This window comes from Puntigrus tetrazona, chromosome 16, assembly GCF_018831695.1.
Source record: "Puntigrus tetrazona isolate hp1 chromosome 16, ASM1883169v1, whole genome shotgun sequence".
In the NCBI taxonomy this organism is placed as follows: domain Eukaryota; kingdom Metazoa; phylum Chordata; class Actinopteri; order Cypriniformes; family Cyprinidae; genus Puntigrus; species Puntigrus tetrazona.
In genome coordinates, this window is record NC_056714.1 from 8,683,174 (window position 1) to 8,898,833 (window position 215,660).

The 215,660-nt window shown below is 36.5% G+C and overlaps 16 protein-coding genes and 1 long non-coding RNA gene across 35 annotated transcripts; 9 read left to right on the forward strand and 8 right to left on the reverse strand.

The window, feature by feature from the left end:
* The first annotated feature begins 12,728 nt into the window (after nt 1-12,728).
* Nucleotides 12,729-48,541, forward strand: fam131bb (family with sequence similarity 131 member Bb). Of its 4 annotated transcripts, none has more exons than XM_043260970.1 (9): nt 12,729-12,860; nt 29,326-29,363; nt 32,234-32,269; nt 32,697-32,802; nt 34,288-34,512; nt 35,845-35,985; nt 38,308-38,618; nt 39,997-40,254; nt 44,175-48,541. In XM_043260970.1, the coding sequence occupies exons 1-9, from the start codon at nt 12,833-12,835 to the stop codon at nt 44,403-44,405; spliced, it is 1,374 nt and encodes a 457-aa protein (XP_043116905.1). In that variant the 5' UTR covers nt 12,729-12,832; the 3' UTR covers nt 44,406-48,541. The 4 variants fall into 4 exon arrangements, with proteins under 4 accessions (XP_043116905.1, XP_043116906.1, XP_043116907.1 ...); XM_043260971.1 differs by having other exon boundaries at nt 32,697-32,793; XM_043260972.1 differs by lacking the exon at nt 32,234-32,269.
* Nucleotides 48,524-75,726, reverse strand: clcn1b (chloride channel, voltage-sensitive 1b). Of its 7 annotated transcripts, none has more exons than XM_043260962.1 (24): nt 74,137-74,292; nt 73,997-74,060; nt 65,896-66,115; nt 65,673-65,804; nt 63,906-64,034; nt 63,320-63,453; nt 61,657-61,734; nt 60,586-60,664; nt 58,662-58,787; nt 58,165-58,249; nt 57,901-58,002; nt 57,688-57,772; nt 57,090-57,245; nt 56,936-57,005; nt 55,813-55,923; nt 55,424-55,637; nt 55,107-55,240; nt 54,396-54,577; nt 54,109-54,190; nt 53,813-53,889; nt 53,143-53,187; nt 52,897-53,001; nt 51,579-51,665; nt 48,524-51,477 (listed from the first exon to the last, which is right to left on the reverse strand). In XM_043260962.1, the coding sequence occupies exons 2-24, from the start codon at nt 74,045-74,047 to the stop codon at nt 51,121-51,123; spliced, it is 2,841 nt and encodes a 946-aa protein (XP_043116897.1). In that variant the 5' UTR covers nt 74,048-74,060; nt 74,137-74,292; the 3' UTR covers nt 48,524-51,120. The 7 variants fall into 7 exon arrangements, with proteins under 7 accessions (XP_043116897.1, XP_043116898.1, XP_043116901.1 ...); XM_043260963.1 differs by lacking the exon at nt 60,586-60,664 and adding an exon at nt 61,093-61,171; XM_043260966.1 differs by lacking the exons at nt 60,586-60,664; nt 74,137-74,292 and adding exons at nt 61,093-61,171; nt 73,696-73,759 and having other exon boundaries at nt 73,997-74,053.
* Nucleotides 75,727-75,953: 227 nt separating this feature from the next.
* On the reverse strand, nt 75,954-84,036 carry casp2 (caspase 2, apoptosis-related cysteine peptidase). Of its 4 annotated transcripts, XM_043261827.1 has the most exons (12): nt 83,713-84,036; nt 83,520-83,543; nt 82,871-83,032; nt 82,371-82,520; nt 81,654-81,729; nt 81,008-81,099; nt 80,711-80,890; nt 80,503-80,631; nt 79,705-79,795; nt 79,070-79,264; nt 78,862-78,971; nt 75,954-78,431 (listed from the first exon to the last, which is right to left on the reverse strand). In XM_043261827.1, exons 2-12 carry the CDS (start codon nt 83,526-83,528, stop codon nt 78,297-78,299), a joined length of 1,329 nt encoding a protein of 442 aa, XP_043117762.1. In that variant the 5' UTR covers nt 83,529-83,543; nt 83,713-84,036; the 3' UTR covers nt 75,954-78,296. The 4 variants fall into 4 exon arrangements, with proteins under 4 accessions (XP_043117762.1, XP_043117764.1, XP_043117763.1 ...); XM_043261829.1 differs by lacking the exon at nt 83,520-83,543; XM_043261828.1 differs by having other exon boundaries at nt 79,076-79,264; nt 83,520-84,036.
* A 3,652-nt stretch (nt 84,037-87,688) lies between these two features.
* LOC122360035 lies at nt 87,689-89,334 on the forward strand. Its single transcript, XR_006252758.1, has 3 exons — nt 87,689-88,094; nt 88,888-88,935; nt 89,153-89,334. It is a non-coding gene; the product is annotated as an uncharacterized LOC122360035 (long non-coding RNA).
* A 2,087-nt stretch (nt 89,335-91,421) lies between these two features.
* Nucleotides 91,422-96,850, reverse strand: m6pr (mannose-6-phosphate receptor (cation dependent)). Its single transcript, XM_043261437.1, has 7 exons — nt 96,520-96,850; nt 95,222-95,388; nt 94,983-95,140; nt 94,568-94,674; nt 93,416-93,546; nt 93,192-93,318; nt 91,422-93,011 (listed from the first exon to the last, which is right to left on the reverse strand). Exons 2-7 carry the CDS (start codon nt 95,368-95,370, stop codon nt 92,886-92,888), a joined length of 798 nt encoding a protein of 265 aa, XP_043117372.1. The 5' UTR covers nt 95,371-95,388; nt 96,520-96,850; the 3' UTR covers nt 91,422-92,885.
* A 1,545-nt stretch (nt 96,851-98,395) lies between these two features.
* On the forward strand, nt 98,396-113,034 carry arhgef5 (Rho guanine nucleotide exchange factor (GEF) 5). Of its 2 annotated transcripts, none has more exons than XM_043260414.1 (15): nt 98,396-98,960; nt 99,885-102,980; nt 104,483-104,531; nt 105,109-105,149; nt 105,833-106,182; nt 107,881-108,041; nt 108,262-108,414; nt 108,514-108,643; nt 108,844-108,918; nt 109,035-109,124; nt 109,217-109,365; nt 109,486-109,629; nt 110,590-110,660; nt 110,744-110,848; nt 112,807-113,034. In XM_043260414.1, exons 2-15 carry the CDS (start codon nt 100,043-100,045, stop codon nt 112,944-112,946), a joined length of 4,596 nt encoding a protein of 1,531 aa, XP_043116349.1. In that variant the 5' UTR covers nt 98,396-98,960; nt 99,885-100,042; the 3' UTR covers nt 112,947-113,034. The 2 variants fall into 2 exon arrangements, with proteins under 2 accessions (XP_043116349.1, XP_043116350.1); XM_043260415.1 differs by having other exon boundaries at nt 98,397-98,960; nt 99,885-102,572.
* Nucleotides 113,035-113,583: 549 nt separating this feature from the next.
* ccdc106a (coiled-coil domain containing 106a) lies at nt 113,584-121,940 on the reverse strand. 3 transcript variants are annotated; one of them, XM_043260417.1, is made up of 9 exons: nt 121,777-121,940; nt 121,283-121,345; nt 121,076-121,177; nt 119,654-119,839; nt 119,174-119,224; nt 118,009-118,239; nt 117,016-117,225; nt 116,624-116,927; nt 113,584-115,963 (listed from the first exon to the last, which is right to left on the reverse strand). In XM_043260417.1, the coding sequence occupies exons 2-9, from the start codon at nt 121,335-121,337 to the stop codon at nt 115,939-115,941; spliced, it is 1,164 nt and encodes a 387-aa protein (XP_043116352.1). In that variant the 5' UTR covers nt 121,338-121,345; nt 121,777-121,940; the 3' UTR covers nt 113,584-115,938. The 3 variants fall into 3 exon arrangements, with proteins under 3 accessions (XP_043116352.1, XP_043116353.1, XP_043116351.1); XM_043260418.1 differs by having other exon boundaries at nt 121,773-121,940; XM_043260416.1 differs by lacking the exon at nt 121,777-121,940 and adding an exon at nt 121,504-121,753.
* A 3,593-nt stretch (nt 121,941-125,533) lies between these two features.
* LOC122360072 (tumor necrosis factor receptor superfamily member 22-like) lies at nt 125,534-128,752 on the forward strand. The gene is made up of 5 exons (XM_043260394.1): nt 125,534-125,649; nt 125,980-126,068; nt 126,230-126,329; nt 126,426-126,554; nt 126,678-128,752. Exons 2-5 carry the CDS (start codon nt 126,009-126,011, stop codon nt 126,842-126,844), a joined length of 456 nt encoding a protein of 151 aa, XP_043116329.1. The 5' UTR covers nt 125,534-125,649; nt 125,980-126,008; the 3' UTR covers nt 126,845-128,752.
* A 4,079-nt stretch (nt 128,753-132,831) lies between these two features.
* On the forward strand, nt 132,832-134,345 carry LOC122360754 (tumor necrosis factor receptor superfamily member 22-like). Its single transcript, XM_043261600.1, has 4 exons — nt 132,832-132,916; nt 133,078-133,177; nt 133,274-133,402; nt 133,536-134,345. The coding sequence occupies exons 1-4, from the start codon at nt 132,857-132,859 to the stop codon at nt 133,790-133,792; spliced, it is 546 nt and encodes a 181-aa protein (XP_043117535.1). The 5' UTR covers nt 132,832-132,856; the 3' UTR covers nt 133,793-134,345.
* A 3,037-nt stretch (nt 134,346-137,382) lies between these two features.
* On the forward strand, nt 137,383-138,185 carry tmem238a (transmembrane protein 238a). The gene is made up of 2 exons (XM_043261272.1): nt 137,383-137,540; nt 137,813-138,185. The coding sequence occupies exon 2, from the start codon at nt 137,826-137,828 to the stop codon at nt 138,153-138,155; it is 330 nt and encodes a 109-aa protein (XP_043117207.1). The 5' UTR covers nt 137,383-137,540; nt 137,813-137,825; the 3' UTR covers nt 138,156-138,185.
* Nucleotides 138,186-138,491: 306 nt separating this feature from the next.
* On the reverse strand, nt 138,492-150,707 carry si:dkey-17m8.1 (C-Jun-amino-terminal kinase-interacting protein 4). The gene is made up of 28 exons (XM_043261271.1): nt 150,562-150,707; nt 149,390-149,878; nt 148,814-149,008; nt 148,004-148,124; nt 147,834-147,904; nt 147,685-147,752; nt 147,455-147,527; nt 147,159-147,331; nt 146,685-146,935; nt 146,029-146,086; nt 145,729-145,881; nt 145,352-145,394; nt 145,104-145,231; nt 144,815-144,868; nt 144,597-144,737; nt 143,900-144,026; nt 143,672-143,755; nt 142,656-142,703; nt 142,175-142,316; nt 141,272-141,314; nt 140,947-141,027; nt 140,804-140,871; nt 140,571-140,719; nt 140,309-140,480; nt 140,016-140,129; nt 139,824-139,922; nt 139,626-139,712; nt 138,492-139,529 (listed from the first exon to the last, which is right to left on the reverse strand). Exons 2-28 carry the CDS (start codon nt 149,486-149,488, stop codon nt 139,420-139,422), a joined length of 2,952 nt encoding a protein of 983 aa, XP_043117206.1. The 5' UTR covers nt 149,489-149,878; nt 150,562-150,707; the 3' UTR covers nt 138,492-139,419.
* An 818-nt stretch (nt 150,708-151,525) lies between these two features.
* On the reverse strand, nt 151,526-152,429 carry LOC122360801 (prostate-associated microseminoprotein-like). Its single transcript, XM_043261662.1, has 3 exons — nt 152,315-152,429; nt 152,132-152,240; nt 151,526-151,997 (listed from the first exon to the last, which is right to left on the reverse strand). The coding sequence occupies exons 1-3, from the start codon at nt 152,427-152,429 to the stop codon at nt 151,829-151,831; spliced, it is 393 nt and encodes a 130-aa protein (XP_043117597.1). The 3' UTR covers nt 151,526-151,828.
* A 5,891-nt stretch (nt 152,430-158,320) lies between these two features.
* Nucleotides 158,321-161,651, reverse strand: zgc:174935 (uncharacterized protein LOC796019 homolog). The gene is made up of 4 exons (XM_043262104.1): nt 161,046-161,651; nt 160,860-160,914; nt 160,342-160,456; nt 158,321-160,091 (listed from the first exon to the last, which is right to left on the reverse strand). Exons 1-4 carry the CDS (start codon nt 161,340-161,342, stop codon nt 159,911-159,913), a joined length of 648 nt encoding a protein of 215 aa, XP_043118039.1. The 5' UTR covers nt 161,343-161,651; the 3' UTR covers nt 158,321-159,910.
* A 777-nt stretch (nt 161,652-162,428) lies between these two features.
* Nucleotides 162,429-166,681, forward strand: si:dkey-87o1.2 (uncharacterized protein LOC796684 homolog). Its single transcript, XM_043262045.1, has 5 exons — nt 162,429-162,621; nt 163,302-163,599; nt 164,753-164,807; nt 164,899-165,016; nt 165,694-166,681. The coding sequence occupies exons 1-5, from the start codon at nt 162,548-162,550 to the stop codon at nt 165,716-165,718; spliced, it is 570 nt and encodes a 189-aa protein (XP_043117980.1). The 5' UTR covers nt 162,429-162,547; the 3' UTR covers nt 165,719-166,681.
* A 3,781-nt stretch (nt 166,682-170,462) lies between these two features.
* them4 (thioesterase superfamily member 4) lies at nt 170,463-174,254 on the forward strand. The gene is made up of 6 exons (XM_043262058.1): nt 170,463-170,909; nt 172,192-172,384; nt 172,497-172,659; nt 172,770-172,880; nt 173,076-173,200; nt 173,739-174,254. The coding sequence occupies exons 1-6, from the start codon at nt 170,769-170,771 to the stop codon at nt 173,786-173,788; spliced, it is 783 nt and encodes a 260-aa protein (XP_043117993.1). The 5' UTR covers nt 170,463-170,768; the 3' UTR covers nt 173,789-174,254.
* Nucleotides 174,255-174,290: 36 nt separating this feature from the next.
* LOC122361100 (GTPase IMAP family member 8-like) lies at nt 174,291-179,356 on the reverse strand. Its single transcript, XM_043262059.1, has 3 exons — nt 179,212-179,356; nt 177,737-178,699; nt 174,291-176,239 (listed from the first exon to the last, which is right to left on the reverse strand). Exons 1-3 carry the CDS (start codon nt 179,255-179,257, stop codon nt 175,326-175,328), a joined length of 1,923 nt encoding a protein of 640 aa, XP_043117994.1. The 5' UTR covers nt 179,258-179,356; the 3' UTR covers nt 174,291-175,325.
* Nucleotides 179,357-186,390: 7,034 nt separating this feature from the next.
* rorc (RAR-related orphan receptor C) lies at nt 186,391-213,075 on the forward strand. 4 transcript variants are annotated; one of them, XM_043261980.1, is made up of 12 exons: nt 186,391-186,872; nt 194,080-194,109; nt 207,646-207,731; nt 207,812-207,953; nt 208,047-208,382; nt 208,464-208,583; nt 209,198-209,319; nt 209,807-209,939; nt 210,163-210,270; nt 211,140-211,250; nt 211,342-211,454; nt 211,806-213,075. In XM_043261980.1, exons 1-12 carry the CDS (start codon nt 186,812-186,814, stop codon nt 211,968-211,970), a joined length of 1,527 nt encoding a protein of 508 aa, XP_043117915.1. In that variant the 5' UTR covers nt 186,391-186,811; the 3' UTR covers nt 211,971-213,075. The 4 variants fall into 4 exon arrangements, with proteins under 4 accessions (XP_043117915.1, XP_043117917.1, XP_043117916.1 ...); XM_043261981.1 differs by having other exon boundaries at nt 186,392-186,872; nt 211,345-211,454; XM_043261982.1 differs by lacking the exon at nt 194,080-194,109.
* Nucleotides 213,076-215,660: the final 2,585 nt, after the last annotated feature.

Here is a 215,660-nt window from a genome sequence, read left to right on the forward strand (position 1 = left end):
TACATTTTAAAAGCAAAGTATTACAGTAAACGTTTGTTTCTTAAAAAAACCCCCAAAAAGATAAACAAAAAAATATATATAGCATTTTAAAATGAAAAACATTTAAAATGTTACATATAAATGTAATATATATATATATATATATATATATATATATATATATATATATATATATATATATATATATATATATTATTATTATTATTATTATTATTATTATTAGTAGTATTTTTTAATCAATGTTCTGAAAATATATATCTAAAAAAATAACACTACTTAGAATATAAAATATTTCAAGGACAAAATGCTTACATACATACATAAATACACACACACACACACACACACACACACACATTTATTTTATATTCTAAGTAGTGTTTATTTCAGTATATTTTCAGAACATTGATGCACACTTTCTGGTTGTCAGACAAAAATGACCTTATGACCAGCTGTAGAAATGTAAGCAGCATATATTTAATAAAGCATATTAAAACATTATTTGCACAAGTAGATCCAGGTTTTGTGCCATTTACACATTAGGAAATGAGTTTCAATTCATAGAAAATCTGTTAATTGGTTAAAAAAAAGTCAAACAATCGGCAGCCTTGTGCTGTAAACATTTAGGACTTACCTGTAAGCCTGTCTCCTTCTTGTATCTCGCTCTGCAGGCCCGTAAAACCGTGTGATCTCGTAGAAAACTTTTTCTCTGCGGTCTCTACTCCTGTTTCTTTCAGATTCACAGCTGCCGGACCTCCCCCTACATGTCTCTTAAAGGAATGACACCATCCCTCCGTCTAAACAAGTTCTCTCTCGTTTGTCTTTCGCACAGGTCATGCGTATTACAAACCAAACACCTCTCTCTCTCCCTCCGTCTCGCCCCCTTTGGATTCTTTAAACATTCTTCTTTCTATGACATCAACTCTGCCTGCCTTTCCTTGTAAGGGCAGAGTGGGTGAGTAAGTGATTGAGAAAGAGAGCCAAGGAGAGGGAGGGGAAAGAGGGAAAGATAAAGGAGGCTGGGGTTTATTAGATACAGACACATGGAATGGTTGGCAAGACACAGAAAGAAAGAGGCGAGAACACGCAGTGCTCAGTGAGACGATCAAACTGACACAAAACCTGGAGTCTCGCTCAAAAACAACACTTCCAAAGTCAAGTTAGTTTTAATAGTCGTGGTCAACCTCTATTTTGCTGCACGCACTATTTTCCACAGCTGGTTCCAGTTTAAATCGAAGCAAACAGGGTCACCCGAAAGGCATAGTTCACATAAATTCATGTATTTTCAATCATTATTTACGCACCCTAACGGTGGTCCAAACATGACTGACTTTTTCCCTACACACACACAAAAAAAAGAAGTTTAGCAAAATGCATGAGCTGCTCTATTCCATTTAATGAAAGTGAATGGGGACCAGAGGTTGTCCAGCAGCAAAAGGTAAAAAAAAAGCACCATAAAGAATCAGAATAGTAGTCTATACAATATTCTATATATTCTCATACTAGGTGTACTTTCACAGCTTTCTGAAGCCATGTGCACTTAATTGTGTTAAATGTACACTTTCAGTGTAGACTATTTCAAATCCTAAAAGTAAATGCTGACGATATAACATAAGCAAATAAGAGCCCATTTATATGAATGATTTGGTCCCACTATTAGGTGGCGTATACTAATATGTACTAATATCAAAAACAAGTACAGTGTACTAATTGTGTTAAACATTGCTGATTGTGAGGTGCGATATGGCTAAGGTCAGGGACAGGATTGGGATGGCTAAGGTGTAACGAAAGGGTCAACAGTGTAATTATAAATGTAATTACAGAAATTAATTACAGATTTATTTACATGCATTTAAAGAAATATATATGTATAAATCAGGATTTGTACAGAAACTGCAAAAAGGACTTTCAAGCACAATTGTTTTTAATTCAAGGTGTAAAATCAGAGATCACAATATCGTTAGTATCTTCACAACTTCTAATTATATGTTATTATCATTTTAATTAATAAAATAACAAAACAAAATAGTGCAAATAAAGTGAAACACAACTTCTCCTTTGAATTGGAACTACCAAGTGGGAGCGCTGGCTCAGCTCCTTCGGGAGTTTAATCGGTATTGGCTGGACATACTTGGCTTGTGAGAAGTTGTGAGAAGATCACTGGGTGAAAAGAAGCTGTTGTCGTGAAAAGAGAGAGTGGATTAAAAAGAAAGGCAATGAAACGCAAGAAGAGACCGGAAGGATACAAAGCTGCTGTACAAAATCGCGTGCTTGCTGAGCGGGTGGCAAGAATGGCAAGCCTCTGCTAACGAGGGACGAACAAGAAAAAAATGATGGGTCGAACACTTCAAAGAAATAGACTACATCACCAACCCCCATTGACCATTTTCCAGATAACTTGCTGACAACCTGTGCGTCAAGGTAGGACAGATCACAGAAGGGAAGACAACTGCCGCAATACAGGCAGAAAAATGGCAAAGGCATGGATTTGGATGAAATTACCCCTTAGATGATTAAGCATGGAGGCCAAGACACGGTCACGAAACTCACTTGCCTAATGAATGGTTGTTGGACTCGAACCACAGTGCGCGCACGGCAAAGTGGAGTCATCGTCCACCTCCCAGAAGGGAGAGAAGGGCAACTTCTTAGACTGTAATAGTTGGCAAAAAATTACCTTGCGGTCCGTGCCTGGGAAAGTGCTCTGCCTGGTCGTCCTGCGAAGTCTGAGCCAGGTCGTCTATACACAACTCCGCAAAGAACAATAGGCGTTACCGATTTCTTCCCCATTGAGATGGGGTCAGGGAAGGCTGTATCCTGTGTCCATGCTTGTTCCTATTGGTGCTGGACTTCGTCCTCCATTGACCGACATGGACTTGGTCTTTTATGGGGACAGCTAACAGACCTAGATTTCGCAGGTCAACGGCAATTCTCTGGAACCCAGAAACAAGGACTCCCTAAGATCACATGGCGAAAGACGTTCATCGAAGACCTCAAAATCCTTACTGTCTCTTGGGACAAGGCCGAAACTGCTGCAGCCGATAGAGTACAATGGAGATTGCTTTGTTGCCCAATGCACCGAATGGCTCTGGAGGATCTAAGTCTAAGTAAGTGCAACACATACAATAGCTGTGGCAAAACAAATACAAAGTTATCACTTTCCTTATTTAAAGTGATTTTTTTTTATGAATATATGACTGACTTCATCATACCCTTGTAACGTTTTGAGCTATATATAATACTTGTAGACATTAGTGGTATAACAATACACTTAGCTCACAGGAAGAGACATAATAAACGACTTACATTTTTTCCTACTATGTTTTGTATGTCACTCTCATTTAACACCTGATTGAACTCATCAGCTCATTAGAAGAGTCTGCAAGAATTTTGTGGTGGTTGGGAGTCCCCAGAACAAGTTTGAGAACCACTGCTTGAAAGTACATTATGTTTAAATAATCTTTAGTCATGTATGATGTGTTGACTAACGTAATAAAGTACATGTAAAGAACTTGATAAGAATTTTAGCTGTAGTATTTTATTCAAAATTCAATTTCAATTTATTATATTTTAAACAAATTTGAAACTTAATGGATTATTTCACTTTGAAATTTCCTGATAATTTAATGTTTTATGTATGTCTTTCTTCAGTCGAAAAAAAAAATAAGGTTTTTGTTGAAACTATTCCAGGACTTAAAAAATCCATTCAGTGCACTTCAATGGCCTCCAAACGGTTGAAAGTCAAAATTACAGTTACAGTGCAGCTTCAAAGGGCTAACAATGATACCAGACGATGAATAAGGGTCGTTTCTAATCAAACGATCGGTCATTTAAAAAAAATAAAGTAATAAAAAATTATATATATGTTCTGCGATGCGCGTAATACGTCATGACGTTAAAAAAAAGGTCGCGCTCAGTGTTGCCAGATTGAAAATCAGATCGTATCAGATTGAACATTAACTTAGTGTTTTTTTCTGTGTTTAAAATGTGCAAATTTAAGCCTATATAATGAGCATGTACATCATGAATTAATCTTCCAAACCAACTTTTTGTGTTATTCCAAATCACAACAGTACACTAATAAGAAGTGATAATATTCGAACCAGTGTAGCCTGCTCGGTCGTCACGAACACACACACCTGAGTGAATCGCCATAGACATAAACTTGGTGAAGTAGCTCCGGTTAGAATGTTCTTCCGCGGGATGCGTGCAAATTCTCTTTATTAACCGGTTAATAGTTAAATAGTGCTGCTTTAAACAGCTTTGCACGGTAGACGTAGGATCCACAGCTAGATTAATTAATATAGAAGCCCTATGATTAAAACGTCCAACATATGAAGTTTCAAATTTTTTTTCATTATTGATCGTACAGAGGTCTAAATTGTCGTACAAATAGGTTATAGTACGTCTGGCAACGCTGTTCGCGCTTGACGTAGGCGGAAGTACAGGCTCTATGAAAAGTCACAATTTTTTTTACATCCTGGATACGCACATGAAATGAAATCACACAATAAACTGACACAAAGACATTGAATATGTGTCATTAAACATTCAAAAACTTTTGAATAGTCCTCGTCCACATTTGTAAACACTCACTTCTGCCAGTTTTATCCTGTCAAGCACTTTCTGCAGAAATTTAAGAGTGACATTGATCCTTTTATGTCCATAAATGTAAATATGCTAAATGTAAACCCCACTTTAACATTTTCAAACAAGAACTGCAATCTGTTAACAAAAAAGCTATAAAAATGTCTACAATTTGTTTAAGATTATGCCCTAATCTACTGTTTCTAATCTACAAACTTGGTTATTTTTATATGGTCCAGTTCTCAACGTCTGTCTCTATTAGCTCCTAATTTTCTTCTTATAGTTAGAATAGGCTTAAATAGGCTTATAGTTAGAATATATGCTTATATAGTACTAATAATCAGACAATGTTAATAATAGGCAAGATAAACATACTGTTTAAAAAGCAGCAAGTTAAGCTAGTTAAAAGGTTGGTATGTAGAGCGTAACACTATAGCATACATGCAAAACACAACATCTAGTGATTAGCAAAAATATAGCTCTACCAGGGAATTAGCTTAGTATGTTTGAAAGTACATTAGAGAATAATGCTCCTGTAAGGATGTGTTCTGTGACCATCCTGCAGGAAGGTAGTTCCACCCATCCTGCGCATCTGTTCATTTTACCCCCTTTCTCTCTCTCTCTCTCTCTCTCTCTCTCTCTCTCTCTTTCTCTTTCAGTCTCTTTCTCTCTAACACTCGTTATCCTCCGGAGGCCTATTAATGATTCAGGTGCATTATGTTTTTTCCCTTTTTCACACAGTGGCCTGGAAAATATCTGCTGTTCATTCAGACTGCACAAGTCTCCGTCGCAGGCTCCCTTTAGCATAGACGCTGAAGGAACTATCAGGGGAACATACGGCCGTCATTCAAAATCAGCGCTCCAAAACAACAACAGGACTTTGTTACTATGGAAAAAGCGGTCATTAAACACAGCGCTTGTTTTGATTCTTCAACACGAATCCAAATCCCAGTCAACATCCGGTTTGGTTGCTTAGTTATAGAGACAGTAAAATGACGTTTTAGCAAAGACCGAGACTTTAAAAAAACAAAGGGCAACATGTGCAGTGTCTGTCGATTATGAGGTTGAGAGGGCTAAACGTGCCGAATGCTTTCTGCAGGCCCTCGGATCCCTCAGTGTGAAGGTGAGTTTGCACAGAAGGAGACCCTCTGGCATCAAAGTGGAGCCTGGAGCTCTGCCAAGACTCCGCATGGAACAATCCCTCTCCCCTCCCTCGCTATGAGTCACAGTGTACGCGTAATGTACTTCACAGCAAAACTTTAGCATGCACATTTAGTGACATATACTCAGCCTAATTTACTGGAAACAGAAGAGTCAAATTACTCTTTCTCCCCCTGCAGCTGCTTTTTCTTTTAGGAACGGAGACTGTGCATTCAGCTGAACAATGCTTTTTGTGTTCTTTCATAGAAATGTGCATAATCACATAATCATGTACATACCAAACACACGCACTTTCAATTCCCACCACTCATGCAAAGTAAATGGAAACTTTTGCTTTGCTTATCCACATTGTGCGAATAACAAAATGTAGGCTTTAGTTGTGCATGCCATGGCAAGCTTCACTGCTGTTATTTTTTCACTGTTAGGGGTTTTCCAATCCCCTAATCATCTGTTCTGTATTTTTGCATTATGAAATTATATATTTCAATTTCTGCAGATTGTTGGGGAGAAGCAATTTTCTAATATACAGTTACAGAAAAAGAAAACCCTACAGATATACAGAAGGCAATTTGGCATATATATATTCATATTTGTTCAAAATGTGCTTATACTCTAAATACAGTAATAATACAGGTGGTAAAATAAACAAATGGGAAGTTACCTGTTAAAAAATGTGGTCAATATTCGTAGATTATGTGCACGTCAAATTTCTTCAGAAATTAGAACACAAAATACTTATGTAATATGCAGATAAAAACATTATGTGTGTATATATATATATACAATATATATATATATATATATACATATATATATACATATATATATATACATATTTATATATACATATATATATATATATATAGAGAGAGAGAGAGAGAGAGAGAGAGATTTCATTGTCATATATTGTCATTGTCTATATATATTTAATGTTTAATTATTAAAAATAATGCAGTGTTTACATGTTTTCACTGTATGTATATAAACATTTCAACAGAATACCTTTTTTACTTTTATTTTGCGTGATGCATGCAACTTCATTGATTTTTTACATTTATTTTCTTAGAATTTTATCGGTTTGAGTTCTGAAGTTGAGATCACAAGCATCGGGACAATATTTCATTACAATATAATTTATTTTTTACATTTTTAATTTATTTTACATCATTTTTTTTGCTTGAGACTGTGTGTTCTTGGGTTGTTCTCAGCATCAGAACATCATTTGCCTTCAGGTCCAGTGTCAACAGTCACATGGCATTAAAGATTCAGCTGACGGATAATAGATATAGCTCTCTATAATATTATAGACTTCCTTGAGTTGACCCATTGCTGCTTTATATCATGGTTTAGCATTGTTTTATTACCACAACTGTCCACCAGATGCCAGCACAGAGTGCCTGCTTAAAGTTTAGGGTTTTTTTTCACCAGGACATGAGAAGAAACAGAAAAGAAAGATACAAAGTGATTTTGCCACGGGCATGGTTGGTGTGTTTATAAAACAGATACACCGCAAATAATGTTTGATGGACAACAATGTTTAGCATACGGACAGCTGACAGGCCTTATACATGGAGCGGTTCGGACAGATACATGGATGAACGGATAGACAGGAGTCTAGACAAGAAGGAAGGGAATGTAGGTTAACTTCAAGAGAGGGAACATCTAAATTATAGAAGAGGGCTGGGAGCTCCTTGAGCATTTCAAGTTAGTGACACTGAAACACCAATTTAAGAGATTTCACATACATGTCCTTACGACACAAACGTCACCTGTAGGGTGCATGTATCAGTCCTGGATCTAGCTCTATCAGTGTGTGAAGATTTGCTTTTGCGTGTGCACATGTGTGTTTACACAAGCATGAGTTTGATAAACAACATATACATCATGCTAATCATAGCTGTCTAAATCCAGCACACGGCTCGCTCTTCAGGAGGGTATGTAATCCACTGCTGTGCACTTGTGTGTGAGGATCAGTGAGCCCACCGCTGATATAAATCAGTGCCCTGGAGTGTGTATCAAACCTGCCTCCTCCTTTGCTCCACGTAAGTACAACTGAATGAGCGCTGTTGGAGCCCTCAAAAAGACAAGAACATAACAAACGCATATCGATCCAGCGGCCTCTTTAAAATTTTTGCCTTTGCGTGTACACATGTGCACGAGAAAGAAAATTGAGGTTATAGGGTTCAGAGTCCTATATTATTACCCGCTAATTTGTGTGTACATGCAAGAGAGTCGACAGGTGGTCCTAATTATTTCAGCCTCATTATAGAACTACATTTATTTGAAGACCAAAGTACAACAGAGTTCACAGAAAGATCATTCAAAGGGCAGCAACACACCACACTGAGGTAATGACCACCCCGTGTGTATTCCCTATCCTGGCCTAATGAACGGACATTTGGTTTGTTGTACAATCATTTGTCAAATGCAGGAGCTAGGAATACTCAACCATGCTGTTTGTTCTTGATCTTAGACTTCACTGTGAAAGAATCATTCATGTATACCATGTAACTTTGCTAGACTTCAAAAATTAGTCAACAAACCTGCCTCTTTCTTTAATTGACTGCAAGCTTGCTTCCATGCAATCAATGACCATTGAATTGAACAGGGAATTCAGCTAATATGCACATTCCATGGAGGTCCTGAAATAAAACAAGCAAAAAATGTATAGGAAAGGACTATGATGCATGCCAGATTGCACAATGAAAACATTTTGTAGGGGGAGGGGTTGAAGGGTTTGGGCACAAACTTTGCACATACACCAGCTCTTCCATTTCCATTTCGACTTATTCATTGGCAGAAGCTTTTATCCAGAGTGACTTGGAAGACATACAGTAAGTGATTCATCTTAAAGAGCCAGTAATATGAGACGTACTGCTATACAAATTTCAAGGTTAGTCAGAGAAGTACAGACTAAAGATGAAGGTGAGACATAGTGAAAGATAAATGAGCATTAGTGTCTTAGCATATGACCTAACGGGCAGCCAGTGAAGCAAGACAAAGAGGGGCATTACATGCACTTTTTGGCTCATTGAAGACCCAATGCCCTGCTGTGTTCTGAAGGAAGACTAGTTAGAAGAGCACCGCAGTAACCCTGTCTAGAGATTACTAGACCCAGGACTGTGCTGTGTAGCATGCTCAGATATAAATGACCAAATCTGTTTTTGAAAAATGAATATCTGCATGACCTGGTCATCTTTGCAATGCGAGCTGTAAAGTTAAGTTGTTGAGGATACATTGTTGTATGAGTCTAGCTAAATAAAGAAAGTGCACTGCATTGCTGAACTGACTAAGAGAAGAGAATTCTGACTTTGCTAGACTGAGTTAGTGATATATTCTTCGATAATTTATGCCAAATCAGCTACCAGGCAGTTTGAGATCCATGCAGCTTCTGTGAAGTTGTCAGCCTACAATAAGAAGTAGAGCTGTGAGCTATTGTTGTAACAGATGAATGAAAAATATGTACCTGGACAATAAGTACCAGTGATGCTGTGTATATTCAGAAGAGAACATCTCCTATATTAAGAATGGAAGAGGTCCTAGGATTGAACCTTGGGGTACTCCTTACACAGATTGATGTGACTTAGATACTATTCATCTCCAAGATACCCCAAATCAACACACTATGGTAAAAATTATATTGACTCCCTTTTCTACTTAATGGGCTTGGCAATTCCAGTAACATTAACAAAAGACAAATCTAAATCAAGTGACATTTTAGAGAATTGCAACAGTTCGAGTTCCCACTGTGCATTTGGGACCATGAAAGAAATGATTTACAATGTCTGATGTAAAAAAAACGTGACTAGACTGTTAAAAAAAAAAACAGACCTGATCCTGTACTGAAGACCTTCAGAATGAATTGGAACAGCCCACTTCAATGTCTGACCTCAGTGATGCTCTTGTGTCCTGTTGAACATTTAATTTCCAAAGCGTGGCGAGAAGTATTAATCTGTCCCTTTCGCTGCTATAACAGCTTCAATTCCTCTGGGAAGGTTTTCTGCTAGATGTTGGAACATGGGGGCTGTGGAGACTTCAGACAAAAGAGCTTCGGAGAGGTCAGGCACTGTTGTTGAGCGATGTGGCTTGGCTTGCAGTCAGCATGAAAATTCATTCCAAATGTGTACAGTGGGTGTCAGGTCCAGGCTTTGTGCAGGCTGATCATGTTCTTCCACAAAGGTCTCAGTAAACTATTTTTATATGAACCATAAATTGTCCACATGCAGGGAATTAAAAAAGGCTCTGTTGCAACAAAGTCGACCGTCCATAATATTACAGGAGATACATAGTATCACTTGTCCTCATAAAAATATAATTAAATTAGAAGGTCATGTCCACATATATTTTGCTATGCGGTTGTAAGTATGTATGTACATACTGGAGCACATTACTGACTGGGGTTGGCCTTATGGATTTTAAGGAACCCTTTTTTAGAAAGAACAAATGCAGTACAATTAACTTGATTCTATATATATATTTGAATTAAAAGGGCTTTGCTTATTAACATCAGAATGGGCTCAGGGTAGGGAAAGCTCATCCCTGAATGAGATGCCCACATGTAGAGACGATTCTGATCCTGGCATCTATTGGATTGCCATGTTAATGTGAGATTATACACAGTGTACACTTTTTTTGCCCTACTCTTTCTTTTTCAGTGCTCTGACAGAGAACAGACATTATTCATACCATACTGAGAGGCTGTGTGTAAGCGTGTTGGCATATGTTTGTACTGTATGAGGAAATTTGGAAGTAAGGAACTCTGGCAGATAACAAAATTGAGTGAGGGGGGATGTGTGCATGCATTTGTGCAGCTCTCTCACTAATAGATTGTGTGAATGAATGTCTGAAATGTCTGTGTGTGTGCAAGAGAGAAAGAGAATACTGGACATGAAATCCCTTTCTCCTGCTGTATCTTTAGATACAAACATGGCATTAGATATTTATGAGCATATGTGCAAATACCACACACAGACACACACACTCTGTCATATTGAAACTTTCCTCTGACTATCTTCTATCCCTAAAACTAATATTTGCAGAAACTAATATACATTTTTTATTATATTTTACAACATTATTCCTCAAGGGGACCATTAGCTGGATCGCAGAATATATGTAATTTTTCCTCTCCCTATTTTCTTGAATTTATAATGTAACACAGTACATCGTTTACAGTGAGAGTAGTCAGAGATTAAATAACAAATGATAATTAGTTAAAAATGTTATATGTTATATGTTTTTTAATTTACATTTGTTTAACAGTAAAATTCTAGATAACATTATGTAATATAAACATTATAAAACATTAACATTTATTATTCTTAATTTTGCCACAGTTTAAACCTTGATGTTAAGATGTTGTGATAAAAATTAATTACGAAAAAACTATATTATTTTTAATGCTTATTAAATACGTGATCATAAATTAACATTGCTATAATATTTAGTAATTAAAACAAACTTAGCCTAACAAAATGCTGTAAAAATGTACATTTGTTTAATAATCTGTTTTCTTATACTTACGGGACATTTGTAGGTAATATCTGACACACACACACACACACACACACAAACAAAGAGGTTGAATAGATCCTGCTTTAACATTCTAGCAATTAACATACATTATTGTCCACAGATCAAACAGAGAATTCTAATGAATTTGATCAGGATGAATCCATTGGCTCATACAATAGAGCAGGCCAATTTACAAATCAACACCACATCACATTAGAGAACACACACACACACACACACACACCCGCATAGTAGAAGAGACGATAATCTATAAATAGCCAGGGCACAGTACGACTCTCCAGGATTGGGTAGATTACAGCTGGACTGCTGCGTCTAGCCGTCTTTTTGTGTACATACAGAATTAACCATCCCCTCCCCCTCCCTCCCTCCCTCCATCTCTCCCTCTCTTTCTCCTTCCCTGCCCAAATTTCCTCTTGCACCTCATCTCCCTCCCCACCTCTCCTTTGCCCCTTTCTCTCACTCTCTTCTACTTTCAATCTCATTTTGTTTCTTTTTGAAACGCTCAACCCCTCCATCTCTCTCCGGCTGAACTCAAGTAAAAAAACGTGTTGACCCTCCCTCCTTTATACCCATTCTGCATCACTGAGCTTATGACAAATACATAGAGAAACAGCCCCTTGCATGTATTATACATGAGAAAGAAGGAAAAGCAAAGATAAAGACATCACCTCATGGTAATTAAACGAATATGCAGGTCAGGATGGAAAGAAGGAAAGGAAAAAGCAGAGTGATAGAGATAGAGTGGGCGGCAGTGATCTCCAGATAACAAAGCCACTCCTCCTGTGTGTTTTTGCCACCAAGACAGAGGGAGGGACCAGAATGAACAGAATGACAGGAGAGAAAGAGAGAGAGCTTTCAAGTTTTGAGAGCCTCGCAGGAATATCCTGTGGCGATGTTGCATGATTTTCCGGTATTGCGGTAATGATTGTTTGCGCGAGCTGGGTTCAGTGGTCAGGGCACAATGAGAGAGAGAGAGAGACATCTGTACTGCATTGTGGGAGCTGTATGAGCCCTCTAGTGATACAGGGCGAGAGAATCCCATCCACGCAGCAGCGCTCAGTTGCGGCAATAGCAATGAAAACCTGCGTGACACACACACACACACACACACGCATAAACACACGCACAAAAAAAACCTACTTTGCATTATCAGATCTCTGCGATATTACGATCATGAACTATTATCTGCTACAAATACACCTAAATAAAATCTTTAAGCAATTTTCAAACCTAACGAAGTCCATAAAATGAATATTAAACCGATAAAGTGTTATTGTAACTACATTAGTGTTATAATAAGTGCAAATTTTTGACACATTGACTTGCAGGCTAATAGGTAAGACACCCTGACTGCACAGAGAGAGAAAGAGAGAGAGAGAGAGGGAGAGAGAGAGAGAGAGAGAGAGAGAGAGAGAAAGAGAGAGGGAGGGAGGGAGCAGCATGAGTGGAGAGAATCAGCAGCCAGAAAAGAGAAAGGAGAGAGAGGAGGAGAGAATGTATGGTGAAAGGCTAGCGCTTCCTTGCTTGTATCCAGGGCCTTTGTGAATAAACCATGGGATGTATCGGCTCTCGAACCCTCAGTAAGACCCTCTTCTTTTCTTCTACTTTCCGGCAGGGTGCACGTGAGCGGGTGTATTAAGTGCGAGGGGTAATTACGGCACCAGGAAGGGGGTTGCTGGTGTGTGGCTGGCGATTTTCGCCCCACGTTTGGGATGTGTGAAACGAATTTGGCTGGTGGAGGGAAAACGTTGAGTTAAATGTCTAAGCTGTCACATTGTGCGTTCACTGGGGTGTGTGTGTGTGTGTGTGTGTATGTGTTTGTGGATTCCAACCCACATCTCTTGATTTATGCTACTGCATGGTTTCTGTGTGTGGGAGGCTGAGATGATGGAGCGATGAAATGCAGTGATGGAGCTTGTTTACGGCGATTACGGAGGGCAAAAATTTCTACTGTTGGAGAGGCTCTTGTGGTATCGTGTTGCACGTTGAAATGGGCTGGAAAGTGAGAGGGAGAGATAGCAAACATGCTGAATTTCATTGCAGTGAGAGGGAGATGGAGAGAGGGGGCGGAGGGAGGGGTGATACATGCAGTGTGTGAGGGAGAGGAGGGAATCAGGTTGGGACCATCCTGAATCCGACACACACTTGACGAATAAGTCCAAATGATCAGTCCCGGCTGGCTCGGTGGCACATTAAGGAGGGAATTCACTCAGCAATTCAAATTCTATCGCCACTTACTCCATAACATAAAAGAAGATATTTTTAAAAATGGCCTAATGAAAAAACGGAAGTCAGTTGGTTGTTTGGTTGCCATTGTTCTTCGAAATGTCTTTTTTTTGTGTTCTGAAGAAGAAAGAAAGTCAGGTTTAGAGTGTGAGTAAATAATGACAGGTTACATTTTGGGGTGCACTATACCTTTAAATACACCTTCAAATCAAATGTAAACTGATTTAGAAAAATTAGGTGTTTTAAAAATACTATGGGGCCTCTCAGAGGGGGCTGGTTGGTAAATGTAGGCTTGACATTAATAGAATCATTTATTTTCCACTTAGTATTTTACTACAGCCTGCAATAAATACACTTTAAAACCAGATCTTTCACAGCATCGATTTGGTGTCTTTGCTTAAAAGGTTTGCGGTATCGGTTTCTGTTTTCTATTGGTCTGATAGAAAATGTTTTAAAAGCAACTGTCTCATTTTGTTGTCGAAGAAACATGATCTAATATTCTTATGACCTCAACTTTAATTCTTTTAATGTACTGATTTCCACCCATCCATCAGTTTATTTATTCAATTAATTTAAATGTATCGTGTTCATTTCTTTCCAAGGAAAAATGACAAAATAATGTAATATGTATCGTTATATGTTTTTATTATAATTATATATAATAATATATCAAATATAAATATGTTTAATTTATAATATTTAAGAATGTTGTATCATACAAATAATATTTTATAATATGAATAGATTATTAATGATAGTGATGAATGAACTAGTTGCTTATTAGCGTGCATATTACTAAAATATGACCCATTTATTAGTACCTAACTACCTAACCAACTATTAATAAGCAGCAAATTATCAATTTATTGAGGGAAAAGTCATAATTAGTAGTGAATAAATGTTCCCCACTCTGTTAGCGTTACCCATATTTTGAGCATTATGAATGAAGCTATGGTCGGGAAACGCTGCTCTACGCACTTTCCTGCGTTTTGACATAGTTTAAGTTTCAGATGCATTGTGTCATGAGAAATGGTGCAGAACAAGCTGACTTTGGCCCAGAAAAGTCACGCACACGTTCAACATCAGCACTACAGTACATTAAACATCAGACGGAGAAACTGTGTCAAACTTCTCTTGCTGGGCCACCTGCCTCACATCCACACAGAGAGGAGGAAAGAGAGAGAGAGAGAGAGAGGCAGGGGGAGGAACGGAAGAGAGGAGGGAGGAAAAGGGAGGAGGGTTTGATAAATAGTGTTTATAACACAGCGCAGCACTAAAATGGAGGTCAACACACTGTGCAGGACTGGTACACATTCTGTTTTCAGGTACATAATCAAGCGCCAGAATCAATTCGGCCGAACTACTTATGACATACTGTGAACCTCATTTGAATATGCTGTATTGTACTATGAGGTTTAAAATGCTGTTTCCACACACATAAAGGGGTCATCTGATGTGCCACCTATTTTTATTTGCGCGTTTGTTTGAATAGATGCTGCAGGGGAGGCTTCTAATTTCCCTCTGAATTGTAGAATCTAACAACAAATCTGTGTTCATCGAATTCCAAAAAAGCCTTTTAGAAAACGCGCACAAAGTTATTTCAAATTACCCTCGCTCACTAACACAGTCAGTTAAGAATGAAAAACTCAGTCTTATAGTGACAGCAGCCCAATATACCTGCTGCTATGCCGTTAATCTTAACAAAACAAAAGAAAAAGAGAATATTATATACTTCTATTTTATGTATAGATTTGAAGGCAGCGCAGTGTTTTATTTGACATTTAATTATTTTATATTTTGAACCTAAATACCTTAACTTACTTAACTTTTTATCTGTTTTCGTCTAACTTTTACCTGTTGTTTGTAAATTGCTTCTATGACAAAATGAAAAAGTAAAAATACTGGAATTTGGTAATACAATGATGATCAAGCTTTCTTCCTTGTGTGTGTGTGTTGTTTTTTATATTTATTGTGGCTTTGAAGTATACTGTTGTGCTAAAATGTTTTAAAAAATTTAAATATATATACCTACATATGACGTGACTTTTAACGTGACCATCATATAAACATGCTCTCAATTTATTGACAAAAAAAGTCTGGGAATCTGCCACTAGAAATTTCACTTCTTAACCACACACACACACACACACACACAGATAGATAAATGCAGACCTTGAGCCAAAAACTCATCAATCATATACACTTTACGGACAAAAGTATTGGTGCATTCTTATTTTTTTTCAGTTTCATAATACAGAAAATTCTGAAGAGAGTCAACAGAACATGTTGCTCTTTATACAATATTACTAAGTAGAGTAAAGCATTATATGAGACATCCTCATCAGCATCAGTGTGTTTGTGTGTGTGTGTGTGTAAGATTCTGGGTGTTTACCACTTTCCCTGTCCAGCTCTGTAGCCCAATATTGATCTGTAAAGTGAATCCCTGTGATATGAAGCCAGTGGACATCACAAAGACCGGACACGCTCTCATCCTGCTGAGATCACTGTAGTAAATGATTCAAAACAAATACAGCCTAACGCTACGATGATGCAAATAATGCTTTGCTGTTTTGTTGCAATAACAGATGTGGTGCAAAAATGTGTGGGCTTGTATGAGCAGCCATGAAAAGAAGTGCATTTTCTTGCATCCATTATCACAGTCTCACCACAAAGGTTCAGAACAAACAACAAGCACTATTCATCATAGTAGCGATAAATTAGGTTTTCATGCACTTATGAATCATGTGATCACAAAAAATTATGTTCTCGGTGCTTATTGATTTCATCATTTAATGGCACAGCAGCATTTAAAACATGTAATTACCTTCATAACAGAGAGCAATAACTTTTCATTACTTTGAAAGCTTGTTGAAAGCTTTTTTGCATGATTTTCGGCCTTGTGTCAACAATCACTCAAATGTGTGTCTTGGTTTGTTCTCCTAAAGTGTTTTGGCATCGAATGAGTATTTTTTTCTCATACCTTCTCCAAATATCTGCTAAATAATTCTGCGCATCCTCAGTTGTGACCCAGATGTCAGACCGAGGCTGGAATCAGACTGGAGAGGCTCTTTATAAAACAACCGAATCAGGCTGAAAAACACATTCATCCCTCTGATACCCAAAATCTTTTAGGCAAAAGCCGTTTAGGTTAGTGCCAAAAAAGTAAAATCGCCAAATGTTTTCATACTGAGACAAAGGCACGGGAATCCTTTTTGTTTTCTATTTGCCTTTAAAAAGGTGCACTGCAGTTGATTTTAGGACAAAATTGGATAAAATTCCATTTCCAGTTAAAAATTAAAAGTAAAAATTTACCCAAAATGAAAAATCTGTTATCATTTAATCACCCTCAAGTCGTTCCAAACCTGTATGAGTTTCTCATGCTTAACACAAAAGAAGATATTTTGAAGAATGTGTGTGTGACCGATGGTTGTCAGGTAGCCATTATCTTCCATAGTGTATGGAATTCAAATAGTTTAGTTGCCAAAATTGTTCAAATTATTAAAACAATGTGAAAAAGGTTTCTTTCCTATTCCAAACACAAAAGATATTCTGAAAAACCAAACAGTCCCCATTGACTTCCATAGTAGTTCTTTCCCTACTATGAAAGTCAATGGGGACCAACAACTGTTGCACTCCTTAAACTATCTTCTTTTATGTTCAACACTCAAACAGGTAACGACGTACAGGTGAGTAATTAATGACCAAATTTTTATCTTGGACTGAACTTTTCCTTTAAACAAAGCAAGGAAACAATTTTAAATTGTTTTAAATCAATGTGCCTCAACAGATGATCCGTTTAACGACGGAAACCCGCACAGATCTAATGCCCTTTAACCACATTAGATACCTGAGACTGTATGGATGAACGAGAGCTGTTGTGTTTCTGAACTCAGTGCAGCATGCCGTGGGCTTTGGCATGAGTCCGCAGCGAGAGCTTCATAATGATCCCTTTGCTGCCGTGTCTCCAGCTGCCTGACTCAGCAAATAATAAAGCAAATAACACGCACACACTTTCAAAACCCAAGTGGGGAATATGCTTTGTATTAAAATGGCCAGTATCATATAAGTGAGCAAATAAAAGCGTGACTCAGGCATGGCGCTAAATTACTGGTCATGTAGTAATGTCATACTTAACATGCAGAGTGTGATTATTCCCAGGACCAAACTCACTGCAAGAGCGGTATTGTTCATCGGGGAGTGTTATGACTCTCGACTGCGTTTGCATTTATGTGTGTGGAGCAGGTTGTGTATTAACCCTGTAAAGCGTGACATAAGAGAGAAATAAGAGCAAGAAAAATCCATCTTTTAATTTACAGCTTAGTGAACCTATACATAAAATCTATGTATCTAAAAAGCATGTATGTGGAAGATACAAGGAAAATAAAAAATCACTTTTTCCCCAAAATGAGAAGTTATGCAAGTTTGCTGATTTGGCCAAAAAGAAAGATGCAATTCTGAAAGATTGTAATTTAAATGTGGGATATTTCTAATAGTAAAAAAGAAAAAAGAAAGAAAAAGAGAAAGTTAATGTCTCTAAGTCCTAAATGGGTTAATATAGCTAACATATGTCTTTAGTTGTATTCTGCATTGAATATCTGTTGGGGGAGCATCAAAAGTGAAAAAAGTTCAATTAAGCAGACAACTAAATCTCTGACAAGTTACTTATAATTAGTCGAATGTCTAAAGTGGCTTGAATATAAAGTTTTACTGAAGTCAAAATTAAACTCTATACACAGTCAAGTTAGTCCTGAGAATAAAGCCGGTGGCTGCAGGAAAAAATTTAATCGTAAAAGAAGAGTTGTTTAATATTGCTAGAAGGTTACAAAGACAACGTTTTTGGAGTTTGGAATGATATAATGTATACCGATGAATCGATCGAAGAAAGATCGGGAATACACTTTAAAAAAGTAGGGTTCGTTTTAAGTAAATTTGTGATCTTTTTCGGCCAAACCACCCAATTGTAGCATCCTGCCAGTTCTAAAGATTTGATTGGCCATGTCATTCACAGTGCTGATCACCTGCACAGTGCTGAAACAAATACACCCTGACCTCAATCTTAGCTGGTTGCACATCCTAATAAACGGCATTACTGTTTGTCATGCTTCAGATCCATTCGTAATTTATTCTGAACTGAATCCATGAAGTCTGACCTTTTCTTGACAGGTGACTGCTTGATTTAGTTGACCAATAAAAGCAGCTGTGGGGTGGGTTATATGCGCTTAACTGGATTGGGGGGAAAATCAAGGTCAACGAATTCACATTTGGAAGTGATACGCTATTCATATGATCTCAACATGTCCATCATAGTGAGGGGCAACCAACCATCCTTATGTAGAATGAAATAGCTTTTTCTAGGCTAATGATGTTAAAGCGAAAGCACATATTTAAATACTGTTCATTTATGTCGAACTATTTTATTTATTTATTAAATTTTTAAAAATGAAATGAATTCAAGCCAAACAAGAATTCATGAGATTAATTATAATAAAGAATTTATAATATAATTTTTTTAGAAATGTAAACTGGGAAACAACCGGTTGAAATTATTTTATTTTATGTATTTTATTTAGCATTATAATGAAGTTTTTATGTATATATATTTTTTAAGTATTAATAAATCATAATGATATTGAATGATCTGAATTAACGTTACCATTTTAAATGTATTTCTAACTAAAATAGCTTTGCAGCTACAATTATGACAAGAATAAATACAGACACGTCACCGAAATAGAGCCTGAATTCCTAGACCTGTATGATTTTGAAGTAATGTGTCTTAATGAAGTATGCTTACAAACATTTACTTTGGCATCTTAAAAGATAAAATGAAGCTCACACAATGAAGTTTAGATGCATGCTTTAAGATAATAATACAGTGGTTTTCATTTAATGTCCACTGTAAACAAACAGTACACAGTTTAACTACCAAAAAACAATTTATTTTGTACCAAAAACCCTTACTTGTGAAGACAGCCACCTGGCACATAGTTCTCACTTTTGTTATTCAAATGAATAACATGACGGCTCCATAGCTCCAGTGGCCTCAAAAAATATCCATTGGCACTGCACTATTTCTCAGCAGATGCAGCATGTAAACCAGTTTTTGGCAACTGAATACTGGACATATTACACTATTAATGTATCTAAAAGCTACTGCTTTTGCATAATACAGGCCCATAAAAGGCTACTATTATGCATCTTTGGATTTGGGGTCTAACGTGAATACCCTCTCTGCTGCAGATTAATTTCACTGTTCAACAGTTTTTAGGCTCTTATTTTCAGGCAGTTTAATGGTTTTAGAATTTTTTTTTTTCTTAAATGATCAATTCAAAAAATGAATTTGCCTAACAACAACACATAATACTAGTTTGTGCTAGTTCGAACAAACTCAAGCACTTTCCGCACAATAATAAGTGGCAGTGAGCAGCCTTTAACGCATTTGTCGCCTCCATTTGGTATGACTGTATGGCATCTGTGATATTATGTTACTAAGGGACACCCACTTAATGATATATGATTACTAAGCGCGCGCGCGCTCTCTCATAGACGCACAAAACTAGCCAATCTTTTCTATTGTTGTCAGCGTTGAATAACAACGCCCTTGCGATCGAAGTTTGACTCAAAACCGCGATCTTCATTGGTGACCTGAGCGAGACAAAACCGTGGTTCTTCAAAGAAAGAGATTTCACAGAGCTGCAGTGCTCTTCTGCAGTCGCTGTACACCGCATGAATGACCGCAACATGCTTTATAGAAGTAGATTAATCGTTGGGCTAGTACGCTGCAGAAATACAGTCTGCTGCAGACAGACGGATGGGCATTAATTACACGGGTCACGAGCTGATGATCACCGACGCTTTCTCTCAAACGCACGCCTCGGCGTTGAAACGAGAGGACAGCTAGTCACGGGACTTCCTCTCGGTCTCCCGTTAACAGATAGGCAGAGACGGACGGAGTCTCTCTTAGCGGCGGCTGTCATAATAACTCCAGCTGCGGTAGACGCCATGTGGATGATGCGGGTTCTTCGTTCCGCACGGCCGCGCTTCTTTCTCTCTCATCCTTCCTCTCCTCTTCGGCTTTGCGTCGTTACTAGCAGAGCTGCGCCGTGGCTTGGCCGCAGGGGAGGTATCAGAGAGAGGAGAAGCGCTGGGGAAAACGAGTCGCCTCATCGTTCAGGATCATGTGCTCGCCTGATACTGCTCCTTATGCAGCAGCTGCAACAGCTTTATATAGGCTACACAGAGTCCTCATTGTCGGTGCGTTCTGCAGATTTCCCGGACGCATTTGATGAATTGATCTAAGGCGACGAATAAAATGCGCTAAGAGAAAGGAGGAAATTGAAAAAGAACGTGATTTAATGCAAGAGTGGGAATCTCAGCGTCATCAGGCTACCGCAAGAAGAATGTTTAGATTGGATATAATTAGCAGTGGGTCCTCAAGCAATGCTGATGATACTGGGAATCCCAGTGGATGTTTGTAAAATTAGAATATAGAAAGGATATTATCGTTTTCATTTATTGGTTTGTGGTTAAAGAAAAGGATGCTAAAAATGCAGTCACACTAGACTTCCTTTTTAATGCAGAAGAGCGGAAAATGCGAGTGCATGTGAGGCTTCATGTTTCACGGCAATGAACTTTGAGCAACAGAAGATGTTAACATCCTGGAAGAACAGTCTTGAACCTCTGTTCATCAATTTGCACGGGCTACTTACTGATAGCATAAAATCTAAGGTATTGATGTTCACCTACAAAACAACCCCTGGCTCTGCGCCCCTTTACCAGAAGCTTTGCGTTCTTCAAGTGAACGTCACATTATAGCGCCATTCCAAAGAGGCACAAAGTCACTTTCAGACATTTAGGTCACACTTTATTTAGATAGTCAACTTTAGGCATTTCGATTGCTAGTAACTTTGTAACTACATGTCAACTACATCTCAGCTAATTCTGATTATTTTCAACTGTCTACTAACTCTCAGAGTAGACTGTTAGGGTGGGTTTAGGGTTACTAGAATAAGTAGACATATACTTGTAAAGCTTTTCATAGTCACTATTGTATGTTGTGGACCAATCAAAACAAAGTAAGAAGATATTAAGCAAACAGATTACAAATATTCCAATGACTGCTATTTAACGTGTAGTTGTAAAGTTACCTGCTGTCAGTAGAATGTCTGAAGTGGACTATTAAAATAAAGTGTTACCGACTTTTACATTAACTGTCTCTCCCGTCGAAATGACCTGCCCAGCTCAACCCAAACAGTGTTTAGCCATCTTCAAGAAACATCTAAAGAAACATCTCTTTCAATCCACACTTGACTCTTTAACACTATCAACTATTTATGTTATATTTCTATTCTACTTGTTCTTATATTTAATTATATTAAAAAATGTGACCTTTTTATTAGATCTGCATGCTTTTATTAAAAATCAAACAAAAATGTGACACTCTTGCTTTTTTTTTCTGTTTCTATTTGCTTTTTTTAATTTATTGTTTTATTGATTGTCTCTATGGTCCTCATTTGGAAGTTACTTTGGATAAAAGCATCTGTAAAATGACTAAATGTAAATGAAAGCATCACAGACTGACCTTTTGGCTCAATACAATAGAACGCACGTCTTAAACTATTGTGGTAAAGTGGATCATCTTTTACCATTTTGAATTTATTTACATTTTTTACATCTGGCATCTTTCTGCATTTATATATTTTAAGAAAATACAAATTTGCAGTTTAAAATAAAAATTAAATTGCAAATATTTCATGACATACATTTTAAAGTTTACAATTACCTGTGATTTTTAGGATCTCCGTTTGCTGCCTTTAATCACACAGTTTCTCCAGTTACTATAGGACCTAATTTCTTCCAGTTATCCATTTATTGCAAGTTCCTGTTAAACAAAGATGATTCACTTACATTTCACTTAGTTTTTTGTTGATTGTAAATGGACTTTACATTTCATCCCATTATATCACACCAAGAAAGCCATTTTTTTTGTTTATGCTAATATAAGCGTTAAGCGGCGATAATCCATATAAGACAACTTATACCTGAACTTCAGTGATAGTATGTCTATGGCAAAAAAAAAAATACAAATTCCTCTGGGTAGTTTAGATCAGCTAAGCCTCATGCCCCTTGCCTTGATCTTGGAATGGCTAAAACAAAGCGACATTCGTTATTATCTCTAAAAACCTGTAGGGAGACTGATGAAATTCTTATGTTTTTGTGTAATAAGAATACAGTGTACGACTGCCTGGTTAAAAGACATATTATATAATGGATTCAGCCTTCTCATGTTTGAATGTTGAATCCTTTTAGTTGCAAGTGAAATGTTTGCTAACAAGACCATTTGTCCATTTGAGCTGACCGCACACAGCAGCTTTATTAAAAGCATGTCTTTACAAGGAAGTTGCCAAGGTTGAATCCAGTGTAAAACAGTTTGAAACGGTTTGAAATGGCACTTTTGCATGCCTTTTGATACCAGTTTTACATTTGTTAACACTGTTGGGTAGTGTTGGTGTGGGTAAGGTTGGATTTGGTGTAGGGCATATTTCCAACAGGAAAGAGCATTAACTTTTAGCAACAGTCCACAGATATTTGAATTCTGAACTGTCGCAATATGCAACTGAAGCAACATAATAAAAGCACAGCAATACTTACCTGTCAACCTGATAAAAATGTGCCAGGGTCACATATTGAACCTGTGTTTTAGCATCACTCAATGGACATTTCTCTTTGAAATGTGCAGTGAGGTACATAAAACGGTGTTGCACAAAAAGTGCAGAGATGCATATCAGACCAGGTTGACAAAAGCATACTAAAAAGGGGTAAAAAAGGGTTTTACTTGGAATTTTTGAAATGCAAGAACAAGTGACAACAAAAAGTTTGTTTTCAGTTGAAAATTGTGTAAATGCCCCATAAATATTATCTCGTTCAGTGCCTCAGCTAATCGTGGATTATTTGTGCTGGATGAAATTAATTTGCTTTTCAGTTTTCAGTGCAAGAATGGTGGCTTAATTTTACTTTAATAAATATAGAAACTCTTTACCCAGTTATTGCTAAAATGTAGAAAAATTATTATGGTCTTACATTTAAGGATGGATCACCTAGCAACTACTCAAAACACCCTAACAACCGCTCAGAATGCCTAAGCAACCAACCATAACCAGAAAATGGAATCTGATTATGACTAGCTGAATAAGTGCCAATAGCTTTGGAGGGTTCATTTCCATGATTTAATGGAATAAGATGGAATTTGATGGAATAGACTGAATGGCTTCAACTGTTTACGTTGGCCACCTGAACAAAATAAAGCAAAGACATGTTTCTCTACAGTATTTGTATGTGATTTGTACCTTTGTTATCCTATTTCAGGATTCTACATGCAGCGCCGACATTCAGTAAAGCAGCTTACTAAAATACATTTTGTGCCAGGAAACCTGAAAATTGCTCAGCAAGCTGCAAGTTCCAACTCTGTTTGGCATGATTTAAAAAAATCTAACACGGAAGCTTAGACAGATTTACAAAACCTCAACCTGAACGCCAAAACAATGTTTCTTGCAACCAATGGACGTGATCGTGGAGGCAATGTAAATCCACTGCAAATACACGGCATATGGTTGATATTATTGTGAGCAATTCAAATCCCAGTTTGCAATGCTCACAAATACAAAAGCAGTGACACTACGAGCTTTGCAGTTACTTTTGTTTAGTCGTCATCCAGTTAGCTGAGCTTTAGAGCCATTAAACAGACAGTGTGTGTGTGTGTGTATGAAGTGTTAATCTTGGCTAAATGAATCCCAAAGGTGTGTTACTATGTGTGTGTACGTATGCTTGCATTGTTATCTAGGGCACACACTGCCTTAGGCACCTTAAGATCTGCGTCAGGGAAATATGTTTTATCTGGAGGAGGCGATTAATTCGGCGGACAGGTGAAAGGTCAAAGGTCAAGAGTGAAGGAGGAACCAGAAAATCACAGTCGCTGTGTAATGAGGAAGAGATGAATGGGGATTAAGCGCTGAGAGGAGAAGAAAGAGCTACTACAGACAGCCCTGCAGAGGAAACAGGCTCATATTGAATATTAATGCGTATTTCTGTATTTTTTTGTGAATAATATGTACCATGGGAATTTAGTTTTTTTTTTTTATTCCAGTCTTAAAACAATGAAACAAAAAGTGAAATAATCAGATATCTGCTTCAGTGTAGGTTAGCTAGCCAAGTTCTTTTCAAGGTCATTAAGGGCGTTTACCAGCTGGATGGGCTGACGACTGCCACATTCACTGCTTTAATTGAATTGGCTGCTGTTTTCTAGCATGCTGAGAGAATGGAGACCATTATATGCCGCAGATCTTTATTATCATTTTTTTCAACTTGACAATGACATTTAATACTGATTCCCGATCATTACCAATTTAGTCATACGGTCAGCAGGAGTTCATTTAGTATGTTTACTTCCAAACTGCATTTGAGTTAGATCCATTAATGGCATATCATCAGGGGTTAAATTAGATTCAGAAAAAAAATCAATTCCATTTTCAATTCATTTAATTCCTTGAATGCACATTTCGCCTCCCCATTCTATTCCAGAGTGACTATATCACATTTGTGACTTCATATCTCTCAGGGTGTTCTTTACATACCAAGGTGACTTTTGCAAATTTTTGGAAATTTCAATTTTATTTCACAACCTGACTTTCTTTAAAGTGCATGCATGTCTTATTCCATATCTTGCTTAGGTCACCGGAATCACCGGATTGTAGACCCACTGTATATGTATACTTAATAGGCACAGTTTTGCCATTTAAACCATGAATTTAATGTCCGGCTCCTGATCTTGACAAAGACAGTGAGTAATCTCTAAAGGGACAGAATAAAATGGCTGGTGTTAGTGTATCAGTAGGTCACTGTGTCACAACGTTAGCCGTCACTCCAGAGACCACAGAGCTACTCTGTCATCCAGACAGAGAGATCAACTACAGTTTCCCTTCTCAAATATCAAACTACAATGCTTTCTATTTCTGCATCACATCGTATACCACACGCATAAGGCATTTGTTGGGGTGCACTAATTATTCTATTAATGAGCACTTCATGAATGAAACAAATAGACCAGCTTGCCCAAAAATGAAGAATTGCTGAAAATATATTCACCCTTAGGCCGTCAAAGATGTTTCTTCATCTGAAAAGATCTAAAGAAATTTAACATTACATCCTCTGCAGTGAATGGGTGCCGTAACAATGAGAGTTCAAACAACTCAATAATCATTACAATCATTACAACTCATTACAATAATCCACATGTTTTGTGAAAATCTGTGTTTGTGAGAAATGAATACATCACTACTTTTTCTCTTTCAGCTCTCTCATATCGAAAGTCATCAACATATTTGTTTTGAACAGTTTTTGACCATTTTCCTTTGTTAATGGTGTTTGATCTGTGCATATGCCTCTCCAGATTCAGACGAGATGACTTTTTCACTCGAGAAAGCATTTTTATTGGATTCTCATTGTGATGCACCCATAATAAAGGTTCACCGCTTTTGTAATATAGCTATATAGCTGTGTTTTATAGCTGTGAACCATGATATTAATATTAAGTTAATTGTTAGAATAATGCAAGACAGTATTAACTCAAAGACTCTTGTTTTCAATCTTACCTGTTTAACTGCATGATTTAATTAATCACGGCATAGTAACAAGCTCGTCTACAAGTGTTTCACCATCTCTGAAAACCCAGGCAAGGTCACCAACACCAAAATCCTTTCTAAATATCCCAACATAATTAGCACAGTGTAAGGTTACACACCCTGGCCCATGTCAAGGCTGATTATGAAAGAATATTACTCATTTAATAATGTGAGAAATCACCCTGAGACCAAAGCTGTGTTTAAGCTTAATTAGCACAGGGCCTTCTCTAATTAAGTTTTTGCGGAATCAGGATTAGTCTGTGTAAGGAAGGAGCAAAATAAATAAATAAAAGGATAGGCTCCGTTAATCATTCAGGCCTAAATACAGGTGACCTGTTTTCTGCCGTATCTGTTTTGGCCTATCATTTTTTAGGTAATGGATTGCATAATTATTTAATTATATTATTAGGGCACTTATGAAATGGGTCAGTGCATGAGAACTAATGGAATCTATAACAATGTTACGCTGCAGTGGTTGGAGGGAAGAAAAATGAGTTTCTCACTCTCTTTTTTTGTTTATTTGGATTCCGGGTTAACTCTGCGTTGCCACCTCCACATGTGTCCTACCTCTCTTTCTTTTCTCTATTGTTGTAGTGTTCTATCAGTGGGTCAAGCTGTGATTATAATGAAAGAACAGCATGTACGTAGGCAGGTGAAAGGTGTTGGGATCTGATTCAATTACGCTTTCGTTGCGCAGTCATTTTCTGTTGTCGACTGCCCTAAACGTTTTGCTCTCATTGCTAGTGTTTCCTGCCATCCGTTCACTGTGTAAAAGTAGTTCTGGAATACGACTTGACAGTAAACAGTAGCAGATAACGGCTGTGATGGAGAAGCATGTTGTATATGTATATTAGTGCTGTTAAATGATTAATCGCTATTATTATTATTATCGAATACAAAATAAAAGTTTTTCTTTACGTAATATGTGTTTATACCATGTATATTTATTTATATATATATATATATATATATATATATATATATATATATATATATATATATATATATATATATATTTAAAAATTCCTGCCAAATTTACAAGGAAAAATGGCAATTTTGCATTCCCAGAATTCCCTGCATTGCATTTCAAATTTAGTTAGAATTTTATGTTTTTTCTTCTCAGTTTTTCTTATCAGTTATGTTAAAAAAAGAGTACTTTAATGGGTTGGTACATTAGCATTATATCAGTTAATAAAATTACAGTACTTATCTGTAAATTTATCTTAAAACCATAAAATCTAAAAAGTTGGAGCTATTTTTAAAGTGGAATTCTGGTAACCATAGCTGCTGGAATTTTTTTATTTATTTATTAATTTTTTATTATTTTCAAGATATGTACAGTATATATATATATATATATATATATATATATATATATATATATATATATATATATATATATATATATATATATATATATATATATATATATATATAGTTACCAAGTACTATCAAAGCTGGTTTTGCTGAAATCTGTACCAATACTGATATCTATTAAATAATACACTATTAAACCAATTCATTTTCAATCTATTTGGATAATTACACCATTTAGCATTATATTTGATAATTATAATTTTAAAATTAAATAGGCATAAACTGCAAATTATTAATGTGCCATTTATTAACAAACATCACAGAATATGATACATTTTTAAACTACTTTAAATTAGTTTTGCCTTTGTATAATCTGAAATGAAGATGCTTCTGTTTTTGTCATTACTTGGACTGTTTTTGATTTGTTTAGTTTTTTTTTTACATAAACTTATTTTATACACTATTTTTAAGCTAAATATTTAGTAACATTAATGGTTAAACAGTAACTTTCCTCTTTGCAACATCAGTATTAATTCATCTGTTTCACTGTACCACTTGTGTGTATTTACACCCACATGGCTTAATCTTCGAGACAAGCACATATTAAAAAATGACAACGTTTCCAGTTTCCACCAGTTTCACACTCTCCCACTCTAAACCACTCTGCTTTCTGAAATGTTTATAAAGACTATATCGTTTCTGTACTGTTTTTCCACATACAGTGTAGACTGCAAGGTACTATCACTTTTAGAGTCGTTTTAATACAGCTTAGTTTCTCCTTGTGACACAGTGCAACCAATTATGCACAGTAAACTGGCTGGAGAAAATTAATTACAAATAAACAAGGTCCAAGTTCTCTGCCAACGCTAATTACTATAAAAGAGACAATTTTTTTTTTTTGAAGAAATGTAGGCAGTAGATCATCAGTGGACTGCACTGATGTAGTTTACTGTGCTTTATTGTAAGAAATCACTCCCTGATCTTATAAAATCCTTGAAATGTATTCATATCACAGCCACCTATTCTTCCAATCACAAAATATACAGCATGCACTGTAAAATAAAATATCAGTTGTTTTTACAAAGACATTTGGGCAGCTGTATACAGAAATACCGAAAAACAGTAAACACATTTATGGCCAAAAGATGTATATTTTACAGCATAAAACTGTAATTTGCAAACAAGACAATTTGAATGTAAACCAGTAAATTCAACAACTCACACTGCTATTAAAATCTGATAGCCCCATAAAAAAAATAAATAAAAATAAGCTCATCACAAGTAGGTTCACCACAAACAGAAGTATATACTAATATACAGAAAGTGCACAAAATCATTCATGCAAACACCAAACACCATGGTAACACATGACACAAATAAAGCAATAAACATTCATTATTCAACAAAAGATGTAACATTAAGCCCAAATGTGCATAACTGATAAAAAAGCTAAGTTATTTAAGCAAAATCTTTTCAAATGTGGAGTGTCATGCAGGGAATTCTGGTCATATCAGTTTACAGTTTCTGGCTGTAAACTAAACATTGATTTGCTCTCTTTACTTCTAAAAACTGTACAATTAACAGCATTTTACTGTAAAAATTACATTAAATGTCTGGTTAGATGTCTTACCGTTTTCTCCTGTATACAATACAAGAACTTACTGTTAACCTTTTAACATTACGTTTTTTTTCTGTCACGCTTTTGCAAGACTTTACAATTAAAATGACCCTTATTTTTTTACAGCGTGCCCTACTTATACTTCTCCCATTTGTGTCTCAGAGCACTTTGCTATGATTTACGCGTTTTATCTCCTTCTCTCTGCAGCAGCAGATGGAGTTCCCGTGCAGAAGGATGGGGAACAGGTAAGCGAGCTGCCCATTACACCAACATACAGTACATAAATTAAAACAAGCGCCGACACGCTTTGACACTCCACACCACAAATTCCTGTTTGGGGGCCGAAAAAGCATCCTACTCCAAAATGGAGGCCAAGGTGTCCAAAACAGGAAGAGATTATCTCAGTTGGGGAGGTGAGCCAGCTCTCCTCCTTAACCACAGAAAGACATTGCCAGCGCATTAGATTGTGCAGTTAACAGCTCGTATTTAGTGCTAGTCTGGCTTGTAGTTTGCACTTGTAGTTGTTAGCGTTTACTTTTGTGCCTCGCACCCTTAAGAACTGACCCAGAAAGCAGGCTTACTGTATTCGACTTCAGCTGAGCAGTGACACTGGAGACCGGTTCCGGGTCTGCGCTTAAGGGAGAGATGATGATTATGCTCAATAGATGCTCAGTATCACCACTGACACATCACTTTGCTCGCTTTTATTTCTTCTTATGTCTTCATACATATTGTTGATAAATTTGAATGGGTAAGGCAAGCATTCATTTTATCTCACACGAAGCATATGTATGAGATTTATTCCCTCTCTCTTTCATATTCGGAAGCCGATTCCATTATCAGACCGGGTTTGCCGCATAAAGACAAAATATGTGAAATTCAAAAGGGCTTTTCATGAGATACAAATACGCACAGTTCTTTCATCTGTCACCCTTGAAGTAAAGCCATAACAACAACAAACAATGTAATTCGAAAAGATCATTCATTTCAAACAATGAATCATCAAGTTACTCCAATCTAAACACAGTTAGTGGGTAGTTATTCAACGAATCAATGTCTTTAAATGAGCCGGAATGAATGATTCAAATGATTCGCTTATAAAACGATCAAGTGTCGCCACCTACTGGCATATCAATGTAACTCCCAAAAATAATGATCGAAAAGAAGAAAGTTGGAGCAATATGGTTGCTACTGAATAATTTTGCATTTACAAAGTTAACGTTGGTCTTGATTTTGTGTTTAAAGTTTGTGCTCCCCAGGAAGTTCCCAAATTATTTTACCATTTGCGACTTCATTACTCAGCATCGGATTTAATATACAAATATCATGACAGCACTGAGCGCGTATCACCCACATTCGCTACAGATGACTATGTGCTTAAATGTAGTGTAACACGCGCGGGCGTTTGTGCCATGTACAAAACACTGATCTGTAATAATAAGTAGACACAGCTCTCTGTGATTGATCTCTGTCCCTGTACCTTCCTGGCTGGTGTATCTCTTTTGCCTCTACTGGTAAAAATAGCAAACGGCTGTAGTTAACAGTCTATTACAGCATTCATTCCCTTCACCTGTTGTGTCTTCAACATGGACTGACTGCATTAGACTCCCTGTATTGGCTTTCTTTGTCACTGTGTCTGTGTTGTTATTGTATTCTAAAAACAAGTTTCTTACAGTCTGCGTAGAAATAGTCTTGCTTTTAGCATAAGCTTTGTTTATGGCTTTTATCTTTCTGATGCAATGAGTGTGAGGCCATAGTTTTTCAAAATGTAGTTTCTGAATGCTTCTTGCGTGCTTGCTTATTGCTTATACCTACAGCTGAGGATTTAAATAAACAGTTCAACTTTGGCATGCAACTCATCTCGCACGTTTCTGCTATAGACACGAATGATAGAACGTATCAAATCCTGCGGCTTGTTGAGGAGAGTTGCGTTATTTAACACTCAGAATGTGATTTTCACCTGGCAGACGATAAAAATGATTACAAAATCTTGAAGGAGGGAATGATTGTGTTATTTCAGCAACCACATAGAAACTAGTTATTCTCTAGCTATCACGGTTTATTTTGGATAGTACATAAAACTATAAAATATAGAATATTTGCTCACCTTCATTTTCCAATCATCCTAAACTTTTTCAATTCAGCCTTTACACAAAGCCTTTTCCAAACGAATGGCTCTTTTCCATTCTTTAACAATGAACATTCATTCAAGCTTTCAAGGATGCAAAAGTAGTTGCATCACTTTTATCATAAAAGTTTTATCTACCATTTTTAGCATACAAGTTGCCCAACTGTATAAGTCAGTTTTATGTGAACAGACGTATATTATTATTTATCAAATTTATTATATAGTTTATATATCTCTTTCATTCTCAGGAAGGCACTTAAGATATATACAAACTATATACAGTATATATATATCTTTGGTGCCTCTTTGTTCATGAGATAAATTTCTAAAAGTCAAATGTATCAACAAATCACTTTTTTGAGTCTGATCTTTAAAACATTTGACTCAAAACTTGGTCCATTTAGCATCCTTAAAATGAGATTCAGCTCACTGACTCAATCGCAGTGGTTTAACAACTCACTGGCGAGGAAGTGTATCTGTGAACACATTTTGGTCTGTTCCCTACACAAAGCTGTCATGTGGTTTCAGAAGACATTTTAGACAGCTGTATGGACCACTTTTACAATACAATCACAGTGCTTAAAAGCTTTAGTTCCAGTTCATTGTAACTGCGTGGAAAACAGCAACCACTATCTGTCATTTTGTATTTCAAAGAGCCAGGCAGTGTTTGGATTACCCTGAGGATAAGTAAAAGTATATCAATTTTTTTTTTTTTTTTTTTTTGCCTGAACTATTCCTTTTATTCCACCTCTCTATTAGTCCGGCCAATGAATCAGCTTCTCAAAATTTGATTTCCTCTCTGTTCTTTTTTATTTCTCTATCTCTCCTTCAACTTCACATGTTTTTAAAATGCCTTGTTCTGTCACAATCCCCCTCTCTCTCCTCTCCTTTCTTTGTGGCCGTCTCTCTTGCTCTTCTCTCCTCTTTCTTCAACTCTGTCTATCCCCATCCCTTTCTTTCCCCATCCCTCCTTCCTCTCTCTCTCAGCATGGCCGAACAGACTTTTCATGGGATGGAATCAATGTAAGTGTTGTGAATATCATTCCTCCATTTCTTTCCTTTTGTTATTTTCCTCTGAATCTCAGTAGAGATTGTCTCCTCTATCTCACACACCATTCCTCGGTTCGATCCGTCTCTCTTTTGCGCTGACTTGTTGGTGTGCCGTAGTAGTTAGACTTTGTTGCGGACATAAATGATAAAAAACTACACTTCCCATCATGCAAATGGTCCGGAAATTAAGTAGCAGGCTGTTGGGAAATGTAGTTCCTACAAACCACTTTGCTAACTTTTTACCTAATTTCTCTCTCACCTCTTTCCTTTCCATAAATTGCCACCCACACTCTAAATTTTGCATTTCATTTCTGCTCCTGCTCCATCGAAACCATCTATTTCTTCACCTTTCCTATTTTCTGTCCCATTTTTCTCTCTTGAATGCCTTCCTTCATTTCAGTTGTCTATGGAGGACACAACCTCAATCCTCCCTCGGCTGAAGAAGAGGAACTCCAACGCCTATGGAATCGGCGCTCTGGCTAAGTCCTCTCTGACAGGTGTGTCAGGTGTGTGTCTGTCCTGTGAAATGGTAAACTGACCCCATGTTGACTCCAGACTGAGCTGGAGGAGATGGAGCCAACATGGACCCTTGTGGGTTTCCCTTTTCACCACCCGTTTCCATTTACAACACTCTCCAATGGCTCGTGCCATTGGTGAATTTCAAGACCCAAACAAGAATAGATTCCCGAAAAGTAAGCGATACGCTTCCCACAATGCATTGTCATACGGCTTTTCATTTTATCCTAAGCGGTGGTTGATGGGAGAGGCAGGTTTTTGTTTGTAAAGTGCAGAGATCAGTCAGTGTGTGTCTTGTAATATTGTTTCTCAGACTGTATCTGTGTTTTTGTAGTACTGTCGTGTGCAGTGAAGTGCAGTGCAGTCTATTTCCTTCTCTGAGAGATCCTTTTCTTCAACTTTAATAATTCATGTTCATCATTTCATTAGGCATTACCTAAGAGCTTATGGGATTTTAGAATTATCTCTGAATGTTTGCACTAATGCACGGGTAAAAAAAAAAAAAAAAAAAAAAGATGTATGTATAGATTCTGTCCAAATGGCAAAGAGCAATTGATTTTTTCTTGGTATCTTATATAAAGGCTGCAAACAGAATTTACTCGTATTCAAACAGATCATTACGGGCTGACTTTAGTATATCACAGACTAGAATAGCTTCACTGAATAAGATGAAACTAATAAAAGAAAGTGCAGGAGAAAGCGTAAGGCTATTATTGTGTGTAGATCTTCATTAGTGTGAAAAGATTTCCCAACGCTTGTCACTAAAACTTGGTTATTTATTTTTTCCATACCATTACCATCCGCATCTCATTATGGAAGTCATTTTAATTTTACATACATTTGAGGTACAGAATATATAACACAGCACATGGAGAGGCTGCATTGGCTATAGAAGTTTAAAACATTAAAGGATGATTAAAATGCTTTTTTTATGCTTTTATCTAAAATATGTTTGTTGGGTAGAAACTGTGATTAAAAATATTATCCTTAATTCTTATTTAGCAAATTCAAGTCATGTAGATGTATGCACTCTCAGAATAAATACATAAATTAATACAATTTCAAATCAAATTAAAACAGCTACTTTTGCAGGCTATTTTCCATAAAGATGTAGCTGCCATAATTGGTTACTTTTTCTGCTACGTTATGTAAAACCTCAAGTAAAGTCTGGTTATATATGGTGATATGGGATACTTTTATATAATGATTAAAAATACTGAACATCTAAAACAATCACAACAGACGCACAGATAATGATGAGAACTTTGCAATTCAGTTTGTAAGAGAATAATGTTATAGCGCAGCCTCTGAGCATGCTAGTCTATTCCCAATCTCCATGTTACATCTACTCATATACCTCACATAGCCTCTGAGCAGGATTCATTTTCTTCTCATTTTCCCCCTCTTTCTCTCCATAATCTAAAAAAACGCCTTCTTATCCCCTCATCCTCCCTCTGTCTGTCCTTCCACTTCAGGAGTGACTCGCTCTATGAAGGACAAGGTGACCAAGCCGACAGCGATGGCCCAGGGGCGCGTGGCTCACATGATCGAGTGGCAGAGCTGGGGCATGCAGACGGTGGGAGTCGGGGGCAGAGGAGCGGGACGCACCTCCAGTCTGCACCTCCAACAAGAGCGCAAGCTGGAGAATGACGCATACAGCGACCTCAGTGACGGAGAGAAGGAGGCCCGCTTCGCCGCAGGTGAGAGAGTTTAATCGACAGAAAGACCTACACAGAATCAACAGAACAACACGGGTTCGATTGACTAAGGGTGGATGAGGGATGACAGAATTTCTTTAGCCCTTCTGTACCCATTCAAGGGGGTTAATCATGAGTGAATATATTTAGTGCATTTATTGCTTCTTTAAAACGCTGAACTTTGTTGTGGTGTGATGTGAGAGATAGCACTATCCATATTAAGTTCACCTGCCCCCGTTTGCTGCTGAGTAGCCTAAAACAGACTGAATTTATCATCAGACCTTGTTTATGACTATATGACTGTGTCCGAAATGTATTTGCTGCCCTCTCTTATTCGTGACACCATCTCTGAGAAGATAAGGCTTCTTTAAAGTATTTCCACAGTCAGGTGACAGAGATTAATGTTCAGGTGTGAGAACAACCGATGGAATACAGTTTTTTTTATTAGTAATGTGAATAGCTAAGGACTTCATCTGGACTACTTTAAAGGGGATTTTTTCAATATTTAGATTTTTTTTGCATCCTCAGATTTCAGATTTCAATAGTTGTATATTTGCCAAATACTGTCATATCCAAATAAACCATAAATCAATGTGTATATCTCAATTTCCACACTTTTGGTCCAAGATCCCATACATGGTCCAAACACAGGTTGTTTTAGTGGTTGAGATTGAAATTAATAGTGCCCCTATTATAGGTTACGAAAGGTTCATATTTTGGTTTTGGGAGTCCCCAACAACGGGCTGATGTGCATGCAAGGCCAAAAAACACTTTTACTTGTCATATAATATGCATTTATTTGTACCTTCTTTGTTCAATGACTAGAACGATTCGCTCAACGATTCATGTTTCCAAACTCCACTAGTGATTGGTCGATTTCCTTTAAAGCAAGTTTGTGATCAAAGCAAAGTAAGAATGAATTTGCGTTTTTCATTTAGACTAAAACACAAGCAAGTAGGCCGGCAATATGCTGATGTTTCATTTTGACATCAACAAGGCTTTGGACTCGTTTTAAAAACGGCTCCTTTCACTGATTCAGAGTCGACTCTTCTTTTTGAGAGATAACAACTTTATGCATGACGCACTTTCAGATTTAAAACGTTGTTTTCATTCATGCATGAAAAGTCATTATAGAGGGGCCTGTTACATTCAGAAGTTGAACAGCAATAACATCACTAGCATCCACAAAATACTAAAGTATCAATACACATATATTCATAAATGCAAATGTCCTGTTCCCTAAGACCTACGAATTTTTACTTTTAAACTTAGCTATGCTAAAAAGCTTTGATGTGTTTTTATGGCCATCAATAATCAATCTCATCCTGAATTCAGGTGTGCTTCAGCAGTTTGCGATCTCTGAGGCGACGCTGCTGGCCTGGAGCTCTATGGACGGAGAGAGCACAAGCGTTGGATCTAATCAGGGGAGCGTAGCCCACCTGAGCGAGGCCAACCAGGAAAGCATCACCAGCCGAGGTACTGACTACATTTCCCAGCATGCACTTGCAAGCTCAGAGAATTACTGTGCTTCCTATGCGCTTTTTTAAGGCTGGAAACCTAGCTTAAATTTGAGAATAAAATCAACTGAACAACAGAACTTCTATGTCACAGTGTGAGCTCTGATGAGCGCTGCAATTAATCAGGCAACGCGCTGTCATAAACCGCAATTAAACACTTTTTCTTTAGCAACTTAGCCCATCCTTCCATCTCAGCTCAAAGAATATGGGAAGAAGATACGCTTGCAATCCATAACTAATTCTTTAAGGACTGAAAAATTAGACACTTTCTTTTGTTTTCCTTTCATTTAGTCCTAAGAGGTTTTTCTGAGAATCTTTCCATTGAAAGCCCCCTAGAGTGAGGATGGGATTGCTATATTACATCTGATCTGGAATGCAGTGCACATTGGGTTTTGAATAAATGAATAAATAAAGGTCAGGGACCCGTGACTCTCAGGAGAATGAGAGCTAATCCACTGAACAGTTCAGTACAGCCTTACAGACTCACATGAGAGATCAGAACAACCAAAGCCATTTGCATGCAGAATGACGACATGTAACAGACAGATAAAGTGATAATTATGTCATGCGCTTAGGCAAAGGTGTAACTGGTTTTGTCTGGTTTCACAGGCCTTGAAAGTTACACAAAAGGCTTTTATATATGCAGATGGTAGTTTCTGATCAACATCTTGAACACATGTGCCACAAGTCATAGAACCAGATTTCCAGAAGCAGATAAAGAGCCAAATACACTCTGCTCCAGAACCTCGTGTATAAAAATTATCCATAGATTAGATAAGATTTTCAAAGGATTAGGATTGTTTTAAATATGTTTGAAAGTCTCTTAGGCCCATATTCACCAAGGCTTTTATTGGCATTTAAAACTGTTGAATATTATCAATATTATCATAATTTAACTGTTTTCTATTTTATTATATTTTAAAACATTTATTGTCATATTTATTTAATATATGTATTGCAGTTTATTTAATATGCTAATAATATATTCAAATTCTATTTTAATATTTATAAAGTAATTTATAAGTAATTTATCATTGTGTTGGCATTGTTCATTTTTTTTATATTATGAGACATGTATCTACAAACTTTTAAGTAATCAAATTTGTTTAAAACTTAGTTGTGGGTACGATTTTTTTCAATTTTACAAAAAATAAAATTAAAACAGGAATTTAGTGAAATGTTCTTACAATTTAAAATAACTTATTTTTATTTAATTTTTACATTTTATTTTAGATTCTTCAGAAATCATTCTAAAATGCTGATTGGTTGCTCAAGAAACGTTTCTAACTATTATCATGTTGAAAACAATTGTCGAATATTTTGTGGAGATATATGGGGTTTCATTCCAGCAAAGATGCTGCCATAGAGTGTGTATAGAGAGAAAAAAAGCAAGAGAAGAATAAGCTCAGTGGGCAGTCTGTGTACGAGTGAGTGTTGCTATGCCACATTACAAAGCCATTTCCTCAGTAAATAAAGAATCTCATTTCTGCCCTGCCAGAGGGGTGAAAATGACTGAACACTCATTTTAATTTCACAATGATGGCCACGGGGTATGCTGAGGCAAGAGATTTCACCCACAGAAATAGAGTGTGCAGTTATTATTATTCAACATTGTTTTATAATCGGATATAATTTAGAAAATATCGTGCCGTTGCATGCAGATGAGGCTGAAAAGTCACAGCATTTGGCTCAAAGAGAATATAATGGAAATGGAAAAGGCTTTGTTATAAATGTGTGCCTCAAATATATTAACATCTGCCCATTGTGTTCAATCAAAGCATCATTAAAGTGTTTTTAAGAGTCTTGAGTGTAACATAAAAGCAAATCTAAAAGCAGCCAAATGATGAAACATGTAAAATATGTAATTTATTATTCTTTTTTGGGTGTACTTTGACAACCCTTTATTTTATTACTGAAGTATATTTTCTTTTCTTTGGAAGACTTTAGTGTATATGAAAGGCTCTCATCAATAAGAACGATTATTACATGACTCTCTATGACACTCGATTATGATTTTATCGTTAATGTATTTCCTTCAAACTGTAGCTGTGCTAGTTTCATTTCAAAGCGTCCTCTTTCTTTTAAAATAATAAAAGAATCTCAACTCAGCTCAATATTTCATGACCATTTATTTATTTATTTGGTAAGTAGTCATGTAATAATCACCAGACGACAACTCAGATCAGCACAGGCTGTGTGAAAAATGATCTAAGATTTACAGAATGTTACCCTCGTCGTTTTCATTAGTCATATTTTCTTTCTTTTTCTCCGTCTCGTTCAGACCAGATAGTGCACCATTCCTCTGCAGAGGTGTGGCCTCACAACTACGTCTCCCAGGGTCTTTACTGCCTTTCTTCTTCTGATGCTTGGGAGCCAATTAGTAACGAACAGTCAGGTGTGGCCTCTCCTGCCACCGGTTCATATGTCATGGCTGTCGGGACCGAGGGAGGATATGACCCGAATGCAGCGGCTCACTTCCTGTCCCAACAGCAACAGCAGCAGTATCAGAACCAGTTACAGCAGATCCAGCACCTGCAGCAGATCCAGCAATACCAGCAGCAGCAGCTCCTGCAGTATCAACAGCAGCAACAGGTGAGTCGGAAAACTACAACTCCCAGAAGCCTCCGTAACGACACGTGAGCCAGAAAACTACAAATCCCATAAGGCTTGTTTCGCGCTGCGTGCGTAAGCAGTGCAACGTTTATTAACAGACACGAAAACATACGTTCAGATTAGAGCTGTCAAATGATTAATTGCATCATATAGGAGTGTGCACTGTGTATGTTTATTATTTATATATTAATAAAAATGCATGCATGTATATATTTAACAAAAATATTTATTAAATATATTTATATATATTGTAAATGCAATAATATAAATATCTAAATGAATATACATGTAAATATTTTTAAATATATACTAAATGTATTTATATATATATACAAAAAAATTAACACATTATGACAGCACCACTTCAGATCTATTAATTTATGCAAAAGTGCAATTCAGTCACTTGCACTGAATGAACACACCAGTGTGAAAGCAAAATGTGATACGAGATGAGATAAAAGAAGGCTCTGCATCACCACCTCCTGCATTAGTAACACTTATTAGTAAGACACCCATAAGGCCGCGCTGCAACAGATCTTACATTAGTATCAGCAACAGGTGAGACACTAAACTACCAATTCAAATTAGCATCCGCCGCAACGCCGTCTCCTGCTCTGCTGGCTGGTGTTGAACGGCACAGGTCCCAGCGGTCATTTCAACAGCAGCTCCAGGACCAGCCGTGAGAGCAGTAAAAACTTAATCAGGTTCCATCATTCAGACATTAACCAGAAGCCATTGATTGCTACAGTAATTGAGGTCTCGCTGGAAATCAAACAATACAAATCCAATCAGCCACTGCAACTGTAACACAACAGAGTAAAAAAAAATCACAATCTCTATATAAACCTTTCAAGGTGATCGCTAAATGGTGATATATAGCACACTGTTTGATATTTTAGATTGTCTTAAACTACTGGCATCGTTAAAAACAGATTATATATGAACAAATTCCTCTGTAAAAGCCTTCAGGATATAGATAGGAATAAAAAAGTCAAGTTTGGAATGTTTATTGATCAGTGTAGGAGATAAAAATCAAAATGTATTGTAATGGAAATCTATTGACACTAATAGATAAAGTGCTATAAAAGAAAGACTTAATAGTGTCTTTTTGATGTTTTATTTCCACTAGTCTGAAAGAAGTCGTGACAAGTCCATAAAGAAACTTTTTTTGTCTGCAATATCTCCCCTTAGACCGAATTTTCTATTTTTGGCTGGTGCTGGTTGGTTTGGTTCATGTCCGTTTTTAGGAATGGATAACAGAAATGGGTAAAAAGAGGCAGCCGAAGGAGTATACGAGTCTCATCTTGCACTATTTTACTGCAATGGTGACTTGAGCTGTGTTTCTGCTTGTTTGCAGATGTTGGAGCAAAGGCTACAGAGTGCCACTCAGTCTTTACAAGCTACTCCCAACAGCACCATCCACAGCCTGCCGCCCCTCACTCACCCTCCATTAGTGGATCTGTGGGGGGCAGCGCAGACAGAGGCCTATCAGGCAGACATGGTGGGCTACATGGGCATGCCTGTAGCGGTAGATGGAAATCTAACAGCCCCCACGGAGGAGGTGACGACAGATCACTCACCTTTACTGGAAGCCCAGGAAGAGGAAGACATCAAAGTGAGTAATAAAAAAAACCTGCAAATGTTACTGATTTTTTTTTTGTTATTATTTCAAAGCTAACTTCACTTTTCTAGTTTGTTTTTTCTAGTTTTCTTGACCCACTGCTCTCAGCATAACTGTATGTATTAAGTCTGTTACCTTAACACTGAACATGATCCACTTACAGCTGAAAACACTCTCCCTAAAATGACTGATGGTATTGTTAATTAACACTATCGTAACAGATTTTTTCTTAATGTCAATAAACCTGAAATAAAATATAAATATTAGAGATGCACAGATGTCAGTTGGTATCGGACGATAATTTCTACACCAGGTATTATTTGTATCACGCCACCCTCATAGATCTTTGTGCCTTCTTACTTCTGATAGCAAACAAAGTCTCATCTTTTAAATTCTGTCTATTTTATCATAAAATTTAAATAATGAATGTAGTGCCTCAGTTCAAGCAGCAGCTCAGAACGCAAATGTTTTCCACTTTAAAGGGATCATATGATGTTTTTAAAAAGAATGACACAAAATGACACAAAAACAATAAAATAAAAATAAAATACAATTTTAAATCGCATCGTATGACCCCCTGTACCATTAAATTAAACACTGAAATAAAAATGACAATAGAAATAGGAAAATAATAGAAACGGCTATATAGAAATATTAACAAAACAAATAACGACAAATCCACATTACTTAAAACAAAAGTCAAATCAAAACTGAAACATTTAAAATATGAAGAAATACTATAATAGTCCTTAATTAATAACATTACTAAATATTGTCTTAATTTTAGTATAGTATACCATAGCTGTTATTTTTTCATTTAAATGTATATTGAATGTAGGTGCTGAACTGCTCCACACAGACTTATAATGCTGAGCATCCTATAGAAATGACAAAATGTCACCAAAATCTCTAGGACAGCATCTCGGCAGACAGTTAATTTGAAAGAAAGAAGAAAATGTGTTTTGGGGTTTTTTTTTTTTTTTTGGACAAAAACTATTTCTGTCAGCAGCTATAAAAGTATGAATCCTGTCTGAGTTTTCTGTAACTCCTCTCACTGAAATCAAGAATGAGTCACAGTCAGAGCTCTTACAGCTGTAACGTAACTTTCCTAGGGCTTTAGTCTGTGATATCTGTGCCAACAGCGCCGCCAAAAGGAACAGCAAAAATTATGACTGTTTTCAGACAGGTTTTTACCTACCTGACTGACAATAGATAAGTAAATCATTGATGCTTTTGAAAAGAGTGCAACTGCACTTGTGCATTAATGTGTAGGAGATCCTCGGAGTATGACAAAAACAGGAAAACAGGAAAAAACATGCAACGAATCTGTGAATTAGCGTTTAATACTTCACCAACGTGTCAGTGACAGTCCTATATTGTTGAACATTGTTGTATGGTTTAAATAATAGAAGTGTGACAATGCTACTACAGTTTCATCATCATTAGCTAATTAACATGTTCAACAAGACATCATATAGCAGTTAAATGGTTACGTCACAAAAATGAAAGTTTTGTCATTATTTACCTCCTTGTCATTCCAAACCCATAAACGTTTAGTCCGTCTTCAAAACACAATTTGAGATATTTTGGATGAAAACCGTGAGAACTGTCAAAAAAAAACCCACTGTCAAGGTCCAGAAAAGCCAGAATATTCCATGTGTCATCAGTGTTTCAATGTACACGGAGTGCAGAATTATTAGGCAAGTAGTATTGAGGATTAATTTTATTATTGAACAACAACCATCATGTTCTCAATGAACCCAAAAAACTCAATATCAAAGCTGAATATTTTTGGAAGTAGTTTTTAGTTTTAGCTATTTTAGGAGGATATCTGTGTGTGCAGGTGGCTATTACTGTGCATAATTAGGCAACTTAAAATATATTCCCCATTTCAATTATTTATTTTCACCAGTGAAACCAATATAACATCTCAACATTCACAAATATACACTTCTGACATTCAAAGATAAAACCAAAACAAATCAGTGACCAATATGGTCACCTTTCTTTGCAAGGACACTCAAAAGCCTGCCATCCATGGATTCTATCAGTGTTTTGATCTGTTCACCATCAACATTGCGTGCAGCAGCAACCACAGCCTCCCAGACACTGTTCAGAGAGGTGTACCGTTTTCCCTCCTCAAAAAAATCTCACATTTCATGATGGACCACAGGTTCTCTAAGGGGTTCAGATCAGGCCAAGTCATTCGTTTTTCTTTTAGACCCTTTCTTGCCAGCCATGCTGTGGTGTACTTGGATGCGTGTGATGGAGCATTGTCCTGCATGAAAATCATGTTTTTCTTGAAGGATGCAGACTTCCTGTACCACTGCTTGAAGAAGGTGTCTTCCAGAAAGTGGCAGTAGGACTGGGAGTTGAGCTTGACTCCATCCTCAACCCGAAAAGACCCCACAAGCTCATCTTTGATACCAGCCCAAACCAGTACTCCACCTCCACCTTGCTGGCGTCTGGACTGGAGCTCTCTGACCTTTACCGATCCAGCCACGGGCCCATCAAGACTCACTTTCATTTCATCAGTCCATAAAACCATAGAAAAATCAGTCTTGAGATATTTCTTGGCCCAGTCTTGCCGTTTCAGCTTGTGTCTCTTGTTCAGTTGTGGTCATTTTTCAGCCTTTCTTACCTTGGCCATGTCTCTGAGTATTGCACACCTTGTGCTTTTGGGCACTCCAGTGATGTTGCAGCTCTGAAATATGGCAAAATCTTGGCAGCTGCACGCTTGACTTTTCTCAGTTCACGGGCAGTTATTTTGCACCTTGGTTTTTCCACACGCTTCTTGCGACCCTGTTGACTATTTTGAACGAAACACTTGATTGTTCGATGATCACGCTTAAGAAGCTTGGCAATTTTAAGAGTGCTGCATCCCTCTGCAAGATATCTCACTATTTTTGACTTTTTTCGGAGCCTGTCAAGACCTTCTTTTGACCCATTTTGCCAAAGGAAAGGAAGTTGCCTAATAATTATGCACACCTGATATAGGGTGTTGATGTCATTAGACCACACCCCTTCTCATTACTGAGATGCACATCACCTAATATGCTTAATTGGTAGTAGGCTTTCGAGCCTATACAGCTTGCAGTGAGACAACATGCATAAAGAGGATGATGTGGTCAAAATACTCATTTGCCTAATAATTCTGCACTCCCTGTATTGAGAAAACAAAACAAAAATAACAACTTAATTCAACAATTTGGCAATTTGGTAACATTACAGTCGCACCATTCCGGACACTGAACGTACATAGCATACGATCTTCTGTATTATCCGGGACACAATAAGCATTTCTACGCATGTTTGCGCAAACAAAGCATCCTTGCGTTGCGGCAGTATGCATGCAGTGGATACTTTCCAAAATGGTGCTATAGTGACGCTATGTGCTGAATTGTTGAATAAAGTTGTTATTTTTGTTTTATTCCTCTACAAAAAGTATTATCATCACTTCATATGGTTACGGTTGAACTACTGATGGAGTATTCATACATCTAAAATATCTTAAATCGTGTTCTGAAGATGAACAAAGCTTTTATGTTTGGAACAACATGAGGTTAGGCGATTCATTTTGGGGTGGAGTAACCCTTTAAATTGCAACTTACAATGTCATATTGGAAATGCATACGGGTATCACGCTAAACATTTCCGATAGCACAGCAAAGTTTACAACCTTTGGGAAAAACTACTTGAAATTTCAACAAAAGTGTGTTCATTTGAGTCTAAAATGTTATTTGTCCCAAAACCAAACCTGTTCAAGACTCAGCTACGAAACAGAATTACAAAACTAATGTTTTCAAAGTTGTTTTCTAATTTTGTTTAGTGCCACCCTTGTCACAGAAATGAAACACTGCAGCTGTAAACAGGAAATGACACGTTCCCAGTCTAACATCCATGCTCTTTTCCAGGAGGAGGAGATCACGTTATATATGGAACCGGAACCAGTGACATTAATTCCATCCCCGGTAACACAGAGAGAGGAAGTGACCTCAATGGGAGGAAGCAGTCCAGGTCAAGCTCCTGGAGAATTCATCACAGATCGCAAGGCGTCTGACGTCTCACCATCTGTAATCGAAGAGCTCGAGGAAAAAGAGGAGGAGTCTGAATCGTCGCCTGTAGACGTCACGGCAGCCAACTAAGTGTCTGGCATGAGACTTGAGCTTGTTTTGACATTTCAATCAGCATAATCAAACAATATCAACTCCTATTTCAGGAATCGAACACCATTGTGATGGAATTCAAGTGACTGCTCGAACCCAAAACGGAAAAGCAGAACTGAAACTACTGCACTGCTTACGTGAAAACTATGATTTCTTTTTGTAAGCCTTATATTATGGATGTCTGAAAAAGAAAGGCACAGAATTGGAAATCCTTGGGACCGAGAAAAGAGAGAATGAGGAAAACCAAGGAGGTATGTAATTCAGGACAGTGAATATGAAGAACCTTCGGTTAAATGTGTGCATGCTTTTACAAGGAGTGACGGCACTTCGTTATTCAAAATGAAGAAACTATAGTTAATAAAACCATAATGATGATAACGATATGATTATTTTCTAAGAAAACGACAAAAGATTAAATATATAATTGTAAAATAGACAGTAACACAAGTTTTTTCAACTCATCCCCTTCAGGATTTCAGTTCTCACACACCATAAGAGATTAAATACACTCAATACAACACAGATCCTGCCTTTTCCTCTTCAGTTTTCACCCAGTGTACCTCCAAACGCAATCTTTTATATATAAAAAGAAGATTTGGCAGGTTATGATACTGCTGGGAGAAACACCGGTTCAATACAAAAGTTTCTGCGCTGCGAAACATAAAAATCAATGAACTGAAACAAACCACTGCACACTACACAGCTCTGTTGGCTGTTTATTCAATATGTATGTAATAAGTATGTGTTCAAAACCTCATTAACTTCAGCAAACAGATGTTGTACATACTAATCAAAAGTTTGGGGTTGGTAAGATTTTTGAAAGAACCTTCTTCTTCTTCTTCTTTTACCAAGACATTATTTGAACAAAAATGCAATAAAAACATTAATATTACAAAAATATTATTACAATGTTAAATAACTCTTTTCTATTTTAATATTTTTTAAATTGTAATTTATTCATGCTTGTCAGTGCTTCATTTTCAGCAGCCATTACCTATCTGGTCTCATGGTATAAATGTACCTTGGTGCACTTTTTAGCAAGACGCGAAATACTTACAAACTAGCACATATCACGGCAGTTTCCAAAAGAAATTAAGACTAGAGGCGATAAATAAATAAAGCATCATTTTCGCATAATTATTTAAAGAATATCATGAACAATGTTAACATGCTCGGATTTTTGAAAACGGATGCCATTACTGGCCATTACTCTGGTCTTAAGTGCAACATGAATCTTCAGAAATCTTATCGTTATCAATCTTGAAACAAATTCGCTGCTTAATATTTTTGTGGAAACGACGAGAGATTTCTTTTCAGGGTCATCTGATGAATAGAAATTTTAAAACAACGTTATTTATTTTAAATAGAAATCTCATAGATATGTCCTCACTGTCATTTTAGATCATGAAAATTGCACCTTTTCTTAATAAAAGGTTTAATGTCTTTTAAAAACCTTACTTACCCCACACTTTTAAACAGGAGTATACATGCGCAAAAATATATACGGTACCTATACCTGCGATGTTCTCCCATGCTGCCATACAAAATTTAAAAGGAAATAAATGAGAAGAAATTATTGATTAACTCGCACAACTTATTAAAAAAGCCTCTTTTGGACTTTTTTATTTTTTAACATAATTGGACCCATTTCTATTTATTTTAATACATTTCATATTTTTTATTAATTTGTTTTTAGTGATTTATTTTTTTTGTAGTAGTAATGCGACCCTTTTCACACTCTCACACACGTACACACAGATATATTTCCTACTGGAGTGTAACGTAGCGTGCTTCCTTCTGTGTGTCATTTGGCATGTATGATGTTTGTTTGTCAGTGTACTCTGGAGTCCTATACAACACTGTATAGATATTTGCACTGGACCTCAGTACTCTGAGCCGAGCCTGAGACTGACTCTGTGAGATCTGTGTGTTTAGCGGCTTGATTGGCTACTTAAAACAGAGAAATGTTCGGGAGGAAAAAAACTCTTTTGCACTTGCATCGGATGTTGGGTGAAGGACAGATGCCTTTTAGATTGAAAATGAACTGTTTTATGAAACAAAAAGACACACTTTCCGCTGTACTTGAGTTCTGTCCCAAATGTTCTTTTTTTTTAAGTCAAATGGAAATTTCGTTTTTTTAGCTACGGTAAATACTCATGATAAATGACGATTGAGAGGAGAAGGATAGATAGGTACTGCCTCGTAACCTCAAATGACTAGAAAACAGAAGAAAATTACAGTAAAATTGAACAGTCCTGTACTTATGGTTACACTCGCAGGACCAATTTGTGATGATTACTTTATTTTTATAACAAAGCATGTCATGGTTTCAGTTCCAAAATATGTAATCCATTCTTTTCACTATATAATAAGGGGAGAATAGAACAAGACCTGGATTGGCATACTGTAAATATCCTTTAAGGACAAATGTCTCCAGAGAATGAGAACGGAAAAGGACTTTGTTGAATCGAGTTGAAAGTGACCTCATGAACAACTCAGGCCATTTGGAATTTTCGAACTGCACAGGCGTCTTCCTGTTTGTCATGGTCACTGATTATACAGTAACTATGATGCTACAAACTTTGCATTGACTGTGTATTTGTTCGCAAATGAACACGAAGCATATGCATCCCAAAGTAGGAGCAGACGTTTGGTTCAGAAACAGAAGTAACTACATCATCCTCGCTTGTGATGTCATGCATGATTCACCAAGGGTTTATATAAAAAAAAAAAGGACAACTTGTAGATGGTTATTATGACGGTTTCTTTGGAGGACGCGTTCGCCTTTGACGATTGTGTATAATACAAAGTCGGCGGTGAGAAGAAATAGCATTAATAGCTATACGAAGCGTATTGACTTGAATGAATTTATTTATTGACTGATTATTTATGCAATGTTGGGACAATGTTTATTTTTCTACAGAATTGTGCGCACTCCCTCCTGTATTTGTTGGGGTACATATTATTTCACAGCTGGACTCTTGGAGGCTCTGACAGATTTTTGTGTACAGTATTTGTGTACTTTTTGTCACTGAAAAACGTAAACATCTTGTTGTATATCACAATGTTTTAAAATTATGTTTTATATAAGCTTATATAATAATATATAAGTCTACATCATTGCATGTAGCAGTCTAACCATAAAACTGAAGCGTAACTATATTTTTTATTCAGTGTCATAAGTTCTTATATTACGTGAAGCATACAGAACTCCAAAAGCTGCTCACATGAAATAATATGTGCCCATTTATTTATTTAAGAATTATATAGGGGAGGGATTTAACTTTGCAGCCTGTATGATATCTCTTTGTTATGTTGAGATAAATGCACCTTTGGTTGTAATGGTATCACTTTGGTTTGGTGAAAATATGTCAGACTGTACATGTAATTTTTATTTTTTTTAATCATGAAACAAAATGATAGTCATACATAACGATCTTTCACAGGGGTATGCGATTCTTTCATGAAAACTTTTTTTTCCATTTTTTTTGTTAAAAGTTTAATGTCATTGAGTTTAGTAATGGTGTGCAAACATGTCTAAAAAATAAAAACGATAATAAATTAGTCTAATGAACTAACCTATTGTAACTTTAATAAAGTAACTAAAGTAAGCCGGATAACTAAAAATATGCCACTTTCATCTTGTGTTTCAGTTACCGAGGTTAATCGAGCGTAACCTCACAAGGGTTGATTTTTACTGTAAAGCTGTTGCAGTGTTAATCTTGTTGCTGAGCCGATCGTTTTGCACGTTGTAGTATGGGAACATGGAAAAAAAGACGCCAGTACACAGACTCTACATTATTAGTAAGTTTTAAAGGAATTGTGAACGCACGCTTTGTCACCTGTGGGATATTGTATGAGCAAAAACGTCTTGATTTACGGCGTTGCGCCTGCAGTTCCACTACATTTTCATGAATCCATTTCTGAAAAAAAAAAGCCTCAAAGATATTAATCACATAATAACCGACCAAGCAAATGAACACAGCAATCCCACAAAGCCAGGTCATACCTCTGCAACCAAAGGAGTGATGTCATGTTCTCTTTGATTGCTTTTTATGTAAGATAAGGAATCTCCGAACGAATAAATAACAAAAAGCCAAATGTATTTCCTTGGATGTAGTTGTTTATCATTTGTGTTTACAGACGGACTGATTTTTTTGTACGATTCTACTGCCATCTTTCACTACAAAACTGTCTGTTGGCATGATGCTGTAACCGGTCCTTTGTTCTACCTCTTTCCTTCTCTCTGTAAACTAGCGTACTTGTCTTTCTCTCCTCCTCTCTCCTTCCCTTCGTATGTTATCTGTCTATTACTCAAACCCTGTGTTGTCTCCTCTTGGTGGAAGAATCATATTCAGAAAAAGTACTACTTTGGATAAGAAACACTGTTGTGATCAAATCTGTTCATGGTAACGTGGAAATAGGTGGAGTCAACATGTTCGGCAAACTATACAGGCACAAATCCATTCGTTTGGGACTGAGCGAGCTGTAAGAGGTGTGATATAAGAAGTGCTCTGTGATACATATATCTATGCATGCTTTACTGAAGGTTTTAAGACGGTTCTTCCAATGTCCTCTTCCTCTTCCTCCATCGGACTCTCTCTCTCCCATCTCTTTTTCCTGCACGAGCTACACACCTCCCTGACCTTCAAGAATATTGCTATTCCTTTATTTTTCCCAAAAATAATGAAGAATAAACGAAGCAAACAAAGCAAATATTGCGCACTTTGTGTATTTTTAAGACGTGGCAAAAAAGTCTGCATGCTATTCAGACCATTAAAACAAATAAAAACGAATCAGATACTCATCAGTATATTATAATCAAACAACGATTCAGTGATCGAGTAACGACTTTGCAGCTTGAATTATGTAGTAAACAAATCAGCTTCATAACGAATGTCTAGCGATTAAATTAATACACAGGTTCAGCACAAGATCAATCAACATTGTGACAAAATTGGCACAAAAATTAATTTCACAAAAAAAAAAAACTAACAATGCAAGTGAATGGGGTCAACAGAATAATGTTGAAATACACAATAATAAAAATAAAAATAACCTTTTGTGTGTAAAATACAAATGCACAACTTTGTTACAATGAATTACAATGTAATGCTCTAAACACAAACTCTAAAACGACGATACAGCTCAAAAAACTCTTTATGCAGAAGAATTAATGTAAGTGCTTTTATAAAAATATAATCTTCACTTTTTTCTTTTAAATCCAAAAAACTATATTGATTAACATAGATTTTTGGGACAGTTGCTTTATTCAATATTGTCACAAATGTTGTTGATTGAGCCAGTGATATTTTAGTATTATGTGCATACTGTTATAGCATTTTTAGTTTATATTATAGCTATAATTATTTTTATTTCACTAATTTTAGTAAAGACGTGTAACACTTCACAACAAGGCTACTTTAGCCAACTATATTTAATGCATCGACAAACATTAACTGATGAACAATGCAATTATTTGTTTATTTTAGTTAATAAAAATACAACCGTTCATTGTATGTTATCTCGAGTCCATTATATAACATTAAAAGATAAAACTTTTTAATAGGGTATTAATAAATTTGACAATTAACATTACCCAATAAACTTTTAGATGTATTTTTCATTGTTAGCTTCTTAATGTTGAACCTTATTGTATCGTGTTACTAAAAAAGTACTGATTTCTAGAATTATAACTTACAGGGTTGGTTCACCCTAAAATGAAAATTGTGTTATTAATTACTTACCCTTGTCTTTCCAAACCTGTAAGACCTTCTTTCATCTGCTGAACACAAATTCAGGTATTTTTGATGAAATCTGAAAGCTGTCTGCCCCTCCATAGACAGCAACACAACTAAAATGATCCCAGGTCCGGAAACATAGTATATACATCATTAAAACTGTGGCTCAACTTCAGACGCTGTGTTATTCTCTCCGAGTATTGCAATGCATATGTGCGTTATAAGTAATAAATATTCTATTATAAGTGATAAAAGTAAGATAGTAATCTTTAAAATGGTGGAAGACATAACTCGGGAGAAGAATGATTGAGTAAATTTTGTTACATGTGTTTTCTTTGCGCTAAAAAGAATAGTGTCACAAAACTGAAGTTGAGCTACTGATGTTACATTGGCATTTTTACGGACGTATTAACTACGTTTCTGGACCTGGATCATTTCAGTTGTCCAGTTTAATCAAAAATATCTTAATCTGCGTTCAGAAGATGAACGGTCTTACAAGTTTGGAACAACATGAGGGCGAGTTTCAATTACTAAAACAAGTTAAACTTGTATTGAACCTATAATATTGTTTTAAATTGCACATCTATACAATAAAAAATTATCAGGCAACCTAAAAGTCCAAAAATTACTTCATATGACTGAACTAACCTTAGTACGTTAGCATACACCAAGACAAGGGTGAGAGCACATACAAATAGCTTGTTAAGGTAATAAATCTTTCATTTTTACAAACATTTTTACAAATATCAGGTACAGCAGACAAACTAGGAGAAGCAAAGGAAGGAGAAGACGTTCAGTGAGATGTGTCAGACCGACTGTCCATATATACAAATGTATAGACAACAAGTGGAAAAAAAAAAAAACATCTAGAAAGGAAGACTAGTCCAGTCCGGAGATTAGAAAATCAACAAGTCTGAAGGTGCAGAGGCTCGTGCTGGGCTCAAAGGCGGCACCTATAAAGGCTCCTCGTCACTCTCCCTATCAGCATCCGCCTCTCCTTCAGGCACAGAATGAAGAGAGGAGAGAGGGACTGTGGAAGAAGAAGGAGAAGGCAGTTGCTCCTGAGAGCTGCTGTTGCACGCGGCTATATCACACTCTTTGTCGGCCGTCTGGACACAGCTATCATCAGACTCGTCTTTAGTTTCTCTTTTCACTCCTTCGCTCCACAGCTCTCTGTCCCGCGTGGGAGAGGATGGGACGGACGAGGAATGAGAAGGCTTTTTGGCCTTGCGTCTGGCGTCTCTGAAACTGGCCAGAGGGGGACGGAGTCGCACTCCGCTACGGGTCGAACCCTCGATTGCTTTCTGGAGCTGGGAGTGAAAAAGAGAGACGGGCAGAATTAATTACTCTAACACTAAAGCATATGACAGGAAGTATGCAAAAAAACCACGTAGACACAGTCAACCTTTACCTCTTTTAATGCAACCACTCCAACTAGTTTACCAATGCTAGTTACATAAGCATGACTGAGACCCAGCAGAGAGAATAGGGTGTGAGTCTGAAATAAATCAAGCAAACATTATATTTATATGCATATATGTATGCACAGGGCTGTCAATTTAACACACATATCATTTAGTTGGCACATTTAATCTACCCGCCCCACTCTGTACAGATATAGGTTATCTGACATTTCATACAGATGATTTATGATAAACAAGTTACAATTCACCTGTAATTTAAGATATCGAGGCATTATGAAATACAATACGAGACATTTGGGAGTTTTTGTCTCATATTTATATTATGATGTTTCGTTTCTTAGTGAATGCGCGTGTTATTTATTTAATTCCTGAATAAATGAAGTGTTTGAATGAATCGAATGAATGAATGACTCAGTGTCACACATTTGTTGTTTTCACTTTTCAGTTCTGTGTGCTCTACTTTCTGTCCTCTTATTGTCTTATTGTGTTCAGCTTAGTCACGTCCTGTGCATGTATTTAAGTTCCAGTTTGCTTCAGTTTAATGGTCCGTTCTCGTCTTTAGTGGCGTCTGCTATGTGTGGTTTTGTTTGTAAGCCTGCCTGCCTGCCTGCCTACCTATTATTTGCTACTTTGTGTAAGATTAAAAGCATTTACTGCCACCTACTTTATTATTTAGAGTTATATAAAAAATTATTTCAAATAATTTACATATTTCTAAAAACATTAAAATCCATTTAAACCCATTAATCTCATGATATTATTTATGCAATTATAAATGTTCATGCCACCTCCATGCTGCAATAAATGTCTGTAATATAACAGAATTTTATGTGCGATTAAATTTTACAATTAATTAGATAATCACTACACTAAATAAATTATCTAAATAAAATTTATATATATATATATATATATATATATATATATATATATATATATATATATATATATATATATTAATTATGCAGTAATTAATATTTATAACTATAGTAACTTTTATCATTTTTGATTCAGTTATTGTTTTTTTCTGGTTTATTTCTTGTTGTTGTTTTTGTTTTGAAAATCAAATAATAAGAAAAAAAAGAGTGTGTTTTGTGGCTCATACATATAAACTCCTGAATGCAAGATATAATGATGTTGTTTTTTATCGAAAAACACATTTCCCTGAGGGCATGAAATAATGAGAGCTTTGGACTGACATTCACATACAGATAGAAGTCTAAATCATGATTCACTTGGAAAAACATAAATCCTCAATATAATACGCAGCATTTCATATGCAATCTCAATCGGATTGTGGATTACCTTATGCAAAGATGTTCTTTCCACCAGCTGAAAAGGTGAGGGGTCAACACGGATCTGATCAATGTCAATCGGCTTATCCAGCTCTTCCTCTTCCCAGGCTTTGATCTGAACACCCCAATACAACATAATCAGGGTCAGGGTGTCGCTGAGAGTGACTGACAGCTCACAGACAGCTCTGGAACTGATGTGCTTAATTGTGGTCGTCTGTCTGAACTGCAGTGGAAATAAATCAATTCATCACCCTACCTCTTCAGGAGTCATGTTTTCAACTACAGGAGGAGCTGCAGGGCTCTAGAGAGAGAGGAACGAGAGTAAGACGGAGGGTCAGAAGCAGTACAATGAATGTTTGGAGGAAAACATCATAATTCACTAAAAATAACCCTGTAAATTTTTCATCTTGTTTAGTGACTCCGAATGCCCTACACAGCATGTTTAACGCCACCTGCTGGAGTGAGCTCATAACTTGACAAAATTAATATAATAGGAATATAAATTTTTTTTTTTATATTTCACATGGAATTAAAAGCAGTTAATTTTATTTGCCAAGACAGATTTATGTATGAACCTATGATTAGAAAACCAATTAAATATAATAATGATTTAATATTAGGCATTTATGTAACTGGCTATTTTTAGTATTTTTGTATTCTAATTATGTAATCTATTTTTAGTAATAAATAAATAAATGTGCACTCTTAGTCTTCTCAGGATGTCAGTGACCATAGACAATTATTTATGAAATATTTACAATGGAGTTCTATGGGATAAAGCACTTCTATAAAATAAAACAAAAATGTATATATTTTACAAAATGTAATTGTCATAGAGGATTTCCTGCTTTAAACTCATGTTAACTCTGCTCATGTCTTCAGCCAGTTACACTGTCCTTGTTTGTGACAATAACAGTGAGACACACCTCCGGCTCAGTCTGCCCTGATGAGGAAGATGAGGAGAAAACACGACGAAGAGTCCTCCTCATAGACTGTAGGGCACCTGTTACATAAATAACACTGGTTCACTATTTAATTGCGACCATTTAAAAGACGTATTAAAGTCTATTGAGACTATTTAAGTCTTGATATCACAAACAACGATCTGCTATAAATAAGCATGAGTTCCAACAGGTCCAAGGTCTGTATGTTATAAATAGTTAAATTGATGCAGTGTTGGATATCGATCAGCTTGTTGCCAGATAACAATAAACAAACTCACCGGATGTGGTGTGGTTAGTGGAGACGTCTGTGGTTTTGGTGGACCCCAGCGGGCCGTTGCACTCTTCAGAGACCGTGTTGCCCTGTAATCAGTTTAGTTGCGGCGTAAGATTAGTACACTCTAATTTTTGATTTTCAGAAAAGAACATTTATTTGGCATAAATCTCTGCTTATTGATGTCAGATCAGAGAACTTAAAATCCTCCTCTGAGCAAAAACAAACAGAGAACAAAGATGTTCTCTTAGGGGTTTTTCTGGGAACGAAAGTGTGTGCGAACGCTACTCCCACCTTGTCTCCGTTCTCCTCTCCTATCTCCTCGTCCACAAAGGCGAAGGACTCCCAGTTGACCTGTGACCCCGGGCTGGACAAGCCCTCACCTCGGATATAAACCCGCCTCTCGGCTGAGAGCCACAAGTCCAAGGAGCCCTGAAGTTCACATCTCTCAATGGAGCCCAAAAGAATCATCGACTCTGGCATGGGGAAATAATTGACTTTTTTTTAAAAAGTAATAATAATAATAATAATAATTGCAGTTTAAAAGCATCTCACAATTTTTCCTGGTGATATCAGGCTTGTATACTACATTTTGCAGATAATTCTCAGAGTTTTCTCACAATTGTGTTTGTATTTGTGTCAATTGTCTCACAACTGTGACTATTTCACTTAATTCAAATTTACTTTTTTTCAATTGAACCTTTATATTTTACATTGTGATGAAATATCGTAACTGCAAATTTAACTGACGTTTGGTATTGTAATTGTGACATTGTTTCTCATAAACTGACTATTTATTATTACCAACAAAATTTTTTATTTTTTAGTCTGAGGTATCTATCTTGCAGAGTGATTTTTCATCTCACAATTACAACTTTCTTTAAAATCACAATTTCCTAGTTTAGTTGGACACGGTTTTCCATTCGATACCATCTTGAATAGGTAAAAATAGGAAATATAATCTGTAATATGAATAATAAAGTGATTTGTTCACCCGGTACAGACCTTTGGAGTCGACGAGTGGGATGGTTTTGAGAGACGTGGACTCCAGGAGATCTTTCAGCTCTCTGTAAGTGGACTGAGGCGACAGAAACTTTATTTTCTTCACCATGATGTCCTCCACAAAGATATTATATTTACTGCCATGCAGAAAAAGAAAGAGACAGAAATTTATGTCAAAAGACCGAGACGGCTCCTGTGCAACAGAACCATCAAATAAACCTCGAAAGAAGTTATATTGTTTGAAGGGAAAAGAGGTCAAAGATACTATCGTATATTCGGATCTAAAAATACTCCAGTCTCCTGAGATCTGGTAGTGGTACCTGATGTGGCCAATGCTGAGCTCGGGAAGATAGGGCAGCTTTTTGACCTGAATGATGGAGTCATAAAGGGAAGGCTGTAGACCCTGTGCCACCATGTTGGCGAGAATCACGGCCACCATCATGGGCAGGATGTGTGAGATTTGACCCGTCAGTTCAAAACAGATGACTGCTGTTGAAACTGTGTGTGTGACGGCTCCTGTCATGGCTGCTGCCCCTACACACACACACACACACACACACACACAAACACACACACACAGGACAAGCAGGGGTTCAGATGCAGAAAATGTGAAAGGGGAAGCATATGAGAAGTATAAATCCGCTACTTTAGGAGTAAAAATGGATTTTTGGGGTGTGAAGGACTAGCTAGAAGGGGAATATTTGCAGACCTATCACTGCATAGCCTCCAGGCAGGATTTGGTACACGATCCCATCAAACAGAATGCCGTTGGGAAACAGCGTGGCCATGATCTCACCCACCAAACGACCGAATGCTGCTCCTGCTTGTTTCAGAAACACTCATATTATATCAGTCACGTGACAATTAAAATTAATAAATGACTCTCATCGTGTAATTACTTGTACCCTGCAAAGTCAAAGCTTTGATCGTAAAACTAAGCATTAAAATATCATCTTACAAACCTATTATTAGTCCATAAGGATATAGCATAAGAAAATTATATTTATATATATTATAAACATCTGATTTACATTACAAGTCAACATATTTGCATTTTACTTTGGCCAAATAAATATCAGCAATTAAACTAAAGTGCATATTTTTTCAGTTTTGGTCTTCTGAATAAAATTGAAATTTTCTTTTTTTCCTTAAACATGAGCTTCATATACTGTTCCATTAAAAAAAATAGATCTGCATTTTATTTCACAAGTCAGGCTTCACAATATTAATATTATACTTGACATACCCACCACATATTTGTTTTAAAGATGTTAAAAATGTTTGGGTAACACTTTATAATAACTGCACACTATGAAACATTAGTTTAAAGATGAGTAAATAGCCCGTACATGCTTTATAAAGCATTGTTCCAACATTACTAGGCATAAGTAAGCAGTTTATAAATACAGCTATAAGTGTTTTGTTCTTGAGCATATTTATTTTTATGTTTAATAATTGTATTTTGATACTTTGTTAACAATTAATTTTTCATTTCTAAAGTATTACGTTATTTACAAACCAGTTATTTAGGAGTTGTCAGTGGTTTATACGATCATTTACAAAAAAGTAAAAGATTAATAAACTATTTAAATGTACATTTGTAAATCGTATTATTTAGACGCATAATAATAGTTAATGCATATTCCTCCTGTAATTTATGATTCAGTCAGGTAGTTATAAAACATTTAGTAGTTACCAGCTATAGTTTTGTGTGCAGTTATTATAAAGTGTAACCAATCTTTAAGTTACATCAGGACTTATGAACACTGAGATATAAACAAGATGATTTCCTAGGTCTCAGAATGTTAAGCTAATAAAACAGAATGACCGACCCAATATAAAAACAGGCATGAAGGCTCCAGAAGGGACCGGCATTGTCGTAGAAACCGCAGACATCCAGAACTACGTGTAGAGACAAAAAGGAAATGAGCATTTATGCAGCATAAATGATTATGTTACAGAAATATTTCTATAAAAAACGAGCACCTTCATGACGAAGAAGAGGAGAAGGATGATGAAGACGCTGACTTGTGGGTGGAGCCAGGCAGCAGAGCGACCCAGTCCAGGTGGAGCTGGTGAACCCCAGATCTTTGTCCACGTGAAGTTATCAAACAGTGAATTAATGCACTCTCTGGGCATCAGCTGTGTGTCAAAAGAGAATCAGAAACTCCACATTTATATAAAAGAATGGAAACAGCAGCTGCCCGTTGAGTCTTAAGCAGCTCTTTAACGACGGTGTTGTGGTTCAGTAAACTAGCTAATCTAGGCTACATTTTGTTACAATGAAGTAGCCATATTCAGAATGCTTTTCTCTCGTAATAGTGTAGTAACTGGCAGGTAGGTAATCTCACAATTTTAAGGTAGTTTTTTACCCTCCCCCAAAAATTAAAAGCAATCTCTAGAAATATCAGTAATATGATAAATACAAAAATGAGATTAATAAAAAATTAAGAATTCAGTGCATGTTCAAAGGCTGATTGTAAACAAAAGAAACGGCTTCTGAACTGGTTTGGTCTCACTTAATGCTGCTCTATGGACATCTACTTATAATGCACGTGTGCAATATTTCCAAGCAAATACACACCTCTCCAGCCATGAACTGACCGAAGCCCGGAGGAAATGTGAAGGAGGCTATAATTAGTGTCACGGCACCAGGGTAAATCAACCGGCTACAACAAACAAACACACTCAGATATAATTAATGTCTGTAACGGCGCATCTGGATATTTTATGTTATTAATGTCACTATCAATGTCATATTCGATACGGATGAATTAATTTAAAAGTTTAAACTTGCTGTTTTGTGAGGAATCGCGTAAGAGCCGTTGGTCTTCTCATGATCAGAACAACTTGTCTGTTCAGATAGACAAAGAACGCCCCTAGAAACCCACATGAGATCCTACAAACAAACACACTCATTTAGAAACATCACCTGGAGATCAAAACTGTGTCATTGATTTCAAGATGCATTACATTTAACCATTTATTTAGATGCACAAATACATAATTAATAACTACACATACTGTGAACGCATGTACATAGACACACTAACCCACACACCCAATTATTGCAAAAGCCGGCAGCTCCTGAAGGTCAAAGGGGAAATCCATACGAAAGTTTGTACGAAACAGCGCTGTTATCGTAACTGTGGAAAAACAATCAGTCATATTTAAGCGAAATCACTGTTATTCTATGGCATGGAAACACAATTCTATGGCATGGAATAGCAGAGTGAATAATTCAGTGACTCACTCATCTACTGCCGTAACAATACAACCTACAAAATAAGTCACTGAAAAAATCCCAGCCACTGAAAATCTGTCTGAAAGATGCAAAACACAAGCATGCCTGACAGAAACTTTGAAAGGGCTCGGTGCTGCTGGATTGTACATCATCAGTTTTGGAACATCTTTGGTTGATCAAAACTGAGGACTGGAAATAAATGATGTAGAATGCATTTCATTTATTGGGCTTAGTAAGAAGTGGACAGCTTGACATATAGCATGACATCAATTTATTATTCATTTATCATATCTGCTTGTGCGTATGCGTCTCACCAGAATCTTTGTTCCACACTGACAGGACTCGGAATATGAAGGCGCTGAATGTGGCAGCGAAATATCCTCTCCAGTAATTCCTCACTGCAAAATATGTCGACGTGACCTCAATACTGAACAACACACCTGAGAGACGGAGAGAGCAAGAGTAAAAATAGATAAAAAAAAATGAAAGTTAAATAACAGCACAGGAAGCTATTTTGAGAGAGAACATGAGAGTGCAAAAGAGGTGAATAGTAATAACAAAAATTAAATAATTATACAAGTTATCACTTGAAAAGTACTTTGATTAATAATAGACAAAATACATACAGCAAAGGTAATGGCTATTTTCAAACAGATTTCATCCAACATTTGTCATTGGTCAATCAAACAGTTAGCCCTGCCCCAAACTCTCTTCATTGCTTGAGACACTGTTGCTGTATCAGGTAGATAGGTCCAAACAAACCGCCAAAGTAACTGAATGCAATACATTTGGGTTGCATGAGTAAAAATACTATTCATTTTTCCTTTATAGGTTAATTGGGTAACACTTCAGTATAGGCACCGATTCTCACAAGTAATTACTTGTTTATTAGCTTGCATATTAACATATTGGCTGTTTATTAGTACTAATAAAACATATACTCTCTACCACCATATTCCACATCCCTAATCCAACCCAATACCTAAATTTAGCAACTACTTCACTAACTATTAATAAGCACAGAGGAAGTTCACTGAGGCAAAAGCCAATGCTAATGGTTTGTTAATGGCGAGAATTGGACCTAAAATACAGTGTATGTGATAACTTTAAAGGCAAACCAACTGTGAACTATGAGGTCATTAAGTTATCAATCATCACTATTTAAAATAATTTCTTATATAACTGTGTTTAATGGTGTTCTGGTGAAAAACAACACCGCCAATGATTTTGTAAAGAAATCTAACAAAAAAAAAAACATTTCTGGAGCCAAGGCTACCCAAAAAGTGCACACTAAAAGAGTGATCTAATGAATAATTGATGATGGCTTGTTGAATTATTTAAAAAATAATGCACACTTGAGGTGGCAATGTGGCCTTAGGGTTAGCATTATTTTCTAATAATTCAATGCACCGGAATCATTATGAATTACTATGGTTACCGCACCTCAAATATGGTTCAGGTGTTGTATTCAAAGACATTTGTAAAGTTTTCACCTTAAAGTGCTCTTATGAGTATGATTAATTTCTTGCGCATCTCGTTCGACACTTCCGCTTCTGACTACAAAAGGTCATTTTTGATCTAGTAAGGAGGTTTGAGCCGTTGATAGACGTTGATTAAACGTAACTTTGTGATAAAAACATGAAAATAATTGGTCACTTTTATTCCATTGGATGCTATATTTATTTGCTTGATCGGTTCTGCTGTTGTAAGGACATGAAATGAAAGAAATTGTTTGGTGAAGTGATATGGACGTTTAATTTGATGTCTACTTTAATCATGCTTTTTCCTGAAAATGATTACACACCATACTCTTCAACCAATCAGATTCAAGCATTCAACAGCCCTGCAGCATGAAATACTAATACGAGTAATATTACTGTAAAAGTGTACATTTTTTACACTACCTACCAGTGGCTTACGGTTCTTTTTTTGGATATTAAGCCTTTTTAATTATTTAATTTTTATCTTAAAAAAAATACTTAATGAGACAGTTACGCAAGCTTCACACACAGACACTTTTTAAAATCCATATGCACTCTCTAAAAGTACTGGAACACGCTCCTCTGAGTATAAACACTCTTTAAGACACATAAAACATGCACAGAATATGAATTTATAACACATGGGTGCTTTTAACTGTGAAGTGTTGATGAGCTTAATTATTCAGCAGGCATCAAGCTGAAAAAGAAGGAAGAGGAACTGAAAACAACGGAGACAGAAAGAAGGGGAGATTTTTACCTCCGAGAGGAGTCCCAAAACAGCAGCCCACCCCAACAGCACATCCTACTGTCAGTATGTCTGTGTAACCATAGGGGTTCTACTGACACCAAGACAGAAGAGAGAAAAAGAGAGAGAGAGAGGGAGTTTGAGGTGAAGGCAGAAGAAGAACGAGAGTGTTAGAGGGGAGGGAGATGAAGGGATGTAAAAAGAAGAATAGATTAGGAATGTCAGCGGGTACATTGCGTGGGAGGAAGAGAGAAGTAAACATGAAAGAGAAATAAGAGTAGAGCCGAATGAAAGGAATGATAGATAAAGAGCAAAGGAAAAACAGAAGGATTATGTGAATGCATTCAATGTGGCAAAGAAAGGCAAACCAAAGCTTTACACACATCCCAACTAAGCATAAACACACTAAAAAACAGAAGGGAGATGAGAGGGACGAACATCATGTTTTAAACTAGCATACAGAGTGTATGTACATAATACAAAGCAATGCATGCTGGGTAAAAAGTGGGCGTGACTTGCCTCCCACCGGGGCAGCGAAACAGGTGGCCACTCCCACCGCACAGGCACACACCAGCAGATCCTGAACATGGGCACTATTCTGGGTAATTTGGGTGGGGTTAAAATAACAGCATCGGGACACACACATCCAAGACACATGCCAAAAAATACCATCACTATTAATACAGACAGACAAAAATAATGAGGTGTCGGGGAGAGACAATGAGACAGGGATAAAACGGGAATACAGGGAATGAGAGGAGAGAAATATGCAATTAGTATGACTGGCATTTATTTCAATTCATAAACATTAGACACGCAGACAAATTGTAATATTAAACCGAGTATAACATTCAAAAGCAGTTCATCATAATCCTTAACTGTTGATCAGAGACAGGTTTTGGCATCTGTCTACTCATAAAATAACTCGTGATGGCTGTGGTGTGGAGCGGGAATTTATATGCCAATGAGAGGTAACTTGATCCAAGATCAGCAATTAAGGTCAGCAGCTTCTGAAAAGTAACTCACACATTCGTGCCACACACACACACACAGGCGAAGAAGCTCAGAGGGGCTGGTTTTTACCTCATACACACCGGTGAAGATGGACATGACCCTGCTCAGCACTGCCGCACATATACTGGCAATATGCACAAAAGGACCCTGAGGATTTAATGGAGGTAATGAATCAATAAAACCGCAGCAGATGAACAATCTATGAGGAGAGTTTATGTAACAAAATTCATTTCTCTGATTCCAACAACGAGCTGCAATTAGTGATGCAACCGGTTAGCAAGATAATTAAACTAATGAATGAACAGAAGAATGAGAACAAGAGAATGGGGATAAATGGATGCACAGACAGTTTTGTAGGTAGGTAGGTAGATGCCTTCTGCTTACAGGTCTTAAAATAGTTGGGATTGGGGGCATGTTTACTATGGTGTAGCCTCTCGTTTTCTTTTCAGAACAGTTTGAAGACATCTGGGCCTCAAGGTTTTGAGTTTCTGGAGTTTTGGTGTTACAATTTTGGCCCGATGTAGGTTTTCAGCTGCTGAAGAGTTTGTTGTGGTCTTTGATGTATTTTTCATTTAATAATACACTGAATGTTCTCTATGGGTGAAGGACTCTGGACTGCAGGCAGCCAATTCTACAATGGACTCTTCTACTACGAAGCCAGACTGTTGTTAACAGCTGAGATACATGGATTTGCATTGTCCTGCTGAAATACACAAGGCCTTCCCTAAAACAGACGTCTGTAGGAAAGCATATGCTGCTTTAAAACCTTTATATACCTTTCACCATTCATAGTGCCTTCTAAAACATGTAAGCTACCCATACCACATGCACTTATGCACCCTCATACCATCAGAGATAAGATCCCAGAAGGTCTACCTCCTCTTTATCCTTGAGGACACAAGTGTTCGTTATTTTTCTATTTTCCGTTATTTTTTTTCAGACGGCACGGCGGATTGTGTTTACTGACAGTGGTTTCTGGAAGTATTCCTGTGCCCATTTAGTAATGTCAATGACGGAATGCAGTGTCGTTTGATGGCCCAAAGGTCTTCGGCCTTGTCCTTTACACACAGACCTTTCTCCAGTTGATGATGTTATGCACTGTAGATGATGGGATTTGCAATGCCTTAGCAATCTGATGTTGAGGATCACACACTCTTTCACAGATTGGAGAGCCTCTGCAAACCATCTTTGCAGAAACAGATTTTGCTGAGTTTGACGTGCTTCTAGATCAACATCTTTGTTGACCCTTCAACAACATTGTGATTAGCCAATCAGATTTGAAGAACCAGTTTATAGTTTTGGTGAAGTTTATGCTTACAATTAGCATTTGGTGCTTGTACATCAATGTCAGTCATCTATTATTAAATCGCATTTTAAGGCATTACAAATGGCTAAGGTTAGGTTTGGGTGTAGAGATTTGGTCAAGACTAAATATTTGATTAAAATGTTGTTCCAGGTTCCACAAAATATGTTCAGCTAGGAAGACATAGAACTCAGCTAAATCAGGACGCACTCCATCCTAACTTTTGACAGACTTTGCCTCTCCAAGACATCCCTTTTACAGCTAATCATGTTACAGACCTATTGTCAGTTCACCTAATTAGTTGTCAGTTCCCAAAATTCCTTGCTTTTTTAGCCCTTTTTTGCCCCCGCACCAACTTTTTTGAGACCCGTAGCAGGCATCAAATGTGAAATGAGTCAATAAAGATATAAAAAAGTAGCAGAGGTCCACCTCTTTCCCGATGGGCATACCACTGCCCAGCCCAGCCGTAAGACCAATGACTTTAGCCACAAATGCCTTGAGCGTCAGATACTCCTTTAACACCACACCTCTGAGAATGGTCTTGAGTTCAGGGATCCCCGAGCCTGAGGGACACACAAAAGATTTTCAAGAGAGAGCGAACGATGCGCATGGAATTAATCCAGAAACACAAACACAATTTCACACAGAGCGTAGATCTTGTCACACTGATTATAAAAGATGAAAAAAGATTGGCGGGTATCCTCCAGTCTAATGTGGAGCACATGAAAAAAAAATAAAGAGAAAACGAGACAGTGATGATCACATCTTGAAAAGAGGGCAGGAAGATTTGAAGTGCTGTGTGCGGGGTTGAGGTGGATTGAGGACAAAACGAGACAAAGACTGACTATAAAGCATAACGGCTAAGAACAGATGAAAGAACAGAGGGACACAAAAATGATTTGTGACATTGTGAGCAGAGAACCAGAATAGAAATGGTAATGCAAGGGTAAAGAATAGAGGACAAACAGAATAATGCAGGGTAATAAAAGCAGAGAGGACGATGAGATACACAAACCTATAGCTTGTGGAGAGACCAGATGACAGAAGAGGGATGCAAACACGACGAGGATGATGGGATATGAGACCCATGCCAGATACTGCAGAGCCACATTCCCCTTCAGCTCTCCGTACATCCACTTATAAGCTGACAGAGAAAAGCAGAAAGGTTTCACTGCAGGACATTTTTATTCGCCATGATGCAACAAATCAAATCGGGTGTTGAATTATACTTACCATAAAAAATGTGCACTATTTAGGTTTAATTAAGGCACAAATGTGTACCTTTGAGAGTACTTCCTTGGAGACGAAGTGATGTATCCTTAAAAATACAATTTTTGATATTTTCTTCTGACGGTTTTTAATGCATATACTGCATACTGTAACAATTATTATGAAGTCTGACTTGTATAACCTGTTCTGATTATTCATACTATTCCTGATTATTCAGAGCCCACCACAATTATGTGTATTACAGTATAAGTTACTATGAATGCATTAACAATACCTTTATTATTAGATTTTGGCATGACAATTGCCAAGAGAATCGTCCTTCTGAGATAGCTCTGTCTCTGTTCCCAGTATCAGTAATTGGCTCTCTGAGGTGATGTCTGAGATAGATTTTCTCAGAATTGGCATTCTCACTAAATCAGAGACGCTTAAAGCAAGCTGGCCAGTGATGATCTTTTATTTGGGCCACCATGCCACAACTGGGGGACTTGTTTTTTGCATTTAAGTGTATAAAAAAACAACTGTTAAAAGCGGTAACCCACATTCTTCAAAATATCTACTTGTGTTCAGCAGAAGAACTACGGGTGAACTATGTCTTTAAATAATATAATTATATGACTGATATATGCTGACATATGTAGAGAACATGTTTTAGATTCAGTGGTATCTAATGTGTCTCATTAACAGATATTATCACTCATTTTTATTTGTTTGAAACTTCTGTTTAGCATTTCCACCTTTGCTATATATTATACATATATATTATACATATATATTATACATATATATATATATATATATATATATATATATATATATATATATATATATATATATATATATATATATATATTTATATATAATATTAGAAGCAGCTACTGAGTTTATCCTGCAGATGTCGTCCAAACAAGCCAACTATTATTATCAGTTTACATATCAGAGAATATACAATATTATTACTTTCAAACGTTTGGGGTTGGTAACATTTTTTTTGTTTGTTTATTTTTTTTTAAAGAAGTCTTACCCAGGCTGCATTTATTTGATAAAAAGGCAGTAAAAAATTATAAAGTAAAATTTCATAATGATTTGTAATTTGATTTAAAAAATAGAATTTATTCCTGTGGCAAAAGCTGAACTTTTACGCAAAACCATACTATATTTTATCAGGATTCTTGAATGAATACAAAAATATTTTTTTAATAATATAATTGCCGGTAATACTTAAAAGGGTCAACTTGCTGACATTAGTTCATTAGTACTAGACATTAGTGCTTTAATTAAAATATTTACACATCTTACACATATTAAAATCAAAAGTTGTATCTGCTAATATTCTTTAATGGACCATGAATTAACAAACAATAACAAACATACTGCTCATTGTTAGTTTAACGTTAGTCAATGTGTTAAATAACACTAACTAAAGGGGCCCTGATATAAATTGTTGTCTTAATAGAAGAATAATTTCTGAACATTAACTATTTCACAGTTTAACAGAGCATCCCATAGCTTTTTGCTTTAATAAATACAAGTGTCACCAAATAGGCAAATTTACCTTGTAGGCTCTTTGCACTGGCATAGTCCATGCTCCAGCTAACCAGGGCCATAGTGAGACCTAAAAGAACCAGGAAGATCCAGTCTTCGCCCAACTTTGTCACAATATACCTCTGGATCCGGGCCAGGCAGTCTGCAATGCAAACACATTCTAACGGCTATTCACTTTAAACCAGTGCACTTGATTTCTAGGTAAACACAATGGGTTTTCATTAGCCACTCACCCTGGCATTTGGAATAGGGGCGCGGCTTCTTCACAGAGGAGGAGGGGCTTAAACCTGGTGTCATGGGCCCCGCATCCAGACTTGCATGATATGCTCGGCCGTGGCCTCTCCTGGTTGCCTTGGAATTGCCGGCATGCCTCTTCCATTGCTTTTCAGTCAACAGACGCGTGGCCTCCCGTCTGGCGATATTACCCAGCTGCTCCCGATATTCCCCATACAGCTGAAAGAGAGTTTCAACCAGGAAAAGAAATGACCACATAACACCCGCACTGATCACTGAAGGGTGAAGAATGATCGATGTGACGAAAATCTAAGTAAATCAACAAACGGAAGATCTGCAAATATGGGGGAAAAGTCACTCTTATAACTGCATTTAATATTGGAAATCCTTTGATTTCACAACTCTCAGAGTGCCCAGTGGTTCAGTGTGATTGTGAGCATGCGAGTACTTGTGGAAGTAGGAACGTGAAGGGAATCAATGTAAGTGTGTGTGGTGGTGAGTACAGTCATTTATATATGTCAGACAGAAATAGTCATGCTGTCTAACAGGGCAGAATGGAAAAAGCTCTCCCCAAGATACTCTCAATCATACGTACAGTACACACACATGCACATGATTCAGCCTCAAAAACATATCACTCAAAGTTCTTAACTATATTGCACCAACTTAAAAATGCCCAAAACCCCAAAAGTAACAGATTAAGGTCGCCGTAAATTGGAAATTGCAACCGTGTTATCTTTTCTATTGTGATTTATATCCGAGCGAGTTGGATGGCGAAACAACATAAGGCGGGTACTTGAATTAGTCCATCGGGATTCGCTTAGATCGCGGGGATCGATCAGAAGTGGGTGCTGCAAGCTAAATGGAGGCCAAAAAAAATAAGAATCATCCATTTTGATTTCTTGGTGAATTACATGAGTACACAAAAAATGCAAAAATAATGGGCTGTCCATCAGCATAGACCACACGCTCTGGATATTGGCCAGTAAAGGAGGAAGTGAGCCACGAAGACATTCTTCACCTTCCTTCCATTACACCCAATACACACGCCTACATACATACATACCCGAGCCGCACAGACCCCACATGGTGCGGGACCGGAGGGATCAGATTCAGCCCCCTCATGCCCACTCAAAAACAAGAAATGATCAATATATACAACTCAGCATGAGAGTGTTTGAAACAATCAATTATAAATAAATACATTTTGGAAAAAAAGAGGGAAGATAACAATTGAAATATAGTTAAAAATGGACATCAAACATTTGGGGGCATTTATTTTATCTTTTTTACTCTTCCAAACAAAGCACATTAACAGCCTATGCCTTGCAGTTTTTTTTAAAAGACCAGATTTCAGTAGAGAACTCCATCATTTTTAATTTATTCATGAACAGTTATTATATAGTAGACAGTCTTCGATTTTAATGGCATTTCATAATCCTAACTAAGGATTACTTACTAAGGGTATGAAAAAAGGTAAGTACATTAAATAATGATCTGTTAAATATTTTTTTACGCATATGTATAAACTACCTGGCAATAGTTTTTGAGTAGTTAGATTTTTTTATGGTTTTAAAACAATTCTTTGCTGTTCACTAGACCTGTATCTATTTGATCCAAAAAACAGCAAGAAGCAATACTGTTAAATATTTGTACTATTTAAAATAACTTCTATTTGAATGTATATTAAAGTGTAATTTACTCCTGTGACAAAAGCTACATTTTCAGCATTAATCCAGTCTTCAGAGTCACGATTCTTCAGAAATCATTTGTATATGCTGAATTGCTGCTCAAGAAAAACATTATTGTTATTGTTAATATTATTATAAATATTTAAAACAGCTGAATAGATTTTTTCACGATTCTTTGGTGAATATAAAGATCAGCAATTATCTGAAAAAATGCTTTTGTAATTTTACACTGTATTAAAATGTTCACTGTATCATTTAAAAACTTTTAGTTCGTTTATTTTTGCACTGGAGGTGGGGTTATACAATTAATAATTTATATTTAGTAAGGATTATTTAAATTGATCAAAAGCGATGATACAGATTTCTAATATTACATATATTTCTATTTCAGAAATGTCTATACCTATTCATCAAAGAAAATAAAAGAAATCTACTGGACTGTTGCAACATAACAACAACAACAACAATAATAATAATAATAATAATAATAAATGTTTTAGAGCAGAAAATCTGAATTTTAGAATAATTCTCGAATGATTGTGTGAGTAATTATAGTAAAACTTCAGCTTTGAAATCACAGGAACAAATTACGTATTGAAACATATTAAAATAGAAAACAGTTATTTTAAATTGTAAAAACATTTTAAAATTTCACTGTTCTTGCTCTACTTTGGATAAAATAAATGCAGGCTTTGTGAGCAGAAGATACTTCTTTGAAAACATAAAAAAACCTACTGTTATCTTACAAATATATTGTCTGTACTCATGTGAAATGTTAATCTAAAAAGAACATAAAATATTGATTATTAATGTATATTACCCACCTCATGCGTAGCTGCAGTCTTAAACATACTGTACTCATACTATGAGACATCCAGCTATATAGCATTTATACGCTACACTTGAATTTTGGCAAGCACACACACACACACACACAACAAATACACTTTTAACAAAAACCCTGAGAGTAAAAAGGACTGAGAGAATAAGACTTTTAGTTAATTAATTCTTTTCACATCCATCACGTTAGCATGATAAGATAGCAGAGTTTGCATCAGATAGAGAGAAGACCCAAGGTTGTTTCTATCATTGCCTCTTCATTTTTCTAAGTCGGTACACTGATTCAGTTTGACAGCGTGAGAGAGACTGTTCTGTAACAGAAAAACATTTACTTTATGACAACATATTCTCTATTTCTCTTTCTGCCTCAAACGGCTGTTTTCCTCGCTTAACCGATTTCCACAGTGCAGCCTTAACTTTACAAGCGTGGCCTAAACTCACAGGGCCTGACCCCGCAGCTCAGTCCTGAAAGACCAGACTAGCCTTCTCTGAACTACTGAAATCAAGCAACAAATTGGAAAATCAAAAACAAGACCAAAAACACGCTATCCAACACGTTATTCTGAGAGAAAAAAGGCTCAAAAACGAGAGAGAGGAAGAACCGAGTGAGTGAAAGTTGCTAACAGACATAAGCACTGAAGGACATAGTGACTTTGAGAGTTAATTAAAAACAGAAATATAATGGTATGTGTGTAAATATAATCTGACCCATTTACTGACAGACTGATCAGGAGATGTACCGATCATATCGTTCTTATTAATAAAACCATTAACATTATCACGTAATGCATATAAATAGTTAATATGAAATCATATGTAATAAATTATGCAACGTTGACGTTCATATTTTTTATTAGTGGTCGACCATGAGCAACTAAACTCACGTTTTCTAAAGTGTCACTTTTTTTTAAGCAGTAAATTTATATACGAACATACTAAGAGAACGTTTCTAATAATAATGCAATAATTCCATTTCCAGACAACGCTAGAATATTGACTGACCTTCAGCCAACATTTTCAACATTCATCAATGCAATCCTGTACAGTATTTACCAAATTGTTTACGTCTAGAAAATAATACAAATATTATGTTTAATCTCACCAGAATCTGGTCAAAATTCAAAACGGTCTCAAAAGTGTTGATGGGTTCCCTTATCATCGTCCTCTTTCTCTTTTCAGTCTTTGTCTCTCTATCTTTTCGTCTGCTATGTACCTATGTTCCTCCTCTCCTTCTCCTTTTAACCTTCACCAAATATTCAGATTATATTAGTAACTGTATCTGCCTTATAGGAGGTGTCCTGTAGGTTAACATCTACGCAAACCACATTACCCACAATGCAGTGCACTTCATTTACAGACTGCGGTTGACAGTGGGCTGTCAGCAGCTGTTAATTCACAGGATTGTGGCTTCCTAATCCTGTCTGGCAGTCAGCTGAAGTCCACTGCAGGTATCTGTGAACACGTTTTCTGCGTCATTTCATTTCTTGTCATCCGCGCTTAAGTTGAATTCAGTTAAACCCACATTAATTGTGTTGACTGATGTCAGCTTTGTAACATAAAGTGACATCACCGAGTTCATCTCTGAGCTGTCCATTCATTAAAAGTGGCATAATTCTTAAAATAAAATGAATTATTACTATTAAAGAATGTATTAATAAACCTTAAATAATCTCATCCAAATGCTTGCCTGGGTTACGCACTCTCAGAAAAAAGGTACAAAAGCTTAATTGGGGGAGTATCTATTTAAAAGGTATGCATTTGTACCTAACGGGTCCATGTTGGTGTGTTAAAAGTTAGTATCTGTTCAGTTCCTAAAATATACAAAAGTGTACTGCCCCAGCTTTTGTACCTTTTTTTCTGAGAGTGTACGGCACTTTCACAAACTGGAAAGCTCTGATTTTATTGGACAATTAAAGACTTATACAACTTTCAGGAGTTAGATAAGTTTTTTTGTCAAGCCACGTTTTTACAAAGAACTAGGTTTAGATTTCAAGTGCTTGTTTTGAGGATGAAATAACTACTGATTTTTCAGGTTGAAATGTTCAGGTTGCCAGCTTACCAGTTAGGGTTAATTGCATTGAATCTGAAGAATATTAAATGAGAAAACATTTCTGCGCATTTAATTATAACCGCTTTAAATGCACATAGAAAACATCAAAATAATTAGTTTTTGTACATTAGATTTGTACTAATTAGATTATGTACATTTTAATAAAGAAAAAATCTTATTTTAATACAGGATGCCATATTTGAATGTACATAAAATACTGATCAGTTAAGCGTTTTCTACTCACCAATAGTTATATGACATACAAAGTGTTAACCAAGAAAAACAGGACACAACCTTAAGCAAAAATAGCTGGTAAACAAACTTGTTTGAATTTGTATATTTCAACAGTCAGCAGTCTGCAGTTCAGAAGACCCCAGGAATATGCTAATTCATCCTCAAAACATAATTATTTGCATTTCTGCCCAGTAATGAAGTGAAAGTTCAAACGCAACAACCCTTTTATCTCCAGCGCACTTCCTCCACTCTCTGTCTGTTCATTGCTGTCAATCAGCGGTCAGACTCCCAGAGGCCTCTGTGCAAAAGAAGAGGTCATCAGCAGCTGCCTGACCTGGAAGTGAAATCACTTAAGTGTGACCATTAAAAACAACACGAGGTGCTGTTTAACATTAGTACGAGCAAACACTGCTGTAAACGAATACGTGGGTCATCTAAGACCAGGCACCATCATTAGTTTTTCCATTATGGTGGAAACTTTCCATCGACTTCTTTTGTTTCACACCAAGCAAATTATAATTTCCATCATTCAACTCTAAACCTGACACTCACAGACACCACTCAGCAGTTTTAAAATGATCAAACATAAAAATGATATCATGATTACTCACCCTCATTTGCTCCGGACCGCTACAACTTTCTTCCCCAGAACGTAAGTTATTTTTGTCTACACAATGAAAATCAATGTTGTCCAATATCTTTTGTGCTCCACAGAAAAAAGCCATACAGGTTGGGACTGCCATGATGGTAAACAAATAACATTCAATATAATAATATTTCTTAGGCTACCTATCGGTTTAGGCTACCTAGTGCAAATAGTGGCAGATATCTGAACCTTATTATGGTAATACAATATAAAAACAGTACACCATAAAAGCGTACTGAGTATAAATGATCGTTTTTATTAAAACGATTAAAAATGTAATTCGGTACACAGAGACCTTATATCGACTTTTTTGAATACTTAATTTTTTACTGAAAATAAATGACTTTCTGATGTGGTATGTGATATGAAAATCAAGAAGAACAAGTATTCGAACATGCGGAAATCGGGTTAAATGATTTGTAATAAAGTATCTCTTTATCTTACAGTCCTGTTCCACATGTACATACTATGTACTTATTGTAGTCATAACAAGATAACAACTAGATACTAACACTGAACCTAACCTGCCCCTTACCTCATATTACCAGCACTTTCTTGGGTAAGTGCATTATTAGTACAAGTTTGCATACAGTGCACACAGTAATGCTATACTATAACTCAATCTAATCTTAACCGTGTAGTTACACTGTAAAAAACAAGTTGTTTCAACTTGAAATAACTTGTCACCCAGCTGCCAATTTTTTTTTTTTTGCCAATTTAAATATTTTAGTTGTTATTTACATTAATGTACATTTACATTAGCACTGAACGGTTGTCTTTTTTTAACTAACTTGTACACAGATTAATAAATGTATTGTTATACGTTTGTTTGTTCGTATGGTTCCGCTGACGCAGGAGCCGGTGTTCTGACGTAGAAACCAGATGCGCTGTACCTTTTTTTTACAAGCCGGGAGTGTGCGTGCCTAACACATGCCGTTTTACAGCTGGGACACCTTGCCCGTGTGGCGGACGTGGAGAGGCGATTCTGTCGCGGGGTCGCTATTATTGCGGTCTGGGTGCACCGTTCCTGATAGGCGCGTATTTCGCAGGCAGCGTGGCTGCTCTAGTCTGTTAACACAGTCGCGGAAAAGAAAAATCAATACGCAACAATTTAATTATTATCCAATATTCGAAATGCTCACGTTTCGCTCTGGCCTGCCCATGTTCGCGCAGCACACCGTCCTGTTTCCGCATGTTTTTTTTTTTTTTTTTTTTGTTTTAGATTAAAATCACCACATTCCGGTTCACGTTCAAGATCTCGATCTAGTTTTTTTGATAGCAATTGTGCACCTGTATGATCTTTCAGTTTGCTCATTCCTAACGATTTTTGTTCCATCAACTGTTAATTCACATAAAGCCTACGAACAAGGCTATAAACCGATCGAGTTTTTCTCTTGACTGGATCATTTTCCCTACAGGAATCTCCTGCGTGCGCGAGACGGACAGAAAGGGGACGGCAGGGGCAGTAATGCGTTTATGCGTAAAATTTACAGAGGTTAAAAAAAGCCCCCGGCCCTGGCGATCTTCCCATACTGTGCGGCAGGAGAGGAAAATCGATGTGGGAGCTCGCTCGCGAGAGGAGAGAGGAAGACAGGTGGAGAAATGGAAGGTTGAGGGGAGCCCGTGTGTGGGAACTTAACGACTTGTGACAGTGCAAAGCTGACAGCTAAAGAATTGACGCTCTTTCGCCCCCTCGTCTCGCTTTCTCACGCACCAAATTTACGACTATTCTCTGCCGCTTTCTTTTGACATCTGACCTTTTCCGTTCAATCCACTTCCTTTCGCTTTAATGCAATCATCGGGCCTTCCTCACAAGCTGTCCAACAGAACCAAACTCGAACGAACAGCTCAATGCACCTGACCAGCTGACCATACGTCCCTCTCGGCCGTATAGCAGCCATCGAGAGCAGCAGGGCCAAGCGTATATTTAACCTGCATGCTCAGGTTTCTGCTAGCGTATAGCAGCGGAGATGGGAGTGCGTAGGTTAGCACGAATATGCACGAGGTTTGGTCCACACATCCGCTTAGTTCAGCAAGTCTGCGACATTGCAAATAATCCTCAAGGGCATGAACCTTCGGAAACAGGAGACCTTTTCCACTCCACAGCAAACGGATTTCGGACAGAAAACGCCGCAGCGGGAAGCAGCCTGAAGTAATCGCTAAACGACTGTCAAGCATTAAAGAAAGCAAGGAGGTGGAAAGCATGCAAACACGGTTCTCTCCCGAGAAGCATCTGATAAGGAAGCACGAATCCATCGTATTGACTCTAATGCAAGTTTACGAGACGGATCGTCTTTAATCAGCAGGGTGTTGACACAGGTTACGACAATTCTCATACCTATTCATGAGTTGTGCATGAGTGTGCTAGAACAGCCCAGTGAGCTCCATGTGTGTCGCCACCACTAAGAATAGAATGGAAAATCAATTAAAGCCGAGGCTAGTGAAGTGAAAGACTTTGAGACCCATTATTTAAAGACTCATATTTTGGGCAGACAAGCGTTTCTAGGTTAGAACAGACCAGACTGACCACGACAAAACCTCAGCAAGCCACCCAGCAAAAAGCAAGACAGGGAAACGCCTCGGCGTAAGACAACAAAACAGCGGGAGAGAAAAAGAGGCACAGAAAGACAGTGACTGACCAGGGTTTGCTGGTATCTCAGAGCTTTCCTTTGCGACGCATCGGCAGCCATCGACACGCTCGCACTGAGCCAAAAATAAACACACACAGTCTCACTCCTGTGTTACAGCATACGAAACACATACACTCACCGACTCTTACCCGTTTATTCAGTTACACACACCACCCCGCTCAAAGCGCGAGATACACGCGCTGCCGCACTCTTATGTTACAGTACCCGCACTTGTGAGAAAAATGCTGAGACGCGTGATTCTTCAATTAGATACACTGGAACACACCATCCACAAACTGGCAAAGAGTCGGCCTACCTGTAATGCACTGCACCAACAACACTTCTGGAGGCGTAGAGAACGCATTCCAAACATGCAGATATTCACAACCCTTTCAGAACATTGCCATGGTATCCATAGCTTCTGTCCAATACAATATATTTGGTATATTAGCAAGATGGTAACACAAGATCAGGGTTCTTAATTATTTTGAGCTACAAGTTACCAAAATTATTCCTATCCTAGAGTATGGTATAAGGATTTAAAATTATTTTATAGATACTTTAAAATTAAAAGATTTGTAAGATATTTCCATGTTTTATTGATTTTTTTAAACATTTCCAACGCCTGAAATTACTGTTTTAGAACTTTTTTGTTTTGTTTAAACTTACATATTCCATGACCATGCAAACTTTGGAAAAGGTTTACCTTAAATAAATGTAATTTTATGTGAAATTGTGGAAATATTCTGGGAAACTTGTAATATTCTGGCTTTTTATAATAATACATTTTTTTGTACTTTTAAAATGATTTGCAATAAATAGATAGTATTTTTAATAAATGAACTTAGCAGTGTTAAGTTAAATTTAATTCAATTTACTTTTAGCTTTCTTAAAATTAAAACCTTAAACAATAAGTTAAAGTTTTTTAACCAGGATCACCATTGACTTCCATAGTATTTTTTTCCTACCATGGAAGTCAATGGTGACCAAAACAACCTGGTTACAAACTAAGTATTTTTTTTTATTTATTTCAGAACTAAGTATAGGACATATAAACAGATATCAGGCATAGTCTAGTTTGTTATAGTTATGTTTACCGTGATAAATTCTTGTTAGGTGACCATTCCTTTTACATACAAATTCTTTAGTCAACATGAAATGTATGATTTAAAATCCTAAAACGAGTACTGTTTATTACAGTAAATAAATGAGGATCAGTTTTCCGAAGAGGGCAAGATAAACAGTAAAAAAAAAAAAAAGCTTTAAGCTGAAAGTGTAATGAATAAAAGACAAAGACTCAAACAGAGAGCTGGCGGAGAGAGTAACTGAAACAGATGAGCCCAAATGAGCGTACTTGTGTTTTGTGTTAAACAGATAATACAGGTCCAAAATGTTTACTCGAGAGAGAGAGATGTCCGGGTGAAGCATCCGCTGATGCGACGAGCTAAAAGCGCAGCAAAACCTCATACGTGATTCTTGGTGACTTTTGAAACGCATTGTGCAGGTTGTTGCTTTTTATATCACAACTGGGCCTGCCAATCGATTGGTCAGGATATACCTCGGTGGACGACTAAATAAAGCTTAAAAATAAATAAAGCGATTACTGTAATCCTCCACGCACTTATATACATACCATCTGGGCCTTGCGGCGAAGGCTTCAGTGCTGGAGTCACGCTAACAGGTCAGATGGGTAGGTGTTACGGGATCGGTACAATGACGGCCGTTCCTGCAGCCGCGGCAGGACAGAGAAACCCGAGCACGCGGATAAAAATGCATCACCACGGAAGCCGAGGACAACTCTGAAAAACAGAGAGGGAGAGGGAGTGACAGACATCTAATACTAAACAACTCAATACGGAGAATAACATCCAACATGGCTGTGGCACTCAATTACAAGCAGCCAGACAATACACTCATACTCGGACACACACAACTATAGGAAGAAATCCACAACGCAAGTCAAAGGTCTTTGGAACGGCGTTTCTTTATTAGACGGCAGCTTTTGCATTACAAAAATACAAAAATGACAGTTTCCCTAAAGTTTCTTTAAGCACCCTTCATAGTTGATTAGTACGGATGAAAAAGGCAGTGAATAAACCATTTAATATCAAGTTGGCTAGGCACTCGTCCGGCAGGGACTGGATTTTATAATATGCATCTATGTTCATTTCGGGTTTTAATACCTTCGAACTTTTAAACATTTGTTACTACAACTCGAACCTGAAGCGCTGAATGTCACGCATTCAAAACCAGGTGCTAAACACACAGCCTGAGAAATAGACTGATTATCTATGAATACAGCTAGAGGAGTTGTTTAAATGAACGTTTAGGCTGGTTTTAGAGAACATACTGTAAATGTGCTGGCGTTCTCTCAATGGAATGACTGTGGGATTAAAGAAATTACAAACACAGCTTTGGGTCTGAAATGAACACATGTCTTAATATATACGTTTATTTCTTACTTGAGTTTTGAACTTCGTTCAAAATTTGTTAATTTGTTTTTAAGTAATACTTTAATGGCACTTTTTCCTATTATGCAATTAATCTTTTAGAAATTAATTATCTGCACCAACCCCTCACTATTAGATTTTAATGTTTGCATAAAATGAACCTATGCCCATATTATTCACCCAGTTCAAACAAGCTTATTGGTTAAAATACCAAAATAAAACTCAACAAACGAACAGTTGCTTGAAAATAGTATCAGCATGAACAGTGTACATCTACGTCAAATATTTTAGCTTCTAAAAACAGTTAAAAATAAAATTTAACAAATGATGTTGAGTGATAACCTATGGTAAAGGTGACAAATGTGAAATGGATTCCACGGCAGTGTCAAAAGGTCATAGGTATGACCTTTAACCTAAATATCATGCCTACTGAATCAGGAAGACACATGCACAGATGGAAAACAGCACACTCAAATTTACACCCTACGGTCCCAGGGGGAATAATGTTGTGTGTGCAGAACAGAGAGACTGTGTCTAAATCCTGGAAGGTGAGCTATTGAAATACAAAAGCTCTCTAGCGCCCCCTGCAGGCTTTTCATTAAGACAGCATACTTTCAGTCTCCATAATGTGCATTTGTTGGCACACGTAATGTTTAAAGTGAAAAGTGATGTGCAAGAGGTAAAGGAAATATGCATATGTACATGCATGAATATGAAATATTATGATATATACACTTCATTTTGACAATACTCCACATTGGAAACACCATTTGGAATGCAACTGGAATTTGGAAGTTTTAGAATAGCACAAATATCTGTAAAAAAAGTACTGATATGCATCTTAGTAATGTTCTAAATATTACATGCCAACCAAAATGGAGTAGTTTAACTGTTTACTTTGAGTCAGGAAGCCCTGTTAAAGTTCAGTAAAGCTGCCATGATGCATACAGGATTACTAAAGATAATTAACAGATGTCATGCCACAGTACTAACAGAAAACATTCATTTAAAATTGTACTGATGTTGATACAATGCACGTAAAGCTGCACTGATAAAGAGCGAGCAAATTGGCTCTGCTCCGATTTCCGATAAGTGAAATGGTATGAAGGTGTTTACTATAGTACTGGCACAATGTTTCTATCAATGTCTATGCATACAGCCCTGCATGTGTGACAGCTGCTCTGAACGTACCAACAAGTTTATAGGTTGGCTATAAAAAGGCTCCACAATTACAAAACGTACAGAACATGAATTACTGAGAAAAAAAACTGTGCAAAGTAAAACAAACAACAATAAATTTGATGAAACAAAAAAATGATAAAATGTTGGCTTTGGTTAAAAAAGGGTCATTATGTGGCATTTTATACAGCTACTGAATAAAAAAAAAAATATTAGAATAAAAAAATATATTTCATTTGGGATTATTTTTAACCCCAGTCTCCCCCTATAAATCACGAAAACATTAACAGGTTTTTTTTTTTTACACATTTCTTCAACCGTAGAAATTTCATTGGTTCAAAAAGGCAAGGCAAAAAAAGTAATAATAAAAAAGAAAGGAACAATACATTTTTGCAAGTGCATCTAAAAAAGAAAAGAAAAAAAAGCCTCCGACCTAAAAACTGATCTATCTTGGCAAATCCTTTATAGTTAAAGCACACACGCATCCTGGTGAAGCTGTCATTGTGCTGAGGAATGTGAAACAGATGACACATGGAATGAGTATAAGTAGATTTGCATGAGTCTGTGTGTCTGGTGATGGATGTACACACGTGTGCTGAGCTGCCGCTACTGCTTCGGCTCTGATGGCAGTGTGTTCTGCGTGTGCTTCGTGTCTGGGGAGTGTTTGTGCGTGCATGTGTCTAGTTGCTGGGGTAGTACTTGGGGAAGAGGTAGAGGTCTTTACAGAGGGAACTGGTGAACTCTGACATCTCTTTACAGCGATGATGGGCTGAACCAGGTGCGTATCCCTCTCTGCTCTTAATTCGACCGTTCACCTACAGAGAACAACAGAGAGAGCAAAACACATTTTAATCATATTAAGCCTACTTTTTACAAGTTATTTTTCGAATAATTTTATTACTAAATTATCAACATAAAAACACTGTTTCCTGTAATCTTCTACATGTCTGTTCATCTAAACGATAATTCATACTTCTTAGCAAGTAAAGGTCTTTAAATATAATTCATCCCTCTTCAGGTCACGAAAACATAGGTTTCCTTTATTACACACATAAAAACTAACTTTTAAGTTTTCTCTCAATGGTTAATTAACTGTTCAATGTCATTTTTAATGAATACAATTATATGTCAGACTCTGCAAGTTGTAAAAAATCTGATTTTGTTTGGATATCAGTTAACATTGTATAGATAAAGGCCATACAATATGTCACTGCATACAAAAAAAAAAGACTTTTTTTTTTTTACCTGCACAAGAATATCTGCCAGGTGTGCGTCGTTGGCTCTCTGTCGGATGACACTGTTCAGCTCCTGAATGAACCAGGACCCTTTCTTGGTGTTTCTCATTGCAGCAGTGCCTGAAACACAGAAACACGAAACATCAGCAATCTGCAGAGTCTGTGACTTATGAAACTATGAATGGTAAGGAACTCAAGATACAACAATGTGTACACACTGAAACCTTTGAGGGTGGCAAAGCCGCAGATCATGTCAGATCTCTGGGGCAGTTTGAGTCTCAGTCTCTCTCGGTCTTTCTCCTCCCTCTCTTTGTCGTCTCTCTCCCCTTCTCTGCCAGCGTCCCTCTGTTCACAGCCTGGAGATTGAGTCCGTTCCTGACCGTCCAACTGGTCCACGCCGTTGTCCATCTCCTCTGAAACAGAAACAAATGTTTGTTTATATATTACATTACATTAAACACCATGCTAGCTTCTGTGGTTATTTTAGATTTCACTGACAATTTAAATACAATAAAAGTACGTTTTTTTTTATAACCTTTTCTCAATTAATTAAAACCATGACACTTCCATACAATATGCTTCAGGGAGTGGATTTGGGCATTTTAGGCACATAATGGTGCATCTTTACCTCGTATTAAGAAGCGAAAACCGTGTCTATTAACCAAAATAATAATAATTTATTATGACAATTTTTTATTTAATATTTTAACCTAATATTTATACTTTATAGTATTTTTTTCAGCTTTATTTCAATTAACAAAAACATTAATTTTAATCAAGTCAAGTGTGTCCATATTTTTGATTAGTAACCTAAAATATATTATCAATGACTGGTTAATCACCAGTATCTCACCTCCTCGACAAGCCTGAATGAAGAACATCTTTGGCTTATTCTGGAGAAGAGGGCAGCGGGCATTATCAAAAACCTCAAACACCCAGTCCAGCTGAGAGACAGAGAGAGAGATGTTTGAAACACTGTATATAAGGGCAATAATTTACTTCATATAGAACTCAGATACTAATAAAAATCACATCTGTATTGTACATATAACAAAAAATTTTGAGTGATGCACCAAAATAAAAAAAATTGTGTCAGGACCGGAAATTCTGAACACAGTAGGCCGAAAACCCAAACATAAATAGATTTTTAAAAAACTAAACTTAAAACAGCTTACTGCATTACTGCATTTTTACATAAAAAGCTGAAAACTGCAATAATTGGTTATACTTTATTCTAAAGTGTCACTGTTAGAGTGTACTTATACAAGTACTGAGTAATATTAACTAACTATTAATTACTACTTACTATATGGTTAGGTTAGGTTCTGGTTTAGAGTTACTTAGTTAGAGATGTAATTATGCATAATTAATTGGTATTACAATAATAAGTACATGTAACCTGTATAAGAAAAAAACCTTTTTTTAATAAAAATAAACAAGTTGCATATAGTTTCTGTCAACTATTTAATTACAGAATGAAGTTTCTACTGCACTTTGTCACATTACAGATTTATTTGAACATACATTAAGGAATGAAGACAATAGGTTATTAAACACTAATTAAACATCAAACGATTTTGGCCTTTCACAAGTTTTTGGTTGCCAAGATTTCGGTGCATCGCTAAGAATTAAGTATTAAAATAAGGTGCACCTCCAGGAGCTGTCCATCAGTGCCGTAGATAGATCCCTCAACTCCATGGGACAGTAAACACACAACAGTGCAGTCATACTCTGCATGCTCCTGTCGCTGGGCAAACTGCTCTAGGCACCTGCGCATTGCCTGAAAAAACATATCAAACACTTAATAAATGACTTTGCTCCGCAGTGCAGTCCCGACTCTGTCAGCGTGTCTAGCTCACCTCAGCCGTGAGGTCTTTGTGCAGGCTGACTGTGAAATCCAGTTCCATGAAAAGTCTCCTCAGCGTCTCCTCATCCACCTCTCCTCCCCTCCGGACGTCTAAATCCGTGTTAGCTGAGTCAAACCTCACGTTACTCAGTACCAGGGCCAGTCCTCGCGGGCAGGAGCGCATCGGGTAAGCCTAAAATGAAGGACATTTGCGTAGAGGTTACACACTGTGCTAAAATAGCGTAAAATATATGCAAATAAAATGGGTTGTGTGTGAGCGTGCAAAGGAATGGGGTTTATGTCCTTGTACCTGTGGTCTACGGGACTGGTAAAATTCCGGCGTGCATGGAATAACAGCTGTTGTCACGGGAGAGTCGGCATCCAAACACATCTCCATGGACTCTAAAACACAAAAACAACCCCGTTTAGCTAACAAAAAACTGAGTCATCTAACATAAATTGCTTTTATGTTCTTCTATAACAGTGAAGTAGTTACTGTGATTTTTGATTGGCTACAAACACTAAATGTAGTAGTTATTGTAAACATTTAACTAAATATGAAAAGGATGAAACACAATTCAACATTAAATAAAACATTCTAATATTGTAAACACTGCCTGATACAAATACACTTAAATAAACCAATAACAATGATTTTAGAGTTTCAGGATAGCTGGAAATCGCATATATAAGGCAATGTGTATTACATGATCACCACACAGAGGAAAAAAAAAAAGAATTTAAAACAGCAAAACTCCATCAAACTAATCAAGTCATTTATATGACCATCTTCTTTGATAGGTGAGAGGTAAGGTGAGGCGTGCAAGACAAAGTTAAAATCTCATATTTTGCACATAACATGCTCAAAGTCTGGTTTATCTTCATTAAATAAGTATACATTTCAAAACTGAAGTATAATTTGGGCTTTCTGTACAAACACAAATAAAAGGGCTCACCATGAGTCCGGGCTCTTTTCGCAGGTATAACACATTCCTGAGTTGGAAGGGACAGCGATGGCTCTGAAAAGCTTTTCTGTCATGATAAAAAAAACAACACAGAAAATCACTTTTCTACATGGACTACATACACTACATGGATAAGAAAAACACCTTGCGGACAGTTGCAGTACATTACAGTACATTACGCACTATTAAAGAGACAAGGAGTTTGTATTTGGTTTTTCTGAAAGAATCAGTGCAGTTTGGGTGTGGTAAACCGGTGCATAATATTGACATCGCTGCATTGTAACTTCCCCTTTTGTCCTACTCTCTCTCCTTCTCTTTTATTCCACTGACCCAGCTCTGACTTCTGTCAGTGGCGTGATTTCTATACATAAGATTGATTCCACAACTCTTCCTGTCTTGAGAAAATGTATTATGGACAAGAAAATAGCTAATATAGTTGATTATATAGTGTGTTTAGAAACCAATAGAAAATGTACGACATAAAAAAAATTAATTCTTCTTCCATTAAGTGCAAAACACCATCAAGTACATATAATTGTGTCCCTATGAATACATTACACCTGTCTCCCTTGTTCTCATCAGATGTGCTGTCACTACAGAAAAACACTTTTCCAGTACCCCATTGATCTGTTTAACCATAATGTTTTTATAAAAACCTGTCAAGTCAGTCTAAGTGGGTGTGATTCTGAAGTGAATGCACCAACTCACGTCTTTCTCAGTGAAGTCCATGAGCAGTCGGCGGAGATGCTGTTGCTCTGTCACCTTAAGAGCAGCACAGAAGCTGCTGAAGGCTCGAGGGCCACGTTTAGGCAAAAGAAACAACAGCTGACGACTCTTGCCTTGGGATGTTGGTATAGCCTGAAAAAATTCGAATTTTACCATGGTTAAAAATAATCACATTTTTATTTTTAGTCTTTACAAGCATATTAAACTATTATGGCTGTTAAATCAATAAATCAATTTACATATACACGCACACATTTATATATATATATATATATATATATATATATATATATATATATATATACACACACACACACACACAGAGAGAGAGATCTAAAATTTCATTATAGCATTTTATTTCAAATTTTTGTTTAAGCAACATTTTCTACATATACACATATTAAAACATATTTCCCATAGATACCATGCATATATATTTAATGTAACTACAACAAAAACAAATACTAATACTTTACACGCACCATAATGGTTTCAGCCATGTTTTCTGTGAGGATTGCATCTTGTTGCAGACACTGGACCAGCAGATCATCCACCACTAAGTCCTGTAGAATTGTGACAGAGTTGTTCCTGAGTGCTAGTCTCTCCCATGCTTTCATGCCACAATCTCCCCGCATGATGAACCTCTAAAAGGAAAGATATGAAAAGATTACACATAGGTAAAAATTAACATAGGTGTTCAAATAAAAGTTATTCTAAAAATATAAATATATTCACCACAAAACACTAATACACATCTAAAATGTTTATAACAACAAAATCATTTAGAAAAAATATAAATGAAACTGGAAACGAATTATTTTATTTTTATTGCATAATATTAAATTATAGGCGTATTTGTATATTATGTTTATTACGCATTTGTCCTGTTGACTTCTTTCTGATTTTAAATTAAAACATCCTTGTACTATTTTAACATTGCCACGCCACTGTCAATGTCACAGCAATAATTTATTCAGATTTAATTTGGGATGACATTGAGCTTTCAGTTTGTTTTGATGTAAAACCATTCCTCATGGTCATATTCACACGCACAGGTGAGGTGATCTGCATGCCTCCACACTGTGTTCTGCTCGTGTCGACAATTTATAAAGGTTACAAGGTTTACTTTACCTCTTGCATTACAGTTCTTGCCGTCTGAAGATGACAGTAAATAACACAATTATGACGCTGTATGAAAAGTGATGCTGATTTGATGTAAATCCAGAATGGTGAAAGCCAGCTCGTGCAGCAAACTAGCTTAGCATGCTAATAAAAGCAACAAAAAAACCCGCTAATGTCAATATATAACACTGCTGACACTAACCTTATAGTAAAAGCTGGTCAGCTGCTAAACTGCAGCTCAAATCGTTTTGTGGTTCTTTCCTAGGCTGTTTATGAAGTTGACGAGCGATTAAAAAAAATAAATTACATTTACAACAATACTATTAGCTGTCAGGTGCTAGCACTCCACGAAAGCTTTGTTGTTCTCGATGCAAAATTCAACCTTTAAAAGTCATTTTCTATTTGTCTTTCGACTTCGTCCTCGAGGCAACACGCGAAGCGACGGAATTAGTGGCGAAAAACGTATTTTTGAAAATAACTGACAGCACCCCTATTCTCTGTACAAACTTCCGCGGGGGATGTTGTAGCTGGCCAGCCAATAGGAGATGCATGGAGATGATTGACGTGTGAAACAGCCTATCCCAGCCCCGTCGTGCACAAAAGAGGCGGGTGTCTCATTATTTAAAATGGCCAGTATATATCAACACAAGTCTCATTTTTGTTCACAGTTTATTTCAATTTTATATATTTCACAGACTCGCTTATCAACCCTGGTAATTGGTAACAGCTTGGATGTAGTTTCTATATCATGGCGCATCAGTCTTTTTTCTATTTACATATATCGCATTAACTGAAATAGTACATTTTCTTCTAATATTTGTATTAATATATTGCCAATAAATAAATAGTGCATGTACATACAATATAATGCTGTATTCCATTCACTGCAACATTTTTAGTGAGCCATTTTTAACTCACATGTTATTAATGCTTAACAAATATGTATTACTTGTTTACAGCCCTTATTTATTTCATTAATGCAGCTAAGGGTGTTGTATGTATGGGTTTCTCATCTATATCTCATGGTTTCTGCCGAAGTAAATATATGTATTTTCTTTATCAAGATGCAATTATCTTCTTTTTTGGGCAAAAATCATAAAAGCATATCCATTACTATTAATAATGAAAATTATAATTCCCTTACTACCTTAATGCAATGAACCATTTATTAATGAGTTATAAATGTTAATAGCGTTAATAACCTGTAAAAGGGAATGTAACTTATTGTACATTGAACACATGTGAATGATTTATTATTGGGTTATAAACATTACTAACCTGTACCTTAATGTAAAGTGAACACCTGTGAACAATTTATTTTATAGTTATGTGAAAGCGAACCTTAATGTATAGTAAAGTAAAGTGGTCACGCTAATGATTTATTTAAAGATTGATTATTATTGCACACACAGAAAAAGTATTTTCTGGTTAAATAAATGTTATAGCTAATAAATGTCACAGATCATTCTGTTATTAAATAAATTTTCAAACCTGGTGTTAAACAGCAAAGTAAAGGGTACTGGAAATTTAATTTAAGATTATTAAAATGCCATTCTTTTAAATGGAGGTATTAAGGCCATATAGTCTCTAATGTGATGTGAGATGAATCAGTAGTGTCATATAGCTCCAATTTCTTCAATTTAAAATTAGGTAATATTCAGTTCATTTTGGAAAAACACTAAATAGAGGTAACTATCACATTTTTATAATAAAACTTCACCTACTGAAAATGAACAACAGAAAAATCCAGGTACAGGTAATTACTGATCAAGCTTCAATCAGTAACGTTTCTTTTTACAGAACCCTATATTCCTCAGCCTTTTCTTGAGACGATACAACATCCTTTTTTGATGATACTAAAGATTTTATTCCCCATATAGATGATTCTGTGGCACTGTGTGATGCAGATCTGATCAGTTGGATAAAGCAGTAGGTAGCTTATCTTTAGACAAATCCCCAGGACATGATGAAAACTTTAGAAACACTTTTGGAGTATACTAAAACAACCTTTTGTGCTTTTGTAAAAACCAACAACAGAAAAATGACATTTCTTTCCACCATGAAACTTTAATCCCTAATAAAGACCCCCAAATTTTTGATAACTACCGACTAATTACATTAATAAACACTGATTATAAAAATGTAACTCTTAAATATGCTAATACATTAAAAATTATAAGCGAATCTCAGTCTGGTTTTATGAAGGGAATATCTAGAGATAAAGATAAATTTGAACAAGTGTGAATTAACGCCAATCCATCATGTCACCTAAACGAGGCTTATAACATCCCTATAAAATCTATAGTTAAATATTTAGGAATGCTGACCTCAAAGATTCCAAATTATGAATGTGTGGAAAATAATAGATAAATGTCAAATTAAACTTAAATCTTATTGCAAGATATAAGTATAGCATAGCTCATAGATATTCAGTATCTCAAAATCTCCATAAAAATATTGTTTACGTTCTTAAAACTAAATACATCAAATTCCCAGAATTAAGGGAATTAATTTTAAAACGTTAAATGGGATATATCTATCCAGTGAGTTCTTTAGACTTAGATTTAGCTTTGTCATGACACTGAAATTGTATTTTTCATTGTATGCATGTGGATTATTTATGATATTCATGGCTCTATAAAAAGGTACGTAATCTTGGTAACTTCTCCCTAAGGGCCGTTATTTATGGACTTGTAATGAACAACAGTAAAGAGGATTTACTGGTAAACAGCATCAAACGGCACAATGGGAAAATGTTATATCCTCAAAACCAAGTACGTGAAAGTCAAACCAGCCTTTTGTGCATTTCATAAAGTGTTTCTTTTGTATGCAAAAGCCCTTAAATTAGTGAAGAAGAAGAATGTAATGATTATGTTTTCTATTATTACAGAATATGATTTCCAAGAAAAACCCTAGCCCCCTTTGGTGTTTTGTTTTATTATTTTCTCTCTCTCTCTCCCTTTTCTTTCCATATTCCTATTTCTTAAATTTATACGCACTTGTTTTGTTTACTGATATTGCCACGTTGTTTGCATATTAATGATTGTATATAATAATAAAAAATGACTTCTTCTTTTTCTTTGAAAGCTGATTTTACGTCGGATGCTCTTTAGCACCAACTACAGGCTTTTGATGACACACAGGCAACTACACACAGTTTCATCACTGATATCTTTCAAGACCTGATGTCCATTGCAATGGGCATTATATATTTTTTAAATCCTGTCTTAGGCAACTTCCTATCATATTATCATTTGATAGCCTTATTTTTACGATAGGTGCAAGCTGATGAGGCTACAATAAACATAAATGTTCATATAAGAAGTAAAACGTGGACTTCCTCCTCTTCTTGTCTAGTTGGTTAGTCATGTCTCTCTTTTGTCATGCTTGTAGCTCAATCAGGTCAAAGAAGGAGTCATGTCTTTATTGTGATTGGTTGATCAGGGACTAATCAATGACCAGATATAGCTCATATTATGAAAACGTAAAATATTGTTGGTTTAAACAAAAAATCATGTAATGTCCGTCTCAATGGATGCAGGATCAGAAGGGGTAAAGCTGATTACTGAACTACTGAGGAGAACATACAAATGAATTCATGAAAGCATGGAACCATCAAAATCAACAAAAGATCAATGTGCAACGACAGTAAAATTTATTTAAACAGAAAATACTTCTTTGTGTGTGTTTGTGTAATAATAATCAATGAACAAATAAATTATTAGCATGTCCACTTTACATTAAAGTTCGCTTCGACTGGTTACTAATGTTTAATACTTATTATTATTAAATTGCTCAGAGGTGTTTACATTACATTAAATTTTGCTTTCACTGATTAATAACATTTATCATAAATGGTTCACAGGTTTTCACTTTGAAAGTTTACTTTCACAGGTTATTAAAGTTTTTAATTAATAAATGGTTCACATGTAATTACATTTGTTAATTACATTGTACATTAGGGTCGCATTCACATGTTATTAACGTTTATCGCTCTTTCAGAAATTGTTCACAGGTGTTCACTTTACATTAAGGTACTCTTACAAGTTACTAATGTTTATAACTCATTAATAAATGATTCAAATGTGTTTATTTTACAATAAAGTTCCCTTTCACAGGTTAATAACATTTCAAAATTTATAAATGGTTCATTGCATTAAGGTTCACACACTGTAAAAAGTGCTACACCCACAAAGTAGGTTTTAAATACTTTAAATAGTTTTAATCTAGTTTATTTTATTTGTTTTATACTAAAACGTATTAATATACTTCCTCTTTACTTAAAATATATCAGTTTTTATATAACAATATATTTTAAGTAAAGCTATTGCAATTTATTTGGGTAGTTATTTGTATATGGTTGTTGTGTACAAGAAATGTTATAAAAGTGAGTTGACATACACAATTTATTAGAGCAGTTGTCGGTGTGACAGGTTTGTTCATCAAACGTAAATATTTTAAAATTTTTAGTAGTTGGCATTATCCATTTTTCACTGGCGGGGACTTGCCCAGGCAGATGCCGCATCTTCGACACTTCAACTGTTTGAACGCTGCAGCGGATCTTTTCAGGGACTGATTAACACGGTAAGTTGAGCAAATTTAACCGAGTGATTGATGTAGAATCACGCGAAATCGCTTACTCTACTAGGGAGCTGAGGTTAGGTTTGCAAATTGCACTGTATAGCCAGCTATCCTGCACACGACAAGCCGACAACGGCCGTTCTGATAATGAAAATATTGGACATTAAACGCTAAGGTAAAAGTTAACCTAAGTTAACATTAGTACTAGGCTAGTTTAAGTTAACGCTTAACTAACGGTTAAAAATGATATTATTGGTAAAATTAAAGCCAAAGTAGCCTTAAAACACATAGTAGCCATGACTACAGAACTTATTTCATTTCATATTAACAATGCGGTCTCCGGTGGGCTTTGCAGCTGCGTTATCAGCAGCAGAGATGCTAGTGAATTTGATAGCAGTGGCTCACCTGTTACTAGCAGCACCTGCTAACATCGCCACTGTTACAACATTTAGGATGGACTTGTTTAAAAACGCAAATACTTAGGTATTAATTAGTTGCACAAATGCCCTCCGTTATATGTGATCGAAACGGTCGCAGTTTAGAGCCTTCAGGCAATAGTTTTGCGGGCAAATCAGAGATCATGTTATTATACTTTTGCATTACTAAAGTAGATGCACAGAACTGACTGTAGAGATGTATGTTTAGACTTCTCTGTCTGATTGTAGAGATTTGATTCACGTTTTTTTTATTCTGCAAAGAATTATTCTGCAAAACTATGTCTAACCTATTACTTAAATCAATTACATTTACAACTGATTTTTAACTTTATTCTAACATGTATTTTCCTGGTCTTTAGATACCCAAGCACTTTTGTTACCTGAGGGTCTTCAAGCTTCATATTCAGGTAAGAAAAATTAAGAAAAGATACAATTGCAGCTATAACTATTCCCAGGTAAGTAAAACATAGGTAAAATTGCAAAGTATCTAATATTCACCACCTTTAGCAACAAAAGTAAAATTTTGACTTTGTGTCTTTTCTGTCTTTTACCTGTCTGCTCTCATTGCCTGTTCATCTGACCTAACTCTTGATTATTTTTTTGTTTGTTTGTTTCCACCAGTAGAGTCATGATGAAAGCGAGGTGCAGGCTGAGCTTGGCAGTTGCCCACTGAAAATTTACATGTGCCATCATCCCGACACAATTGGAATTATCATAGAAGGAAAGCCCGTGGTCAGAGGTGTGCCAAACCTGTCGAAAGCATGCTGCCTCTTGTTTGGACTTACATATGCCCTCGACCTCAAGTATCCCCAAAGTTGGTGTACACATTCGAGATATATCAGAGGCTGTTTGTGGGATTGGACCCCATGCGTCCTAAGCCATCATCCAAGTATACCAATCTCCTCATTAAGTTATCTTAGATGTTTTCTCAATGACATCTGACATTGTTTGCCATCATTTTACAAGTCTCTGAATTTTACAAGTATTTTGATTTAAAATACAAAAATCTTACAGATTTTCTTTTTCGTTTGTTTTTGACAATACAATGTGATGTTATGGCTCACAGTTACATTTATCTAAACATTGCAGATTGGGCAGTTTGGCTATTTCACTTAACTGTTCAGAACAGGTTGAAATTACACTTACACAATGTTTGTTTTATATTATTGTGTACATGTGCAGCCACATTAATGGCCTGTTTTGTAGTCACTGTTAAATGTGACACTGGTTGACACTGAATAAATGTTGTCTTCAGTCTATCCTATCTTTTTCTTCTTCAATTGATTTTGTAATTGTTATTGACAGTCTGTTTATATAAAGTTAATCACTGTAGGGTTTAGAATATAAACATTTAAATTTCTTTTCTGAGGGTATAGTCAGGACTCAATTAAAATGTTTATTCAAATATGATTAGATTAATTTTACTAAAAACATAAAGTTCATTAAACCTAATTAAAATGAGTACAGGTTGCTTGTAGCAACCCATAAATAAGTTACCTGTACCAAGAAAAGTAGGTTTATCTAAGTAATACTAGTACTATTAGTTACCTCAACTTGATTTTGTTGCATTTGTATTAAGTAATGTTACTGTGTTTATTATACTTAAAAAAGACTGCAAGTTGACTCAACTTAAAACATCCAATGCAGCCACTTGCCTCACTTTTTATAAGTTAGATCTAGGTATTACTTTTTACAGTGCAGGTAGTATTTGAATTATAATTTTCATCATTGATAGTCATGGATGGGCTTTTAGGATTTTTCCCCAAAATAAAAATCAGGAAGATAATTTCATCTTGATACAGAACCCGTCGAACCTTGTCTGGATTTGAACTGTCCAAATATCTATGACTCTTTATAGTAATAAATCAAGAGTTCTTTTGCAATGTCTTATAGTACCTGAAATCAGATTTAATTAATTAAGTTGCATTATTTGAATTAATCCGCTCAGTTTTTATGAACAAGATTAACTTTATCTTTGTCATATAAAAACATATTCCAGTGAACACAACATTTTGTTTATATATATATATATATATATATATATATATATATATATATATATATATATATATATATATATATATATATATTGTGTTTATGTTTTAGTCTATTTTCTATTTGCAATTAGTATACTCGTTTTAAATGCATGGCCTTCAAGCAGATAGTTTGATTCATTCTAACTTGATTCCTAATTGCTGAATTTAATTTATGTTGTTTATAATCTGCAGGCAAGATTCTGAGCAGATACAGTATATTGATATTATTGTCACATGCTAGGGCTGTTTGTTGTGTGGTTCGACCACAGTGACAGTGATTATATTGTTATTTTTATTAGTAGTAGTGGTTTTTAATTATTTTTATCTCGTTAAATGTTACAATTTGTTGCAGTTACAGATGTTTACCTACATAACAGTACCGTATTAATTAGAACTGGCATAAAGAAGAGCGCATGACTTTTAGCTCTGTCTATCAGGATATAATGTAGAGTCACCTTTGTTTCTAAATGACTGCTCCCATTAAACTGAAAGAACGAATGGAAGTGCTTAGGTTCTTATATAAGTCATCTCTTTCACAACATACACACACAACTAAGCAAGGTACAATAAATGTCACAATAACATTAGATTTAATCATCAATAGCGAGGAACTGACATTTTATCCTTTGCTTTTTAAATGACCAATGCTATTTAGACCGAAAATCTAAGAGGTAATGCGTGATGCATATAATACTATTTTTTTGACTCAACATGGCATATACACCACTAATATAACATTTAACCCGTAACTACATATTAAATATTAAGCATGTAGAATTAAGCTTGTGTGGTTTTAGCCTTTAATGCAAGACTCCAGTTTTCTCTACAGCAAAATATAAACTGTGAAGAACAGTACACACCGGTAATCAAACACTTTATTCACACTTTCTTCTCAACAATTCATTTTCACACTAAAATTGCAAAGAACAATAAAGCAGTAGCAAGAACAGCGAAGTCACCTCTCTGCACAGGCCTGAAATACAGTATCAGAACCAAGCCAAATGCATCATACACCTTTCTGCTGTTAATTTGGACTCTAGTTATTAAAGCAGAAGCTAAACCAGCATTTTCAGTCTGATGATTAGAAGTGTTTTTCAAGGAGCCTCTAGCTTTTACACACAGCACCTTATATGGCTTGGGTTGATAACCATCAGCTCTCTTCCTCCTGATTCTGCAAATAGTTGTGAGGCTATGATCTTATACCTCGAAGACAGGAGTGTTTAAGGTCATTCACGATCTTGACTCCTCAAGAACTCGGTTATGTTCAGGGAAAGTACATGACTCCACTAAAAAACCAAAAAGCCTCAGTGCATTCAAAAACACAGTACTTAAAAGCGATGAAAGGAAAACATAACGCTGCTCTGTCATAGTCTGGGATTTTGCCCTGTGGTCTCCAGTGAGGATTTACAGTCATTTACACCGTATGAAATAGATCCCACAGTCAAAAGTATCATAAACGTTTGCAAAGTCAAGCAGCCAAAGTGAAAAGAAAACCAAGCAAATGGAAACACATTTCCTTTCTTGTTGTTTCACTTCAACCGTAAATGTTATCAACAGCAATGGGTCACAAATGGGTCTCTTCCAAAAAAAAAAGTTATTTGGTTTTTTTTTGTTGTTGAATCTTCTAGAAAGCATTTTCTTCAAATGCATCTTATTAATAACCTCTACGACAGCAATTTATCATTAATAATTGTAACAGGCTGAAGAGGTTGTCAATGTAACTTTTTACACAGACACATTAAACAGTTAATTTGGAATGTAAAGCAGCGCATATTTGTGAATCCAATTTTTCAGATAATCAACATTAGTTCATTTTTTAAATTCTGAAAATAGAAAAAAAAATGTTTTGATTTAATTGATAAAGTTTGGTGGAGCATAATCTTAAAATTTAATTTCAGCTTCACCAAATATGGGTTCATACTACAAGTAAAAGTAGATTTAACCATTCTAAACAAATTAAGTACATGTACAAAACTACGAGTAATGCAGTCAAACAGCCTTGATGACTTTTACTTCCTATAAAGAGAGAAAACGGGCAGTGTTGCATGTTGATGACATCTGGTCGTAAATATCAAATATATTTGTGGGTCTTTGGATTTTTGAAAACTATTTAGCATTTATTTTACATTCAGCAAACACCAAATTAACATTTTAAGGGATAGATAGAGATTAAGTGCTATTGGATAGTTAAAAAACAAACAAAACAACAACAAAAAAACCCAGCAGCACTTCTGAACAAGGAACACGCCTGCTATCTTTCTTTGGGTTCCAAAACCGTAATAACTGTCCAGCCTCTGCTCTCATTGGTCGATGTGATTTGGTCACATGGGAAGTAAATGGTCATCCCTTTCTTCTGGCTCCTCCCCAAGAGGTTCAGTAGCCACACCTCTATATGTCGGTGCTTCTTCTCTGTTGCCACGGGAACGACAGACAAAATCGCATCCATCCTGTTTGGATTAAAAAAATAACAATTTAAATAAATAATTATATATATATATATATATATATATATATATATATATATATATATATATATATATATATATAAAATTTATTTTATTTTTTTGGTTCAAAAAGGCCAAAACTGATAATTAATTTGAGACAAATGTATATGTAATTATACTTACAGCAGATAAGTTGCCGATCTCTGACCAAAAGGCATAGTTAGGGAACTGTTCAACTCCCTTGGCTCCAACTACCAGTCGCTGATAGAGGAATCCACCAGTAAGATATACAGCCAGGCAGCAGAATATACTATGGAACATTATTACATGTAAAGGATTATGTTAACGTTACTCCTTAATTGTCTCTAATGGTGTGACGATCCCTGTGAGAATGTAGAAGCACTCACATAATAAGGATTATGGAGCCGGCGCTGAGTTTGGATTGGATTACAGGACAGACTGCATTGGAGTCCAGTTGAAACAGGTAATAACAGCCCCGATTCTTCTGATTGTCCTCTATCTTCACTGAAAATACATTCTAAAAAACATATACAAAATTATAACAGTTCAGAAATAATAGTACAATTGAAATTACGAGTTTTCAACTGAAATTATGTAAAAATCAATCTTGCATACCTGAGATGATTATTTAGTGCAAATACGATAATGCACTAATTCTACTAACTCTTTACTAACACTGTTTATAGTATATCATTTTGCATTATTTTTAGCAACTATATCTCGTATACATGTGGTTCCGATTCAGATGTTGATAGAAATACAATCAATATTTATGTTTTAAGCATGTTACTTATACTGTGTTACTCCCCAGAAAAGTAGCTAATTGTATTCTGAACATTCTATGCATGTTCACATTTAGTCTAAATCTGTAAAATCATTTTTACACACATTATTAAGCGGCCGTGAGCTGCATTTCAAGCAGGCTAAAGTATATGAACAGCAGCAATACAAGAACGCTCAAGAATAATAGCGTAAGCAGCACCACAAACCCACGTGAAAACAGCTGCACAACCCGTGTTTATTACAGCAGAGGCAACAAGATGAATTCCTTATGCGGAAAACGCGATCCACACAGAAGAAATCTCAAACATTAATTCTGATCAGCGAAGACAGGAGAAGTCCCACTGAAAGACTGCGATTGAAAAACACTGCCAAAATTTCATCTGAGGTCAAATTTGATCCATTAGTCGACTGACGATGAACATGTCAAACGATCAAAGACTGCAGATTATAGGAATCTTTTAGGATTTTCAAAATTGGTCTCAGATGGCCAAATCGTGGCTAAAACCGTGCAGTGTGAGCTGGGCTTAAGTAACTCAGATATTTTCGTTTAAATAAAAATGTAATGTGTTACTAGTCACTTGAAAAGTAATCTCACTACATAACTCCAGCGCTGGTTATGAAGATCAGTGATAATACATAATTCTTTATTATACAGATCTACTTATATATACACATGAAAAATGTATAAATGCGGGGGTAGGGAGTTAAAAAAAAAAGGATTTTTTTGTATTTTAAAAGCATTAAAAACGTCATACCTTGGTGCTCGTACTGCATGAAATCATAATCATAGCTCTTCTTGGCTCTTGTGAACAGTGGCTGTCGTATTTATCTCCCCCCTCATAGAAGAGCATAACCCAGTCACCTGAAGCAAGAACAAAAGTAGAAACAAGGTCAAAAAAATGAGTTAACAAGGCTTCCTGGGACACCTGGGAAAAGTTCTGTAATTTGGTCAAATGTGATGCATGTCATTTTTTTTATGTGAGCTGTATTCTAGCAATGCATCCCTGCTACTATAAATGAACACCGATAACAATAAAAACTGAATTAACTGTTATAATATCAATATTAAGCGATGAACCGAAATAGACATTAGGAAAGAAAATGTCAGTCCACCTGTAGCCAAAAAAAGCAAGAAGAGGCACTTCTAAAAGGTCGAGCAATGTTACATACCTCCTTTAACAGCTTGTGTTTTGGTGTAGCTTCCAATTCGAACCATCTTTCCACTCGATTTTTCTTTCTGCACAAGACCCGCACCCTTTATTCCGTCCGCATCTCCACACACCTGAAAAATATATGAATATTCCTCGTCCTGACTTTTTGCGGTGAAGCTGAAAAGAGCGAATATAAAGACAGTCAACAAGACCAGCAAAACCAGCATGCTGAACGAACGCTAGATTAACTTGTCTTACTTTTGATTGGTGAGAGGCTCCAGTAGATGGAGTGTATTTTGCTCAAAAACGCTGTGTGAAGTCAGGTTACACTTGTCTGTGAGGAACTCAGCTTGCACTACGGCGAGTAGTACAAAAAGAGGAGTGACTATTCTCAGAGACAGCAACATGACTAGCACAGGTGACACCTGATGGGAAAATTGTGAATTTATTCAATGATTGACTTGCACACAAAATATGGGAAGTTTAACAATGTACAGATGTATAATACACATTTCACTATACAGATTCATGGGAAGCAAAGCCGAATGTTCAGCGTTATTACTCCAGTTTTCAGTGTCACATGATGACATTCTAACATGCTGTGTTGAAGACAATTGTGCTGCTTAATTTTTTTTTTCATGATTCTTTGATAAACAAAACGTTAAAAAGATCAGTGTTTTTATGTTTTATTCTCTGTCTTTTTTTAAAGAAATGAATACATTTTATTTAAAATTGTTATATTTTTATTTTGAATATATGCTGTTCTTTTGAACTTTTTATTCCTCAAATAATCAATGGGGAAAAAAAGTATCACAGGTTACAATTATATATATATATATATATATACACATACATATACACACACACAAGCAGCACTTAACAGTTTCAGCACTGATAATAAAAAAACAGCATATTAGAATGCTTTCTGGAGAATCATGTGACACTGTAAAGTAGGCTAATGGCTGATGAAACTTTTATGAACATTTTAAAGTGTATTATAAATGGAAGAAAAAAAATTAATAACACGAATATTTAAAAAAGAAAAAAAAAACTCTTGTATTTTTGACCACATAAATACAGCCTTGATGACATAAGAGACTAAATTGAGTAACATTACTGACCCCAAACTTTTGAACGATCAATTCCTGAAACATGAAAAGATATTTTTGCTTAGGATTTTAACTACAACAAGTGCAGTCTGAAGCGCCAAATGTAAATGCTCTTTTTTCAAATATAATCTTTTCTTAAAGACTAAAGACAGATCCTATTATTTAGAAAATAAAATGTTATGAAAAAAAAATAAAAAGCTGAAATGTTTTCATTGTGCATGTTTACAAATTGTTGCCAAAACCACAAAAGCCTGATTGTATTGCCAACCAATAACGGTGTGATGTTTGTTTTATATGACCGAAAAAGACTGCATGGATCCAAATTCAAGCAACGAAGACAACGGTAATGAAGAAGTTAGGAAACCACACAAACATGCTGTTAGCATAAGCTGTCGTCTTTAAAACGCACGAAACGAAATAAATGCGCAAAGTTATTTACAAACTCACCTCCTATGGTCGTGTTTACTGTAGATAAATAAAAGTAAAGGTCTTATTAAGCTGCCTAGTTGTGTCCACCCAGCCTGGGGATCTTCCCTTTCCCAAACTGTCGCACTAATGTCTTTAAACGACACTCAACGACATTTCGTCAAAATATCCGGAAGCATCGATAAACACGCACCGAATAAACAAACTTCTGACTATATTCGCGTTAAAACGCTTGCATTATTCAAAGGATATAATGGTTTCTGTTCAAACGCGGAAGTGAAACTAAACGGACGCCACATGTGACTGAACGGACGGAAGCTGAAGCGCTGCACGCGAACATGGGATATTGAGTGCTGCTCAAACGAGTACAGTCTGGTGCTGTGCGTCTAGTTCATCTCCAAACGAGGCGTGTTTTTTCCTGACGAGCCTTAGTCATCTTTCCTGTTCGCCGTAGAGTTTAACTTGGAAGTAAACCGCACGACATAACGTTTAGTTAGGGGTTTCACAGCTATTTTTGCCTAAACGTTCGTAGCTTACTCGCTGACCGCAGATCATTTGAAAACCACCAAGGCAACAATATTTGTTCCACGGTTTTATACATATTACTGTTTTTGTAAAGCTAATAATGTTTTTTTTTGTTTTGTGATATCTATTAGATATATTTGTCAATATATAGACAATTAAAACATAAAATGCCCCGCTTTTTTAATTTTAAGCATTTATTTTAATTGCTAGATATTTGCAAAATCTTACAGATCAAGAGTTTTGACTTAAAGTTTAGATTAAAGTTATGTTTTTTGGGTTTTTTTGACATCCTAAAGTTGACAATCAACAGTTTTTCAAGGTTAAGCACCTATTTTCACTGACAAACTGTTAAAAACAGTTTATACAGTTTATTAACAGTTTGTAAGGGTTTTAGGCCCTAATTAGTTTTTCAGACTTCAGCAGAGTTTGGTCATCTTTTTTTATATCATAAGTTCTGTGTTTAAATTCTGGTAGTCGCAGGAAACAAAAAATGGTAATTCAGTCTGTTCTTACATCTGCTTTTTATTAATAACAAAATAATTTAAGTGCACTAGTTTTTGTGATATGATATTGTAGGCCTGTATGTTTTATATACTTTTTTTTGCGGTGAGGTTTTATGATATAAGCTAACTAAACAATGCTCCTTTTGATACCCTCTGTCTTCGTAATTACATTGGAAATACCTGATTAGTTCACTGCAGTCTTTCTGAATTAGCCCTTTTCTTGCTGATTGATCATTTCTCCTAACCTTTGTTCAGGTGATTTCATTGATTGCGTAAGTTTTGTTTAGATTATTATATTATGCTTGTTTGCATTCAGATAACAGAACACTCTGGTGTTCAGATGGTTCAATATGAGGACAGGATACCTGGCTATTTATAACAACAGACACTTTAGAAAACGATCAATTAAACTCAAGCATTTTGGATCACAAAGAAAATCTACATTCAGTATTGCTTACTCATCGCTTTAAAATATTTTGATTTTAAACTAAAGTTTATACTAAAGATACACAAAACTAAAATTTGCAAGGCTTTGCAAAAAAGAGCAAAAGATTTAGAGCAGATTTATACAGTTTAAAAACGTGCATTATTGTTCAGTGTATTTTCCTATTTATCTTTCCTGTGCTAATCTTTTATGTGCTAATGTGTCATTTGTGCTACATTTGTCGTTTACAGCTTTTTCCGAGAACTGTTGTGTTACATAAGCTGCAGACGACATTACTGTGTATGGACACACTCATACATGTTCGCCCCTCCCCCTTTGCTCTCATTCTTTCTCATGTCTTTACCTGAGAATACAGTCACACCCAACATCTATAACCCCACCAATCACAGCTCACATGTGTGCACTTCCTGTTTCTGCGACAGAGAAGCATGCACTGCCAGTGAGGGTGAGGTGAGTGAAAGGCTGAATTACTGGAACAAGCTGTAGCGCAATCACTGTGACTATACTAAGTTCATGAGAAGTGAAGAAAAGCTGCGTGCGAGCTTGAACAGACGGTTACTTTTGGACTCTTCTTTAAGACAGTGCTGGAGGGAAAAAGTATAAGGAAAACAGAAACAGAAGGAGGGGAGGAAGATAAGTGTCAATCTGTTCAAACTTGTTTGGGAATTTGAGAAGGGCGGGAGGAGGGGACAAAAGAGAGAGAGAGAAAGAGAGAGAGAGAGAGAGAGGAACACTGTGAGAATCTCATTACTTTGTTGAAAACTATTTTTGCTTATGTGAACACATGAAGTAGAACAGAGGCAGGTCGAATAATTAAATCAGTGTTTTCAGTAGAACATTTATCTCGCTCAACTCTTGTTCTCTCAATGGAAAAACACTGATATGTGGAATGTCTGTGAGTTGTGCAATTCCTGCTAGCTTCACTTTGACAAGAAAGCAAAGGAAAAGTTGGAGAGAGACAGAGAAGCGTCCCCCAAGACACTTCTCAGGTGAGTCCTTTGCATCATTCTTTCCTTTTTTGAAACTTTACTAAACAGTTCTTGTAAACAAACATGTCCATTTCACTCTCAAATATTGCATTGTCATGCTTAAGAATACTAATTTGTTTATTCTATTCAACGCAGTCATTTTCTTATGAATCTGTTAATGTCATTTGTTGTGCATCATATGATTCATTACATCTTGAAATTAGTCAGCTATCAATCATTTTTATTTTTTATTTTTTATTTTGTCAAAGCTATGTCAAAGTACCTTCGACCCCTCTTAATAGTGCTTCTGCTCATTCAAGGCATAAGTTACTTTAAATGCCTCTGAACAAGATACAAGAATAGTATAGGGCAGTGGTTGGTTGAACTTACAAACAGACTGTATATCAACTGTGTATATATATATATATATATATATATATATATATATATATATATATATATATATATATATATATATTGGTTTGTAGGCGTGTCAAGAGTAGTATGTATATAAAGAAATATAAATAACAATGTGTGTTATGCATACTAAAAACGTATTAGATTGATTTGAAGTGACTTTTTTGACAGGAACAGTAATTCTGTTGCATTGCTGTAACTTATCTGGTGGATTAGTTACAGCACCAAAAAGAAACACCAAAGTCATGGTTTCAGTTGTCTGGGAATAAAAATCTGATTATGTATACTTTAAATCCATCCAAGTCACTTGGGATAAGCATCTGCCAAATTAATGGTAAACATTAAACTTAACAAAAATGTTGTTAATTGCAATTGTTTAAGCTGATAAAGCATTTACCTGACATGTTTCCACAAGATACTCCAAAGTTTAAAATATTGTTTAATATGTTTGAATGTTTCCCTCTTTGGAATATGTATTTTATACGTTTTAATTGATTTACTGACATAGAATTTTGACTTCCCTTATAGGTTCTCTGTGTTGCAATGGAAACCAGTCAAATTAATTGTGCCATCAAAGACACCGTGCAGATGCAGTCCTATTAAGGTGCCCTAGACAGGTTGTCGATCAGCTGCAAACTGCTCACTGGCAAAGGTCACCTGGGTGAAAACGTAAAAAAATCCAAAATATGGACAAAACACAAGAAAAAGAAATGGAGCCAGACACGTGTGATGGAATTAGGGACAGGGAGAAATTTCCTGCGACCCGGAGAAGAGATAGAGAGATTGACTGGAGAGAAAGAGAGAGGCTGAGAAATGGAGATCGACGTGCAAATGGAAGTTCACCAATCTCAGAGCAGGCTGAGTATAGAGATCGAGACAATGAGAGGAGAAAAGGGGACACTTTTCCAAGGATGACAAAACCAAACAAAGTGAAAGACAGAAGGATGCAACTTACAGACAATAAAAGAGAGCATCACATGGGACGACCGAAGGACATACTGTATGAAAACGAAAGAGAAATGGAAAGGAGGAGATACAGAGATATGGACATGCGGAATGAAAGAGAAATTGCAAGATACAGGGAGGAGCTGAAGAGAAAAGAAATGAGAAGGCTTGTAAAGGAGGAGCCAGATAGACAGAGGGAAGGAGACAAGGAGTTTGACTTAGGAATGAGAGATAGAAGGAGAGAAAGTTATCCAGGGGTCAGTGACCTTTTAGGCATGAGGGAAAGAGAAACAGATAGAGATAGAAACAGAGAAAGACATCGACAAAGAGACAGAGAGGAGAGATATTATCCTCAGCTCATGGAAAGAGAGACAGAGAGCTTTTCAGACAGGGAAAGGAGGACTGATAGACAGAGAGAGGGACAGAGACCTAGGACAAGAGACACAAAAAGCGAAGGAGACAGTGATGGAGAAAGGGGTAAGGAAAGAAAGAGAGAAGATGATGCTACAAGCAGACACAAACTCTACAAGAGTGGAGAAGACGGTGATGCAGATCGAAGGGCAGACAAAATTAGAGAGAAAGAGAGACGCAGAGAGAGAGAAGCGGAAAGATGGCGAGACATGGCAATAAGAGAAAGAGATTACAAAGAGACAGGTTATCATGATACAAAAGGAGAAAATTCGCAACGAGATAAAAAGAGAGACTCCAAAGACAAAAGAATGGACAGAGACACATACTTATACACAGCTGAAAGAGGAAGGTATAGAGATGAAGAAAGGATAAGAGATAGGGATAGGTATTCTAAAAGAGAGATTGAAGAGAGGGAGAGGCAGAGGAAAGAGTACACAGGGAGAAGTAAGATGGAGAATAGTGAAGAGCTGATTTCAAGAAGTGATATTAACAATGAAAAAAAGAGGACAATGAGAGAGAACCTTGAAGACAGAGACAGAGAAACCACATCTGAGATTAATAAAGAGAGACTGAAGGATAGGACAGAGGAAGAGCAGGAAGTAAGGATTGTACTGAGGGAAGAAGAGAAGAGTGAAAGAGTTGCTGCTGTGGATGCAGTTGCAAAGAAACCTAGGAGCAGGATAATGTGGCTGGAACCTCAAAGTGAGAAAAAAGAATCTTGTTTAAAAGAGGACATAGAGAGGGAGAGAGCAAGAGAGAGGTACCTCCAAAGATACAAAGAAAACACGGTAACAGTAAATGAAGAAGAGCCTGAGAGAAGGAAACCAAACGAGAGTAGATGTCTTGAGGACAAGTATAGAGAACTTGAAAGGGCTGGAGAGTTCATGGACGTAGAAAAGGAGGAGAAAAGGATGGAAGGATGGGATATGGCTTATGATAAAGAAGCCATGGAATCAGAGTGGCAGATAGAAAGAGAGGAAGTGGCCGATAACTTGGAAGAGAATGAGAAAGATGAACAGAGAAGTGATAATAGATTTGACAACTTGGAGAAGGAGGAAGGAAGTGAGGGAGAATCGGAAACAGAGAAGAACAGAATGATGTCAGCAGATGATGGATTTGTAACAGTCTCCAGTGGAGGCGATGATGCAGAGGAAGAGGATTTTGAAGACTGCAAAGAATTCTGGGAAGGTGGAGTTCCCGAAACTGTCACTCAGGAACATTCAGGAACTACAGAGGACAGAGAAAATGGGGCAAATGAAGCTCCAAAAGGACCCCTAAGAGTCTTTTGTGTAATTGGTCAGACCCATCCCATGTCACAAGCCAATGAGAATTCATATGTACCTTCCACAGACGAAGAGGCAGCCAATCAGAGTTCAGGTCATAACATGGACAATCAAGGTAAAGTGAGCATAAATGAAGCATTAGAAAAGGTTGAACACTTTGAACAGGACATTGAAAAAGCAATGGATGAACTCAGTCTTTCTACTAATGAGGATAAATGGGAGGGAGCAGGAAGTAATGACCAGACAACGGAAGGTGTAACATCACTGGAAGGCCAAATGATTCCTCCCAGTGAGCGATCAGAAAAAGACACCCAACTCTTCCTACCAGAGTCTTCTGAAACACCAGGGCCATCCAAGGATAATGGTCATGGGTGTGCAGAGACTCATGGTGAAGACACAATACCAAGAGGAGCAAAAGAACCCACTGGAGACTCAGTTGAGCATTCTGGTTCTGATGACACATGGGGCACATCTGAGGAACGAAAGCGATGCTCTACTGCTCCTCACCTTAAATGGGCCAAGAACGTGGTGAGAGAGATCCTGGGTCTGAAATCGGTGGACACAGAAAATGCAAGAGGTAGTGTGACACACATAGACACGCAAACCAAAACACAAACACAGGGTGAGGGAGATATGGACAAATCAAGAAAAGAGGAAGAAATAATAGAGGGAGTAGGAGAACAACAGGGAGGGTTGGAGAGAGAGTTGAATGAGAACCATGAAAGGCTGGATCCTAGTTCTAACCAGCACATGGTTCCCCCAAAAGGAGAGTTAGAGTGGAATGTAGAAGAAGTATCTAAAAAGAAAGAGAGTGAAAAGGAAGTTGTTCTAAGCTCTAGTAGTTTTCGAGATTTGGGCAATGAGGCTCGTACAAGGAGGCGAGGGTTCCGAAAGTCAGTGAAGAAAACCAAAGAAGAGGAAGAGGATGAGGAAGAAGAAGAGGGAGTTGGAAGGGACCGCAGGACAAGAATATTCAACAAATCAGGTGAGAGGAAGACTAACATAAGAAGGCTGAATTGGACATTCAGTGACCCACTTGCTCCCACTCATGTAAGAGGAGCTTTAAATGTGTCTTGAGATGTCTGCTGAACCTATTCTGTCAAATTTAATATTGCAGTGGTGTAATGCCACGTAGAGAGACTTGATGTGCTTACGCAAGAATGTAACACAGAAATCCATGAGTCATCTTCCCTTAAATAAATGTCAATATGGGCGTTAAAGTGGTTTATTTTCCTTTCAAATAATGGAGTGTTCCTAGCATTTGAACAGTAATAAGCTGTTAAAACTACTCACTGACGGCCTTGCTGCAGCTATGTTGGTACTGTGAGATCCTGAGCTATGAAATAACATCAAAAATCTTGAATATGCGATCATTCGCTCTACCTTGAAAGCAACTTTTGGTAACACTTTATTTTAGGGCTTCTTGACTAGTTGCTTATTAGCATGTATATTACTAGAATATTAGCTATTTATTATTACAAATTAAGCACAAATTAATGCCTTATTCTACATTACCTTTTTCTTCATCCCTAGCCCCACACAATACCTAAACCACCTAAACAACTACCCTAATAATTATTAAAAAGCAGCAAATTAAGAATTTATTGAGGGAAAAGTTATTGTTAATAGTGAATAAGTGTTACCTATTTTAAAGTAGTTCCCAACTATCTTTACCAAACCAAGGCGCTTTAGGCCAATGGCAGGGCTTTATACACCATATGGTAAAACAGAGCATGTTTTGAATAGCAGTTTTTATGCATACTGACTTTGTCTGATATATTGTCTGATATAATTACTCACTGAACAATATTCTGAATAGTTCTAAAATTGTGTATTTGCCTTTTTATAGTAATGTATCACAGTAAATATTTCAATCAAAAGTTTTTTTTAAAGAGACCCATTCTCAGGACTGAAACCACACAAACAGTATCCTTTAGCTTTTCATACTGCAGGAGTAACTAATAAAGTATTCCCCCAGCAGTTTTTTGGGGGTAGTTTTATTTTAATAGTCTGGAAGCAGAGGGCTCCTGGGGATTCTTGTGGGGGTTGGAGTCATGACGGCTGAAGACTCCTTAAACAGCAGCATTTCTTGGAAGAGACAGAATTTAGAGCTGCCAGATTTCCTTTGTTTCACAAACTAAACCATTCTCATTCATTCATAACAAGTCCTCCCCCAGTACACTTTCCTGTTTTTTCCCCTTCATATTTCTCATTGAATTAGGGCTATTTTATTTATTGACACACTTCTTGAGAGCATACCCAGAGGTCTTACAATCTTTTCTGTAATTCACTGGAAAGCTTGAGGTGGTTCCTATATGTACAGCTTGTGTACGTCTATGTAGAATCATCCCCATCTGTTTTGCTTGAGATGGAGTGTAAATAGATTTAGGCTGCTTAAATTCTGATCTTATCTTGGTTAAGGGATGCTCAAGGTTCTAAAAAAAACAACATTGTGATGTGTCCTGATTTCACTGTTTTTTTGTATAGATAACGAAGAGGACGAATTATCTTTTACCTGGAGTGAAATGGATCTAAGGTAGGAGAACATTTATAGACACTCTTATATTTTGTCCCTTATTAAAAAGGTTTTCTACGTAAGGGAGTTAATTGTACTTTTGGTAAATATTTAAAATCATGTACATACACATGAGATGATCCAGATGTGTCAAGCTTAATAAAATCTGTTACAGAGAGAAGGTGTGTAGATATTTTTGGAGAAATGAATTAACTGTGGCTTAGTATGATTAGTGAATTTCTTCAGTGTTGTCTGTAACTGAAAAGTACTGTGTTTGTTTGATAATACAGACAGCTTGATTTATGCTCTGTTATTCCCATTTATAATATGCTAATTTGGATTCATGCAATTTTAGGACATCTAATATGGTTTTGTTGAGTTACATTCGAGGTTATAACTCTAATAATATCTTAAAGAACAAAAATGGAGATGACAGCATGATAACAGGAACCTTTTTCTTTTTTGGTTCAGTGTGGTGCTGTTTATAACTTCTAGTCTATCACCACTGCCAGTATTTTAACTAGTAGACAGTCTTACAAATGACCGTAATATCACAGATGTCCTTTCCTGTTTCTCTCTTTATCTTTCTTACATTTAGGAAACTTGGGAGGACAAGAAACAGGAATTCAAAATTCTTTAGTAAGTCTCTGTATTGTCTTTATGTTTTTTGATCTATATGACTATATGGCTATAACCAAAGACGATAGGTACTTTGCATAACAGACTACAAATAAATATTTTATTGAAAATTAATTCAAACATTATAAAGACACATACAAATACCAATTTCACACACACACACACACCCCTTCTGTACACATGGTAGTGTACATAATATAATTGTAACTGACTGTAATATATAGGAAATACATGGTTCTCATTACATGGTTGGTTACTTGTTACAGTTTAGATGTTGAGAGCAGAGAAAGTTTTCTCATTCCTGACTACGCTTTGCTAGTCCTCCAGGCAAAGAACAGGTTTGTGCTTGCACACCAATCAGAACTGCAGATAAACAGCTGCAAATGCTCACTTAGTACTAAAAATGCTTTTGTGGATGTACGTGCTTGAACATCTTTTTTTTTTCCATGTTGAATCACTGACCTGCGGCATTTGCCTTCTATGTCATTAGATCGCAACTTGATCGCTGTCTGACCTTTTTAGCAATTTTTCTAAATTTGCGCAAACCATTTACAAGCCATGATGGTCGAAGAAAATACGAGCCAGAATACATTAAATACGCAAGGTTCTCCAGCTAATATTAATTAACCTCTTTCCCTTATAACGTCTCTGAACCTTATCAATGGTTTTTCTTTCTCTTGCAGACTCTCAGTTGTATCAGGAGTACAGTGAGGTGGTCCAAAACAGAGAGATCCTTCTGTCACATTCCGATTCTCTATCAATAAGTGCATCTTCCTCTCCAAATCATTCCCCTAAGCTATCACGCAGACCTCTCCCACCCCTCCCTCAAATCCTCCTGCACCCCCACACACTGTCCCAAACCAACTCCTTTATAAACAAAAGTCTAAATGTGCCTCAGCAGTCCATTAACAGACCCCCGTCCCCTCGCCTGTCTATCTCTGCCTCCTCACCCACACTGTGGCAGGATCTCCCCGGAGTGAGGAGCAGCCCAGAGTTGGAGCAACTTGTTGAGGATGAGAGACGCCTGCAGGAGGTATAAGTATTAGATCACTTTCGCCTACTAAACATCAACAGTGGCCCAAGTCACGATTGTAAAAATACATAATACATGCCATTGTACTAGATAAAAGCATTCAAACAAAGTGGTATTTATTTTAAAGAAAAACTCACTTTGCAACAGAACATTTCACAATGATGAAACTTTAGGGGAACTAACATGTGGTACATTTACTAAAAAGGATCTTGGTGGTTGGAAGTAATTTTAAAAGTGTAAAAAGCGAAGTTAGAAAAGGACTTGTTTACAGAAAAGTATGTTGGATCCACTTTGATATTTTATTATCAAATGAATGAAAATTTTTAGGATCGGTTTAAATGCCCACTGCTTTCACAGTAGCTATTATGCATTATTGCATTATGGCTGCATTTACTGTATACAAAGGGGGATTGCAATAGAGTAATTGTGGAAGAAGGTTCAACAATAAGTTGTAAACATTGCAATATATAATACAACAATTGGGAAATACACAGAGTAACACATTATAATACGGTGGCACTAATACGCATGTATTCATGCTTAACTAATAGATAATCCTATTAGATAATCCTGAGTTAATATATTATTAATAATTACTACATCAGCAACAAATTAACATTCTATAATATTAATAGATTACGTAATCATATCATCTTATTTTAAGGTTATTTATCAGTGCTGATTAAGCATATATCAGTGTCTTATTCTACATCCCTAATCTTACTCACTACCTAAACTTAACAGCAACCTTACTAACTATTAATAAGTAGCCAATTAAGATTTTATTGAGTAAAAATCAATAGTTAAATGTATAATAATAACATATCATATTAACTAATAGTGTAAATTATATATAATGTGTTAATTACTACAATGGGCCAAAGCCATTCAATTTTCAGTTCTGTGGTTTAACTAATAATTAGGTAATGAGTTGCAAAGATATTATTATGTTATGAGTTTACTCGATGAGGCACACGACTAACTATTTTAAAATCCATAACCAGAATGACATATTTCTTATTAATTTAGTTATTAACAGTTTTGTGCCTCAACAAATATAGTCATAGCATAATGATACCGAATCAATAGATAATGATTAATTATATAACCCAAAAGTTAAAATACATAGCTTTGACCACTGTGGCTATTAGCATATGAATTAACATCATAAGCGAATCTAATATGTTATTAGGGAACTAATACATTGACATATTTAGCTAATAACAATTGATTGATTCCTCAATCTATGAATCATATAGAATGTTCATTAGCTGCTAATAAACGGTCTAGTTCTTTGTGAGTTATACAATAACTGGCGATTATATGCATTAGTTAAGCATGAATTCATTCATATTTGTGCACCTGTATTTTAAAGTGTTAACAAATAAAATAAATAAATTCACAATAAAAAAAAAGATAAATGCAAAAGAATAATGTGATATATAAAATGACAATCGGTAGAAATATGAAGTCTCAGGTAACAGTCTTCACTGCAAGATTTAACCCTATTTCGAGATTTAAAGGAACACTGCAACTAACAGAGTATATATAAATTTTGATGTACATAATGTCACAGTTATCTTAAATTTTTAACTCTGGGACAGAATGCGTGAAATATCTTGCAACAAAAAATATATTAATAAAGATACACGTTTTTGTTAGTAAGTGCAGCATCATGAGTGTCTCTGTCTTTTTCAGGTGAGGTTTGAGGTCGTGACCTCTGAAGCGTCATACTGCCGCAGTTTGGACATCGTAGTGGAGAACTTTGTCATGTCCAAACAGCTCAATGTTATCCTGTCTTCACAAGACAAAAACTGGCTGTTCTCCAGGCTAAATGACGTTAGAGCCGTCAGTCACAGGTTAGAATCATAGCATTACATTAACAGAATTACTGAAGATAAATACATTTTAGTTCTGATAAGGGTGTTTGGATCTCTACATATACTATGTGTGCTGCCGACATCAGAACACATCACTTTCAGACACCCTAAACGTGTATGAATCCGTCTTGGGGTCCGTTCTCAAATGACTACTCTGAAATCTGAATTCCGACACTAATACACTCTTCTTTGCACTTAGCTTTCTGTCTCAGCTGGAAGAAGCAGTGGAGCAGGACATGATGCGCTTTACCGTCTGTGACATCATTATCAAACACTGTCCACGATTCAAAAATGTGTATGTGCCATACCTCACCAACCAATCATATCAGGACAAGACGTATCAAAGATTGATGTGAGTATTCGTTTGCACTGATCCGCAGTGGACAATCAGCTTTTCCTGTTTGATTCGTATCCATATGCTCTCTTTGTTTCATTCCACCATCTCCCATAGGGACGAGAGTCACGAATTCCGTAGAGTTGTGGAAAAGCTGGAGCGTAACCCGATTTGCCAACGACTGCCTCTGCGGTCTTTCCTCATTCTTCCATTTCAAAGAATCACACGCCTCAAATTACTTGTGCAGGTACTGTTTAATTGCGCCTCGCACATTTAATGAACACATTCCCTAACGTTGCATGACTCACGCTAGCTGAAAGCACGTGCTTTCCCCTACCTTTCTAGTCTAAGCTGTATTAACATGATATCAGATGTTATCCGTTTCCTGTCACAAAGAATATGGGACGCTGCATTTTTACATAAATGCCCTCTTGTCTTTGTTGGTAGAATATTGTAAAGAGAACCGAGCCAAAAACCAAGGATGAAGCACAGGCCATTAAGGCGATGAAACTACTTGAGAAGGTGAGACTTCTCTTTATGTACTAGGAAAAATGTAGTTATGTCACCCACATCTCTACAGTGGAATTTCTTATCGGTTTTCTCTCTCACCACTCTCCCGTTTTCTTGTTTCTTAACAGATGATCCAGGACAGTAATGAAAGTATCTCTCAAATGAAGAACATTGAGTCACTTGTGACCCTCAATGCCAAAGTTGACTTTGAGTGCAGGGTGAGCACGAAACTTGTTTAGGAATCCAATGCGTAATGTATGCCATCTGAATACTAATCAAAATGAATAATGACTTATTTTGTGTGTCTTAGACTCTTCCGTTGATCAGTCAGTCCCGCAGACTGGTACGAGAGGGTCCTGCGACTGAACTGATAGACTTTTCTCTAAAAGACAGGGAGGAAGAGAGAAATGTTTATATGCACCTTTTTAATGACTATCTCCTGGTCTCTTTGCGGAAAGAGTAAGTTGGCCTGTCTTTAACATTCGTCCTTCAATTGTTGTCTTTGATAAGTGACATCAGGCTTTTTATGCTTAATGTAAATGATACCTTTTCAATTAAATCTTAACTTCCTTTTTGCAGAGGGGGTAGGTTTACAGTTATCGAACATGCACCTGTGTCAGAGCTGCGAGTTGAGAACTGCAGGTTCAAACTGCATTCCTTAAAAAAAAACCTGTTCCGTTTGCACATGCCACAAAAGGCCCTGCTCTTGCAGACAGATACCCAGTAAGTATGTGATTTTGTGTATGTCTGTTATGAGACATATTGCTGTCTTGTAAACATGTAATGGGTGCCTCGTGTGCATGCCTCATCTCTGTAGGGCAGGCGTCCAGTCTTGCTCCTGGAGGGCCACCTCATTTTTCATCTTGAACCATATTGTATCATATTTTATGGAAGCCACCACTGATTAAAAAATGGCCATTGCGACCTTTTATATCTTTTTTCTCAGAATTGTGTGATGTAAACTCACAAGGGATTAACAAGTTCCAACAACCTTTTTTATTTGCTATTCAGTGGCAGAAACATATTAATATAAAATTACAAAGAGTAGAAATATATATTCCTTTTTTTGACTGGATTTGTGAAGGAACTTCAGTAGGTTTAAGACTTCAGTAAAAACATATTACAGTTAATCAAAATAAATATTTACTGAAAAACGTTGTTTACCTGCATGCTATACCAACGTCAGAGAACCATGTGATACTTCATTATTAATTTTTTTTAATATGAGAATACCTCATATAAAAATACTGTATTTTAGGTGAAAGAGGAACATTTGAATGTATTTGCAAGACAAAATATCTAGTATATGGTAAAATAACCAAGTGATAATTCAAATAAAAATGACTTCACTGGTTTCTATATGAAAGCCCACACACCTCAAAGATTTTCGGAGTATATATAAACTGTAGGCTATTTTAAAAAGAAAAATGTAAAAGATGAAAAAGAGGAATCAGTGAGAATAAATAAATTATGGATAAATTATTGTGCAAGTAATATGTAATCCATAAAACCTAACTGTATTCTGAGTATTTTAAAATGTAATTTAATGTAATTACAAGTAGTTAATAAGGAATCTGATTATGTAATCCAGATTACATGTGATCAGTTTTTTCCACATTTGCAATTTTGTGGTTGTGCAGAATATTAATCTGTACCCCTCTTTCATTTTCTACCATCTCTCAGGGCCAATAAATTGCGCTGGATATCAGCACTCTCACGTCCTTATCCTGAGATTGACTTCAGTGCAGTTCAAGGTATGTGAACTTCCTCCTTTAAAAGAAACCGAAACGTCAAAGTAAATATATTAATAATTTAACATTCTCTTTTCCATTTACAGACTTTTTACAAATGCAGTGCATCAGAGCATACGTTGCCCAGCAACCGGATGAGCTAAGTTTAGAGAAAGCTGATGTTCTATTAGTTCACCAGCAGAGCAGTGATGGTGAGTTAAATCTAATCACACAAACACAAGAAAAAACATCCCCAGTTATGTATAGAATTTATTATTTATCAGTTCACCCCAGGCCACGACAACAGTTTGACTACTAGCACAGATCTTTAACCACAAGGTTATGAAAAGTGCTAAGTGCTCTGCCGCTGCATCTAAGAAAGCCAAGCTTTGTTCACATTTTAGAAATCCCATTTGCCCAACCTGCAAAATCCAGATCCAACTTTGATTCAGCACACTTGTCTGCGATTATCAAGAGCTACTAGTTGTGTTGGCCTACAAAATATCACCATGACCAATTTAAACAAGTTGTCACCTTATAAAGCAGAACCTGTCTTGGCCTTTTTGTATAGCACATTTATTGTTCGTCTAGTTTAGCTTGCACGACTGCACCAAGCCCACATTCACCAGAGATCAGAGGGACATGTGGTAGGCTAGAAATACCACCAACCTGGTAACGCCCAACTTGTGAGACTCATTTCCATTGTTAATGCGACATACAATGAAGGAGTTCTTGGAGAACTTGTGTGTGTAGATCAAGATGGTGTTGTAACAAAAAGAGAGATGGGACACTAGGATAGGACAGAGACAAGTCAATCAACCTAATTGAAGAAACTCCTACAGCTGCCTAAGTTTTTCTTTTAGGCAAAGGTCAATCGCTTTTTACTCCACCACACAGAAGCTGGTGTTTTTGTGGCATTGTTGTATTGGAGCTTTGTTTGAGTGTCAAATGACCTAAATCTGTTTCATGCTCCACCAGTTGAATTAAATGGTCTTTTCACAGCAGATTATTGCAAAGTGTTTTGCTTTTTCACCCAAAATTGAAAATTGGGTTTATAAAGGCCTTCTGAAGCTGCAGTCCATAATTTTTTTGGGTTAAAAATGATGCAAAATCATTTCGTAAGCAAGTACATAAGCAACCAGTGGTTAAAAGTATTGTCTTACTGTAGCCCAATTCGCAGCGGTTAGCTTATAATAACATTTTCTAATTTAATTGATGCTTTTAGGAGTTTGCAGGGAATTCGAGCAAGCCGCTGCATTATTACTTCACGAATTTGTAACATAAAGAAGCTTTCCCGGCTAATAGGTTACACCACATGTGAGGATGCTGCAGGTGGTGGATCATTTATAGACAAAGAGGCATCATAAACTGTTGTGTGCACGTTCATAAGAGCGTGGAGTTTCACTGGATGATGTAGGAATAACGTGAGCTCCGGTGAGAATATGCTTTAATCAGGAGTGTTCGATTAGAAAGACAATCCTCAGGATTCTCCAGGTTCAGTGTCGAAAACCCATGATCTAGGTCAGTGCTTTTCAAACCTGTTCTGGGGACCCCTGTCTTCCTCCCAGGTCACATCAAGTTTTAAGTATTGCAGTAATGAGCCGGCCGTGGTCCCCAGGAAAGGTTTGAGAAGCACTGATTTAGGTCACTGTAAAACAGGAATGTCCAATCTTGCTTCTAGAGGGCCACCTTACTGCTCCAGCACACCTCCCTGGATGTTTCTTGCGATCCTATACCTGGATTAGCTAGTTCTGGTGTGCTTAATTAGAGCTGGAGCTAAACTCTTCTGGCCGTTCAGGAGCAGGATTAGACTCTACCGTTGCAGAATGTATGGTGAAAGTCAAAAGCAGTCACTTGATTAGAGGCTTCTTCTGTCTTTAGATTCATGTGACTCTTTCAAGGTTAAGAACAATATTTGGGATGGCTGTTTAAGCCGCACCTGGATGGACTCTGTATTCCTTATTTAGACCAGTATGATTAACAATGCACACATAGAGATTTTTAAGAGCGATAACCATTTTTTCATGACTAGGGATTTCCTAGTTACCACTTACCATGTAAACAGGCATATTTCCCATACACTGTGTATGGTTGTATTACTAAAGAAGTACTACACTGAGAATATTCTATATGTCTAAATTCTATTTACAATTCTCTCCTTTCTATTCAGGCTGGGTGGAAGGAACTCGTCTGTCAGACAGACATCGTGGTTGGTCCCCCGATTCTCATCTGGAGACAATAGTCAGTGACAAAGCAAGAAAGCGCAACCTGCAGGACACTATGAAAATTGCTACAGCTGCTACAATGTGAAGCAATATGTATACCCTTCAAAGTACTCAGGTGGACTTTTTCGATTACAGTTTTATAGTATTACTTTAAAGACTTAAACCTTCAAGAACCTTATGGATTTACGTCTCAACTTCATGGGAAGTTTCTATTTATTTTGTGTATACACAAGCTGATAAGGGTGATGCGGGTGTTATGGCCTCACCCTTGTCAGGGTACTACTTCACACCGTGTAAAAGGATGCTGGAGAGCAACTTCTTAGATATCTTATGGACACGGAGGGACTTTACAAATGGCACAAATGCATCCATATGCAGTACTAAATGAGTATCTATGCAGCTTCAGTAGTGCTTATATACGACTTTCTCAAAATTTGGAAGTGGGGTGCCATTCATGGGCACAGGTTTGTTGTCCTCAGTCTGAGCAAGCCGTCTCACTAAGGAACCACAACATCTGGACATGAGACATAAGATGGATCTAATCTGGCGTGCAACACTGAAAACTGCTTGTTTTGTGCTATTTATAAGCATCATATCCCCTACAGCGTGGAATATAAATGCTGTCGGACTGCAGCCTGATGGGAACACAGTTGGTAAAGTTGTTGGTGTGCTCTAAGACGTAAGATGTAAAAGGACAAATTATTAATAGCTGTGAAAAACAGTAGACTTCAACAAAGTGCAAATTTTATTTAGGATCAAGAATTATAGATGGCTACTTTTTAGGACCAAAAAGTGTACAATACCCAATGTACATAATATAGGTTGTTTTTAACATAAATGCTAAAAGTATTATGTTTTTTATGGAACAATTCCATCTTTGCTTCCTGTTCAAACCGATTAGCATATGACTGTAATGTGCTTTAAAAATAAACAGATAATTAGTTTCCTCAAAGAACATGTCATTATTTAGCAGATGGGGTTTTAGTCTTAAGTGCATTATGACAAATTATGGGAATGCTATTAGATAACAAGACCTTAAGAAGAATCAGAATTAAAGAGCGGAGTGGCACAGGATTCAGTAGGAAATCAAATGCTTTAGTGTGATTTACAATATGAAGAATCAATGAACATTTCATTAATGTTTCTTTTAGTGACAAAATAGTACAGGCTATATAAACAGCTTCTTGGTTATATGGAGAGGAAAAAAAAAAAAAAACCACAACAGTGGAAAATGGTTTTGCGATAAACTAACCTGTACTGGAAATGATTGGTTCCTGAGGTGAAATTCAAATCACCTTCAGCCCTGACCCGTAATTAATAGTAGCAGACAGGAAAATGACAATGAAAGTACAAGATAATGCAAATACAGTAACTCTTCTCAATTGGGTTTGATTTGTTAACATTAGTTAATTAAGTATCATGAACTAACAAAAAAAATACATTTAACATTAAATTCAGGTTAGTGTTCATTTATACGTAGAATCATTTTTTGTTTAGTTTTTTTGAATTTCAGGTTTTATAAATAATATATCACCCTAGTAAAAAGTGCTATTTAAAATACATTTATTTCATTCTTAGTATAGTCCAAATCTATACATATATTTACTGACACATCACTCAAGACGCTGATATAAAAATTAGAATTAAACTCTTTTTGGAGTACTACTGCTGTACAACTCACATTTCTTAACATTAAGCTTAAACTTCTTTTAACGTCACTATTTAAGATTGTATGCTCTTAATATTGGTATTTAAATAAAAGATATTTAAAGCGTACCGCAATTTTGCAATCAAATATACTTCATTATATCTTTACTTAGACCGGACAATTACATTAAGCACAAAATGAGTTGTTGCGTTTCAGCAGACTTTAAGTATACTTACATAAATATGTAATATTTATAATATATAAGTATATTTGGTACACTTAGCATGAAATAATTGCATTTTAAATGCATCGTAGTATATTTATTTTTCATGGGTATAAACGGGAATAAACCAACACTGAACAATAGTAAATGTTCTTCATTTTAGTTTATGATATCTAATGTATTAACTAATGTTAACAAATATTATCTGATGGTAAGGAAGAAGAAAATTGTGATATAAAGAGAAACTTGCTGTTTTTTATTAGCCACTGGAGGTTTCAATATGTGCTCGAAAGAGCCATGAGTAGTCTAACCTCAAGCGTGCCACACGTTAACAAACATCCAACATGCATCCAGACATAGACGGTGAAATCCACACACACACACACACTCACACACACACACTCTCATGAGAACTTCAGCACCAGGTAGAACAGGGACATCTCTGCACTCATTTCCTCTCCTAACATTATCATCTGCACTACGCTGTACTAGACTAGACCAGACTAGTACTATTACCAGCTGTTTTAACATGTAGTATCACTGATTTACACTATATAAAACTTTGCACATGCTGAACAGTCAGTGTCATCTAATAGGAGACAGGCCATGATTAAGGGAGACACATGCACAAACACTCCACAAATCATATCCAAAAAGGTTCTACTGAGAACGTACGGGTGCCGCTTGCAAAGAGTAGCACAGTGTTAAAATAGGAGGAGTGCATGGGTCTACGCGTGCACCATTTTTTAGAAGAACCTCTATTTCAAAAGTCTTTCAGGCTGTCAAGTAACTGCTATGAGACACGGAGAATCAGGACACACGCTTGGGACAACTGAGCGGACCTAAAGACCCAACAGATCTTCTGAGCAACACACACTGTTATAGAGCTACACATCACAAAGAATGGAAAGTAAAGCGACAATATTAAACGATACTAAAAATTCCGATATGAAAGGATGGTGTAAAATGGGTTTGAGAAGCAAGTTCTCTTTTAATATACCAAACCTGAAAGCTTAAGTGTGCATCCCACCCGCAGCTTCGAGCGTGAGTGAACAGAGGTAATAGTACACTTGGTTCAGAGTACAGTGGATCTGAACAGCACAATGTGAAGGTTGAGATGGGAGATGTGTGGCGTATGTTACATTAAAATACAGTGAAGGGTTTCACTGCATAGTAGGATAAGAATCACCTCATTAATTCTTCCAATTATCGATTATCCGTTCCTTTCAACCTGGAGAAGTATAAAAAAGACAGTATTTGTTAATACGAGATTTTGTGCTTTGTGTAAGAAAGTGTAGTTTTCAATCATTCATAAATGTGTTATTATCCAAATTGCCACACTGAATCAAATGCAACAGATTACGTAAGAATGGTATTATGATTTATGAAAATAAACAGAATAGTGATAACAGTAAGAAAATAAGCAGCTAATATAAATTTGCTTTTTTTAGTAAGTTCTTTATGATTCTGAATAATTATGTATGCTCATTTTAACTATTTTTACTTAATCTTTTAAGTTCAAAATCACAAACAGCAATTTAACACTGATGAATGTAATCTTCAGCAAATTTCAATATTAATAACGTTTTTAATGACAATTTTTTGTAAATGTAAAGCTGATTTAAAATTGTTTTGAAATTTAAAACAACACATTTGAAGAAAGAAAACCCCAAACGGTATTGTTATTAATATCTGTGCATCCTAAAAATACAACATTAATTATTAGAGAACCTATATATTAAAAGAATCCATAAAAGCGTATCAATAATAAATTGCTAATTTGAACTATTTAGGTTATTATGGTGTAAAATGACTACACAAAAGTAAAAAGGAATTTAACAAAAATACAATGATTGTTCAGCATCTGTATATACGTAGTATGTATTAATACCTGTATGAGATGGGCAGGAGGAGGTTGTTTTTCTTAAGTGCTTGCACTTTGCTGAGAGTCTGGGGGTCGAGGGCGATATAACAGCGTCGGGCGTAGTCCAGAAGCTTTTCTTTAGACGGGTCAAACTCACCCACCTCAGCCACCTTCTCTGGAGCCACCAGCAGAAGCTCAGCAATGGGTGTGGTAGAGGCCACCGTATTACGATCTACTCCGTGGATCTGGAAGGCCTTGGACATGTTCTTTAACCTCTGGTACGTTACCAGGATCTTTTTATAACGGAACAGCACACCTGCTGCATCTTTCACTAGAAAAAAAAAAAAAAAAAAAAAAAAAAGAAGAGAAAGATGAGATCAGAAGGAGAAGGAAATCGCTTGTTTGTCATGTTCGCTCACCTCTCTGTCTTTCTCTCCCTCTGGCGATTCTGAAAACCCTCCGCCTCTTCAGAGCCGGGTGACTGCCGGCGGGTCTTCCAGCTGTGCCGATATTTCGAAGTGACATGTTATCTGTTATCACATCCTCTCCTGACATCATTTCCTCTTCTTCCAGGTAGCTATCCTCAAGGTAGTCATCCTCTTCTTCATCTCCCAGAAGAGTGAGGGATTCTGTGGAAGAATAAAAAAAAAAAGTCTTACGGTGTTACAATCAACACCGTAACGGTTGTTTTGAATTTGAAAATATATCACGATTTATACAAATAATCACATTCAAATCATATTTTCAAAAAATATACACGGAAGTATGGTAAACGTAGTCCAAAAAAAATCCCACAAACAACCTTTTTTTTACACAAACAACAAGATTGTGTGCTTTGTGTAAGAAAGTGTAGTTTTTCATAAATGTGTTTTTATCTTTTCGAAACTGAGATTTATACATTATCTGAAAGCTGGATAATTATGGATAATATGTCAAGTCATAGGTTAGCAAAAAATAACCCCTGAAGATATATTGGTTTGGGTTATGTCAAAGTACTTGAGGATATATCCGATTTATGAGCTTCAAAATAGTGGCTACTATCCACGAGAATCAATTCTTTTGCTTGGAAGAATTGAAAAACTCTGAAAAAGAAAGTCATAAACACCAAAAATGGCTTCAGGGTGAGTAAAATATGGGGTAATTTAAATTTTTGGGTGAACTATTCCTTTAAATGTCTTCGAATGAAGTTCTTAGCGATGCATATTACTAATCAAAAAGAGTTTTCATACATTTATGGTAAAACATGAAAACATGATCTTTACTTAAAAGCCTAATAATGTTTGGCTATTGCTACAAATATAATCCAGCGACTTAAAACTGGTTTTGTGGTCAAGGGTTTAAAGCATATCAATTTAATATTTAAAGCAAAATGATAATAGCGCAAATACAGGTTAAAAACATTTCAGACTCACCTTGCAGTTCATTGAGGGACCTGTTGTTGCTACTACAGCTGCTGCTGGTGCTGCCTCCGCCGTGGCCCTGTAAGAGAGGCTGGGGGTGGGGAGACCCATACAAGGAATTTATCTGAGCATTGACTGGACCAGGAACAGAGCTCAGGGCCTTGGGATTGGCTGAAGTCTGTTGGGTTGGCCTCTGCTGGAATGACTGACGGTTGGCTGAACGCTGGCTCTCCACTTGTTGATCTGAAATGTTAATGATTACGTAAAAACTTGAATGTTAAAAATAAGAGTTATTATCCTCAGCTAACTGCTAGCTGGTCAGGTTTAGAATTAACCAATCGAAACTTGTGCAACTGGACCCTGCGGTCTTTATGCTGCAGCTAAGACTCTCTTTATCCTGGTAGGACAACACGGCACAGACCTTTGCCAAAAGTGAAATTAAGCGTCTCTGAATTTTTAAAGTATGTTTTAGTTAGGATTTATTCATGCTCTGCACAGGGTTACCACAAATACACATATAGACACGTAGATGCCTCATTAGCGACTGTTTCTATGGGCTGCGATATAGCCGTTGGCCATATTGTAGCGGTCTTGACTTGACATTATTCACCGTAGTAATCCCTGAATGTTCGAAAGATACCACAGTCTTACACAGAATGGCGTGAACCTCTCTGATCTATAATAGAGAACATTATATACAGTCATTATATACAGATCAGTGGTGAACCTACAGTATGGTGAATGACGTCAAGTTCGCCGTTCCAACATGGCGGCAGCATCTATGTGCCTGGAGCGCTCCAATGGGGCGTCTATAACTAAATTATAGTAGTTATATACTAACTATTAAATATTTTATTCATTGAAATAAAGCTAACATCTGAATATTACATGAAAAATGTATAAATAAATGAAAATTGGAAATTTTGCCTTGACAATTAACTGAAACAAGTATGATAAAACACTGAAATTACTAACTAGAAACATGCATAAGCTAATGTAACTGAAATACAAATAGATTTAACCTAAATAGTAGGATTTAATCAAAAACTAAACAAAAAAAAAAGTAGAAAATATACAATCTAAATATTAATACAAATTTTAACAATATAAATAATATTAAAATAGCATTGGTTTATACATCAGATGAGTCTAGTGTAGAGAACCAAAGATGTTTTACCCCGATCATTTTCTCTTCTCCTTCTCCAAGAAAAACTCCTGGAATCATTACCTGCAGGGAAAAGAGAAATTCAGTTTTTGTCTTCATGTCAGTTGTTGGGAAATCTGTATTAATACCCAGCCTGGCTTCTGCATCATTTGATGATTTACTGCAGCCGCAATTGTAAGAGAATGTACAAGAACATCTTTTTAAAATAAAATAAAATCTTTCTTTCTGTAGGCGGGTTTTAGCTGTAGCTGGATTGTAGATTGTTAAATTGTTTTAGATTTTATTCAGTGTTGATTTTATTTTATATATGTATCTCCCTGTATTTCACTACACAAAAGCATGTATGCATGACTGATCAAACTGCATAAACTTTTATGGGAAAAGGCACAAACTAAGGTGAAACAGTTCTCCCAAACATTCCACTATTTCTTAAATGACCTTTGACTGCATCTAACTCAGCGTTTGCTCACTCTTCTGTCTTCCTCGTCTCACCGTTGCTTTCCTGACTCTTGGTCGAGAAGATGAACCGATCGAGCTGGCAGCGCAAGAAGTCCCTCTCCTCCTCCAGGTCCTCAATGCGTTTCTGCAGCCATGAATTTTTCTCCAGTGAGATCTGGAGTTGCGTGCGCAAGTTAGTGATTAACAGGTACGAGCTGCTCGGTGCTGGAGGATCGCTACCTGCGTCAAACACGAGCAAATATCATCACATGTTGACCTCTGCGTAGTTCGTCAACATTTCATAATAACGTTCAGTTGAAAGGCATTCGTAAGTGATTAGTTAATGATAAACAATAAGTGATATGCCAACAATTTATGTATGTTTTGTTAATTAATGTACAAGTGATTAGATGATAATCAACTAATCATTTACAAAATATGACTATTGATTGTTAAGTAATACACTGAAAAAACAAAAATTAATTTCAAGGTGCAAACAATATATTTTAACTACATTTAAATTAAAAAATGTTAATTTAAATGTAGCTTAAACAACTCGGTATAGTTACTAGTTAATATATAATTAAATCACTTATGAATCATAACTAACACATGAATAATTTAATAAAATCTTTCTGCATTCACTATTCTAGAGCGTAAACTACTCATCAGCGGTGTGTTTTACAAACCTGTCGGTTACAGGTTGTGTACACACACACACACACACACACACACACACACACACACACACTGACTGGGATCTACCAAAGATGAGTAAAACATTTACAACTGATGATTAGTTTACTCTTTAGCTCAGGGGATGCAGAAGAAAGTGTTGTAAATTATATATTAGTGCATTTACACACCAGGTTTTGAACACTTTGTAGTGTGTACTGCAATGTAAAAGCTGACTGGTGAGGGACCGACATGTGTATTCTCCGGCACTCATGGAGTATTTTTAATGCTATGAGATAATGTTGACATTTCAAGTGCTTAATATAAAACATGGATAAACATATCACGTATTAATCATCCATGAACACTGTTATGGTTTGTAAACGATTAGTTAATCATTAACTAATCACTTACAAACGCCTAACAACTGGACGTTATTATAAAGTGTTACCCATAAAAGTAACCCAAAGGAAACAAGTCGTTTTCTAAAGAGAGACGCCGTAGTTGTACATAAAGTAAAAAAAATACTTTTAAATGTAGATACATAGAACACATCAAATATGTTAAACATGGAAGCTCAGGTCTACATGCTTTACACGCAATAGCGAACATGATTAAATATTAGGAAATCTAAGTTTTATATTACTGAACAAAATTCTTAAGAGCCGTTCGCACAAAAAACGACGCGACAGAGCTCGTGTGGACGCTGATAGCGTCGCGTTAATTACTGACGTATCGTTCTTTGCGTAACCTCCGCTAAAACACTCGACCAATAAACAACAAGTGACAAACTGAACTGACCATCAAAGTTCTGGTCATTCTGGTTGTAAAAGCCTCCCTGCTGATCGAAGTTGTTGTCTTCGAAAGGAATGGAGATTTCATAGGCGTCCTCATTCTTGGGAGCTGAAGAAAGACGGTTAAAGACACGCAGATTGGACACTTTTGTTTCTCCCGGGAAATGCACAGGTCATTCATGTCACGAGCTCCGGAGCGTGTAACGTTACTCACTCTGGAGCTCCCGGGAACTCGCGTGCTTCCTTGAGGCTGCGTCCGCATCATTCATATTTTCGCCTGTTCAGACACAGAGACTCCCTGTCACCCGAAAATACTCACAACACCCGCTTTATTTCTCTGCAGGCACGCATGCGGCCACACATAACAAAAGGTACATCAAACGTGCAGTGATCCAAGCGGACGACTAGCGTCTCTCATACGGTTTATACACGTACACAGCTTAACGGGCGAACCGTCTGTTCTTCCCATCATCCCGACATCCACGACCAAAACATTTACATAGACAGGTTATGACATGAACTACCTTCTTCCTGAAATTAAAATAAATGACTAGTCACGCTACTCTCGGTTTGTGCAGCGGAGGAGGGATAATACACCGTTCGTTCAGCTGCACAGAGATGAATAGCAAACTAGCTAATTTTTAGACGCTTCCAGGCAGAAATAAACGCAGCATTTGGGTCACGTGACGACACAAAACACGTACAAACCGTTGTTCGCCCGTGAACGTGCCTCGCTGTCACGTATCTGAAGCGTGTCTCAGCACACTCTCATCTGTTCTCGTGTTTGCTGAGGAATCAGCCTCCTAACAATAACAATTAAATGACCCTCAGCAGCAGTGCTAAAAACAACGTGAAGAAAGACACTATTATGGCACCTTCAAGTCTGCACGTTCAAAATAAAAGCCTTGATGGATTTTTTTTTCTTAATAGCACTATGCCCAGTCGTAACATTTTAATCCCCCATACTTTTCTTTAAAAGTGACGGTTAACCGAAATTAATAAATGCTTTCACAATACTTTAGTATGACCACTGTAACGAATAAAAGTACGAATATTTTATTTTTATCTTTTTTATCGTATCAAGCATTTTGTCTTTTTCATAAATTTATTTATACTCAGCAGAATGTGACCAGTGTCTAATTTGTGTGTTTAAAAGTGAGCAAGATATTTTATTTAAAAAAAAAAGAACTAAACAAAACACTTGACTCAACCCTTGCTTGTACTCCACCCGTATTTGACATAATTTATCAGAAATGACATAATTCAGGTCTCTTTATTAGATGGATATGTCGGTATTAATGTGTACATAATAGTCTCTGTATCATAGACTAATTTTTATTCATATTTTTTATATGTATTTAAGGCATTTTCAAGCTTTGCAAATCAACCCCATGACAAAATTAGGATAAAAACATTAATATTTTTAAAATTTTGATTTTAATCCATAACTATTCTGGCGGGAGGAGCAAACGACAGAGTGGCGTCAGGCTTTTATTTACAAAAAAAAAAAAAGGGTCCAAATTAACAGGGGAACTGGTGTCCTCGTCGTGCTACAGGGGGAGTGCTGGTAGGGCAGTGTAAGCTCCCCTCTCTGGTCCGGAGCGCGAGGGGCGGCGCCTTCCTCCGGTCGGCAGAGTTGAAGGGGATAATCCTGGCCGTCAGCGGTACACGGGTGCAGTCTTCGCCAGGACTACGGAGTCCGACAGCGCGCTTCTCTGGCGGCGTGGCGAGTCCCTCACGCGACCTTCCTGGACCCACGAGGACACTAGCGCGCGTGCACGGGGGGAAGAGACCGGTCTCTAGAGGAGAGGCGCTCGGTATTTAACGGCGGCGGTGACGAGGCCCGATACACTTCAGGTGTGCCTCGTCACACGCCGCCAGACCTGTCCAATACCACGCCCACTCCCGTCGGGAGCCTGGTGAAGGGCGGCGAATAAAAGACGGGGTGATGATGACAATAAAGGGAAGGGGCAGCTGACTCGTCACACTATGCATAGTAAAAAACAAACAAAACAAATCACACTCAACCCTGTCACATATGTATGTGTGTTACTGTCTTTAACTCCATCACACTATCAAAATGGTCACATTAATATTTTTTGGAAAAAAAAGGAAGACAAGAATGAAAGCATTTCTTGCCGATTACTACCTGACATGCTAAAGACACAAAAAAAATTGTGCAAGATCCAAATTAAAAGCATGAGACCATGTCTATGTCTAAAAGCCATAAGACCTTTGTTCATCTTTGGAATACAAATAAATATTTTTTTAAAAGAAGCCCAAGATGATCGTTCTCTTCCATAGATGGCAATGCAACTGACATTAAGTCCCAGAAAGGTAGTATTAGTGGTTCGATCATAAGGTTATGAAGTAACAAGAATACTTTTTGTATGGAAAGAACTTTATTTAATATTTTTGAACCGTATAACGCCATTTTGGAGAGTATCTGCTGGAAGCACATACTGTACGCTCTTCTGTTTCAGCTGCAATGGAAAGATACGTATGTATGTTCTCTTCTCAGACAGCTAATGGACTTTGATTGGTTGAGCAAGTTCACACACGTTTCAAAACTACACCTACAGGAGTTACAGTTTGTAGTTGTTTTGTAACTGTGATTGACGAGAGGATATGTATAGAAATTCATAGATTAAACAACTGACTTACTGGTTAAGCATTAAGATCATTTAGACAAACATTAAACTACGGAGAAGGAAAGGAAATTTTCACAGTAATAGGCTGGCTTATGAAAGGCAGTTACTGTGAACGAAATGTATACCGAGATTCAACATTTTATGTCATGAAATCATTTTGTACATTTGCAAATGAAAACATATGGAGATGTTGAAAATGAAAATGGGAAGTTGTGAAATAAAAGAGTGCTTCCTGAAAAACACACGTACCACACGTTTGTCATTTGTAACGTGTATCTAAAATATTCTCTGTCAGATTTGAAATGCAATATTCATTTCAGGGAATAAAGAATGAATAGAACGAATACCTGTGCTATTTTTAGGATGTCTGGAGGTTGTAGTTATTCCGGATGACGCATTCTGACGTTATAATTCAGATCTAGTAATTATAGTAATTTTGCATGGTCATAGTAAATAAACTGAGACAAAAGTTACTAAGTCAAACCGCCTAAAGAGCGTAGGCTGAGTTTCTTTCCATTTGTCATCTTTAATAGATAACCTTTTAGTTTTCTTACGTTACTATATGACTATATGAGAAAGGTCACTCTTCGAAAAGGTACAAAAAGAGTGCAGGTTTAACGATTACTATTATTTTTCTTTTAGTTCTTTCGCTCAAACAAAAAGTCCAGTATGAATATGCAAAAGAGACAGTGAGCAGTGCGATTAAACAGCGTAGTTCAGAAACATTTACAATAAGGAGATGCTATTGTGTGTAAAAGTATTTTTCCGGAAAAAAGAGGTCGTAATCATTTGCTCACTTTCATTTTATTGTCCCTTTAACTCAACTCTGTTACGTAAAAAATAAAGTCAGTGAATATTAAAATGATATTTAAATGATAAACATTATGTTCACGCCATCGCATCTATCCTTGATACCCATTTAGTTTGTGTAGCACCATTCACAATGCACACTGTTTCAAAGCAGCTTTACGGAAATTCATTCTTTTATTGCTTATAATAATGCTTTATAGTGCCAAGCACTATGAAAATAACCCTATCTGATGTTGAGTAAAGGAAAAAAACATCTATGTGAGTGAATATATGTTACCATATTGACTGAACAGTTAAATAAAGATAAAGGTCAATCCAAAAAGGATGCAGGTACATGTGATTCATCCATCTTTATCAGTGAAGATCTCAATCATTTTCGTTATGAATCTTCATAAAAGGTTAAACAAAAAGTGACTTCTGAGCAAGGAAGTTGTGTGGTATCGCTTAGAGATTAACTTCCGTTTAAAGTCTGTTTCCTGGAAAACGTCACGTTTGGTTTATGGCTTGTTCAGTACATTCCCTCTGAGCTGACATTTATAGCTTTTTGGGAATCTCAGCAGAAATTTCAGAAATTTCAGTTACAGTGCCTGACCATCGTTAGGATAAAATTAAATAAAAATTGAATTTCTATACATCTTTTTATTAATTGAATGACTGGTATTTAATAATTCATCAGTAGTTCATATCAGTGGAACAGAGATTTAAATGTAATATTCTTTATTCTGCAACAATGTTGTACAATATTAAATCTCACAAGGGTTTAAAAAGAAATATTTTTGATGTGTCATGACTGTGTTTTCCTTTATACGCAATTCAAGTCAGAAAACTACTCGTTTAATTGAATGTTTAAATTACTAGAGTTTAGACAGAAATTCCTCTTTAAGGAGTAAAGGCTATTAATTTCTTCACTACTCATGACTAAGTCTAACCGGATCAGTTTAATGTTTTGGTATTGCGACATGTAACAGTCCCTGTTTATTTGTGTAGTAGTGTAGTAAAAGGATGACTAATACTGTGGTCTTAAATAAGAACGTGTGAGGACTGCCATTCCATTCATTCTTTCAGTTTGTTGGAAACACAGTCACAGAAGAGACTCTACATTAGATCCTGGAAGACAGAGGTAACTTGATCTTGATCACTTAATGTGATCACGTGATTTCTTTTTATCAATTCTGTGGTTTTACAAATGTATTAATATTATATTGAGATACAGTTATATACATATAACACACAAAATGTAACATTTAAATATATATATATATATATATATATATATATATATATATATATATATATATATAAATTCTAGATATACGTTTTCAACATTTGTATGTATCTTTTGTATCTTAATCTGTATCCATCAATCTACCTATGAAGCAAAAAGTACTTTATTCTTTAAAGATTTCAGTTATCTACTAAAAAATACTATTAAATATTCTTCTTTTTCCAGAAGGGCTGATTGAACAGATTATAAGAACTATGTTTTACATCCAAGGACAGCGTATTTGGAAACTCCTGCTGTGTATTTTGTTATTATTGGTGAGTGCATCAGGATTGTTTTATGAATTACACAACAGATATTTGCCAGATGTTTTGTGGTTGAACTACAGTATCAAGGGTTAGCCCAGTCATGACATCATCCAGCTGAACAAAACCAAGCCTTAAATTCAACTTTATGAACCGTTTCACTTTTAACACAGATCGTAGGCGTTGTGACGCAGCGCAGCGTCAGCGGCCGAAGTGATTGTCTTACAAATGAATACTGGAGGGACGGGCTCTGCTGTGACAAATGTGCTCCAGGTACACCGACATGTTCAAGTAATGACTCTGAAATAACAGCTTTTCAGCTAAATAGAGCCTGTTTAATCTCTTCATCTGTCATGTGTGTTTCTTCAGGGTATAAGTTGATAAGAAAATGCTCTAGTGACATGCCATCTCAATGTGAGAAATGTTCGAATGGGACATACCTAGAAAATATGAACTACTTCCCAAACTGCTTCAGATGTGAGAAATGCACCAAACGAAGTATGATACGGTTTCATTTCTGATTTCTGTAATGCACTTTTAAAAATGCATACTGTACATATTTTGCTTTTGGTTTTGTTTAGATGTTCACTCTTTTTTTTTCTTCGACTGCTCCTCTGACAGATTCGGTGACGATTGCACCATGTACAGCCCAAAAAAACGCAGTTTGTGGATGTCAGGCTGGATACCGCAAAAAGTTCTTTGATAGTATTACGTGGGAGTGTGTGCCCTTGAAAAAAAAAGAGAGGAACCACGTTCTCGCTCCCAAGTCGTCACATGACTGTGTTTAGATTTCAAGACACGGCACGTTTACACTTGTCAACATCCAAGCGGATTCTGTATCTGGATTATGTGATCGGATTCTGCTCCGGATGAGCTGCTGTCGACCACCCATACAAACGGCTACAGAGTTTTAGCCACATCTCTTTTTCTTCCACATTGTGTTTTATGTCCCACACAGCTTATGAACTCAGAGTAATCAAGGGAAGCTCAAGCTGCCGATGCGGAGGAGGCTGCAGTTCAAATCCACGGCAAACCAGTAAAATCCTTCAAAGCAAGTGCAAGTCAGCAATAGATACCATAACCGTTTAAAAAACGAAAACTAAACTTTACAAGTTAAAGTATGCAAATGTAGCCGGTTTATTTGTATGTATTATAATATACAAAAAACAGTTATAACAGAAATGCTTTACAAAAGCAAATTAGGCTGCTGTGCACACTGTCACATGCTTGGACTGTTTGTTGCTTTTTCATGTCCCATGTGCTCTGTGTGCCCTAATTTCTGCCCTCTGTCCCTTATTGTGTTCAGGTGCTCAACATCCAGGTACAGGCCGCATATTAATGCCAAGTCTAAACGCAGTCATATTGCCGATTGGTCAGAACCTTTGGCTTTACCTTTAGCGTCAAATTTTGTATTTTTACAGATTTTGTAAAATCATATTTTTCCCTTAAGTTCCTATTTAAACTGCAATCTGGGGGTGATCACATAGATGACCAATTAGGACTGGACAACACGGATGGTGTGATAATGAATATTACAAAAAAATATGTTATTTGAAAACCAACCAAATGTGTCATATTTAACAGCATTTTATCATTTTTTTATTCATCGTTATGTATTTTAAATGTATTTATTTTTGGAAGTGCGCTTGCCAGGTTCAAGTTTTACTCTACATCTTTGTTTTCTGCTTATCAGATAATTAACAATATTGTTTCTTTGTCACCCCTGAATAAGGTCAGATCACAGTATCAATAGAAATGCAGTATCAATACACAGTATCCTGTATCCAGTCCAAACCTTTGTGGCTTTCATACGTTTATTTAACACTTGTGGAAACACGATGTGCTTACATGACTACATTATATGAAACTTCATATGTAATATATATCTTTTAGGCCTACAATTAATTTTATATAAATACCGTCAATACAAGGTTAGAGAGACAATTTACTTTAACATGACCTATATTGTAAGTAATGGTGACTACTCTGACTACTTTAATCATTTCCATAAGTGCAAACCTTAATATTTATTCATACTGTATAATTCTATTCTAGGGAACTGTGTGCTTCTGTGGGTTAAAAAAAGAAATGATTGATTGAGTCAGTGTGGAAGAACTTGACTGGTCTGCAGACAGCATAATGAGTCAGAGAGTCACAATGCTATCCGGACATCTCTGGTTTGACCTTAAGACAAGTCCTTGAGACAAAAACTCATCACCAAACATCACTGACACATATGGGTGCAGTCATTGGAGACACTTCCAAAGCTGTTGCAACAGAGATGATAATACAATTAGTAAGCACAAATTATGTTTCCCCAACCACATCTTTCCATCCAATCTTTGGGTGTCTCAACAGGTTCAGGTTTTGGATAGCTCTGTCCCATTATGAATACAGATCAACCAGCGTACAGACAGCAAATCTAAATCTCTTATTAGACCTGTCAGTGAGCCAACCAGTTCAAATTTAATCGAACACAAGAAGTTGACTGTGACGATGGCAATACAAATAATCAGGTAGTGAAACTATACTTTCTCTTACCTGATCAGATGTATCCCGGACGAGCCCCCAAGAACTGTAGGAAATTATGAAATAGTGCGTGCACTTCAGTCTGCACCGCAGCAGGTCCCCTCTGTCTGTATCGCTGGTGGATGTGTACCCTTGGTTCAGCGCGCTGGAAGCACAGCCCGATAAAACCACACGAGTGAAATCAATCTGGTTTATTCAAACAAATGCTCAAAAACATCAAGTCTGTCTTCAGCTTATATACATCGGAAAAAATAGGAGTGCACCCAAAAGGAGGAGCTTGGTCCCCAAGCCATAACATAGGAAAACATATACATATATGGTAATATTGGTTAAACTTGTTCTAACAGCTCAGCAAAACCAAATAGCCAACAAGAGGGAAAAACAGTGGGAGTGAGAACCTTGTGAAAGCAAGATACATTGTCACCTTGAGGTGGTAGAAGGGCCAGTTGCTATCTAGCCAAAACAGCTCTCTGTACGCACAAGGCATCTCCGTCGGATTTAGGTCAGAGTTCATACACACACACATAGTAGAGAAGGCATAATGTTCCTTCAGGAAGTGCCTTTTTCTGTTCATAAATGTTAAGGTTTGCACTCAAGGAAATTGCTGAAGTAGTCAGATCTATTCATCGAAACTGGGGTGAATGTATATGAATGGAAAATATGATAATGTCTAACCTCTGAACAAACTCAAGGCTGTAAGCTGCCTCTTCTTGATACTGGAGGTTGAAATTGTAGAATGAGGCAAACGGTGCTGCAAGACCAGAGATAAAGTTGGGCTGTGCTTCTTCACACACAGCCTGACCTTCTGTGCTGAACATCCACCGCTGGCTGTTTAGAAATTAAAAAAATTATAATTAATTCATTAATTAAAAGAGGAACTGTGGGCTCTATGTGGTATTATTTAGTGGCCCATACATATTTCTGCACAACCGTTAAAAAGAACTCTGAGATACTGTAATATATTTACATTTATAACAAGCAATTTCCTAATTAATGGAATAGTCTCCCTGGTGAAATGGAGGTAGAGCTGAAATTAGTTACATCAGGACTTCATAATGGCACGCATGTGCCCTGCTCTCTCCAAAGTCCCGACTAACAAGGGGATAAGGACGGTCTTCAAAATCTGGAAAATGCCCATATGCCATAAGCATACACTTGAAATATATGACAAGTGTTGCATGGGATTATTCTCAGATAACTGCTAACTGCTCAATAGAAGTCTTGGCCTTCTTTTTGTGATCCCTCAATATATGAGCCTTGAAAGCAGTGTGCTTTTTTAATTTTCTGGAGCAATCAGGAACACCGCATTCGAAATCGGTATTAGGAACATGACTGTGGATTTTTGTGTGCCGACAAAATGATAACGCTGATTCAAAAGAACCATCACAGAACTGACAGCACTTACGTTAACACTGGATCTTCCTTCATCAGATTATTTATGTTGAAATGAAAAAAGAAAAATCCAAAGCACGTCGGTGTCTGTGTAACATTACCTCTTGTATGTGCCAATGAATGAGATTTTTTGCAGATCACTTTGTATTATTTGTTATTTATTTATTAAAACGTGAACCAACTTTTCAAGCAGAATCGAACGCCTAGATGAATTTATAAAGTCCTATTTTAGATTTTATAACATTAAAAGATCTAGATAGTTTGGTTAAGTGGTTTTACAAGAAAGACAAGGTAAATGTGTCTGTATCACGTGTAAAACGAAAATGAAACTCCAAAGAAAATGAGATTATTCAGTTGGCCAACGATTTCACAGTCTTCTCACCGTCGTCTATTTTCTGCTGCGTCATACAACAGCTATAGTTTAAAAAGTAACGAAGTACAGAAAAACTTGACGATGCAACCTTTTTCACTTTCAAATTTTACATTGTAAGTTTAGGGTAAGGGGCTGGGTTTACGTGCTCATAAACGTTTAAATAATGTAATGACAGTATCCTCACCCAATATATAATTTAATAATGATGATAACATTGGCAGTATCTTGTGTTGGCGTATTGAGGATGAAAAGCTGCAGGTACATGTGATTCATCCATCTTTATCAGTGAAGATCTCATTGAAACAATCATTTTCATTATGAATCTTCATAAAAGGATGAACTACATTTATCTGGATTTAGTTCAAAATAAATGAGTATTTTCTTCAAACTATCAACCTTGACAAAAAGTGACTTCTGAGCAAGGAAGTTGTGTGGTATCGCTTAGAGATTAACTTCCGTTTAAAGTCTGTTTCCTGGAAAACGTCACGTTTGGTTTATGGCTTGTTCAGTACATTCCCTCTGAGCTGACATTTATAGCTTTTTGGAAATCTCAGCAGAAACTACTTGTTTCATTGAATGTTTAAATTACTAGACAGATATATCAGTTTAATGTTTTGGTATTGCGACATGTAATAGTCCCTGTTTATTTGTGTAGTAGTGTAGTAAAAGGATGACTAATACTTCTTAAATAAGAACATGTGAGGACTGCCATTCCATTCATTCTTTCAGTTTGTTGGAAACAGGCCAACCTCAATATGTTATCAATTCTGTGGCTTTATAAATATACTAATATTATATTGAGATACAGTTATATACACAATGTAACATTTAAACATACACACACACAGAGTGCAGAATTATTAGGCAAGTAGTATTTGAGGGTTAATTTTATTATTGAACAACCACCATGTTCTCAATGAACCCAAAAAAAAACTCAATATCAAAGCTGAATATTTTTGGAAGTAGTTTTTAATTTTAGGAGGATATCTGTGTGTGCGCAGGTGGCCATTACTGTGCATAATTATTAGGCAACTTAAAACATATATACCCATTTCAATTATTTTCAGTGAAACCAATATAACATCTCAACATTCACAAATATACATTTCTGACATTCAAAGATAAAACCAAAACAAATCAGTGACCAATATGGTCACCTTTCTTTGCAAGGACACTCAAAAGCCTGCCATCCATGGATTCTATCAGTGTTTTGATCTGTTCACCATCAACATTGCGTGCAGCAGCAACCACAGCCTCCCAGACACTGTTCAGAGAGGTGTACCGTTTTCCCTCCTAAATCTCACATTTCATGATGGACCACAGGTTCTCTAAGGGGTTCAGATCAGGTGAACAAGGAGGCAAAGTCATTAGTTTTTCTTCTTTCAGACCCTTTCTTGCCAGCCATGCTGTGGAGTACTTGGATGCGTGTGATGGAGCATTGTCCTGCATGAAAATCATGTTTTCCTTGAAGGATGCAGACTTCCTGTACCACTGCTTGAAGAAGGTGTCTTCCAGAAAGTGGCAGTAGGACTGGGAGTTGAGATTGACTCCATCCTCAACCCGAAAAGACCCCACAAGCTCATCTTTGATACCAGCCCAAACCAGTACTCCACCTCCACCTTGCTGGCGTCTGGACTGGTGGTGCTGCCCTTCACCGATCCAGCCACGGGCCCATCAAGACTCACTTTCATTTCATCAGTCCATAAAACCATAGAAAAATCAGTCTTGAGATATTTCTTGGCCCAGTCTTGATGTTTCAGCTTGTGTGTCTTGTTCAGTTGTGGTCATTTTTCAGCCTTTCTTACCTTGGCCATGTCTCTGAGTATTGCACACCTTGTGCTTTTGGGCACTCCAGTGATGTTGCAGCTCTGAAATATGGCAAAATCTTGGCAGCTGCACGCTTGACTTTTCTCAGTTCACGGGCAGTTATTTTGCGCCTTGGTTTTTTCACACGCTTCTTGCGACCCTGTTGACTATTTTGAACGAAACGCTTGATTGTTCAATGATCACATATCAGAAGCTTGGCAATTTTAAGAGTGCTGCATCCCTCTGCAAGATATCTCACTATTTTTGACTCTTTTGACCCATTTTGCCAAATGAAAGGAAGTTGCCTAATAATTATGCACACCTGATATAGGGTGTTGATGTCATTAGACCACACCCCTTCTCATTACTGAGATGCACATCACCTAATATGCTTAATTGGTAGTAGGCTTTCGAGCCTATACAGCTTGGAGTAAGACAACATGCATAAAGAGGACGATGTGGTCATTTGCTTAATAATTCTGCACTCCCTGTATATATATATATATATATTATATATATATAAAATTCTATATATACGTTTTCAACATTTGTATGTATAATCTTAATCTGTATCTATCAATGTACCTATGAAGCAAATTAAAAAAGTACTTTATTCTTTAAAGATTTCAGTTATCTACTAAAAATACTATTAAATATTCTTCTTTTTCCAGAAGGGCTGATTGAACAGATTATAAGAACTATGTTTCACATCCAAGGACAGCGTATTTGGAAACTCCTGCTGTGTATTTTGTTATTATTGGTGAGTGCATCAGGATTGTTTCATGAATTACACAACAGATATTTGCCAGATGTTTTGTGGTTGAACTACAGTATCAAGGGTTAGCCCAGTCATGACATCATCCAGCTGAACAAAACCAAGCCTTAAATTCAACTTTATGAACCGTTTCACTTTTAACACAGATCGTAGGCGTTGTGACGCAGCGCAGCGTCAGCGGCCGAAGTGATTGTCTTACAAATGAATACTGGAGGGACGGGCTCTGCTGTGACAAATGTGCTCCAGGTACACCGACATGTTCAAGTAATGACTCTGAAATAACAGCTTTTCAGCTAAATAGAGCCTGTTTAATCTCTTCATCTGTCATGTGTGTTTCTTCAGGGTATAAGTTCATAAGAAAATGCTCTAGTGACATGCCATCTCAATGTGAGAAATGTTCGAATGGGACATACCTAGAAAATATGAACTACTTCCCAAACTGCTTCAGATGTGAGAAATGCACCAAACGAAGTATGATACGGTTTCATTACTGATTTCATGATTTCTGTAATGCACTTTTAAATATGCATACTGTACATATTTTGCTTTTGGTTTTGTTTAGATGTTCACTCTTTTTTTTTTTCTCCGACTGCTCCTCTGACAGATTCGGTGATGATTGCACCATGTACAGCCCAAAAAAACGCAGTTTGTGGATGTCAGGCTGGATACCGCAAAAAGTTCTTTGATAGTATTACGTGGGAGTGTGTGCCCTTGAAAAGAAATTTTATTTTAAATAAATGTAGACTTACAAGAGCCAATAGCATTTCAAAACAGCGAGACGTGATATTGGTAACCCAAGCTTCTTTAAGTTGCGCGTGCCGCTGCTTTCCAAGAACTCTGACCTGTGAAATCACATCATGAGAATGCCAGTTTGTCCTCAGCGTGACCTTCAACAAGTGACATATGTCTGGCCAAAATGGAGGAGGCGCTAATTTTGTTTTATGTTTACTTTTTGTTTCATTTTGCAACTTCTATTGTTCACATATTGTGTACTAAGGGAAACGTGGTTCGTGGTGTCATATCCTGCATACCCAAATTGGAGTGTGACCATAACTTGAGGCTTCTTCCGGTGGAGTTTTTTTGAATTAGCGCACGGACACTGCAGCAAACAGGAAGAGCTTTACAGCAGACGGAGACGGTGATAGCGTCTATTATTCTCACAAATCAATCATTTTGCCTTGGAAGACTTGGAATATTAGTCCTTTTTGAATAAACATAGTTGTATCTGCCTGTTAAATCGTTTTTTGACAAATGGTAGGATTAGGGGAAGGGGTCGGGTTACGTGCTTATAAATGTGCAAATAATGTAATAAATATAACTGTTGTGACTCTTTACAATAAGAAGCAATACCTCAACACATGCAACAATGGCAGTATCATTACCCAATATAAAAATGAACATAATTTTATAATGACGATAAAATTGGCAGTATCTTGTGTTGGCATATTGTCGCCAAAGGGTCCATATTTGATGAGTAAGGAGTAAGAATGTGTTGCAAAGACAGAAAAGCATAAGTTAGCCTGGAAGGTTAGCCTGAAGAATGGGCAAAATAACACAGATCTACCTCCAGCGTGAACAAATATCTCTGACAAAAATACCTCTGAGTCACAATATAATAATGTTAGTAGAATATTTAAAAATAAACATTTACTGGACTGAAGAAAAAAACAGATTTTAGGATTATTAGGAAGAACAATCATCTGTTGGACCGGTTTAATATCACATGACTTTACCTTTGTCCTTCAGGATCTAATGTAGAGTTGCTCCTAAATGACTTTTTCATTGAAACTGAAAGAACAAATGGAATGGAAGACTTTACCGGTTCTTGACTGAAACAACTGTATTATTTTTATTCACTCCCTTTAAAAAATATGTATTAAATATGATAAAGACCATTGGTTTGTATTTAACCCATTGTATTGCATTTCATTTTTAAAAAGTGATCACTGATGTTTACATGCATTTTTGTAAGTCTGCTATAGTCTAATCTCTCTGGTACGGAGTCGCCATGGCAACGATTAATTTCCACTCATTTCCATGTGACCCTGGACCACAAAACCAGTCATAAGGGTCACTTAAAAAAACCTGAGATTTATAGAGCTGAATAAATAAGCTTTCAATTCATGCATAGTTTGCTTTTTTTTTTAGAAAATCACATTCATAGTGCTTAGCAATGCATATTACTAACCAAAAAAGAACCTTTGATATATTTACTGTATGAAATTGGCTTAATATTTTCACAGAAAATGATTTTTACTTAATATCCTAATGATTTTTGGTATAAAGAAAAATAGATAATTTTGCTTCAAAAAATTTTGGCTACCATAATTATGTTAATTTATTGATTAATCTTCTATGCACAGCACATTGGTCAACAGTTGTTTTTAATAGTGCTTTATAAATAAAGTGATAATGACATTAGCGCATAACCTGTGATAATCAAGGTTTTGTGGTCCAGCGTCACAGATATGGGAATTAACAGCGAAGGCCTTAGTTGCCCTTTGTGCTCCAGAAATTAACCTCTTTTCTTCTAAACATCTCTTTTGCAGCATTTTTAAATAAATCTGATATTTTTATTGACAATTTAACTTATCTAAGTTTTACCGTGAATGTAGAAAATATCATTGTTTTCATATGGCAATGCTGTACTACTACTAAAAAAATTAGTATGTTGTCATATGGCAGTACTGTACCACAGTGGAATTGAAGTAGTGTATTTTTTCCCACAAACATATCCCATTATCTATATTCATACAGATAAAATAGTTCCTGAAATCCTCACAAGCATGAGATTGAACAGCAATACTTTCGTAACCTTGGTTCCTTGCAATACTGGAATAAGTACTGCGTCTGCCCTTCTCCTCCTAACTGAAGCCTTATTTAATCATGCAATGAAACTGTGAATTAATCATGGAGTGAATTAATGAAATGGATGGGGCCTCCGGCTATGAGCCTTTGCTCTTTTTGCTCAGCAGAGGTTTTCATCTTGCAGCTCTGCCATGCAGGCCATTTTTGCACAGTCTCTTTCTTATGGTGGCGTCATGAACACTGAACACTCTTGGCCTGCAGTTCTTTGGATGTTGCTGTGGGGTCTCCGTTTGTGGATAACGGCTCTAACTGTGGTTCGCTGGAGTCCCAAAGCTTTAACAAATGGCTTTATAACCTTTTCCAGACTGATAGATCTCAATTACTTTCTTTCTCACTTGCTTTTGAATTTCTTTGAATTCCAACATGTGTCGCTTTTGAGGGTCTTTTAGTTTTACTTCACTTTGTCAGGCAGGTTCCACAGGTCTGGGTGTGGATAGAGAAACTAAACTCAGCGTGTGATAAACCACAGTTAAGTTATGTTTTAACAAGATGAGTGAGCCAAAATTCCTCCACAGTGCTGTAAAAGACTCATTGCAATCATCGCCGAAGTTAGATTTAGGGGGCAAACATAATAAATGAATGAATAAAGAATACTAAATAATATTATGATAAATGATAAATAATCAAATGGTAAAATGATTAAATAATAAATCATATGAATGACTAATGATTATAAAATGATTATAGAAATAAAAGATTGTAAATTAATTTATAAAAACATAACACACACAATTCCCACGTGAAGATCTAAGGTTCCTTCAGTAGAATCAATATGATTGGAGTTATTTATTTATTTAAAGTGTTTATTGTAGTATAGTTGTATGAATACAGCAATGTTTTACAGAAAGGACAATAATAAGAGTACAGCGGTAGCTCTTTCGTGTGGTAAGAGTGAGGATGAGTTAGCCAACAATGACCATTAAATAATAGGGGTCTATTTTTGTTCTGGGTATATAATTCTAGCAATTTCTAAAATAAATAAGCATTTTACAAAAAGACAATTATTTAGAGACAAACTAGCCTACTTTTAGGCTATATTTTCATTATGATGCATCTTTGCCATTTCATACCACGGATCTCATTACAATTTGCATATTTTTGCTTAGACTGAACATCTAAATAAGATTGAGGTGTTTTTTTTTATATTATATAATATTATAATAATTATAATATTATAGTATGACACACCTGAGAAGGAAAGACATCTCAATTGTATTATTTCATAGGCTTGCATCAGGCTATGCAATACATTTAAATAGGCTTTACATGTAAACTTTTTAAAAAGGGACTTTTTTCAGGAACATGATACATTTCCTGAACAATACAACTCATTCCTCAAACAACAGCCTAGCCTCTTGGAAACCAAAACTTGATTCACACACCCGTGAATGAATGAGCTTTCTGTCAGTCAATTCTCGTACAATTACGTTACTGGTTTTGGTTTTAGTCTTAAGAAGCGTCAGCTGGTTTGCAGGAAATCTCTAAAAGTGTTTATCCTGACATTAAAACCGCCGTCACGTCTTCCCTTTCGCGGCTTGTTGAGATTTTGGGGAAACGTAGGAACGCGTGACGTTTGGAGAGGCACGTCATGTGACCCCCACCTGCGTGACGTCACCGCTAGTTTGCGGCGCAGGTGGCGAATCCCGGAAAACACAAACGACAAAAAAAATGTATGTCATCTAAATGAAAGAAGAGTCTTTCTTCGCATTTTGGCGAAAATATATAATCTCCGTGATAAATGGTAAGCAAAGTGTGTTTTCTTTGTCCGCAGTGCTCGATTATTGATAAAGCAAAACTGGCGAAACAGGTTTTAAAGCATTTTTTAACCAAAATATCCTGTTTTTTTTAACCGTACTTTACTTTAAAAGACTATATAGTAGTCTATATAAAGACTACATGTTGCTGTAAAATATTTGCGTACAGGCGGATTAGTAAAATCAAATCTGCTCCTACTAAAACTGTGATTCTTATAGTTTTGAGTGTCATCCTTCATTGTTTCCCTCCTCACGGCAGACGAGCGTTCAGCATGTCTACCCCTGACTGCGTTGGTCTGGCCCGCTGTAAGTTTGTCCTGGTGTTTGCGGTCCTTATGGATGTTTTCGGGGTGTCTGCTCTTCTGGTCGGCGTCTTCGTCCCTCTTGAGATCGGGGATCGCGACTTTGGGGATCTGTTGGTGTACTCGGGAGCTCTGCTGGTGTTGCTGTCTATGGGGGGCTGGATCATGTGGTACAGTGGAAATATTGAGGGTTTGATATCAGGGAACGAGCTTCCACACAAGCGCAACGCCGTGGACCGCTTCGTTCGCACCCTGAGCCGCCGCATGAGGAAACCCCACCGGGGCCACAGCACGCCCTGACCCCTGACCCCTCGGCACACACAAAGAGCATAAAAAAAACTAACCAGGCCAGTTGGAAAATAGATAAGGCAAGGATGAAGGCTGACTGATACAGTATGATTGTTACAATGTGGTGTTTGCTACTAGTACTGTGGTGCATTGTACATTTAGGGTTTTCTTATTTTGCACACGTAATTCTGTATTTCCTTTTGTAGCACAACTTTTATATATACACCTTCTGTCGTGCAAAACACAGGTAAACACTGATAAAAGTTTCAGAATATAAAATTGAACGTGCAGCTCCTGTGCTTTATTTTAACAATACCGAAAAGCTTTTCGGAACAAAACTCGACACAATTTATAATTAGAGTGAAAATGTATTTACACAGTTGCACATTTTCATATTTTCCAGTTAACAAAACATTGTCACTTTCTCGCGCTCGTTAAAGAGGTAGAGAAAAACACATTCGAACCCGTTCAGAAAATACTGAAAAAAATAAAATAAAATCGCCATACAGACGCCTCCATTGATTTCACAACAAATAACTTAGAAACCGATAATAATAAAATGAAACAAAACCTCACCATAAACACCAAACTTAAAGAAAAAAACCTTTTTTTGTTCAGATTGAAGTATACATATATGCACTATAGATGTCAAAAATCACAGAATGTATGTAGTGTTTCAATCTTGGCAGTTTCTTGTCGTTTTGATTTGAATTTTCTTTGTCCAAGTTTCCAGTTTTATCTAAAGCACGACAAGCGACCAGCTATTTTTGAAAATATTCCATATCATGACCAGCAGCATATCAGTTGCATCACTCCTCATGATTTAAAATAATAAAATAAAAATATAATAATTCAATTCCTAGCATTACAATCACGACCCGTCTTTGTTCCAGTATTTAGGATGACTGTGTACAATAAAAAAAAAAAAAAGAAAGAAAGAAATCACTGCTCAAATACAAGGCAGACTTTAAATACACACAAAAAGGCACACTGGAGAGAAGTAGGTGGAGCAGTTATGTCAAAAATACTGTCATTTAAAGTCAGTTCACCCCAAAAACATTCATATAAACTAAAATGAAAGTGCAGAATGAAGACTTATAGGTCTAAAATTAAATTTCTTTGCCATTGTTAATGCTTGACTTTGACTTTAGCCCTTTACTTCCCATTGAGAGCATCTACAGAAGGGCAAAATAAGAAAGGTAATGCATTATACTATGTATTATGCTGGATCTTATCCTGATAGAGCTCAAAGTCTGAGTGAACAGATGAAGTGCGTTCAGAGGGCAGGGCTTGGGACAGAGGGGGAGGGGCTCTGCCAAATAATCATGTGACTTCGTTCCGATCTCTGTAGGACAGACTCACTGGCACCATCACCTCCATCGTCTCCTAAAAAGATAAAGAATTGTGAATTTTATGCTCATCTAAAAAATAAAAAAAACGAAAAATTGTGGTATAATAACTGTGCCCAACGGAAAGTCGCACCGATTCGGAAGTTGATGTATCCTTCCCCACCACTGAGGATGAGCTGAGAGGTAGTAGCGGCACCATCTGGTGAGGAACTACGGCAACCTGCATTGATTAGAGAAAAAAAAAGATAAAAAAGAAACATAGTAGTTAAATTTTTCCCAATACTGCTCTTTCATCTACTGATACTGAATATAAACAATACGCGTTTCGAACCTGGAGCAGAAATGATGAATTTAACTGCTTGTCGGTGGCCATGATAACACAGCTGAGCTGAAGCAAGAGAGCAGTACGGTATAGAGCACGACTCTGAAGCTGCCAAAAAAACAAAACAATGTAGAACTTAGGAGTTTCACAATTTAAAACCATTTAAGAATAATTTTAGTAAGGGGAAAAAAAAACACTCACTGAGGGACAGTGGAACTGAGAAGATTGCCCCACTTCCTGTTCCCACCCACAACCGTCCACTGACCACAGACAAGGCTGTGATCTGAAGAGGAGAGAGGGACAGGAATGCAGAGCCTGCCAAATGGAGAGAACCAGGCAGATAAATAAAAAATATCACATACAACAATCTTCTTTTATTGACTTTTAATACATCCTTGCTGGGTATTTATTTATTTAAAAAAACAAATTAGACACGCATGCATGTAAGATTCCATTAATTACCTATATTAATAAATAAATACAACTCAAAATACCTAAAGCTTTAGTCACTACGGACGATAAATCTACTTCCTGTAGAGGACGGCCGGTCGTCCAATCAAAAAGCCTGAGAACTGGATCCAAACGGCAAGCAGCCCAAACGCCACTTCCTGCCGCGCACAGGAAACGCACCTGCTGCTCACTTCGCTCGGACACTGTAAACGATTTCTGATCGGACAGAAAGAGAAGCGTGAAAGAGTGAGGGTGGTGAAGCACAAAGTTGAGCAATCAATGACACCATTTCCATCCGATACCAACCTCAACTTTGCGATCTTTCACAATGATCATGTAAACTTTATTCCAGTAGCCCACCCAGAGACAGCCCTCCTTTGCTAGGCAGCAGCGAACGGGCTGCAAAGGAGGCAAGCCGAGCGAGAGGACCTCTTGAGACTGAAGATTCCATGTGCCTAGAAAAATAATTACAAGCCACGAGTAAATTACAGCTTAAAAAAAAAACACACCCAAGCAGACTGAACCGCATGAACACACACCTGAACTGTGAGTGAAAAATGCAAGCGTCCCATTGGCCAAGCCACCGATCACCTCACCCTGAGAATACCTTTACATACAGGAAGAATTCAATCAGAAAAATGTACATATAACAGAATCTGAGGGGGATTCAAAAGACGCTTACGTCAGAGAGTGAACCCCCTCAGAAAGACTGACAGACTGCAGACAGCGGCGTCTGGAGCTGGAGGACGAATGAATCAGCACACTGTAGGAAAAACAATACAATTATTTATGCGCATACATACATACATATATACAGTAATTGGTGATATTTCTATAAATTGAACCATGCATGAAAATGTAATGTTAGGAATATCAAACCTACAAATTTGAATTTAAAATTTGAATTTGAAATTTGAATTTGAAATTTGAATTTGAAATTTGAAATTTGAATTTGAAATTTGAATTTGAAATTTATAAATAAATAAATCGGAATAGCATGCCCTTACCCTCCATCCTGTGTTCCAATCCACACAGTTCCTGCAGTATCTCCTAAAAAAGCACAGACGTAATCAAAACACCATTCAGTAAAACACACACTTAGTTAATGATTAAGAAAAATCAAGAAAGATTAATAATGCAGCTAAATGTAATAAAGAAAACGTTAAACTATTAACTACAAACAGGGGTGTAAACGTATAGAATAGTTTTCTGTTTCACAATTAGTAACGCCAAAGAAGAATCTTGTTAAGCTGCTTGAAATAAATTCTTTGCTATTCAAGCAACTGTAAACTTTGTAAACAACAGGTTTAATCCTCCTTTTTCCCTGTGTCTAGATGCAAATAGATGTATTTATAATTAGAATTTATTAATTAACAAAACTTATGAAAGCATTATAATCAAGGCATTACTTCAGGCTAAAAACTACGATGAGAATGATATCTCTTAATGAGGACCACTGACCCATGCTTTGGTCAGTTACATTTTAGATTTACATAAAAGTAAGATAACTTGCTTGCTTCAACACAGTAAGAATAACAGCCAAATTTGTTTCTGATTTAAAATACAGTATGTGCGATACCGTGAAAACGTTTGGGGTCGGTAAGATTTGTTAAAGAGATTAAATCATTTATACGAAAAGCATGCATTTAATTAATCAAAATAGACGATTTTACATTATTCCACAAAAGATTTATTTAAAATAAATGCTTTCTTTTCATTATTATCCTATCAAGCACCTTGGAAAACTTAAGATATTCAGCTTGAGCAATACTCAAGAAAAGCAGAAATTCCTTTAGATAACGGGACTGTTACTCAGATACTTCTCTGACGTCAGAAGTCTTACGCAAACACCACTGATCCAGCTGTGAACACCTGGGTCTATTCTACAAAGCTGCAGAGCTCAGACTGACCAGTGGGGGGCACAGCACAGATGCATAATGCAGGGGACGTGGGTGGGAGGCTGAACTGATCCAGAATGGTATTGGAGCGAGCCGGGTCAATCACTGTGACATCACTGCTGGAAGCAGGTCCAGTGACGGCCCACACAGAGCACTGAGGATGGGAGGCGGGGTGTGAAATGTTTTCAACCACGAATGACACGATGCAGCATGGTAATTAGATGAAGATGGTGGTTATATGCATTTTCAGACAAGAAAACAACCCATTTTGTAATACAAGATTCCCACATTGAAGGAAAACTTGATAACATGAGGGAGATTTCCAGCCCTGAGTACAATTTCATTCTAGTTACGCTCGGCTCTAAAGCATTTCATTGGCTAGAAATTGCTTATTATGAGTGTAATGTGTATGAAATTATTTTTAAAACCAGTAATGCATTGGTCAGAAAGTGTGGGAATCCTGTACGTGTGAGGGTTTGTTAAACTGTTGTACCGTCTGCTCTCCTGATATCTCTGGAGGGACTGCGACAGCACATGTGAGCTGTAAAAGATGAAACTTTTATTAAATCAACATCCTTTCAAATCCCTGGCCTTGATCTCGTCTTACTAAAATCATACTAGATCTATAGCAGAGGAGTGCAGATCCCTTCCTCTTGCTCATGAAGTAAAATGAAAACTATGGTAACGCAAGACATTAAGCACCTATTACAATATGTTCAACACAGTTAGTATTACTCATCTTAGCCTAACCTGAATTAACCTTCTCTTTTCTTAATAGGACACAGTGTAACTTTGTAAAATTATTATTTTTTTATTGTTAAAGGAATAGTTCACCCAAAAATTCTGTCATTATTTACTCACAGTGGAAGTCAGCGGTGACCAAAATGGCCTGGTTACAAACGTTTTTCAAAATATCTGATAAATGATGATAGAATTTTCATTGTTGGGTGAACTTTAACTAAAATTGTCCTTCAAATGTTTTATGTTATATTGTAAGAATACATTAAAAGACATTCTACTAACTATGTAGTTATATAAAAGACATATACTTGCAAAGTTTCTGATAGTCAGTATGTTGTATGTCATGGGCCAATCAAAAGTGTTAGACGAAATTAAGCAGACAGTCTACTAATACTCTAATAACTGCTAGTTGACGTTTAGTTGCCAAGTTAATTACTGTTAGTAGAATGTCTTAAGTGGGCTATTTGAATAAAGTGTTACCCAAACTGTTACTGAATAAACTGAAAAAAGTAAGGGAAATGAAATAAATTCATTTTTTTTTCTTCTGAACATAGAGGAAGAATGTTGGTAACCATATTAAAATTATTAAGACTTACACTAACATGTAAAATATAGCTTTAAAAATAGCTTAAAATGCTTAACAGAATCACAACAACAACAACAACAACAACAAAAAGAATACAAATGAAACACAGACAGACATTACAACAAAAATGAATAAAAAAGGCTAATTCAAAATATCAAATACTGTATATCAGGGACTCTTACCTTGGCTGTAGCATCTCTCTGGTCCAGCAGTCGTAGCTGGATGAGGACGGGCACGTCTCTGGGCTCAGGAGGGAGTTCAGAGTCCTGTTCCACACACAAATGCATAAATGTCATAGGTATTTGTAGGTATTATTTGTAAGCACACCGAAATCTATGTTTCAGACACACTTTGGGTTGTAGATGGTTCTATACCTGTTGCTATCGATATCGAGATAAATGTTTGTTTACCTTTATGTTTGTGATGCCGAGAGGCATGCTCCAGCCATGGAGCTGTTTTTTACCCAGAGTACCCCACACGTGAGAACGGATCTCTCTGTACAGCTCTCTTTTCCTTAACCTGGGAGACGGAGAACTTCTGCACAGGATAATAATGAAGTAACTGATTATATAATCTCTCTAGTACACACTGCTTTTCAAAAGTTTGGCTCAGTAAACTAAAATTGATTGAAGTGACAGTAAATCTTTTAGAAATGTAAAAAAAAAATTTAAATTATAATATATTACAAAGAAATGCTGTTCCTTAAACTTTAAATTCTTTAAAGAATACATAGAAAAAAAATGACCACACTATAAATGTATCAAATGTCATAAAAAATATTTGTCAGCAAAACTTTTAATAGTTAGGATAATTTTAGCAAATTAGAACGATTGGAGAAACAGGAAATGACAGACAGCCTCATGACTCAAAAAAAAAAAAAAAAAAAGTACTGTAAACCAAATAAAGTGTTAAGAACCAAAACTAACATGAGTGCATTTATAAGAACTTGGCACACATTCAAAGTAGACTTTTGACCCACAATGAATCAACAAATCAGGTCTTAGAGACCAGAACAATCATGTATACAACAATATAATACAAAGAGAAAATAGCTGTCATGGCTATCATCGAGCAGGTATTTAATTCCCCTAATGCTAGAGGACTCACTCTGTTTGCGGTGATTTAGTAGAGAGTTGCTTTGGAGACCCCATTGGTGTTTGTGCAGAAACCGGTGTGGGGGAGATGGTTAAAGCAACAGCTGTGGCTGGAGCTAACTGACCCTTTGTCAAACCTAGAAAACGATTAAACCTGTAAGAAAGGAAAAAAATGGTTTCACAGCAACAAATGCCACGCACCAACGCACCAAGCGTGTACAATAACCTCACCTGCTCCAGACACTACCCTTCCCTTCCACGGGGGGGCGCTCTTCTTTTGTAACTCTAGAGAATGACAGCATGCATAAATCAGTGTGTATGCTACAATATTACTTTTTTTTTTTTTTTGTTTAAATGTGGTATTTGGTTGTGCAGAAGTCACAATCCTATGGTGTTGCAGGTATTTCTGCAGATGCAAACATAACATGCTTTCAAAATATTTCAAAAGAAGAGTCAAAACCTTACACACGGCATCTTTACAGACTAAGATATGTATCCCGGGAGAGGGAGACTAACAGACCTCTGAAGCTGAGCGCGGCGCACGGCTTCCTGCAGTTCGAACAGTCGCTCTTTGTACTGATTCTTCTCCATGACCACCCGGGCCATTTCAGAACGGGAGAAGCGACGGAGGGAGGTAGGCAGCGAGGCCTGGAGAGAGCAAGAGAGCGTGGAATTAAAGGTGCTTTCAGCGTGTCTGAGAACCAGGGGACGGAACAATATACAGAATATCCATTTCTCAAATGTAACTGAAATTTATCCTAGACTTACATCAGGGTCCTCTGACTGGATAGTCTCAAGCTCTTTTCGTAACCTGTTTTAAAATATAAAAACATTTAATAATAATAAAAAAAACTGTTATCTATTAATGTGAACCATTAAAATTAATAAAACAGGTTCAGTTTCTTTTCAGCAAGGACACAATGATTAAATTGTAAAAAAAAAAAAAAAAAAAAAAAAAAAGTTTTGCAGTTTGAACCTTGTATCGTTGTATCGTTTCCACAAAAATATTAATAATAAGAAATGAGCAAATTAGAATGTGTCATTTATGTGTGTTTGACTTTAAACTGCCATTTCCAATGTTATATAAAACTGCCTAATTAAGTAGAAATTAAACTTTAATAAATAAATTAAGTAATCCACATTACCGTTTAATTTCGTCCTCCATCTCTTTGGTTTTTCCTTCCAGTCGGCTGATGGTTTCATGGCAAGAATCAAGTTCCATATTCAGGGCAGATCTCTCACTGGTCAGCTCCTCAACACGAGATATGAGGGCCTTACGAGCAGTATCCACCATCTCACTGAGACGAAGATACACACACACACACACACACACACACACGGATGGAGGGAAAAAAAAAGTGAACGGTTAGCATAAAATGGGCCGTGATCGGAGCCTTGCCTCTGACAAATAAACAGATTGATAGAAAAACTGTATTCTATCTTACTGAGTGTGTTTTAGATCCTCATACTGAGAAAGAATCTGCTCGAACTGGTCCTTGCTATCTGCAAACCAGACAAAAACACAACGTTTCAACCACACATATATTAAAAGCGGCGATGGAGCTATATTAAATGAAGCATGACGTACAGTCACTTGGTTATTAGTTCTAAACAAGCCTATTCGAATAAACAAGGGGATCTGTAATTACGCTTATTTGACAAAAATAACCAGCTGACCGTACATTTTGATGCTCATACCAAAATAATAAGTAAATGAATGGACGTGAAATATTAGCTTGTGGTGAAATTATTTTATCATATGAAAAGAAAGAGGCAACAGATACGTGAAACTAGCACAGCGCAGGAGAGCAACAGTCAAATTTACAGTTTAGTGGTCGCTATACAAAAATATTTGAATGCTGCAACTGACCAATCAGAATCAAGTCTTCCAGAGAGCTGCGTGATAAATGCCCTCGGCATCAGAGCAAAGATTTGATAAAAGGTCTCTCTGTTGTTGCAGCCTGAATAGCATTATCTAAATAAAACTATTTTTGTTTGTGGTTAATCGAACTGATGCGGTCCTCCCTGCTCCTTCTTTGCAATTTAAATTTCTACTAAAAAAAACACACGCACGCATTCAAAATGAAACGCATGACGGTACCTCTGACGCTGGCCCCCTGGTCCACGTGTTCTACATACTCCCTGCTGAGCTCAGATAACTCTGAAAACACAGAGTCTGTATTCCTCAAATCCCACTCCAAGCAATCGGAGTCATTCTCCATCTCTTCCTTTTCCTCCTTCGTTTTTTCTCCGTCTTTATCCACCTCCCTCTTATCCTCCTGGGCTCGTTTCATTTCATCAAACAAGCTGGAGTTCAATTCAGAAGTAGCCGTCTTTGAACAAAGAGGGGAGCTGGAGAGAGCAATACAATTGAATATCAAATATAACAGTGTTTCTTCTCATTTTTCCATGAAGAAAAACAAAAAACAAATAAGATCATCAACAGGATGTTACACTCATTAAGATACAATCTCCCACTCACTTCCTGGACTCAGTAAGTATGTATTTATATACATATTCACCAAATCTGCATCAGTCTAGAACAAAAAACTATGAGAGGTTCCAGCCCCTCTACCTTGTTTCAATAAAGTCCTTCAACTGAGCCAGCTCAGGGGTGGAGCTTATTATGTCACTGATGAAGAACTGATCGCTGTTATGGTTCACTTCAGCATCAGTCACTTCGCTGCTGTTGGTGTCAACCATTTCTGATGCAACGGAATCAGGGGCGCCGCCAGCTTTTACGTCACGCTGCGAAAAGAAAGGGTTAAACATAGATGCTGTCGCGAAAAGACGGATATTTATTGATTCATACTGGACAAAAAGTTTGGAGAAAGTGTAGGTCGTCTCTGCCGAATTATAAAATAAACGAACCTCTTCGGTGCTGGAGGTTTCTGTTTGGCCGTGGATAGAAACAGCTTCTGAATGTTTGCCGTGCGCATGATTCCTGCAAACAAAGAGAATTTCCTGCTGTCACGTGACAACACTGTCATTTTTATCTTCTCAAATGCGAAGGAAGTTAGTCTTTTTTGCAAGTCATGCCAAGCAAGAAACGTGTACCACATTGTGGGATCTTAGCTCGAGAAAGGGGAAGTGTGTGTTACCTGAAAGTGAAAGCTTCACTTTCCCACTCCTTTTTCTTTTCCAGCAGATCTCGGTGTGTCAGGACTAACTGGATATTTTGAAAAAAAGAAGATATTTACTAAGATATTCTGAAGAAACCAACAAGCTAAACTAAAAGAGATCCACAGACCTTGTTATGAGTGTGTTTTATGGAGTTTAGCTCTCTCGTCAGATTTGCTTTCTGCTCCTCCACAGCCATCACTACAAAGACAAGATGATCGCTGTATATACATCGTGCCAATGCTTTAACAGTCTGGACAGACAGAGACGGGGTGAAAGGTTTTGTGCGGGGAGACTCACGTTGATCAGCTTGTTCCCTGGCTTTCTTCTCCAGCTCTCTTTCTCTCTTTTCTCTCTCCTTTTCTCTCGCACGCATTGCTCTCCTCTCTTGCTCAAACTGATCATCCAACTCCAAATAGCGCTGATGGTATATGGAAGAATTAAAAAAAAAAATTGTAATTAAAAAGGAACTTTGCCTAATTACACAAGTTTTGCACAATAAGATAAGACATAACGAATATGTTTAAAATCAAGCACACTCATGTGAGATGACTTCAGTTGAGATATTATTCATGGTTGACTGTCAAATGTATATTTATTTGATAATAATAATAATAATAATAATAATAATAATAATAGCTGTCAAATGATTCATTGCGATTGATTACATTCCAAAATAAAAGTTTGTTTACATAGTGTGTACTGTGTTTATTTATAATTTAGATATACACACATCAATTATATATTTTGAAAATATTTACATGTATATACATTTCTAAATTTATATTATAACATTTCACATGTTATACATATGCATGCATGCATGTTTATTTATAGACACATAATAAATATGCACACACAAATAATATGAATTAATATAATTATAATATTTTTATTATTTATTTTTATTTTATTTATTAATAATACTTTTTTTTTAAATAATATTTTTAATTATTGTTAAACTCAATTTAGTTATTAGGATGTAAAATAATTATTAATTACAAATACATAATCAAATTAAAATGAAATATTATAACAAAAAAACATACAAACTCTCAACATAACAAAAGCCCTTGAGCCCTCGACTTCCTTCACACAGTTGCCTCTCACCTCTTGGCTCTCTCTCCTCAGTGTTTTTTCACTGTGGTACCTCTCCAGCAGTTCTTCTCTCTCTCCTTTCGCTTTCTCAGCCTCCTCCTCTCTCTCTCTCAGCTGGGCCCTGCAGCTCGCCAGCCCTTCCAGAACCCAGACGAGGATGGGCAGCAGGGACTCCACCACACCAGCTCCATGAATCTCCACCACCGACTACAAACAAACAGTCTGAACTGCATGTATTCCCCCGACACATGCAATGCTCTTATCTCAGTGTGCAGCTGCACAGGAAGAGCTATACTTATGACTTGTGCTCATGAAGGGGGTATAAAAATACTATGGTTCACTTCCCTTATGTAAAGTCAGCAAAACATCAGCTTGTTGAAAAGTGGCAAATTATAAAAATGCCTCTGAAAGCACAGTTTACACCCAGAAGGCTGTGGTGTGAATTTCTCTGTTCTCACAGAATCAGAATGATTTTTAAACCTTTATCTGTTCACACAAAGGATGATATTTATCATCCTCGGTGTGAACAGGCCTTAAAAGTTATTTTGATTGGTGGGTGAATAAAGGTGGATACTGTTGATTGGTTACCTGCAGCTCCGAATACAGTTTCCCCGCCTCCTCGCTCACAATATCTGGATCCAGCTCCAGTTCTCCACTTCCACAAAGAGCACTTTCACCACAATCCATGTTTCACAGCTCTCCTTGTTCTGATTGGCTTATATAATATCACTACACTCTGAACGTACCTCCAGTCTTGCTGTTGAACTTTGCTAGTCAACCCAGACCTCTTCCTTTTCAATCACACTGTTTTCGCTACCTTAAAATGGTTTCAGTGTGTACCAAAACAAGCATGAAAATAGTACGGTGGCGTGTATCCACTACAACATCTCGTCTTGGCCTATAAATATCTACCTGAGAAGCAGAGCTATTTTCTTAAGCCACATGGCATTTCCAGTTAATTCCTCCTCTTCCATGCTTCTCGTTTTCTGTTTCACATTCATTCTCAAAAACTAAACTGACTGAAGTCATCGGAGTTAGCTGGGCCTGCTCGTGTCTGGAGGTGTTTTGGTGTCCATTCTGGTGGAGAAAGGGTATAAACACACGTTAGTACAAGCCATTTTGTCACGTATGCACTTTAAATACCCCACATTTACAGCAAGACTATAAAAGTGAACAATAAAATAGGGAACTTAAAAATATATTTGTCTATGTTTACATATATGTTAACATAAATCTTCGGTCAACTACTTTAAAATGTGTTAATCTTGTAAAACTCGTTGCAGCTTTAGATCTAATGATTTAAAATCGTGCATCATAACTTTCTTTCAATTGTAGCTCACCCAAATATAATGCATGCACTTTATATAGATACACAAATACAGTTTTTATATATCCTTTGACTAGATCACCTTAAGTAGTGAACCAGCTAGGGAGTAAGTTATTTAAAGGATCAAAATAAAAAAAAACTTCATGCAAACTTGTGCAAACATCGTACACACACGCATAATACCAGCATACACGCACATTTATAGTCCATTAAAGGCAAACGCGTCTCTCAGACTCAAAGAAACATTAGCGTACAAACAGAAAGTACAAAAATAAACTTTTATATTCCACATAAAGGCAAGTGAACTTTGCGTGACGTCTGCAAACACCTTGAACGCTTTCTGCCTGCGTCTGCATTGACACTTGGCCTTTTAGCGGGGCATTTAACCAGCAAACGCTTATTTATTTCGATTGTAGGAAATTTATCAACTCACCTTTACATATCAGTGAGGCTCGGACACCGTGTCTATGAGTTCATGCGGATGAAATTCAAGTCCTTCGCTTAAGAAACGATATCAATTACTCTAAACCAGGTTAAAGAAGGAGGCGCGGTCAGAGCGTTAGCAATTTGAGTGACGTTAGCATGGACCTATCAAAAAGAGGACCGCTGAATAAGAACCAGTAATTATGCAGAAGGGGCGGGAGATGGGCAGGGTTTCTCCGACGAGAAATGAAAACTTTCCTGAAACTTGAACGTCGACACGTGATGGCTCAGACTTATCATGTGACTTCTGGTCAGAAAAACACACCTGGCTGAATAGTTGACGTTCCAGCGTGTGTTTGAGAGGTTTTATGAAATCAAAGGTTGGACGGGTTTTTATCTCGACCGAGTTTACCACCGTGAGCTTTTAGGTTTGCGTTCATGTCTCTTGTGAGCTGCGACGCTCCACAGCAGCGACTACCACTAACGTGATCAGATTTCACTCGCTGCTTGACAGAGGAGAGGAAACAGAAAGAGAGCTTAAGCTGCTGGCACCGACTCAGGGCAAAAATAATGGGCACCCTCGACGAATACGGTACACTGGCAACAACGTCATAAAGTTAAAGTGATCTCGTGAATTATATTAAATTCACTTTAGTAAAAAGTTAATTGTTTTAGAATAATAAATGCAAAAAATGATTATATATATATAATTACTGTAATGTATATTTTAATATATATATTATATATATAATATATATATATTATATTTAATATATATATATATATTTTAATGTTTATTTTTATATATATTTTTTATATATTTTTTTGTTTTACTTTATTAAACAATGAAACATTGAAACATGAAATCAACAGTTGTTCAGTTATTTAAATATTCTACCATCAACAATAACAGAATCACACGTTAACGGTCTGCAATTTATTAAATGTAGTCCATCCAAGTATATTGTATTTAATTTAAATTTAATTCTTATTTAGAGAACATAAAGAAATGATAATGGAAATGACATTGTTATTAAATGCAGTTTTATAAAGTGGCATGTTCCATTTATTAGAAAAACTCTCAGTGAAGTTAAATAATAAATGACTGAGAATTATATCACAAAATAAATAATGTGCACAGCAGCCTTATTTAAACAGATAAAGCTATAGGGGGTATTATATTGGTTTTGAACATCAGTGTCAACATATTTGAAACCAGAGTTATCCTTTGATGCAGAGAACCAAAAAAAAAGTTTATTTTTATTTTAACACTTCATTTAAAACAATAAATCGTTATCGGACTTCCATGTCTCAGGTCGTATCCCGCCCCACTTCCCATAAAGACAAGGTAGTTTGTGATTGGCTCTCATCACAGCCACGCCGGTGCAGGAGTCGGGCTTTCTGATGACCTCACACCACTCAGGATAATCGACTGGTAGGGAGTTGCTGTCAGGGTGAGAAAACACGCACCGAATGCATACAGGTTAGTGGCTAGATGTGTCCCAGCGCCTGCGAATACCTTGCAAAGGTTCCATTAAAAACTATAGCGGTGTGCAGAAGGTAAGGAGGGGCAGACTTACTGATCGCAGCAGCCCACCCCGAAGGGCTCCATACACACACACTGGTAGCAGTCTTTAGTAATCCAGCTCTCGCCAATGCCAAAGACCTGTCCTTGATATTCACAGGTGCCTAAAAATAGCACCGAGATTTATGATTTATGCACATTAGAGCCACGCATAAATAAAGTAAGCCCGTTAGTGTACCTTTGGTGTTGAATGTGCACTCTCCGCCTCTGTTGACTGATAGAATCGGAGCAAGTGCATTTAACAGACAGGCTACGATCAGCAGTATGTGACTGCTGGGGACATCTGAACCCATCTGTGAAAATCCAGCTCGTTATTAATTATTTAGTCTTTATTTCATAGGATTTGGAGGGAACAATAAGTTTGCATGCAGCACTTGGTTTCGAAGCTTTGTTTAAATCTCGAGGATTTCTGATTTCATCGTCAGTGAACTGTGATGGGCATCGCGGTATTTCCACAGCGTTCATGTACGATGTTCATCAAAAATAATATACGACAGCCTACATTCATAACTGATGCTTTCTTTCATAAAGCTAAATTTTTTTTTTTTAATTTCATAGACAACATTTTATAACTGTCAGCAAAAACAATGTTTTTTTTTTTTTTTTTTTTTTTTTTTTTTTACCCTTGTATTTTGCTTTTGGTATTACTGTTTTTTTTTTTTTTATTATTATTGAGTAAAACTTAAACTATTATAATGTTTTTATTCTAATACATTTATTTACTATTATAATAGTCAAACATATTATTACTGTAGTTTTCGCTTTATATTATTATATGTATTATATATTATATTATTATTTATATTATGTACATTTATTATCTTTATTTGTATCTTTCTTTTTCCTAACTAACCGGTCGCTAAATTAAGACACATTCAGATATTTAAAAAGGAAATAAAGATTTTACCTTTCCTTGAGAATCTTGTCTTATATAGTGATGTTTTCTGTGGTTTTGTTCTCCTGTGGTTTCCTTAAGAGTCTCTTGAGTTTTGTTGCGATGATGCTCCATGATCTCTGATCTCTGATATTTATACTGTACTTCTGCGCAATTGACCCTCCTACTGGACCATAGCGCACACACACAGACAAATACGATGCACTTTACAGAGCTATTGCTTTTAAACAAAGTTCATTTAATTTGTTGCTTCAAGAAGCAATGCATATTATTTTTGTGTTTTCGTGCACAGATAATATTAAGTAAAGGTTGCACCAATGAAGGTTTAAGAGTAAAGGCCTTTTCAATTAGCTAAACAAGTAAGATCAACAACGAAAGCTAAATTGCGCATGTGAACACACAATATTGTTATGGTATGATAATATTTACTCGGTGTCAAAATTGATATTTATTCAATCTAATTGGTGTAATGATGTATGCAATTACTCTAATCTGTGCTTTAATCGATAACCGTACACTGTGGTGAAAATGCTAATCGCATGAATACATCCATTGATGTCTTATTTTTTGCCCTTTTAGCTGATTTTTGGTACTTTGAACAAGATAACAATTATGCATTTATGTATATATGCAGGGTCCAAATTGAATTTCAATTTTGATAAAAAAAAAAAAAAAAAAAAGATTGAAATCACAAAGACATTCTAGGAACATTGTATAAATACTTATATAAACATATTATGCTAGTAGTAGTGTAAAAACATGTTTTAAAAAATGCATCATAACTGTGTAATGCAACCCCCAAGATTTTTTTCCCCAGTGGTGCTTTTTTAGATGTATTAGTTTTTGGGGATTTTTAATAATCATTTTAATCATCAATTATATATATATATATATATATATATATATATATATATATATATATATATATATATATATATATATATATATATATATATATATATATATATATTATTATTATTATTTATTTATTTATTTTTATTTATTTTTTTACAAAGATTATTGATTGAACTGTACCTCTGCATACTTCTGTATGCTTCTTGTGCATATTGTTATTTATAGTCTCGTTTTTGTGCAGACAACAGAGTAAAACCGACGAAGAAAGGAAACGTCTTAACCGATCTCATGTTGCCAAAAAAAGAGAGCAATGGCCTAACAGATGCTTCAGGCATATACAGTACTTCCTGCATGGATTTTCACTATTCATACTGAAATAGCATGAAATCATACACGGTTTTCTAATAAACCCGTATAGCTAACATAACTTGAGTTTCTGACAGCTTTAGTCATTAGTTAAAGGTTAATCTCTCTCTCACTCACACACACAGATTTATAATTTATTATTATTATTACACAAAGGCTACTGGTTATACTATACATTTAAGTCCATGATGCTTCTGTTAGACAAGTGGATGCAAATAATGTGAGTGTTGTTATATTAGACCAAGCCTGTTTAACTGACACACTGTTGATCAAATTCCTGGTGGATGAAAATCTTGTTCACGACTAGGTAAAAATTAAATCTGTAAATACTGGTATTTCATTTAAAGTGAACTAATTGTATGCAAATCTTTCCAAAACTCACGCCATTCCAAAAAAAACAACACCACACACACGTTTTGGCTACTTGGTGGTTGAGAAAGATATAATATTATTGCATTAAACAATTATGTATTAGTTTTTTTTTTCAATGAGTAGATCAACAACAATCATTTTCACACACAGTTTGTCTTTTTAAAGTATGACATAAACGTGTCTTGTTATGCCTATATTAATTGATGAGTAAACGCGAATTATTTCAATGCAGTTAACCATTTAGTTTCAGTTAGAAAGCGTTGATAAGAATGTCTAATTCAAAACTGGATATTGAGGATCAATTGGTTTATTGGCATGATTTCATTCGCAGAAGCTTTCCATTCCACAAAATGTTATTGCGAAAAAGGTTCTTTAGATTATTAAATTGTTCTTCAGAAAAAAAAAGGTTGCTTTTAATAACTGGTCATGGAACGGTTCGTTTAGGAAAGTAAAAATGGTTCTTCAGCAGCATCACTGTCAAAAAACTGTATGATACCCGAGCAACTTATTAATTCAGAGTCAAATTAACTAAAAAATATTATAAAGAATGAACATAAATAAGCAGAACATCGGCATGCAAAGAAATGGATGCAAAGACATAAACGAATCCGTTATTGCATGACTCACTATGCATGTTTTTATCTTCCTCAACCGCTACAAACCTGATGAACAATTAAGGAAGTATTAAACAGCACAATCTTTGACGAGCCCAGATGGTGAATGAAGAGAGGCCGCGAATGTGAAGATTTGTGTCAAAGTCTGTAGGAATATGTCTGATATTTAGTTGACGTGATATAAGGAAAGCAACCGAATATCAAACATATCACACAGCCCCTGACCTCTCAGAACCTCGCCATCATCTCATACGGCGTCTGAAAGAGAACACACACGTTTTCAAACTCAAAATGGCAATATTTAAGCAACGCTAATGACATTTTCAGCCAACCCTACCTAAACCTAAACCTAGCACTCTCACCTTTCCGTTATTATATTAAGCTCTTTTCAGTAATGCAGATATTTTACCTGGCCGACACACACTTCAAGATCATTCGGGTTATCTAAAGAACCTGAACATTTTCAGAAACCTTTTCACACGCATGCCACAACGCAGACGTAAAATACTCACGGTTTTTGCGACTCCAGCCTGAAATCATTCTCATCTTCGGGGGTTTGAAGTAAATTTGTCGGAAAGTGTCTTCTGTTGTAATCTGCATGTTGGTATGCAATGTAGTGCAGCCTGTAAGTAAGAAAGTTTCAGTTGGGATGGGTGTATTTATACACCCCTGACCAAAGTTTAGCACCCTTCCTAAAGCCCAGCGTACGTACGCACACACACACACACGTTCTTTTGCAGGGGTTAATTAAGAGCGCATTGATCACCTTGCCGCCGGCTCTTCCTCCTGCATTAGGCTGATCAATAGATGTGATTTCACACATACACTCACACAGAGGTCAGTCAGACGAGCCTGCAAATAAACGACCTCAATAGTATGTTTTTATACAATTGCAAAGTTCTGAACCCACAACGTACAGCTTGATACATACGTTTATCACAGTGATTGGGGAAAAGGATCACCTGTTTGGTCGTAACGGAGAAGAAGAAATAAAGTCAGTTGTGTTTGTCTACCTCACATTAACATAAAAAAGAACAGCATGGGCTTTCTTTTCAAAATAAAAGCTTTTGAGCTTTTCGTTCATCCAAATGTATTACGCTTTCCAAAAAAAATTCAAGCGGCATAAATGTTTTTAACATTTGCTATGAGACCAAATCAGCATGCTAGAATGATTTCTAAAGGACCACGTGACTCTGTGGCAATGACATTTATTTTAAAATTGTAATAATATTGCTGTTTCTACTGTATTTTCGATTAAGCAAATGTTCATAAGCATACGAGATACTTCTTTTAAAGACATTACATCTATGAAAATTAAATATGAGAAATGAAACAGGCATAAATCAAATGCGTCAAATTTATTTAGAAATCTAAACGATTTTATATTCAATCCATCGTAATTGCAGATGTGCCCATGAGAAACAGAGAGAACACTGCTGTAAAAGAGCAAGCCAGAAGTTACTTATTTTTAAAAGGAAAGAAAAAAAAAGTTTGTCCTTTTGCTTCCCTTAGGGGGTTTCCATGATGGCGCACAACTCAGTAAAAAAAGATTTGATTTAGTTTCGTTTTTGTATGTGTTTGACCTACCATAATTAAATCCCCTCCAGAATAAATATGAAAGCTAAATTCACCCAAGCTGCTTTTGCTGACCTGACCCTCAACACGTCCTTTCCTCTCTAATTTGACATTCATTTGCATTGTCGCTGACATAATTTCTGAAGGTGACCCAATGCGCTCCACAGCTCTCTAAACCTTCGGAGAAAAACATTTGTTCAGTTCTCAAGCGTCTTTACTGAACTCTGATAAATAAATGCCGTGAAAAATTGTGAGGGAAGGTATTTTGGATTTTATGTTACATTTCACTGTAAATTTGAGAGAAAGAGAGAGACTGATTTGAAAAACCATCTTTAACTAGACACAAGCTAAATATTTCTCTACACATTTTACATTTAATTTCCTAGGAGTTAACTCATTAAACATTATCTTTTTTTTTTTTAAATGTTGCCATATCTTAATCAAAATATTGAAAATAAAAATTCTAAATAAAAAAAAACAGATAATAAAGGGGGAAAAATTAGTTTCTTATTGAAAAATGACTGATTTGGAATCAGTTTGAATGTATAGCCTGCTTGCACTATAGACAGAAATATATAACATAACATTAAAAAAAAAAAAAAAAAAAAATATATATATATATATATATATATATATATATATATATATATATATATATATATATATATATATATATATATATATATATATATTTTTTTTTCACATTTTTGTTATTCCATATCATTTAATCATGTCTAAAATGTAACATTCATAAACAAAAATATTTTTCCTGAATATTATCTTTTTAAAACTCAATTGCTACCATATATATCTACTTTATAATATTTGGACCGCTATCTGGAGACATGTAATTTTCCAGTAGCAGCTTTGAAACCGTTTTTTTTTCCTATATTCCTTAAATTTCGCATTAAAAACATTAAATGTTACATAAGACAAGCCAAAAATAATATAGTGGGGCATCAGAGAATCAGAAGTGAAGCAGATGTTATCGTCAGCTTTGAGTCTCGCTGTACACGGTGACCTTCTGAACCAGATGGGGCGGAAGAGAGACACTAATTGTTTCCCCTAATTGTGAGCCTGAGGGGTAGCAGAAAGAGAAAACAGAAAAAAAGAGCACACAATGTGAACAGATATAAGCCAATTAAGTTCACATGGTCAGTTCTGACGTAGAAAAAAAGAGACTTCCTCGTTATCTTTAACATTTCAAAAACTATCAATATAAAATAAAATGTTCACAAAACAGCAGCATTAAAAGTATATTCCGTATTTCCACTTGCCTGCCCTTTTCTTTCTTTAAAAAAAGGCAATTCATAAATGTTAGAATGCTAACGGTTTCAATAACCACAAGACATATACAATATGATTTCTAACTGGAAAATAGCTCTCCTTTTACATGTTAAATTGGAATATATTGTTTATTTTTTTTTTATTTTAGATGTTAAATGTAACGTAAATGTATTTTAGTTAAAGTTGGTCAATGCATTAACTATTTCCTAACAATGACCAATATATTTGTTAGAGTATTTTATTTTATTTACACAAATAGTTCACATTAGTGCAGCTCAGGTCCATCAGACAATCAGATACAACGCATTAGCAAATGCTGTAATTAAAAATCAACTAAAATTAATAAATGCATTAAATGTGCTTTTCATTATTAGTTCAAGTCAACTAATGTTAACAAAATGCAATGTTGTAAAGCGTTTCCAGATATTTGAACATACTCATCCTTTACACACGCCCATATTACTCCAAATATATTTTCAGTTTTTCTATAAAACATAACATTTGAGAAAGAGTATTAGTAACAGTTTTGGTTACATAAAAAAAAAAAGAAAAAGCATTTGACATTTTTTCAAGACATCGTATTTGTATGTTCCACAGAAGATTAAGTTATTTTTGGTTAAATTAAAATTAAAAGTTAATATAAATGCGTGTGTCTTAGTAAGATTTAAATTTCTTCCTAATTATACTTTTTTTTTAATGCATAAAAAAATAATTCCATACATGCTCCTGATTGAACCTAACTTCTAATGGACCCAAAATATTTAATTAAAAACCAAATTAAAATGTCCTATTAATTGTAGAAACACTGTAAAAGATTTGTCAGAAGGTGCTCTACAGTATATTAAAACTCATGTTGCGTTTCATGTCAAGTCACACGAAACGCCTAACATAACTTACATACACATCAAACTGGTTAAACAGCCCAGGATGACAAATTTAACTTTCAAGCCACTGTTTAAGTAAGATTAAGAGCAGATTATGTTGACTAGACGAGCATTTTAGCTTTATATTGCCAAGTGGTCCATTTACTGGAAGAATACATAAATGTCCAATCATAGTCTGACTTTTCTTACAAACATCACATTATGTCGGCACAAAACCACAACTTCTAACAAACAACAAGAACAAGAGCAAGCAACTTCGTAACTGGTTTTCTGCTTCACCGAAGGCTCGGATTGGTTAAACTATGTGTTGCCAGGGCCGCGTAACAATAGTAACCGGGGTAACCGAGTGAGGATGATTGGTTGTGACAGTAAGAGGGTCAGAGTTTTCCCATTGGTCGATACAAGCGGGACGTACGAACGAGCCTGAGGGAGGGTCAGAATGACACTGTAACACAGACAACGTCAACTACAGCGGGGAAATAAAGAAATAATACAAATCAAACGCACCCAGAAAGCAAAAGAAACCTAACACTCTTTTTCTGAAAAAAAAAAAAAAAAAAAAGGAAATTGGAGGTTTTAAAAAAAATAAATACACGGTTTTTATAATTTATTTGAGGGCGAAGCGGACATCAAAAATCATTTAATTCATAGACAATACACATGCATCATCCCATATTCCTCATAAACACACAATTATTTGTCAGAAAACACAGCAGGAATATGACAGACCACGCGCGATGTTGTCAGTCAAACCTTGAACCCAAAGAGTGTTTCATTTCAGGGATGCCTTTGGAATGCTGGAGATCAACCCAAGCAAGATGTTCAGGTTAGTTCATCCTCCTATACAATTCTCCAGTGGACGCTGATGTGGTGGTTATTGTTCTCCACTCCCCAAACACACACAAACTCGTCCACTTGCTCGTTCTTCACTCCACATCGACTTTTGGCTCTTTAGCTCTCGGTTCTTCAGCTTTTGGTTCCTCCGGTTTCGGTTCCTCCGGTTTCGGTTCCTCGGCTTTAGCTTTCTCGAGATTGGGTTTTTCCGCTGGCATTTCCTTGGGCTTCTCCTCTTGCTTCTGTGGTTCTTCGGTTATTTTACACAGCTTCCTTGGATATGGAAAAGAAAATTGTTAAGCGATGTTAACGCTCGGCAGAAATATACTTAATCTATTCCTATTTAAAAAGTAAAGTTATTTCATTTCACATCAGCCTACTTTCAGGTTATATATGATATGTACAGAGCTTCAACCCATGACCCTACACTGAACGACTGTTAATGAACAACCAACACATTCTGTACCCATTTAAGGAGTTTGGAGATCCACAGAAAATAGTTTTATTATAATAATATACTCACTTTCCCTCCTCGGACGTCTTGTCAATGTACTTGCAAAGTGTGCTTATCTGCTCCGTTTGTTTTTTTAGAGATTCAACCTCTGTTTCCAAATTGGACTTATCCTTGACAAACTCACCTGTGAACAGAAAACGGTATTTATTATACATATAATATGCGGTAGACACTTTATAGCGTCTTGTAAATGTGGTAAGAAGGTTATAGCAAACTATGACAGCAAACAATGAGTGTAACTAGTGCAATATATTTTCAACACCCTGCACCCAAGTTGCGCAATTCCAATGACTATCAAATGACAACAAAATGCACCACGAGCCATGACTGACTGGCTTTGCATTTAATGCCGCAGGAGGGCAGTATATTTTCATGGGCTTTAGCCTACTGTAACTGACAAATCTAGCTAATCTGAGTTACAAAGAAATATACAATCAGTAACCGTTTCTAGCTTCACGTTATTCTTTGTCAATATGGTCTTAAAAAATGTCCAAACTATCCTCTGGTTAAAAGAGATGGAAACTTACTCTGGATGTGTTTCTTTTCTGACTCTGCAGCAGCAATTTCATCTGTGAATCGTTTCTGGAGAATAAAAAAACATGGATTTGAAGAGTTACGGTTACAATAATCAAACACGGTAACACGTTATGCAATCATGTAAGATGTATATTAATGATTGAGTGCACATGAAAACAAAGCTTTCAACATCCCACCTTGTCTCCTTTACACGTAGCTATGTCGCTTTTTTTCTTCTCTACAAAGGTCTTGGCTATGGACAGGTCTTTGGTTAGACTGTCCACCTCTTTTTTAGTCTTTTCCATCTGTGTATTGATCTGGATCAGCTGATCTTGGTACTCTCCCAGAACATCTCTGGTCACTCTGAACTTAATGTCTAGAAAAGAAGCCTGTTTGCTTAGTTGAGTCTCCTGCTTTCGTCTGGTGTGGATGTAGCCGGCGATACCCAGACTACACACCAAGACAAAACCCAGCAGCAGTGCAGGAAACTTCATGATGGAGGGCTCAAGAGGAAGCTGAACCGGATTCACAAGCTCGCGTGCAGGTGTACCGATAATCAGAGTTACCTGTCGGTGAAACTAACCCCTCCCACAAGATAGCATTATTGTTGAAGAGCAAACACTGTGTATTCTCCGTGATCTCAACACAGACCTATTATGTCACTCAAGTCCACGTTAATTCCTTAATGCAATTGGAAAGTATGTTAATACAGCGATCTTCCTGGTTTTTTTTTTTTTTTTTTTTTTTAACGATCGGTAGATTCCTGCTCACCTGAGTAGTGTTTGAAAGGAGTGAAGACGTCTCTACAGGTAACACAGCCCACCTTTAGAAAACCACGCCCACCCCGCCAACGCATTGGTTACTCTTGCAGTGACGTCAACCTTTGAAGACGTAAAACGTGCGTCCGGCTCATTTCCCCGAATCGGTTCCTCCGAACCGTTCTTTAAAAAAAAAAAAACTGTGATCCAGCAATTAATTTACATTATAAGCCTACTACAAAAGCTACATAGGCAGCCACGTTACTGTTTATCACATGTTACTGTTTTTCTCGATTACATTTGGTATTCATGCTGTTTTAATGCCAAGTCACCCATAAACAATGTAGATAATTTACAAGCCACAGGGCTATATAATTTACATGTCATAGTTAAAAAGCTGAAAAGAATAAAAAATAACTAATAAATACCACCATACGTTCTCCACATATCAACATATAACAGGCTATATTAAGTAGGCCTTTTTTTTTAAATGTTATGTTTCAAAACGGGCTTGATATAAATATGAACTAATTTGCATGCATTTCCAGAAGAAAAAAAAAACGAACATTCAAAACTCATGCCTTGTACAGAGTTAGAGGGGATTTTAGATATTTCTTCTTTAAAAAAAAAAAAAAAAAACACTTAAGCATAAAACGTGTCTTGTTTTTTTTCGAAGTGGACTTCCCATCTGCAATCTAAAAGTTTTATGCCAATCGCCATAAAAAAAAAACACACACACGCAAAAAAACAAGAAGTTGCTGTCATTTATTAACCGGCAGAAATGATTCTCTGTTCATTGAGTCGGTCCAGTGAGTTGAGTCGAGGACGCTGTGAACCGGTAGCGTCACGTCGCACGCGACACAAATATTGACAGACGTTCGTTGAAGAAATTCCACTTAGGCACGCCTGGGACTTATCGTTTGAACCGAAATACAAGTACAATGATGGACAAAATCATTTTGACATCCATCGAGCCAAGCCTTCACAGTAGAGTAATGAAACCTCCTCGCACTAGGTGAGCACCTGTTCAACGTGGCGGAAACAAAACAAAACAAAACAGGGGTTTCGATGCCCAGACGACGTGCACTTTTTGATGGCATGTTGGTTTGTTCATGCAAATAAGAATATCCCGGTCCGTCCTGTTTAACCACGTTGTAATGATCGACCAATTTCGAAGAGTTTTATAATGCCACGCCTGCAAACCTCCAGCCCCCTAGTTGAGTTGCTTGTGTAACAGTTTAGGTGAAAAAATGATGGTTTGCTATACTCTTTTAATTGCGAGAAACGCATAAAACGTTGACGTGTGTTCTGCCGTAATTGCTTTGATAAAACAAAGGTGGGTGGAGAGAGTGGAAAAGTTGGTCAGAGATCACAGCAACAGTATCAAGGAAGTTAAACAGCTCTCTCTCTCTTTCACTCTCTCTCTCACACACACACACACACACACCTCTCTCACACACTGGTTTGCTTAACTCAGACATCCAGTTGTACAGGTAAGGCAGGCTCACCTGTCTCTGTCTTAAAGCAGCAGCTCTTCAGGAAGACAGGACAGGGAGTCAAGGCAGTTTCAGTCAACGGCAGAGACGCTGCTACCATGAGAACCGAGTAGACGGCGAGAGAAAGAGAAGGAAAACAAACCCAGCTTTTCCCAGAGGAACTCCTTTAGTCTGCTCTACCCTTCTCTTCTTCCCTCAGGATGAGAGCCATATCGGCGATGGTTTTTCTGGCCTTGTGCGCGATGCTGGTTATAATATACCAGGCCGTACAGCAGGAGCTCAACATCCGCAACCTGAAAACACGCATCGTCGTCTCCGGTCAACAGGTCAAGCTGAAGGAGGATGGGATCTTGGCGGCCAAGACGAAAGTGGAAGAGATGAATAAAAATCTTAATCCTCTGGTCACGCAGAGGGATCAGCTTAAAAAACAAAAGGACGAAATTAAGAAAGGCCATGCAAATTCTGAAAAGGAGCTGGGCACCTGCCAAGCTGAGAAGGTAGTGTAAATAGAACCGTACAGTGATTTTTCTTTCCATATTCTCTGATTTATGTTGATGTATTTTGATTCACTAATGCGAGGTTGATCACAAACCCTAGTTTGATCCGTGCCGAACTTCTCCCTTCACACCCAGCTCTTTTGTCTCTGATGTGAGAATAGGTGACACAAAATCCTTTTAAGCTGATGACCTGCAGCGTGACGTGCAATATTTCACATTACATCGTGCTGTATTTCATTCAATACGTTTTTTACACGACAGGTCCAAAAGGCTATTTATGGTTTTTGAAAGAAGTCTATTACGCTCGGCAAGACTGCACATATTTGGTCAAGAATAGAGTAAAATCTTTAATTATTTTTTTGAAGAAAGATCTTTTTTTTTTGAGCTAGAAATCCTGCAGCTTTATCAGCGTCTCTACGGTCACTTCTAACGCATTTGCTTTCCAAAAAAATCATTTAAAATTAATTATTGTGTGTACTTTAATTTTTTAAACCACAGAACGGTTCAAAATGAACCGGTGAATGCAAAATAATGGAAGAACTTGATTATGCATCAGGTTAATCTGCTTCAACGCGCGTTGTTTCAGGAACGCAGCTTTACCCAAAAGATGACAAAAGTGTGTTCACGTTTGCAATCTGCGCGATCGTATTTAATGTTGTGATACAGCAACATTATCCACTTCCGGGATGTAACCGCTTGTCGGTAGAAGTAGAACGTTGTATTTCCAGTTTTGTAGGTTTTCATAAGAAATAATTTACAGAGGATCGGGAAGAGGTCCATCAGTGTTGAAAGGATTTGGGTCAGCACAGCTGTTTTCAGCACTGATAGTGACAAGAAATGTTACCTGAGCAGCGCATCTGCATATCAGAATGATGTCTAGAGGAGTCGTGATCAGTTATGCTAAAATAGAACAATATTATTATGAATTGTAATGCTAGTTGAAACATGCAGTCTGAGATCATGTTTCAGGATTCTTTACAGTATTGTATTACGTTCCTGCAGTGGATATTTGACTGCTTCTATGCCAATTAAGTGACTGGTCTTTTACAGCGTTCTCTGTGTTGAACCGAGCCTCGTGTTCCAGGTTTGTCTGCCCGTGCATAACCCTTAAGCATGCTCTCACACACTTCTTTTGTGTCTTTCCCTCTCTCAGGGCAAATTGGAGCAGCAGAGCAACGATGCGAAAGGAGCACTCCAGAAACTAAAGGGTAAATCTGAATCGCTCTTTACTTTTAGGGTTCGACGCGTGGATGTTAATGCTCACTCTCATTGTTTTCGTCTCGCCTCGTTGTTCCGCAGAAGACAAAGAAGCAGAGATGAAGAAATCGGAGGAGGAGATTGAGAGTCTGAAACATCAAATTCTTGAGAGAGATTTAAAGATCTGCAAATACGTGGATCTCACACTTAACGAGCCAAAGTAAGTGTGCCTGATTTGGATTAATTCCCTTTAATATGATCGTAACAGATGAATTAATTTCCTTTTTTTTCCTAATTACTTTCAATTTCTGAAAACTAAAGGTAAGACTTCAGGCTGCTCGAAATTCAACGTAAAGATGCAGTTCTGCATAGATTACGCCTGCTCCTATCCACTTCAGTCCCTGATACCACAGTGGGCCGCTGTAGTTACATTGTAGCGTAAAAGCATTTGTACAGCCTTTGCTGTTTAAATTGGACATAAGTGTTTCTAATGCCATATTTACACTGCAAGCACTGCAAGCTTTTAGGTGTATTTACACAGACTGTTACACAGGCATTAGTGCATTTACATTGCAATTACAGCATAACTGTATAATTTGACACCAGGGGCTGAAGTGGGTCTGACCGTGCATAGTTTAGTGTCGTTGTGCATTTTACACCGAATTTCCGAGCAAGCACAGAGCAGGCTTAACTCAGCTCTGTATATACACCAATGGCTGAAAGTGTGGTGGCGACAGTCATCAAGCTCTCTATATTTGTATTTTTTTCTTTATCATTCATTTTTTGTTGTCGTTTCCGTTAACTACGAATACGATGACTACTGCACAGAAGTGTGAAAAGGGCCTATGCTGTTTTTAACGTCACACATCTTTTTTTTCTTCTCTCGTCTGTTTACAGGAAATTGTGCGCAGGTGTAGTTTAAAGACGTTTTGAGAACAAACCTGAAGTCCATCGGAGCCCTCAGGGAAAATGCTGGGAATGGAACCGTGTTTAGCTTTTTCTTTACACCGCTCTTTTGACTTGAATATGCTTGCACGGTTACTCTGTGCAAAGTCTTTTTATTTAAATGCATTGTCAATTTTGTGCTTCCACTGTATGTGCTTATACAAATGTAAGGCATTGTTTGTTTGCTCATCATACAGTGTAACTCGACCTTGAGTGATGTGGTTTTTTTTGTGTTACATCATTTCACTTGAGCAATTATCTACGGCTTAAACTAAAGATTCTTTGGAGAAGTAGGTGTGTAACACCATTGCACACAAAAATGGCTAGACTGGATCCGTGAGGTTGAAGGATGGGGTGTGTCTCTGCTCTGGTTAATGAATAAAAAAAATAAAAAAAGGGAGATTAGACGAGGAATGACATTTTATTGTCAGAAGACCGTACAGTTTGAACAAGCGTTAGTCTTTGCCATGTTTGTGGCAGATTTAATGTAATTATTAGCAGTTACTAACTGCGTATTTGTCTAGGCGCAAAATAGTCACATTCTCCGGTTTTGTTTAACCTGTTTATCCACATTCGTGCCATTTTCAGTCAGTCTCTGAGTCACTCTTTAAGGTTTGTGAAATTCATCTTTTAAGTTTATAATTGAAGATGTTGCTTAATGCAGTTAAGGTTCAGCTGGGTGGGAGCCTGTGCATATTTGCAGTACAAACGATGCTATCTTCATAGTTGCTAATTTAACCGTGTTGTTAGGACAGGACACACAAACGTGCTCTAATGAGAACAGGGTTTACCCACCCTTTTAAAAGAATATACGAAACAATGGACTTTCCAACAGCCACAACAGAAACCTGTAATTCCTGAATTTTTAAAAAGAGACTTTCCCCCGATTCAACATGAATTTGTGAATAAATAAATATAATAAATATATAAACAAACATCATTTGGGGCAATTGATTTTCGTAGTCTTTTAATTGTTTTTAATTTTGTTTCCCACAGTGTTTTTCATAATATATGAGATGCAGTGAGTAAAATTAATTTATGAAAATATATTATGTGATAAGTTTTTATAATAATTGTAATTTTCTTTCATATATATATATATATATATATATATATATATATATATATATATATATATATATATATATATACCCTTAAAAATTTGGGGTTAAGTAAGTTTTTTGTTTTTTTTAGAAATTGATCAAAAATAACATTTACTAAATATTTTTATTTTGAATAAATGCTTACACTGTTGAGAATCCCCAAAAAAATGATCACAGTTTCTACAAAAAAAGCACTTGCAGTACACAGTTATTTATTTATTGATTATTATTGATCATGTGATTCATATAATTTATAAGCAAATGTTGTGATTGCCCGTGTTTAAAATGATCTATATGAATAGATGACGGTACAAAATATATTTTTAGCTGTCGTATAAACCACATCATCAAAGCAGTCAATGTGTGGCCTTGTAATATGTATGTTTTATTTGCATGGTTTATGGTTTATGTTCTCTGTTGATAAACGGCCAGGCCGATCTTGCTGAGCTGTCTGATGTGCAGCTGTCTCTCCTGATCCAGCATCCTGCGTAACGCTTCTCTCCGGACCTGTAAGGATATGACAACCATTTCCTGCTGCCGACATTATCAACAACATTTACAAGTCAAAGCAAAATTTGAATTTTCTTTTAAAGCAAAAACCACACAAAAAGCTGAGACAACTACGGAGGAGGTGTGGCATATAATGGAGCTTTGGTAAACACTGGTAGGACTGGATTACTAAAGGGGAAGATTCACTACAAAGACAACAAATACCCCCAAAATTCTCATATTAATAAATCAGCTGTTAGAGTGTAGTTGGAGTTATGTCTTATATATGTCTTATAACAAATAGGAAAAATAAAATGCAAAATACCAATAATAATAAAACATTTAAACAAGAATTATTAGCTATTATTATTAGTGCTGTCTGTTATGTATATATATATATATATATATATATATATATATATATATATATATATATATATACACACACACACACACACACATGCAAAGTATATATTTAGGAAAATAATATTTATGAATATATATAATTATGTGAATAGAATAAATAAATAGATGTACATTTTTCAGAATATATGTAGCATGTGTGTATATACATAATAAACATACACAGTATATGCACATATGTTAGCACATATATTATGTAAAACATTTTTTGTATGCCATTAATCTCGATTAATCAGTAGACTGCACTAATTATTATTATATAATAATTGCCATTGACTTTAATTCAGCTTTAAAGGTTTAAAGGTAAATTCTCTTATTCTCTTATTTTAATAATATTTCTAACTTTTTGTTCACATAGTGTGTACTGTGTGTATTTATATATATATATATATATATATATATATATATATATATATATATATATATATATATATATATATATATATATATAAATATATGCATGTTTATATAAAATATGCATGTTATATAATATGCATGTTTATATTAAATATGTTTAGATGAATATCTGTACGTGTGTCTTATACATAATAAATATGCACAGCACACGAACACATTTTATGTAAACAAAAACTTCTGGATGCGATTAATCAATTAATCGTTTGACAGCACTAATATTTATATCGTTCCGATTTGAATGGAAAGTTGCATAATCCTAAAAAACCGACAACAACAGTTCAACAAGCACTAAAATTTGACGTAATCACCCAGTGAGCTATTTGTTCCAGGCCTCGATCCTTCAGTTAGGCCTGTCTTTGTTAGTCTGCGGTCGAAGCTAGACTGCAACAATAAGGATGGGCCCTCAAGATAACTCTGTTTGTTACGGAATCAAGAACATATTTGAGGGCTCTATCAGGGTCATCTTCAACGTCTATCTGGAATTCAAACAATCATCGTAAGAGCGTAATTACTCATTTGACACCTGCTGTTTGTCTTACGACTGTGTGATTATCTGCGACAGGCGACTTGTGTCTGTAGCCTACTGCAGATATTATGTCTTTTTCTACGTTTGGACTGAATAAACCTGCCCCCATGAAAATTTCTATAAGCAAAACTGATTTTAAAAAGAATACACATTTGAATTTCGAAGATCCAACAGAACGGCTGTGTTTTCAATTAGCCTCGCCTCGCGTTCTTATACTACCCCCTACCGGTCCTATACTGCTATTGCAACTAAAGAAACAAAGTCATTAATAACTTATATGAAGTTGAGAGTCGTTTTTTTAACACTTATTTGTTTCGTATAATCCAGATGAACAATATATTTTAAGTAAAGGCACACTGTATTGTCTGTACCGACCATAGTGAGAGAGGTGTTCCACAACTCCATCTCTCTCTGTTGGATCCTCTCTCTGCGTTTCAGGGCTTTTTCGTGATAATTGAGGCCAAGACACTCAAATTCAGCCCTCAATATCACACTTTTGATTCTGGAACAAGAACATAGCATCAGTGAAGGACATATTCACTGCTGCTCCTCTAAGACAAAGGGTTCAAGTCATCCATAACATAGATCATTTTAGTAAAGACTAACATAAAACACACCTGTCCAGCTCAGCAGTTTTGTCAGCGATCTCTTCATCTTTCTGTTAGAAAAAGAAAATACACGTCTGTGCAAGGGGTTTAAACCCGAGAGTCTCCTTAGGACCTCCAGGGCAAGATATGTAAATGACGCACAGCTTAAATTTTCATCATATTTTTGAACATGTAATTATGTGTTACATACCGTTCAAAAGTTTGCTCACCAGACTGCATTAATTTGATTAAAAAAAATAAAATAAAAAGTAACATCGCAAAATATGATTACAATTTAAAACAAGTTTTTTCTATTTAACACAACATGTTTTAAAATGTGATTCGTTCGTGTGAAGACAAAGCTGAGTTTTACAACCTTCAGAGTCACACGATCCTTCGGAAACCATCCTAATATGCTGAAATGTTTATCATTACCGCAGCTGTGCTGCTTAAAGGAATAATTCACCCAAAAAAATGAACATTAGGTCACCATTTACTCACCCTCAAGTAGTTACAAATCTGTATGAACATTTTAGTACTGCTGAACACAAAGGAACATACTCTGAAGAAAGTTTTTAATCAGGCTGTTTTTGGTCACCGTTGGCTTCCATAGTATTTTTTCCCCATACATTTTTTTAATTCATACAGAACTACTCGTAATGATGACAGAATTGTCATTTTTGGGCGAACTATTGCTTTAATATTTTTGTGACAAAAATGTTTTTTAATAAACACCAAGAACAGCACTCATTCGAAATACAAATCTTTTGTTCTTGCTTAAAATCCTACATTACTACTACCACTACCGCTGTTACTACTTATACCAAGCATTGGTTGTCTACTATACAGTTTTATAAGATGAACAGAATTTCTGTACCCTTATTCTGTCCCTCTCTCTCTGCACAAACTTGTTGGTTGAACGTCGCGCCTCTCGCCCAAACATGATTGTGCATCGCAGGCAAATAAACAACTGCTAAGCGTAAAATGACAAAAAGTAAATTCCAGCAGCGAGCGCTGAAAGTACCGGAATCGCAAAGTTGCTGTGGCAACAGACACACAGGATGTTGTAACAGTTCTTCCCACCAATCAGACGCAGCGTTCCGCGTCACGTGGTTAGAACGACACGCGTTTCCACTCCGCGTGCGAGAACTGGCCAATCAGCGATGACATCCGTGAATCTGAAAGTCACACTGTTCACCGGCTGATCTTGTATTTTCACCCCGAAAGTTAGCTATCGTTTTATACGATATTCTATCGATAATTGGTTAATAACGGCTATCTTTCGTATGTAAGACGCGTTTTTCAGTGTTATAGATATACATATAGATATGGAAATGGTTTCAGTTAATTGCATCATGTACGAGAAAGTCATATTCATTTGTAAAAATTAGACACTAAGGATTTTCTATTATCCGAAAAAATAAGACATCTGGCTCGGAGTGATAAGCACAGTATTCCTCTGGAAAAGGACTGACAGGCATCATGTTAGGACACATAGCGAGAAGACTTGGCCGCATGCAACATGTTTCTGTTGGACTGAAGGGAGTCAGTCTTCAGCAGCTGCTTTCTAAAGAGACCCACAGACACCCGCAGTCCTCACTCGAGACCCACAGATCCATCTCGGTAATGCGTTCATTCTTTTACTGCTGCTAAACCACATTCATTCTGTAGCCCCATTAATAGGCAAGTCTCGTGCTTAGTGTTTTGTTAGCCACCATGAAGGAATGGCCACATTTGTAGCACGCGTATTAAAATGCTTTAAATGTATTTTTCTTTGTATTTTCTAAACCATATGTTACTAAGGATATTAAAGGAGTTATAAACTTGAGTAAAGTAGCCTAAAAAAAACAACAACAACCCAAAACAGCCTTTTTAAAAATAATAATAATAATAATAATTTTACCAGGCTAATTATCCAGTGTAATTTTAATGTTATTGTTTATATTAAATGATGTAATTGTTATTGGTTAGGAATAAAAATGGATTTCTGCAACAGTTTAAATACAAATACTCCTGGACTATGGAGTCATGAACTAAAATAAAATTGATTCATTTAAAACGAGAGAGGTACAATAATTCCAACAAGAAATGTTACAAATCTGCTTATATTTTCCTGATACAATAAGATAGCTTGATTGGCCAAAGATTATTCAAGGATCACTTCTTATTTTGTTTCATCTTAGTTTTTAGGTAGCATTTGTTAACATTAGTTATGAACAAACAATGAACAATACATTAATTGCACTATTTAATCATCTCTGTCAGCATTAATGAATAAAACTACAATTATTGTTTGTTCAATGCATTAACTCATGCTAACAAACACAACTTGCGATTTTAATAATGTATTAGTAAATGGTGAAATTTGCATTAAGATAAATAAATACTTTAAAAGTATTGTATTATTACAATACTGGGCATCAAGACTCAGTGAGACTGCTTTTGATACAGTCTACTTTCATGCAACATTTGTATCTATTTAAGAAAATATTTTATTTTGTATACTGTTACGCACGATGTTTTGTTTACGACGCGCGGTCGTATCCTTTTGTAGCCTGTGTCTCGCGTGACATCCAAATTCTGCCAAAGATTGAAAGGAAAAAGAACTGGAAGAGCTAAAGCCGACCAATCACGACGGGGGACTGGACGGTCCGGTGCTGTTTGATCATTTCCATTGTTACTGTTTTAAGAGTGTTATCTGTTCGTAGAATCTTACATGTCCACTTTGTCTCAATCAAACTGTTAAAAAAACGGCATCAACAGGATCTTTTTGTATTATTATGTTGTTAACTAATGAAGCTTTTTTTTTAAGTTTTTTAAAACTTTTAGTTTTGGTAATAACACTAGTCCAAACTGAAACAATAGTATATTAATGAAAACCATTTTTAATGTGACTTTTGTCCAGACGGTGTCACTATGGCCCTTCTCATCTCAGCCACGGGACTTCAGCCAGCCCAACTCCTCATGGAGTCCAGAGATGCGCAAGGTTTACGACCACTATAATGCTCTGTCTTTCCCTGACACCGAAAATGGTGAGGAAAAAAAGGGGCCGTGGAGGAAGTTGCCCAGCTACAACCGTTCCATTAAATACGCCACTGGTAAGTGATCGTATGTATCTGCATGGTGGCTTCCAGTCGCTGTTTTCACCGAAATGGAGTGAAAATTCAATTTAGTGTAAAAAAAAAACATGTCATCGTTTCCGTCCTGCAGGCGGCATACACCTCAGCAAACTGATCCAGGCCAAAGCTCGACTTTTCACGAGAAATGTTAAAGAGCAGGGCGCGACGTTTGAGTATGTGGTGTTTGTCAACAAGGAGGAGAAGAGATGCGTTTGCGTGTTTCAGGCGGGACATTTACTAGAAGGTGCACCTGGGTAAGGAGCTGCTCGATTCCGCATTCACCGCATGAAATGAAATGCCACATTTTCATCAGTAAACAACAAAAGAACAGGAAATGATGTTACGTGTATTTCCTGTGTGGCAGGCATGTGCACGGCGGAGCCATAGCCACCATGATTGACACAGTGACGGGCACTCTTGCCGGTTTTCTCTCAGGACCAATAATGACCGCCAATCTCAGCATAGACTACCGCAGGTGAGTTTCACAGCTTCGGTTATGCCGGTTTTGACAGCAGCTAGATTGTAATCCAGTACTCGTGCATTGTCGGAAGAGCAGAGAGCCAACAAAAATCGAGTCTTTCAAAGGCAGTTACCCCTATTTTTTTCAGTTTACTGGCTTTTTTATTTATTATTTGTCATTTGACCTATTGAACTCTGTTCTCCTGTACAGCCCGATGCCTCTGGATAGTGTGGTTTTAATCCACAGCTCTCTGGATCGAATAGAGAGGAGGAAAACGTACATCACTTGCAAAGTGACCAGCACTGATGAGTCAAAACTCTACACTGAGGCCACAGGTAGAGTACACAAACCTTTATTGTGTATTTAACAAACCAAGATGATCTCAACTTGTCGGGCAAAGTGGTTTTTACGTTGTCTTTTTAATCTAAAATCTATTTTACAGCCCCATACTTACACACAAATATTGTGAACACATCCTTTGCAAAATGCAGTTACATTGAAAAATATCAGGCTTTTACATCCCTGTGGATTATTAATAAATCCAAGACCAGGTCACTTGTTTAGATTGCACTGGCCCTGCCGCTAAAAAAATGTTTTCTTTCCTTTGGTCCCATGTAATCTTCCAAGTTTGCATGTTACCAGGCTAACTAATATGAAGATCAAACAGTAAATGCTCAATAATATAATGAAAAACAAATAAAAACATAACTATAACTAAATGATTTCAGATAATTAGAGTGTTTAAACGGACAGGACTTGTGTAGATGTTAAACTTTTCAGTCCGGCCCTGGACAGCGGTCCTCCATAATTATGCACAATATATAATTATAATTGTCTTCTCACACTCTCCTTTCCCTCATTCTTGCATTGCAGCTCTGTTTGTTTCAATAGGTGTGGGCCATTTATTTGGATCACGAAACTGAAAGCATCCTGGAGTCTCACCTGAGCGACAGGTGTGCGTCTGAGGTGGAGTGTGTGCGCAATGAACAAACAGATCAAGTTAGCGTTGTACCTCAGCTCTTTGAATGAGCTATTCAGAAATGTATGCATGTGATGCACTCATGTGGCTGCCTCATATTTTGTTACTTTAAAAATCGAATTATATTAACCCTCTATATTTATTGATACAGTATTTACATTTTTGTTGCAAAACAAAAGTTACTCTTTTTAATTATAATGGTGACAGTAAAGTTCTTTAGTATTATGAGCATTATACAATGAAAAGCTCTATATTTTTAGCAGTACTGTATTGAATATTGTGTTAAATGCAATTTCTTTTTCAGTTTGTTATAAACGGAATGGTGTGTTTAAATTATTTTCTCGCTAGGGAATAATAACATATTTATAACTTTCTTTATTAATGCCAATAAAGCCAGTAATTGAAATGTGTGCTTGTGTTTTGAAAGTTCCTTTGGTACTCTGAAAAATAACAAACTTGAAACAAGCCATTGTGAACAACCCGTAATACCGAGCCGTTATTTTAATGCTATAGCTGTGCTATCATTCATTCAGTGCGATGATATAAATGCCATTCTTATAAATGGAAAAGTGTGCTGTTATCTCATTTATTAATTACCTTATTTAAAAATCTTACTAATAAAAAAAATTGCGTGCACATATTTAATGTATGTTAATTAGATATCTAGTAAAATATATGATAAAGAAAAGCTGAATTGTGTGACATTAAAGTAAACCGTGAAGTCAATATGTTATGCAAATTAAGTAATGTGATTTTTTTTTTTTTTTTAATAATCTTACGATGTAACAATATTTTCGGAGGGCAGACATATGGGTTTTTTTACAGAGAAGAATAAACAAGGGTGAGTAAATGTTTTACCTTTCCTCTGATTTTTCAAAGACCCTGATACTAGTCTCTGGCACTGGAATGCAACAGGATATGCAGTTTTAATGCAAGAGCAAATAATAAAAATAAGCAGCAAAAATTAAACCATTTTAAACATGTTGGATGATCCAAACAATTGCATGCATATAAGTCAGAAGGATACAAACATTGTCAAAATTTTTTACACATTTCTAATGATTTCAGTGGTCTCGTCAATCAAAGCGCTGTTTGCTAACACAACACTAACCCGTAACCTAATCCATAACCACAATCATAGTGTCTGTAGCACACGCTGGTACGCTCTCAGAAATAAAGGTTCAAAAGCTGTCACTGGCGACGTACCTTTTCAAAAGGTACAGGTTTACATGTCCATTTTGGTACGTTAAAGGTACATATTAGTACTTAATGTGTACATTTTTGTACTTAATAGGTACAAAAATGCACCTTTATTTCTGTGTTCAATACATTCCGTAGCATTAGTTAGCATTAACCTAATGATTGTCATGATCTGAATTCACAAAGCATGAACTGTCAGAGGAGGCATAAATACACTATTTACACTGCTTTACCTTCTGCGTGATACTATAACACCCCTGTTTTAAACCCCTTGAAATCATTCAATGATTAGGGGCTTTACCTGTTTTACTATTCGCTGCTTTTTTGCCACTCTTCCTGTTAATTGTTTCCGTGAGAAGCTGTGCACCAGCTCCTCCAGCTAGAGTTGCACCTCCTGTGATTAAAGCTGCAGGTACTGCTATCCCAGTAAACGCAGCCAGCGCTACACCTCCAATCACTCCTCCTACACCCGCTCCCACCAAGGCTCCCATTTTTGTAGTCTTTACAAGTTTCTTCTGTTCATCCTTCCTTATCTTGAGCTCCTCGTCTTGCTTTAATCTTTCGTCCTCCTCTCTCTGCTTCTCTTCTTCTTTTCGGATTTTCCTCTGAGCTTCCTCGTACATCCGATTTGTGTAATGCTCTCTTCCATTGCCCTTCATCATTGCGTCTATCTTCTGTAAAAGCTCAATAACCTGCGCTGGATTTTCATCTGAGTTATTGAAAACCTGATAACCAGCTTTAAATTGTTCGATTAGCTCATTTATCTGCTTGTTTTCTGTCAGAAATGCTTCAATAGATTTTTTCAACAGATCTCCTCTAGTGAAAAGTACGATGGTGTGATTTAAAGCATCTTCTCCAAAGTTCTCCTGAATCCATTTCACTGTGTTCTTCTCCTCCTCCGTCAATCTCACATCCAGTCTGATGACCAGTAGAAAAGCATGAGGACCGGGAAGAGACATTTCTACACACCTGGCTATTTCATCCTTCAGGTCTTGTTCTCTCATGGATGTGTCACACACCCCTGGAGTGTCAATCACTGAGATAATCCTACCTTCTACCGTCTGCTGATATTGTTGGCATTTTCTAGTCACAGATTCAGCACACATTTCTTCTTTAAAAACTTTTTCTCCCAGAATGGTGTTTCCTGTTGCGCTCTTTCCAGCTCCAGTTTTCCCCACCATCACAATTCTGACATCTGACATGATTGGAGAAGAAATATTGAGTGAATAAATGCAATGTACACTGTAAATAATAAATTGACTGCTATCTTTATATGCCCAATTTGTGCAAAGTGCATTGTTTTGTCATGGTGTCAGTGACTATGTATTTAGAAACAGACTTTTCGAATCTTTATAAAGTAATTGCTTTATTTGCTACAGTAATGCCAGTATTGCACGTCACATGCATAGCCTATGATTGTCACCAATAATATTTTTTAGCCAATTAATCTTATTGTTAATTGTGGCTATTATCCATTATCTGCACCTCAGTATTGTACTGCATTATAAAACAGCATGCAGTAATAACTTACTCTGTGTACATTTTAATTTTAACTCAAATTATTAAATGGATGCCATCTTATTGGGACAATAAAGCCCTCCCTACACCTACCCTAACTCTTAGTTTTATTTCCTTCTTTTTCATTGCAAATAAAAGTAAGAGGTAGGTTGAGTCTGGATGCTCTGAAATGCTGTATCATGAAATTATTTGTAAGCCATAGTTTGAGTTCATGCATTAAAGCCTCCAGTCTTTTGTATGCTGAGTTATCTTTATGTTTATGTTGTGTGTCGTCCACATAGCAGTGATACAACACCCCAAAATTGATTGCAGAAGTAACATAAACAGCAAAAATAGTGCTAAGATCGATCCTTGATGTACACCACAAGTGACGTGAGCCACCAAGGATGAATGGACATCTAAATAGACTGCAAATCTTCTGTTTGACAGAAAATATTTGAACCATTTCAACACTGTACCAGTGATACCATATCAATATTCAAGCTGAGATAAAAGAACCCTGTGATCCACGAGATCAAAAGCAGGACTCAAATCTAAAAGGCCATGGTATCACCAGCATCTGTGTTCATTAAAATATCATAGAATGACTCGGTGCTATATGTAGAATTTTGACTCTACTAAAGCAGATATGTTTGCAGATATTTAAGAAACATGCTAAGTTAACGAGCTTGTTTATCTGAAAAACAATGCTACAGTCTGTTATTCTCATTTGAAAATTTGCATTCCCGGGAATGACGACCTCTATTTTGGTTTGTGAAACCAGCCCACAGTCAGTTTAACCAATCGTTTTTTTGGAATCCCAGGTTGCCAGTTGACGGAAAAATTTTAGTCATGGAAGCTGGCAAATGGAAGGGGTCTGAATGCGAGATTAATGGGTTTGGAGTGACAAGGAGTGTTGATCACTGATGACAATGTCAATAATTAAATGTTTGGTTATGGGTCAAGAACTTTATAAATGTGCTTGCATTTTAAAGAAAATATAAACAGATGCACACATTAGATAAATGTAAAATTGTCTATGGTGTGCATCTGTTTTTATATTCTTTAAAACGCAAGCACATTTGTAAAATGTTATGCGAAAATAATAATGATAAAAACCCCTCAATCTCAGTAAATTATTCATCAAACAGAACCCTGGCTTTCCTTTAAGAGAGTAATAAAACAGTTTTCTCACCTGCTTGGGCGTTTCTCTTGTCCCATTTTCCAGTTCTGCCTATTTTCCAGGTTTCTGTGAGTTCCTGGATCTCATGTACTTCAGCCATTTGTTTGTATGAGAATTCCAGTGATCTCACCAATGATCCGCTACCGCTCACGTTCATGCCTTCTTGGAAAACCCAGTCTTCATCAGTTTCTCTCACACGAGAAATAAGAGTTTCTTTATCAGGTTTGATCACAGTACGTGTTATGTTTTCCTGTATTACACTTTTAAATGTCTTCCACATGGTTTTAGTTTCTCTTTTTTTGTCTCTTTCTCTGTGTTTTTCCGACTCCTCCTTTTTTGGTTCGGGCTTTTGCTTTGCCTTTTTAATCTTGGTTGGAGACTTTAAGCAAATGTCAGTGTTGTAATGCTGGCCGTCGTTCTGTTTGAACATTTCTTCAATCTTCTGTAGAAGCTTTGTGATGTGTGTTGGGTTAATTTCGGTTATGCTGTTGATTGCGTGATATTTATCTCTGCAGTGTCTGACTAGCTCCTGAAATGTTTTATTCAGCATAAAGACCATCCATTCTTTGTTGGACATTTGTTCTCTTCCTATGAAGAGAACCAGGGTGAACTTAAAAGCTTGTGGTCCAAAGTTGTCCTGAATTTGGTTCACAAGGTTCCTCTCATCCTTATCCGCGTTTTTCAGGTTGATCATCAGCAGGAACACATGAGGACCAGGGAGACAGAGAAAAGCACTCCTTCTTATTTCACTCTGCAGCTCTTCATCACTCAGTTCAGTTGTGAAGAATCCTGGAGTGTCGATGACTGAGACGAGTCTGTCCTCTACTCTTCCTCTTTGTATCTCACTCACTCTGGTTTGTTTCTCTTTAAAAGCCTTTCTGCCCAGTATTACATTTCCTATTGCACTCTTTCCGACACCAGAAGCGCCCAGCAGCACAATTCTCAGCTCGGGCGAATGAAACGTTTTCTCTGATTCTGCATGAAGATCAAACAGTCACTCAGATGTGCAAGCTTCTAGAGCTACTGTACTTCTTTCACACAAGTAATAACTCGTGCAAAAAAAGTAGCCTATCATATTTCCAAATACAAACAAGCTCAAAGTTCACATTGCGTACACGCATAATAGGCTTTGAAAAGTGAAAATCGTTTAGTAAATGTCGGGACATAAACTGTATCTTTTTGTACCTTCATGTGTTGCAAAGATAAATGTAAAACTAATTTAGACTGTCTATATGCACTTATCTTCACAATTACAGCACCTTTTAAAGTCATGCAAATGTAGATATCTACCCTTTAATACTGTGTATATTTAGCAGATCCATATTTATTATATTCAACGGTAAATTTATTTTATAACACATTTATTTCAAATTTAGCATTTCGAAAGAGCATGCAATAAACGTGCAGGTTAGATTGCTGTCCTTTAAAAGCTATGCTATATACTATAAAATAAACACTGATTGTTGTATGTGCAAAATGTAGCTCACCTAGATATCTTGGTGGTGTTTTACAACACGAGAATTCTGCAGCCATGTTCAACTTTCAAACACAGAGCAAACGTTCCCTGTAAAAGCTATTATAATCCTCTAAGGTGTTTTATTTATATAAGCAGCCTGTTCATGTTTCACCAGTTGTCACCAAAATGTTATGTTTGCATGTGAGGATGACGTCTTAACCAAAATCCGGTTCATTGCTTTTAACCACAGAGTTTCTTTTCTTCTGCAGCAGCTTTGTAAGCAGAGCGTCACTGTTAGTTTAAAAAGTATTATTTTTAATATTATAAATCACTGATATATCTTTATATCCTTTTATTTTATACCTACTTGTATTTGCATATTAAGTATAGACCTGCATGACACAGATGTGGAATGCAATAGCTATAAAACCCAAATATAATCAATGAAACCTGGATAAATCATGTCGCATTTCAGCTGGTAATGAGATATCACATTCAAATACAACTAAATACATCATTTTATTTTAGAAGACTTTCATTTTTTAGGCAAGATATTCAACTGGTTAAACATTCTTGTTCTGTGATTCGGGTATGTGCACGACTTGTGGTTCAGTGCCCACAAGTTGCTGAGAAGCAACCCTTTCTGATCTCCACACCAAAACAGAACATACGATATTATGTACTAAATGTTTGCTAAATATGGGAATCCTTTATATATAATCCTATATATATAAATTACCCAAACTGGAATAAGATTGATCTTTTGTGTGCTGCAGAAATATTTTCCCTTTCAAGAGAGACAGGAAGTGGCACTTGTGTTTTTTCCATATCGCTTTAAAACATTCATATCAAATCTTTCATATGTACAATGAAGCCTCCACCAGGGCAGTATTAATTCTCAATCCCATTCCCAGACTCCAGTGATGTAACTTTTAGGAAATATGGATACAAATATTCCAGTCTTTAATATGAGTCTCCAATTTTTAAATACTAAATCTTTTGTTTGAGCCATATTCTTTTAGCCTATAGCATTTTTTTTTTTTTTTTTGCATTTAATGATTGTACTCTGGCATGTACAATCATACCGAAAAGTACAGGCAGGGACATACATTTTTTGTTTATCAAAATTTGCTGCTTAGGTTTTGTGGTGTCCATTCAAATTGTTTCTACAAGTATTGGCAGAGACATAATCTAGAAACAACGTAAAAGAACACCACAACAGCCACGCATTTTGTAGAACAAAAGTAAACAAGAATTTTTATCGCCCGTAAGTGTAACAAAAGCAAAAGGCTGATTGGTTGCAGTTCTGTAATCAGGTGAGCGTGTGATGAGTGGAACCAGGTGTGTGCGTGACGTCAGTGCAATGGGTGATGGGAAGTGATGTCCGTAGTGAAATAACAGAGAGTTAATTTAGTGAGGGAGTGAAATGGTGAGTGAACAGAAGTTCCTGGACTGGTCATGACGGTGATAAAATTAAAGGGACGCACGGAACGCTGTTTCTATAGCAACCGGGACTTCGGCAGCTGCATTTATGCGCTGACTCTACTGAATAGGAATTGGCTCTTTTGCCCAGAAGGTGGGGCTTCGTTATGTAACCATATTCCCAAATAATTAAGTAGGCTACTTGTAATTAGAGTAAATTCGATTTTCAAATACTCACGATCAGATTACAGTTACATCATAACGATATTATCCATAGACAAGAACAAGTCATTCCCTGTTCGTTGAGAAAAAGTGGCAGTTCCCAAGTAAGATTACATCACATTTTGTTGGTGTAATCTGATGGCTCCTGCTGACTACACCCAGTCTTTTATGAAGACCTCAGATGACAAAGCACATGTGCAGAGATGACGCCAGCCCTGGGAAGCTGACTCTGGATAAACGTACGAAACTGCTACATTTTCCTTGCATTGTACTCAACTTGATCACATCATGTAACCATTGCTTTCATTTCATTGATTTAAATATTTCATTGTGTAAACGTTTCATTAAATACATGACGTTACGCATGATTTAAACGCAATATTCCAAAAATACTCATCACAGTGGCTTCCTCAACAAAACCCTCATCCTCGTCCACTTTCTCCTCCACATTTACATCCTCCTCCTCATGTCTTTAGGCTGTTTGCGCTGTTCCCTAGAAAAGTATTGGGTAGGGCTAGTGTAGGTGTAGTGAGGGCTTTATTGTCCGAATAAGGATGTCAACCGTGGCATCTATTTAGTCATTTGAATTCAAGTTAACATTTTATATACAGTAATAAAACTCGTTTTGAGGCACTGCTGCCACCTACTGGCGGTTTAGTTTCATAGTAGACTATCTTTTTCGAACACTTCCTATTTATAATATTAATGAAATATACATATAACTATATATGTAGCCTACATTAAAACACCAAGCTCAGAACATTATAGTGTTATATTTTTGCATGCAGTGTAAATGCATGGTGCTATATTTCAGCTATAATGAATCTGAATGCTGCTCCAGTCACTTCTGTTTCTTCTGCAGTGAAAACATCGATTTTGTAGATTTTGAACAGATTTCATATGATTGGAAACAGCCCTTGTGAGGGACAAAGCCAAAGGCAATAAGTATATATTTAAAAAAAAAAAAAAAAAAAAAAAAAAAAATATATATATATATATATATATATATATATATATATATATATATATATATATATATATATATATATATATATATATATATATTAATACGCCCAGACAAAAAATAAGTTTGTACAAGTAAAGAAAAAAATTACTTTCAAAACAAAAATTAACTTAACTTCACAATAATTACGCCTATTGAAGAACAAGAACAAACTGAAATAAGACAAAACAAGACCACATTTATGCAATTGGACGGGTTCGTATGACCTACACGGGGAAGACAAGACAACCACAACTACAAAGTACAAATAGCAAGTAACAAGTTTAAATTAAGTATATACCCCAAATAACCCCAAACCCCAATTTAAATCAATCAAAAAAATCAAACAGCCCAAAACTAAACAATACTGTCGTCCCTCCGGGTCATTGCTATGTCGGTGTCAGCCAGCGGAACTAAAGAGCGGTGGAAGCAGAATGACGGTCCTTTAGCTGCTCGGACCAAATACCGGAAGTCAGAATCTCCGCAAACCTCCACAGAGCCCACCGCACGGTAACCTCAAAGAAAGTGCTATTCAAGTTCTATTCAAAGTACACAGAACAGGGAGCTAGGTTTTGTGCTCTGCAGTCAGCTAAGCTGTACTGTTTTTAATTAGGGAAATTCGAATTTAAAGAACAAGTCCATTAAAGAACATTGTGTGTATACGGTATGTATTTTGCGGTGTTTATTTTTAGATGTTCATTTTTTTTCTTTGCTTGTTACGGTGGTGATTTCACCATGTGCATCCCAAAGTAAGAGTTTGAGGATGTCGGTCTGGATACCGCAACAAGTTGATAGCATTTAAAGGAAGCCTTTTTAAAAAAGGACCGTTTTGAATGACTGATAATTATTTAATTTAACATTGTATTATAATGACTGTTATAATAATAAATATTAATACAGATAACGCAAAAACTTGATATACAAAGCCGTAATATGTCCGTGCTAATTATGATCAGCAATTCTTTATAGAGGGCGCACATGTACACAGTAGAGGCAAACCTGTTGCATCAAAGTATCCCTGCAGGTATTATAACCAGTTGGGACCAGCTTCAAGAAGAGAAGAGTTCACTTTAAATAAAATCCTGAGGATGAGGAGATCTGGAACGGTTTCAAGCACTTTTAGAGAGAAACCTTAAAGCCACCCTACAATCGACTTTCGCTCATAAACTCTTCCAAAGTGCTTCACTCAAGAGATTTCCAATCACAGAAGCAGAAATGAATGTTGAATAAAAAGACAAAATGCACACACACGAAATGTACATTAAGCAAAGCAAGCTGCAACACAACTACGCCTTCAGGTTTAATCTCTTTCCCATTAATAAAATAATAAAAGTCCATGTTATGTTCCCTTTAAATAAAAACACAAAAATGTATTATACATATTCTTGTTAGACAATAAAGATATTTTATTTTCAGTAAGGCTGCATGGCTACAATGTAAAATATTTTTTTAATGACCCTTAGTTTTGAAGTTATTTCTCACTTAATAGAGTAGAGAATCCTATTGTCTCATTATACCGCGCTGTATGTTGTTTTGCTTTCCAGTGCGTTTAATGCATTTGTTGTTGGGAGAAGAATCTAATGTCCTTAAAAATCCGTTTAAACATTGGAAAACCTATCTAGGATTTTTTTTTCTTCTCCAGAAGACGTCGCTGTTTCCATGCTCAAGTCGCGGAACTTATTAGTCGTCCAGAGAAGCACTAAATAACCGCTGTTATGTATCGCGCGAGAAAATGTTTCAGTAGTAGCGTTTCAGGCCGGATATTTTCTGGAGGGACTATCTAGATAAAGTGCTCTACACACTTAGTAATATCAGATATATATAAAAAACCCTCAATGTTGTGATTCCTCAAGCATCTCCCAGAGTCCGAAATAGCTTAAGCTTAATATTTTAAAGTGCTTTCCTCAAGGCTTGTACCTCAAATTATGAATGCCACAGTTTCGAATGAACCCTACCTAAATTGTGAAGGATGGGGGGAGTCCCTTGTTATGTCTTAGAGCAGGAAGTGATGTCAGATTTCTTTCCCGTGTGGCAGTTATTTACATGGGAGGCATAACCACTATGATTGACACAATGATCTCTGATCTCACTGCCCTTATTTATTAATGGTATAAGTGGTTTTGGGGAATGGGCATCAGGGGCTCTGTTTTTTTTTTTCTGTGGTTTTCATCCACAGCACTCGGGATCAAACAGACGAGAGAAAGTGATGAGAAGCTTGCATCACTTGTAAAGTGACCGGCACTGGTGAGACTAAACTCAACGGTGAAGCTGCAAATAAACATACTCTCATATCTCTGTGTATATTATGTAAGAAAGAAAACAGGCTGATGTCCCTGAGTGTGAAAATATGCATTAATACGCTACTAAATCTGGCTACCCGAAACCGCTTTATCCACACACCCACTTAGACCCAGTGCACACCTGTGGGTTGTTCCCATTACTGATTTCTGCCTAACACACACTTATCCGAATGCTCTGTGCTCATCCGTCTGAACAGCTTTTTATTCTAGACACGTTTGCATCGTGCACTCCATTAGAGGAAACGCATTGCGGATTTTTACAGGGTAAACTGAACTTTGTACCTTATCTGCTTATCTCTATTTTTTTTTTCTCACACTCGTTCTCTTCCCCTGTTTCGCTCCTGGTGGTTCTATTTGTGTCAATAAAACTGGGTTATTTATTTGGAGCACGAAGCTGAAAGCAGCCAAAAAAATAAAAAAATCCACCACAAGCCATGTGCATGTGCACACATCTTTATACACGTGAGTGAGATCGCAGGTGTGTGTTTGTGGCTGTGTGTGTGTGTGTGTGTGTGTGAGTGCGTGTGCAGTGACCAACTGATCTTTTTAACCTAATATCTGTGAATGGGGTATTCAGAAATGTGCACATGTAAGCACTACACCAGATCCTCTCTGTCGCTCCACTCACTCACATTCGGATTTATTATTATTATTATTTTATTTTTTCAACAAGCAATAGTTTTAAAAACACTGTAAGTGATTTCTTTTAGAATAAAGTGTAAAATGTTCCCACTACCTGAAATAACTTATGGATGAAATAACTCATATATTTTCATAGATTTCCTAACAGTTAAATTTCTTATTTCTCTAAGCCTTGTCCGTGTACGAGCCAATCAATTATTAGCCTAAATATTGAAATGTGTTCACTATTAAGCCAAGCGAAGCGAAATAATACAGGTTTAATCTGGAAGGGCATCAGTAACCTCTATGCCCCTGTCTTCCCTACAGAAAGCAGCAAGATGTCCATCGTATCCATATTATGCTTGCATGAAATCCATTCGGTCTGAGTTTCACATTCTGCATATATTCCAGTAAAGAGAGCTTACTGACACCGCAGTGTTACGGTAATGAATGACACATTGTCCACATCAGAGGAGTGCACATTCATATGTGGAGACTTTAAACTGAGCATCTCTGTGTAAATACCGCCATGCTGTGCAGTGCGGCTTATGCCCTGCTACCTCTCATGGGCACGTGAAGCTGGAGTTTACCGATTAGTATATCTATAATTGTTGTCTTATCGCCTTGTTACCCCCATATGAATCTGATCGCATCTCTGCGTTGGCCCCTGCAGTATCCCACAGGCCTCTCGCATATGATGTATGTAGGACACAGTCTAGGGTGGGTTTCTATCTATGGACAGGTGTCTGGTGTCTGGCCAAGTGGGCTTTGCGTGATGGCTTTGTGGGGAGATATTTTCCATGCGCGGTGTTAACGTTCAAACCCGGGTCTGACCAAAATGCCATTTCCATCATCGCACCGTCGCCTCGGTCGAGATCCCTTTCGCTGTCAGTTTGTGAAGTTTTAGTCAAAACCTAACCCTTGCATTGACGTTGCTGAGACATGCCTGCTTTTGATAATTACAAATGTAGTTGCGCTCTTCTAAATAAAGGTGACACGACCCCATCGTACCTTTATTTATTTAACGCACATACTTGCAATTTTGTATGCTGTCTATTTGTCTACGCCCTAAAACCCATAAAATAGGTTTAGAGAAAGTGCACTGAGATGAGTGTGCACGTACATGTCATCAATATTTACCAGTGAAGTGCATTACAGTGTATGTGTGTGTGTGTGTGTGTGTGTGGATACACTGACACAGTCAGTTCAGTCAGTGCTGAATTGACATTACATAACACATGAGGATTATTGTCCTTGTGCCCGAACCAGTGAACTCCTCTTTTTATTAAAGAAAAAATAAATATTAGACACCAGAGAGAGAGAGAGAGAGAGAGAGAGAGAGAGAGAGAGAGAGAGAGAGAGAGAGAGAATAATAATAAAAAAAAAAATTAAACTTAAATTTGATGCAGTTACGAGTTTGGTAGCTAGTGTGCATAAAATGACACCAGAACATATTTATTTATTTTTTTAAGAGGAATTTTTTTTTTATTTTGTGTCATTAGTGTCATTATACATTCACGCAATGCACACAGCATTAAAGCGGACTGGACAGAAAGCCTCATAAACCGCTCCTCAGTCTCCCGTTAAAAGCATTACTCTCTCGCTTCCCGCGCCTATTACATAATGATTGATGACATAACACCGTGCTGGCTCGGGACAGCGCGAGCCGCGGGCCACTCGGTCGATTCATCCAACAAGTGTCTGTCCGTTTCTCTTTCTCCAAACTCTCTCCGGGACAGCTCAGCGATTTTTTTCTTTCGAAATGTCCGTTGCGCGCGTTCGTTGCGTTCAAGCTACACCGAAGCGGAGGCGCGTCTCGACGTAAACCTCGTTTGTTTTATTGACCACACGCGCCGACCTTTAGGGAATAATTAAGAAAAAAAAAATGGCGATGTGCTTGTTAAAACGTTTGCGGCGTCCCGGTCGTTAAAAGTGTCAGCGGTTGTCTTTTTTTTTTTTTTTCTTTTTGGTTTTAAAGTTGTGTGAGTTTAATTTAGTTACCGCTGACCGCAGATAATTCGGTAAAGAGGCGTGTTGGCGGACAGAGTTTTGAGTGGAAAGTAATGGAAATTGATGAGCCCGCATCACCGGACCTGAACCACGACAGCTCTCAGAGTAAAAGAGGTAAGCGTGTCCTTCTCTAACCCGTTACATACCTGCATTCTGCATTAGTGGGAAATGATATCAGATTGGGTGTGTGATAGAGAGAGAGAGAGAGAGAGAGAGAGAGAGAGAGAGAGAGGAGACGTGGAACAAACTCGCACACACATTCAGGCACAGATATGAGACCAGTGGCACTCTAAAAATACACCCCTTATGTGACAGAGGTGTCTGTCTGTGCGCCAGCACTAACCCACAGCTCCTGTGCCAAGCGAGCCAGCGAAAGCACAACTCTGTGACTTCTGTCACTTCTCCCTCCGATCCTGCTTGCCTTCTCGAGAGTGTGCACTGCCGTCTTATCTTGATGAAGGCGTCTCCAAGTTTGGGAGTTAAACTTCTGTGTACTGTCTTAGAAATAAAGATACCTTAATGGCATCGGTAACTTCGCCAAGAACCCTTAACATCGATGGAATCGTTCCATAATGTTCTTTATAAGGCAAAAATGTTCTTTAAGATGCACTTATTGAAACACTGTGTGCTGTACAGTGTGAATGCATTTGCAATAGTATTTAAGTTAGATTATATTAGCGCATGTGTAATACGTGTGGACGTTGTTAATTGTGTGTCTGGTCGTTTTTTCAGGGACAGGGAAGGAACAAAAAAGTCAGGGAAATAAAAGGAACGGAAAGCGATACCTATTGACCAAGTAGCACAGAGATAAGACTATGCTTTAGTTACTGAAATGAAATTCCCTCAAGGGTGTCTTATTAGGATCTTGCAACCCAATAGGTCCCTTCAGGGCCTTATTCAACTGAAAGAGTATTGCTTTAATTGGAAACTGGTGTATTGGGTTATCTGAAGTTGAACTTTTGGCTGTTTCTCTCTGACGACATTCTTTTGCTGAGATCAGTTTGTTCAGTGGCTTTATTCTGCGTAAACTGGAAGCTGACGCAGATGTGTAACGCGTTAACCATTAACCCCTTTCATGCAATAGTGTTCGGGCAAAACTTAATTAAATTGAACTGATTTATGTTAATGTGAAGTCAATTTTAGCTCTTTCTGATGTCCTTATTTAGTCGAAATGGTATGAAAGGTGGTATGATACGCTTTAATGTACTGTACTGAATTATGCAAAATTAGTGTTGTATTTCATATTTCATAAGTGTTTGTAATATTAAAAAAAAAAAAAAAAAAAAAAATATATATATATAAATATATATATATATATATATATATATATATATATATATTGTCTTCTAAAACAGTGCTTAGTACATAGCATTGTAACAGAGACGCATATAATACATAGAGAAAATATAAACCCTATGTCATAAGCTCCTGCCCTGTCAGCGGCTCTCTCTCTTCATGCAGCCCTCTATTTAAACACATTTATCCTCGTTCTCACACTTTGCTTATCTGACGCTCCGTTTCTGCTCTTCTCACTGTATCATGTAAACACACTTTCCCTCTGTTTTAAACTCCTCCACATTCACTTTCTGTTATGTTCTGTCTGCTTCTGTTCTTTGATGAGCTCCCACCTGCACCTGTACGCTTGCACCTCAGATCTCTCGTCTATATAATAAGCTTAACTTTTCCTATTCTGAGTCAGTATCTCATCTCATAAAATCAATTATTTGAAGCCTCTTTCAAACCATTTTTTTTGTTAATAAATCGGTTACGTTTCTCTGTGGAGATTTATTGCAGCTTCACGTATGTTCTGGGTTCAGTAAGAGTCTATGGATTAGGTTTATATTCTTTCTTCATCGAAGGAAAAGGAATTACATTAATAAACATGGTTTCAAAATTACAGTTACATTATTTGTTCTTTTAATATTGTGACAGAATCGCGTTATACAATTTTTAACACCAGTAAATTAAAGCTGGTAAACTCTAAAAATATGCAAAAGGGAAAATCCAGCCAAAGGATTAATAAATGCAATGCTGTACCTGGGGTTTATTAATCTAGAACAGAAGGCTCACTGATAGTTTAGATTAATAAAGTGTACTTTTCACACAGTTACTTGATTATCGTGTTATGACTGTAAAACAATAGTAATATGCTGGGATGCTTAAAAAACGGATTCTTTTGAACGTTTGCATCACACATATCCAGCTTCATATCTACGGGTTTTAGATGGTAGGTTTGTTCGATGGCTCACAGAAGAGCAAAGAGCACTGGTTCGAACCCTTTGTAACTATGGTTCAATAAAACTGGCGTAAAAGGAAGCTGAAATGGCACGCATACGTCTAAAAATATGCGTTGTATCAGTTTTACATTTATTAACTCTATCACTTGGTTTAGGGTTGGATTTGGTGTAGGGGATATTTTTGACATGATTGAGCATGAACTTTTAGCAACAGGCCACAGATATTTTAAATCTGAACCACCGCAATACATACCTATATCAACTAAATAAAAACGTGCCAGGGTTGAACCTGTGTTTTAGCACCACTTAAGGGACATTTCTCTTTGAAATTGCAGCGAAATGTGAAGTAATGCACATGTACATATTGTTATGAGACCCGGTTAGTAGAGTTAGTACGGTGGTCTGAAGAAGCTACAAGAATAAAGGATAGTTCTCATGAAAATGAACATTCAGTCATCATTTACTCACCATAATATCATTCTAAACCTGCGTACCTTTCTTGGTTCTATTCCAAACCTTAACATTGGGGACCCTACACTGCACCCCAACTGTCCATCACCAGATATATTTTGCATCTTAGTCATGATTTTCAAATCTATTCTAGTAGAGTCATCAACTAATCACTCTATTGGTCTCAGGACATTTTCTTAATATTTTAATAACTGTGAGTCCGATGAGAAAGCACTCTGCTTTTATGAGCAGAATTAGGCCGTGTGTGACTGTGTTAACGTTATTACTAAGGGGTTTAACCAGCTGGAGTTCTTTTAGTTTTTATATCACATCCACAGTTTTCCACTCCTGAATGCAGAAGTCCCGTTCAACGTTTATTGCTTAGATGTGTGTAATTTTCTCTCACTCTATTATTTTTCATTTTTCTCTCTGATTCTCTCATTTTCTCCAACTCACCCTCATATCACCTTGCCAGAAATACTGTAAATACTTCTGTGTGTGGTAAGAATGGACATAATCTGGATTAAAAGAAAGATTAGTGTTTAGTGAGTGTCTTTGGATTCCTGATCTATTTCCAGAAGCCGATTGGCTAATTTGAGATCCAAAAGCTTATACCTCCACTACCCCACTACACGGATTACCTGCTTTCACACACACACACTAAACACTCTCACACACACTGCAACGCTGCTTCACAGTACCTTCCCAAGCTGCTATGTGAATACGTTGAATACGAAGGCAGAGTGTGACATTTGACAAAACACTGGGGAGATTTTATACAGGTGGGAGTGAGAAAGAACTTTAAAGACTGAACGGAGGAAGAGATGTGTGCGAGACAAAAGGAAACCACAGAGTAATGAAACACTCAACGACAATATGGCATGTGTTACCTTTAAGCGGTTTATGTATCTACATAAATGAGGCAAATCTTGAGACACATTATAATGTCAATGGTTGTCAACTGAAAACTGAAATAACTTTGATGCTCTGTGTTGTATCTTTACAGTTAGTGATACTTATTCATTTTCATTCACAGTTAGTTGAAGTTAGTTTCTCGGTATGGATCAGTTTTTTTTTTTTTTTTCGTTTTTATTGGATGTTGTTGACTTGTTGATTTTCCTTGTGTAGCTGCAGGGGTCCTCAGAGACTTCTTTTAATAGAAAAACAGAGGACAACTGCCGCCTCACAGTTCATGTTTCCAACAGCTTAACACCCTGCAGCTCTTGACTGGTTACCCACTTGAGCTAAGCAGGGTTAAGCCCGGTTAGTACTTGGATAGTTGACATCTTGTTTCGCTGCCTGGCAGTTTTTAGAACTTCTCCATTGTCAAGAATCCAGCGCACTAAAACGTTGCTCCTTATAAAGCCTCCCCAGAATGCACTCGCGAACACCTGCTGCTTCTTTTTTCCGAAATACCTTCTTGTCTTTTTCAGCCTGTTAAATATACGACGACCTTGTATTTCAGCATTGCTGTACTTTTTATTACAGTTAAGATGCACAATAAATAAAGTGAATGATGATCAGCTGTAACAAACAACAATGATAAAGGTTCTTAATTAGGTTCATAGTATACTGATTTATGCCTATCATAGATAGGCTTTAGAGAAGTCAGCAGGGGCCCTGCTGTCTGCATGGGTACTAATAGAAATGGGGACGCTCTGCCTTTTCTAGGGCATTATGGGTGCCATTGAATCATCCAGGTGGTTGAGGAAATGCCCACAACCTGTGCTTTAGGTCAAAGATGAAGAAAATATATGTACAAGTGCACAGACATACACCTTTATTTTCACTGACCATTTGTTTGTTTTTAGTCATTTACTCTCTGAGCAGTTCTGCAGAGGTGCATCTGTTAACACTGACATTTCCTTCATAAATCTGAAGTTCGATGGGAATCTTTTGCCAGGGCTAGTGTTGTCGAAAGTAACACATCGGTACTGAAACTCAAAAAATGTAACTGCTGGTGCTGATACAGTAAGTGCTGCTTGCAAACACTTGCATTGAGCAATCCAGCCAATCATAGACATTTATATCGAGAGCATGAATACAACGGCCAATCAGATATCAAAGCGGATGTTTTTGTTGAGCGTGAGACTTGCACTGCATGCTCGAACCTTTATTACCAACAAAGAGTGTGATACACCGATCACCGTAGCAATGCACGGGACAAAAATTCTCAAAATAGATCTGTGCATTAAAACTTTTAGAATAAATACAGATTTTATGAGCATGGTTTATTTATGGAAATAATTCTTGGCTATTTACTTTAAATATTTTTTTTATTTTAAATATTTTTACTGGTATTGGACAATTGAAATTTTGGTATTGTCACAACACTAGTCAGGGCAATCTACAACTTATTTGGGGGGTCGCATTTGCCGTGTGTTCATGCACAGTTCTCTCCTATTCCTCCTTTATGGGTCTTATTGTGTGGGATTATTGCTTTCACAAGACACTCAGCTCCGGGAATGTTCACAGTTGCACCTTTTTAATGCTTTAAAACTTCAGCGTCTTCACAGTTCCTTGTGAAATCACATGGAACACTTTAACTGCAAAGAGATGGAGTGTAATTACAGAATCATGTGATCTGGAGAGGAAAATAAAAATGTATTGTTGCTGAGTGTACATATATCTCAGTTAAATGGATCCTTTTTGTAGCCCTATTAGCAAATTACTTGTTTAGTAGCTGTCACCTGACAAGTGTCGCTCACTGCAAGCAAGATTCTGATAAGTTTATGTCAGGCACTGATAACGGAGGCCCACGTGTCAGTTTGCTCTATCTGTGTGTTTTTCAAGTGTTATCGAGAGTTACTTGGATGTTTTAATGCTTGCTAATTTGAAGATATGTGTTTTTACGTACATTTTAAATGCTATTTTATCAATCCCGCTGAACATTCTGTTTGTTCTCAAAGGACATTAACTCAAGCACACAATATTCCTCTTTCGTTGTCTCTGGTCCTGTAATAGCTGCACGGTCAAGTAATGGTGCTAGTTGGCCAGAACGGATGGATAAGTAGTATAATCAGGGCTTGGCTAGGTTATCCAACTGCATTTAGATCCGTTGCCATGGTGCTCTGTATCACCATGATCTTTCAGGTACCACAAAGAAACCTTTAATCTGCCATCGCGGCTCTTTTACCCCTAAACATAAACATACTCACTCAAAAATATAAACAATTTTGTCGTTGAATTAAAGAGAATCCACAGAATTGAGCATCCTACTTGAGAAAAAATCATACCGAAAACATCATTGGTCATTTTATTTGCTATTAGGCAAATTGTGTGACAGAGTTGTGAAATACCTGCTTTGAGAGTCTTTGTTTCCGAGTACGTCTGCAAGTCGCCACGCACCGACTTTGTGTGTGTTCCGCTACATAAGCAAAAGTGACTTTTTCAAAAAGCCACAAAGCCCTTCAAAGAGGGAGAGAGACAGCCGGAGTGAGAGACAGACAGAGAAAGTAAGAGAGAGAGAGGCCAAGTCTTCTTCCCAGTGATGGTTATCGTACCTGCCCTGTGTCTTCAGACAAGACGAAATGCTAAAAATACCCATCGGAAACGGCCAACACAGCATCAAATCTGAACTTTCTAAAAGTGTGGTCAAACGCCAGACAACGGAGATTGCTGTTTGTGCTTGTGTGTGGGCTGGGATGGGGGTTAAAGGGGGCTTTTCATGTGAACGACGATGTATGTTTGCGCTTTCATGCAAATAAAACCATTCATGTGATGAGTGTTTCTGTACATGTGTTAATGTATTCACACACATACATTTTACAGTTTTAGTTTAGTAAGTGTAGGTGTGTGAATAACACTGACACTTTCCATGAATACAGTCCTAAGCCCCAGTACTCTTAGAAATGTTGGGTTTTCTTAAACATGCTTACAAATTTTATATATTTTGTAATTTTAAAAATTAAAAATTTTATTAAACAGTTTCTTTTTTTTGCTGAACAAAAAATAAGACATTTTGAAGAATGTGGGTATTCAAACAATTGCTGTTCTGATCATCAGCAGTTTGGTTACCAACAAATCCAAAAATATTTTTTTAAATATTCCATGGAAGAAAGAAACTTGCACAGGTTGGAATAACTTGATGGTGAATAAATTATGAAATATTTTTTTGTGTTGACTATCCCTTTAACTTCAATAATAAATAAATAAAATAATAATAATAATAATAATAATAAAATGTGACTTTTTAAAAACATAAAATAAATACCCAAATTAATTAAATTGAATTTTGTATATATATATATATATATATATATATATATATATATATATATATATATATATATATATATATATATTAATTGGTTAACAGGGTTTGAAATCTTAAGAAATGCAACAAGTAGGGCACAGCTGAGTTGTGTATTTTAGGTAATCAAAATTTCTAAATTGATTAATGGAATTTAGTTTACTTAAAAAAAACACATAGATAAATGATTAATTTTGTTTCCTGTAGAGTCTGATACAGTGACAGACCTAATTCATATTTCAAGAGAGATACATTTGATGTGATTACAACATTTAATGCTACATAACAATATGGTGAATTTAACAACAATTTAGAACATATATAGTTACGCAGATTAATGAATTGCTAACTATTATACTAACTATTGTTTTGTACCCTTTAGGAAATCCAGTGCACAAGAAATCCCATCTTAGTAAGTACAACTGAGAATCTCAACCATTATTTTATGCACTGTCTGTTAACTTGTAGTTGTGCAAGTGTGTTGTATAGTCAAGCACAATAGCAGTTTCCTAGTGTGTGCATGCTTTGAGATGTTTAACCCTCTTTGCATGTTGTATCAGAGAACCCCTCCATTGTGGTTATAGGAAGGGGGGCCTGTATCAGTGTAACAAAGCGGTGCATTATTACACCTGTAATGAACACACACACATACTGACACACACACACCTGTATCCACATATATTTTTACATCAGCCACAAAAGCTGCATGTTTAAACGTGAGTAAAGCTACCGAAGACACGCACGCACAGGTGTGCACAGCTATTGGTGTGTGCATCTGAACCAAGATAAGATCTCAGAGTATTTTGGTGAAAAGATGCTGTTTAAAACTCTTCCCGCCTTTGTGTTTGATTACAAGCGTGCATTGTGTAAGTCTTCTGCTCTTTCTTACTTCCATATCTCCTTTCATTTTTAGTTTTTGCGTTTAAACCTTATATAAATTGTTTCTCTGTCAAATTCACTTAAAAAAATGTTAGGATATCATATTTGTGTGCTGGCTTAATTCGAATGTGACTGTAGGTGGATTAGAAAACACGCAGAGTGTGGTTGGACCATGATTCATAATGACAAGCAATAACAACTCCCTGCCGTGTGCTGCGTCAACAATATCACATGACGATCTTTAGCAGCTTGTTTACACCAATACCCTCTACCACCCGTCAGACCAGCCTAACATCCTTTCTGAACAATTCGTAATAGCCAAAAAGCCAGTACTTTACAATTTATATCTGCATTTCTCCTTTAATCACATAGAGAAAGACACTAATAGAACCGTGTTAAAAAGTGTGTGAAAAGTGCTTGCCCCCTAAATCTAATAACTGTTTGGGATATCTTTACCAGTAACAGCTGCAATCAAGCATTTGCAATAAGTCGCAGTGATTCTGTTACAGCACTCTGGAGGAATTTTGGCCCACTCATCTTTGCAGAATTGTTGTAATTCAGCCACACTGGAAGGTTTTCAAACATGAACTGCCTTTTTAAGATCATGCCACAGCATCCAGATAGGATTCAGTTCAGGACTTTGACTAGGCTACTACTCCAAAGTCTTCATTTTGTTTTACTTTAGCCAGAGGTGGACTTGCTGGTGTGTTTTGAATCATTGTCCTGCTGCAGAACCCAAGTCACAAAGAGATGGTCCTCAAGGATTTTTGATAGATGAATTCATGGTTCCATTTATCCCAGCAAGTCTTCCAGGTCCTGAAGCAGCAAAACCATCACACCACCACCACCATATTTTACTGCTGGCATGATGTTCTTTTTCTGAATAATGTGTTACTTTTACACCAGATGTAATGGGACACACACCTTCCAAAAAATTTTACTTTTGTCTCATCAGTCCACAGAGTATTTTCCCAAAAGTAAGGCCTAATGTTTTTTGGATGTTGTTGTGGTGTCTTTTGTGACCTCTTGAATGAGTCGCTGCGATCTTGGGGTACTTTTGGTCAGCTGCCCACTCCTGGGAAGGTTCACCACTGTTCCATGTTTTCTCCATTTGTGGATAACGGCTCTCACTGTGGTTCGCTGGAGTCCCAAAGCTTTAGCAAATGGCTTTATAACCTTTTCCAGCCTGATAGATTAAATACTTTCAATTACTCAATTACTTTCTTTCTCATTTAATCCTGAATTTCTTTGGATTTCAGCATGACGTGTAGCTTTTGAGGATCCTTTGGTCTGCTTCACTTTGTCAGGGAGGTCCTGTTTAATTTCTTGATTGTGAACAGGTGTGGCAGTAATCAGGCCTGGGTGTGGATTGAGAAACTGAACTCAGGTGTGATAAACCAGTTATGTTTTAACAGGGGAGCCAACACTTTTTCACATAACTATATGTAAAATTTAGGTACTAATTTGTACCTTCAACATACTAATATTCCTCCTTTATGAGTAGAAAAGTGTAACACTTTATTTTAAAATAGTTCACCCAATTAATTTTTCACCCTCACGTTGTTAAAAACCCAGAAGACTCATTCATCTTCAGAACACAAATAACAAGGATTCTGAGAGCTTTCTGACCCTCCATAGACAGCAAGGTTCCTTACATGACCAAGGTCCAGAAACGTAGCAAAGACATTGTAAAAAATAATCCATGTGACTATGTAAAGTTATGAAGCTTTTACACTTTTTTGTGCAAAAAAACCCTCAAAACAACGAGTTTAATCAACAGTTCATCTCCTCTGCAAATCCGCGTGACGCAACTGACACAGATATTTATTTATTTTTATATTTAGTGGATTGTTGTGTAAAGTTGTTATTTTTCACATATCTTATGGATTATTTTACCGATGTCCTTACTACCGTTCTTGGCCTGTATCATGTAAGGATCTTTGCTGTCTATGGGAGGGTTTGAGAGCTCTCAGCATCAAAAATATCTTAAATCGTGGTCCTGAAAATTAAATTAGATTTATTAGGACATTAGGGTGAATAATTAGTGACAGAATAACATTTTTGGGGGGTGAACTATCCCTTTAAGGTGTCCTTGCTACACAATGCATGTAATTAATATTACAATAATAAATTATGCATAATTACTTGCAAGTATCACTAAGACAAACCCCACTCCCGAACCTAGCCTTATAGTAAGTACGTGTAATTAATTCATTGATTAGTACTTAAATGTATAGTTAAACAGCAACGAGGACACCTTAAAATAAAGTGTAACCAAAAATAGTTTACATTGTAAACATTGTTTACAATAGTTTACACCTTTTTCCCCTTAAAGCACTGAACATTATTCAGAATGGTTTTATACCATTTGTGAGTTTTTAGCCGTGTTTGCACTGACGGAGAGTGAGGAATTCAAGATTTCAGGATGCTACGAAGACGTGAGCTGCTCACTGCTGAAATGGAAAGAGAAAGAGAAAGTAGAGTCCACCTATAGACGGACAGAGAAACAGCACATAAAGTTCTTCAGAAGAGACATCATGCGTGTGCGACAGAGAGAGGTGTACCTTATAGTTTGAAAGGGACAGACCCTCTCCCTCTTTGTCACTCGCAGATAGAAACACACACAAATGCTCGCTCTCTCTGTCACCTACCGACAGAAAACCACCTAATCTCTGTGTCATCTCCCACCCTGCGCCTGCATCATCTGTTCAGAAGTTTGATTAACTGTGAGACAGAGCTGTCAACCATATTGAGTGATTTTGACGTATAACTTCACCAGGGAAAGACAGCAGTTCACACATGCTGTGAAGATGATGCGAGGTAGGCATTTATCATTTGTGTTCGGCCTAAAAAGTATGTGTGTTTTTTTTTACGGATGTTTGTGGGGGTGTGTGACATGGTTGTTTACATCACATTGGATGCATCCTTGTGTCTTTGAAAGTAATGGCTTTCCTTTTGGTTAGTTGCGAAACACTTTTGTGTCCGTTTTGCTCTTCCGTTTTTCGCTCATCAAGCTCGAGTTTAGGACGTAGCGATTATACATCCATCGCTTTCAGGCTCTCTGATCGATCGGTTTGGAGTTTCGCTGTGTTGTTTGTACATTTACTCGACTTATTCCGCCATATTAACTCGTCCGAGGCTTCAGAGATGGACGATGCACATCATCTTAAAGGATGCGGTGGGATGATACGCAGGATTTTGCAGGAATACAGAAAGCAGTGTAGATGTGATATGCTTTGATTTTGAAATCAGGACTTTTAATTTATAATTGCTTCATAAATTCAAAATACCTTTTCATTACCTCATAGACCTGATACATGCTAATCAAGCATGTATCAGGACATTTAAGAACAAGCTAAGATGCTTGTTCAGGAAAGTTTAATGTAGTGTAATTAATTTTAATGTTTGGCATTGAGCTATTTTCATTCTAATTCTATTTTTCACACTTTTACCTTATGTAACTTATTAATGGCTTTAACAGTAGATTTGTGTGTGTGTGTGTGTGTTTGTGTGTGTGTGTGTGAAGTGGTCTAGCGTGGGTGTGTGACACTATCTCTTCTCACTGATTTTAGTAATAGGGATTTTCACACATTCAACATCAAATATACCATTTCCACACAACATTAATTTGGTCTAAAATCTACATTTTTGGAAATTGCTGTAGAAAGTATCGTTTTCATTTAACTCGGCAATTTGAATCTGAACAAAGTCTTATGAATGGTTTGAAATAAAGGGACTTTTCTATGCAAAGCTGTTCAAACATACAAAAACATTATGTTTCTAACAGGCCATTATTAGTGCAGGCCATTCAGTTAAACGAACATATCCTAAATCCATTATGAATTCGTCAGTTCTTTTGTAAAACCAAAATAAGGCAGATAATTTAGATCTGTATAGATGTACGCTTTCTGCAGATCCATAAACTCGCAATAAATGAAAAATAGAGAAAGTGATAGATAATGTAGATAAGCAATCAGTTCAGTCACTAACCTGGCAAGCCACAATATTGTTTAACGGTCAGATAAATTGATTATTAGTTTATCTTGTGCTTTGTGGCTGTTAGGATTAGTACCACAACTATAGATATGATTATGTAACTCCAGATAAAGCGTTTACTGTGCAGATTATCTCATTAATAACACAAAGACTAGATAAGCTCTCGCTTTCAGAAACTCTCAGAATTTTGAGTCACTGTTTTCGACCTAAACGGGAATTAACACAAAGTGACTGCTACAAGGATAAAGGCGATCTTTAACTCTCCCTCTATTTTTGTTTACTTTGTCCTGAAACCCACACAGACAAAACTGAGGACCCCAAAAGTCAGGTGACATTCGTTTGCGAGGCTTGTGGTTGAGGACATCACTCAGAAATGACTCTCAAATAGCCATTTTCGTACAGTCCCCTAAAACTGAATTTTCCGTAGCAGCCCACATCGCGCATGTGGTTAAATATCTGCTGATCGAAATTGCTACAATTCAAGCAGGACTTGCTGAACTCAGCTGTGCTGTATCTTTTCACTTCGCATTATCTGATGCCGCTTCGCACTGAAGCTCTCGCTCCAGTCCAAGACCCCGCTGAAAGCTTCGTGCGTCTGCGTGCGATTAAAAAAAGCACTTAAGACACCATAAAAGAATTCCAGATTCCAACCACAACTGAGACAACTGATTTTCCTTTAAAGAACACATTTTCATTGCTTAAATGCCGAATAGATGTAAATTGTGTCTACTTAGCGATTTCTTAGCAAGGCGATACATTTTAATAACTAAACGCGTGCTAAACTAAAAGTTGCTTTAAAGAATGAACAGCAACGTTGAAGAGATATTTAATATTTTAGTCAGTGCATAATTGTGTGTTTCGCTATAGTTGTGCATCCAAAAATCTCCTTTCAGTACAATAAAATGTTTAAGACTCGTAAAACAGTCATTAATGGTATCTTTTAAATTCGCTTTTACTGTATTTATATTTTATTAAGAGCTAACGTTTAAGCATTTTTTTAAGTATACGTTTGATAATACATTAATTACATTGTTATTAAAATGAGCCTTATTTAAGCTGCTGGAACTTTGCGGAAAGTTTACTAAAAAGCCTTAAAGTTCCTGTTTTTTATTCCGTGAAAAGACGCACAAAATGCAGCACTACTTAATTCAGTCAGCCTGAAGCAGAGAGGAAGGCACGAGCAGAGAGACCTTCCGGGATAGCTGTTTTGATCTTCATCCGATGAGCGCAACCGGAAAGAAAATCGGTGGATTTTATCGAATACACGTTCGGTTTTATACACACATTTAGAAAAGATGCATAGTGAGGCGTTTTGCAACATTGCACTAGATTTTAACTGCACACACACACATACTTTCTGAATTTACTGCCAATGAAGGCTTCACCAGCTGCAAGACTGCGCTGTTCTGCACTGTGGTCACCCGTTCAGTCCCTGTGTGTGAGTCGGCACACACACGTGTGTGTGTGTGTGTGTGTGTGTGTGTGTGTGTGTGTGTGTGTGTGTGTGTGTGTGTGTGTGTGTGCGTGTGCGCACAGGTGTGCGTGCAGAGCTTTTGTTTTTCCAACACCTACAGTTTGGCCTGTTTTGCTTCGTTGGTACCAAGTAAAACTGTGCAATCTAAATATATATATATATATATATATATATATATATATATATATATATATATATATATATATATATATTCAAATACAAATCTGTTTTCGTATAGACCAAAGTTTCTACAAAAGGAAAGCTGAAACTCATAAATGTGCTCAGCAATGATATGTTGGTTTCAATCCTTCTTTCACTCTTGTTCTTAAATGTCTTTAAATCTTCAAAGACTCTGAAATCATGACTTATACATTCTGGGACTAAAGTCTTGAAAATCAAAGAGGTATTCTCTCCCCCTGAATTCACAAAGCTTTTCCATTCAGACTGATTTAAAAAAATAGTAATTCAGTGCCTTCAAGACATAAGATCATATGCAATGTATGCAATGAAAAGAATGCATAAATGTGTATATATGTTTGTGTGTATGTATAAATGTGTTTGTGTGTGTGTGTGTGTGTGTGTCTGAAACCGCATGCTAAGCACAAATGTCTTATCAAACTCAGATTATATCATCTTATCTTCTGGCACTTTCCTGTGACAAAAGATGTTTTTGTCGCTGTGCTGCTTTGTGAATTATTTTTAAAAAGGTAATCCTTTAATTACTAATTCATGTTTTATTTTAGAAATATAATTTTTTTTTTCTTTTCAGAAATAGCTTGCGTTAATTATACGTTGATTCTCAATAATACAATTTGTTTTTCTTTTTTTCTTTTTTAAATGGTTTCACAACCAGTACAATTCCAAAACACGATGACTAATAATTCATTAAAGCATAAATTTTTTTATTTGAATATATAAAACTAATCTCATCCAAATAAATACAGATTTGTACCAGCACTCTGTTAGAAAGTCTTAGCGTTAGATGGATGGATCTTTCAGAATTTCTCAGTTGGGCTCACAAGTTGCTTTTTCTTTGAAAGCTATAAGCTCTTGATATTTCCAGGTTCTCTCTTTTTCACTCTTTCATTCTCTCTCTTGGTGACTCTTTTTTTTTTTGTCCTGTCACAGCACTCTTGCATTCAACTCGAGGATATCCGTTAGTGGAACCTTGAGGTTTTCACTAGTTTACAGTGCAGAATGCTGTTTCAAGAGAAGAACAAACAGAACCGCTAAATTCATATGCTACATATATATATGTGTGTGTGTGTGTGTGTGTGTCTGTGTGTGTGTGTGTGTTAAGAGATTCCACTTGCATGTTTAAATAAAGAAAAAAAATCTCTCCGTAGTAAAGACAAAAAAGCTTTATTAAAATTACATGTTTGTCTTTTTTTATTGCCTGAAACATTTTTTTTTTACACACCATAAATAAAAAAATCCTAAAAAGTAGGTGGACCTGCACCATTTGCAGTGGCATTTTCAGACCTAAATACTGAAGCTGTGGTACAGTTTTATGTAATTTTCCTCTATCAGTGGCACATCACAGATAATCATTTACGACATATCTCAGCTTACATCTTACTTACAGTCAAGCAGAAATATATGTAGGAGAGATAGCATCTTCATTTCTGTGAGCCTGTGTGATCTGAGAGATATACATATAATCACTCACAGTTACTCTGCAAATTTAAGTACAGTTCAACAGGTAACTTTACTTTGTTCAAATAATGTGGCTTAAATTTATCCCTTGCTAACATCTGGCTTAATTTTGGAGAAATTTTTATATGAATAGGTCAATGCTTTATCCTGATCTTCAGCTGTGGTAAGTACCTCTGGGATTAATGAGTGCTTTAATTTGTTATTTGTGGTAATTCTATATGAGCAAATATGACATGCACTATTAATCTAATGTAAAAAAAAATATTTTAATGGCCTAATATTGTGTAATTCTTTAGACTGAGAGTCCGATTTGTTTCTTTTATTTTCTTTTATATTCATTTTTTGTTGTATCAATTTTAGCAGAGGAGATGAGAAGCATGAAAGCTTTTTTTAGTCCATATCAGCATGTGGTTTAGGTGAAGAGATAGCAGAGAAGAGAAGAAGAGAACCGTTCTCTTTATCAGCATGTGGTTTAGAGAGATATAATGAGAATGAGAAGCATTTTTGTTTCTATGCGGATAGTTCTCTTTATTTGGAGTCGGTGTGTGCAAGGGAACATGTTGGTATCAGTGTATTTTAAACACAGAAAACCCTGGAGGGGTTTGTTTTGTTATTTTGAATAGAGGGTTTGTGTATGAGAGAGGCCTCTTTACTAAAGGAATCTTTCGTGAAGATGTTAAAAGTGTTGAGTAGCATGTGACTGTGGGAGAGTCCCAGTTAGGTTTAGATGGTATACTCTCAATAAAAAAAAAAAAAAAAAAAAAAAGAATAAAACAAAAGGTATGAGTAATTCTGTCAGAATTATGGACATTTTTTAACCCCAAAAAACTCACTATTTAATGTATAAGGAACACTTATTCACTATTTACTATGACTTTTCTCTCAATAAATTCCTTATCAATAAGGTTGTTGTTAAGTTTAGGTATTGGGTAGGATTAGAGATGTAGACTAAAGTCAAGGCATTATTATGTGCTTAATTACTACTAATAAATGGATAATATTCCAGTAATATGCACGCTAATAAACAAAGAGTTAAGAGAGACTGTTTACATATTAAGACATTGAACGCTTTTTTTCTGAATTTCATTCCGAAAGAATGGATTGAAAAAACTAAAATTAAAAAATATAATAGAAATATAATTGTTGAATTTTCATCAGCCATTACTTCAGTCTTCAGCGTGTCATCCTTCAGAAATCATTCTAATATGCTATGATTTATTTATTTTTTTATCAAATTAACAACAAATGAACTAAATAATTTAAAGTTTCAAAAGGTTTCCGTTTTAAATAAATGCTCCTTGTTCCTTTCGACTTTTTATTCACCAAAGAATACCGAAAAAGTATCACAGCTTTTAAATATTAAGCATTGCTGAAATAAATAGACAGTATATTAAGCTGTATATTAAAACAGAAAGCCATACTAGAAATGTTTATAATATTTGACAACATTATAGCTTTTACAATTTTGATTGACAATATTTTGAATCAAATAAAATCTGATTGGCTCAAAAATCTGGCTGCAGAATTTATCGCCCACAAGGAAACATGGCCGTTTTTAAATTGCATCCGCAAATGTCACATGCGATAGATAGGATGCCAACCCACATTCATACCTTCTCTCTAGACACACACACACTGCTAACATGAGACCCGCACTCTTGCAAAAAACTGTTGCAGGGAGTTTCCTTTTGTGCTCTCAATCAAGACACACCTTGACACAGTGACATAAAGACACAGAAACACACACACACACAAGTCATGTCATTGATAGATGCATATGATAGATATGGATCAATACGCGTAGAGGTTTATAACCCTATAAAGTCCTCTTAATGAAAGACATCTACCGCATGCCTTCTGGATGATAGTTGATTTTTTAAAATGGCTTTTATATCGTTATTAATATTTCAAAATGAACCCTCACATGGGTTAATGAAATCATGTTGAAATGCATCGAATATGATTTTGATGAGTGTTTATTGCACACCTTTTAATCAACATCGTATTGTAGTGTAGTGTTGGTCATAAACAAATTTATATAAATTGCGATAGCAAAAAATGTATTTAGCCGCCTCTAAATAAAATGCAATTGTTTTTTCAACTTTATTCATCTTATAATGACGACGTTTACATGTGCGTGATATTGCACGACAAATGTCGCACTTAATTTCAGACAAGAAATACGCAAAGTTTAGATTTGTTGTAATGTAGCTGTTTATGAGCGCTGTGTCAGATTAGTATTGTCACTCAAGGTCTTTTGGGAGAGGGTGGGATCGGGAGAAGAGAGGATGAGAAAGGGAGGGGCGGGGTCTAGAGGGGGATGGACATTCCTGGCAGTAAAAACACAGATGAAAGAGCGTATTACTGGCAGTCGCATCCTTTGTGAGCGAGACAGAGAGAGGAAAAGAAAGAGCAAGATAATGCATGAAAGAGGGAAAGTCAGAGTGAAAGAGAAGCCAGTAAACCACTTAAAAAGACTCTGAGGTTGACACCTTCATGTCCACCTCCTCAAACTCAATATTCCCCCTGTCTCAGTCAGTCACAGTGAATCTCCCTGTTTTCTGACGTCTTATTTCATTTTGTTGATTTCTTAAGACAAAATGCTTGTCTTTGATTCACCCACTGTATGGGCTTTGATAGGCAGGTGGGAAAATGATCAAAAGGAGCTTTATTTTCTGACATGAAAAGGTCAGGCTGACGTGACACATTCTGATTCCACTTTACCTCAGATTACCTTTTTTATGATTTTGTAGAAGATCAATTCAGCATAATAACATGGCCCAGATGAGAACCAAATATTATTTTAGGCTGTTCACACTATACCTAACCACTTAACACTTCTGTGGCATAAGTGTGAATTAGTAAAGCAAAATGAACAGTGTTAAAGAGTACAAATTGGGAAAGATTTTATTTTATTTTATTTTATTTTTAATTGTAATTTTATTTATTTTAATTTTATTGCCCACTTGCCAATTTTATCAGCCATTTTTATTCAATTACTAATTAGTCAAGAAATATTTATTACATATATTAAATAGTTATTAAAGTTGATACTAATCAATTATTATTTAATTAATTTATTTATCTGCTTTTTTTGACTCTCCATAGATTAAAATCTGTAGCTAAAAAATTAGAATGAGAATTAAAATGAATAATCAATCGCAGTTTAGATTAATAATAAAAATCTTTTTCTGTTGTATTGATTTTAAAACTTGTTGTGTCTTAGTCATCTCGAGACCCCCTTGGAACTTGGACTTCACCTCAAGTCAGATTTATTGGAGGAGTTCATACTCTTACAAATAAAGGTTATTTTTTGACATTTATTTCTAGGAAAAACCAGTAACATCCACGGAACCTTTTCATTTAACAAAAGGTTTGTTATATGAAGAAGAAAATGTTCTTTATATTATTAAAATGTTATTCACACAGAGGTAAAGTGGTTCATAACACGGTCCTTCTAGTCCAAAAATGTACTTCCATAAAAGACAAATATTTTGCAGAAGCAGCATAACCCCTATGCAGTATATAAGCAAACCACACAATGCTCAAACGCACAGCGAACCACACAGACTTCACACAAGATAACATTTTTGCTGTTTCAAAAAACTGCTGACGCAAAGATTGCGCACACGAAAAGCCACACAAACTTCAAATCTGCATTGTTATGATCCTTTCATATATTCAGCATATTAATGAAATAACGTGTTGACGCTTCACAATGAAATATCTTTTCTACAAATGTAAGTTTGAGATGTTGTGCAAAAAATCCACTCACAGCCTTACATTTGAGCTAGGATTAAATATGACCCTTGGTTAACAATTTCAAGTGTAATCCCATTAGTTCAGCTCTCAATTAAAACCTTTTCATTTTATGATTGCTTTTTTTTTATTTTGTAATAAGTCTCTGTGGAATGTATCTTTAAACTTATGAACTTTAACCTTGAATAATTCTCTCATTTACTTCCTTCTCTACGTTTCCTCCCACCTGTATGTGTGCATAGTGTGTGTGTGTGTGTGTGTGTGTGTGTGTGTGTGTGCATGCTTGAAGGAGGAGACTCATGTTCCTTGGTACTGGACGATATGACCACAACACTTAGCCACACACACATTGCTGAATTCCAAGAAATAAGTAGGTTAGACTTACTGTCAATAAGATTGAAAACACACACACACACACATTTTGAGTTTTAGCTTAGGAAAATACCAGAAACGCAACAAAACAACAAAATTACAGACCGGAACTTGCAAATGAACATGCAACAAAAAAATTCTCCCTTGCAAAAAATTTAAATGCATATCAATGGTCTTACCATAAACAATTCATTAATGCACAATGTTTAATAGACACATAGAGATTCGATCTTCTAATGAAACAGCAGAATTCTATCTGGTGACACATGCTGGACTCCAATATCCTTTTCATGCATATTTTTTAACACACACACAGTCCCATTCTTTCAATCAATAATTCTTTGCATTGCATTCAGATCCACCTCCATGCATTTAACAATGTGGATGAAAGTTCCTGTCCTTTTTTAGATAATCTGTTTCACTCAGATGTACAATATAATACAGAAGAAAAACCGCCACCATTTCTGTTACATCGCGTTTTAAACTCTATTGTATTTTAAGACTTGTGCATATTGTTTTGATATCATTGTTAAATACGATGTAATGCTGTGTATGTGTATGTTAGCTACGATTTTTAGACCAAATGTCAGTATAAAATTAAAAATCAGCTACATTTCAAGGATCTGACAAATGACACAAGTTCCTAACATGGCAAAAATATGCATATATCCATAGTGAAAAATAAATGTAATAAAATATATTTGAAATACATTTGTTTCATGCTAACTATACTACAATAAACATGTAGTATAATAACCTGGGATACTTAAAGTCTGCTAAATTGATAACTGGACTAACTCATTTTGTGTTTAATGCACTTTTATTGTGTGGAAGTAGTGCTGAAATCCAACTAAAGATGAACTGTATATTTACATATTGAGCCGAATTTATACTTTTAATAACTTGCATTTAAAAATGGATATTATTCTCATCAGTAGTGACACTGAAACACATTTTAGGCTTAATATTCAGAAATGTGCATTGTGCACAAGTAACTCCAAATTAAGTTCAATTACAATCTTTATGTTGTATTTTAGTAGATGTGAACTATACTTAGTATGAAATAAATGTATTTTAAATATGTTTTTCACCAGGGATGTTCATACGGTATGTGTTTGTGTAGAGCTTCACTTCATTCATACTCTCTCTTTCCTTTCATTCATCCTCCCCCTTCCCTTCTCTCCCTCTCTTCATTAGATTAGGATTTCTTAATGTGGCTTTCGGGGATTATCTTTAGTCTGTTACAAAACCAGTGTGTGTTTGTGATTCAGCAGCTTCTGTGTATTTATACTTCTGTGTATTTATACTTCTGTGTATTTGCACTTGTACACTTTTACACTGCGAGTGTGTATTTAACAGCAAGTACACTTAAGGGCGTAAAAAAGAACCAGCCATCCAGTGTTTCATATCTTTATATGAATAAGTCTGCTCATCCATCACAAGATCTTAACATCTTAAAGCATTAACATACATCTTAATCCATTTCAAATAATGGTATGTCTGTGCTTTTATTGAATGTCGTTATTTATACAAGGTTCGGTTCATTTTGGGTTAAGTAAAATATATATAATCGCTATACTTTGCATCTTCGCTGAATGTATTCATCAATAAAAATACAATATAAAAAATAAATACAAATTTTTCATTTATATATGTATATAACAGTTGTTTTATCTGGGCTGTGCTGCCCTCTGCAGGCTAGATTTATAATCTGGGGAATTATTTAAATCCGCTGTGACAGCTCACAGTTATGTTAAAACGCACGATCAAGGCTTTAATGTTGTGTTGTTATTGTTCTGTTTGTGTCTGCAGCTCAGATCGAGGTGATCCCATGTAAGATCTGTGGAGATAAGTCATCAGGGGTTCATTATGGAGTTATCACTTGTGAGGGCTGCAAGGTGAGAAAAAGAAATTGATTTCACTAATGTCACTAATTCTTTAGTACACCCCACCGACCCAGCGCTCTCTGCCTCTACAGGGCTTCTTTCGCAGAAGCCAGTCCTCCAGCGTGCAGTACTCCTGCTCCAGACAGAGCAACTGTCCTATCGACCGAGCCAGCCGTAACCGCTGCCAGAGCTGTCGCCTCAAAAAATGTGTCGCTCAGGGAATGAGCCGCGATGGTAAGAAAGCATGAAATGGGTGAATGGGTGATACAGAACGACAAATTCCATCTTTTTAGGGATTTTTATGCTGTTTTCTCGTCTCCCCTGCAGCGGTGAAGTTTGGCCGGATGTCTAAGCGCCAGAGAGACTCTCTGTTTGCAGAAGTTGAGAGACACCGGCAGCAGCAGCGTCTTCAGGCCAACTCAGTGCAAGAGCCCCAGCCTCTTCCAGCCTACCGATCCAGCAAAGAGCCCAGAGAACAGTCGTCACATCTCATCCCACCTCTACCTCCATCCTACCCTTACTCTGTCGAGCCTGAACTGCAAGGCTGCCCTGCAGAGGTGCATCCATACCTGGAGTGTCGCATAGGCGAGGCCCAGGCTCAGAGTCTGGCCTACAGGGGCTCCCACAGGAGAGGTGAGAGCAACATCTTGCCAGCTGGGAGAGGTGAGACATACTTCGCTAAAGAATGTGCTTCTCATCTCGAATGATATTGTGGTTATATAGTTTTCTCTTTCTCTCTTTCAGGATTTGACTCCACAAGGTCTACACCAGAGGCTATTCTGAACATGAGCGGCAGTGAAATGGGCTTTCGTCCTTTTGACCCTGAGAGCTCATTCTTTTCTTACCCGACATCTCTGCACATAGGTAGGAACCGCAAGATTCGTGAGAGCTAAAACACAAGTTATAGAACACATAAGCAACATCTCATATAATTTGCAGCAAATTAGCGTAGTCGCGAATTAACAATAAAGCAATAAATAAGCCACAGTATGTTGAAAAAAAGCAGAGACTAATAAATGCCGTGTTGCAACAACAGGGTTTTTTATTTCCTGAAGCAGATTAAAAATAACATGGCTTTTGAAAAGATATGTTGGGAGAATGTGTCCTTTTCAATTAAATGTATGCATGTGGAAAAATCCTCTTCTTTCGGCCACACACTCTCTGTCCTCTGCGATAGCCATTTCAAGTGCAAAATAGTTTAAGTGCCCTTTTATGGGTTATGAAAAGTTAATTTTTTGCTTTTGGGAGTCCCCAGTAACAGGCTGACATGCATGACGAGGTCAAGAACCCCTTTAATTTTCTTATAATATGCATGTATTTTTACTTCATACGCTTAATGACTCCCAGACGATTTGTTCAAGCTTAACCTTTAAGTTAATTTCTCACATTTCACTAATGTGCTCACACCTTTAAGAGCTGTACTAAGTGTTGTTGTAGCGTCTAGCTTTGGATTAACGTCTCCTTGTGTTTGTTGACAGAGGAGCTCTCTGCAAGTATCGTACGCTCCCACCGAGAGACGACTCAGTATCGACCGGAAGAGCTGCAGGCTCTCAGATGGAAGGTTTTTAACAGAGAGGAGATCCACGCTTACCAGAGCAAAGTACATGTTCTCTACTCTTATTTCTCTAGGAATGCAATAAAATATATTTGTGCTACTATCCCATTCACTGCTCTTTAAAACAACCCAGCTGTGAGGACTACAGCTTAAATTGAGCGTTTTAAGTTGACTGTTGGCAAGCTGAATGTTAATCAATTTTGAACTTCATCAGACATTATTAAGAACATGAGGGGCCGTAAACATATCCACATCTCTGTGATCACTCATACACAGCCTTTAAAGATTTGAATATGGCCTGTATTTGCTGAAAATGTCTGCAATTTAGTGGTGTGTATATTGCATAATTAAGAGAACAGTGTGCATCACATATTTAAATATTATCAGAATGTTTGCAAATAGTTTTTTACCCGATTGAATAAAGTAAATGAGTGACTTCAGGCTTCATTCAGAAATGTTTCATTTAAACTTGTAGTGTGGATGTCTAAATAGCCTCCACGGACTCTCACACTTGTCTCTTCCTCTCTTGCAGTCGGTGGATGAGATGTGGCAGCACTGTGCGGTGCGCTTGACAGATGCGGTTCAGTACGTGGTGGAGTTTGCTAAACGTATCCCAGGATTCCGTCAGCTTTGTCAGAATGATCAGATTGCTCTCCTCAAGAGTGGTGAGAAATAGCTGTCCCTATATCACACTAGTTAATCGGTTACGGCTGGGGAAGTTCACAGCCCCATTCTGATGTCTCTGTTATGTTTCTATCTCTCAAAATCCTGTCACTTTTCTGGCTTTGTCCTCTGTTCCATTCTCGTTTCTCTTTCTGCAATTCTGTGCACGTTGCTCTTTCTTCTCTGCCTTCTTCTGTGCGTACCTCTTTCTCGCTCTCTTATTAGGGTCTATGGAAGTGGTACTCGTCCGGATGAGCCGGATGTTTAACACAGAAAACAACACAGTATTCTTTGACGGCAAATTTGCAGGAACAGAACTTTTTAAATCCCTCGGTGAGTTAAAAGAATACTTTGATTTACAGCGATCGGCATTTTTAAGGATGTTTTTAAAAACCTGAATTTTGCCATATTTGTCTAATACCTTGTGAATAATACTAATAACAAAAAATATATTTTAATGTGTTATATTATTTACTTGTTTTGTAGGTATTGCTTTTTAAGAGTATGATAATGTTAAAATGTTAAACATTATGTTTTATGTTAAGTTTATATTTTTAATTTTTATATTTCTCATAGTTATTGCATTATAAGTCCCATATATCTTGCCACTTTACTTGTTAATTTACTTAAAACGGACAAATACCACTTATAAGTTATAATAATAACAATACTCATTTTTTTCTCAAACAGCCATAAGATCAAATATCAGATCAGATGAATGTGTAATATTACATGTTTGCTTTGAATGTTTTTTTTTTTTTTAATAATGTCAATTTGATTATTTTAATGGGACCCTTTAGATAGCTGTTGGTATGTAACCCTAGTAATAATTTTAGATTTATATAATAATAATAATTTTTTTTCAGTTGTTGAAAATGCTCATAAAAATTACTTAAATGTCCTAGTCCTGGTCTATATATTTATAATTTGGAGAACTTGCGTATAACAATGAATTTGCAATTAAGTGTATTTAATATATATTTTAACTATAAAACACTGTTTTTTTAAAAAAAAAAAAAAAAAAAAAAAAGCACAACAAAAATAAAAATAAAACAATTATAATATTTTCAAATTAGTTTCACAAGGAATAATTACCACCTGACACTGTGACTTGTTCACATTAAAAAAAAAAAAAAAAAATTATTAACAATCATTTTACCACCCAAAAGCTAATTCTGTTTTTGAATGTCTTTGTGCTTCAGCTTGTGGCGATCTAATAGCTGCTGTGTTTGACTTCGCTCACAACCTGTGTGCGCTGAGACTGACTGAACAGCAGATGGCAGTTTTCACTGCGCTCGTCCTCCTCAATGCAGGTGAGCGCCGTGAAATCACATTACTGCAGACGCTCTGCGACCGTAAAGTAGAATGGGCTTGATCTCTCTCGTTCTTTCTCTGCATTTTGAGTAGATCGACCGTGTCTGGAGGACAGAGAACGAGTGCAGAGAGTCCGGAGAGATGTGGAGCTTGCCCTTAGTCACATTCTGCACAGAGACAATCAAGAGAGTCTACTGCTTAAGGTAAAAGCTATCTGGTCTCACTGCATAAACGTACCTTGGTGCAATTTTTTTAGCACGAAATACCTACCAACAAGTACATAAATGAAATGAAGACTACAGGCTGTAACACCTTTTATTTCTTAAACAATTTTACAGAGTTTCGATTAATAAAGCATCATAATAGAGCACTACTGATTCAATTCTAAGCAAAACATACCTATATCAATGTAATAAAAATGTGTCAGGGTTCACATATTGATCCTGTGTTTTAGCGCCACTCAGTTGTTGCACAAAAACTCAAAAGAGGTACTTATAAGTGATGGAGAAAAAGGATCGCAGTGCTTTTAATGTTGTGTTTTTGTATGTTTGCAGCTGTATCAAAGAGTCCCAGTGCTGAAGTCTCTGTGCGCGCTGCATATTGAGAAACTGCAATGGTTCCGGCAGCTTTACCCTCTCACGGTGCATTCCCTCTTCCCTCCTCTATACAAAGAGCTGTTCGGCTCTGACACAGATATACAGACGCTGACCACTCATTAAACACACAGGCGCATTTCATTTGCAGACGAAGACACCACACACACAACACACACACACTCGCAGTTACATATAATGTATGCAATCTAGATCTAAATATATTATTTACCTGCTGAAGAAATGAAATATATTTTTGTAACTCTCAGAAGAACAGAAAATAATATTAAAAGAGGCATGCGGTATTTTGTGCAAATTCTATTGTATAGGCCAAAAGCTAAATATTACTACAAATGCTATTCAGTTTGTGTACTTGGATGTGTTTTAATGTTTTTGAAGATGTTGATGATCCTAGCTGGCGTAAAGGAGCTTTAGCTGTGATTTCATAGAGCTGATCGGTTTTGAGACCGGCAAAAAGTAGATTATAAATGATATTTGCAGATCTTAAAGCGTCGTGGAAGAAGGAACTGGTACTGCGGATGATTTTGAGTCCCTCTTCTGTCCTCTTTCTTGATTTCTCAGGCAGTACAGACAGAGACATGAATGCTTAGTGACTTCTGTTACTCATAGCCTGTTACATTAGTGCATTAATTTAAATATGTTCTATTTTGACACCTCGCGTATCAGCTTTTTTTTTGTACTCCCCTGCTGTTAAAGCTCGTCTTGGCACTTATAATGCTTATCTTTCATCGTGTCCTTGAATTCAGCATTCCCTTCAAACAGACCATCTTAAGATGGATTTTCTCTGTGCAGAAGAATTATCACACAGATTCGACAATATTTATGCATAAAGGTCTAAAAATGTATAGAATACTTCTGTGGAATACAATATTATTCAATATGCTTGCGTAGACACTTAGATCGACAACAGTTTTATTTTGTCTTAATTTGTGGAAATCTATAAACAAATGTTCAAATGTTTATTTGCAGGAGTACGTGTGCTTTATAAATCAAAAGCCTCTGTGCATTTTCCCTACCTGTTCTAGTTTTTGGTTTTTTATTTTTGACGCAGTTCCATGTTGTATTTTGCGTCGACTTTAACTTATCGCTAAGACCGAGGACGAAACCCTGTTATTCTTTTGGTTTTGTTCCGTTTTGGAGCATAAATACCTGTTACCTATCTGTTGTTGTTGCTTTGCAGAAAAGGCCTCAAATAAACATCTGAAAAGTACGAAGGCTGGGACTGTCTCCAGGAATAATGTGAAGAATTTACCCCATTAGTGAATCTGAATTGTGAGCAAAGAGTTTTTACCGAGTCTTCTGACTCACACATATGTCATACAGCCCTCGTTGCTCACTTTCTAATTGCTTCTATGTGTTAATAGATCTCATAACAATGTTATTGGGCAGAATTGCAAATATTTTCAACATTTCTCATGAAAAACGAAAACCAAAGGCTTTGTCAGAAGCAAAAACAACGGGGTGAAATTCACCCAGATCAGACTAGGGAATAGTAGGGGAACAGAACGTGGTAAAAGAATATCTGCATCTCAGTCCGAGACTTCACGGGATGTGTATTTGTGTAATACTCTGGTTTCACAATATCAAATGACCTCAGAAGAATGTGAGCTGATTTTTAGTCATAACCAACCAAATATTTCTTGTGGCTACAAACAATGCTTTTTTTACTCTTATCAGTTTTTACTCCTTTTTAATCACTCCTTTAGTGACGATTTGTGTTTTACAACCAACTGCCCAGTGCACGCACAGGTTTGTGGGATAACATATGCCCGTGCTGCAATGCCTCAAAGGTTACAAAAGCGTTGGATTCCTGCCTTGATGCGGATGCTTGTAATATTTAGTTCGACACTGATGGGATTTTCCAATGAAACTTTCTGCCGTTTTAATCGTAATTAAGCAGACAATGCGTTTGAGTGGATCTTTAAACTGTGGAAGCCCGTTTCCGTTTCTGAATAAAAAAAGTAATAATAAATTATCTCGAAAGTCTGACTTTTTTCCTCAGTATTCTGCAATATAAAGTCAGAACTATTAGATACATATATTTATAATTCTGAGAAAAATGTCAGAATTGCAAGATAAAAACATTTCTCAGAACTGTGTGTTCATGTCTTAATTCTGACTTTATAACTCGCATTTGAGTAATGATCCGTTCTTAGAAAAAAAGTCAAAAAAATGATACAATTTGCTGACTGCACATCCTAAAATGTTCGTCATCGAATGAGGTTCAAGCATTCAACAGCTGAGACAGTTACAAATGACAAATGATAACATGTCAGATATCTGTTGTTAATATTTATAGGCTAAATATCAAAGCGTAATTTCTTTTTGTCAGTAAGTAGCCCACATAGTTTGAATTCAGTCCTTTCCTTCTGTTTTCCTTGTATCGAGGGGAAAGCTCTCTAAAATGTTAGAATGAGCAAGAAAACTTTTCTGTTTTTTTAAAAAATTGAGAAACTGTCTTAAATGGGGGTGTTATGTTTATCTAGAATTCAGCAGTAGGCCTACTTTCCATATAGTTCTCGACTATATGAAAGATGCATATTTAAATAATTGTCTAAAAAACAAATGCATTATGTCAATTCAAGTCTCAACTCAAACTTTATTTCTAAAGCACTTTGAAAAACACATAAGTGAGCCAAAGTGCCGTACATAAAAATAATACAAAATACACAAATAAATAAGATTTAAATACAACTAAGAACACATTAAGAGATCACAGAGAGCTAAAATAATAAAAAAATCATCAACATCAGGTGTCAAAGGCCAACGAAAAAATATGTGTTTTAAGAGATGATTTAAATAAAAGCAATGAAGAGGCATTATCTGATGGGCAGAGGCGAATCAATTTCATAATGTACCACATTCCCTCTAAGCTGGCACAATCAGGAGCAGCCAGCTGCATCAATTGGAAAAAGTGGTAGTGGTCTGAGAGTGTCATTCTTTTTCATAAATTTAGCTATCATCTGCACAACAATAGAATAATGATAAGTCATGTTTCCCGATTACTGAACCAAGAGGTAGCAGATAAAGTGAAAAAAGGAGAGGGCCTAAATCAGAGCCCTGCGGTATCCCACAAAAAAAAGAGGAGCCGAAGAGGATACTGAACCATCACAGCTAACACAGAAAGTGAGCACCTGAACCATTGCAGTTGTTGTATTACGAATTCATAAAAGGTTAAACACAGATTCCAATATATCATTATATGCTGAATGTGTATTGTGATTAACGTTCTAAGAGCAGGAAGCCCAAGCCCCGAGAAAGTTATCTTTTGTCTTTCAGTTCTTGAACATCTGGTAGGTCAAGTGTGAATGCTAATCCTGAGGTACAACTGTGCCTTTTGTTTTAGTCTCTACAACACCTATGCATTTGAATGACACTTAGATGCTAAATAGATCAAGGATCGGGAAAGTTCCTGTTCTGGGCTAAGTTCCTGATCTGCATTTGCATACTTTTGTTTTACTGGTCTCCGCCTCTGTGTACTCCTCCCCTTCTGAAACATATAAACTTCAACCTAGCATGTTTCAGTTAGATTTTTTGCTTGGAGATTTTTTGAAGATTTTCTTGGAGATTGCTTGACGATTTTCTTAAAGATTTCTTGAAGACTTCTTGCAGATGGCTACAGCAACGAAATAAAAACGAACTCCTGCTTTACCAAGAGTCTCCTGGTCTCTTCTTAAAAAGAAGCTAAAAAAAAAACAAACCAGGTTTTTTAATTAGACTCCGCACCTGAATACAGACCGCTATTAACAAATGATAGCACAGAGGATAAACCCTGCTTGAAAAGTCAAGGAGGGA

Excerpts from the sequence above, each read along its gene's own strand:
- fam131bb (XM_043260970.1), top strand. The coding sequence starts at position 12,833 with ATGGGATGTATCGGCTCTCGAACCCTCA. Across the intron at positions 29,364-32,233 it reads TGCAGAAGGATGGGGAACAG|CATGGCCGAACAGACTTTTC; the intron begins GTAAGCGAGCTG and ends TCTCTCTCTCAG. Across the intron at positions 38,619-39,996 it reads AGTATCAACAGCAGCAACAG|ATGTTGGAGCAAAGGCTACA; the intron begins GTGAGTCGGAAA and ends GCTTGTTTGCAG.
- clcn1b (XM_043260962.1), bottom strand. The coding sequence starts at position 74,047 with ATGGCTGCCGATGCGTCGCAAAGGAAAGCTCTGAGATACCAGCAAACC. Across the intron at positions 51,666-52,896 it reads AAAGAACATCTTTGCATAAG|ACTCACACCCTATTCTCTCT; the intron begins GTAATCCACAAT and ends GATTTATTTCAG. Across the intron at positions 51,478-51,578 it reads GAGTGGTTGCATTAAAAGAG|CTCCAGAAAGCAATCGAGGG; the intron begins GTAAAGGTTGAC and ends TTTCACTCCCAG.
- casp2 (XM_043261827.1), bottom strand. Across the intron at positions 81,730-82,370 it reads TGGACTTCACTGAGAAAGAC|AAAAGCTTTTCAGAGCCATC; the intron begins GTGAGTTGGTGC and ends TTATCATGACAG. Across the intron at positions 79,265-79,704 it reads CATTCAGGCTTGTCGAGGAG|AGGAGATGGACAACGGCGTG; the intron begins GTGAGATACTGG and ends TTTCTGTTTCAG.
- m6pr (XM_043261437.1), bottom strand. The coding sequence starts at position 95,370 with ATGTTGCTGTCTCTGAGAATAGTCACTCCTCTTTTTGTACTACTCGCC. Across the intron at positions 94,675-94,982 it reads AACACAAGCTGTTAAAGGAG|GTGACTGGGTTATGCTCTTC; the intron begins GTATGTAACATT and ends TTCTTGCTTCAG. Across the intron at positions 93,547-94,567 it reads CATGCAGTACGAGCACCAAG|AATGTATTTTCAGTGAAGAT; the intron begins GTATGACGTTTT and ends TATGTTTTTTAG.
- arhgef5 (XM_043260414.1), top strand. The coding sequence starts at position 100,043 with ATGGACAAAACACAAGAAAAAGAAATGGAGCCAGACACGTGTGATGGA. Across the intron at positions 102,981-104,482 it reads AAGAATATTCAACAAATCAG|ATAACGAAGAGGACGAATTA; the intron begins GTGAGAGGAAGA and ends TTTTTTGTATAG. Across the intron at positions 110,849-112,806 it reads TCACCAGCAGAGCAGTGATG|GCTGGGTGGAAGGAACTCGT; the intron begins GTGAGTTAAATC and ends CTTTCTATTCAG.
- ccdc106a (XM_043260416.1), bottom strand. The coding sequence starts at position 121,540 with ATGATGGGAAGAACAGACGGTTCGCCCGTTAAGCTGT. Across the intron at positions 121,178-121,282 it reads GAGTTCCCGGGAGCTCCAGA|CTCCCAAGAATGAGGACGCC; the intron begins GTGAGTAACGTT and ends GTCTTTCTTCAG. Across the intron at positions 118,240-119,173 it reads GAGAAGAGAAAATGATCGGG|ATCAACAAGTGGAGAGCCAG; the intron begins GTAAAACATCTT and ends TTAACATTTCAG.
- LOC122360072 (XM_043260394.1), top strand. The coding sequence starts at position 126,009 with ATGTTTTACATCCAAGGACAGCGTATTTGGAAACTCCTGCTGTGTATT. Across the intron at positions 126,069-126,229 it reads TGTGTATTTTGTTATTATTG|ATCGTAGGCGTTGTGACGCA; the intron begins GTGAGTGCATCA and ends CTTTTAACACAG. Across the intron at positions 126,330-126,425 it reads CTGTGACAAATGTGCTCCAG|GGTATAAGTTGATAAGAAAA; the intron begins GTACACCGACAT and ends GTGTTTCTTCAG.
- LOC122360754 (XM_043261600.1), top strand. The coding sequence starts at position 132,857 with ATGTTTCACATCCAAGGACAGCGTATTTGGAAACTCCTGCTGTGTATT. Across the intron at positions 132,917-133,077 it reads TGTGTATTTTGTTATTATTG|ATCGTAGGCGTTGTGACGCA; the intron begins GTGAGTGCATCA and ends CTTTTAACACAG. Across the intron at positions 133,178-133,273 it reads CTGTGACAAATGTGCTCCAG|GGTATAAGTTCATAAGAAAA; the intron begins GTACACCGACAT and ends GTGTTTCTTCAG.
- tmem238a (XM_043261272.1), top strand. The coding sequence starts at position 137,826 with ATGTCTACCCCTGACTGCGTTGGTCTGGCCCGCTGTAAGTTTGTCCTG.
- si:dkey-17m8.1 (XM_043261271.1), bottom strand. The coding sequence starts at position 149,488 with ATGGATTGTGGTGAAAGTGCTCTTTGTGGAAGTGGAGAACTGGAGCTG. Across the intron at positions 147,753-147,833 it reads TAAAACACACTCATAACAAG|TTAGTCCTGACACACCGAGA; the intron begins GTCTGTGGATCT and ends CAAAATATCCAG. Across the intron at positions 145,395-145,728 it reads ATGGAGGACGAAATTAAACG|GTTACGAAAAGAGCTTGAGA; the intron begins GTAATGTGGATT and ends ATTTTAAAACAG.
- LOC122360801 (XM_043261662.1), bottom strand. The coding sequence starts at position 152,429 with ATGGGTTCAGATGTCCCCAGCAGTCACATACTGCTGATCGTAGCCTGT. Across the intron at positions 152,241-152,314 it reads GTGCACATTCAACACCAAAG|GCACCTGTGAATATCAAGGA; the intron begins GTACACTAACGG and ends TGCTATTTTTAG. Across the intron at positions 151,998-152,131 it reads GGGGTGGGCTGCTGCGATCA|CAACTCCCTACCAGTCGATT; the intron begins GTAAGTCTGCCC and ends TCACCCTGACAG.
- zgc:174935 (XM_043262104.1), bottom strand. The coding sequence starts at position 161,342 with ATGAAGTTTCCTGCACTGCTGCTGGGTTTTGTCTTGGTGTGTAGTCTG. Across the intron at positions 160,915-161,045 it reads CTACGTGTAAAGGAGACAAG|AAACGATTCACAGATGAAAT; the intron begins GTGGGATGTTGA and ends TTTATTCTCCAG. Across the intron at positions 160,092-160,341 it reads AAGACGTCCGAGGAGGGAAA|GAAGCTGTGTAAAATAACCG; the intron begins GTGAGTATATTA and ends TCCATATCCAAG.
- si:dkey-87o1.2 (XM_043262045.1), top strand. The coding sequence starts at position 162,548 with ATGATGGACAAAATCATTTTGACATCCATCGAGCCAAGCCTTCACAGT. Across the intron at positions 162,622-163,301 it reads ATGAAACCTCCTCGCACTAG|GATGAGAGCCATATCGGCGA; the intron begins GTGAGCACCTGT and ends TTCTTCCCTCAG. Across the intron at positions 164,808-164,898 it reads AGCACTCCAGAAACTAAAGG|AAGACAAAGAAGCAGAGATG; the intron begins GTAAATCTGAAT and ends GTTGTTCCGCAG.
- them4 (XM_043262058.1), top strand. The coding sequence starts at position 170,769 with ATGTTAGGACACATAGCGAGAAGACTTGGCCGCATGCAACATGTTTCT. Across the intron at positions 170,910-172,191 it reads AGACCCACAGATCCATCTCG|ACGGTGTCACTATGGCCCTT; the intron begins GTAATGCGTTCA and ends ACTTTTGTCCAG. Across the intron at positions 172,881-173,075 it reads CTCAGCATAGACTACCGCAG|CCCGATGCCTCTGGATAGTG; the intron begins GTGAGTTTCACA and ends TCTCCTGTACAG.
- LOC122361100 (XM_043262059.1), bottom strand. The coding sequence starts at position 179,257 with ATGGCTGCAGAATTCTCGTGTTGTAAAACACCACCAAGATATCTAG. Across the intron at positions 178,700-179,211 it reads AACACCACCAAGATATCTAG|AATCAGAGAAAACGTTTCAT; the intron begins GTGAGCTACATT and ends ATCTTCATGCAG. Across the intron at positions 176,240-177,736 it reads CAAGAGAAACGCCCAAGCAG|ATGTCAGAATTGTGATGGTG; the intron begins GTGAGAAAACTG and ends CAATCATGTCAG.
- rorc (XM_043261980.1), top strand. The coding sequence starts at position 186,812 with ATGGAAATTGATGAGCCCGCATCACCGGACCTGAACCACGACAGCTCT. Across the intron at positions 186,873-194,079 it reads CAGCTCTCAGAGTAAAAGAG|GAAATCCAGTGCACAAGAAA; the intron begins GTAAGCGTGTCC and ends TGTACCCTTTAG. Across the intron at positions 211,251-211,341 it reads GCTCGTCCTCCTCAATGCAG|TAGATCGACCGTGTCTGGAG; the intron begins GTGAGCGCCGTG and ends CTGCATTTTGAG.